Genomic DNA, 246,118 nt, shown 5'->3' with positions numbered 1-246,118 from the left:
GGAAATCAGATCAGAGTGTATATTTGGCGTGTGACATGTAACACGTAATTTATTTTTTCACATAAAAATAAATGCACTCGATTGGATTCGAGCCACCGATTGTTCGGTTATCAGCCGAACGCACTACTTTTACGTCACAGTATGATACTGCAATCGTGACGATTATACAGTATAATATTATAGTTTAGAATTGTTCCGTTGTCTAGGCAGCGAATTTGTTATTGTCGGCCATTTGAAATTCCTTACGTAAACAAACTATTAAGTTGGTACTTTAAAAATAAAAACAACGAGCAACCATTATATAGTTTAGTAATATAAGTTCAAGTGTATAAAAATAAACCAACGGCGTTCCAATAAGCGGTCCTTTTTCTTGAGTGTGTAATTTAACAAGATAATTAAGAGCTAATCAAAGAATCTAGTTTATCGCAAGTTTTGTTTTTGTTTTGTTACGCCAAAGAAGTATAACTTCTAACACGCGTACATAATTACACACACCGATTTTTTTTTTATTTTGAGTTTATGTACAGAAAGTTTTGTCAGTGTTATGGGGAAAGAGAAAGGAGAAAGGGAGTGCTTGTGAATTGATTCTAAGTTACACTATTGAGTAGAGGGAGAGGGTAGGAATTTTCACTTGTAATTGATTACTTAATGGTTTACTAAGTTAACGAAACACGTAGGTATTATATTTAATCTGTAACCGAGGCTCAATCTTATGTATCTTATGACCAAAAAGAATATTTTCGGGAAAATAGAACTCATTATATTGCATGCCCTTATTTTGAATGCTTTAAGTGAATTAGGCCTTAAAAATAATATTATGATAATTAAGATACAAAATCGGTCGCAAAGTCATAAATTCTGGCTCTGATTTAGATATAGAAATAATTTATATTTTGTAAAAATGTGAAAACCAATGGAAAATATCCATCAGGATGAAATCAGTCTTGTGTTAAAAATATAAATTAATTGTGGAAAAAATACAAAAAAATAATTATAACTTGCATATTGAAGTGTTTGTTTTTTATAATAAAAAAATACCACATATTAAACTCTGTATCTTTTTAAAAGATTAAGAGTGATCTAAATCCAATTTAAAATTTCACAATATAATGATCTTTTTTTATTTCGATAATTTGTTTCGATTAAAAAGCCGATTTTATTCTTTTAAGTATGAATTTAGGTCATTGATTTATGATAAATAGCTGCTTTATTTCTAATTTAGTTTTTATCATGCTCATTTGTATCAAATAATGTTTACTTTATAGTTATAATTTCCAGCTTATTTTGTTTTTAAAAAATATGCAATACTGCAACATCTCTAATAGCCAAAGATTTTGGATAGTTAAATTTTTACTATACTATAGAAATAATGACATACTTAATACATATTCAACACTTAGCACGTATGGATTAGGTTAGAAAAAAATTACTTTATGCTATAAAATAAATAATTACTATTAATTCTAAAGTAAAATTAAAATATGTTTAGTTTATTTATGTAAGCAAAAAAACTTTGCAATCAGTGGGATAACTAGAATTGAGAAACCACCATGTAATTTTTATATGTACACTATTTTAGAACCAGTGAATAAAATAGCCATCGATTCTATATAGTAATTGATATTTTGATTATCAAAAATCTTTATTATTTCATTAATCGTGAGAGTTTACACGGCCATACTAATACTATTTTGTATTAAAATACTTGATGGCGATTCCTGAACATTTTGAATGCCTATCGTCGAATATGTAACCAATTATATATTTTTTGAATTTACAATCCTATATGCATCTTAGCCCAATTCCGGAAGAGGTTTCTCGACAGATTTTAAACTAGAAGTGGATTTTAGCTACTTACCCAATTTATTAGGTTGTGCAACACAAATGCACAAAACAACATAAGAATTTACCATAAACGAGATTCGAATCCACAACCCATGACTTTATAAGCGTGTAAGCTTACCTGTAATTATAGAAAAATTAATACTTATGTTGGAACTATTTTTTTAATATAAAAGGGAAATGGCGGCCTATGGTTGCGTATTTACTGTTGTTTACTATGTTGTATAATTTTTCATCGAAAAACGATGTTTATTTTCATATTAAATATATATATATATACACTAATACATTATCTTAGTGTGACCCTGGTAAATAGATATCAGATCAGACGACATGAGTAACCTTTCTCCAGCATATACGAATGTCTAATCTGCACCGAAGAAGGATTTTCTTCAACAACTTTGGTGACATACAATATTGTTTTATTGAAACATTTTCGCAAAATTACGGAATATTTTTTAAAGAATGTCTAATAATTTGTTGAAATGGGATTTCACTGAGGTAAAAATGCCCTTGCGCGGACGCTAGTTATGCCGCTGATTGTAATGTAAAAAATATCCTGTGGTAATCAGAGCTTTGGAGTCAGGATTGGAGCCGCGATTTATGATAATATTCTGAGGCGGAATCGTCAGAAATCAACCGAATGCGACTTTATTTTCTAAATATATTATATGTAAAAAAGTAAAAATTCGGGTCGTTGTTTTCTTTACATGACTCCACAGCTCTGGTAGTCACTATTAGAGTTGGGTATTTCCCGAGAAAATCTCAATCTCGAGATTCGGGATTTCCCGAAATGATGAAATTTTAAATTCTCGAGATTCCAGAAAAGAATTTTTGGGAATTCTCGAGATATCGGGAAATTTAAAAAAAAACCTGGAAAAATCCTAAAATCAATGGTAAAACAAAATTACAAAAAAAAATGTTTTTTTTTTATTTAAGAAGACAGACAAAATAGAAGTAGGAAAACAAAAATAATTCAAAATATTACTTATTAAAACGGGATTTCAAAAAAACACACAATCGCGTACGCCTTTGAGACACAAAATTCCCTGATGTTGCAAAAATTGCGCTCATTTTGAATCGACGTTAGCTTAATTGTGTTAAATGCCCCGATCAGTCTTTGAACGTTTTGTGTTTTCTGTCTTTTTTCATATAGAAAATCGTTTTTTTCAATTAATATTTGATAATAAAGAAATCCTGAAATGTTAAAAATTTTAATTCTCTAGATTCGGGATGGAAAATCTCGGAAGTTTCTCGAGAATTCTCGTCGGAAAATTCCCGAAACCCAACTCTAGTCACTATCATATTAATATATTGAACAGTCGTGCCTTGTTGAAATTAGTATCTATTAATATACATTTATGCTAGTGGTGTAATATAAAAAAAAAACACTATTTTATAGATATAAAAAAGGATGCCTCATTTTTATTTGATAGTAATTATTAGTAGACTTTAGTTTAGGTACCTAATTAATAATATTATTCATAGTGTTTTTTATTAGAACCATGAAGCAAAAATAAATAATTTTGATAATTATTGTTCGTATAAAATATTATCATTTAGCATTATTCATAGTTTTTCTCTCTCTGTGAGTCTATTCTATGCACAAGGCGGCTATCGATGGTAGTTTATCATATTTATGTATTGAGGTGGTTAATTATTACAATAAGTTAACCGTCTAAACTGTCAAAAAGTGCTATATTTTAACATCCCCTCTCTTGGCTGTGTTAACATTTAAAGCGAGATAGACAGGTTTGACAGTTTAGACGGCTAACTTATTGTAACACTTATAATACCGCAATACATAAATATGATAAACTACCGTAAATAGCCGCCTTGTGTATAGAATAGACATACTGATATATAATATGTAATTATTATGTATTCAATTAAAGTTTGTGTTTGTCTTCATTTATTTTTTAGTGATAGAAGGTTTTTTTGTACTAATATACTTATTTGATAAAATTAATTTGTATTTTTATTTTTAAGATTATATAAGAAATATTTAGAAAAATAAATAAATAAATGCTCACTAGCACTGAACATAAAAAAGGAATTTTTATTTTGTGAATCCAATGTTACCGAATAACAAATGACAAAAAATATTTATTATTCATATAGATAATGGAATCTGATTTGTGTATTTTTTGAACAATTTTATAGGCAATCAGTACCTACTTGAAAATTGCGTAATTAACACAAACCTTGTTTCAAAATCATTATAACATACGAAGTTTTTATCGTTAAAATAAATGACTTTAATAAATGTAGGTAGTATAGTTTTATTTTTAAATAATAGAGAATACAAATTATATCTATAGATAGTATCTGGCCAATTTAAATCATACTTTTCACCGATCGGAATTAATGTACATTTGATATTATATTATCATGGGTACCAACATAATTATATTAAGTATAGATTTGCATCATTAAATAAATCCATATTATACAATAAGACTTAACAAGAAAGAGTTGAGAAGATGTTAATTCAAATTCAATATTTAGCGCATGCGCGTTGCCTATCGATATTATAGCGACATTTTCCAGCGGGCGGTGGGAAATGAAAGTTCTGCCTGCACAATAAAAACCACATAGAGCCAACGTCCTTCGCCATGGTATCGATCGGCAGGAGTAAATAGGCCACGGTTAAGGTCTCCAGGATATAAAGCTACTGCAATTATATAGGTACATATTATTTAAATGTATAATCATTAATTTTAATCACAGTATTTTCATTTCCGAAGAGCAGATATATACTGTCATTAGACAAAGCACATGTAATAAGAGAATAAGTTTAAAATATTTCCCATGAATTCGGGATATATAGATTATTTTAAAGTAAATATTGACACAATTATCCATTTGGATAAATATACTGTTTACTATAATATCATGTCTTTTCCAGTATATATCTTAAAAAAGGAACGACTTGTTTCTAAATTTAAAAACATTACTAAACCAAATCCTTAAAATAACCTATTGATTTCAAATTTACAATTGATTTGTGTCTCAAAAAATGACGATTTTTTCGAAAATATAGTTTGTTTTAATGTATGAAACTTCAATTTATATGTTATCAAAATGAAAGAAAATTAGATGTAAAATATCTCATTGTTTTTTTACCCTGCATTACTTGAAGTACGATTCGTAAAGATATTAATTAAAAAAATAATAACGAATGATATATATAGTATAAATCACCAAATAAGATGGTTTAATATAAAGTTATTAAAATTTTATTTAGTCCATCTATAGGTTGCCAAAAAATACTGTAAATCCACTGTTAAATTATTAAAAATTTAAGATGTCATTAACGATACTGTTTTTCAAAAGATATCGAAGGAAACCTTTTTCTATAAAGATACTTACAGAAATTATAAATAGTCTATACATAAATATTACAAAAAATAGGCAAAAGGGTCTTCTAGGACTACTAATTTTCATATAAACTACTTATGTTAAACATTGATAGTATATTGCTTGAATATAAAGTAATGTTACATATTATTCATTGTTTTATTTTGTATGTACGAGTATCAATAGATTTCACTGTATATGTACTTGTATGCATTGTTAGCAATTATATGAGTTAAAAATAATTATAAGGTAAATGGGCAAATAAACATAATCAAGGTTTGTAAATTTAATACTAAAAAACGAATGAAAAATAATTAAATTAAATTGCCATATTTCGTTGGTCTGTTGATTATATTATACTGGATAAAATTTATTGAATTTGCCCGATGCAGAATATTTTTCACTGCATGCAATTTTTCAGAGTGCATTGCGAGGTGGCGCCATTTTCCGCAAGGTTTCGCGCGCATTCCGGATTTTGGCATGCGAACACACCCACCCTGAAAAAGTATGTCATCGCAAGAACTGGGCCAGTAGGCTTCGAGGGCAAGTTCACAGTACCAAGGGTCGAATCACCGAACACTCGTGCCGTGGACACGGGATTTTGTGCATTATTTTGTCGATCGTGTTTGTAGCGTTCAGCTGTCAAACGTATTTTTTGAAAATCGAATTTTATTCAACGAAACGATAGTGAAAAACAAAAGAATAGCGTTTTGTATAGCAAACGAAGTTGATAAATCGTTAAATTTTATAACATTCTGGATTAGGTGTCAAAAAGGAGAAAATATAACTTAAAATGGTAAATATTACATTATTGTTATACACGTAGGTTTATATGGCTTATTTATTTTAACAAATTCTGCAATCTTATAGTTAGTTTACATGTTTGACTGATTTTAGTATAATAATAGATAATAAATTACATTTCAAAAATTAATATGGATATAAGAAGAAAATACTTTTTAATCGAACGATATAATACGCATAATAAATGTAGAATTAATACCTACAATATTAACTTTCAGTTAAAGTAGCAGTTGGGTGAAACAATTTATTATTCAAATTGTATAATCAGTGGTTTCATATGCAAATGACAGATGTCGTTATAGATACCTAATATGATAATAATCTAAAAAAAATGTTTTGGTAAAAAGTTATATAATTTCGTTTGATTCTTAGTAAACATATAAAAGCAATAAAAAGTGATGATAATCAAAATTAATATGTTTTATTTTTTCGAAACATATACATTTTAGTTCCATTCATTTTCTCCAAATGCCCATAATATATAATATAATATATTATAGGTATTATATTATTAAAATTGAAATAAGTCTATGAATATTTTGATATTTAAAAAGTAGCTCGTTTTTCAAACCAACTAAACTTCAATTCAACATGATTAAACTGTTAAAGTTAATAAACTAATTTATTCGAATTTTGTAAAGACATTGTATTATAAATAAAAAAACATTGTATATATTTTATTTTTCGTTAAATTTGTGAAAAAAACTGTGGTCAACCTTTAGACCAATTGAAAATATTCTAAGAACGCAGCCGGTATTTTTATAATTAATCATTTAATTGCCATTATATTTGTAATATTTTAATGCTTTTTAAATATAATCATATTTTTTCATATCCCATAGAAGCAATATACATTATTGTAAGTTGTTTATCTCATAAACTATCTTTCGTTTTACTAGTATTGCTAGTTATATGTTAATTATTATTGTATCATAACTTTAGTAACATAAATTATGCATGAAAGTCGTCATACTAGTAGGTACAATACAATAATTATAAATAAAATTGCGACTATTTATAAAAGTAGTATAAACTATAAATAAATCCACTTTTCAATCTAAATTTATACTTAGGTATTGAAAAGGAAAATCATATGGCATATTTAATATGCTAAAATGCTTCATAAAGAATTAATATGGGAATATGCCAGACTGTAAGTTGGAGTAGACGTTTCAAAAAATCGAGCAATCTAGTATCTAGTACTGAAATAATAATATCATGCTTTGACCTAATTATTATTTAAGTAATGATAAAGCTACTGGGTATAAACCTATAGCGATTGGGTTAAATTATTGTTTATCCATTGAAAGTCACAGATAAATTATTTTTATGAAGAATCAAAATTTAACAATTTTAAATAAAGACTTAGAATCATTTGACGCATTTGATAATATAATTTTGGTAAATTTAGTGTGATTTTTATATGATTCATGAGTCCAGAGTTGTATCCCAGAAATATTGTTTGTTTCGACTATGTCCGATCCTAATAGGATCATATGGGCCTCCACAGAGTAGAGGTTTGTATTAACAGATTTTGTTTTTTACGAGAAATGGATGTCAGCCACTTGCTCAACCTATTAGGGACTCACACACAAATTGAAAAACAATATGAGTACTTGTCAGACCCAGGATTTGAACCTGGGACCCACGGCGTTATAGTCCAACCCGTAAGCCGCGCGGCCACCTTGGGTGTTAATATTAGTTTTGGTGAATAAGTACACACAATTATTGTTAGCAATGAGTTGGGTTTTAAAAACACCGCATAATTAATTACCCAGATAGGTAGACAAAATTAATAAAACATATCTGTAATATGCAGTGGCGAAGGGTGGAGGTAGGCTGTTAAGATCCGACATAACGACTACAACTTAGTCCCTACAAACCCTACCTATATAATCCAAGCATAATAGCATAATAGATAATAGTAAAAAAATATTCGTTTATCTATAAACTATTTACAGATTTAAAATTTACAGTCTATCACCATGTTTGTGGTTATAGAAGAGTTTTTTTTGTAAAAATCTGTAAATTTTTAATTTTCTTACAGCTGAGGTGTTAACAGCTCAACGACGATATATATATATATATTATTGAATTTGCTTTATAAACCATCTGGCTCATATTCTCAAAGTAAATTTACTTGAATTCCATTTGATATTTTTGAAAATATCTACTGCATCGCAGAAATTATTGTACGAAGCAGTGGCGAAGGGTGAAGGTAGACTGTTAAGATCCGCCATAAATAGTGCACATTAAACTTGGTCAGTCATACGTATTTGTTTTCATTGAAATAAGACTACACTTTACAGACGGTGTTGATTAATTTTTAAAATTCAATTAAACCCTGCGAAACCAATCCATAATAGATAATAGTCAAGAAATATAATATCTAAAAAATATCTCAAATTATGCAATTAAATCATACATAACTTTGAATATTTTAGAGATAGAATAATATTTTTTCTCTATTATAGTTTGGTTTAGGCAGGGCTTAATAAATTTATAAAATGAACCAACAGTAAGTCTAATCAATGTATTCTTAATCCAATAAGTATGAATGAAAAAGTATGCAAAATTTTGTCGTATCACCCAAAATATACCAAAACTATAACGGTTTCGTTTGGGCATGGTTTTAATTGATTTTTAAAAACTAACTATTACCATCTGTAAATTAATTGTAGTCTTAATTCAATAAAAATAAATACGTATGACTGACAAAGTTTAATGTGCACTGTTTATGGCGGATCTTAACAGCCTACCTCCACCCTTCGCTACTGGTACGATGTTATCCAAACCATTTTTTTTTATTTTGTCGAAACAGTCAGAATTGTATCCGAACCTTGATACGCTTAATTAAATGATTCAAAACTCTCTGAGACAGATACATATTCGGCGGGAAAAATTAGCAAACCCCAGAGAATCGTAACAAGGAAGTTGTATTAATTTTGATTTGGGCTATTTGCGCCAAAATTAACGAACATCACAGGCGCAGGCCGGTGTCGGAGTCAATGATTCGCTCCTGCGTGAGTCATTCGAGTTGGGCGACATTTCCTGCAATTTGCAAGACTGACTCCAACCATACAATAAATCTAACTCAGTTAGTTACACAATGATGCCCGCGTATTTTTTGAGCATGTTAACACTCGCATACATGCTTAGATCAAATTTTGCTCAATTGAAGTTGTTGGGTATATAATATATTGTTATTCTTATCGTATAGTGTGAATGGACTTCTAAGAAAAATTGCACTTGTTAATTTATGGACTCAACACGTCACCAATAAAAAGGTCGTTCGAAGAGCAAACTATCTAGACCAGGGGTAAATTACCCCAAATCGGGAAAACGTGACAATTTCGGATGTAATCTATAATATATATATATATATATAAATGAATGTGTGTTTGTCTGTCTGCCTGTCCCGTATGCGTACCTATACCATTCATCCGATTGCGATGAAACTTTCGTCAGTTGGTGTGCGCACACCTGCGAAGGTTTCTGAAGTAGTACAACCATCTTCTTCTTGTGAACAATAAAATGAAACTATAAATTATAGTGAAAATAATAAAAAAAATAGCAGGATCACTTTTCATTGCGACAACACTTGCCCATGTCTGTAAAATAAAAATAATAAAAAAAAATCGTTGAATTTTTATCTTGATCATATCATATTATGCAATAATACTTCAAATCAAATATATTTATTTTACATATAATGAACATAACAAATTATAAATTCAAAGCGTTCACGACATGACATAAAATAGGTGTTAATAATTTTTAAAAATAAAAATACAGAGAAGTGTGAGTTAATAATACAATGAATAATAAAATAAGAAATAAAATAAAATAACAAAATAAACGTAGATGGAAGCACACAGAGTGAACTTTGATAGACCCTATCTTAAAAACTTATAAAACAACGTCCACCTAAATAATTAACCCTCACGTAAGTGGAATATACCAATATCCGAAGCGATTCCATTAAACATGGTTATTGTCCTCCCAATTGGCATTACTAATGGCAGGTTAGTTCTGCACCGTGGGAGAACAAACAACCGATGCCCTTGATTACTAAGGTAATTATCAGAGACACACAAGCCAACACCACCAAGAATGGGAGAGTTCACATTTACGCCGCGTATAAGTCTAAAAAAATATGTAGCTAAATAAAGATCTCTTCTAAATAAAAACAGTCGGATAGCGCCACGGATAATATCCATATAGCCGAAAGTAAAGGAGTCTCAAAAATTTCTTTTGGAGTCTCTCCACCATAAAGCCGTACTTCAACTGATGCGGGGCCCAAACGATAGACCCACTCTCAAGTCTGCTTCTAACTAACGAGTTATACAGAATTTTTAGTACCGTAACATCCGAAAAGACCCGGGAAGTACGCAAGACAAATCCCAACATCTTTAGCGCCTTTTTACAAATGGTATCTGTATGACCACTAAACGTCAGTTTACTGTCAAACGTAATTCCAAGATCTCTTACAGATGATATTCACGAGAGAACTCTGCCATGCATCGAATACTGGAAAAACAATACTCGTGAAGCTTTAGTAAACGATAAAACATTGCATTTATTAATATTGAAGTCCAGTTTGTTACGGCTGCCCCAATCTAATATAATAATATCTATATCAAGTTGGAGTTGACTACAATCGTCCAAGGTGACAACTTCCATGAAGAATTTCAAGTCATCAGCAAACAACAAAAACATAGCATTTTTAATTACCAATGCTATGTCATTTATAAAAATCGTGATCAGCAATGGCCCCAGGTTTGAGCCCTGAGGCACACCAGAAAATGTTTCAAATGTCGGTGACTGATCTTAAAGGCCGTACGATACGTATTGTTGACGATTCTTAAAATAACTCCTGAATAACCTGAGAAATCGATCAGGCAATCCAATTAGTTGGAGTTTTTTCCATTAGAATATCGTGATCGACTCTGTCAAATGCCTTCGAGAAATCATTGTAAGAACAGTCAACCTGGCTGCCTCTATCTAGTACTGACGACACATAATCATTCAAAAATAAATAATAAAATAAATACCATCAGGTTTGTTTCCGTTGAACGGCCTGCTCTAAATCCATGCTGCTCATTCATTATAAATGACTCAATCCTTGGAGAAATCATGCTGTGCATGATCATCTCAAGAACTTTTGCTGGTGCAGAGAGAACAGCTACCGGCCTATAGTTTTCTACTGATGACTCCGTACCACTCTTATGAATTGGAGTAACCTTCGACATCTTCCATGCTTCCGGAAAGATACCCGTCTCCATTGTCAGGTTAAATATATATGCTAGTGGGCCCTTGAAAGTCAATACAGCCTTAAAAAAAAAACGTTGGGACATTATCCCGTCCCAAAAAACACGTATTCTTAAGTTTTTTTTAATAAATCCAAACACGTCACCCTCATCAATTGGGAAGATGTCAACGGATTGGGCACCGCATGATCGTTTTCTTGACGTTGAGGCGTCATCCAGATTCGGAATACTACTTGCGTACTTCCTTGTGCAACACCCAGCCTTTGTAAAAAAACTAGCTTTAGAACTTGGAAACAATGTGCAAGAATCAGTTTGATCTCTAAAACAGCATCTATGATGCTCTCACATTAAAAAGCCCTCATATCAAAAACGTTTTGTCAAAAATAACCTATATCTAAAACTAAATAGAAATGGTAAAATTTTTCAGAGAAGTTTATTTTGTGTTGGAAGAGCTCATCTAATTTGAAGTCAGGGTCCCCGACCCTTGATCTGGACAAATATTTTTTTTATTGTATTACTAATCCTAAGACATTTACCTAATATAACATCATAGTCAGCGTCGGTCAATCTACTGCTAGAGGAACGCATTTCTAAGATTATTAGATTTCTCTTGATTTTGTGTGTTGTAAAGTACTAAAGATGAAACGAGATTGGAATACGAATCTCGTAAAAAAAGCTAACCTAGGACTTTTTTCCCATTACCTACCACAGTTTACCTTCTACTCTGCCACTGCTATAACGAAAGGTAGATGACGTCTATATCTCAGTGAATACCCAATTTACGATCACCCCAAAAATCTCAATGGAAATAACTTAGAATTGTTAATTACTACTATAACTTAACAATATTTGAATATATTATTATTATGTGAAGAGAAAAAAGACAAATTTTGATTATAGATATGTACCATAGAAAATATGATTAAACAATAGAACTCTGATGAGTGTGGTGTCATTGATTAATTTCGTGGTTAGGCCACACGTACATGATTGTCTTTACAAGATGATGAAAATGTACATATTATGTCAGGGTTCTGAGCATTGAACAAATGGCTACTATCCTCCCCTCAAGAAAAGCTGGTTAGATACCCGCTACCTATTGAGGGACAGAAATGATGATCTTCCCAATTATGTTAAAGATGAAGAAAACACAATTATAACAATATAATATTTAAATTTTACAGGACACGCTCCGAGAAGCTAATCTGCCGGTAGTTTGGGTTTTAGGAGGACCAGGATCAGGAAAAGGCACCCAATGTGACCGTATAATTGCCAAATATGGCTTCACCCACCTTTCGACCGGAGATCTTCTTCGCGCAGAAGTCGCGAGCGGATCTAAGTGTGGAAAGAAGCTGAAGACTATAATGGAGCTAGGAGGGCTAGTTTCAAACGACATCGTCTTGGATCTACTGAAGAAGGCGATGCTGAGTGTGGTGGAGACATCTAACGGTTTCCTTATCGATGGGTATCCAAGGGAAAAGGACCAGGGCGAGGCTTTCGAAAATGAGATCTTACCGTGCACTATTATCTTGTATTTTGACGCGCCTAATGAAGTATTGGTAAAGAGGCTTTTGGGACGAGCATTGAGTTCTGGAAGGGCCGATGATAATATTGATACCATTAAGATGAGACTGCAGACATTCCTGGAGAATAACGACAAGGTGCTCGAATTGTACCCAGAAAAATTGAAACGGGTAAGATGTGCTGAATTACAGAAAATATGTTAAAAAGATAGACAATTGCAATTCTAATTATTGTTGGTTAATATTTCAACGGAAACTAGAGGTTTTATCAATATTTATCTAAAAGCAATCGCATGTTTGTTGAATAAGTCGTGATAATCAAATAGGAAATTTTATTCAATGTTTTTTTTTTGTATAAGTAAGTGTAGAATTTTTAAAATAAACTCTGCTTTCGGGAGAAGTCAGTTGGCATTATCAAATTGAATCATTTAAAAAATTAGTTTCCCAATTGTATTATTACTAGGAATTCAAATAGGCAATTCCGAAAATTTTCGTGATTACACAAATACAATTTATTTCCCCCCCCCCCCATATTTTTGTTTGATATCGATATGTAAAAATACATAATATAATAGAAATCCAGAGTTTCATAAATACACATTTTATTTCCGATCTCGTAAATGTTATTAAACCAACTTTTATTTAAATCAGTTTTATTTACATTATACTTATTCAGTTGTAAAAAACATATATGTTTTATCAAAAATCATTTAAAAAGTAATCGCACGATTCCAACATTTTCAATCTGAAATTTCGGGATTAAAAAAAGTGATTAAAAAACGGGATTGCAAACTTTAATTAATACCATTCTTTACATTTCAGATAAGCGCAGATGCATCGGTAGACGAAATTTTTGCGCAAGTCGAAGCTGTAATGGATGCAATAGTTAGTTAATAACGAGTGATGCAGAATGAATATTTCAATGCAATAATTTACCTACCTTATCAATTCATTTTAAAGAAATTTTCGCTGTAGTTTTGTTCAAATAAATCGATCGACATATTATAATAGAAGGTTTAATTTTTTTTCTTAATTTTTTTACACCAGGATTTCGCATTGCATTCTACATGAGCGGTGTGAGCACGTGGTAGGTAGCGTTAGCTCCAAAAGCTACTGCGATGTAATGATTTCCGTTAAATAGAGTTTGGAGCTGTAGTCTGTATGAGAGATGTTGAAATGCGTTTGCCAAAAGGTATAATACAGGCGCAAAAATTGCCACTCCCTTGCTTTCTTATACGCAGGGTTTGGCAATACGCAAACCGGAACCCTTGAATGTGAATCCAAGTGCTTTACGCATTGAACTACGAGATAAAGTTATTATTCATACTGTAAAATGTTAATTACCACTGAGTTGAGGATAGCAAGATCCTTGAATGTGAGTGGGAACTCTGATTCGATGCATTTCACAAATTATTTTGACCTCACTGTCTTGTTAACGAAAAAACTCTTACCTCGAACATAATGTGAATAAGCCATTTTCTTAATGGAGTTAGTCATTGGATTAACTTGCATATAAATGCAGATGTCAAAAACTATATTATGGTATATATCAGTGCCAAAAATTCGATACATAGCGATTATTTATTTTGTTACCTCGGCCTTTTATTAAAAATAATATACCCAAATACGCACAAGAATCCTCTTCTTTCAACTGGTATTCTTTGTTACCGTTTGGTACCTACTGATATTTACATAAATTAGATTATAGGTATCTTGATTTATTTATCTGTCTATAATGCAGAGGGAAAATATAATCATATTCGAAACTGTACGGGAGAGAGCAAGCAAGAGAGACAGAAGAAATATTAAAAGGTTAAGGTGAGAGAAATCGTACGAAAAAAAAATTTAATATAGTGGTAAGGTAAGACAGAACATACACGTAAACGTGTGACCGAGAGAGAGACAGGAAGAAGACGTATTATAAGGGGTAAGGTGACAGAAAACATATTATGTAAATGTGTGTGAGTGAGGATAAAGAAATAATATTTTAAAAGTGGTAAGGCGAGAGATAGGGAACGTAAACATATTGCGAGATCCTAGTCGAAGAGACACAACAAGCGAGATAGGGATACATTTTGTGTTCTGAGAGCTTATCCAGTAGTAAAGTCCAAATGTGATTTTAATCAAAATATGTTATAGAAATGTTATAGGTGGCATTTTTATCTGGTAATTTGCTAGTAATTGATACAATTGGCCAATATATTAGTCAACTTAGTTTAAATGATTTCCGTTCCTCAGTTAGAGAATATTATGGACATCACCCGGCGCCGCCAAGAATCCTTGTTGCTCGCCAGCTTTTTTGAATTTTCCCAGGTCATTCCAGCATCTCGTAGCTCCGCATATTCTGTGGATGGTATTTAGCCACCTTACAGAACGCCGAAATCCAGTTGGCATGAAGAACAGGCAATTCAACTTGAAATTCTCTTAAGGCGTCCATACCACATGGATGAACCGGGTGCAATGTCACTCCATTACTATCATTGACATAAAAGGCTAAATGGTCTATCCGATTATCCCCTCGTTAATACTAAGGTTATATCATACACCCTATATCCGCCGTAAGCATCTATTTTGAAAGCTCAGTGTACGGTTTCTCTGAATGTCCGTGAGTTGGTATGACCTACTACCGTAAAGAAATACAGCCAGAATGCAAGGCGGCATTTGGCTATGCTATAACAGAGTACATTCCCAGACATTTACATTCGGATAGCAAGCTTTCTTTGCAAAGTGCCACCTATCATGATGTTGACCATCAGGTATAAAATCAGTCGACACTCTTGATCATGGGCCCCGCATCCTGAAATGGGCCCCCAGGCTAAGATCTTTGGCGGCCTCCCTACCTATCACTGAGGATAAAGGTACTGTGGCGCTCTACAGTAGCAGTTTCCAAAATGGTGTACTCGTTAAAATAAATGTGTATATTTAGTGTTTTTTGCGTATTTTAATACATCCATTTGAATCATGGAGTTGTCGAGTATATCGAGAATACACAATTTAAAATTTTATATTATTTATTTATCGTACAACCACATAATTTTAAATAATAACATTATTGAAGGAATCAGGCGACTTTTTTTTAACTATTAAAGCATATTTGTGGTGTGAGTTTATCTCACTTATCTGGTGGACTCGCCTCGCCGGGCCCCTCCTGAGCCCGGGCCCCCAGGCTAGAGCCCTGTCAGACCCCCCCTTATGGGGGCCATGCTCTTGATGTTTGCTCCATCGCTAATCAGCGGAAAATCTGGATAAGGACATGTGCTATTACACAAAACGTTGGTTTCTACACGTTGAATTTTAAACCAACCCGACACGATTTTTTATGCAGCCTGTCAATTGTCTTCTAAAGGCTCTGGATTGGGTTGTGAATAGAACAGTGCCATCGGCGTATTCCCAATCCGAATTGGAGATGACAGCTATAACTCGGTCAGGTGGTAGGTATAGATAGACTATAAAGTATTTCTTATTTATATTAGGGTTGACAATTCCCGACTTCCGATCATTTTTTTTTGATTTAGAAATCCCTGAGTTTCAGAAATAGTTCGAACGAAGTATTTTTTGCTGAGTACAGTGAAATTATAATATTAATGTAGATTATTAAAATAATGAAATTCGATTGTTATGAAACGTATTGCTATCCGTGGTCATTAAAGGGTTAGAAAAATATACGTAGCATTATGTGGTACGTATTTGAAACTGCGCATTTTATAATAAAGGCCTATTGAACAGAAATTTAACCTTGACATTCATGCAAGAAAGGTATATTACATACCCTTAAAAGCAATCCACCACATAGTGAATACACTATCCTTCATCAGGATCAGAATCAATACGCTGAATGTAATGTTATTTTTCTAATAAATGCTCAACTTAGAAGGCCCCGTTTAATTAATTATAATGAAGTTGTACGACGTATAACGTTAATTGAACTAGCGTGAGAGCAAATGAGGCAAGTTTCTTAGCTTGTAGAGGTCGCGACTTTTAAACCAGATCGCTTCCTATAGACTTTTTGATTATTTGATGAACCGAACGTCGTCAGATTTATAAAAACCCAATACTTGCGATGAGCCGATCAAGTATGGATGATGAAGCACCGCACTGACAAAACTCCTTTCGATTATTAGAACAGAATGATAAATGAATATATGAGGATCACAACTTCTGTGGTCCACAGAAAGAATTGTAAGCGTTGGGTAATTAACTTGAGAAGGACAGCTGAAGACCAAGCAGAATTGGGAAATCAGTCTGAACCGAAAAGGTTCCACCCCGGGTTTTAGTGCAGGAAACAAAATGTGCAGTTAACCATTTTGACACAATGGTAGGTTCTAACAGAAATTCAAAATCTTTAATATCGACTGTAGAAAGGAAAAGGGCGTAACCCCCAGTTTTTTCAAAATAGTTTTTATTACATAATAACTTTGTACACGACTAAATACTAATACACGTCGTTTACAAAGGATGTAAGCTGCAAATGCCGATTTACTATATAAATTTAGCTAACAATTAAAAAAAAGAACGAAGTGACGTGGGAAAGACGTCTTAACCATAATTTCTGTTGGTTTTTTTTTAATGAACTCAATAATTAATATTAGATTAGGCATATAAAAACAAATTTATCAATAATTATCATGCACTTCAGGGTCTATTTTGTATTTTAACTTCGACCAACAACCATAGCAAACACGTTTTTTTGCCTCCTGTAAAATTTGATGTGTGTTGATTACGCCTTTTTTCATTTCCACAGTCGAATATATTGAAACACTTTTTTAGAATAGGTATTTGTGGAGTTTTATATGATATTAATAATAATATCATGTCCATATTTTGTATCTTTATCGGTAAATATTTTAAGCGCTTGGTTTTCTTTTAGGTAAGTATGTAGGTATATAAAGTAATTTTTAAAATATAAACAATTCATTCAACAAGAATGAAGAGACGAGATTGAATGAAATAATACGTGGTGTTAGATTTATTTTTATGGCAGAGATAAGTAGTCAGGGGGTTTATGGTAATGCGAAGTCCCTATATAAATGGCGAACGTTGCTCTCCCAATTTAGTCAATTGAATGCTAGAACAACATCAAGAGTGCAAAATTTAGTGTACACTTCCTGTCAATATTTTAGACCGGATCACTTTACAATGGTAAGTACATAGATAATATATTAAACAATTTATTGTATTTTTACATTATATTCAGTGATTATATTTTAGATGTAAATACGTGAAAAATATACATATTTAAAAACCATTTTCAGGCAGTAGAAGAACGTCTAATGTTTGAAAATATTATCTACAATATTTGAATGTTGAAATTCATAAACCTATAATAATAATTAGTAAGAATTAATAGTAATCTCTATTTTTGAAGTAATTTACTTAAGAAAAAACTTATTTTTATATAAATAAAATTAAAATTAAAATGAATTCTGAATTTAAATAATTATCTTATTTTACAATTTTATACTTACTTTAAATTTATTTTTTTAATATCACTGCATATTTATTAGGAAATAATTTCATCAATGAAATTTTCACAATTTATCAGAATTTTCACGAATATAGGTATTAGTTTCATTTAAAAAACATCATAAATAATTCTGAATTTCTTACTCGAAATAAAAATCACAAATTTAATTATGTAGTCTTTTTTATGATAAGCACAAAGTTGGTAATCTCGAGATAGATGCAGATTGGTTTTATTGTTTTTTGATCTCTTTTATTTGGTGGATTCAAGCTATTGAACTAGTAATAGTATTTGATTCGCTTAAATAATTTTTTACCATTGTAATTTTATTTGTAGATTTGCTGCAGAAAGGTTTAAACTTTTCTATTTAAATTATTAGTTGTTCACAAATATTCCATAGTATATTTTTAGCTAAATAAATGCCAAAATAAGTTAATGGGAAATGTGATCGGAAGGTATGATACGTAAACTAATATATGTATATACGTATGATTTATGTAAACCTGTGAAAAGTAATAGATATACCACAAGCGACAACTATTAAAAGATTAAAAAAAATCGCAGTAATGCTTTTTGAATTTAATGTTATAGTATATTTTCCAAGTTAATTTTCTTTACGCAAAGTATTTTCCGATAGTTAAGTCAACTAAATATTATTTTGTCGTATTAAAGTCACGTATAGATCTCAATTGATAGCATAGTATGTGGATACTTTCCTAACCAATTATTTATGCTAATTTATTATGTATAACATAATATACTATATGGATTATTTAATATTGGAAATAAAATTATCACACATAATAATATATGTCTGATGAAGAAAGTGAGCGTTAAAATACGTAGAACTAGATACAGTAAACCAATATACATAACAATAAAAAATAAACAAATACTCTTAATACGAGCATTATTTAAATTCCATGTTTTACAATTCACACAATATATTATTATATACATATTTAACAGGCTCCCTTCGATGTTACCCCCCTTCGGGAGTTCAAAATGCCGATAATCTGGGTGCTGGGAGGTCCAGGCTCCGGAAAGGGTACCCAATGCGAACGCATCGTCACCAAGTACGGCTTCACCCACCTGTCCACCGGTGACCTTCTCCGCGAGGAAGTCTCCAGCGGGTCAGACCGAGGAAAGGACTTCTCTGCCATCATGCAGAAAGGAGAACTCGTCGCCAACGACGTCGTCCTGGATCTCCTCAAAGAATCCATGCTCAACCACGTCGCTACATCCAAAGGATTCCTCATTGATGGATATCCGAGAGATGCAGATCAGGGGGTAGCGTTCGAAAGTGAAATCTTAAGTCCTACTATTATCTTGTACTTTGACGCAACCGAAGAGACGTTGACCAACAGACTGTTAGGGAGGTCTAAGAGTTCTGGACGCGCTGATGATAATGAAGAAACTATTAAATTGAGTTTGCAGACATTCCTGAAGAATAATGATGCCATACTAGCCCAATACCCTGACATACTTAAAAGGGTAAGGTTTTTTATGTTTATTTTTAATTTATTTCGATGAGTTCATAATTTACACATTTCCCACAATTACATAACCAAGAAATTTCAATCAATATTTGCCAACATTTATTGAAATTTACAATCTTCACCAGTATTCATGGTATATTTAATTATATACAATACACATCATAATTGTTATGTATATTCCTTCCGCATACATTGAGTGATTGTTTTTTTATAATACAGAGTGTCATTAAATCTGTACAACGTTTAAAATAAGTAGAATGCATGAAATACACATCATTATGTGTGTCTCGATTCAGGAAATAAATATTTGTAGTATACTAACTAACTTTACCGTTCAACTAAATAAATTTTCGTTAAATTTAATTATATTTAACCAAATCATGTAATTCCAATTAAAAAAAATACTTAAAATATTGAAGATTATACCAGTAATTTATATAAATAAAATTATTCGTGGATAAATATCTAATAGCCATGCACACACACATGTTTCATGGACCAGATAAGAATTTATTCTTTTTGTTACAGATCAACGCCGAAGACTCTGTGGATGAGATCTTCGCTCAGGTAGAAGAGGAATTGGATGCCATTCTATGAATTATAATTTAATCTGTTAATAAAATAACATATGCTCAATTATATTGATAATTTCATTTCAATTATGGTATCGCTAAAAATGTGTACAAATAAATCTTTCAGGATCATGTGTCAGACTCAAATTTTTGAATACAGCTGACATAAAGATTATGACAAAAATGCAACCAAATTTACAAAGATACTGAGAATGTTATTTCTTTGAAATGATGATGAAAAAATACATTACGATCAATATTATGCATTTTAAATGTGAAATATTGTTAAACTGTTAAAAAGTCGAATGTGAGAATTTTGTTAACATGTTTTTTTAATATATTCAATAAAATCCCAATATATCCAATATAATCATCACACTGGACCTATCATAATATACACTCGATGGTGATGAGCCTCTATCTATCTGACATTTGCAAAGATTAAATTAATCAGAGACAAAGTCCGCCTTCATTTACAAACATATCAACAAAACAAACGTCTACTGAATACCAATTTTTGCAATCCCTCTGAATCCTTAAGATATTCTCAATAATAAGATCCAAATATTATTTTGAATTTCGAATTTGCAGAAGATACGTACATACAAAAAAAATAATTCTGATGTATTTTCGTGGGTCGACGTTTATGAAATAATATAAGTCATAATGATGTCTTTTGTTACTGTTCTAAATCTCTCGTGTAGTTTAAAAGATTATGAAGAATATTTTTATTTTATAATTTATAGCTTGAGACTATTATGAAATTCTAATATACTTGAATAATGAAACTAATTGATATCAATCGTATTAATTAATACAATTTATTTGACTTGTTAAACCACCGCGCTGACATTGTTTATTGCTCAGAGGTAATCAGTAGAGATAGTCGTTTCGAAGATCGATTCGATTCAGATAATAAAAAATCGATAGGTACAACAAAAAAATAGTTAGTATACAAATTCTTTAAAATATCGTTGTTTTTAAAATAATAGATATATTATAAATATTTTTTCATTAAAAACAATCATATAAGCAATTTTGAATTCTGATTAAGATTTGGTTAAAAGTGAACAATTATAATTATTTCAATTCGATGTTTATACCTACTTGTAAAATAGAAATCATTATATTTAGAACCGAATTAATAATCGATTAAATCTAGACCAAAAAGGTATTTCATAAAGAATCAAAGTTAAAAATGTAGTGCGTAAATTTATAAAAAAAAATGATATTTAAAACAACTGACATGGGCCGGAAAAGCAAGCGATTTAATAAAATTAATCATGGTGACATAAATAAAACTGAAAAATAACACTAACAATTTTGTAAAGCATTTTGTGATTTCAAGACACTATTACCTCGTGTGATTTTTTTACTTGAAAACCCAGTTAATGGGAGTGCTGTTTTAAATACATAAAGGCTAAATCGTTGACAGGTGTGGTCCTTGGAGTCTTCTTTCTGATAAACCGCCAAACAGCGTTAAAAATACAGCTAAATTATATTGGTGATGAAGCAACGTCACGGCTGCGTCGTAGAAAATTGACAATGGCCTTGATAATAATATTGTTGTTCATAATCGTGTACTTTAAAAGAATAAGGGTCCAAAGAGCTGCGTTTGTTGATGATATGTAATGATTGTAATGTCAATAAAAAAAGAGGTACAAGTCGGTTATGGGGAAGCCTGCGGCAAACACATTTTGAAAATAGCCGATATACTGGATTAATTCATGAATTTTGCCAAAATCGGCTATGACAATTAGCGCAGTTCCCGCCTGGCTTTTCAAAACCGACTTGTATCAATAAAGATTCACAATAAAATAAGAATTTTTATAATATGAGTACATAACCGTTCATCGTCAACGGTATTAAAAAAAACATTAGTTATTTTCAATAATCCGTTCTACTTGTCTAACTACTTGTTACATAATATAAGCATTAGTAAATATTTACAATATTCAAACGTAATAATACGTCAAAAATATTAACGCTTTCGAATATCTTTGGCGCGAGTTACATTCAGCCCGCATGGACCATTCATTACTCTGTCAATTTTGAAAGATTAAAAAGTGTGGAACCCACGCACTCTGCATGTGTAGTGACTGCCAAATTTCATTGTGTCTCAAATGCGAAACGTCGTAACTGACCGCATTGTATGTTTTTCGCAAAATGATCCCTGCAAGAATACACAGTGTCCGGAAATTCATTAATCTACTTTCAACAAAAATTTGTATTTTTATCTATACAAAATATTGCTTCATAATGAGATCTGTTCATAATATTATGTATTTAGGTGTCATCATCAGCCGGGGTCAATCCACTGCTGGATGAAGGCCTCCCCAAGCTTTCTCCAACTCTCTCGGTCCTGTGTCGTTCGCTGCCACGTATTTCCGCCGAACTTTACCAGTTCGTCAATCCAGCGGCTTTTAGGGCGACCCTGTGGCCGTTTCGTACCCCTTGGGTACCACTGGATGACAGCATTTGTCCAGCGGCCGTCCTTTCGGCGAGCAATGTGCCCCGCCCATCTCCATTTCAGCTGTTTGGCAACGTCTATTACATCGCGTACTCTTGTCTGCTTCCTAACCCATTCGTTCCTCTTACGGCCCTTTCGCGTGATGCCCAACATGCACCTCTCCATGCCTCGCTGTGTGACTCTTAGCCTTTGGACATCTCTCGTGTTGAGGGTCCACGTCTCGCAGCCATACGTGAGCACGGGTAGCACACATTGGTTGAACACCCTACGCTTAAGACATAATGGTAGGTCACTCTTGAAGATAATATTCAGACGTCCGAAAGCACTCCATCCCAGCTTTGTTCTTCGAGCAAAGTTCCGTCTATGGACACCTGCTGTCCGAGATAGACGTAGCTGCTGACTTGCTCGAGTTGGGTGCCAGAAATACAGATAATCGCAGGGTCCGAAAAACAGTTCCTCATCACTTTTGTCTTTGAGACATTTATCTTTAGACCGACCGTTTGACTGACATCCGCGAGTTCTTGCATTCTACCTTGGAGGTCTTTCGGGTCTTGTGAGAGTATAACAATATCATCTGCAAAGCGCAGGTGACTGAGGTGCTCCCCATTAATTGGAACACCTTTTTCCTCCCAATCAAGTTTCCTAAATAAGTCCTCAAGAGTAGCGGTGAATAGTTTAGGTGAAATGGTATCACCTTGCCGGACACCTTTGTTAATGGGGAATTTACACGACCGTTTGTGGAGTTTCACGCATGCTGTGGCATCACTGATACTGTTAAATATGTTTATATAGCGTCTGGAAATTCCTTGGTTGTTAAGGGCGTCTATAATTGAGAATTTTTTGATGGAATCAAACGCCTTTTCATAGTCTTTAGGTGTAGTTTTCCGAAAATAGATATTAGTAATTATAATATTCCACCTGTTTTTAGAGAGAAGTATCATGAATGGCCAGGTAAACGTTACAGACATATACCAGAAATACAAACCTAACAATAATTAAAAAGTTAATCAATATAAAAAATAGTCATTCATAAATCCATCAAAACAATATTAAGTCATTGAACTATCTTTTCTGTGGTGGAGCTCCATTATAATGCTTTTGAAACAGACTTTTTTTTTGTTAATTTTGAGATTTCAGAGTTATTTATGTAGACAGCTGTTTCGTGCTATCAAACCACCTTCGGAATGTCGACTATCGACTATCGCCACGTTGTGGGAACAGGGTAAATAAATGAACGTCAATTTAGAATATGCACCCTTATTTCGATAAGGTAGAATTCTTTTTTTCTTTTACATAGTGTATGCAGTGTCTTTTGTACGTAGCAATATTAGCGGATACAAAAGTAAAACAATGTTGTAAGAACCGTATTCACTTGTATTGATTTATTTAGAAAATAATAAAGTTAGTGTGAACAGAGATATATATTATGTTTATACAGGGTAATGTACGAATACCCTTTTATTCTGCAATTATTGCTACTAAGTTAGTGCGTACTCCGTATATACTTCATTGTGATTACATAATATTGAAGGATTGTTTACCCAACCGACGATGACGTCCTTGGAATTTAAGACCCCTAAAATATTTATTTTAAAAACTGAATGTACTTTTTTTTTTAAATAATCATTGATATATTATACCTAATATATAAATGTACATTTTCCAATTTTTGAAGTGCGCATGTGTCTTCTGCACCGTTCCAATTTGAAAACCATTATTTTGAAATTAATAATGACATAACTTACGACCGTGTTTAGGAAAAAGGGCGTAACCCTCACAGAACAAATTTTACAGGAGGGGCAAAAAACGTTTTTTGAGTGATTTTAGTTTAATATTTTTACAAAATAGGCACAGACATTGGGTGCATGATGATTGATGATTTGGTGTAATATATTTTCGATCTGATAATAATTAAATAAGTTGTTAAAGAAAAATCATTAAAATTGAGGGTAAATGCTTTTTTCCATAAATTAAAACTTAATTAATCTCAATTAAAACCTGAATTTAGATAATAATTCGGCATTTGCAGCTTACTTCCTTTTTATAGAACGTGTATTATTTAGTTGTATACATTGTTAATATCTAATAAAAGCACTATTCGAAAAATCGAGGTTTACGCCATTTTTTCTAAACACAGTCAAGATGAACAAAATAGCATTGCTGTAATTTGCATTACGATCTGAAAAAAGTATTAATTGATTAAATTAAACATGAATATTATATTTTACGATGATCCTTTAAAATAATGAGGAACAGTTTTAAAAGTATGTAAACGATTTATTGGAAGATTTTAAAATAGATTGTAACCATTTGGATGACTTCATTAATAATTAATTGTAAAGTATCTAATACTAATTGTAAGTACCTACGCAAGACATTTTTCTCGGCAAAAGTAAAATAATAATGGGATTATGTAACAACATTAGATACAGGGAGAATTTAGACTAGGCAATCTTTTCTCTTATTGTATATAAACCATAATGTTTTTAAATTATTTGATGTAATGAAAAAAAATATTTATTTCGAAAATTCTAGATAGGCATCTTACATAGTTGGACAGTGCAGCTCTGAACTCTATAATCTGTGTTGTTTTCCAATTGTAATATGACGCTTTATAATCTCTTGATGTGTGTAGCTTAGCTTCTAATATCCTTAATCCGATACTGTTTTTTTTTTACAACATAATATTATATTTATTGGTGTTTAAATTATTAAAAAGGTGTATATAATTTAGTAGCCTCAGTGTAGTAATATGTAATAGATATTATAGTGTTGAATATCTACGTAAAAAGATTTTCATTATGTGTTTGCCTACGTGTCTACAACTTTTTGGCAAACATCATCGTTCGGTGCGTTTCAAGTAGACGATAATTTGGCATCGTCCTGGTCAGACCATTTTTATTCCCACGCACTAAAAGAGAAGAAAAAACCATATTATATTATATTTGTTTGAAATGGTCTTCAATGAAGACGATCCCAATTCCAGTTTCACATAAAAATGGCGGGATTCAATGATAAAAAATACTAAATACAGTCCACGCCATCTAGGTGAATATTTTCGCACGAAACATTTTGGTAAATAACCCGCGATGTTCTCTATGGCCAGTAGCCGCCCGAAAGGGATAGCAAATGCATAATTTTAAATGTGGAATTTTCGCGAGAAGAAAACAAAGAAAGATCGCAAGGGAAAGAGTGCCGATTTAAACAACACAAAAGGGAGTTCCTTTTTCCCACTACTGATTGTTGCCCTCTTTGCACTTTTTCCTCCCGAATGTGGAAAATATCTAAAGATTCATCGTAAGGTGGGTCCATTTCGCTACTTAATTATTTACCTACCTTAAAACATATAATATGATCTAATTTCATAAATATTCAAAATGATTTATAATAAGCTTAATATAATTATATTTTTCGTAGGTAAGTATATAATTTAACATTATTTTGCTAATACTTCCCTTTGGTTTTTAGTACACATCTGCTTATAACTATATAGATATCATTGCAGTTGCAGATATTATAACCCAATCATGTTTTTCTTCATCATCACTAGCCTAGGTATATCCACTGCTAGATGAAAAACTCACAGAGCGGTCTCTCTGTCTACCTTTCGGACCTTTTTTGACTGGATGACTAGATTTCTTCAGCAATTGTCCTTTCTTCGAGCCATGCGAATTGCTCATTTTCATATAAGGTTTTTATCTAACTGTCGTACATCGTATACCATATTTTGTTTTCTTGTAATACGTATATATATCCTGATTTAGGTATCTAATAAACACTTTTTTTATTCAACGAATAACTCACAAGATTTAAGAATAATACATTATTTTTATTGAACAATTTAGAAGTGCTTCAGTTGCAAGATTATTAATTAATTTCGTAGTAATTATGTAGGGTTAATGTGGCTAAATTAGTATAGTACATAGGTAGGCCAGAATCCGATGGATCCTGTTCGGCACTATATTTTTTTCATTTACGGGTGTGTTACTAAGGTGTATCCAAATTATGTATTTAAGTAAATACCGCCTTAATTTTTGATTTTATAAAAAAATATATTTATAATCAATTTATTAAAATTGTTTCCTAAAAACAATAAAAGATTATGAAAAATTCGGTGCTGAAGTCAAAAATAATACATAATTATTGTTTATGTTAATTTTATCATTCTCATAACAAATCAGTGTTCCTCATTTAGTATTTAGTAGAAAAAATCCCTAAGGCGAGAACATAATATAGTTGAATGTAACTTTTGGGTTTATAAATTTATTATAATTACTATTGCTTACCTAGTAAATAATTGATAATATTTTATTATATGGTTACATATGCTGAATAGTAATTTTTCTTCTTCTTCGTCGGGATCTCTTGACTGCGGATCGTGACCCAGACAATTTGTGCCGCCTGACAGCATTCTACGCAGATTTGCTCCACCTTTCTCGGCATTCATCAGCACGTTCGTCAATGTTAAACCTGTAGAACTTTTGATTCGGTCAGTTCATCTGGAGAGAGCTCTTCACCGCACCCTCCGACCCAGCATCATGAGTTTTTCCATGTCACCATTTTCTATGCGGGTTATATGTCCGAAACACTTTCACGAGTCCTGCGAAGGCAAACCGAAAAAGCTTGTCTAGAATCTGGATTTCGCTGATTATGGAATCGTTAGTATCTTTGGTCATCACGAGATTCTCAGTATCAGTATTATATTTAAAAAGTGCCTAGTCACTGCATTTATCATGCATTTACCGTCCAAATGTTAGATGCACATACCTATTCAAATCGGGAAGAGAAGTGATCTTACGAGACGCATTTTAGTCGTTATGGTAATATTTTTGGTTTTGAAAATTGGTTGCGATTTCGACATGGCATTTTTTGACACGACTATTCTCCTTTTGATATCAGTCTTGCATCCACCTTTTTCAAATATGCTTGACCGGAGATAAAAATTATACAATAGTAATTATTAGAATATAAAAATCCCAAAAAACATATTATATAAATAAATATAGCACTTAGGGGATGCCAAACTCCCGGGCAGCAGGATTCAGGGGATGGCAAAAGTCCGACAAAACATGCTTAAGGGACATGCTCGTCGTAGGTCAAAATTGAGTTTTTATTGTATTTTCAAACCATGATCCTGGACACTCCTTAAACGTTGTAGATAATCTATTTATATAATTTTGAAGCCTTATTATCCCTCATATTTATTTTAAACATTTGATGACTGTATAAAATATTTTTGTTACATAAAATAGTATTCTTTTAAACCTCTCGCTCTAATGTTTTAGAATATAGTCATATTTCGGTACACAACTGTGCAGTGGTGTTAAGATTTTTTACATTTATTAATTTTTAAACGCATTTATAAAACCATTAGTATAATTTATGACGAGATAATTTTTGTAAAATATTCACGATAAAAAATTACATTGATAATCTCTGTGATCCCAAATTTGACAAGAATTAGGCATTTTATTATTCAAAATTCAGCAAGATTAACACATTTGAAGATAATTCTAAAGATACTCATTATAAGCTATGTCTTTGACCATTCAAGTGTGATAAACATCCTACGAATAATGATTGCTTTATAATAATTATTGACCTAAGAATAAGGTAGTGCTTTTTTGAAATACGCCATTTTTTTTGGCATTCCCCAGTGGTTAATCTACAACATACGGCCGTAGCCATAAATTGACAAACTATAATTAAAGTAGGAAATACATATTTACTCGGAAAACAAAACATGTCAATGAATATATTATTATTATTATTTAAATAACAATAAACATATCATTAAATGGACGCATGTAGAATTTTTATAACAAATTATGTTTTGTTCGTCACGTGTCGATTGCACAATCCGCGCGTCGCGTCGTCACGATCGTTTTAGACCGTGCCTCAGCTGAAGTATAGCCTTAATATAGTGCACAATGACTATGAAAAGAAACATTATAAATATGAATTATTCATTAAATTTAAATGTTTAAATTCTGATTTAAAAACAAAACTTAATAGTATAGGTACTCTTTTAAATCAACATGTTTCTTGCGTGATTATTAATTAAATATTTTGTAATATACCAGCCCATAGCCATGAAAAGTTTGGTAAACGCTGAAATAAAGATAAATTTGTAATGAAACATGGACATTGTAATACTAATAATAATTTTCATTACTGTTTTTTTACGAATGATTACAATATCTACTGTGATTAATCTCTGCGAATGCAAGCATAATAATATTATCATCATTGCACAAGTGGTGAAATAACATAAATCATATTTTATTCTCAGAACGCCATTAATATGCCAACCAGACGGTCCGATTTGATTGGGCGTTCACGCCGATTTGGTTGGTAACTGTAGATATTTCGTGCAATCGGCTCATTCGACCTGATCGCTACAAAAGCCAATTTTAATGATTTTACAAAATTTGTGGTGTTATATCATGACACGTGAAAGTATCTCTTCACTTAGTCATCTCGGCCGCTTTGCTTTAGATATATTTTTATTTATTTGTCTTTTTTCGACCATGTCCGATCCTGATAAGATCATATAGGCCTCCACGGAGTGAAGGTTTGTATTTTCAGGTTTTTTTTTACAAGAGATGGATGTCAGCTACTTGCTCAACCTATTATGTCCATACTCTGACTCTACAAAAATTGAAAAAGAAAATGTGTACTTGCCAGACCCAGGATTAAAACCTGGGACCCATGACACTATAGCGTTGTAAAAAAATACATTTGGTCAAAGCACACTTGAGTGCGTTGTGAATTCCCACACAGGTGTACTCCCGTCAAATTATTAGGGATAAACAAAACTGAAGATATCTCATATCATCTTTTTGTGTCGCTAGATTTCAAAATCAGCCAAGTCCATAATAGATGAATAAGAGAAAAACAGCTTTTTGTTTTGTCAAATACACAGTCACAAGGGTGAAAGTTTATATTCTTTCGAGTATAGAATATTTAAAATGAATAAATTCCACATTTTGATTATGCAGAAATGTTAAAAAGCAGTAATTCTTCAGCAATTCACAAAAAAGTAAAAAAATGCCTAAAGGTGGACTTGGCTGATTTTGAAATTTAGCGACACATTTGTACCACGCCATACCAAGACCGGGAACAGCACGGAGTGAGGTAGATGGTAAATTCTATTAGGTTGTTGGGTAATAATGTAATGATGGGTGACAGCCACATCTAATCGTCAAAACGTTTGTTCGAGTATGTACATAATATGGATTTAAAGTTTAACATTCCCATAGCCATTTTGCAAACATTTTATATTATTATATGATTACTGCTCGTGTAATATATTATAATTACATGAACAGACTCATACCGATCGTCGTGAGCAATCATCAACTTTAAAATATCAATTACCAAATTAAAACCAATTCGATAGTCTTGACCATAGAGGTATTAAATAAAAAGAGGGGTAAGAAATTGACTTTCTCATACAACTGAATGAAGCAGGCCAACAACAGCCGACAACTTACGAGGAATAGCGACGCGATAAAAAAATTCAGAGCATCACGGAGAATTTACTTTGGTCATTATAACGTATCCATATAATATAATGTTAACGTGGAAATTTTGCCACAAATTGATTACCAGCTCGCCTCACCATACTTTTTCACTATATTAGCCTGCTTCACCATACTTTCATATAACCTGCCGCCCCTAGGTCTTGACGCTAGTTGAGATTTGTTCATAGAATACGTTTTATATTTCTGTCCCTCATTATTTTACTGGAAAAGCCATTGGAGACTTATTTGGACAAGCAGTAGCAAGTTACAATCTAAATACATATTGATATTTCTAACACAACTCAACGAAAATATTGAAAGTGACATTTCACAATCGTGTGAGACGGTTGATTGGAGTCGTTGAGTTGACGAGTGTGCCAGTGTAATTTTGATTAAAAAAATCCGCGGATGCAGATGCATTCTGTTCAGAAAACGAAATCAACTGTAAAAATCAGACCGTTTGCAGGCAATACCCTATTTGTTCGGGTATCCATAGACTAAAATAAACTACATATTATTATACAGTATTGTGACAACCAAATCGGACATTCTGGAGGGATTCTACAACGGCGGTTTTGTTGATTCTGTTCATATGTAAAACGATTTGGTCGCCATTTAATAACATTATGTCTAAAGATAGGATGTAATACATTTTCGTTTGTCTTACAGAAAGTAGGTAACACAAAATCTGCATTAGGTATATATTTTTCAATTAATTTTATTACTCATCACTTGAAGGTCAGATTATCTATCTAAGGTCAGAAGTATTTCAGCGGGGGCTTTAACAAGACGTCTGCGTGAAGAAATAGTATGCACCTAAATAACACAAACAACATAAATAGGGTAACAGTGTGGCAAACGGACACCCTATTGAGATTTTATAATATATTTAATTCTAACAAAATGATGGATCAAATTATTTTACTTCATTCAGTAGCTCAATCATTAGTTCATAGATTTCAGATTTTAAAAAAAGTGAAAAAAATGAAAACCGGTAAATTAAGCAAAAACTACCCTAAGGCCGAAGTGTCCGTCTGCCCCGCAGGTGTTTGGCAGATAGACATGTGTGAAATGTATGAAAAATTATGAACTTTATATCGCAATAATAAAATTTTGGAACCATTTTATGCATGTAACATTGTAACGCATTGAACCCATTCCTCACCCGGCTTGTAAATATTTGCATTTCCAGGCTTAAGAAATAATTTTGCAAATGAAAGAATCGGAATATTGTTTTTTTTTCACTGCTTCTATAGCTTTTATCCTATTTTATTCACTCCAGTTAAGTTTATCCGTTATTCTAAGTCGGTTTCTTATCATTAATAAAAAAATGAAAATTGTAATTTATATGTCTGTCCGTTTGCCACCAAGCAACGTATCTGTATGCCTCATATAATAAAAACAAAAATAGTGGGAAATTAAAAAAAGAGATGTGGCCATAAGCATCAAAGTGTGACAGAATGGTGAAATAAGTGTTTACATTGAATAACATGTAAAAACTTGTTACCTATGTGTTACCAAAAAAATATTGGTTGCATATTTATGATATACAACATAAATATTATAACACCACATTTCCACATACCTATTCTGTGCACCTCATGCGTTTGAAAAATTAGAATACGTAGGAATTGGGACGGATTTAACAGATTTATTCATAATTTACACCGCAAGACGTCTGCACGTCATACACAAAAAAAATAAATTAAATGTGTGTTGACCAGCTGACGATCACACTTGCTTAGCTCCTGTCCATTTACCCCCATGTCCGTTTGACCCACTATTACCCTACTATTTAAAAATAATAATCTTTTGATATTTAAGGGGATTTTTAAGCCCGATAAAAATAAACAATTGTAAAAAATAAGTTGAAAGATTTTTTTTATTCAAAAAATCAAAACATGATACATTTGAAAATGATTTCGGCCATATGGTCATAGATAATAACGTATATGACCGCCGCGGCTGTTCTTGACGAAGCGCATTTTGGACGTCTAATTTTGGGCCACTTTTTCAAGCACAGATATTGGCTTCCATTTCGTAAAATCTCGTATTATCAACATAAACCAATGACATTATATAGCACCAAAGGAAATAATCAGGAGCTGTCAAATCACATGACCTAGAAGGCCAATTGACAAGTCCATTTCTGGAAATCAACTTATCGTCTTATTTTGATTCAATAAGTCGATGGTTGCGGTCACAGTATGGCACGTAGTGCCATCCTGATGAAACCGCATCAGACGGTGCATTTTTGTGGATATAATGGAGTCTGTAGGATCTCTTCTGGATTGGTGCTACTCCATATGCAACAATTCGGTTATTGTACAGTAAAAATACAGGTGGATTATTATTAAATAGTCATCACGTGATATATAGAAAGAAAAAATAGATCGATATACACAATAAAGCAATATACTCATTCCTATTATCAATTGCTCGATTTTTAGGCGCGTATAACTCAGCCCACGCCTCATATTACCACCTGGTTGCAGGTTATATGTAAGTTGTACATATGCAGTTCATCGTGGGACACTTAGTCGTGCACCGCAGTACGTGAGACATGAGTTCGTATAACATTTTATCAAATGACGAGTTCTTCGTTAAACATTTCACAGTGGAATACATTTGTACGTATCTTACAAAATACGGCGATAGTTTGCAAATAGTACTGTTCCAATTAGATTAACCCTAACCTAACCTAGTAAAGACATCTCCACATGTTGTAGCATACGTACAAATATACTCCACGGTGAAATTTTTAACGAAGAACTCGTCATTTGATTAAATGTTACACGAACTCATGTTTCACGTACAGCGGCGCACGAATAAGTGTCGTGCGGTGAACTGTTTACGTACAAATTACCGGATACGCTGTTTGCAAGTGCGTTATTTTCGAGAAGTTTCTTTTCAGATGTCGACAATCGAGATGAAAGTCTACTAAGTTGGTACGGACCATGTCTTTGCAAGCTTCCATAATTGTTTAAGTAGTTTTTGGTTGTAACCGAATAAATGGAGATATACTCTAATTGTATTAATTACTATTGTAAATAAAAAATAGATTAATTATGTAATTAAAATAAACATCATATACTTACTATTCAAAAGTAAACAATAATGAACGATTATAATATAATATGTATTAATCTAATAAATACAACAACATTGTTGATAAGAAAAAATATAAAAACATTAAGATAAGTTTATTTATTATACACCGGCGGCATGTTCAGACTATAGAAACACGTTTTGGCAATCTTTTCACACTTATTTCACATATTAAAAAAAAACGGCAGCTCGTGTTTGAAAGGGGAGAGTAAGAACACGTAGTAAATGTAGACGTATTTAAAGTACGAAATACCTATGAAGCAAACATGTCTGAAAAATATTATTCAGTAAAAAAAAATATAGATTGAAAACAAAAATAAAGTTTTTGCATGTTTCCCTGATATATGAAATTTTCGTGTATATTTTTCTGTAGTTAACGATTTTTGCCCACCCTATAATCTGAGATTCTATTCGCGAAAAAGGGCAAACGAAGAACTCAGATGGAAAATTATACCGAATATAATTTACTATCTATATAATATATAATGTTTTTTAACATTAACATTGAAAATATAAATCGCGTTTCGACAAAATAATAATAACGACGGACATCTGATGTACCAAATATGGCTGTATTCTCAATTTTAACACATCGACGTTGAAAATATTGCTCTTTTGTGTTATTAATTTAATTTATTCGTTCACAAAATGTTAATTTCTTATATGAGAAAATATAGGGAATCATACTGACATATGCGCATTTTCCACAACATAATCCATAGATTATTCTACCTTAGACCTTCACATGACACCTGGGTCTTTACGCATCTATAAAGCTGTTGAATCTTTTTTATCTTTCATCACAAATAATATGTATGGATGATAGCACCTTCTGTGGTCTCTCAATCAGAATAGTTTAACCAAGTTCCAATTTGAAGTAATTGTTGCCGCTTTTCTATACTCCTCAAACCTCATATTCTGTTTGTATGAAAATTAGTAGATCAGTAATCCTATTTTACCACGTTTTTATTAGCTCGTATTCTTGTTTGTCCGGTACAGATTTTTTCTTGTGTGTCTAGTACAATTTTTTCTTGTTTGTCCAAGATTTGTATTGGACGATTGAAGTTTTTTAACTAACTTCCCGACTAGGTAGACATTTGAAACTTTTAGTATATATCAGAACACTACGACAATGTATTCTTTTAATACTTTTGGCCATCTTTAAGCAGAATTGGATTCATTTTCAGTTAATTCTGTTTTGTATGTTTCGGAAAAAATTCGTTAAAAGTAATATTTACTAATTTACTACTCACTATTATTGGTTGCTAAGGGGGTCCTAGCAACTAAATTATTAATATATACGTGCGTTACTATGGAAATCAATATGAAATGTCAAAACGACATTTCAGTATTCTATAATATTTATTCAGTATTTATATCAAGTACAAAAAAAAAGTATTTATTAATACATAGAATTGTCAAGTTTATATGATTCAACAGAAAATTTAAACACATGGTATGTAAAAAGTTCTTTTTATCTTGTATAATTATTTGTTTCACTTTTATATGTTAGCCATAAGCTGCATTTTTATAAAAGAATATTTTCTTCAATATCTTCGATATATCAAGGTTAATATATATTCTAATATTTCTATTTATGTTGTTGGTCAAGTACGTCACTGGTGTCTGAGTTCCAAGTTATTCGTATTTCATATATTTTTTCATGAAGATTCATTTTTTTGTAAATACAGTTTGAAAAACTTCAATACTTTCACCGAAATAACATTTTTATATTTGTTAATCAACAGCAAAACAAAATTTTCGAATTATGAAATGATGTGAGCTTTTTTCAATCATATTATGTTTCTTCGCCAGATATAGTTTGGATTCAAAAAAAATCATTTTCGCAATCATTTAAGATACGGACGGGTACGGATACGGAGGACGCGCATCCTGTCAGTACGGCCAACTATTTATGGGCCTAATGCGGCCCGTGAGTCCTCAGTTACTCATTCCTGATATTAGTATATCTCCGATAATTTGACAACGACAAAATCCTTCGATCGGTGACAGACACGAGCTTAGCAGATGGCGTTGAAAGATTCCTGAAATACCTACTTCAAAATAATTTTCTAGCCTATTTTTGTAGTAGAACTATTTATATTTCCATTCATTAATACAATTGGCAGAAACTAAACAGTATTACTATATTATATACTATTATAACACAAAATAACGACAAAATTGATAATGTTTATTATTTTTGTTTTCACCTAGAATAAGAGCTTGCCAGATTTTTTATTTTACTTACTGCAATTATTATAATTTACCTTAATAACATAACAGTATTTTATGATTCGTATAAATAATTTACACTAAAAAACCGACCCTATGACTCCAACTCTTCAAGATCTATTCAAGAAAAGTGGAAACCAATAAAAAGTTAAACTAATCAAATAAACATTAGTAAAGTAATAAAAATAATGTAAATGTTGCAATAACACAAAATTATAGCCACATGAACTTTATTATATTATTGTATAGGTTGTACGCTTCTATCGTCATAAGTTTGGTTATAATTAATTTAGGAAAGATTTCGGATATTATAATGTACCTATAACATAAATTATTGTTTGTCACTTCATTAATACTTTGGACGCGGAAGACGCACACGGTGCGTAATGACCAGGCGGCCGATCGATGTAATTAACGTGCATTTTAAAGGGGGCAATTAAAATCTCATTATCTATTCAGCAGCGAAAGCGTTAATATATGAATACCTTCTATAGGTATTATGATATAATATGATAACTAATTTTACAATTTTCAATACAATTTTTGTTCAATATAGTTTTTGATAATCGTATAAAAGATACATTGATAAGGATATTTTATATTATACATTTACTAAATTTAATAAACTATTATGTATTTTGTTTTTTATATTTTGTAAATTTCCTATGTGGGAATAATATAATGATTCGTCTGGCAACACCGGTACTCGACGCCAATTTCTATGTCCGATTTGTAGGACAAGGTCATTGTGTTAGAAGCGTCGCTTTTCGCGGCCACCGGTTTATCGCTAGCGCTGTGTTCGGCGAAAAAACGAAATAATCTCTTGAATTCGCGCCAAAACGCCAACAAGGTAATAGAAGAACGACCCAATATTTGAAAATAATGATGTCTTGCATCACTACCGCTTTCCCAACGAGCCCAATGGGCGACAAAGACGGGTAGTGAGTGAATTTGAATTTAGAATAGCCTAGAAAACAATAAAACCGCTTGTTAACTAATCGGGGAAAATGTTTTATTGTGCGTGCAATATTTCTATGTTCCCGGTCGTGTTCGATATTTAAATTAAAAAAAAAAAACTAAAAAATGTTAGGTGTTGAGTACTATTACTACCGCGAAGTTTTGTTAAATGGCGGTTATCCTCCCATTTGACGCTTATGTATACTTGGCGCAAGCGCTCTTTTGAAAAGTCAGTCAGTTGAAATTTAGTGAGCTAACTGGCAGTGCTGGTTTTTGTGCTCTTTTCCCGATAATCCGTGAATTAAAAAAACTTTGCGTAATGGTATGAAATACTTTGCATTTACTATTCAATAATATAGCCATTATATATATTTATAGTTATTATGCAATGCTTCTTTAATCATAACTCTTTTTTTAATATTAATCGGTGATTAACAATTTATTTCTATTTTCAAAATTTTAATATACTTACTTAGTTCTAGTGGCAGAAGATTAAGTTATATAAACATTATATGGTATGGTTTTATGTCAATAGGCTAGGGCCAGTTTAATAATTCGTCAGTTTTTTAAAACATTTCGGTCTATTTTATTGGTAAATTTGCATTTTTTTTTCAATAAATAGTTATCACTTACATATTAGTATGTAGTCTTATCAAATAAAGATAACATTTATTTATCATTTTAGTTTATTTCTAATACTAGATAATATAGTCACAATAAAGCTAGATGTAACCATTATGTAGTAAAGTTGTAGATAATGCACTGTTATCTATGTCATACAAAACGTCAACTAAATAAATAACAACAATATTCATAGTATTTAGAATATCATTTGGTAAGTACCTAACCTAACATTAAAATCTAAGCGTTATATATAATATATCGGGGATGTTAAGACAAAAAAGGGCCTAACGTTATCTTCAGCGTTCCAAACGTGCATCTACAATGATTATTTTGGTGACAAAGTTGGAACTATGGTTACTTACGCCCTTTTGGCTTGGCAATCCATATATATATATATATCTACTCATATGTACCATAAACCAATACAATAAAATAAAATTAACAATATGGATTACCAAATAATACGAACTTGAGATGCATATTAATATGCATTACAATTTATTAAAAATTACCCATTACCCTAGTAATGTTCGACAACATTTTTGTTAAGCTAACCTAACCTAACATTAAAAAAACACTGCTTTATTACCTTCCAGTGTCACATTCGTTTTACAAAATTATGTAATTAACTATTACACTTGCCATTTTGATCAATTCGCATGACATTTGAAGGTTTTAATAAACTTTAACATTACAATTTAAACATAAACGTATTATAGTTACATTACGTACGAATAATAATAACAAAACAGTATTATTGATTATAGTATGTACACTTTGTGACCTTTCTATATATTTTTTTAATCCAGCGCTTTAACATTGTATTTCTGTTTTTTTTCTTTGCTAGACGAGTTTTCCCGGGTTTTTATAAGTCATTCGACGTTTATAATTAGAATGAACTGTTGTATGAATCGTGCAACATTCTTTTATCTGAATCTGACAAACCAAGTGACATTAAATGGAGAATCAATTTATTTGAAATTGGAATGTTAGCTAGATGTGACCAATCACAATCAGCATTCATGAACCGTTTCCTGTAATTATAATAATGTTGCCGGGCCAAGAATATTGGCGTTCCCGTTCGCGTTCGTTTCAAAAACGTTTTGAACAATTCAATAAATTATCAATTTTCCTGCTGTCCTCCTTACTTAACTGTTTTTAATATACCCGAGAGTTCTGGGTTCGATTCCTGGCCAGGAAACAATATTTATGTGATTTTCTCAAAGCCTGGGTGTTTGTGATTGTTCGAAATTACTAACAACCACCTTGTACGAAAAAGCAAGGACGTCATGGTTATTAAGGCTATACCTTAGGCGATGCGCGGATTGCGGGTCGCGGGTGCAAATGACGCATGTCAAACGAAATATAATTTGTCATATAAATCCAGCATGTGTCCATTTAATGTTCTGTTTATTATTCTATCAGTAACAATAATAATATATTCGTTGACATGTTTTCTTTTTAAAGTAAATGGGTAACGTTTTTAGTCATTCACGATTTAAGAATTAATACGCCCGTCGCCATCACGAAACAAATTGACATGTTTCCGAAACTCTGCGAATGGCAGCGAGTCCAAAATTTCGTCGCACCTATAGTTGAAAATTATTTGCCATTTCACTGATGTATCACCTTAATAACAATAAAAAAACTTCAAAACATAGACAGTAAAAAAACGATAGAAACTATGCAATAAATATTTGTCAAGTATTTTTTTTATTTAATGAGCATTACACAATACCTATTCATGAAAGTAGCATTCGTTAGTTAGTTACATAGTTCAATTGAAAATATTATATTATTAGCAAGCGCAACTACGTTCAAACTAGAATTTGGAGGTTGTCTGTCGTCATCTATAAATCAAATACTATTACCTAGATTCAAAAATATAAAAGATGGTCGCAATTATCAACGGAATTTAAAATATCACCTTATATTAATATTATATTGTTAGTAAATTTATGAATGATATAACCATAGCCATTAGCTTATTAATTATTAATAAATACGTATGTACCTAAAAATAAACATGACCATAAAATAATAAGATGGGATCCTTTTTGAATTGCAAGTTTATCATTGTACCTATTTAATAAAAAAAATATTTTTTAGACGCGTTGAAACAGTTTAAAATATAAATTATCAAAAAATGTCTCCAATTGCAAGCTTCGTATTGTTCCATTAAGTACCTGTGGTAGGCGGAGTATTCACCTTAAAGCACATCTTCATGACTGCGATGAATGTGGGTTCAAGTCCCATTTGGTTAAATTTTATCATACGATTTTTTGTAAGGTGATAAATAAGGGGTATTAAACAAAATGATTGTGTTGAATTCTTTGATATTACAATTGATATTTTTCTATACGTATCTTGTGAGCATGGCAACACTGTCGGTAAAAATAATTCAACTTTGAATGTTAGGCCACCTAATAAGTTTGTTATGCTAATGTTACGTGATCACTGGTCGCACGGATCTTTATTCGTCTCATTGATCAGCATTTCCCAAACATCACAACTGTACGTTCCCTCAAACCCGTTTTGATTAGCTTTGAAATACTCATATAAACAATTATTATTTCAATGGGTTATTTGGTTGTTACAAAACTCAGCTTATATTTTGAATCGTTGTTCTGGTTTTTTTATTATTTAAAATAACCAATAGGTAAAACGAAAGTAATAAAAAAAATCGCTATTGAACCGTGATACCAATATTTTTATAATACGTGTTTAGGTAGGTACTATTTAAACTTTATGGACAGACTACGTATTAAATTAAATGTATCTATAAATTAAATTATTCAATTTGATGTAGATACCTATGTTTGACGAAATTTTATGATTGATAATTGAGGTGTTGATAATTAAACTAATACAATTAGTACACCAATGACAAAGTTAAGTAAATCGGCTTAAATGTTAAATTATATTTTATTAGTATTTCACAATAAAATCATTTTTTTATAATATAACAATATGTATGTTTAAAATATAAAGACAATTAATCAAGTAAAATACTCACATTGTTACAAAAATAATAACACATTTTATCTGCGCGTATATTCTAAACACATGGCGGCTATCAGAGGCTGTCGACGGTAGTTTTATGTATCATATTTATGTATTGATGTATTTAAATTGTAACAATAAGTTAGCTGTCTAAACACTCTAAACTAAACTATCAAAACTGTCTATCTCGCTCTAAAAGTTAACACAGCCAAGAGAGGAGCTGCTAAAACATAGCACTTTTTGACAGTTCAGACGGTTAACTTATTGTAACAATTAACCGCTTCGATACATAAATATGATAAACTACCATCGATAGCCGCTGATAGCTGCCTTGTGTATAGAATAGACCCAATGAACTCCAATGTTCAGAATGACAATATGCTTATATATTTTGATACAAAGAAGTTGCATGCTTGTATCATGCTTAATAGGTAGGTACGGTATGTGGTGTTGTAAAAACGATTCCTAACTATTTTTTAAATCATTTGTCGCTTGTAGTCGTTGAATCCTCAGCACCTCAATTATATTATATGTAGGTAACTATGCAATTCTACTGAATATGTATAAATACATACGAACAAGAATTGGCAATACCTACTAATACTAACATTGCTAAACTCACCAGATGATCGTTTGGTTCTCAAGTGTGCGCGATCTATAAATATTTCGATACACCAGTTCAATAGGGGAACAACTCATAAAACCTTGTTCCGAGATAATGGCGTTTGAATTTTTTGCAGTAATTCTTATTTTAATTTTAAAGCCTTGATTTCGATGAAAGTGTATATTTTTTTGTATTTGATTTAGTGGAATTCATCAATTCACAATGAAATTGTACATTTTAATAACGAATTAACAAATAAATTTGATTATATAATGGAATTACTGATTAATCTTAGAAAGGATTATTCGATTTTATGACACATTGAAGAAATTTTTAATTATTTTTTTTGCTGAATTATAAAGAGGAGACATTTCTACATCAAATGGCATTCTTAACTCAAAACCTTTAAATTTTGAGTTGTTCCCCTATTGAACTGGTGTATCGATTTGAAAGTTGTTCCATTTTTTAATTCACAGAATCTATTATTTATAGCTGATAATGCAATATGTCTGTATAAAGATTGAATTACCTACCTATTTTTGTTAGTAGGCAATATTTGCTGAATGCGTGCAAATAAATAGAATTCGAGTGTAAATATTAAAAAGTGTGAACGTAAGCTTCTAAAACGATTTTTAATAATACACCTCTTTTGACAAAATCGAAGTAGCATCAAAAGGCCATATTATATCGAAATATAATGACAATTATTCCAAAAATCTTACTTAGTCTGGCAACATTTCGCGTTTCGCAATCAATATACAAATATTTTTTTAATTAATATACAATGGTGAAGTATGAAAACTGCAAATATATAAATTCAATAATAAAATTGTAAATGAATATGTAGTGACTATAAAAATTAAATAATTCAATAGTTGCTTTATCATAAGTACATTGAATAAATTGACGCTTCTTTTTCCGCATATATTATGTACTTATTAAGTATTTATATAGTAATAAAAAATACACTCACGGTGGCCGCGCGGCTTAAGCGTTGGACTATAAAGCCGTGGGTCCCAGGTTCGAATCCTGGGTCTGGCAAGTGCATATATTGTTTTTCAGTATGTGTGTGTCAGGGTATGAACCTAATAGTTTGAGCAAGTGGCTGACATCCACTGTGGAGGCTCATATAATCCTATTAGGATCGGAGTCGGATATTAAAAAATAGTATATCAACATGGTATCTGTTTACATTTTAGATGCCACAGTGAAAATAATATAATACGATGTATTTAATACTGGTAGTGTTTCGTGTGTGCGTATATAATTGATACCTACTCAAAATAATTGTCATTAGTCAGAAACGAGTAAACGACACTAAATTATTTATCGCGCGCTCAGATTCTTGGAAGCACGTTTTGCTTCTAAATGATAATCATCTGAAAATGCATAATAATTCATGTTAACTGATCAGTAACTTAACTAACTAACTTAACTAACTAATCTAACTTAACAGTTAACTAACATTATAGGTATGCATCTCGGCCTAAGTCTCTACGTCACAGATTATTTGGCATTTAACAAGGATAACAATTAATTAATATCACAATATTATTATATAGAATTAACTACAACAAAAATATGTAAATAACAGTTCATTTAATATATTATTCATTTTCATCATATGAATGACTTCATTTACAGGCTCCCGTCGATCTGACCCCACTCCGTGAAGCAAAGTTACCAGTGGTCTGGGTTCTGGGAGGACCAGGCTCAGGAAAAGGCACCCAATGTGACCGCATCATCGCCAAATATGGCTTCACCCATCTGTCAACCGGAGACCTTCTACGCGCAGAAGTCGCCAGCGGATCTGACCGTGGAAAGAACCTCACAGCCATCATGGAAAGGGGAGAACTCGTCCCGAACGCGATTGTTTTAGATCTCCTCAAGGAAGCCATGCTGCTTAAAGTATCCAGTTCGAAAGGATTCCTTATTGATGGATACCCACGAGAAAAAGATCAGGGAGTAGCTTTCGAAAGCGAGATTCTTCCCTGCACAATTATCCTGTATTTTGATGCATCTGAAGATACGTTGACAAAGAGACTGCTTGGACGCGCTGTCAGTTCAGGACGCGCTGATGATAATGCCGATACCATCAAATTGAGACTGCAAACATTCTTGAAGAACAATGATCAAGTTCTAGCCAAGTACCCCGAGAAACTAAAGCGGGTATGTAAAAAAGAAAATAAAGAATATATACCTACCTACTATATTATATGGGGACTAATGAATAATGTTAAAGGTGTCATAGCATATTATTATTATATATTTCTTAGCATAGACATTTCTTAGCATAGACATTTCTTAGCACAGATATTTCTTGGCATATATATTTCATCCTATTATTCTAAAATTGCACCCATCAATGAATTTATTAATCGCAAAATAAATTAAAATAATAACAAGATAAAAAGAACTTTTTATTTACAACGTTTTTAAATTTTCTGTTGAATCATATAAGCTTGACTTGACTAGCTTAAGATCAAAAAAAATTGCAAGTACTTGATAGAAATAATACTAAAATGTGATATTGATTTCCATAGTAACGCACTATATATTAACATTAATAATTTAGTTGCTAGGACCCCAGACCCCTCTAGCAACCAATAATGGTATCAGAATAACTTTTCATACAAAACAGAATTAACTAAAAATTAATTCAATTCTACTTAAAGATGGCTAAAAAATGCATTGGCACCGTGTTCTGATATATTCTAAAAGTTTCAAATGTCTAGCTAGTCGGGAAGTTAGTTAAAAATCGATTGCAAGATTTGTTCCGGACAAAGAACCATCGGACAAATTAGAATACGAGCTAAGAAAAACGTTGTAAAATGAGTTCATCTTTATAGGATCAGAGTATTTTCTTCATTCATTACATAAGTACCAACTAAATATGATGTAAAATTGTGACTGATGATTAAACATATTGGTGAAGGTTTTGGATCGATATGATCATCACCAAGAAATTCAGATATTTTTGTCTTATAAATAAATACCCCATTTTGGAGCGGCGGATCATCCCTAAATCTTAATATGATGTATTGTCACCGCATTAGTGTGTACTGAATTTAATTTATGTGAATACGGGATTAGATCAAACTTATTAACTTTACTTAGGTTTTAGATATAAATATATTATAAAAAAAAGCTTCTTAATTTATTTATCCTTCGTTTTGTCGGGTTTCTTCTCTTTTGAAATGTTTCTACCAATTCTAATTCTACGCGTATCCTGTCATGTCAATTTTAGTTTGGAGGTTTGTAAAGATACATGGAATAAAAGTAAATGTACCACTGTTATTCATAACCAGACTTTATAGGCTTCCATATAGAGAAGATTTTGTTTTTTTTTTAATTTTTTACGAGGAGTCATTCGATCAACTTGATTTGATGTCAGAGTCAGATAATCTGGTAGTACTACTCCAACTTCTCACTAACATGTCAATATTTATTAGAAAACTTTTTATTAAAAATATCTTTGTTTTAAAACCATTATAATATAGTTCAACTATTTAAACGCTAATTCAATCAAGAGATTGAATTATATTATTTCAAAACTTGCTCGCGATTCCAGAACATTTTTGATATGTTTGAATTTATAACTATTAAAAAATATATGTACGAGTACGTTGGCAAAATTTCATGTTTTTTAGTTGTTTACGTCTTGCTTTGGTTACTTACTTAAGTATTGCTTATTGTGATTTTACGTGATTATTCGCCATTCTAGTTATAATTTCATTGTGGCCCTATCAAATAAATATCGGAGCACAATATGTTTCAAATTATTAAATGAATTTGTTATGCTAAACAACGAATAAAAGCTCCATCTACATATTATAATAAAAAAGACTTTCTTCGATTTTTTGTATAAATAAACTTAGTCTTCACGACTGCTGTTTTGGGTTAGATTAATAAATTATTTTCTTCTTCTTTCCCAGATCAATGCTGAAGCGTCCGTGGATGAGATTTTCGCACAAGTCCAGGCCGCCATGGATGCCATCACAAGCTAAACAAGAATACTCATTTATACTCGTTATTCACCCAAATATCACAAAAGCTCACCATTTTATTTACCAATCTAATTTATTAAATCATGTTATTGTAATTAAATAAAGTATATATTTTTTAATAAATTATTGTCTTTATTAATATTGTACCTGTTACATTTACGAATATCAATAGCTCAATCAGTTATCGTTTATCAAACATTTCTATCTTAATTAAGTAAATTTTACAACATTTTTAATAACTTACAATTCTGAGGGAACCTTTCAAAATTCAAACCTACGGCGAATAAATTGTAAAATGATTGTTTTTGTTCAGAATATGTAATTTCAATAATTATGTAATCACAAACATTATTTGCACTCTCAAATTTAGTCACTATGTCAAAGTAATCTAAAGTACACGCATGGTATCTGAAAAATTATGTTTCGCATAGCCTGTCGCTGTTGTCGCATTGCTGGTTTTAAAGTATTCTTCTTGGTCGTGCACTCATGGCTGAGGATCGTGACCACATTTAAATTTCGACATCCTTTGAGCGACCAAGACTTTTTTTTTAAGTAAAGAGTTTTAAATCCTTTTTTCAAGTGGGTATTTGCGAAAACGTCTGTATTGTATTTATTAGGTCTAGACCTTTTCTATTTTTGTTACACTCACAGACGCGGTAATACACCATGCATAAATCGATTGTGTTATATCGATTCTTCTAAAACGAATGAAAATTAGCCCCTAAAATAATAAGGCCTATTATAGCAGTTGCCCTTTCTGCCTTCCAATGTCAATATGGCCTGTTTCTAAGTATGCACAATATCTCAGCCAGTTAGTTTCCTGGATACCATAAATGTAGGTAATCAATATGTCGTTAGCATTATTTAGGTATTTGATGTATATGCCAATTCGCTATCTCAAGTATTTAACAAAATAAGTTTCCAACCCAAACGACAGTCAATATCTATCACCGTCCCCTAAGCATGGGGTCCACAGGGTCCAAACGACATATCGAAACTCAAACATTTTCAATTCTTACTTTCACAGTCATGTATACCTATAAACATAATTATTATTACCCTTGAATTATGAAATTACCAAATTACTCGATTACGAGTTGTGTTCATTTTGGCTAGTAGGTAATAATGTTTACAAAAAAATGGACCCTTTTCCCAAGCAGTGATTTAATAATTAATTGTGTTGGGTAATTATTTCATAAGGATATTATGTATGTGGTATTGCCTGATTATAATTATAACATAGATTAATTAAATTCAGAGAACTTGGAAAATCCGATAAGGAAAACACCGGGAAAAGGTAGGTACGTGAGAGCCAGGATGGCGATCTATCCCCAACTATAATAACCCTCTCATTTTGCTTGCCTCTACATTACTTACAGTACGACGATTATATATTAGCCGACACGTCAGAGCGCGGTATGTCAAACGAAGTAAGAGGTGAAGGTATCTATTTGAAATTGGATGGAGATTAGTAGTAAATGGGAGCATAGAGATGTATATTGTGACACATATGAAGCGTCTAATTCCAAAAAGCGATAAGTCCACATTTGGTCAAAATCGAAAAATAAATACGCACGTATTCTTTGTATAATTTTACACAATATGTATTGATCTATAAATTCCAAAACGCGACATAACCCTATGAAAAAAAAATATTTTAAGTCTCGATTTATTACAAAAAGCGCGTGTTTCATATTATTTAAAGCTTGGTTGATTTCGCGCGTGTTTACGTCAACCAATAAGGCAAAGCTCAATATTGAAAGGGGCGTTTCCCATGCTGTAGCATTTGGTAAACTCATGACAGTGCCACGGAAATATGTGCCTTATGCGGAATAAATTAAAAAGTGAGGTAGAAGTAGCGCTACGTCCAATTTTATTTTGCCTATATTTATTACATTTAACAGTTTATCGGCTGAAACAAATTGCCATCTGGTTCTAATTTCGACATAGAATACAACGCAAGAAACAATCTCACGTTAAAACAAATAATTGAAGCTTGAAACATAAAAACATTGTTTCCCAAAAATATTGAATTGTGGACTTGTCGCTTTTTGTAATTAGACGCCTCATATGTTGGATTTTTAGGTTCCTACGGGTCAAGAGACATGACGTTGCAAATTAATGAAAGCTGAGGAGCCGCAGAACTTTGCACCGCCGCGAAGTATAAATGACCATAATCTAGAAGAGGTACAATACACTATTTCCTGTAATAAACAATCGCTTGGATTTAAATAATAATTATGTATTATTTAAAATGGGAAAATTTGATCATTCTTTTCATTCATCTTCTACAACATTTTTTTTACTAATATTTATTATTAATAATATTATAGTTCAAGTAAACCAAATCTATTTTATCATTTTCCAATTTTTTACTGTAGGGATTCATTCTGAAAAGAACGTTAATTTAAATTAATATTTTGACGGTTCAAAAAACAAAAGAACAGTGAGCATTAATGTTATTATTTGCATGTGACGCCGGTCAATCAAAATTAAGTTCAGCGAATTATTAACACAATCAATTTTTAATTCAGGAAGCCATGGGATGCATGGGAAGTAAGGATAAAGTTAGTTCATATTTACATTGATTTTCTACCTGTAATATTAACTTATTTCTTGCATCAAACGTCATTTAGTTATCAATTCTGTATTACCTTCAGACAAGATAACTCATGTGCCGATTATTCAATTAGACAAGGGGCAAATTCAAAATATAAGAAATAGAATAATATCTATTTCATAAACAATGAATATAATCACATTACTTTTAATTCATCGTTAAACTATAATGAGAATATAATACATATCACAATTTTTGATGACCTATCTCTCAATATGCAGAATATTACAAATTAAAAAAGACTCAATAGTAAAATATAGATGTGATTTCAAATTCAGTACCTAAGGAAGTAAGAAATTAGATATTGCATGTATGAATAAACTTTCGATAGATTCCCAACGATGTTTAAATATTAAATGAAATGTACCTGTCCATTGCCTTGGCCAGTTTCGCTTAAAACTATGAATACATTTATAAATATAATGATTTGTTCAGCAGGTCGTAGTCAAAACCTCGGTAAAATGTATAAAAACGAAACGATTTGCGCCAGAATTATACATAACTGACTATGTACTACATGTAGAATTATTTTCTTTTTTGTTGAAAAAAGTTCTAAGATCATTATATAATAATACAAAAAACTACTCCCCTACTACATTTCCTGTGCTAGTTTATAAATGTCGTATATTGTTATATGTAAATTACTGCAGTACCTATAAGGCCAATCTTGAATCTCGAGAAATTAATTTTCCGAATTTACGAGAATTCTCATTTCGATCAATAAATTGTCACTATGCTAAGCCGTCCAAGAAATTTGGTATCTCATTTGTATTGGCCGAAAGAGCTAGAGAAAAAAATCTTAAGTTTGATTCTGAACGGAATTTGTTCAATTTCTCGAGAATTCCCGAGAAAACAAATATCCTTGATTTCGAGAATTCTGAAATATCGAGAAATCACAAGCTCAACACACCAGTTAAAGAAAGCGTAATGCTACTTGGCTAATTTATATTTTACAGTATTATAAATAATCAATACTTACGTAGATACATAAAAATATTATAAATAATATTACTTATAATATTACTTATATGGCCCCCACAAAGGGGGGGCTGACAGGGCTCTATCCTGGGGGCCCGGGCTCAGGAAGGGCCCGGCATGGCGAGTCGACCAAATAATTAGCATAAACACAAATCACAAATTCTCTCAATAGTAAAAAAAGTCGCCTGCAGGCTGTTTTTCATTAATAATGACGTTATTATTTCAAATTATGTGGTTGTACGATACAACTTTTAATAGTGTATCGATACTTGACAACTCCATAATTCAATTGGATGTATTAATATATTATGTAGGTATAAAAAAACACTAAAATACACATTCATTTTACCGCGTACAGTAGACTATTTGGAAAATGCTATTGTAGAGCGTCACACTGCCTTTATCTTTAGTAATAGGTAGGAGGGGGACGCCAAAGATCCTAGCCTGGGGACCCGCTTCAGGATGTGTGAGCCATGATTACTTATATAAAGATCAACTGACAATAATAAAAAAAAACCATTTTAAAAACGTGTAGGTATTTTTTGAACGCGCTCATCTTATTAATTCGTTTTTTTTTATTATTTTTTCTATCAGTGAAATTTTGTCTCTCGAAGATATCGGATGGATTTTCGAATAATAATTGTAGACATTCATAGTTTAGAATTTAGATTATTATATTTTATTTTATTTTAAAAACATTGGTTCTTTTTAACACCAAGAAAGCTTGTCATATTATGGTAAATCAATGGTAAAAATAATCAACAAAATATTTAATGAACGCGTTCAACGAACGCACATTTTATATATTTACAATTATTTTTTTATAATAATTGTAAGTTTATTGTTGATATTTTCTTCTGTTATTTTTTTAGTTACCTGCATATAGAATATATTTTAAAACAATTTATAGTAAAAATTATATTAAATTACATTTGTCGTCAGATAGCCATAGTAAAACTACTACAACAGTGTCACTGCGTTCCACCTTATCCAGTTTTACTATAAAAAATAATACATGTTATATTTTGATATTTAATTGCACTTATATGTCAAAGGATGAATCTGTGGATGAAGAAAAAGCCTTGAGAGTTGCCAATTTGCCCGTCATATGGGTGCTTGGAGGTCCCGGATCAGGGAAATTGACCATAAGCAAGAAGATCGTTGACAAGTATGAATACACACATTTGTGTGTGGAGTATTTACTTCGCACTGAAATCGCCAGCCAGTCGGAGACCGGAAAACTCATCGAGGACAAAATGGCGAAGAAAGAACTAATTCCAGTGGATATAGAGTTGAAAGTCCTCAGAAACGCCATGTTAAGTAACGTAAAAACGACAAAAGGATTTCTTATAGACGGATACCCAATAAACAAGGACCAAGGTGTCGCATTTGAGAACGAAATACTCCCTTGTAGTGTTATATTATATTTTCAAGCGAAGGACGAAGTACTGCTGGAGAGAGTATTAACCCGTACTGATACTTTGGGAATGCCACATATGGAACCCGAGAGTCCTCCCGTCATCCAAGCAAGGATTCAAAATTTTTTGGTAGCCATCAACGATATAATTGCAATGTTTGGCCATAAACTAAAAAGGGTAAGCATATTTAAAAATAATTTTATAATAAAATGAATCCCACAACCAGCACTTAAGGGCGGACGTGCTCAGCGTGGGTCAAAATGGAGTTTTTTTTTCTATTTTCAAAGCATGATCCTCGACATACCATAATTGTTGTAGATAATTTATTTATATAATTTTGAAGCCTTATTATCCTTTATATTTATTTTAAACATTTGATGACTGCATAAAGTATTTTTATTACATAAAATAGTATTCTTTTAAACCTCTCGCTCTAATGTTTTAGAATATAGTCATATTTCAGTACATAAATGTGCAGTGGTGTTAAGATTTTTTACATTTATTAATTTTTAAACGCATTTATAAAATCATCAGTATAATTTATATCGACATTATTATAGTGAAATATTTACGATAAAAAATTATATTGATAATCTCTGTCATCCCAAATTTGACAAGAATTAGGCATTTTATTTTTCAAAAAATGGGCAAGATTAACACATTTGAAGATAATTCTAAAGATACTAATTATAAGCTATGTTTTTGACCATTCAAGTGTGATAAACATCATAAGAATAATGATTGCTTTATAATAATTATTGACCTAAGAATAAGGTAGTGTTTTTTTTAAATACGTCATGGCATTCCCCAGTGGTTAAGCTACAACATACGGCCGTAGCCATAAATTGACAAACTATAATTGAAGTAGGGAGTAAAATGATGTAAACGCGCGTGTTTGAACATGTAAGTACCGTTTAAAAAAAATCGGTTAGGTACATGTTCAAACACGCGCATTAACATCATTTTACTCCCTACTTCAATTATAGTTTGTCAATTTATGGCTACGGCCGTATGTTGTAGCTTAACCACTGGGGAATGCCAAAAGAAATGGCGTATTTCAAAAAAACATTACCTTATTCTTAGGTCAATAATTATTATAAAGCAATCATTATTCATAGGATGTTTATCACAGTTGAATGGTCAAAAACATAGCTTATAATTAGTATCTTTAGAATTATCTTCAAATGTGTTAATCTTGGCCATTTTTTGAATAATAAAATGCCTAATTCTTGTCAAATTTGGGATGACAGAGATTATCAATATAATTTTTTATCGTAAATATTTCACTATAATAATATCGATATAAATTATACTGATGGTTTTATAAATGCGTTTAAAAATTAATAAATGTAAAAAATCTTAACACTACTGCACATTTATGTACTGAAATATGACTATATTCTAAAACATTAGAGCGAGAGGTTTAAAAGAATACTATTTTATGTAATAAACATACTTTATGCAGTCATCAAATGTTTAAAATAAATAGATTATCTACAACGTTTAAGGTGTGTCCAGGATCATGCTTTGAAAATAGAACAAAAGCTCTATTTTGACCTACGCTGAGCATGTCCCCCCTTAATTAAATTCATCATAACATAATATGCTGACTATAGATTTATTTTGTGTGAATAAATAATTGTTTGAAATTTTAAACTCCTCTTTGTGGAAGAAATACCAATGCATTGTGCGACCCCATCCTGAAGTATCGCATAACAATATATTATTATAGTCATTACACCAGTCGTAAAAAACATAGAAATACAGTATTTTTCGTAATCACTGTGGAATTTTAATTTTCCAAAGATAATAATATCTAAATATTGTTTACAAGATTACAAACCTCGTTCAAAAAATCATATACCTACTTTATAATATTGAAAAAATATTATTATGCTCAGGTAGTAGTACCCACCCTCTCCTATCGTAAGACAGAGATTGTTCAGAAATAATTAAACAAATATAAATATGTACTACTTATTTTCAGATTTCAGCCGAATTATCAATAGACGAGGTTTTCGCCCAAGTCGAAAAAGAAATCGACACAATGATTTCCGAAAGAAACGAGAAAGCTACGGCGAAACCTTACTAAACTTATTTGACTGAAACTAATTTAATTAAAATTTTTTAGTGTTTCACGTTTTATTTTATTTATCTATTTACTCATTAATATTTGTATTGAAAAGAAAATGTACTGAAATTCAATTATATTATGTAACTACTTAAGCACTTGTATATATTTTAATGGAGATGGAATTCAAACATAATAATATTTAACAAGTAATAAAATCACACTGCTTTCGTAGGTACTTACTAATAATAAATATGCATAGTTGGAAAGTGTTTTCTTTTGAAACTACAAACAATGACAACAGCCTTGAAACCTATCCACAAATTATTTGGAAAAGTAGAATACCCGTGGTATAGTATAATATTTATTATATTATGCATATTACAGGATGTTTATATATTAATGACAATTAACAATGCTAATAGTTTTATTACGAGATCATCCTTAGATAAATTATAGATAAAAAGAGGTGATTTTTTACTGTTAATTTTCCTAGGGCAATGCATATAAAAATAATAATATAATTAATAATTATTCTAATCTATATCAACCATATATAAATAATTAACAGAATGTCGGTATTTTACAAATTTTTCATCGCGTACTGAATAGAAACAAATAATCAAAAAAAAAAAATTTTTAATAGGGACCCGATACCTATCTGTTTATATAGGTACAATACAAACCTACAAACTTATCTGAAGAATGGGATGGGGGAGCCACTGTCGAAAACTACCCAATCAAGACTCGTAACTGGACAAAATCTGACATTTGAATGAAATTTAAAAAATGGGTCCTATGGGTTCGTAGTTTCATTTTTGGCCATTCTACAGATAAGTTTGTAGGTCTGTAATACGGTAATTATTTGAATAAAATCACAGTCGTCTCAACAATCATTAAAATGGCCACAATCAAGGATTTACAATTTTGTTCTAGAATTAGCTTCCAGACGTGTCAAAATTATCTGTGGTTTTATTTATTTCGATTTTTAAAAACAGAACATACAATCCTCTTTTGTTTTATAGCCGATTCTTTGACAGATCAATTCTTTTAGAACCGAGGTGCAATTTTATGATATTGAAATTGTGATTGATTTGCAAATGTGTGTGAAATATTAACGACATTGTAGTTTTATTCGGTAAACCTTTTACTTATTGGAGCCATTCTTATGAAAATAATGGGTTGTTTATTTGGTAAAGACACGGTGAGTTTTTTTTTATTTATACAATATATACATTATGTATATTTATACTTATATCTATCTATCTATTATCCTGTCACGCCCCCAGCATTGGGGCATCAATCAATTTTGATGAACCGTTGCATTTTCATGTACCGTTAGATATCCGTCATCGTTTAGCCTAACCATGAATTTGTTAAAATATATTATGTCAATTTGAATATATCATACAGGACCATATCCGGTCCGGTTTAGAAAATCTCTTATCAATCTTAATATTATTTGGAACTTCCAACTGGCTTGAGCTTTTCCACGTTTTATCTTCAATATATTTGGTAATCATGAGCTTATGCAAGCTGTGATCCTCTGTGGGTGATATCTCTAAAAACTATAAAACAGGAAAACCAGTAACGGACGTTTAGGTCAGTCACATTAGACATGTTTATTACTATTACCTACCTAATCGCATAGTTATCAAATTTGTTATTTTACAATATTCGTTAGGGATAAAAATGTACGTAATTTTATTCTGCTTTGTCCATTTCCGTTCCTTATGCCACGTTCTCACGTGGCGATTTTTGTCGTCTGTATGTTGAATGACAGTTGAAAGTCATTTAATAAATGGAAACCAGGCGTATATTACCACCATGCAACTCTTCAAAGAATCCTTCGCTATTTTATTTTCTTGCATTATCCAGGTTCGATATTACACTTTACTAATACGAAGGATTTGACTGAAGCTTGCAAATTGGATAATGTTCGCGTGCATGTCTGAACGTATCAAAACTGGAGCGACTTCTGATAATCTGTGAATTATAAATACTTCATCGGGAGTTATTGATTTCAACAAAATTAATTTGTCTTATTTAAAATTAGCTATAGGCATATTTCAGCCGACTTCCCAAATGTGTTGCGCATCTACTTCATTCACATCATTTTTAATTTTTTTAGTTATTCTTCAAATCCCGGGACTTCTGCCTATTTCAGGGCCTTTACTATATCCCCTTTAGCCCAAAGTACAAGCGCGCACACAAAAAAAAATGTTACGGGGGGATCCATCCATAAAGCGTCAATGACATTGAGCTACTTTACGCGCTGCTTGTTGGCGAATTGACAATCTGCCTGTAAAGTTGCCCAGTGTAATCATCGAACAAGCTAACAAGCAGATTGTAAACAATCTACCGAGAAAAGTTGAAAGCCGGTCAACTTTACACGCTACACGTCGGCGTAGAGCGTAGTAGCGACCTCCCGGTAAAACTACGTTCTGTCAAAATAGTCGCTAGCTTGTTGGCTTCTCACCGAATAGAAAGTTTTGTGTGTCATCATCACAATCGCAGTAGCTGAATCGCCCGCTTTTAAATTCGCCAATAAATACCTCCTAAAGTAGGTCAAGGTAATTGACACATAAGTAATATTTTCATTCTTGTCAATGCGGTGAGAGGGGGCAGGATTAATGAAATCTAACAGGTGCCGCTATATTCCGCGTTTACCCCGCCTAGTAGTACTTATGGCCCCTCGTCACTTCAACCGTGGACTCTCGCATTTTTCCGGTGTATTCCCCACACCAGGGCACTCCGCACTTTGAGTACAGCAATAAAGACCTCACCTGCACCTGTAACGACAGGTGCTCAACTATGAGTTATTGCGACCAGTCGCATCTGGAAGTGGTTGGCGAATGCGCTTGGCCTAATAGTCATATTTTATAGGATCGTCAGTGTCCGTTTATGTCGTCCACGCTTGTATTTTAGAAATACCGCACCAGAATATTAAAACAAACATTGGATGCCTCAGATTGTTGTACCAATTCAGTCTTCAACTGAAAAACGCGTTGTGTGTCGGAGAAAACTGAGAGGAGAGGGGCTAACCCACAGAACAGATAATAAATAGAATACCAATAGGCTATATTCAATACACCGCATGGTGAAGCAGGCTTTTGAATGTGTGAGTGTCCTACAAAAATGAAGCACGCATTATGCACGTGCAATAGTGTGTGTAATACACCAACATTAAATGAGCGTAAATGCATAAACCGAGAGCAGTTTTCAGTATTCGACGTTAAACGTATTCTAGACACATGTTTAAGTTTAACCCGGATTCATCCTTACTCGAGTCGGTTACCTGCTATCGCCTTACCCGTTGTGTATTTCAGTTCCCATTATTTCTGAGTTCCCTGGGCTAACCCGTTGATAAGGTTAATCGACAGCGAAATTATCCGGGCCACGAGGTCCTGACGAAGGAGAAGTAATATTGCATTCACCTAAATAATTAGTATTATTTTCCTTCCTGTGGGGGGGGGGGTGTACGGAAACGAACCCCCGTTGTATACGCGCCTGCAATATTAAATCCAGCCCTATTAGAACAAGTGGCAGTAATTATTGGTCAGACGTAAAACTGTGGGTCTGAGACACATTCCACATTGAGTTAAAACCTGCTCCAACCATATCTATTTCGATCGTCAGCTTTCTTTCCGAAATGTTATATATTGTAATGTGTAGCTAGTTGATAGAAAATGAAAATTGTCCCTATCAGTATTGATTATAATATACTTAGGTACATATTATTATTAATATTATGACGAATGACAGGAGTTTGTAAATTAACAAAACTTCAGTCAAATAATTAATATTCCTGGCAAACATCTGAGTAGGTATATAAACCGAATGTATTGTATAATTAGTATATAATTAGAGTTACAATAATTGGTTAGCAATTATATTACTGATGGCAATATAATTATGTACAATAATAACCATAATTTATATTATGACCATTGTATTGCACAGTCTCACAGAGATGAATACGACATGAAGGCTGTACAAAACACTCCGGTGATATTCGTTTCCGGTGTGCCGGGGGCCGGAAGCCAGACGGTGTCAGAGACGCTTTCCCAACTGACAGGATATCACGTGATCAATCCAGGAGACCTTATCAGACTCGAGGCGACCAAGTATACCACGCTGCGGGGGACTTCCATCGCGAAGATGATAGAGCAGAGGATTAAAATACCAGAGGTTTGCGGAGTTCTTTACAATCTTAGATACGCGTTACAATATCATAAGCAATAGCCCAGTGGTGGTTTAAGGCTCTTGGAGCCAACTAACGGTCTGTCACCATGACTATATTAAATCAGTCAATTTTTAGTTAAAACACATGTAGGCATTTATTAATTTATTTTATGGTGTTAACTGTCAATTCATGGTGGAAATGAATTGCATTACCTATTAATTTTAATAAAACGCAATTTTACAGTATTAATTATTCTACCATTATTAAATTACACTAATTGAAAATGTCTTTCTGAGGCGGACGAAACCAGTTCAGTTAATATTTTTTAAAAGTGGAATAATAATTATTACCCGTTATAAAATTGTTTTTTTATTTAAATTAATAATATATGTAGGTATGTATGTAGTATTTTTATTTTATATTACAAAGTTTGTTTTATTGAATTCAAGTAATTTGCGTAAACCATTGATTTGCCATATGGCATAGGTACCTATTACAGAATATGCCTTTAGCTAAATTCAGCTAGGTACTTAGATTTTATTTGGAGAGCAATTTGGCGTATTAGCATTAAATAGTATGTAGCCAATGAGTATCGACTGATTAGTAGGGACTAGGTTGTGGTTTTCAGACAATGAGATTTTGAAGGTGGGCAATGTACGATTTTCGTTTGTAAGAACAATCAAACCTCATTGGAATACACAGATCGACGTACGCACGTATCAGTTTCATGAATTATGTATTTATTTCATGACAGGCTTGGAGACCATTTGCAAAATTTAGCCATTGCCATGATACAAGCTCTCAATGATTATTATAAGTAGAGTAATATACTTGCGATGCATTGGTTTTTCCATTCAGATTGTGAAAGAAACGTATGTATTTACGTAAGTATCACATCCCAAAAAATCTATGCCTAGCATTGATATAATACTACTGGATGAATCATATGCTTCTTAAAATGACGCCCAATTTTCAGCGACTCGGCCAGTGTTAAAACTTACTGTTTTAATATCAGCGGACTTAACTCGATATAAGCTCACTTAATATTTGTCTCGAAAACGACCTGGCAATAATTATGAGTAAGCCCGATCTAGCTTGCATCTTACTCTAACTAATAGTCAGCGCATGATGACTAGCTCTGTCCGCTCACACATGAATTTTTGGTAGCTTGCAAGCTTTGGGTTGCAGACACCCTTAGGGTCACTATTCCAAGAACGCAAATTTAGTTTTACAGCCAGGGCAATACGGGTGAAATTCGGGAATCCATGTTAACGGTCTTAACGCATTATACCTACAAGAAAATATTATAAGACGATATTCGCAATATCTTCTTTTTTCTTTTGTGGTACATTTTTAAAATGACACTTGTATGGGAACTCCTCATCTAGTAGTATATCAATGATGCCTAGTCAACTTTACTGTAGGTACATAAATATGTCCTAATAAAATTCATTAAGTTTCATCAGACCTACCTGTATTGAAACTGCTAACTTAAAATGGAGTAGATATTTTGTTGACAATGAGTTAGGTAGGTAACCACTTATAAGTTAAATTGTTTAGAGTGGGTATAATTTGCAAGCTGTCAAAAGTCGGTTTGTTTGGCGCTGTTGGTGTAACAGCCTCCACACATTCCACAGAAGATATATAAACATTAACATCTTATGCAACCACGTGAATTGTAAATAAACTATTTAAATTCACAGGAGATCATTTTGGACCTCGTGAAAGAAGAAATGCTGGAAAACTCTGATTCGCAAGGATTCATCATTAGCGGATTTCCCAAGAGCAGGCGTATGATGTCCTTGTATAAGCGCGAAGTGAAGACGCCTGAGAAACTCCTGTCGCTTCAAGTTGCTGATGAGATTGCCATCATTCGACTGCAAAGGAAGTTGGCTGAGCTTGGAATGTCACCAAAGGAGATACTCGACGCCCAGAACATGGTGAAGACCGCTGTTCCAAGAGTGAAGAGAATTAAAGAGACATTTACAGCAGGATCTGTCGTCACAGTAATTGTTTTTTTTTAATATTTTTAATAATATTATCTTTCTTTACTTTTTACGATTCCTGTCCAATATTTTGACTTTTGAAGCCATCTCTTTCCCCGTTAACACTTCCTGGACATTGCTCTGCTCCGTCGAACTTCTTTGACTGATAAGATTTTCTGTAGCTATTTGTCGTGGTGTATGATATATCTAGATACTCGACGCTTCTTCTTGTTAGGTGACCAATGAGCCCTTGGCGCTTTATTGATCTTAGTTAGTTTGAGGGTACAGTTTCTGGGTTGAACCAATTAACGCCAATTAAATAATGAAAAGCATTAATTATTTTTTTAATGCTATCTACGTTTATTTTATTTCATAACAATCAAATTTACGTATGTAATGATTTTCACTGTGGCCAAAAAATCGCTATAAAATATATACAATTATGTATCTTGGTAGGTAGCAGTAGCGAAGGGTGGAGGTAGGTTGTTAAGATCCGCCATAAATAGTGCATATTAAACTTTATTAGTCAGTCATACGTAGGATTTGTTTTTATTGAACTAAGACTACAATTTTATTTATAGATGGTATTGGTAATTTTTAAAAACCAATTAAACCCTACCTAAACCAAAACATAATAGTTTTGGTATACTTTGGGCGATACGACAAAATTTTGCACACTTTTTCATTCATTCTTATATGTTATCGTTGTATTAAGAATACATATTACAAATTTTGTTGGTTATTTTTTTAATTCATTAAGCCCTGCTTAAACCAAACTATAATAGATAAAAAATATTATTCTATCTATATAACATCGAATGTTATGTGTGATTTAATTGCACAATTTTAGATATTTTATAGATAGACCAGTATTTTTTGACTATTATTTATTATGGCTTGGTTTCGGGGCTTACGTAATTGAATTTTAAAAACTAACCAACACCGTCTGTAAATTATTGAAGTCTTATTTCAATGAAAACAAATACGTATGACTGACAAAGTTTAATATGCACTATTTATGGCTGATCTTCAGCCTTCTTCCACACTTTTTAAATGATCTGTTTCATAATGAAATGTTATGTAACTTGATGCGATGTAGATATTGTTTGAGATTGCCACAGTGTGTTCTTTCCTCTGCAACGAGCCCGAAACGTCGAGGAAAGAATGAGGAAAAACATGTGCCTGTAACCCAAAAATCTAATACGATAATATTAAGTATGACGTATCTAGGTATGTTTGTTGATAATTTTAAATGAACCTTTTTTTATTTTTTAAGGTGAACAGTTCTCATGGAAATTTAGAAGCTCTGCAAGAAACGATCAGGACGGCTTCCGATTCATTCAAAGATTTATTGAATACACCTGAAAATATGCATTTATTGAATTTGCCTAACTTGTCTAGTACTTTACCTTGTCAGTCAATATAAAACGATAATTATTACTGTTTTATGTCATATTATACTTAGATATCAAATTGTCATAATTATTACTACATAGTTTGAGTTGGCATGCTGATTGGCTAAATAAATAGAAATAATTTTCGTAGAATTTATGATATAATATAAAAACCAGTATAAATACTAACTCTACTATTCATAGTCTGATATTCAATGTCGATTCCCGTAGAATACTGTGTTTATTATATTTTTATTTATGTTTGAGATGTTTTATTATGAACAAAAGGATTAGTTTAATCATTTTAGCCGGGTTTTTGTTTGAATCTTTTTTTGTGCGCTGCAAAGAAAATGAGTGCGCGAGAACTGGTGAAAAAAATCTTCCGGATTTTTATTTATTGGCCACTTGCCACCGATCTAAGTTGAAGATAAGCGCTCAAGCAGATCGCCTATCTTTGGAGATGTGTAAACGATTCGCACACGAAAGAAGAGGAATGGCTATTAATTTTAGTCCTGCAGATAGAATAAACAATATCGGGAGGACGTCCACAAAGAAGAAAAATCTTAAAACGTGTATGGTATTGTCTTGTCCAGAAACAGAAAATTCTACATCGCTTATTTTTGATCGAGCCTACGACTATTATAGCATGTTTTCTAATCCAATTCGTAAGTATATATGTTTTCGTCAGAACTGACTTTAATATAGATCTAAAGGGGGCACAGACCAGGGACCCAAGTTGGCAGGGCTCCCATTGCCCTTTAGTCGGTTAGTAGATAGTAATTATTATACAGTTTTATAAGTTAAATCAAGAAGACTCCGAAAAGCCAAAAATGTCTCAATTATTGTGATTTTTTTTCAGAAGTTGGGAGCCCGATTCTAAGTGTCTTTCTAACGTTTGAATTTCTTGGAGAATTTTTCTCAGTATGGTAAACATACCTTCAACGCTTCAACTCATTGGAAAGATGAATGTCATTTTCGAATACATCTAAAAGAATATTGTACCTACCACGCGACAATTGACACCTTAAATTTAAAATTGCAAATTACATCAGCAAGGGCCTTTGCTTCAATTCGGGAAGAATTTCCAGATGAATTATTCAATATTGGGTCATCAAATATCTCCATTCATTAATCATATCATCATATACATATCACCAATATTTTATCTTAAAGGCTTCAAAGCTTCAATTCGGCTGTCCCACCTTGTTTCGCTCAATGGTTTGAGAGTAAATATTGGGATACGGTTAGATAAAACTTTCCAACGGCGTGTCAACCCGGAGAAATAATTATATATTTGTTAAACTATATTAATATAAATTGCTGAGATAAAAACATATATGTACGGTCTCTTTTTATCTTGGATTAGCTTAGACCGCCTACCTGGAAATGTCGCAGTTTTAACAAAAACGGTCGATTAAAAAATAAAAATTTTGATTAGCGATCGGAATTTTTTCCACAAAATGAGGTCGCGATCAGTGCTTCATATTTATGCTGAGTGCCGACAACTCAATAAATGAACTGGATTTATTTAAAACTCGGTAAAAATACACGGAATACCCTTAACCCTGGGGTTCCGTGGAAACCACTTGGGGAACACTGCTGTAAAAAACCACACTGCCCTTAACCTTAGCGATAGGTAGGGGAACCCGCCATATATCCTGGCCTGGGGGGCCTGCTTAAGGATGTGGGGGCCATGATATTATATACCAAATGATTCTCCTCGATTTTCCGCCCTTCAAATAACTGCCCACCCCGCGGGACGTCACTGCAGGTAGTGTTTGAATGTTTGGCAGCAAGAAAAGAACATGTGAGATTCAGACAGTTGAAGTAAACTTTACTGACTTATCGAGTAGACTAGGCTACACCTTATACTGGACATAAGAAAGTAATAGTAAAATTGTGTCAGATTGTTCATGTTGATTGTCAGATTGTTGATTTGGAAGTGTAGGCGACTCATTTAGGTGTTGGCGTCGCTTGGTAGGTATTATCAAATGACACTAAAACCATTCCAAAGTGATTTCGTCGTAAGGGGAATAAACTTGTCCTTTACTAGTAGTAGACATACGTAAAAATCACGTGGCACCTACAATCATTGCTGGAATATTTGGTTTGTATAAAAAATACGAACAGGTAAAATTAATTTGTGTATTTGTTACATTTTAGCGCTAATCAATTCATCTTGTCTGGACGGAATTGGTGTATTTTTTTTACAATTTTCTCAAAAAGAAAACCAGTCACAGGCCCAAGAAATGTGTAAAAAGTTTGGGTCTGCTTTGGCGGACGTAGCAACAGAAACGCGTACAAATGCCATATCAACTTTAGTAGATACTCTTTTACCATCCAGCGCTCTGAAGCAAGCTTTCATCGGTATGGACGACATAACAAAGGAAGGGCATTTTTTAAGATCCAACGGTGAACCATTGTCTTGCACGACATATCGTGCTTGGGCGCCAGGTCATCCGAAATATCGTCATCCTCACCAGGATTGTGTCACGATCGACTCGAATAGGATGTGGCGACTGGTCGATTGTACCAAGAAGATGCCATTTTTATGTGAAATATATCCAGGAGGATGGCAGTCTTATTATGACGTCGATTATTACGAACCAGTTGTTAATAATTACTGTTTGGATTATGATATTGCGAGGATAGAAAATTAAAACTTTACTTCTTTATTGATAATTGTAATAGTTTACAATACGCTAGCCTACTATTAGTTTGTGACACAGACCAATTATTCAAATAACTTCAATACTTTGTGGGAAACGAGCATTACATGTACACATGCTTACTACCACGATTGCGTTTGGCTTAGAACAGCGGTCTCCAACCTTTTGGACTTCGCAGACCACTAAACTCAAAATCTTGAATCCCGCGGACCACTACCACCTATTTTTTCCACACTAATAGTTAGGTATAAAAGAGTCGTCTGCATAATATTATGATATTATAATGCCCGAATGTGCAAGGACATAGAATTGCAAGAGTGGCCAAAAAAATATAATATAGGTACGTATAATCCCAACGACCCAACAGCATTACGTCGATTGCCAAAAATTTGCAGAAATGGAATGTGCACTTTGGAAATATAAGCTTGAAGTCTTAAAAGACCACGACCACAAAAACGTTATGGAGTTATGTATTTTTAAACATTATTTAATAATAAATACCAATAATGATGTTATAAATCAGTACATTAGAGGATAAACCACGGAAGTCCAGTTTTTACCGTTTCTGAGTTAAATATGCAGAAATTTTTATTTTATTTCATTACACAAATGAATGAAACACTGAAGTCCATAAGTAGTAAATTAACCGATATAGCTAATTAAAAAATCAATGAAGTCCAATTCACTTTAGTGCGTAAACAACAGGTGTCCTTTTTATGATGTTTATGCTCTAAGAAAAATGTTAATAAACCATTATAATAATTCCATAAACACGGAAGTCCAACAAACGTTAGGTAGGTATATATTATACATACTATAATTTTCGTTTTTCTTTGTAGAAATCCACACGTGCAATCAGATTTCGACAAAATTTGGACAGTAGACGGGGGTCGACAAGCCGGAGTGCGTGGTCAGGGTCTCAAATTTCAGATTTAACCCGTTGCACCCTGAGAATAGTTTTACAGTTTTTGCGGGAAAAAAGTCGCCGCGTACAAGGTCTTGAAACGCAGAAGTTAATGCTGCAACCCCCATGTTTTATTAAAAATCTAGCTAGAATGTGTACATTTAAAAAATATTGGCGTTCATTTCAGTTTGATCGGAGGTCAAATGGCAAAGTTAGATGCAAATAATTGTGTTATTAAAATTAATAACCGGCAGGTCGGCGCGGGCGACGTGTTACGAGTAGATCGGAATGCTTCACTCACGGACAATAATTGTATGTAGTGGCATCAGAGCCGGAATGCGTGGTCGGGGTCCCGAATTTCAGTTTTAACCCGTTGCACCCCGGGACAGTTTTATAATAATAAATTGAATTTGTACTACTTTTTTAGATATTTAAATGCAATAAAATGTACAAAAAAATAAAAATCTAAAATATCATATTTTTTTACTTTTTTAAATTTAATCCTTTACACTCTACGTAACTCCCGGGAAGCGCCGGGTGGTACAGCTAGTTATACATAAATAAGTATTACAAAAATGTTTGATTTATTCTTCAAAGAATATAACCACATGAATTAACCCAAAATTGTGTCTCTATCGCCATATACCTATTCAAAATGGATTTTCAATAAAATTAAATAAAAATTTAATTCGGGTTTCATTTGCTAAGCAATGATACCTGTGACGCCTGCGATAGCCTGCGTCTTAAAGATGTTAATTATTATTTCTTTTGAAGAAAAATAAAATTCAAAGACTTAAAGAATTAAATAAGATTGATATAACTCTTGCAAAAGAAAAATTTACCAGTATGAAAATAATAATGGTTGACTTGGAGAAGTGTTTATCTACTCCATATAGTTTCCATCTGAGAAAACTGTGGACGCTGAATTTTACAATTTACGATGATGCAAGTGGTGAGTGAGACACAACACTGATGTGGATGAAATAAAAAGTGAAGGGGTGGCAGTAAGATCGGCTGCTACTTAATGAAATGGGCATTTAGCAATGTTTTAGCAAATATTGAAGAGCTGACAATTTGGTACGATAATTAATTGCCATGGCCAAAATAGAAATATCATGATTGTTTTTTCATATACTTACCTGGTTTTTGAAAACTATTCCTACGTTGAAAATCATAAATCACAAATTCCTATTACGAGGCCACACACACATGGAGATCGACACTGACCACTCTATAACAGAACGTCAAAAAAGATGCTCAACTCTATGCAGATAATTGTTACTCCATGGGATTGGGTTCAGTTCGTAGGGAGATGTAAAAGAAACAAGCCTTTTAAAGTTATTAACATGGAGTTAAATGATATAAACAATTATTGCTCTTTGTATGCATCATCTTTAGCTCCTTTTGTGGCACTAAAAAAGAATATTGATGGCACACCCTCTTTATTTCTTTTTTATTTATATCTTAAGGGGACGCTCTACAGAACCGGCCTTGAGAATTGAAAATATGATTTTTTTACATGTGGTCCATAATAACTGGTCTACTAGTTAATATAAAAAGGTTGCCGCCAATGCTTGTCTCAATAAACTCCCTCCAAGTGAAGCTTGTGAAGTGAAGCTATGGGGTGACCAAAAAATAGTACTTTCTAATAAACGTTACTAAATTCAATATGTTTATCAGTTGTTTGGTGGGAAGTATTGCAACTTATATGATGGGTATGATAACTTTTTTGATTATGTGTTAGCCACGATATAAACTTAACAACATATTAATAACTTTTTGATCTGAAATTGTCCGAGAACTAAACATACGAAGGATGTTGAAATACATATCTACCCACATTTTTATTTCATGGGCTATCCAAAAAACATTACTAATGAATAGTGTTTATTTGTAATGTTTAGGACCTACGTATTAAAAATAATAGGTATTGTTTAATTCTAACGCATATTTTAAAAAACGTAGAATTTAGTGTCTGCCTATTATAAAAAGGAAGTGACTTTTTATTGCCTGCGCAACTTCACTTTTATACTAGTAAAACAAGTGGTAGGTAGTACCATTATTGTATGTAAAGACAATGGGCGAAATAATTTATATCATGAGTGTCTAAAAATAATTATTAACATGCAGTCACTACACACATTATTTTTTTATTCGCCCATCCGACTGGCGGGCGAATAAAAAATGACGCCAGGGCTGTCGACGCAATTAATTATTTTGTACTTTTTAAATTTTATTTCTAATATATTTTATTTAAGTTTTGTGCATCTAATATCCACTGTGGTTCACGTAGTGGCATGGACCTGTTGTTTCTGGGGTCAACTAATTCAAGAAGTAAACACCCATGATAGACTTTTTCCAGTTTTAGTTGCATTATATTCCAAAACTCATTTCCGATTTTATAAATGGAAATTTCTTGGTGTACATAGTAAACAAACCTACGAATAAAAAAAGACAGGAATGAACATACTGATTCATCGCAATAAAAACTGGCAACCAAATTCGCCATTTTGGAAAGCGACGACTTTGCGTAAACAAATATCGCGTGGTCTGCACGTGTGCGATAAACTTAAATAGGTAATTTTGTGTATTTTATGTTTTTTTATCATGCATTGTTGGCCATATTTGCCGGCCTTTCTTCATTGTCGTGTTTTGTACACATGTTCCTTCCAGTTTTTTTTATTCATAGAAAAAAACAGTATGTTCGTATCGTATTATTTTCTCGAAATCATAAACATACTATAATAGTATTTGAGTATCAACCTATGCTCAATTTGAATTAGGTAATAATAATAAAATACCCGTAGATATATCAATAGTATGTGTGCTACGATATCCACCCAAGTCATCAGTATGTACTTGCACAGGTTTGATTAAAAACTATGATGAAATTAACATTTAAAAAATATTAATTCATGTATTATTTTGACAACCCTGTTTTCTGATCGGTGGACACTTGCAGGTGTTTATCAAATAATAATTTGTAAGACGGCCGACAATACCAATAACAATAATGTTTATTTTTTAAATAAAATCTCCGATGATTAGTGATTTTTGCGAAAATATCGATTTAAATTAACGTCCTTACGACGCCGAGGTCCTTTTTATACTAGATTATACTTCAATCTCCTTCTCTTGAGCCCCCTCTTAAGATGGCGCTAGTTATCTACGTTATAAAGCGAAGTTCTCCGATGAAGATTTCCAAACTGTGGACCTCCGACCTCCGACCTTCTCGCTCGCTGTAAAACGCCGCACACTTTTTAAAAGAACAAATTTTCCCTCGTAGATGCCAAGTCGCAATGGCCGACCGGTCCAACTGAGGGTCGAGCCGACTTGAGAAGCTCTTCTCTTTCAACTGACATATGGGGACACTCCCAGAGGATGTGATCGGCATCCTGCAATTCGACACATAAGCAAGTCAAAGATTCTATTAGGCCAAGCTGACAGAGCTTCGAGGCAAAACCACCGTGTCCGGTTAAGATCTGCAAACTATGAAACAATGGATATCTCTAGAATTTCAAGAATTTTATGATAGATTTCCACATAATTCCTCATCAGCTGATGTCCCGGAGAATGACCAGGAATAATTCTCATTGCGTTGATTTGTTTCTAGAGCAATAATAAATTTCAAATAATGTTGTAAGGTACTTATGTAAATTAAAAAAAATATATAAGTAATTCCTTTTCATATTTAGACTTGCTGAAATATTTTGTGTATTTATAATAAAATAATTATTAATACTTAATATGATGCATAATCAATAAAAATAATTTATACCTATATGGACTTCCATGTATTATCTATAGGTGAAGTATTGCTAGGCTACTACCTAATGGTATTACTACATTATGTGCTAGAGCATAGAACACGGAAGTCCATTGATTTATTAATTTTAAATGATTTGGTCTTTCTATCCATAATATGGTCAAAAATAAATTTAATTATGAATGATACCGTTTACAGACCCTAATTATTGTAGTTATTAAAAAGTTAGAGTTTCAAACATTTAACCTACACAAAAATCACTCTCCTGAACAAAAGTCCAAACGTGACTTCCGTGGTTGATCCTCTAATGCAGTGTTTCCCAACCTTTTTTGGCTCATCACGCTTAATTGTACCACTTCGTAAAAATGATTGTATTTCGAGAAATTTGTTATTATATTTGCATTATAAATTTTATTTTTCCGACCATGTCCGATCCTAATAGGATCATATGGGCCTCCACAGAGTAGAGGTTTATATTAACAGATTTTTGTTTTTTTTACGATAAATGGATGTCAGCCACTTACTCAACCTATTAGGTCCATACCCAGACTCACACACAAATTGAAAAACAATATGTGTACTTGCCAGGCCCAGGATTCGAGCCTGAGAACCACAGCGTGATAGTCCAACGCTTAAGCCACGCGGCCACCGTGGGGTGACTATATTTCCAAGAACTCAATTTATTTAAGTTAAAAAAAAATACCAAAGGTTTTATTTTTTCTGATAAAAATGAGACATTTGAACTTTACATATCACAATGTTTTTTTTTTTAATAAAAGATGCTGAAGCTCATTTCTTGTCGAAATTCAAAACCAGGACATTTAAAGAAGTTTTTTGTATAACTAATTTTTATTAAAAAAAAAAATACATAGAATTAAATAAAATTATTTGTATAAAAAAATGAAATGCGCCGTAGGCAATTTTTTTCCAAAAATTACCGATATTAATAGATAATCTATGTATATAAAATTAATTAAACACGGTAAATGTAAAAATTCTTCTGATGAAAACGAGACAATTCACACTTTCATTTTTACAAATTTACAGCAACGCCGCAGGCAAAATTTTTGTTTTAAATATATTAATATTAATGAAATTGTATGTAAAAATATTTTTATTACCGAAATTTTCTATTTATTATCGAAAATAATAGTTATGAAAGTGTTGCTTAAGATTATAATACATTGTTATCAAGTTATAAGTTTAATTTTTGAACAAATTTTACGAAAATATAAGCACAATAATATAAGCAAAATAAATTTAATGAGATCCTTGTGCTTGTTTCGAAGAACATAATTTTTTGTAATTTGGTTCAAAAGATGTGAGATACACCCTTAAATCTACACCTGCGTCCAATTTGTTTCTATACTTATTTAAAAAAAAAACAAATATGAAGAAAAAGCTCTTTCTACTAATTCCGTACTAGTGAACGGTAATGAAAGGAGTTTTACCTACCATTAAAACTCTTATTATTCTTGTTCCCTTATCCCTTGAGATGTTGATCGTATTTTTCACCTTGTGTTCTTCTGTGCTGGCCCCTTTTTACCCCTTTTCTTCTCGATTACTTATCTCTCTGGTTGCTCATCTTGTTTTACCGGCTGGCAGGACTGACGCTTCTATCGTAGCGTGCTTTGTCTTTGATTCTTCAATTTGATATGTCTCAAGGAAATCAGGTAGGTGTTCTCTGGACTTCAGAGTCAACAAGAATAATAAGAGTTTTAATGGTAGGTAAAACTCCTTTCATTATTCGCTATTGACTCTGAAGTCCCTTGAGATATCTGTTTGTTATCACCTGGTAAAGCAAGATAGATCCTGCAAGATAAGGTCGATGAACCTAACATGAGAATTAGGTATAACATCTCCTTGCTTTTAGGCTCAGTGCACCGGGCTGAACAGAGAAGTCAACATATTTTGTTCCCCCGCTGTAGAAGTCTGTGTGTCTATCGGTCTCTGGTAAAATGTTTTAAAAGTAGCTTCTTGGCGCCAATTGCCTCTCTGCAGGATGTCATCTAGGGGGTAGTTCTCTAACCAATTTAGAGAGGCGACTGCTGATCGAGTACTGCCTGGTGATTCCTGTACCCCTGCATCAGCGAGTACTGACTTCACCCAATTTCCGATGACTGCTCGAGTCGCAGGTTTTGGGGGGCCTCTTGACGAAATAAACAATGCCGGAATATTACCACCCTCTTCTCTTCTCTCATTGGAAACGCAGATAAGTTTTCGTAGCCAAAATACTGGATCGATGTTTTGGCAGCTGGAAGCGCTTAATTTCCATCCAGATTGGCGGTGCCTTGATGTGTCTGTCTTGGAACCAAACACTGGCCATAGAATTATATGGTCGCCATTATCGACTAGGTCATTATCCGCTACACTGAGTAGGGTAAGGTCATGAACCCGTCGTCCCGATGCGAGTAATAATAATATAGCTGTTCTACGTGAAACTTCATATAGGTTGTATACTAGTGGTGTTGTTTTCTTGAGGTAGTGCACGATTATTCTTGGATCCCAAATCGGTGGTTTTGTAGGTCTAGTCTTGCGGGTGGATATGGCCTTTAACATATGACGCACTACTATGTTACTGCTGATGTCTTTACTGATCATAGGTTCTGGGATAATTTTGCTGCGTGAGAGATAGTCTGCAACGCAGTTGTATTTTCCTGGAAGGTATTGTGCAGTCAATGATATACTGGCCTGATTGGCGATTTCCAGGATCTGTCGGCAAAGACTTAGTAGGGTTGTAGACTTTGTGCGCCCTTCGTTGTTGATGTAGGCCACCACTGTTTTGTTGTCGGTTTGTAGGAGTAAATCCCCTGAGCGTTTGCTCCCGGAGTTGTATGGCTGAGAGTACTGCATACAGCTCTTTTTGGTTGGAGTGCCACGTGGATTGGCGTTTTGTCCATGTACCTGATAGGTGGCACTCGTCTAACTGCGCTCCCTAGCCTGAATCGGCTGCGTCTGTGGTGAGGAAATGATTGTAGGTTGCCCTGTAAATCTTTCCTGAGGAGCCCACCGCTCGAATCTACCACATGATGTCCTCTCGAGCTTGTGGTGGAATCGATGATGATTTGTGAGGATGGCTCCTTGATAATTGAGCGCTCGTACGTTGTAGACGTCGGCAATGCAACCTCCCCTGTGGAGTGACGAAGGTTGCAAAGTTGAGTCGCCCGAGGAGGCGTTGGGCCTGCCTGAGCGACCAAGTGACTTTTTGATCTGCAATTGCAGGTGGTGACGAAGTGATGTGCACTTCTCTGTTGATAGATATTTCCGATTGTTGTGAGTATCCCACGTGATACCCAAGAACTCCCGCTGTTGCCTTGGAATCAGACAAGATTTTTTCTTGTTGATTATCCAGCCTAGTGCCTGCATGAAATCTATCATATAAGTCAATTGTGACAGAAGAATCTCTCTGGACTGATTTGCCATCAGAAATTCGTTTAAGTAAGTGACGATTCTCATACCCTTTCCCCGGAGGTGTTCGGCCATCCAGTTTGTTAATGAGGCAAACAGTCTTGGTTGCCGACAGTCCGAACGGAAGGCACGTGAATTGAAGGAGTTCTCCTTGGTAAACTAGCCGAAGAAATCGGCGATGTTGTATAGCTATAGGTACATGTAGGTACGCTTGGCTTAGGTCTATTTTTACTAACCAGTCTTCCCTTTGCAGGAATGTTGGGACCTTGAAATGGTGGAACAGTTTGAACGGCCTTGGTTGTAGGAAACCGTTTAGGCGTTTTAGGTTGAAGACGGGTCGTTGACTGCCGTCTTGTTTCCTTACTAAGAACAGGGTTGAGAGGAAGCTCGGAGATGGTTCTGCCAATTCCAATACTCCCGATTTCTTCAGTTCCGTGATTTGTGAAGTGATCTCCGGCGATTGTTGCGTTTGGAAATCCTTCTGGAATTGTACGGAAGGCATTATTAGAGGAGGTTTCTTTATCCTCTTGCGTCCTGAGGTACACATATGTGGACGTTATTTAAATATTTTTTAGTAATGATTTGAATGGATACTTGAACCGCATTTGACTACAGTGGTATAGATAGTATATTTTTCTACCACTAGAGCAGAACACTAGCCTATGTAGTTTTAAAATAAATTGTTATTTTGACTTTGAAGTTATGGATATTTGCACAAGACGAAAATGGCGGCTAAAAAGTCAACTCTGACAAGTAAGTGCTTTTAATTAAATATTAATATTTATTTATATTAAAAACCAATGATGTATTTAGTTTCACAATGAATCATAGTAATATTCCGTATACTTTAAATTATCTTTACACTTTTGTAAAATATTATAATCATAGTTTCAAAATTCGGTACACACATGAGTAACTCAGGTCTAGAGTGATATATTTTGACATTAGTATATCTGATTTATTGAGGTTATGTTTTTTGTTTACATTTAGACGAATCCTTGAATAGCCAGCATATTGGTGATATTTTGAATGATAATGATGTCGAAGTTGGTGGAGGATATAACCCTGACGACAGTAATGATGTTCACATTCATCTCCTGGGCCCAGATGATGACTTTATTCTGGAGAACCAGTGAACTTTACTCACTGCTAGAGGCTGAGATACATCCTTCAAAATCACAATCCAGGATCCTATCCTGGCTTATGAAACCATAAGGTATCAATGCTCATATTATATTACTTTATCATTTAGTCATAAATATCAAACTTATCATTTTATTAGGCAAGTGCATGCACTGCTAAAAAATCAATTAAGTACCAATTAAATTGATACAGTTTGTGATGAAAGGGCTTTGTGATCTCCATATTGAGGATTCGATGGACAGAATAATTAATATACTTAATATACCTAGTGATTAATACTATTGGCCATTAGTATTTATATTCCTGGTGTTGAATACTTAATAAATAGGAATAAATGTATCGATTAATTCATAGTATTGTATTTTCTATTGTTTCAGTACGCTGAGCCTAATAAGACGAATGATGCTGAGCTGAAGAGTTCAGTTCATGGCCATATATGGTTTATTGGGTGCTGGACTCCAATTGCTCTATAAATTATTCTCCATGTGGGGAAGTGAATCCTACCTATCTGATGAAGATACGATACAATCTCAATGCAACGCTGTGATGTTACTTTGGCTTCACAACAACTGCCCTTGTACGTCTACACATATGACTTTTTTACCAGCTTCAACCTCACCGATTCGTTATTTCAGGCCAATACGTGTTATGATTCAAAGAAGACGAAGAACGATATGCATCACTCAGTCAGCTGTTGTAAAATACTGATTACAAGTCGATGAGCCGCATTAATCTTCACAGTGGTGTGTTTGCCTTCACAGGACATCAAGCATGTAAACTGTGAGGATCTTTGACCACTGTGGACATGGACTTGTTGGACATGGACATGAAATTGTTTGCTCATTGTACATGCAAACTTATCCTCTTGAGACCCGAGATAGAACCAGTCATGAGAAAAAATATTTGTGCATTTTACTGTTCCATAAATATTATTAAGATCACAAAAAAAAATTAAAATATTTTATTTACTATATATTAACTAAAATCCACTACGTGCACGTGAGTGCATCTCAGGTCACAATAGAGTACAATATTGGATACAGTACAAACAATGAAATGAAACAAAAACAATGTGATATCCATATAATGATACAATTTTATTAGAAAAATAATACAATAATCATAATAATATAATGGTGATTGGAAAATTATATTTATTTAGATTAAAAATATAGTACATTAACGGTCAAAACCCTAAAATACTAAACATTAATTAGCGCACTTCAGGGAATAGGTTTAGGGACAACCATTCTTTGCTGTAGAAGTAGATCTGTGTTTACTCAGTGTGTTATTGAAGCTAATGGTGAAGAGTTTCTTGGATGACCTTGTATCGATGATGATACTGATGGCTAAGTGACTTTCATACCAAATCGTAGGGTTTGCAAGTCTGATTTTCTATGACTATGAAGTATTCCAATCACAGTGAATATTTTCTTTCCTTTATAAACGGAATACGGGTTCCCGCTATTATTTTTAATAATGGTGGTGGTGCACCCTTGGCCTGCCAGATTTCATGGAAATGCTGGAGGCGTCCCCCTTTGAACGTGATGAGGGAGACCCGGTCACCTGCGTCTAGGGTAAGTGCCCCTCGTACCACCTCGGTTATCTCTGGGAAAACCTCGGTTGGATGGGCGTGGGCCTCTCGGCAAGCCACCCCATAACCTGGTCTGGTATCCTCCTCGTGTATCCCTGCCTCCGAAAGGTGTCCTTGTGTCCACCTGACGAAGTGCTAGGTTGACTCTCCCTGCCCTGGTCAACCACTTTGGTGGTCTGATCGAAGACCTTCTCACGATCCCCACCTCTTTCTAGGAACCCCGCCAGTTTATCTTTATTGAAGATATGTTCGGCGCTAGGTGGGATCTTGTTAAGAGCCTCTCGGGTGAAGGTGTCTTTTATACCGGAGAGGATTTTCTTCCGCCTCGTCTGAACCAACTCTGCCCGTTTTCCACAAAGGATTCGGGTGACGTCCTCAGACACTTTGTTGAGTGCTGAAGAGGGCTCGAACTCTTTTACGACAGTCTCAAAAGGAGCCGTACCGATGGTGTGGTCGCTGACAGAGTCGACCACTCGCTGTAACGCGTCCCGAATACACTCCTTTTGAGCGAGCATCGCATTTTGGAGGCCGGCGATTGTACGCTCCATTAGATGTATCGTTTGCGATGAACGATCATAGGGGCGTAACTCATCGTTGAGTCCCAACTCAACGATAGACGGGGCCGCCAAATATTGTTTTTGGGTTTCAGCGTAGCGAACCCCCGCCCAATTATCTGTGTCGAACAGTTGGAACCTGGTAAGTTCCGCTTCCCGAGCTTTGTCTGGCGTCGGAAAAGCAGGCTTCTGAGCTATGACACTAAATACAGGCAACGGAATCCTGTTGGGTTTTTCCGCTGTTTCAGGCCTTGCGGATGGCCGTAAAAAACTTACCGGAGAGTCGATGTTTACCGTCGGCCTCTGCGGAGTAGGCACCACTGCAGGCAGACCCTGTTGGGTCAAGATTGAAAAAATCTGTGATACCTTGTTATCCAGAGACATTACTGTTGCCCTCAGTTTACCCACTGGATCGTCCAACAGCAATTCCGACTCATTCGAGTCGGTCTCCATCGCTAGTCCCTCCGCGACGTTGCTGGCTTCATTACACTCCATTATTGCACAAATTTCACAATTTAACTGCACTTAAACGTTTGACAAAATTTTTTTCGCTTCTGAACAAAGGGAAAAAATCAACTAAATTTAAGAACCAAAGACAAAGCATGCTACGATAGAAGCGTCAGTCCTGCCAGCCGGTAAAACAAGATGAGCAACCAGAGAGATAAGTAATCGAGAAGAAAAGGGGGTAAAAAGGGGCCAGCACAGAAGAACACAAGGCGAAAAATACGATCAACATCTCAAGGGATTTCAGAGTCAATAGCGAATAATAAGAATTTGAGAGCTTTTTCAGAAAGTTCTTCATATTCTTTATCGATGTTTAACCAAAAATTAATTAGATTGTTTCGTTCGAATTTTACTTGTAAAGTAAATTTAAAAGTGCACTCCAAAAATACGACATTGATTGTTGGATTTTCGATCATCGACTGTACAATATATTAACAACTGTACTGTATATTATTAATTAAAATTATGAATTATAGAAAAAATACAATAGTTTAAATGTTATTTTTATGACTGATTTTTTAAAACTTTTTATGTCCGCCATTACTGATTATCTTTCGCGTACCACCAACTATCCACTCGCGTACCACCGGTGGTACGCGTACCACAGGTTGGGAGCCGCTGCTCTAATGTATTGAAATTATTTCGTGTATTATCAAATGTGCAAGTATTACCAACTAAACCATGTAACAAAATTGTTGAAAATTTGTTTTTGACCTAGCAACAAATTATCAATGTTGTGAGTGTGACATTACATGGACATTACTGACACTGACAACTCAGCGCGAAATGATCTGAAATCTTGCTTTGTTGTGTTTTGTGCCAGTGAGTGTGGAATGATCTCAGTATTATAATAATTAGTATAACAACACAAATATTAAGAATACGGTGTACTTGCCTATAAAATATAATGGGCCAAGGAAAAAGTCAATTTACCGAAGAAGAACTTCAAGATTACCAGGTCATTAGATACATCTATACATGCTAAATTGTCCGCATTATTATATTATTTACTGGAGGATAATATTTGTTTAATTAATTTTATATTTGTAATTATGGTAATTATTTTGTATAAGTCACATCCCTACCCAAACAGTGCATATTTACTTACCTACTTATGTTTCATTGTGTTGCAGGATTTGACATATTTCACGAAAAAAGAAGTTCTTTTGTGAGTACCTATTTCTTTTATATTTTGTATTATTTTTATATTATTTATCGTCTTTCACCAGAATTGTTCTAGGCCTTTCTGGTATTATCTCCACAAATGCAGTCATATAATAATTGTGTGCAAATAAGTAATGGTAATGGCTTTAGGGATTAATAGCGTGCCCATAATGACATATTGTTGGTCATATAATACATATGTGTAAGAAAGGTAAAGTCTAAAATGACTACCTTTCAGTAGGTCAAACGGAGATTGTGTTTTGGACAATTTTGTATGGAAACTTATATGTTTCTGTATGAATTTTACTAATTCGGTGGCGTCGATTCGACTTGTTTTTTTCCTCCTACATATAACAGTACACATAACCACATTGTCTCTCGAGAATAGCCTATGCAACTAGCTCGAAGTATTGAGGAAAAAAATAGAATCAAGAATACACTGTTACAGGCAAAAAACTAAATATAATCATGCGCATTTATTATATATGTTACGCCAAATGTGCGAAATCGACTATTACATGAAATGGGCTAAATTTTGGCTAATTCATGTAATAGTCAAGCCTGTTGCCTTATTCATGAATAAGGTAAATTTTCTGCCGAGTACATGAAGTCGCCAGGGCATGGAATTCTTAAACTGTCAACATGACAGCAGAAAAAGTAAATTTAATACGGATGATTTTATTAGTTATAATTGGACATAATATAATATTATTAGGTTAGGTTAGGTTAGGTTTTGAAATTCTGAATTATTCAACTGAATGTCCATTTTGAGGTTAGCTAACAAGTGTCAACAATACAATCGACCATTGCATGTACGATACCCAAGCACGAATCAAATCGCGAAAATACCTTTTAATAAAATTCATCCGTTATCATATTATAGTTCTAGTTTTTTTGCGCATAGTAAATGGACATGAACGTCATTTTAGTTATTGATTGGTATATTTTTATATTATAATCAATGACATTTGACACAAATTTGGTTAGTTTGATTAGTTGCAAAAAATACCACCGGAGCGCGACCACCTATTTCGACCATAGATAATATACGTATATTTTGACCAATCCACGAGCATTTCACACATTTAGTTTAGTTGCAAAAAATACCACCGTAGCGCTACTATCTAATTTGTCCAAGACATGAAGTAGGCAGAAAAATTACTGCCGATTTCACGCAGTCTCCAGATATTTTGTCTAATTCATGAATAAGACAACGGGCTTGCATTTTTCATGATTTAGGCAAAATTTTGCCTAAATCATGAAAAATGTAAAAATATACAAAAAATGCAAAAAATACCACCGGAGCGCGACCACCTATTTCGACCATAGATAATATACGTATATTTTGACCAATCCACGAGCATTTCACACATTTAGTTTAGTTGCAAAAAATACCACCGTAGCGCTACTATCTAATTTGTCCAAGACATGCCAGTAGGCAGAAAAATTACTGCCGATTTCACGCAGTCTCCAGATATTTTGTCTAATTCATGAATAAGACAACGGGCTTGCATTTTTCATGATTTAGGCAAAATTTTGCCCATTTCATGTAATATTCAATTTCGCACATTCGGCGTAACATATACACAAGACTGTTATCGGCAGTTATGGAGGGTAGTTTATCATATTTATATATTGAGGTATTATTACAATAAGTAAGTAATTTTTACAATAAATTAGCTGTCTAAACTGTTTATCTCGCTCTAAAAGTTAACACACCCAAGAGTGGTGCTTTTAAACAGAACACTTTTTGACAGTTCAGACGGTTAACTTATTGTAATAATTAACCGCCTCAATACATAAATATGATAAACTACCCTTGATAGCCACCGATAGCAGCCTTGTGTATAGAATTGATGCGATGAAAGTCTTAAGAAATATACAAACTTTATGTTAAACAATAATGTTAGTCACTAAAGCGACTGTCACTACTTATCTAAACAATCTCTTCCTTGGTCAATAACTTTATTGTATTTTTCAGTGCTCATCAAAAATTCAAAGCCTTGGCACCGGAAAAGGTGGGTCATAATAAGAATGCCAAACTGCCGATCAACAAGATATTGCAATACCCGGAGTTGAAAGTAAACCCGTTTGGGGACAGGATTTGCAAGATATTCAGCAGCAGCCACGATGGGGACTGCACATTTGAGGATTTTTTGGACATGATGTCCGTATTCAGCGAGAGTGCCCCAAAGGGTGTTAAAGCTGAACATGCATTCAGAATTTTCGGTAAGATCTGTTGACACACTACACATATTTTTATTTGTTTTCTAAACCATGCTCACTCTGAACATCTGAAGCAAATCGGTCCCCCCGAAGTGGAGGTTGTATTATGAGACCTTTTTTAGAATAAATGCTTATTAGTCTTTCGCCCAACCTATTTAGTCCTTGTATTAGGTCAAATACAACATACATTTTTGCCCAGCCCTGGGGTCGAACCTGTGACCACAACTGAGATAGCTGTTGTACAAATTAGGGTACCATATTAATACAGAAAACTTTAATTACTAAGCAATGGAATATTATGAAAGAGATTTTCGAGATGTCATAAATTTTGTACATGGAGGTTTTGGAATAAGTCATCATCATCAGCTGGTGTCTTTCATTTGATTTGATCATCATACAATTTGATAAGCATTTCATGTAAAAGTTACTAGTTAATTTTGTCGTAATTAGATTGGATGCCTGTTGCTTAATTGGTAAAGCATATTGGTGAGAATCAAGATTCAAGTCCCATTGGGCGTCATATTTTTTTCAAAAATATTTTTTTATAGTAGGTAAATAATATCTGAGGTGTTTTCAAATTATGTATGTTCAATATAGTACAAAACTCAAATCAATTAGAATGTAAATTCAAAGTCGATAGTATTAATTTTATGTATTTAAATGTTCACAGATTTTGATGGTGACGATATGCTAGGTGTATCAGATCTGAGACAAGTCGTTGAAAGACTGTGTGGAAAACCTCAAAGGTTAAACGATTCGGAAATGAAGCTCTTGATAGAAAATTTACTGGAAGAAGCAGATCTGGACGATGATGGAGCACTTTCCTTCGCCGAGTTTGAGCACATCATCGACAAGAGCTCCGATTTTTCTCAGTAATATATTTTTTTGTAGTATTATCTAATAAAATGCACCAAAATAAATTAACTACTTACTGACAAACGTCTAATAAAAATTTATTAACATACAATATTATTACGCAAATAATATTTCAACACACTTTTCCATATAGCAATAATAACATAAGATTGAGATATTTCCGAGAATAGTAAATGAGATTTTTTCGAATATTCGTATCAATAACTTTGACATCAGGTTCATCAGAGTTTATGATTGTAATGAAGTTGCCAGATGCCAATCTTGCGGATGGGGCCAAAGATCTTTTGCAAGATTTTACAATTAAATACCTGCAGCTTCTGGGAATCACCACATATATCCACTGAACTGTAGCATGATAATAATATGTGGTGGTTTCAACAGCGTTTTATATAAGTGGACTTTCGTGTTTATTGATAACTTGAAGGATCTAATGTGTCTATAGGAGACCAATTCAGCACCTGTTGACACGTCCAGTGTTGAGACCGCGCTAAACTTGTTCATATCTCGTGTGACATGCACATCACGGCAGGCGTGTTTTCTTAAGTACTATCTCAATATAATCACAAAAATTTCTCAACGAGGCTAGCAATATTTTTATAGAGTATTAGCATACGATTTCAGTTCAGTGTCATCGGCAAACGTTTTGTTTTAATGCTCACAGTTTGTAAGTTATGTATAAAAGCACGTTTACGTGAGTGTAGTAATTTTTGACAGACCAATTTTTATGTTATCAAGTTCGTTTTTCTGATTTAGTGTAGTAAGTTTTTTGTGCATTATATTTTATAACAATTTTTTGGAGGAAAAGACTTGTGGGACATTCTCTGTACTTTTATAATTTTTATATTCATCTTACTGAATGATTGGTTGATAAAAATACTTATGTCACCAGAACAGTAAGAAATAATAGAAAAGGAAGGGCGGGCGTACAGAATTCAATTGACACAAACGATAAACCGCACCGTAAAATGGTAATAAAAACAATAATTACAAGATAAAAAGAACTTTTTATATACGTTTTTAAATTTTCTGTTGAAATCATATAAACTTGATTTGACTAGCTTAAACGATCAAAAAAATTTGTACTTGATAGAAATAATACTGAAATGTCATTTTGACATTTAATATTGATTTCCATAGTAACGTGCGTATATATTAATAATTTAGTTGCTAGGACCCCAGACCCCTAGCAACCAATAATAGTAGATTGGATTACGGATTTCTTCCGAAATAACTTTTCATACAAAACAGAATTAACTGAAAATGAATTCAATTCTACTTAAAGATGGCTAAAAGTATTAAAAAAATGCATTGGCATTGTGTTCTGATTTATTCTAAAAGTTTCAAATGTCTAGCTAGTCGGGAAGTTAGTTAAAAATCGATTGCAAGATTTGTACTGGATAAACAACCACCAGATAAATAAGAATACGAGCTTATAAAAACGTTGTAAAAATTAGATGACTGGAGTCAGCTATCATAATCAATTTATTGTGCCTGCCAATGTCTTATGTACATTCAGTATTAAATAAAAAAAATATAATTTAACAATATTACTGTTTTTCTTTTCAGAACTTTTCGCATCCGGTTGTAATTGATTGAACTCAATGGAAGAAGACTGATCCAAGGAAATAAACCTTAGTCACAAATTGCCAACTGATATTTATTACGTATTTAACTAAATTATTATTTGTTATTGTATTGTGTATATTTTAATGATCTGAATTTTATTAAACTATTCGTATCCATTCCACACATTTTATTATTGGTCACCAAAGCTTTATTGAACTTGAAAAAAAACCCGTAAACAGACCAAAAGAAATTATATGTCAGGTGAATTAGGAACTAAATTCATTATTATCCAAAAACCTCAAAAGAAATTGCGTATAAGCGAAAGTTGTGTTTAATACCTGCCTAGTCCAGACAAGAATATCTGAATGTGAACATTTTTTCCATCCGCGGTAGAATGGAAAAAAAATAAGAAAAATAATTCACATTTTTTTTTTTTTCACATTATTCATATATTCAACATTATATTATATTTTCATAAACCTGTTTTATACAACTTTCATACAGTTTGTATACAATGTTTATCCAAAATCCTGTCAAATAACATCAACATATCCATAAGTGACCCAATACCTTGACAATGAATTGTAGTTGCGTATGGTGAGTTTTCCTTTTGTAAATTTGTTAAAAAATTGGAATCTCCTCTAATCCAAATTTACGCTCGTTATAATGTGATTGTTGTGTTTTACATTACATTGATACATTATTTACAAGTACAACGTAGTGACGTTTCATTGCACTCAGGCAGATCATATACTATTTGTGGGCGATTAAATAAATAAATAATTTTTCACAGTATCTTAGTAAAACAATGATTTTATAATAAATAAATAATAAAAATTACCTGCCGTAATCATCAATAGATATAATATTTTATGGATGTCAGAAATTTTCAAGACATTACATTTGTCCATCCAAGATGGGTATATAGCAAATAAATTGAACACGTTTTAATATATCGAGTGCTCCTTGTAAAATTTTATATTTCGAATACTCAATTGAATTGTGCTAATTAATGTGGTTACTAACAAAAACCTAAATTTTGCAAGAGATAACAATAACATAGTTGTGACCTCATTCTTGTAGTTATACATTCATTGGTAATAAAAAAAACAAATTTAATTACAAACAGGTAATAAATATTAAAATGTATAATTATTATGTCAGTTTTAAACATTTCAAATGTAGATATCGCCAGAATATCTACTGTGACAGTTCTATTTGTTATTTCCTGGTATTTTGTATCATCGTTCACTTCATGAAAAATAAGCTTATGTCCAAAGCGCTGTATTTTTTTAACACTATTACCATTCTAAACAGTCATTATCCTCGAATTCCTGGGGTCTTGTTGTAGTGATCTTGTTTATGTTAACTTGAAATTTAAAACTTGCATATGCATTTAGTATGCTCATTATTTATACTACGAATGGATCTCGTAGTCCAGTAGTCGGCAAACCGCGGCTCGTGAGCCACATGTGGCTCTTTGGCCCCTTGAGTGCGGCTCTGCCACAAATGCCCTCTGCCCTGTTTGACATCGCTACAAAAAAGAAGCAAAGGAAAACGGATGACGAAAACCGTGAATTTAAAGTTGAATGGACAGAGACTTTCGCGTTTATTCAATACTTAAATGGCCTATCGATCTGTATTATTTGCTTAGAAAAATTGGCTCATAACATGAACTCAAATTTGGAGGGACACTTTAGAACTAAACATGCGTCATTTAGCACTAAATATCCTGTCGGTGATGCAAGGCAGAAAGCAGTCGAGGAACTTTAGAAGAGTCAAGAAAAATCAAGTTCTGCATTTAATTACTGAATACAATCTTCCAACAATGTTAATATTGCATTATTTGTGTTAGTAAAGAGATTTCTAAGAGAGGAAAAAATCAAGAGTAAATTGGGAAGTCGTCTTATTGATGAGAACCTAGAATCGTACTTAAAATTAAAAACATCAACATACAAACCTGACTTACCCAAACTTTTCAAGGAGATGCAAGGCCATTATGCAAATTAAGTGTTTGTCAGTCATTGTCATGATTTAATTATATGGATACCTTACTTACAATTTAATTTTTATCAATAAATAAGATCGTTATTAAGTATGATATCAAGTTTTATTCAATGTACCTATAGTTTAATTAGGACTTAAATCTTAACCTAAAGTTTATCAACTTAATGAACAGTTTACATAATATTATATATCGTTGTCATACAAGAGAAAGTGACCAAGTGCAAAATAGTAAATTGTTCAGGAGAGCCATTTTAACATTTGTAATCAATCTAAAAAATCCTTATATTGCATTCACATTTCTGATTATTTTTGTGGGTGTAGATATGATATTTACTTTTAAAATGAAATAATAATATTTGAAAAAATCACTTTTGTTTTAGCTTTTAAAAATACGTAATGAAGTTGGTCAGTTTTACCACCCATGAATTAATGGAAAAATTGCAGATAGTCACTTTTCATTCCTGGAATACAGGTAAAACAAAAATGAAGTATATGTATTTTTCTTTAAATTGACTTTATTTTGAGTGCATTCTGAATAGAATGGCGAAAATAGAATACATTTTTTTAATTTTCTATGGAAAATATACCCAGTTGCTAGTTGCTTTACATGAAAAAGTATAAAAGTCACAAAAATATAAGTACATTAAAATAAATTAATGTAAAAAAATACTCTGCTTCAGATTGAGAATCCATGTTTGGTCCTGGTGCCCTGTCTGGCATGTTATTTTCAGCAAGTTATCTGTACCATCCATGATAATCTCGAGGAATTGCTCCAGTATCACACAGCTTTACAAAATCTCTCTTTTTAGCCTGGTTATATTGAGTTCTTCTTTGAATAAGTATTTTAATGGGGGAACAAGTGGTGGCCGACCTCGCCCAAACACTGACAGGGTTTGAACGTCGTCGTTATAAGAATATTTTATGGAGAATGTGTCCTGGTCTGACACGCTCATACCGATTTCTCAGAGCATATGGACATATGGACACTAGGCGCCTCCAAGAATCCCTGTCGCTTGCCAGTATTCTTGCATTGTTCCAGGTCAAACCAGCATCCCGTAGCTCTGTCGTATACACTTTATAGATCCGGTTGGCTTAAAGAACGGGCAAGCCAGGTTGAAATTCTGGTCCAACGTTGCCTCTTCACTCTCAGCGTGATGAGAGGCCACTTAGTGCGATCTTTTATCTCCTCGTTGCTCATAAAGTCATACCACTGCACACCCAGTATCTGTCGCAAACATCTGTTTTCTAAGTTCAGTACACGGTTGCTCTGAGCCTTCGTAAGGTGCCATGATTCGCTAAAGCAGCACCGTCAGAATGCAAGCGTCAAATAGGCGGCATTAAATTTGGTTCTTAACTCATACACTGCATATGGTATCACTATTTTTATTTTGTTGGGATTGAGCTGCTCTGAAAATGTTTATGTTTATACAACGGATAAAAAAATAGATTCAAACTCACCTCTGAATTGGTTTTGACACATTTCCACCATTAATTTACTTCTACAGATCATTTTATGAACGAATTCTATCACTTTACAATGAGAGAAAATTGATACGTCAAACGTTTTGTAAGAAATAAATGACTAACTTCACTACTACAGAATAACTACTACAAGGAAAACTGTCACTTGGTCATTTTTTATTGTAAAAGATTACAAAAAGAAATGACCATGTGTCTAATAGTCAATTTTGCTTGGCAAAAAATGTGCCTTAATGCAGATAGTCATTTTGATAAATTCGAGATAGTATGTTTCCAGGCTGAAATTCAGTTGGTCATTTTTTCCAGACAACCATTATGTTAGTAAGATGTCAAATAGTCAATAAAACCAATTTCGTAAAAAATGCACTTGGTCACTTTCTCTTGTATGACGACGATATTTTCAGTTTAAGAAATTTGGCTCTCAAAAGAAATCTCAATCGTTGTACTTTTGATATTTGGCTCTGTTGACTAATGAGTTTGCCGACCACTGTCGTAGTCCAATGCGTAAAACACTGGTTTCTCATCCTGGGGCTCCGTGTTCGATTCCGGTGAGGTCAAAATATATTTTTGTGATTTTTCTCAAAGCCAGGGTGTTTCTGTGACTATTTCACTGCATTACTATACTAGGTACCTACTGTAATTTGATCTCATTGGTTGTTGTAGTGTTATAAAGAAATGATAGTAATTTAGACGGTATTAAATTACTCAATCAATACGACTGCTACAATGGGTGGTTGGAACAGATTATTAGAGATATAATAATATGAATGTATGTAAGCAACGTTCCCTCTAATTTTTCTATTGTCTGTGCGGATCATCAACACATCTGAGCAGTGGCGTAACTAGGGATGGTGTCACCCGGTGCGGTAAATTCCCCCCCCCCCCCACAAACACACACATACAATTTTTCATTACGGAAGCTCCGTCTGATGTTTACATCAGTTCTGTAATTCAACATTCTTTTAACATAACATAATTTTAAATTCTGTAAATTTATTTTATTGTCACTATAAAAGTTTTTTACGGCTGAAAATGCTATTGGTAAGTAACACAATTTTATTATTCCCGCAAAAATAGTCTTGTAATTCATCCCGTACCTATCGATATTTGACATACAAAATTATCATTTTTTGCACAGATATTATATTCGTACTTTCATCAACAATTAATTAATGTATGAAACCAAGACTTCCTTATTTCATCAAAAAATATTTTTTAATGACTGCATTAATACATTCGAGCAAAACTAAAATCTGGCAAAGGAAACTTTTTTTTACAATATTTTTGTGTGAGGACTGTGCGGGGGATGAATACATGTGTGCGGACACATTTTGGTAGGTGTGCTCGCGCACCTTACAGGGAACATTGTATAACACAAAAAATGTTTCAAATGCAACACATTTATTTGAGTAAGTATATTTCTTTTTACAAAAGAGTAGTAAATAAAGTTTGGCGACATCTTTCAAGTGATGTTAACAAATCAATTGGTGATTTAAAAAAATGACATAGTCTGAGTATAAACTAAAAATTATGTATTAATATTGCAATTACGCACCACACAATACCTCGTTCTATTCGCAGTTTTTGTTTAGACTCAAACCTTTGAAAATAACTTACAATAGTGTACTTATTACATACTGAAGCTTTAAAAGTAAATTGTGACATGAACATGCATATAAAACTTTCATTTAAGAATTAACAAATGAAATATCTAAGCCTGTAAATACCCAGGCAACTTCATACGCATAAATATCCACGTTGTGAAGAATGAAACTAGAATACAGAGGAAGCCCACGGATATTAAGAGTATTCTATTCAGCTTAGGGGTGGACGGGTTATGAGTTCTATCCAGGATGATGAAGCCTAACCCTCCCATGGAGAATAAGAAACTGGAAGCCAGTCCTTCCATGATGTACTGGCCATTGACTCGGTTCGGCATGAAGGCAACGGGTCTCGAATGTCCATGTTCATCTGTTGTCGATCCTACGCTAGGAGGTTCTACGATGACATCAAATATTATTCCTGTAAAAAAAAAAGAATTAACAGTCAATAAGAAACACTTCCAATCCCTTGCAACATCAAGTGTATCTAATACAGCATCATTCTGCATTAGTTACATGTAACGATATAAAATATTCATGAGTGTTTTTATCGAAGAGAATAATAGTCTAAAATTTTCGATCACCAAGAAGCAGAAGATGTAATTGAGTGGCTATATCTTGAATTTCTAAGCTAGTTTGTTTCTGTTAAGTAACGGATTGAGGCAGATTTGACAGATACCATAAGTGTATCTGTATCTGTGGCGAAGGGTGGAGGTGGGCTGTTAAGATCCGCTATAAATGGTGCACACTTTGGCAGTCATAATATGTATTTGTTTTCATTGAAATAAGACTACAATTTACAGATGGTGTTGGTTAGATTTTAAAACTCAATTAAACCCTGCAAAACCAAACCATAATAGATAATAGTGAAAAAATACTCGTCTGTCTATAAATTATTTAAAGTAACGCAATGAAATCATACCTACATAACTTTGGATATTTTATAGACAGAATAATATTTTTTATCTATTGGTTAATGAATTCAAAAAAATGAACAGACAATTAATATGTGTAATATGTATTATTAATCCAACGAAAACAAATAAGTGTGCACAATTTTGTCATGTCGCCCAAAATATACCAAAACTATTATGTTTTATACAAGAAACTCTCATTAATTTATTAACATAAAATATAACAAAGGTACCTAATAGAAATGAAATAAAAAAAACATAAGTATTTTTTAAATAAATTTTCGTCTTATTTCTTGCAAATTCGTCAATTATTTTGGCAGTGTCAATTCGGTTTTAAATTTCTTTCTCTATATAAAATGGCCATACTATTTAATCTTTCTTCTCCCATAGTAGGTACTTCTCAAATAATTTTTTACATGCTTTAAAACAGAAAACGATCTATCACCTGACGCAAGACATTTCTTTGTTGGCCCGATGTCTGGTGTGATTTTAATAGTGTCCTTGTTTTCTCTAAGAAATATTGAAAAACGGTCAAATTCATCTTCAAAAGTACAAACATCAATGTCCTCTTTGTAATTATCCATCAACTTTTTTATCACATTCTTTTTTTCTTCCATTGATAGATTCCGATCAAAAAATATTCGAAAAGGCTCTATAACTATTTCATATGTTTGTGTTCTTTGCGATAGTTCTGCCTTGGTCTTATCACATAATATGACATAAAATGAATTTACTTTGAAATCTTCTCTAGTTGTAAATTCATATCCGACTTCTTTATTTTCATCAATAAACATTTTTCTTTTTTGTTGTCTGCGAGTTTGTCTATATTCATCGTTCAAGGATAATCCTGATAAATCAGTTGCCTGTTTTTCAACTTTTTCATATTCTTCTCGGAAATTATTGATGAAATTTTCTATGACTTCAGTAGGATAGATCCTTTCAATAGTTCGCATTCCACTGTTTAGTAGCGAGACCATAATAAAGTAAATGATGAACTGCACCCATCACAGAGATTATCAAAAAATGATCAGAAATTATCAAAATACGTCTCTAAGACAATTCTTTAAAGACACTCCAAGATCTCGGGGCCCCACGCGACCGCTTAGTCCGCTTACCGCTAGACCCGCCTCTACGTATGACTAACAAATTTTAATGTGCACATTTTATGACGGATCTTAACAGCCTACCTCCACCATTTGCTACTGATCCATATAAATAGTAACCCACACAATGTCTTTGCCTTTTCTCAATGGCACCTCCACCGTGATACTACTCATTTTTTTACCAAAAGAAACCCCCATAGATTCATATTTCAAGGCGTTCCTGAAGATACCTAGCGGTATAGCATAAAATCAATAACCTTCTAGCAATTTATGAATGTATTGAAAATGATATAGATGTATAAGTATGTCTGTAAAAAGACTAATTAATAGAATTCGTATTTTGTCTACATACCTATTCTGGAGTCGAACATTTGGTAAACATAATAGGATAGTCATATCAAAAAAAAAAGAAAAAAGCCCCAAATTTCACATTTTTAAATGTTAATTGTGTTTGAATAATAAACCTGATTCTACCAGTCGAAGACAGACGCAAGTGTAGCGATGGCCAATGGCGAAATTTAATTAATACTGTCGTTTCTGTGGCAGTGGTATTTTGACACCTAAAACAACATGATTATTGTTTAATTACTGGCTGCTTTCCAAGTATTTTTTTGATGATATAGAGTAGGTAGGTAATGTATATTTACAAGTATTTAAAGTAATATGTAAATCTGGGACTGTCTATTCAGCACCAAATTCAGATAAAGCTTCTCTGATAGGATGAACTGGACATGAAATATTATGATTTATTTTATGTTCAAATAACATAGGTATATTGTGGTGGGCACTTGTTTTAATATGCACAACGATTATTCATATTTTTATTTAAACAAATGCGCATGAACTCCTGTAGAAGAAAATCGAGATTATTCCACTGACATTGGAAAAGAATCGTCAGACATACGTAGCAAGTACAAACTATTAAAATTTTATTAGACAAGGCTGAGGCTAGTCACATTTAATTAACAGTTATCATTGAATTAATGAAATGGTACAGTTTTAACCGAAGACGTGTCGATGTGATTGGAGATACAAAGTTAAGATTAAAAAATACCGGTATGATAAACTAACCTCCTGTCACTAAGAAGTATGATACCAAGACGAAAGAGAACATCGCCATGGCCGATGGTTGTTGAAGCCATGAAGGCTTTTTAATTTTGATATTTGGTATTTCCAGCACATTATAAGGTACTGCATATAATGATTCCATGACTGGTAGTACAATTATTTTTCGTAAATTTAAATTGTTTACGTTCCGACGTGTCCTATCGATAATACCCAGTGCTAGTGTTCACAGCATAAAAAAACTATCTTTGATTTCGATTAAATAATAGACAATAAAAGTAAAGTTATAAAATAAACAAACCTACCTACGCAATAATAAATATCAATGAAATAAATCTATTTTAAGGTTTTGATACACTACAGGCAAAATAATAAAAACATCGAAATTATAATAGTATGTTTAAAACTTATTAATAAGATATTTTTATTTTTATTTTGGGTTTACCGTTATTGTGCAAAAAATTTTGGAACGGGACATTTTGTGATCTGGCAATTTAATAGCACAACAAGAATGAAGTACACGTCAGTTGTAGTTTTTCGCGTATTTTATGTCCGAAGTATTTCGTCTGGGATTTTTTGAGTTTGTTTACTAAAAAATGGTATTGAAGTGGTCGATAAAATCGTCATTAACATGAAGCCTGAACTGAAATCTATCTACAAATGGCTTATGTTAACCACAGTTCTGTCAAGGTATAAAACAAAACCGTATTATAACTATAGTATATTTTAACCCTATGTGTGTATGTTGTGTCAAATGTAAATGACTTTTTGCTTTTTCAGTTGTGCTTTATTTATCCTGGTGGCTTCGGAGGCCGCTTTGCCGTCAGAAAATAACATCAATATTACCGCTGATGAATCATTTGAGGTGAATTCCTCTATTGATGATTTAGAAACAGCCGACCGTGACAGTAATTATTTGAAAATCGACGATTCTCCTGTTAGTGATGTGAGTCCAGGAGAACCAGACACGAAAACGAGTTCACCAAGCAGCCAAGAATTTATTTTTGCTGAAGCATTATCACAGAATTCGGCTATATCTAGTGGGTGAGTCAAAACATCATTCTTATTTCTGTCTATATAATATAAAATATGATTAGGTTGATGTTGATTCTGGATTCTCTGTTCCATTTTCAAACGAATCTACAATAGAGTACAATAGGTATTCATCGTTCAAGTATTCCTACATAGGTATGTGTTTAGTTATTTAAAATAACCCTATAGTAGGTAAGAAGTTGTAACTTGAATGTAGCAATATTGTGCAATAACATTAATAATTTATCTCCACATATCTAAATATTTTTCGACAAGATCAGTATGTGTAATTTACTTATCACACTGGCAATTCACTTCGTTTTTACAATCAATATGTATACCTACCATGGGATGTGTGCAATATTATCCCTTTTTTCAGTCCTATCACCACTTCCTATGTATTAAGTATAATTAAGTAATAGTAAATAATCATAAAATAAATCTCTTGCATTAAGAAGCTTCTAATGCTATTCTTAGATGGTGTGAATATCTAAATTTTAAAGTATGCGCTATCTGGAATAATATGTTTAGCGTTGAGTCCATTTAGTTTTTGAAATATTTTCAGTATGGTAAATGATCTTTCTCCCTTTGCTATACTGACGGGTATGGTTAAAAAAATCATTAGTCTATAATTAATCGGTGTATTGACGACAACAACTATCTTGGATGATTGTGTCTTCTATCCGTAAGACATGGTCTGGGTGACAACAGTGGGATCGTTGTACAACATGTGTAGTTAGTGGTTGTACCTTCTTCGTTATGTGCTATCTTCATCACATACAGCTACGAAAACCATTCTTAATTTCAAAGATATCCAACTTTCCACGATAAGCCCAAGTACTCTGGTCCATAAATATATCAGTATAGTCCATTAAAAAAAACTTCTTGGCTAATGTGGTGGTTTTGTAGAGTGATTTGTGATTGCAGATAAGTATCTGAATTTAATTCGGAATATATTGTTTTAAAATAATAGGCTTAGATTATAGAAAAATATGATAGGTATATTATTAGTATATTATAATCCCTATATATAATTACTCTAAAAGTCTAAAATATCTTGGATTACGCATGAATTTCTTATTTAAACTCCGATTTGTTGATTTTTAAAAACTATCCAATACCATCTGCAATAATTCGAGGGCTTAGTGTCAAACAACACTATCTACAAAAGTGCAACTTTACAGGAGAGCCAAAAATCGTTATTTTAGATTTTTGTAACTCAACAAGGGAAATGTTTATTTAAAACCTAATGTTAATATTTTATAATTTATTGTGTATTGTACATTTATCTTGCTTATGATGATGTTAAAATTTATAGGGATAGTTTAAAAAAATATGAAAACAAGGGTAACTTATGTAGTTAGTGTTAAACTTTACTGGCGATTTAATAAGAAATTAGAAAAGATTGACATAACATTGTTTGACTATCATGTAGCCATAAATGTAAAATAACGTTATCTCAAAAAAAAAAAAAAACACTTTTTTGTAGATAGCGTTGTCTGACTTTAAGCACTCGAATTGCAATAATACAAATTATTTGTATTATTAGTTCAATAAATACAAATAAGTATGAATGACAAAGTTTAGTGTTCTCTCTTCGCCACTACAATATGCCAACTATTTAAAAATATGTATAGGTAAATCATTCTACAGTGGCACCGAATGCTATTTTCGTGTGTATTGGTATTCTTTGCTACAATGCATGTTTCAATGCTCACAATCGTTACCAATATAACTGTGAATTGCTTTTACCATACCAACGGTGCCACTGTGGAGTGATTTACCTATTGCTATGATGTGTATAAATTACAGTTTCCTGTTTTAAAGATGATTTTGTTCTAGTATGCCTTGATAATATAGGTAAACATTTATAGTGTAATTTTTAGACTGCTGGTTGCCTTCCACTAGACAGGCAGATAGCCACGAAGCGAGATTAGAGAGGGGGGGTAGTATGGTTAATACCGACAAGCAATTCTTACACGATCAGGTTCCTGTAAAATGAGATCTTAAAATTGAAGAGAAACAAATCACATACAATATTGTACTGTTATACACATTAAATTTAATTACATACCGGCACAGGGGTACTTAGAGTATTATGGCACATTCCTCCTTGAGCTCCGACAAAAAATGGCATGGTAATCTAGATTTTTTAAATATTTAACGTCAGTAAATATTTTGAAAGCATTAAGCTCAGACTGTTGAATCTCGAAAGTCAGGTAGCCAACCTCATATACAGTTTTAATTTTTACCCATTTGGCTTAGGACTTTCTGACAGTATTCCTTTGCACTATGTATTTACAAAACAGCGAAAAATATTTTTTTTTTAAATCAATTATTTGGTGAAATTAAACCCAAACACAATACAAATCACATGCCTTGATGATGTATTATCGTTTTGGTAACAATAGGAATATAGCAACTTTGCATAAATTGCTTCAATTAAAATCGTCCAAATCAAAACATTTCTGTTGAATATTGGCCTCATTAAAAATTTGCGGTCAACACAATTTATTTTATCTAGCAAAATGCTTACTCAATAAATAAATTGATGGCCTGACAATTGAATATTAATCTATTTGAGGCCTGGGCAAAATCTTTTGATCGAGTGAATGCTATCGATGATGTCATGAGCATTGGGCGAGCTTGAAATGAATTCAAACCAACGTGAAGATGGTCAGCAACCAAAATATTAATAATTCTAACTGGAAGAAACCTAATGGAATTTTTCATGATAATATATTGTCACATGCCGGTTTGCCGCTTCTGCGCCTTTATTCCAATGTATCCACCGTGAGTGGAAAGTATTGCGCCTAGATTTTAGGTAATTACCTAAATAACCAAGGTAATAACAATTCGATAATCCTGGCGTGATGCATTTCAATTGTATGGGGTATATTGGATTATAGACACTGAATAGTTTAAGAGTTTTCCAGTTTTGCGTACTTAATTAATGAAATGGTGTTCGTGAATGTGTACGATATTTACCTGAAGCCGTGAATGATGACTTTCTCTGTTTACCATATTAACTCATCCTTGTCTTTTAAGACACCTGAGGCCCACTGTGTGATAAGCTTGAAGTTTTTGTAATCTTTCATTTATATTGTTATTATCCATCCATGTTTCCAATTCAATAATAATATGTATGAACTTTCGTCCTGTATCTCTCATGCGTCTCTTATACCTACCACCTCTTTGAAGCGTTCCTGCTTTATTAATGGTATGGTATTATGATGTGACATCATTCATGTCAGTACTGTTCAGTGTAACTAAAATTAATTAAAAAATAACATCTCTCAATCAATTTCTCACTTTTAAAAGTAATGATGTCATAGATTCCTTGCCAAATAATTTTTGCAAGGGGCTAAATTCAACAGACTTCATACACATTGCTCCGTTTGCTTGACATATTTTGCATAAATTGGGTCACTGTTTTTTTATTATTAAAATTGGTATTCATAACATGCTAGCAGTTGCACAATACGAATATACAAAGTGTGTGTTATACTCAATTAAATTTTGTCTTGGACATGCACAGATTAAAATGAGCATGACAAGTATTCACAATCACAATGATGTAATTATTTTTATAACAGTTTCATCTCATCTCAATTGTCCGATGTTTTTCTTAGTTCTAATGACAATATTGACATAGATTCACTCTATGAATATGTAATAATTTCTATCTGAATCCGGGACATGAATATTTGCAACATAAGTGACGTAGAGTGAATGGTTAGCAATCAAACTTTGAAAATAAACGTTAATATCTGTATCTGAGAACCCGTGTATTAAAATTTTCAGACACTGCATTATTGTATTTAATTCAGATACAGATGTGATTTCAGATTAAAATGGATACAAATTACCGCTCGCTGAAATCCTGGATGAAGAATGTGTCACCCGGTCTCAGTGGTATTCTGCCATCTGTTATTTGAATAAATTTCCACAGTCATATTGTATATATACAGTTACAGAGACAAAATATACTCCGAATAATTAGAAATAAATTATATGTTACATTGATTTACCATATAGGACAGTGATGGCGAACCTATGGCACTCGAGATGATTTTGCATGGCACACGAATGTTTTATTTTGAAGAGAAAAAAATTACCTACAATAATTTAAAAAAAAATACAAAAATGTTGTATAAAAAATATCAGGTAAATAAATGCAATACTCTTCGAGAATAATCATTACTTTTATTTCTTTTATTTTGTTAACTGTCAATTCATGGTGGAACTGCATTGTATTGTTGTTTTTAACGCATTTTTTTTGTAGTACTTATTCCACTTTTAATCAAGAGATTAGTACCGGTTTCGTCCGCCTCAGAGGGACATTTTCAACTGAATACATTTTTTTTTTAAACAATATTTATCAAACAAAATCCAAAGCGATAGAAATAATATAACAATAGGTACATAAATAATTATCCGTCCAATAATACCTTCCCAATAACAGATTAATTTAAAACTAATGAGGTTGGACATTAATATTTCATACTACGTCAGGGGCATTAAACAAATTATTTTAAATATTAACAAACCACAAAATATGAAACAATCTACACTTACAATAACATTAATATCAACAAATAATTATGATTAGTCAAAATTTACAATAAAAATTTATAAAAAACAATAAAATAAACAATATTATCAATTGAAATGAGATCGAATACAAAAACAAATACAACCAAAATATGAGTCAAAATTAAATAAAAATTAAAATAATAAATAATGTACAATATATAAAGTTATGTTATAATAATCCCAAATATTAAATAGGGTATAATAATGGAGAAGACACAAAACATAATTGATCATTTAACAAATTAGAATTGGGCAAAAATTTATACCTATTAAATTCTAGGATTTCCTGTTTATCCAATTTTATAGATTTCTCATTCAAATGCAGGATTTTAAATTTTTTACTAATATTAAAATAGTGATTATTTAAACTTAAATGATTTCCAAAAGATGAAGATTCATTACCATTTTTGGCACACTACAGGCTAAATGTTCTTTGATCCTAGTATTAAAAGAACGTCCCGTTTGTCCAACATATTTGGCATAAATTCCACTTTGGTTCAGTTTATCTAATCTATCTTTAGTATTCACCAGTATTGAACTCAAATACGTAATTCACGGATAATTATTTATGTACCTATTGTTATATTATTTCTATCGCTTTACATTATATTACATTTTTCGCGGAATTAAAATTATAGTTTTGTACTATAATTATAATACGGTTGGCATCACTGGCCGCGACACTCTAGTTTTGATCGATTTACAATGCTTGAGACCAACAATAAAAATATTCAACTACCTACTAAACCTGATGAAATTTATCGGCAGTCATTCAAATGTAAACAAATGTTATTTTGCGTCAAACATAATCGCTAAAAATGGAAAAACGTTCAGTGATGGGGAATGAAAGAAGCATGGTTAAAATGCTTCCATGATCTCTTCGAAAATTTTTAAAACAATGAAACAAATAGTCAAAGAATAAAAGATATGCCTTCGGCTAGAAACACGGTGCAAAATAAAACCTCAATAACTCAATTGTTATTAATATATATAAGTAATAGTAACTTCTTACTTCTAACATTCTTAAAACATACTTTTTCACTTTTTTTCCATGAAAAACTGCTCGGCACGTCAGACAGTCGAAAAATAATATTTGGGAAACCTTGGCACGCGTACGTGAAAGGGTTCGCCAACCCTGATATAGGATCTTCAAAACGTATTCGGAGCCATTCATTGGTCGGCGTAGGTAGTGGTATTAAACGATATGCAGCCAATGAGGTATAGACTAATTAGTGTGGAGTGTGGGCAACGTTCGATTTTCATTTGTAAGAACGTCTCCATGAGTGTAGCGAAAAAATCAAACCTCGATGTTTTGTGCATTGCGATTTTTGTTGGATGGTTGAGTTTAAACGGGATTCGAAAAATGTAATATTATAATATTATGAACTTCAAAAGTGAACGATTCGCCGACAGGAAAATAACAACTCGCAGTCTTACCTAACGTCGATATACTTAGTTCTTAGTGGTTCTTCTCCTCGGCCAAGTCTTAGAAATATGTCATATTATTCAATGTCAGTTTGCGATGATGACTGATGTTACGAGTCGCGTGATGGACAAGGGCTCGAAATCAGTGTCGTTCGTCGAACGTAATAAATGTTACCGACTCACCCACCACCTTGCATAAAAAATAGCAAGGTCGTTTATCTATTTCCGAATTCTTTTTTTCTTATTCTAAACGTAAGATAGCTGGTACCTACCGGTGATTACTTTCGGCGTTACGCACCAAAGACAAGATGTTTGTGGGCTTTCGATTCACCTTGTTTTCTTTTTCTGTACGACTGCGTTCCGTGGAAATTTAAAAAATAAATAATACTTGTGCCATGTCATGAATTATTTACATTTGCAACCTTGTTTACAGCTGTCGATATGTACCTGCTGAATGAAGTTTGTCTTTAAATAATACTTTTCGAAATATATCTCATCACTCTCGTAAATTCATCAGTACTATTATTAAGGTGTGCCGGGCAATGGCCGTTCCAGGATCATTTTTCTGATCGAGATACTAATATAATAATTACACACAGTGGGGGTTGAAGAGGGTGAAAGAATGTGAAGAAATTTTTGGATGGGCTCACAATTATCGTATCAAAAGAAAAATAGCATCGCACATTCCCACTTGCTAATTTGCTATTGGTGTCGAAGGGTGGAGGTATGTTGTTAAGATCTGACATAAATAGTGCACACTAAACCTTATCCGTTGAACGTGTTTGTTTTCATTGAACTAAGACTACAATGTGTTTGTTAGTTTTTAGATTTCAATTAAACTCTGCCTAATCCAAGTCAGAGTATATAGGTAGAGTATGATATACTTCATATTATGCTTTATAACTTTTCACTCCGGCTCTATGATGAAAATGATTAAATATATTCTAAAAATATATTTTTTTACTTATATTATCCGTCTATTTATTTACTACTATATATATATATTAATACAAGTAAATATCATTTGATCTAACTTTATGCGAGGTGATCAGGCAAAGAGGCGTATCAGTATTATAGTCAAGAGTGCAAAAAAGTTCAAAGTTATAAAACGTATAAGTACTCTACTTAATAGTAAAAAATATTTTATAAAAAGAAGAATATTTTTTATTGATAATGGCTTTGTATAGGCAGGTCTTAATAACTTTAAAAAAACTAACCAACAACATCTGTAATAAGTACCTAATATAAGTAACACGCCACAAGTCCACAAGCAAGTTCATGTTCTCGAGAACGACGTGTAATTGATTGTTCTGGATTTTCATCCCTACTTTGATTCACAACATCGATATTTTCAGCAGTACGCTTACATTTTTGACGGGTAACATCTTAGAAACTCAAATTTTTCAGTTAAATTACAAGCTCTGTATGTCGATTATTTTGACCATAAATTTCACGTAATGCCAGAAACGTCGCTCGAATAGATTCATTCATTTTTAACAATTTGTATACGCTGTAGAATTGTGTATCTTTTTCCATGATGATTTGCCAAACAATACTGAACACAACTGTCAACTTTGAAAAAATGGCTACTGTGACGTTTTAAACATCTAAAGTGCTAATTTGATAACTCTTTCGATAACAACCAGTGACGTCCCTAGACTAAATGCCGCTCGTAGGCAGCGCCAAAATGCCGCCCCCTTTTTATACAATATTTTTTATTATCCTTTCATGACACCAATATCTATTAAATGTGTATGTATGGATACATTACTAACAAAATATATAGGTACGTTTGAAAACAAAATTAAATCGTGGACGAAGAGCGGTAAGTGGGACGCTCTGTAAGAGGGGGGTGCATCTTCAGTTTCGACGGCCAATGCAATTTCCGTGCGTACTGGTTAATAAATCAGATCGTTTCTGGTTACCAAGGACGTCGAAGGGCAACATAAGTAAACTAGACATCGCGAAAACGACGAAAAACAGTCATTCTAAAACTTATGTTAATTAATACGTTTTGTTTCCAACTAGTGATTTTTTTAATGGAAAGACATTTTCGTTATTACTAAATGTATGTAGCCAACTATGTCTACATAGTACATATTATTATCAAATGATTCTCCTCGATTTGCCGCCCTTCGAGTAACTGCCGCCCCCGAGCGACGCTCATTCTGCCTACCCCCACGGGACGTCACTGATAACAACTAATTGATTCATCCAGGCGGGATTTGAATCCATATTCACCGTTCGCCGACACGCGACGTTACCGCTATGCTATGTGTGACCGACTTCACCTTGTAGGTACATAATATAATATCTAAATATGTATAAAGTGTACGTACATAGCATTTGACAATTAATGTTATTACGGTAGACTTACTATTTAATAATATATCAGCTAACAACATAATACTCGACTTAACACATTGTTAAAGTATGATAAAATTTCTCCTATCAAGTCACGAGTTTTGAACACGACGCTTGATATTTTGTAGATATAAAGACGATGACTTTCTTCAAATATTAATCCACCTGTTGCGTATAATATGCTCTCTAACCAGGGCCGCGCCCAGGGCGCTTGTCGCCTGGTTACCAATCATAAATTGCCGCCCATCACCAAATATGAGATATTTTTTATGGCAATATAAAATAAATTAAATACAAAATGTCTATACACGTGGGAAAATTTAACTATAATATTTAGTAAATTATATATTATTATGTGTGTTGATGGGAGGTAGAGTAAACATTTTATAACTTTGCACTCTTGACTATACTGATACCTACGCCTCTTTGCCTGATTACCTCGCATAAAATTAGACCTATTGATATTTACTTGTATTAAAATAGGTAAGTTAAAAAAAATATTTTTAGAATATTATATTACAATTACATCATTTTCATCCTAGAGCCGGAATGCAAAGTTATGAAGTATATAATACTCTATAATATGAAATTGACTAGTCCAGTTTTTAAGAAACTTTTGATAATAAGATCGAAAATTGCGCATATTTTTGCCGTCCATAAAACACATTCATAAAAAATACCCTTTCGCGGTCCATTTCCTTATGCCTTAACAAAGAATACAATTTAGACATAATGCCACTATTATGGCTATACTTCAGCTGAGGCATGGTCTAAAAAGATCGTGACCAGGCGATGTACGGATTGTGCAAATGACGCGTGCCGAACGAAATATAATTTGTCTTAAAAATTCAACACGCGTCCTTGTAATGTTATGTTTATTGTTATATTAGTAATAATAATAATATATTCATTGATATGTTTTCTATTTCAAGTACATGAGTAACGTTTTTTAGTCATCTTTACACGATTTAAGAATATATTCCTCCGACGCCATTACAAAACAAATTGACGTGCTCACACGTCTGCTGCCGGTCTCCGATTGGCGACGACTTGCAAAATTTTGTCCAACCTACTGTTGAAAATTATTTGCCGTTTCACTTATGTATGCTCTTAAGACGTTAAGTATGGCAGTATTTTTGTATAAAACCGTAATAATGAGATTTTAACTTCTTAAATATGAATATTATTAAGTACAAAAAATAAAGAGCAAGTACAATAATTACTCTAATTTCTGCTTACGCTTGGATCTTCAATATATTTTTTAATCAAGCGAATTTACAATAAGACTTTTATTTAATTTTAAAATTTGTCTCTACCATTTTGGCATAGTAGGTTACTATTACCATCATTAGACGACCTCATCTTCTTGGATTGTTAATAGGTATATCATTATGTAAGTACATAAATAATGTGTAAATTTATAGTGCCTGTACACGTGCATGGGTTTACTGCCAGCAATAGTGTGTATTACCATCGTGACATAACAAAAGTGCCGACTGTCTCTCCAATATCATTCTTCAAGAGTAAGCGAGACGCGATGTTGTCATTTTATGGCACTATTTGACAGATCGTAAAAATCGGTTAACCTCAAAATGAGTCTCTCCGCGGTGTAGTTCGTTTTTTTGTCGGCAGGCTCGCCACTATCTTCTACTGCGCAGGCGGAGATCGAAAAAATCCCAATTGTCGCATGAAAATTCAGCAGCTTCCGAAGTTTTTTTGATTCATGCATGCAATCTAGCAACTGGAGAATTATAAACGGGGTATTAGCAATGAATGCATTTTGTGATTATGATGTGCATATGAATAGGTTGAATGCAATAATAATTTCAGTGAAAGAGATCGCGATTGCCTGCGGATACGTCTGAGCAAAAAAAAAAACAAATAGTAATCACCAATAAAATTTTATCTTCAATAAACCTTCCATCGATGATTACCGTTATAGATCACAATGGCTTGTGAAAGTCACAGTATGCCTTTTACAAATTTGTATAACTTTTATGTTTGTAATGTAATGTTTTTGTCGTGAAGCCTATTATGAGCATATTATCCAATATTCCTTTGTTTTATCATGTCCCGGGTGAGAGGAGATTAATTGTTAACAGCTTTTCTGATCGAAGACGAAGAGTTAAATTTTACTCACTTGAATCGTGAAAGCACTAAAGAGTAATAACACGATAACTGATTTTCTACCTAATGAATGAGGTAATGATTTATTACAGTCGTTAATTGCAAATCATAAACTCTGTACATGAGATAAGATGCAGTTTGATAGTTTTCAGTGAAACGTTGTTAAAAGAAATTGATTTTTACCAATACCAGATGGGTTTTAAATCTAATATAATATGCTGCTCGTTTTAAATCAATTTGTGTCCATGGAACCAATTGGTTGAGTGAACGGCTGATAAATTGTTTACGTATATTATATATTATTATAATACATATGTACATATTGTGAAGTTTTATATTGCCCCCCGCAGGAAAAATGGTAAAAGTGGTCACTATATCATTTTTTTTTTGCTTTATTTACTCATCGTATTTGACAACATTAATTTTTCCCAAAGTTTTTAGGACAACTAGAGAATAAAAAATATTGTAATAACTCGGTCTGTATTTTTTATAGTATCGTGGGTCCCGGGTTCGAATCCTGGGTCTGGCAAGTACATATATTGTTTTTTAATTTGTGTATGAGTTCTGAGTATGGACCTAATAGGTTGAGCAAGTGGCTGACATCCATTTCTCGTAAAAACAAAATCTGATAATACAAACCTCCACTCTGTGGATGCCCATACGGCCATATTAGGATCGGACATGTTCGCAAGAAAAGATATAATAAATAAATGTTTTCAATCACATATAATAGCTACGTACTGCTGATGAATTATTTTTATACACTTAGTGAAAGTAAGAGGTATCGATTAGTATTTGAATATGATTTTAGATTTAAATTTTAGTCATTTTTACAAAGTTTTGTCCTGTGGTTCTTTGGCCGGTACAAATCTTGCAATCGATTTTTAACTAACTTCCCGACTAGCTAGACATTTGAAACTTTTAGAATATATCAGAACACGATGCCAATGCATTTTTTTTTAAATACTTTAAGTCATCTTTAAGTAGAATTGAATTAATTTTCAGTTAATTCTGTTTTGTATGAAAAGTTATTTCGACACCATTATTGGTTGCTAGGGGTCTGGGGTCCTAGCAACTAAATTATTAATATATACGTGCGTTACTGTGGAAATCAATATGACATGTCAAGTACAATTTTTTTTGATCGTTTAGTCTAGTCAAGTCAAGTTTATATTCTTCAACAGAACTTAAAAACGTTGTATATAAAAAGATCTTTTTATCTTGTAATTATTAGTTTTAAAATCAAACTATGTTAGCTTTGATCTAAGTTTTAATATAGGTTATCATTATTTTGTACTCTTTGTCGCTTTTCAGTGACAACGCCCCAGGGGCATATAATATTATCAAATACTATAACATAGCATTTTTTTAAACGATTCGACTAAAGACTAAACAAATCTCACTCAATAGTTTGTTGGTGGATGCAATATACCATGCGCACAGTTAAATCGATGGGCAACTTTCGACGCTCACTTTCCCGCAGACGCCGTTGCACTTTCCTCTCGTCAGAGATCGACTGCAGCATTTTACGCCGGCGCTTATAGCACGTTGATACCTCTTCTGCATTTCTTCTGTATAGTCCACAGACCCACCCATCCATTGAACCAAGCGTACAGCCGTTCAGTTGGCCGCCGCCCGTCGTCGGCGAGACGCGGTTTATTGCGGTACATATTCTACAGTTAGTAGTTAGCTCCATACGAAACGATACACTCGAAAACATTTCGATTTATCTTTATTATAAAGTTTGTTTATTAATGTTAATGACATTCGGTGACCGGTGTTTATTTGCTGAAATGTAACTTTAAAGTTTGTGAAATCCTACAGTTTATAATAATATGTGCATTATTAATTTACTTGTTATTTACAGGCATTAGTGTCCGATGTGAAAATATTGTTTCTATTTTTCAAATTTAGATTTAAAAGTATAATTATCTACAAATTATACAGTATTAATGGTTATCGGCAACGTACAAGGGAAATTTCCTTTCTATACAGTTTTCAAAATTATTTTTACCGTAAATATGCTTGATATTTACCTGTATAAAGGGACAAGTTAGTGCTATTCCAGCTATGCGATGAATTGTCAGGAATGAAACAGTTTTTCGTAAGAAAGATATAATGCTACGTTAATGTCATCTGTCCACATAATTATAATCGTCGTGGGATTTTCTTATGAATATGTTATGTCTCATATTATGATGTTTCATTCGGGAAACTTTTCTTTCAGGAAAATCCATGCGTCACATTTTTCACGTAAAAAGTTATGCTCTAATAGAAATTTCTGGATCCTCGGCAAGCCCTCATGAAGTGGAATGCCATTTCTTTTTTCTAAAATTAGGTCGACCAAAATGTATGGGATTGAACGGCTATGTTTGATGAAATAGTGCATATTAGATTTCTCAGATTAAAAACAGACCTAGTTAACTATGTATAATATGAGAAGGGTCTCCTGCAGATAATGAAGGCCTTTTTAATAAATCTGAAGAGGTGCTTTACTGGCCCTTCGTACAATCATTGCATTTCTCGCAGTAATTCATGGTTTTCAAAAGCCGCTCAGAAAGCGAAAGTTCCCCAACCGTCCGAGATCCAATCGGACGGTAAACGGTCATCGAGGGCCACGAATCAAATCCTAAGATCCAATTCGAGGCCTGCCTCACGCTCAAGGAACCCCGCCACGTCTCCTCATCGCGGAGTGTCACTCTGGTAGAGTGTGCACGTTACGAGGGAGGAAGTACTACAGAAATGATCCTGTGAAGTACAGTCCTACCGATTAATTTTTCACCTGAACTACTAATGGACATTACACATAATTTCTCGTGCGACTTTGTTCGATACGCGCCGCGCCATCTAGCGTATATGTACCGAATATTTTTTTAAATGTCGGAAAATTCAACTCGATATTTATATGAAAACTTTTATGCACACCCATATATTTTTATTAGTCAAATTTAATCCGAATTTTGACTCATGGATTATTTATTGAGAAACGGAAATTTCGAAATTTCTGAGAAAAAAAAAAACAACTCAACTTTTTTCGGTCCCGATCAAAACCTTCATTTCTGACGTTTCTGACTTAGTAACTGTCTCATTTTGCTCCATGGACAATCGCCACTGCTCCCGCTTATCTGTGATAATGACAATTTATTGTAGTAGGTACCTAGGTACTAATATTGTCGGAGGCCTACGTTAGCTATGGAGAGGTCCGGGGCTCGTTATCATTTTGTTTCGGTGGAATACAGTTGCGGTTCTACGTGCCTGGACAGTTGCCAATACCTGCCAGGTTTACAATAGGTAGTTTAATTTGTTTGATGGTTTAATTGATTTTAAGATTTCGGTAGGGGTTTCCCTGACGAAGCGATCGCCTCACATGTTTCACGTAAAAACGGACACTGCTGGGAGCTGGAATAACACGTATTGTACAGATTTAAATGTGTCCGATTAAGCCTCTCCTCCCCCTATTTCCACCCTCTAAATATTAGTAATAGCTACCAACAAAGCTTATGCAGTAAAAAATACACTGCAACCCAAAAAGTATTGCAATTTTCATAAAGTACCTAGTCTTATATTTTTTATATGTAATATACCTACTTAGTGTACAATAGTCGATACGTGTTATTTAAATACAAAATAATTATCTGACCCATTTATTTAATTTATTTGCTTGGAAAACTACGTAGGAAAATTACACTAGGTACGTAACCATGAAAAAATAGTAAAATCGACCAAATGACCTTACCTGATTTTAAAATACCATGCCAACATTTTATCGTACCTATTCGTTGATTGCATGTAACGTACCATGGATGGCTGGCTATTAGGAATAAGTATTAATTTTTCTAAATATGTGTAAGTACATGTAGGCATTTAAGTTAATTTACTATGATCCTGATTCTACAGATTTAATTTTTTACCTACCTATTTAATTTCGATAGGTAAACGCGCATTAAAATGTTGCTTTAGGACTGTTTTGCTTCCATACATACCTTACATACCATATTAAAAGTTATTGAAGAGGCAAAATTTTCCTCATTTCGTATTTTATCGATATTATTCATCTATATTATATAACTACCTATAACTTTTTATGATTTTGTTTTGTAATTATAATATTAATTTTTAATCTTGCTGTTTTTCTCTCGTTGTTTTGCGCAGTTTTAAGTAAGTACCTACCTACATGTTATTCAAATTAATCTTTATTCACTTGTTATGCATATTAATTTATTTTAAATACACGATTTTTAATCGTAAAAAAACAGTTTTTTTTAATATTAACAATATTCTTACTTACATACTATACCTACCTACTGTATAGAGTTTGCATTTTTTTATTTGTGTTATTGATAATCAGATTGGTAAACTAATGGGTAATCGAAGTTTCTCTTAACTTGCACATATTATTACCTATGTGACTTATTTTATTAGTTAGTGCATAGCTATTCTATGTAAAGTTTTCATCTAAATTGAGCTATTATTATAAGTACACAGAATAGCCGTCTGCGCCATACGTCATTATAATGTGAATGCTGTAAGAATATTGCGCGTCCATTAATTTCAAACCCTGAATTTCATTCCATATTCGATTTTACCAATACATTCGAATCTTTCATATTATTCTACTTTCTCAAAATAAACAAAAACTGTTTATTCCCATGAGATTAGTCCATTAAACTGTCGACATACCTGTCCATTATGAATATTGCACGTTTCGAGTAACGTGCAATTTATTGTATTATGCAAAATATTACTGTGGTGTTATAATTAACTACCCTTTGTTTTATATCTATTAATAATTAGTGGTTGACATTTAAATTCAATATGCATTGGCCCTTTTACCGGAAGCCATAACGCTGTCAGTTAACTACTGAACGTTCTAAATATAACCGACCGTTTGCTCTGTTGAAGTTGTCTGCTGTGATTCCACGTGCACTGTGTAACATGCACGTTTCAAAATAAAAACAATCGCATTAAAACTGTGATATATGCAGAAAAATAATGGAGTCAGCACCGTGCGATGAAAATTAAAATTAGTAATCCGGTAGATAGTGTGTATACTCTTCTTCTCTGGTTGACTTTCAATAAACTAACGGTGCACATGTGTGCAGTAGCTGACAGACTATCACGGTAGTCCAGCATTTCATTGGTTACGGCTTGTGGGGATCATAACAATACAACATATCCCTAATTATTCTGGTACTGGGTACTGTACTAGTTACACCGAAATCCTCCTTATTTATGCACATGTACTTATTAGCATCTTTGTCAATGCTGTGTAGTCTCGGACCATCTCTATTCTTTCCACTGAAAAGTAGTCCTATATTATATCCTTGTTCGCGATAAGAAAACCTTTCCTAGATTTAGATTTTAAGTACCTACTTGGGTTTACTATTGGGGTGTATTTTGATGAAACATAATTTTACCTAAAATAAAATATTTTCTGAATAAACAATAACAAACACTAAGAACTCTAACTAATACACGATATCTTTATCACTTAAAACTTCCGAAAACCTTATCATTCACATGCCGATTCTGTTCAGGCCATGGTTGGAGAAATATGTCGAGACCCAGGCAATGTGTGAAACAACATACATGTTATGTTTAGAACAACAGTTCCTACATTCAAGTGATTAATTGCCATATACACGAGGCTTTACACGTTTCTCATGTTGGCAATAAACAGACCAATCTAATTCTGAAATGTACTTGTCATCCCTGCTAAGCCTGTTAGTCACGCGCCGTCTAAACATAATACGGACAATAAAAATATATTTAATATTATTAAAAAAGCGAGAAATCCTACTTTATTTGAATCGTTGCGATATTTTTCCTAATATTTTTTTGCAGTGAAAATGTATATTTTTTTGCAAATTGCATAATTTTACGGGCAGTTACGTAACTCGAAATCATCTTTTTTCTATATTATGTTGTCGCATTCAATCGTGATTAAAATTAACGTCTGTCTCCTTTCGCATAACTAAATCGTCTGCACAAGTCGTCATAGGCGTTGTCCATCCATGACGCAAAGCTATGGATTGGGTGGGAGAGGGGTGTGTTGTAGATTATGATTAGAGTTACATAATATGGCTTGAGAGTGGGTCGATTGTTTGGGCCCCGCATCAGTTGAAATATGACCTTGTGGTCAGAGAGTTCAAATGATTTTTTTTTGACTCCTTTATTTAAGGTGATATGGATACTATCCGTGGCTTTATCCAACTGGCTTTCTCTTAGGTATGCTTATATACTGTAGTTTAAATGCTAGAAATATCAATATTTGGCCACGTATTTTTTTCGACTTATACGTGGTGTAAATGAGAACTCTGCCATTCTTGGTGGTATTAATTTGTGTCCCTGATAACTATCTTAGAAATCGGGAGCATCTGTTGTTTGTTCTCCCAACGAGCAGAACTGACCTGCCATTGGTGATGCCAATTGGGAGGGCAATTACTCTGTTCAACCAAATCGCTTCGGATGTTGATATATGCCACCTACGCGATGATGAGTATAATAGGTGGGCGTTGTTTTATAAATTCCTAAAATAGGGTCCACTTAGCTCATTCGGTGTGCTTCAACGCTTTATAATTTATATTTTTTGTACCTTTTACTTTTCATACTATTGCTGTGATACTGCATATAATTATTTATTCTTTATACTATTTCTTTGTTTTTAAATGCCATCTTGTAAACATCATAAATTTATAATTTGTAATGTTCGCCGTATGTAAAAATAAATTGAATTTGAATATGATATGTGACATCAAAAAAGGCACAAAATGTTAACTCGTTTTTTCGACAATACAATATTCTGTGAGAACATACCTACCTGCCTGCCTGTCTATAGAAATCGATCATATTTTTACGATTTTATTTTTTTATCAGAAAATGTAATGCAATTTAGACAGTGGGATGAAAGAATTTGTGACGAAATGTGACAATTTGTGAGGGTGGGGGGGGGGGGGGGGGAGTTAAAACATTAAAAATTTTGGGGCGTCTTTAAATTTATAGACGATCCCATAATGTAATTACTGGTTTGTTTGTTGTAACACTGAGAGGTTTAGTTGTAATTTTCAAGCGAGGTCTTGAAATCTATTTCAAATACTCGGCGAATGTTTCGCGTTTTCTTTTATTTGACGTCAGTTTTCATCATCATAAAAACTATTTGCCACCTCTGACAGTTACCGATTTAATTGTGAGGTCAACTCGATCCCGTAAGCTTGTTAGTGTAAACAGAACCACTGGAATTACTGCAATGCGAGCCTTTTATTATTTTTTAAAGCCATTGGTGTTTTAATTTAAAACTAATTTTATCTAAATGCTTCACTGTCTTGTCCTACTAAGCACACTATTAGACTACATATCTACATTTTAGCCAATTAGAAAAAAATAAACTCACAATGATGACATGAGTAAGAACGCGGCAGAATTCGCGTCGTGTTCGCAAATGTGGTTGGGGCCTCGGACTCTACTGCGAGCATCAGCCGAGCCAAAGGCGCGCGTCAGATTATTTCTTCACGCTCATGCCACCTCGAACTCTTTTTGTATCTGTTGAACTACCGATAAGGGAGAGGATCGCTATGAACTTATTTGAAAGTGGCACAGTATTACACTGGTAAAGTACTAGCCAATACCAATCTACATAAATAATGCTTAAGTGCGTACTTCAGTGAAACGGCAAATAATTTTCAACAGTAGGTGCGACGAAATTTCTCACTAGTCGCCAATCGGAGACCGATCGTAGAGGTATCCGCACGTCGATTTGTTTTGTCATGGCGTCGGATGAAAATATTCTTAAATCGTGTAAAGATGACTATAAAACTACGTATGTACTTAAAAAAGAAAACATGTCAATGAATATACTATTATTATTAGTAATATAACATTAAATGGACGCATGTTGGATTTTTATGACAAATTATATTTCGTTCGGCACGCGTCATTTGCACAATCCGCGCATCGCCTAGCCACGATCTTTTTAGACCATGCCTCAACTGAAGCCTTAAGAAAAAAATTACTGCGACTGTAGGTCATTATAAAATTTGACATTACATATACATTTTGGTTCTTGTCTGTTTAGTGGAAGCCAGCGGCAAACAAATTTTGAAAATAGCCCACATACTGGATTATTTGTTGGGTTAGGTTAGGTTATAATTCTTGAATTCATCAATTTTGCCAGTTCCCGCCTGGTTTCCAGTAAACAGACCTACACCCATATTTTTTTTTACAGGGAACCTTTAATTTAAATATACTTGAGCGGAATGCAGAAACATTGTCCTTAGTTAAGATCAGTGGCGCACCCAGGATTTAATATTGGGGGGGGCCCAAGGAGGAGAATGTAAATTAGTCTCATAGGCTCTTTTTCTTCTTCAGAGCCTAATTTCTCGTTTATCGGTCTTTTGTCTACCACTCCACTCGGTGTACCTACACCATGGTCCCCACATCCTGGAACGTGCCCTCAGGCTAGGATATTTGGCGGGCCCCCTACCTACCGCTAAAATTAAAGGCAGTGTGAAACACTACATCAGCGTTTTTCAAATTGTGTTTTAGTTCAAATTAAGGGTACTTATACAGTGAATTATTGGCGATTTTTAATACATCTACTTTAATAATGGAGCTGTCGAGTATCGACACATAATAATCAAAAAAAATATTGCACAATTATATAAGTAATTGAAAATGTTCATGACCATGAAGTATAATAGCGCCGCAGGCGACTTTTTTTACTATTAAAGCTAATTTATGATGTGTGTTTATCTCACTTATCTGCTCAACCCGACACGCCGGGCCCCACACAGCCCGGGCCCCCAGGCTAGAGCCCTGTCAGCCTTCCCCAGCCATGACCTACACCACTCCGGAATTCGGGTGGACACCAAGAATTTTTTGACAGTTCCATTAAGGATTAGGTTTCAAAAAAACCTGACATTAGTGTTGTGTTAGAAATTAAAATCTAAGAAATTTTTCTAAAAGGGGTGCTGGAGAATTACAAATCATTTTTTTGCCGTATTTTTATTTGTCTAAACCCAAAGGTATAGTTTATTGGCTTTCAATTTCAATGTTTAAAATCATTGAGATAATTTTCATGTTTGGGGGGTGCCAGGGCCCCTTGGCCCACCCCCTGGGTGCGCCACTGGTTAAGATCATGTTGTCTATTGTTCAATAAAAAGTAAAATAATATTCTGCAAGTACCTACATGCCAAACGAATTAACACTATCAATATCCATATTGAGATAAATTGTTAAATGAATTTGAGTGTATGGACTGTTTTATAGACACGCGAATTTATTTTGACAGCAGCTCTCGGTAGTAAATGGTAATACAGAAGGGGGCGTGTTCATAACAAAAGTAGTCTATGGTTAAGGATTCCTTAACTCTATAGTCAGTGTAGTCTATAGTTAAGTCATCCTTTTCGGCATCTTATCCTTAAGATCGAAATATTGGAATCTGCATTCCGCTCTTATACTATATTATGATTTTAGCTATTCATAAATTACTAAGTAATAATTGTTTTAAGATAAAAAGAGACATTTTAATTAGATTTTCCACAAGTTTTGATGTTAGGTAGATACTTGTTAGTTTTCCTGGAGCTTTCAACTGCACGCGTCATTCCTTACCGCTATCTTATCTTAAAAACCCAGCTTTTCATTAAATCGTCAACTGCTGTAACAAATTGCGTGACTTACGTACCTAATAGTATATTAGAATATAATATAGTGACAGGTTTCTTGGCTCGAACTTTTATACAATGTTTACAGTACACTGATTAAAAATTAAATTGACTGTTGCACCGTTCTCGCTGCATTTGCAATACAGAATCAAAACAAACATGTGCAGACAGCGTAAAAACAGTGCATTGCCAATACTACCTCGCATTGTATCGGTGATTCCCCAAGTTTGTTTTATAGTAGCCACGATTAATTTAAATTACTAATTATTTAATTTTTAGATATATATTATAATGTTGTTCTCATTTCAATCATTTAACACACTCAAGCACACAAGTCAAAATTACATTATTCTTTATTTAATTAACTCTTATGGATTTAAATTCAAATTTCATCAAGGAGGCCCGGCGTGGTGGATGAACCAGGTAAGTGAGATAAATACACACTACAAATTTATTTAGTAAATAAAGGCACTATTTGGCTTTTGGAATAGTGCCTTGAGTGGTTTAATTAAAGCTATACCCAAAGAGATTAGATATACCTCAGTTGAGGCATGGTTTAAAATGATCGTGGCTAGGCGATGCGCGGATTGTGCAAATGACGCGTGCCGAACGAAATATAGTTTGTCATATAAATCCAACATGCGTCCATTTAATGTTCAGTTTATTGTTATATTAGTAACAATAATAATATATTCATTGAAATGTTTTCTTTTACAAGTAAATGGGTAACGTTTTTTAGTCATGTTTACACAATTTAAGAATTAATACCCCCGTCGCCATCACGAAACAAATTGACGTGTTCACAGCTGGCGTTCGCTCTCCGATTGCCAGCGAGTCCAAAAGTTCGTCACACCTATAGTTGAAAATTATTTGCCGTTTCACTGAAGTACCGTCTTAAATGATAATTCATGGGTAAAAAATTATTTCATAATTATTTTAGTGTTTCCCGAAAAATAAAAATGTCTTAAGTATTTATCCAATATGTCGAAGAGTTGCATGTTGCTTTGTTACCACAAAAAGGTTGCGGTCTCGTTAAAAGTACACGGATGCCCTTAATTATACCATTTGGGAATCATTAATGCTGTAGAACATCATACTGCTCGCAACCTTAGCGATAGGTAGGGGGGCCCGTCAAACAACCTGTCCTGAGGGCCCGCTTCAAGATATGGGGCCATGCTGTTAATATTACTGAGTACGGAGATATTTATCCTTTGGGTACCTTTACTTACAAATCGAGACAGTGCCAAGACTCTGTGCTAAATGCATCAATGGTCGTTAACATATTTGACATGAAAGGTTCGATTTATTATAGCGTTTCGAGACGCCACACTGTTTATCTGAGCTGTCGCCATTGATATGCATCGTTTATCATCACATAATACAGTGCAAATTGAAGAAGATCAATTTGTTTATTGAATAATTAATAATATATAATTAATATATCGTCACTGTTCTGGCAGAAGACACTAATTCGAAAAAATGACATATTGAGTTAGTTATACCAAAATGTTCTTTATTTCAAACTTTACCGTCTGGAAACCTTCTTAATAAATAAACAGTCTTTATTTTAAAGTCATCCTTTTTACGATTACTTAATAAACTCACATGATAAACCATTTCAAACATTTTAACAACTTCAAAGTCAAATTACTCAAAACTAGTACCTATTCTCCAGTTAGTGTGTTCCGCCAGAACAGAGACGATATTATATAAATCAGTAAGCACTTATGCTTTCCGGAATAATCTTACGTAAAAGTAATACGCATAATTAATTTTAGCAACAGTTTATTTTTTATACTTTATGTAGTGGTGTAGTGTAGCCGTAGTGGCTCTCCTAGTAGTCCGCCACTCCTATACATTTGTCAATCGCAGGATTGAATCCAGTGTTGTCAAATATATATTTTTATATAATATATCGTCTCTGTTCTGGCAGAACACACTAACTGAAGAATACTAGTTTTGAGTGATTTTACTTTGAAGTTGTTAAAATGTTTGAAATGGTCTATCGTGTGAGTTTATTAAGTAATCGTAAAAAGGATTTATTTATTAAGGTTTCCAGACGGTAAAGTTTGAAATAAGAAACATTTTGGTATAACTAACTCAATACATATGTGATTTTTTCGACTGCCAGAACAGTGACGAAATTATGTTTGTGACACCAGCGCGCATCTATTCTAAACACAAGACTGCTTTCGGCCGCTACGGTAGCTATCTATTGTAGGTTTGTATCGAAGTATTAGCACTTATTGTAATTGTTACAATAAGTGCTATGTTTTAACAGCACCTCTCTTGGCTGTGCTAAATTTTAGAGCGAGATAGACAATTTTAATTGTTGAGAGACGACTAACTTATTGTAACAATTATAATACAAACATGTGAAAAACTACCCTTGGTGGCTGCCGATAACAGTGTTGTGTGTAGAATAGATGCGCAGATGTTGAATGCAATGAGTCGAGCGAACGGCTAATTATACGTATGCGGTTGGCCGTATCGTAATTCACCGTGAAATGTTGTATCGAAAATAGATGGCCGTATAGTAGATCAAATTCATGCCTAAATAAAATACTTACAAAATGCGTTTTTTTTAACATGTCCGATCCTAACAAGATCATGTGGGCCTCCACAGACACTGACTCTGAACACACATTGGAAAACAATATGCCAATAGCCAGATCAAGGATTCAAACCTGTGACCCACAACATTATAAACAGGCGCCTTAGCCACTCGGCTATCGTGGGCGTACCTAATACCAACCACCGGAATACAATGGATATAATTTATATATATATTATATATAGAATTTGCTATATGTATCCTTATTGCAATTTAGGTAGAGTTTATTTGTCAACCACATTATCAGTTTTATATGAGCAGGCTCGTTTACTTTCCGAGGGATTTTTTTTTTCTTCAGAATATGCTACACATTTTTTTTGACCATGGCCGATCCTATAAAGATTTATTCATATGGGCCTCCACAGAGTGGAAGTTTGTATTAAAAGGTTTTTGTTTTTACGAGAAATGAATGTTGGTCACTTGCTAAATCTAGTAAGTATATCCATATTATCACTCCTAACGCACATTGGAAAACAATATGTGTATTTGCCAAACCCATGAGTCGAACCTGGGTCCCACGATATTATAACCTGACGCGTTAGCCGCTTGACTATCGTGGGCCATGCTATTCATTAATAAGTCAATAATTCACAGTGACTGAATGCCAGGGAACTCAAAATTAATCTGTTCTGTGCTGAATGCACTATGCAAGTTAGTGTGTCGGTTGCAAACTTCGTAGCAGGTACATAATGTAAAAATGCATCTTTACTGCGCTAGCAGTATCGACCGCCGACCTAAATCCTTGAACAAGTCATATTTTTACCTCTATGTGAGTACGACTTGTTTGCGAAGTCTACGAACTGCTCCGAATAGTTACGCAAGCTACAGCTAACCATATGAGCGCAATAATTGACAGGTAAACTGCAATATTATCTCCACTTATCTGCACACTTTTAATCTGAGCTTGAATTATTTATATCCAGTAGGTACCCACTTTAAAAGTACGTATATATATATATGTATATATATTTTAATTTAACGAACCTAATGTGTATACGAGGCGACTCTCGTGGTGCAGTGCGTAAAGCGCTGGCCTTCCATCAGGGAGCTCTATGTTCGATCCGGTGAGCACACAATATATTTAAGTATGTGATTTTCTCAAAGTCTGATTGTTGAAAATTACTAACAACCACCTTGTACTAAAAACAAGGACATGGTTATTAATAATTTTTAAAAAAAATGTGTGTACGAACATATTCAACACAGCAATTGAATGTTTTAGCTATTAGTGCTTGTAATAGTTTGTGATGGCATTCATTTGCCAATAGTAGTAAATTATGTGTCGATTAAAAAGACAATTAAGTCAATCATTAACTTTTTAACATTTCTTATAATTCCTTGTTAATTTGTAATGTCCAAATAAATACAATAAAACGTCACAGCAACACTTACATCGTAATCACTTAGCAGTTCTAACACGTGTTTCATTAAATTACGGTAACTTTCCAAATTGTCCAAGTTTTTCGTTGTCGTATTTTTTCCATATCCATCCCAGTAATATTGCAAACACATTCATGTCTAAGTAACTCGATAGGTGATATGTTATTTTCCTAGAATAAAATGTTCACTGGAGAGTATGTAGGTACATACTGGATGTTGTGACAATTATTACACTTGTATGGCGAGTGTGTAAAACACAGCATGTAAATACGTACGGAAAAAAAACCACATACACCAACTCAACATTACATTGTCAGTAATAGTTCTAGAGATGCTCGGCTAGAGCCTGTGAACCAATATAGTAAGAGGTAGAAAGTCCTCCGGAAAAGCATCATACGTGACACAGATCTCACCGGTATGTTCAGAGGTAACTATTTTCCGCAATCACACAACGGATTTGTTTTTAACCACACGTGTTAATCCAATGACATTAATATGGACGAATCATCTGGGAATAAAAATGACACTCACTTTTTTGTCGGGTCTGCCGAATGGCATAATCTGTTCTAACGCCATTACAATAAAGGTGATATTGCTATAAATTCCCGATGCTTTTAGTCGGGTCTGCCGAACGGTTCGGTTCGAACGGGTTCGCTCAAATGAACATTGACACTAGAAACACCATTCTAACGCCATTACAATAAAGGTGATATTGCTATAAATTCCCGATGCGTGATATTGCATAATGGAAATTGCGTGACGTCTACCTATACATGTGCGAATGTCGCTGTGCGTGAATTTAATTGCTAGCTACTGTATTGAGTGCGTTGTCCATTAATAATGTCATTGTGTTAATCCTATATCCAAATCGGGTATGTCCGCACCGCAGATGTACCTACTTAGGCACCTGGCCCATCACCAGATAAGAAGATGCCCGTCATATAATGGCGCCAATAATGACGTATCATAAAATGCCAGCCAATCAAAGCAAACATAGTTGTGCGAGTAGATATTTATATTTTCGGAGTTTCTTATATCTTTATAGTATGAGAAAGTAATTCTTCTGGGGTTTTTGCGTACAAATACCTACTTTACTACGTGCCTACTTGTTTGTTTATACTATTTTTTTTTACTTGTAGGTACACTGAATATTCTGTAAAGTTAATAATGGTAGTATAGTTTTACAATGTTTAATGGAAAGTGAGAATGCCTTCTGTACCTTTTTATTTCTCATAAAAATATACTTAACCATACTATCGTGAAAGAAAACCAACAAATTTTATTTGGAAAACAACAGTTAACATTTGGCGTCACTTGAAAGTGTCATTGGCGATTCTTTTCATACCGAAAGCCGGATCTAATCTCATCTAGATAAGAGTTTTCTTTTATACACATTTACTTTGTTTGAATTAAGTAACACGTGGAAATTATAATTTATCGATGTACATTATTTTTATAAACGTAACGGTAAGTATGAAGATAGAAAGTGAATTCTTATACGCCGTTTATTTTTTGTGCGTCGATTGTTTATGGTCCATTGGCCCGATCTCGTATGTGTGCAAACCAATAAATAATATACTATCTATGAACAAGATTGATATGATTATAAGATTTTCCATAAATAATTGTTTCTTTATATAATTGAGTGTTGGGGAAAAGTTTTTCTCCCAATTCTGTGTAAGTAAATAATTCTTATTGCACCCACGCGTTGACGACGTCAATGACCGTAACACTTGCGTATTTGAATAGTTTATTAAAAGAAGTTGACTTTTATCACAATCACTATGAGATAAGTATTTATTGTAGTTTTTATTAGTGCCCCTTATATTTACAATACCTTAGTAATTCGAAAACATAGTAGATACCTACCTACTGATACCAAATGTCATAATGCCTAAATCGAAGTATACTTACGTAATACTTAATGTCCCTGAATCCGTGTTTTTAATAAGTGTAAAAGTATATATCAACACCCTACATAAACCCATACCTATCACTGCCTGCTTACAAAATTTGAGTAGGTACTTACTTAGGTAGTTGTTACGAATAATAATTGTATGAATATTATTGATGAAAACACTACCTACTTCTATAATAATTTCAGTTCTCACAAGAATATCAAACACACTTGATGTAAATTCGAAATCAAATCGTCAAGTCATTTTTAACAATGCAAAACACACCTGTTATCTATCTGTCGCTCTCTAGCGATGATATTATCTTTCTTTGCAAGTGATTGTTGGGTATTTGAATTGTATGAAAGAATTGTGATTTTTTTCTATTTTACCATCAGAAATCACCACCGGTTTTCAAATATTTTGCTCTCGTGAATTGCAGTTGAAATACTCTCTAAACTTTATTCAAATTGCATACTTACTTATTATTATTATGTTACTGTTTGTTTGCGATGTGCTTAATTTAAATGCGAATAATAAATCAATCCATTTTAGTTTTGGCTCAACTTGTTCTACAAATGATCATAATTAAATGTTTTCTTTACAAGATAAACTTCGGCACATGAAAAGCCTATACCTATAAGTAATACCAATAACATAATTCAAATTCAAAGAGTCCTTGCTGGCTATATTTCAATTATGAAGAAACTAACTTTATTTGTTAAAAATATACAAAATTATAAATAATTGCATCCTTAAATATTTTCTCACCTTCTGTAGGTACCTATATATTTATTTTTATTCATCCATCTAGTGTTCAAGTATTTAGCGATGTTATCTGCATTGTTATTAGATCCCACATGACAGATTGTTCAGACAGAAATGTTAAAGCCATCGCTGTCGACCAAGGTTTTGAAGCTTGGTGATTTATGACAGTCATGCCACAAAACTCAAGTATAACAAAGCGCGCCGACTGCCATCAAATATTTAATGCACGTAACAAACTTTAATGCATATTATGATACAGACGTAATTATTGAAAATAACACATTTTCTACAGTCGTGATCCATAGCCTGTTTTAGGTAGGTACACCTGGTACAGTGTAAGCAGGTTCCTACCCGTTAGATCTTATATAAGTGCCGATATATTGATAAGCTAACGGTACTTCAAATACGATTTTTATTAGAATTTGACTAAGTATGTAGAAATAAATAATTTTTTATCCGACTTATTATCTTATTTTTACATGTTGTTATTATTTAACATTAACATTGGTACCTAACTTACCTAACAATATTCTCAAAGTTTTAAGAATAGTGAGATTATCAACTACATTTAAAAGGTTCTACATCTCTTCCTTATCAGCCTCGTTGTTATTTTTTGTGAAATTATTTTTTTTGTCTCGAGAATTCCTACTTGCACTTTTGTCTGTGGGCGACTGAACTCGTTACACTTCTCGCAGTTGGACCAACAAAAAATGTTTTATCATCTCAGTAATACAACAAAATAATTATTGTATTTATAGAATTTCTTTTAGAAAACTTCTGTCACTTTTTTGTGTCACGTCTCCGTAGTAAACGATTGATTGACATACTACTATGTATATAAGTAAATTGATTGGTACAACAGAACAGATTAATAGAAATAGACCAATATTTTGACGGCAGTTTAGGGAATGAAAGTCCTCGCATATTGAATGTGCAAACTTCAATATGTATATTGTATTCTGATATAGACATAGATGTTGAGTAGGTTTATCCCATATTTCTCCACACTCGAGAATTATACAATCTTAAAACCACATCCAGATGGTAACAGCCACACCCTTCTGTAAGTGGCTGCAAGCAGTTACTTTTCTCGATTGTGGAGAAATATGCCTGTGTTATAATATGCATTAAAGTTTGTCACGTGCACGAAACGCATATTCAATGTTGGTAATATTTGATATTCAGTGGACTTCGTATATCTTGCGTTTTGTGATCTGACCATTGAAGTTAATCTTTCCAAACCAAAACCCGCCATGCACCACACCCGGTCTTAATCGAGCGTATCACGTGGCCCTACATTGGCGATGTTTTTCTAACCGCCCACTAGTTCCACAGTAACGGTGATTTATAAAGTACGGGTGTAACTACTGATACTTATGTCAGACTTTCGCTAAGTTTGGCAGAATAAATCTTTATAAAATAACTTACTGTAGTCAAATCTATCTTTTTATTTATACTTTGTACACATAGAAGCATGAAGTCTGATGAAATTACATTTGATAAAGTAATTAAATATTTTGATATAAGACAGGCATTTTTTTGTTTTGCCATATGTGTTTAAACCCCTATCGCCCACCATGAAAGCTGGAACGCTCACCAGTGTGCGGTAGGGACCAGGTCGACAACCCCTGATCTAAGTCATACACCAAAACTGACTTCAAAGTCTTGGTCTATGGTGACTGGCTTCCGCAGTTCTATCTTATTAATCTGTTGTGTTACCACCCTTAATATGTAAATTTGATTATTGATTAATTTTGTTTGATTTATTGTTTTGTTTCGTCAATGTGTATCCGGTTTTTGATGTGTGAAGGGAGTGGCATGATCCGATATCTAATACTTAATGTGAATAGTGAATATGTACCTACATTGCATATAAACTGATCATAAACGAATCACTATTGCCATGCTGTCCCAAATATAGTCTTGCCGCAGTCGCTGGTTTAGTAATAAATATTTAAATGTAGCACTAAATGGTAAATAGAACGATGCTTAATTGCGGTTTTACAATTTTAAATGAATCGATATGTATGTAATAAGACTAATAAGTACTGTAATTGGTTGATTTGACACGATTGCTTTCTCCACTCATCTATCTTAATAAAATTGCTAGGTGTATGATAGGTCCACTATTGCTAGGTGTGTGATAGGTGTGATAGGTCCACTGCAATTTCTCACACTACAGTGATACTTGAATTACTATTGAGAAAGGGCATAATATGTAGTTAGGACATAAGCATCGCGGTTAGGGAATCCAATCATGAGACACAATTTTTATCCAATTGGATTGGCGTTTTTTTCGATATTTAATGTTTATACACATAGCATTGATAAAATCGGTCAAAAATGTCTAGTATAATGTATACTATTTAAGACATTTAATGTTAATATTGTGTATGTTCAATCTTGGAAATATATGGGTTTAATAGAGTAAATAATATTGTAATATAGATAATAATGTGAAAGTAAAACAGTGTTTTTTTTTTTTTTTAATTTATTTAAGAAAAGATAACATTCATAAAGTTCGGCATATAAACAAGTGCCTGCCTGCTCGTCTGTGGCACTGGCGGCTAGACGCCGTTCGCGTGCCAGAACGTCAGTGGCGTCTAGCTGGTTAAATAAACGAATTTATTATTTTTTACTGAATGTTAATACGATTGCGTATGACAAAAAAATAGTTATTTATTATTTAGTTAGTTATTACTAATTGAAAAAAAATCAATCCCGAAGATTTTGGGATTATGTTTACTAATCACGGGATTCATAGGTATCGAAAATTGTCCGGGATCCCGTAATCCCAGTATTGGATTCTCTAATCACGATTGCATGTACATTGTACGTAGGTATTACATTTCGCCGTAGCATAGTTCACCGTGAGCTGCCTAATACTTACTTTGGCTGTATAAGATATTATTTTTAGGTAAAATGTGTCAGATTCTTGTGGCAGTGCAGGTGACTCATTTAGGTATTGGTATCGTTACTTTCAAATGACACTAACAACGTTCCAAAGTGATTTCGTCGTAGCCGCAATACCAGAAGAATCTGTCCTTCAGTCTACGTGTTGGTATTTTTCATCAAGATAAGTTCAACTTGATACCTCGTGCACAAATGCGAGCCCAAAGAATTTTCATAAGAAAAATGCAATACAAAATGTCTTGGCAAATTTGTTCAGCTTACCGTGACAGACGCAGTCTAACGATTTTGGGCTCAGAATGTGCGTGCAGACTGGAGGAATCAGTTTACCGAAATGTTACCTCATCAAAATATCTGCTACGCAAATGCCAGCTCACATAACTTTTCATAGAAGCATTTGAAAACTCTCACGATCCCCACTCAATAGATTAATTTTTAATTTCATATCATTTTATATTCTTTCGGTGTCGTGTATATTATGCTCATATCGGAATGAGACCTAATGGAATTATCAATTTGTACATAACGTTAATTTACCTTCAGTCAGCACAACTACTTGGAACGCGATGCAGACCCATACTTAGGAGCGTAAAATATGCGCCTATCTTTAAGCAGCCAATATCGGCAACTTTGATTGCGTTGACTACAGTTGCAATTTATAATAATACGTCATATAGCAGGTAGTAAATCTATGGAAAAAGGCAATGGCCGAGAACGAAACCAAAATCACGCCTAACAAAGTCGAGCTAAATACCAACTCTGGATGGTGTCTATTGCCAAGTTAATCCAGATGATTCTGCATCGCGCTTTTAGTTAGTACCTAAATACGACTTTGCAACTCGCAACTGATGACATAGTGAACGCCCGTCACTTATCGTACACACATTGAATGAAAACGGACCATTCAGTTAATTATTATCATCTGCGATTTTACTAAAATAATATTTTTGTTGCTATTATCGTTCTTAAAAAATTACAATACTACATATTATCATTAAATATATTACGATTATGTAATGGTGTCATCTATACAGGAAACGGAAATGAGTAGCCTTGGCGTAAGTATGCTATTCCATCGATTTAGTCAAAATTATACTTTTTTACAATAATTAGGTGGGTAATATTTATTTTACGACATTATGAATTGAGCTATTGACAATATATTTTTATATATAATATTTTATGACAAATAATCATAATATAAAATAATGATTATACTAAGTAAATTTATTGTTATGTTTTTCCATTGGCCTTTGTAGCGTTGTTTCACAGCCGTGCCGTTGTTACAACCCCCCTGTGAATCCGCGCCATTCATCGTAATATTATGAAGTAGGAATAGTGTGCCTTTATCTATGCGTAACCTAGGTCGCCTAGGCCCTAGAGAAGACTACTTATATGAAAATATGGTAGGCTAGGTAACATTGTTCCTGAGGTCTAAACTAAAGTATGATAACTCTGAGTGCACCAATACGTCTTTCCTACAATATAATAATGATAAAACTACATTATTTTTTACATTTAAAAGCCTCAGTTTGTCAACATTACAATACAGTTGAATAACTCTCAACTTTTTACTCTTCGTTAACTGCAGGTTATACGTAACGCAAGTATTCATTAGTAGGTAGGTTCACCGAATCTTGTGTGTTATACTATAGCAGGGTTGGTGAACCTTTTTACGTACGTGTGCCAAAATTTCTCAAATATTATTTTTTTACTGTCTGACGTGCCGAGCAGTTTTTCACAGGGAAAAAATGAAATAGTTTTAAGAATTCTATAAAAAAGTTAAAAATTATAAGTAATTGAGTTCTTGAGTATTGCTGTATTACTTAATTTGGTTCTTTACGCAAAAATTGACGCCAAAGTAATTTCTCCGATCAGATGAGGTATTCTCTCGCTACAGTGGTCGCAAGCATTGTAAAATTGTAAATCGATCAAAATCAGAGGTTCGCGGCGCGGCTTCCCTCGCCGCCTGATGAGGTCAGTGCGATAATAATATTATCTGTGAGACCTAAGAACCGACTTATACAATTTAAATTAAACGTAATGCGTATTCTTGAAGAGTATCTGCCTGCTATTTTTTATACAATGCGGTCTGTCAATTATGGATGAATTTTGTCGTTTTCATTTGCGCATCGATTGTTCACTATTATTGGTAAAAATATTAAAACTGAAAAAAATACGCATGGTCTTGTCATCATTATTTTTTTAATATTATATATTATTATATATGTTCTTATTAGTTTATTTGTAATTTTTTTTTATTTAAAACAATCGCGTGCCGTGCAAAAACATTTGCCATGGTTCGCCATCACTGTACTATGGTATCTACATAGGGAAACGCGTGCATGCCATGACAAGTGACGTCTCTCAAACAAGTCAAAGAACAATGACCTTTCAGGTTGATGCTCGAGTTTTTACTACACTGCCAAAGTATCTGCGGGAAAGCGTTTTTTTTTGTCTTTATTCACGTTCATTAATTCAGAAGGGACGACGTGCGACTATTACAAGCGTGTATTTTGAAGGAAATATATGACTTACTCTGTAGGTACCTAAATATTATTAACAGAAAGTCTGAGAGTAGATAGTGAATGTTAATAAAGTTAAAATTAAATGATTTAATTTATTGGTAACGATAATTTGAGAGTTTGTAGGTTAAACAATTTAATATTGTTGACAACGTTGTAGGTCTTGGGCCCCGTCCAGGGTAGGCGCGTTCGGCGGAGCGTTGAGCGGCACGCGCTACTCAAACCCCAGGGGCCTTATGTTAGAACTTGCGAGTTCTAGTCGACGGTCGACATGACGTCATATGACATCATTGTGACGTACTACCGGAGTGATAATAGCATTCGAGAAAATAACGCTAGTCAAATACTGGCGTTATTAATTGTCCCCATACACAAATATGTGTTTCAGCATAATAATATCTATGGTGAGCAGTGTGTGTTGGGCGGCTTGCCTCGAGCGTGTATTGGCTTACGTCACAATTACGTCATGTCGTCGGGTGACTATATCACCAGTTATAACATAGGCCTGCGTTGGACGACGGTATCAGCTGTAAGAACTATCAGTGGGATCGAGTGAGTCTGAAATTAACTTCAGGTAATGAGCCTTGTTGTTTATATCTAGTTAGGTACCTATTGATAGTCTTAACGTCCAGCGACATATTTTCACGATGTCGAGTTATGTCGCTATAGTCAAATCAAAAGATCATGGCGCTGTCAATGGAGATATAGATATTATATACCTACGTGTAACGGCGGGGTGGTGAATCTAGATGACTACCAAGACACTAATCTATATTTTTGTCACAACGATGATGATTTGATCCGTCTTTAAATGATTAATAATATAATTATTGAATTCTGGTGTGTTGAATAAATGGCTGACGAAAAGACCGAGAAACAAGAGAAACGCTCACAGCCGAAGGAATTAAGAAACCCATAGTGTCCTTCACTAGATCAGACCTTCGAGCAGGCGACCTCCCTCTTTCAAGTCAACTTAAATACAATTATCATTTTCTCTTCTATCTATGTGAAGAAAGAACTTCTGAACTCTCTAAATACATATTTTTTATCAAACCGACCCTTTACTTGCATAATAGGTGTCTTCCATACCAGATATTATTATATTGTCATATTTGCCGTCCAGTATGTCAACACCTCAAATGCAACGATCTTTGCAAAATCATGGCCTATTCAATACTGAATTTTCTTTACATACTGTGAGATTATACGACTGTCTTTTATTGCTATGCATGACTTAAATGTTACGACCTGTCACAACGTTTAACACTAATAATTATTACTTTGGTATATACCTAGTACCGTTTTGTCGCGCGCGGAAATATTGCACAATATATTATATACCTAGCATTCATTCGTAAAATTAATAAAACAACAATGAAGTCGGTACCTACGTACAATTATTGTGGATATTGTGATGTGATTGACCGAAACGACGTTTAGCAACATGCAGGTAATTTGTATGTCAACTGATAATTAATTGATTGCCTCACACAAAATAATATTATTATTGTTTTCAATGAATGTGGGGGCCATTACCCACTGAAGAAGAAAGCCGATACATTACACGACTGGTCCTACTTTTCGCCCCTCCCGTTGTCTATGGATGACTTGTAATTGCCTGTCATTGTCTATAGAGTGCTCATACTGACGCGTCTGTCGTGTTCATTTGTTAGAGTATTCTTTCAGATTGTTTTAACGTATCTTGGAGACCTTGGAATTCGATTTAGTGATTCTGTGTTATTAATAATTGGAAATGACGATCAAAGCAAGCATTGACACAGGGAATGGTTTGATTTGGATAGATGAGTTAAATGATAAATAATACACTAGCATTAATACACTTTCTACAAATGTAATGCATATATCAATGCTACATATTTTTTGGAAATCGATATTATCACCGGTTTTTGTGTGAAGGACTAGTCTGTCTTTGACAGCTGATGAATACTAGGAATGTAGGTATATTTTTATAAATAACACTGATAGTTAATATATTTGATTTGAGAATTTTTCATAATTCAATTTGAGACGAGAAAGTGCGACTCAATATGTCAAGCAATCTGGGATCTGATTTTGACAGCTGAAAAGTGGACCACTCGTTGCTTGTGCAAAAAGTTATACTCAGGCTTTATTAATCTAAAGATGGCGGTGATGCAGCCCGTTTTCAATGTCTTTTTATTTGGTTCCATTTCCGCGTAGGTACAATTATAATTAATAATAACTTGAAAAATAATTACTGCAACAACATTAGTCATCGTTAGGAAGTTCTTTTAATCTGTTTCATTTAATCCAATTTCGAGCCCGTGACACTGACAGTCAGTATGCCTGCACGCTAGTTGGCACAACATTTTGCTAATAATTAATATTAATATTATTATCAGAGATATTTACATTTTAAGTCCATACAGACAGATTGGATGAACTCCGTGGACAGGAATTTTGTTTCAAGTCGGACGTCAGAGTTAGGGACTCCAATCCCGGGATCCCGAGCTATTTTCGATACCTATGAATCCCGGGATTGATAAACATAATCCCGAAAGTTTCGGGATTGATTTTTTTATCAATTTTTATGGAAAATAAAATAAAAACGAAAATATAACAGAAAAAATACTTTTAATAACAAATAACTACATTAGAAATAAACTGAGTTTGAATGAAGTTTGATTTATATCCATTTGTAAGTTGCTGATTCATTTTATTTTTTCATATAAATTAATAAAAATGAGAATGATTGGAAAAAAACAATGCTTCGCACTATTAACAAAGTAATTTCACCATGATCTCATACGTTTTACGGCAGTTTCATAATTAGCCGACTAATTAGATTTATGAAGCGGAAAGGCCATAAGTACCTACACCATGAGTTGCTTTACTATTTTAAATCTCGCTAACCCATTCATTAAGTCTGTACTATCAAAAACAGCAATCTCATATTAAATTCACATTATTATTTATATTACAATATTATTTACTCCATTAAACTGATGTATTTCTAAGATTGAACGTATACAATATTAACAATAAATGTCTTAAATAGTATAAATTATACTAGATTTATTTTTGACTGATTTTATCAATGTTATTTTTAAATATACAAATTTTATATTGACAATGGAAAAAAATGCCAATCCCGGGACCAGTCCCGGGATCCCGGGATTGTCAAATTGTAATCCCGAAATCCCGGGATCAGATTTTTGGTTCGGGATTGGATTCCCTAGTCAGAGTGGTAGTTAAATTAATAGTAATATAATAAGTCCTAGCATATTATTATATTATTAGCGACCGTGAGGCATCAGTAATGTCTAATAATTTATACTCATCTGCTATCATAAATATAACCATCTGGCATCTGTCATTTCAACGGTGTACTAATTCAACACCAGGCACAGTGTTGCCAACTTACCGTTTTTCTTGCCAGATCTAGCATCTTGCAAAAAATGCATCTAGCTTATGGCGTATTTATTAGCGTTTTTTTATGCCTTCAACAGCTTTAAATGTGCTGAAAATAAGCTTGATATGTAGTTTATTAAAATTTATTCTAATATTTAATGAAGTAGGTCGGTACTATATTACGATATTACAATTTAATGTGTGCTTAGGCATGACGTGACATCGGATTGACGTTTTAACTCTCTGGTATTACCTAATTATTACTTATCGTAGGTTGTTAGATTAATTAATTATTTTTTGTCAATTTTGAAATGAGTTTCTGGGAAAGTGTGGTGTGATTTTTTTCCGCACTTTTTTCGATAGGCTAAAAAAAAGTATTGAAATTTTATTATCGCAAAATCTACGGTTTTTTTCCCTGCCAAATAGCTTATTTTCGTACCCCGTCTGGCATATATTTGTTAACGACAGTTGGCAACACTGACCAGGCATCTAATTTATCAGAACTGGAGTATTCATAAATGTTTATTAATCGATAAATTGCGCATTTTTAATGTTATTATTTTATACTGTGGAATCTGAGATGTACTTGAAATTATCAATGTTTACTCAGCTACTGAAGTATGAATAATCTGTATGGATTTCTACGTAAAATGTAAACAACTTCACACGGGCGATGAAACACTTGTACAAAGCAAAGTATTTTTGTAAAACTTTAATAAGACGAACTCATTTTTAGAATAACAATAATCCCACGCAAAATGAACTATAGTTCAACAGTCCACTGTGGCATTTCCTTTATACGATAAGAAGTCATGTTCATATAAAAATAGATACATACAATTATTTCATAGTGTTGTAGATGTGTTCAGTGGCGCACCCAGGATTAAATATTGGGGGGGGGGCAAGGAGGATAATGTAAATTAGTCCCATAGGATCTTTTTCTTCTTCACAGCCTAATTTCTCGTTTATCGGCCTTTTGTCTATTGCACTCGGTGTACCTACACCATGGTCCCCATATCCTGAAACGGGCCCTCAGGATATGATATTTGGCGGGCCCCCTACCTACCGCGAAGATTAACCCTTTATAGGGCAAAGGTCGAAAACGGTTTATTTATCAACCACCTCATTTATGAGCTATAAGTCATACACTAAATATGGAAATATCAACCTTAGTGCGTCAAGACGTTGTCGAGAACGTTCTCTGGTTATGAAATAAACCATCTAATATGAAGTGTACGTCAATCGCTCGCAAAACACTATTTCATCGATTGGTCGATGTATCAGCCATTGCGCGTTTGCGGTCGCGACTCGACGAATTCGCGAGTGACACTTGACTTTGCAAGTCATTTTGTTCCCATTTATATTATATTTTGTGAAAAAAAGTATGTACATAAGTATTAAATATGCATTTATTTATCGATTTACATTATATTTTTTACAAATATATTTTGACAGGGTACTTGTTTCGTCATTCTATTGCCAAGCGGGAAGTACATAACCTCAAATTTGCAATTCGCATGGCTGACCTCTAGAATTATTTTAAAAATAAAAAAACGGCTTAGGCAGCTGTGTATAGTTATATTTTATTGTGAATATAGTATACTATCATAAATGTATTTTAGTTTTACTCAAAATATTTGGGATCGGAAAAGTTTTCAAAATATCCTCGAAGAAAAGGTGTTTTTTTGTTAGTTGTGACATCAATTGAATGCTAAAGTACTAAATTAGTATCAATATCGCAACTTTCATGGGCTTGTATTGTATTATATTTGACTGTAGAAGTAACATCATCATCAGCTGGGGTCTATCCACTGCTGGATGTAGGCCTCCCCCAGCATACTCCATTTTTCTCGGTCATTTCGTAATATGGTAATGTTGTAGGTCGGTAGGTACTGTTAGGATAATATGTTTTATTTTTTTTTCAGTTCATGAGTAAATTTAAGAAAAAGAGCTGTCGATGTGCTTATTGTAGTACGGTTAGAGAGCCAAAACGCATATATTATTTTTTAACGTACCGTTTTGCATACTATGTTTTGAAAAGTATTAGGTAAATGGGTGTAAAAAAATAAAAAATGAATTGTAACTTTTCTTATGATTAAATAAATAATATGTAGAACCATTATTTATTTGTTTTATTTGAAAAAAATATATCAAAAAATCAAAAAAAAAAAACACCTGAATGGGCACTGGTTGATAAAAAAACCACCATATATTATAGTTTTTCCAAATTTCTGATAGATATTTTTTATTTTTATATTAAAATTGTTTTAAGATATTAAATATCTGATGCAAAATGATAGAGGTCGGTTTGAAATGAAGAAAAAAATGCTTTGCCCTATAAAGGGTTAAAGGCAGTGTGAAACACTACATTAACGTTTTTCAAATTGTGTTTTAGTTCAAATTAAGGGTACTCATACAGTGAATTATTGGCGATTTTTAATATATTTACTTTAATAATGGAGCTGCCGAGTATCGACACATAATAATCAAAAAATATATTCCACAATTATATAATTGAAAATGTTCATGGCCATAAAGTATAATAGCGCCGCAAGCGACTTTTTTTACTATTAAAGCTAATGTATGATGTGTGTTTATCTCACTTATCTGGTCAACCCGACACTCCGGGCCCCCCACAGCCCGGGCCCCCAGGCTAGAGCCCTGTCAGCAGTGTCAGCACTCCCCAGCCATTTCCTATACCACTCCGGAATTCGGGTGGACACCGAGAATTTTTTGACAGTTCCATTAGGGATTGGGTTTCTAAAAAAACCTGACATTAGTATTTCGAAATTTTTGTGTTAGAAATTAAAATCTAAGAATTTTTTCTAAAAAGGGTGCTGGAGAATTACAAATCTTTTTTTTCCCGTGTTTTTATTTGTCTAAGCCCAAAAGTATAGTTTATCGGCTTTCAATTTCAATGTTTAAAATCATTCTGATAATTTTGGGGGGTGCCAGGGCCCCTTGCCCCCCCCCCCCCCTGGGTGCGCCACTGGATGTGTTCACAAGTAAAACGTAAATTACCATGTTCGATACTGGGTGGATGTTGTATTGGATTTTTTTTTTACCAGAAATGTATGTTAATCACTTGCATACTCTAGTAGGTAGACTCTTAATATACGTCTGAAATACCATTTAAAACCGTGTGGTTTTCTTTTGTCTTCGTCGTCCATTTTTCCGTCCACAATAAAACTGTAAGAATGAAAAAAAAATCTTATCGTAAAGATCGTTTGGTATATACTGAAAGAAAGTATTGATTCCAGTAGGTATTATAAAAAATATACTACAAAAGTATCGTATCGTAAGAAACACTCTGAAATTTGAAAATAATTTATTATATTCTCTCTAAAGAAATTTCCCTCCCTAACGTAAAGTACCTATTGTCTTCTACGTATGGTTCACGCTTCGATATTCAGAGAGGAGTATTGATGCCAAAGTATTGAACTATCGGCTAAAAGTATTGAACCCCTTTCTCAACTCTGGGTCAATGATTCTCAATGTACGATTCGCGTATCCGTAGTGGTAAGCAAGCGTATTTCAAGGGGTACCTATTCGACTTTATGTTTTTTGTATCTACTTTATAATAAGTATATTATTATCTAACTATAACATTATAAATTTTAATTGATTTAAGATTTCGGGCACTATGCACCATCACCAATGTAAATAAACGTTCGACTGACACGGAATATAGTAAAGTTACTAGGCATTGTTTATATAGGTAGATACTTAATCAAAATTCTAAAAAACTAAAAAGATCGCGAAAGGACGCTATTAGGTACTAAGTAAAAAAAATACCCAGACATTGACAAATGCTATTGTATATTTCTGCATTACTACGCCAATTAAGTTAAAAAAATTAGTAAAAAAATCTCCGACAACAGACGCATTCTGACCTTTTCCATATTATATTTAATTATTTTCGCATTATCAAGCAGATAGTAAGCGAGTAAAGTTGTAACTAGGAAACGCGTACGGTTTTATTTGGGCACACATTTCTGTAAATTCCGAACGACCTTGCATGCGACGTGGACATGACCTTTATTTTGGCATGACCACAACTGCTTACTGTTGCTGATAATGGCTTTATTTCTGTTTACGTTATTTGTATATTGGCAATTTTAAATTTGCATACCTACTCAAATAGTAGGTTTACAGTTACGGCCAAATCAACTGAATATAACATAAATTTACGTTTTATCTTTATTGCGTCTCAGTCAATATTAGTGATTCTAAAATTACATGAATATCTCTGATATTTGACATTGGTTTCTTAATGAAAGAATGAGACGTGACTGTCAAATTCTTCACATCAGCATCATCACTAAAAAACTACAGTAAGTACCTACTTCTGCTACTTCCCAGTTCACTGTTTAAGGAAAGACCAACGGTATTAGTGACAGAGTAAGACCCAGCATTTCATCGCTTAAAAGATCTTCGTGTTCCACCGAACTACGGCTACGGCCGTATGTTGCAGCTTAACCACTGGGGAATGCCAAAAGAAATGGCGTATTTAAAAAAAAACACTACCTTATTCTTAGGTCAATAATTATTATAAAGCAATCATTATTCGTAGGATTTTTATCACACTTGAATGGTCAAAGACATAGCTTATAATTAGTATCTTTAGAATTATCTTCAAATGTGTTAATCTTGCCCATTTTTTGAATAATAAAATGCTTAATTCTTGTCAAATTTGGGATCACAGAGATTATCAATATAATTTTTTATCGTAAATATTTCACTATAATAATGTCGACATAAATTATACTGATGGTTTTATAAATGCGTTTAAAAATTAATAAATGTAAAAAATCTTTAGACCACTACACATTTATGTACTGAAATATGACTATATTCTAAAACATTAGAGCGAGAGGTTTAAAAGAATACTATTTTATGTAATAAAAATACTTTATGCAGTCATCAAATGTTTAAAATAAATATAAAGGATAATAAGGCTTCAAAATTATATAAATAGATTATCTACAACGTTTAAGGTATGTCCAGGATCATGCTTTGAAAATAGAACAAAAGCTCCATTATGACCTACGTAGAGCATGTTCCCCCTTAAGAAACACCCTAAAATAAAGAACTACCCATCTAATTTCTAATATAACGCCGGTCGTGTGGTCCACCGTATTTATAGTACCTATACACAATAATATTATTACATTTTATCATTCAACTACGTTGTTTAGGGAAAATCGTAGTAAGTTATTGTACCTACTACCTTGTGATAGTATGCAAAACAACTAATTATCTTATATCAATGAATCTGTAATAATAAATACCTATCTAAATATTATTTGTTTATTAACTGCGCAATTAAAAGCATATATAGGTATGTAAAATACATATACATGCCAAAGTGGGTTTTATAGAGGATTTTCGTGCAATAAGCTGATTTAGAATTTTTAGAATTGAGATCTTTAAATCCTCCATCTAGGGTTGGTTAAGGCACGCAGTTACGCATTTATTTTCTATTGTATTATTCATCTTCGTCTTCGTGTGCGGATCATCAACGCACTGAGCAGTGGTGTAACTAGGGTTGGTGTCACCGTGCGGTAAAATTTACACCCCCCCCCCCCCCCCCACAAACACACAATTTTTCATTAACACTTATATTTTTAAGGTATTTATTAATTTCGGTGATTTTATAATAACACTAACAAATTTTGATTCACGCAAAAATAATTTAAGTAATGGTTTCGTGCATTCGAGCAAACTAAACTCTGGTAAAGGAAACTTTTTTTTAAATTATTTTTGTGTGAGGACTGTGCGGGGGATAACAACCTGTGTGTGGACACATTTCGGTAGGTGTGCGCGCGCACACGCGCACTCCTTACAGGGAACATTGCTTATGGTATAAAATTAATACATACCTACTCATTTTATTGGAATTTTGGAAATTTGATGCCCCGATAGGTAGCCTACCTTCTACTATGCCTAAAATAGTTTATTAAACATTAAATTATATGTCTGAAATTAGGAACAATACGGAAACGTCGCCGTTATATTGACATAATTCAAATAAGTGCCATTACCACCTTATAGTGGCAGACTGGAGAAACGCATGTGGTATTTTGTCAAAACAATCAAATATGTCGCACATGGAGTTCAAGCAAATACAGCATTATGTTTCATGTATTCACAAGATAAAGTCAACTTGAATTTCAATTGAAATTCATAATTCATTTCTTAATCCCGTCACTATTTAGTAGTGTCACCACTCACTAGCGTCTCAGCATCCGGCCCTATGACACCAGCGACATTATAAAGAAAATGAATGATTCGACGGACACCGATGGTTGTTAAAATTGTCATTTGATTGATCGGAATAACGATGTTGTGATCTTTTGTGACCATGTATGATTCTCCAGTCATGGTAGTTGCCTTCCTAGAGTTTTCCCTGTGTGTTAAGTTGTAGAGGGTGGCTTTTTCCGCAACGCATCATAATACAAAATAATACCTAATAATTTATCACTCCAGGTGTCGCAATGATTGCACAGTTGGTATACGATTTCATATTTTCAGTAAACCGTGACTTATTCAAAGAAGTCGCATGATGAAATTCAATAACACCAGACGGAATAGATAGACGTAAGCAGTTACTAGATTCTTGTCTTTTTATCCGACGAGTTAGAAAAAACTCACTGCTTCGCCAGCCGTTCGTGAGAATTTGCAATGATACTATTCCGAAATCGTACTGTAATCTTTGCCTAATATCTCTTCACTCTTGAGTGATATTGTAAATATTGTTTTGGTTTTACTATGTAATTATATATCTACCCACTGATGCACCTATTGAGTAAACGTGTTAATTGTAGTGGGTAATACGTGCATCGTCTTTTTTGGCGCTGAGCTTGTCCTTCTTCATTGTTTTCCTCCAGAGCACCGGTCTTCTGCGCATATTCCCAATCATGTATATTGAGAAATTCAATTTTATTTGTTTACATCGGCGATGATTACAAATTACACTTTCCATGAAACATGTTAAGAAAAAGAAGCACAAACGAAACAGTTGAATGATAGATTTAGACAATGTTTTAAAAAATATTACAGAAGGATTCATAAATGTGGCGATCCTGGCTCAAGTCATTCCACTGACAGCATTGGTAGCGCGAACACGACCGATTATATATTTATTTTCTGGCAATTGTCAAAACAATTAACAATTTTCATGTACAACGAAATCGTTATGTATGTACTGACACCACAGCATCGTCATCATTATTAACAACGATATAATATTTTGTAATAGATTGTAAAAGCATTTCACTACGAGGCGGGTACTATGGCAACACTGGCTCAAGTCACTCTACTGGCAGTAGGTACCTATCTGTAGAGCGAACACGAGCCTGTGCCCGAAAAAAAATGAAATTATAACCCATTCAACCCCTCTGTTAGTGTAATTTATACCTACATAAATTAGAAGGAAGTACAATGACTAAGTCAAATATAAACTATTTTAAGGATACATGTAACAGTGTCCACCTAAACGTTCTAAATTAATCTTAACGTAAGTAGATCATATTGCTATCAAACTGATTACACATATATTGTAGACGACTTAAATTTTACTTATATAGCATTGAAATATAATGATTGCTATTTTAAGGGTTGATGCCCATAAATAACACCACAACTGCACAATTCCCCTAGTTGACTTCACAAGTGTCACAATAATACACATGCAGTCATTCCATAGTTTTGTAATTCCACGGTGTGGACCTAGAGGTCTATATGGTGACAATAGCTAGTTGTCAGTATGCATAAAAACTAGGTTGGATGTCATTGGCGTAAAGTAAATATACAAGCAGGTATACAAAAATGTTCAAAATACAGTTTTGCGACGATGGAATTCGGTTGTTTTGCATACGTTTGTATTCTTTTTTGGATCGTAATAGCAAAAAAACCAGTTTGTTCTCTCGAGTCTAGACCCAACCAATTCTGACCGATGTATGTTTTTCAATGAATATTAATCTTATATTGCCATGACGTGGATGCTTTTGTCCACAGCATATATGGCGATTAGTCGATCAGCCACTTACGTTCTGTCTATTGGTACAATCAACTCAGTAAAAGCCCCTGTAATAATTTAACGTAGGTACCCAGCTGTTGCTACGCGCACAGTAACCGAGTGTACAGCGTACGTCTACGATTCTTATACCTACCTAACTGCCTACGGTCTACGGCCTACGCCATGTTGTGATAATAATAATTATGTATATAACATACAACCTTTGAGTTAAGTACTTATTTCGCGTAGACAGGCGCCTACGTTTTTCCTTTGACTTGCGTATCGGTTTACCTCTGAGTACGTTTCCATTAATGTCAAGAACTTCATTTTCGTTGTTATCACTTTTATGACAAGGCATCTTTTTATTTACTGTTTTATTTTTTGTAATATTTTTTTAGAAATTTCCTTTGAGTGTGACCCGTTGACGCTAGACAGGCATGCACGAGATATGTACTTAATATATTCTCTTGCGTCACACGTTTGTAGAAATAAAATTCTTTAACTCACTATTATTCGTAGAATTGTATGTTATTTATTGCAGTATAAAAGAAAACTGATCTTTGTAACCTTTGATCATAAATACGCTGAAAAATCTTTGCAGTATAATATGTAATCCGGAATCTCGGTAGGTAATATCAATATTTAACATTCTATTTATTTTATTTGAACATTTGAAAGTTCAGTAGGTACACCGATTATATATTGTGAGGTACATACTGTCTTTTGGTGATTAGAGATTAATATTAATTTTAGTATTTACAGAGATAGACAGGTTTGACAGTTTATACGGCTTATCGTAACAATTATAATACCTCAGTACATAAATATGATAAACTACCGTCGATAGATTCCGATAGCCACCCACTTGTATCTTTAGTTGACAGCAACATTGTTTTCATTATTTGAGATGAGATGCGACGAGATTTTTCTTCGCTTAAATTATACAGTTTTACTTTTTCAGTTAAATTTTTTACTTTCAGTTTTAGTTTTACAGTTTTCTGGAGAAACGATACATTTTATTTAAATTAGACTAAAAAAAACATTACACACTGAACAATATTGAAACTTGAAATGTTTACAATCCTACTGAAAACAAACGAATGCATCAAAGATTAATGTACATGTGTATGTATTTGAATGCTAATATTGACGTTTCTTGCAGAATATTATCCGGAATGGAATTCATATTGTAAACTAAAATTCGAAAACACTCTTATCTGCGGGTATTAATACGAATTTATAAGTAATCCTCACTACCGTCTGTTTTCTTTGCCATGATTTCAAATTTTATGTTTAATACTAATACGGTCTTATGTGCCATGTAAGTAGGTGTATCGATTCTGAAGACTACGGAATTCGAGGACTTGGGATTTGAAATGATCCAAATGACAATATTAATATTTTTTTTATGTTTATTAATTTGTCAAGTCAGATTATTCGAGTAAATATCGCAACACCCAATCCATATAATAATAATATTTTATATGCAATTCATGCAGTGTTACCTAATACTAGAAAAAAATGCTTATAGTAATCGATTATACAAACTAGTTACATGGTTGAATTTCTTCTCATGCATATTATGTAAATCAATATGTAACGGTGGTGTGAAAAATACTTTTAACACTATTGTTTCCATTGGTTTTCAAAATATAATTGTACCCGCTTTTATAATGCAGAAAGGTTCCTAGACGGTGGCGGCGTCGACGCCGTGCACCGACGCCTGGCAGTATAACGATTTCCGGCGTCGCCGTCTACATTGTTATAATTGCAATTTGCAATATCCTTATTAATATTCTATTAAGCTTGGATAACACAACAGTATCTAGGGACTTCGGCTTAGTTTTAGAGAGAATTTAATGTTGCAATATTGTTTTATGTTATCAGGTTATCACATTGTGTGATAAAAATGATAATGTCAAAAAACTCCCGTTTGAATCGTTGATCCATATCTTGTTTATCATGAAATTGTTATCGCAGAAAGACTTTACATGTATAATTGTATAACGTAATCTGCGCTATTAGCACATGCACTTGCTTCCAGGTGGATGGAAGGATCCGCGATGGGCGAGTATCAAAATGCCCGCTTTCGAAGCCTTGGGTCGCGGGTTTACTTATGCGTCTGAAATACTGCTGTTTATCATCGTGTGTATAAATACGCAATATGGATGAGCTTTATGGGTTGAGCTATTGGTAAACCATTTCGCGTGAAACAATCTAATAAGAAACCTCTTCAAGAGGGGGCTAACGTCTTCATCGGACTCTAGAAACCTATGAGATATATAATATATTCTAATACCATACAATAACATATTTACCAGATTTTATTAGTTTAATACAATATGCGTAGTAGGTAAACTACTTTATTTTGTAGGTATATTAGTTTCTTTTTTGAAAATTAAATTTAAATGTTGTCATTAGTGAATTGTAATATGATAATTTAAAAAATCAACATAGATACGTAGGTACCTATCATATCTTACGTTTGTGATGCTGAATACAGGAGCACGTGCCACCCCCCACCTTCTGATTATTATTTTATTATCACATTTTGAATATTAAATTGAGCGTCGCGATGCTCGTGTCGTGTAAATAAACGGCGTCAGATGTGTTGCCAACGTTTTTTATATAGGTATGGTGGCATTCATTTACGCTGTTTTTTTTTAAATAAATACTGACAATACAGGTGAATTTAACGTACAATAGTATTTTCTCTTTCACATTTACTGCACTGAGATATTTAAGTTCGGATACATTAAATAAATATATATATAGGTTTAACGCTATCATTATAAATAAAGAGACCAATATTATAAATTTGATTCGCTACGTACAACGTTTAATAAGCGATCTGTTATAACCGATTTTATTTTTCTTGTTAACTAAAATGGCCAATCGTTCATTGTAGTATCTACGTCAGCAGGAAAACGAAGACAGATCACAACGATTTTTTTGTTTTTTTTTATATACTTAGGTACTTGTCAGTTAAATGCATTTTGTCCACGTCTCCTGCATCGAAGTTCACGTTTTAGAAATAAAAATTCTATCGTTATAATACATTCTCATTCGCATCACTGGCAATATGTGCACTGGAGAGTTGACGTAAAGGAGCTTTATGTGAGCTTTCTCTCACGTACACGAAGCACTTTCTTAAAGTATTCAACAAACTCTGTCGGTCTGGTCTGTGATATCAATTTTCTTGCAAAATTCTTCCGCAAGTCCAGAGTGTAAGATTCACCTTTAATATACTTTCTATTATAATTTAATGGCTAGCTTCAAAATTAAATTTTAAAGTTCAAGGTGTGGTCTTTCTCCTTATAAACTACCACCATGCGCTCATTGAATACTTTAGGTATCTTTCCCTCCTTCGTAAAAAAAATATAACTGTACGTTATTCCAAGCCGAAAAGTTTCTTAATAGGCCCACACAGCGACGTTAGTTTGCCATGTTGTTACTTTAAATGTCAGGATCACACTAAGCTGAAATTGTAAATGCTGAAATGGACAATTTAATGAACGCTACAATAGAAACCACGATAGCCGCGTGGCTTAAGCGCCGGTCTATAGTGTCGAGGGTCCCAGGTTCAAATCCTCGGTCTGGCAAGCACACATATTGTTTTTCAATTTTTGTATGAGTCAGAGTATGGACCTAATAGGTTGAGCAAATGGCTGACATCCATTTCTCGTAAAAATAAAATCTGTTAATACAAAACTCCACTCTGTGGGGGCCCATAATATGATCCTATTAGGATCGGACGTGGTCGAAAGAAAATAATAATAGAAAAACAATGTTATTTTATCAAGTCGTAAAGTAAATTTCCGTTACATTTTTTATTACGATGCATATTTCTCTAACATTAATATCATGCCCACGGTTAAATCCGTCGTTAAATCACTGCGAGATAACTTCCTCGTGTCGACAACAGATTTATTAACCAATTCCGCGATCGTAACACACCACTATTATTTGTTTATTAAATTTATTATCTCATTGTAACTTTGACGTTAACTTTCTTCCTGTCTTCAGTTTGTGGCGTAAATTGCAACACATTCTAACCGAGATGATTGTCTGTCGCATATTATTTCGTGTTAGACAGGTCGTAAATATTTTACCATGCAATTGTGATTTTTATTAGTATGATAAACACTTTTAATGAAGACACTAGATTTAGCATACAATTATAGATATCGGTGCATTCTTGAGTTAGCATTACCATAATATAATTTACATAAATTTCTTATATTAAATTTATACTTACCTGTAAATTTGCGTCTTGTTCGGTACCTATAATATGCAATTAAAAAAACTGAGTACCTACCAATGACGAAAAGTCAGTATCAAACAATTATTCAAATAAAAATAATTGAATTAAGTACAACAATTATTTAATAATTAACGTATTATTTAATCACTAGAAATATTGCAAATTATTTCTTCCATCCGTATGTATTAAAATATCATATTATATGAACAGTATCCTACTCATAAATGTATGAAAACAACTAATGCCGCACTATGGATATACGGAGTAATAATGATTAAGAAATCTCAATACATACAATAATTCAGGTAAGCAGACGATTGGTTAGCTTAAAAATCAATTAAACCCTGCCTAAGCCAAACCATAATAGTTTTGGTATATTTTTGGCGATACGACAAAATTGTGCACACTTTTTCATTCTCACTTTTCTTCTGTTTTCGTTGGATTAAGAATACATATTAAGTAGGTACACATATTGTTGGTTCATTTTTTTTAATTCACTAAAAGCCCTGCCTAAACCAAAGTACAATATATCCAAAATATTATTCTATCTATAAAATATCCAAAGTTATGTATGATTGATTTACTTGCATAATTTAAAATATTTTATAGATATACGAGTATTTTTGACGATTATCTATTATGGCTTGGTTTCACAGGGTTTAATTGAATTTTAAAAATTAACCAACACCGTCTGTCAATTGTAGTCGTATTTAAATGAAAACAAATTCGTAATACTATTTATGGGAAATCTTAACAGCCTACCTCCACCCTTCGCTACTGTAGGGCTGTCATATTGAGAGAAAAAGTATTGATATTTTTTGACGGCCCTAGACACAGGTTCAATGAGTATAGGAACAAATTATTATCAGTGGCGCTGGATCAACGACATGTGAATCATTCGTTTTTGTTCAAAACTATCATAATAATTGTTCTATTAATTCAATGAGTAAAAACTTCTGCCGACATTTTTGTGTTTACTTACCTATTTTTTTCTCATTAGGTATGTATACTTTTTATCAGGATACGCATACATTTGTCGCAACCTAAAATCTATAGGTAAACCTGGTATTGGTGTTTTTAAATTGTTAAGTCTTACCAACTGGACCGATGTTTAAACATCTGTTTATACTACACCGTTAGTCAAATTCAAATTATATGCAAATACATGTAAATTATGACTATTTATATTGAAAAGGTGGGTAAAAGAAAAACACGTCTTGTTTACTAACGTTCATCAACGATAGAGTTCCAAAGACATTTTGTGGCCTACGTCGTCAGGCAATGGTATCAATACTCATTGTCATTACGTCTTAAATTTGGCTGACGTAGAAACGTGACAAGTTAAACAACATTATTTGTCTTTTTCATCATTACAAAGAAATACTCAATTCCTCGTTGTTAGTGAAGTTTAGGTCTTCCTTTGCACACGCATTGCACTATTGTTATACTGTGAAAAGAGAGTCGCACGACGGTAAAAAGAAATTACGCTTCGGTTTAAAGCGCGGGAATTCACATCTTTTCTTTCTCTCACTTTCGCGGTAGGCAGTGAGTGTTGTAATACGAATTAAGTGAGACGACGACGATACACGGGCTTCCTTATGGTTAATTTAAGCTGATTAAGGATTCCGATGGTAGTGCTAGTTATGGCTTCATTTCGATTTGAAAGCAGTAACCTGTCGTACTAGATGAATATTTCGTTTATATTACTAATTAATGCATTACTTACCATTTTTTTCAATCAACTTCAGAATAATTTTCTATAAACGTTATTGCATTCGAAGCAGGTATAAGCAATAACTAGCTCTACTATCGAAGTTCACAGTTCCGTGCCGCGGTCTGAATATAGTGGGGCTTGGGTGCGATGGACCACAATCCATCCCGTGATCGACGCTTTAGAGCAGCGATACTCAACCTGCGGCATGCGGCCTTTAAGCTTTTGTATGCGGCCCGAAACACATTTATTATCAGGAACATGATTTTTACTTTTGAAATAAACGCTTGGATACACATTACTTTTGTTTATAATTTTAAAAATCTCAAATATGTTTTGTAAAAAAGGGGGGGTTCATGATTTTTTTCGTCACACCAGTAGTGATGCGGCCCGCGTTACTTTACAAATATATGTATTTTGCCGTGGTGAAAAAAAAGGTTGACTACCATTACTTTAGAGTCTTTAGATACCTACCTGGCATACGTCAAAATCGTCTTTGTTCGTCCTCATTCGCTGTTTTGTCCCACAAGCATAGCTTCCTTATTTCAAGATAAAGCAAAGCACGTTTATAAGACGCCGCCCTAGAAAATTTCGGGCCGATCAAGCGCTTGATCCGATGTAGCAAAATTACCGGATGCGGGAATGACGGATCTGTGATGACTGACGTTATGTGAACAAGCGGCGATACAAGACCTGTGGAGGCTGCCACATCAGACCGTTGTCTCGGATGACGGATTCGGAAAACTGTAGAAAAACGATGCCATCCTTTCGAATGTTGCTAAAGATCTTCCGCAGGATCTCTTAGCACACAGAAAATTACTTCTAAGTTCCCTGATTTTATACTATACCTCATGTAGGTACCATCTGGGTATCACGTGGTAGTAAACGTTTACATAGGTAGGTATCTGTTTTGAATAACAATAATTGTTTTTGTATAATTTAATTATTATAAAACTATTCATACTGTTCTGAATGACGTTTTATAGTTCGTGCTTACGCACATTTACAAATGTTTACGTAAGTACTGCACTCCGAAAAAAATGAATTATTATTATAGTTGAAAATGAAAACATATTTTCTATGATGAATAAATAACCTTTGCTATGCTTCGTACAAAAAAAAACACTTGAAATATTATAATTGTGGTCAAATATTATATTGCTTAAATTATTTTATAACACTATTAATCACTAATAATTATATGTCTGCATTCGTATATTATAATATAATATCGTTACGTTTCGCATTCCATCAACACGCCATTTCCAGCGTTGCCAACTTATTAATATTAATTGTCAGATTTATCATTTATTAATATTATGCAACTTGGAAAATACACGTCTGGCATATGTCGTTAAATCTAGCGTTTTTTGGCGCCGCAAGTAGCTTAAAATTTCTCATTAAATCAGTATTGATAATAAAAATGTAGTAGGTACTAAACATAATTACGCGTGAGATCAACGTTTTTGAAAGAAACTACAATTTAAGTACCTACTTAACACATTTTACTAATAATTTTCATTTGAAATTTTCAATACGTATTCAATACATTGAAATTATTTTTTAAATTAAAAGATAAACTCACTATAATAATTTAGACGATTTAAAAATGCATTCATTAAAAATCTAATTATGAATATTTTTATCATTAAAACTTATGTTGCCACAGCCATAGTTATTTCGAAGATACCAAAAAGATTTTTGAGTAATTCATTATTTTAATGTAATTCGATATTTTAAAATAAAAAAAATAACGGTCACAATACTATTTTATACGATTAAGTGATAGCCAAATTTCGTGTCTTGTCATTTTTAGTTGTATGATTTATTCGTTACTTACGAAATAAAAAAATCTTCTTCATTCGTTCTTCTCGTGAAAGCAATGTTCATGATTACGACTTATGATTGAAAATAGTGGTTTCTCGACGAAAAATAAACACGTCTGTCCGACATCAAGCTTTTCTTTTACCCTGTCTGGGATATTTTTTTCAACAACAATAATTGGCAACACTGCCCATATCTGCAATATTCGCATCTTAATGATTCTTTACATCGTAGTTTTTTTTCAATAACCACTTTTTTCAAAAATATTTTCGTCTATTTGACAAGTAGGAAGTGAATATTGAATTTCTGTCTTTGGAAGCCTTGAACGTATGTTTGGCATGTGTAGTTTTTTGCCTATAATTACGTAACAGAAATATATATTACTTATGTCTACTTGTTGATTTTTTTCTGCATGCATACATATAACTGGTTGTAACCTGTAACAAAAGATGGATTTCATTTGTTATCTAGCGAGATATTTGATATGGGAAGGTATATTTTTGAATTACGTATATCAAATTTAATAATGGATAATCAATATTAATTAGAATTTAATCAACAATATTTATCTCGATATTTGACATCATTCTGAAACTGGATATGACCGGCATTTTGGTGTCGATTTTTTTATGACAATGCCAAATATTATTATGTTGCACAAGTAAATAATAGGGACACGATTGTCTTTATAAACTTATAACTTATAGTTATAACTTATAATATTACAGTTATGGGTGTGCCATAGTAAACTTTATTAAGCAGGTTTGAATTTTGCGATCTCTTCGGAATCTAAAAATATGTAAGTATATTAAAATAATATTTATTTTATACCACGGGTTATCGAAACATCTTTCCACGTTGTCGAAAACTAATCGACAGGCTAATAAAGTACCCACACTTAAAAATAAATAGAACAATACGTAACTATAACAATATACCTATATGTACTGTGAGAAACTGTAATGTCGGCGTGAAATTTTTAAACGTTTTGATAAAAAAAAAGAAATCGTGCATATTAAACAGTGATTCTCCTTACTGCTGAAAACTCTATTCCTCAATTTGTATTGTTTTGTTTTGCTTAAATTTTTTCTAGTAATATTCTCATCGCAAGCTTTTGAGAAATTTCGCGGAGCCCGGTTGGGATTGTTGGGAATCACATATTATAAAAGCTTTTACATGCATCTTGTTTAACTTTGTAATCTGGTTTCTTTTATTTTGTTAACTGTCAATTCATGGTGGAACTGCATTGTATTGTTGTTTTTATTTAATAAAACGCAATTTTTTTTATAGTACTTATTCCACTTTATTCTATTATTTTATTCATTAAAGTGGAATAAGTACTATAAAAAAATTGCGTTTTATTAAATAAAAACAACAATTTGTAATCTGGATTATGTATACGTTAATAAAAATATAAAGAAGAAGACTTCGTTCGTTATGTGTATTATAAAAGTTCATGCCAGACGTAAAAATCTGTCACTGGAACTGATATTTCCTTTTGGGGTATAACACCAGTCTAGAAAGTTTCCCTCCATATAAAGTCGGCAGACTTGTACACTCGTAGGAGTCGTAAGTGCATCAAGTACGTACTGAACATGATATTATTAGTAGAGAAATCGGAGTGAGTGTATCTTATATTTTATTGAGATTTGTGTAGGTATTCAGAATAGTTAAATTGGCATTCGCGCAACTGTCATAACAACAAAACATTTATAATTATACTATGTCTCTCACATTCATCAAGTAAATACCTAAATAGGTACAAAGTACAGCTTTTTTTCAACAACTTTGATCAAAAAATGTCACATTATTTGTGTTTGTATAATGTAAATTTCTTATTTTTTTTTTTGTATGTCATGTCATGTCAAATGTTGTTAGTTCAAACTCTCGTATCTAAAATTTTATTGATGTGAATCAGCGATTCCCGACTAGAATTCACCCACAGATTCTATGATGATGAAAAACTTGCCACTAATTTTGTAATTGATCACAGTGAGATAGGTGCTAACAAACCGCCATCTAACTCTTGATGAATACGGATGGGGATACTTCTATCAGGATAAATATCTACTGATTTTCTAAAACTTTGTTGCACAGTAAAAATATGATCGAAAACGGGCAAACGTCACATGTCACAAGTACTTGGTATTGGTAGTAGGTACAAAAGAATATTTATTCGTCGAGTGCAAGAACCGAATAATGGAAAGTGAAAATGACGGCAACAAAATTATTTTAAAAAGTTATTGTTATTATGTTTTAACCCTGCATTGTATTTTGTAGTTTACCTTTATCGATTTTATTTATACATATTGTTATTCTTATTATATTTCTATCTGTCAGCTAGATGGGGGGTTTCAAATTTCAAAACATGTCAAGGAATCTTCCAAACAAAAAAACAGGTTGGGCGTCAGTGTTGTAGACTGAAGTAGACAAAAGATGTAGTCTCAACTGTTTCTTTGATGTCATTTAATCAAATTTTGTTTACTTGTAACCCGCCAGTTACTTTCTCTGACAGTTTTCATTAATATATTTTATCAAATTATAGAAAATACCGGCTGAGCCCAGGTATAGATAATATGCTGAACGCCATCAAAAATTGTACTGGGAGCGTCCCAGGAATGATCTAAAAAGCCATGATTGCTAATGGTGGGTTGTTGCATATCTGGGTATTGTATCATGATTCGTTTGGACTTGTCTTGGTGATACGATACGACCCAACAGTACGTTTACAGTTATGTATAAGTATGCATCACGGTCAACGATGCAACAAAGTGGATACCGGCAAATCCTTTGCAGGGTTTCTAGAAATTACTACGGATGAACCTATATGAGAAGATATTTCACTAATATTGACTAAATTAGATAATCTTAATCTAATTCAAACTGAAGCTCAAAGAAACTTATGAATTATTATATTTTATTGGTGTTATCCAGTGTCGCCCTGTGTGGGTGGATAGGTCATGTGCCTTTACTTTAGATATGGACTAGACATTGTCTAACTGTAAACCTCAGTAGATGTATCTCAGAATTTTGAAGTTTTTACGACAGCCGACATGGAATACTAAACTATAATCAGTAGTGGGTATGCATTTTCTCTATAATTAGAGATTAAAAAACGATACGCGGCAACATTTTGGGTCTGCTTAAGGGCTCACATGCTCAGCGTAGGTCAAAATGGAGCTTTATGGTATTTTCAAAGCATAACCCTGGACATTCCTTAAACGTTGTAGATAATCTATTTATATTTATTATCAGCAACAAGGTTCTAAATCTGAATTCTATATGTACTGTACAATTGAAAAACAAATAATAAAACATACTAGTGGTTAATAAATAAAATATATCTGTTAAGGGGGGACATGCTCAGCGTAGGTCAAAATGGAGCTTTTATTCTATTTTCAAAGCATGATCCTGGACATTCCTTAAACGTTGTAGATAATCTATTTACATAATTTTGAAGCCTTATTATCCTTTATATTTATTTTAAACATTTGGTGACTGCATAAAGTATTTTTATTACATAAAATAGTATTCTTTTAAACCTCTCGCTCTAATGTTTTAGAATATAGTCATATTTTAGTACATCCATGTGCAGTGGTGTTAAGATTTTTTAGATTTATTAGTGACATTGTATAGTGACATATATACGATAAAAAATATATATTTTATAAGCTTTGTGATCCCAAATTTAACAAGGCGCCAGTTCTCAAATAGCTTGATTAGTATATGCGTCCTGTTGTAGTTATCCACAGTAGGACTGAAATATCTTACAATTATTTATGTAGAGATTAATTGATAGCTATGTACCATTCATTAAATATCTCTGTACGAATCGAATATTCTGTCCTTGAGCATAGTTATTATGGGGCTACCATTCATTAAATATCTCTGTACGAATCGAATATTCTGTCCTTGAGCATAGTTATTATGGGGCTACACATTTTTCCGTCTCGTATTGACTCTTTAATAAATTCAATTATTATTTCATTACTGCGATTGGTCCGTATTTGGTGGTCGCTGCTTTATTGGCGTTCGCCATGATTTAAAATTGTCGCCGGCCGCCAGAGTTCGATTCGGAAATGGAACGCGCGCGCATTCCGTTTGCCGCGCTCTGCATTCGAATATGGCGGGACAATTAAATAATTCAAATCGTAAGAATACTTTTTCGGGATGATTAATGACCGCTTTACTGCGTCCAGTAATTCATTAGCGCTTTTAAATTGTAGTGTTAAGAACGTACGAAATTTTGTGTGCTGTTTTATTTAGCGTAATAATTTCTACGTGTGTGGGAATACGTACCAAGTAGGGCTTGCAACCCGTGATTTCGGGATTAATTTTTATATTATGTTATTTATGAAAAATAGCATATTTTTGTGAACTAAAGATATAATAATATAAGTTGTTTCAATGAGCGGCAGAGGGTCATGTCGGGATTTCAATTTCGGGGAATGGTGATGTAGTAATTTATTACAGGCATTTCATTTACGGCTAGGATTCCACCAAGCACATTATTATTTTAACATTCCTCTATAACGGCAGTGGCCTTATAATTAGATAACGCTCTCGCCCAACGCGTTGGACGCCATTTAGGGATTGTTTGAATTTTTTTCAATCGGCAACAAAAATGCCGCGTATTTACTTTGTATTGTTTATGTCAAGTTGTCTATCCCCTTCATAATACCTAATGATTCTGTTATGTGACGTATCCGGTTTTTTACGTACTGTCCGACAACAAGCCGGAAGAATATAACCGGAAGTCGCTGTAGTAGCATATGGAAAACTTCTCAGTGACGTACATGTCATGGCGGCAACGCGTGTTTAAATAATGTATCGGCTCTATTTTTAGATGTGACTCCTTTGCTTCTTCGCAATAAATCAAAAGTTTACTAATAATAATTTCAATATCACTCCTTATCGTTTTATATATATATATATATATATATTATTATAAAAGGCATCAAATTACGTAAATTGATAGATACGTACACCACGAAAGCGTAAAATGAAATGATAAATTTAGGGGTGTTCCTCATTTGAAACGGAAGTACGATTAACTGCATAGAAGGGGCTTGTTAGTTAACAGTTTTAACACGTAGACAAGAAGTTCTTGTTGGGAAATATCCAGTTGGCCATATAAACACTCAAAAATACGTAATACAAACCACCGGGATACAAGGGAAAGACAGAAAAAAATAGGTATGTAAGTAAATTAGAGATACAATCATATCATAATATATATCATATAAAATTCTGGTACGTCAAAGTCATACCTATTAAACAATATCATATTAATGTTCGTATTGAATATAATAAAATTGAAACGTGCTACAATCCCAGGATCTCTCATACTAATCACAAAATCCCGGGAATGATGATTATGTCCGAGATTGCGATCCCTGGTACTAACCTACACACTTTGAGCCAAACGATTTAATTTTTCGATAACATTAAATATTTAAAGGTTCATAAATAATATTGACTTTAATATGCACGTACGTACATACTTGAACGATATAATATTTACGTAATTATGATCAAGATAAATTAATATTGGAAGCTGTTTACCACGCAATTCAGCTCGTAGCTGTAACATTATGTAAGTAACTATATTATTTGGGCTTCATATATATTATATGAAAAACGTCCATATTCACCCACACTAGACCTACATATTTATATTATTTGTTTTGACGTTCACTCTTACACTTCCGTGCTTAAAGACATCACAATATCGCGGTATTTCCCTCGGTACGGCGTTATGCGCCTCCTTCCCACCCTCCATCGAGTATATCGATCTTGTAGCAACGCCGCGGGGTTGTAGCGTACCGTGAAGTAAATCAATTCAAAGCAAGAGTGTTTATACTCAACATATTTTAGTTTCGGTTTAGGTTGTGAATCGATGGAAATTGTATAGGAAATAAAAATTGACGTATTTTATATTTCCGTTGTATGTATGTATTATGTAGCAAACGTACTTAGAACCATTGCCATGCAATGATGTTTCATTTCTGCCACGCATTTTTTTTGCATTTTTCAAGCCTATAATGTACACACAAATGTGTCATAATATAGTAGTATAATGCTTAAGGCTTAAGGCATGGACTTCTCATCTGGCGGGCCTAGGTTTGATTCCATGTGATTTTCTCACACATCTATATAATACCTACTAGGTACATTACTGTTCCCACTACACTGCAATTAGTGGGGCTCATGGCCTGATGTAATGTTAAAAATAAAAATTATATATACTGGCAAAAACATTCCGTCACTTATTCAGATCACGAGACGAAGAAAATATTTTATAGGCAGTATGAATTAAGCTCCATTACTATGGTAGGTATGTATGATTCGCACTTTGATATATTATTTTATTATATATATAATTATACTGGTTTCTTCTAGAAAGCGATATCTTAGCGGCCATTTCGCTTTATTTGTCATTTATTAAGTGCTCTGACCGCTCCGATCTCTCCTAACCACACTTTGACAACTCTACCATTATCTATCAAACAACTTTAATGTCCCTTCAACACTATAAGTACCGTTATATCGACTGTATAACTTTACTTATGTAGGTACTGTCTCAAAGTTGACCGATTTATATGCGTACGCGTACTACGAATGTGGTGTCAGTGGAATGTTACTTATCCTAACCGATTTATATGCGTATGAACTACTACGAATGGGGTGTCAGTAGGATCTTACTTATCCGGATTAACTGGGGATGGAAGTGCTTCGTGGTTTTTCACATATTGTGTCACTATAGATAGAAGTTGGCAAATGTAACACCTTTTCCTCCAGGTTGTTGTATTGCGTTGCAATGGTACCGGATTTTAACTATAAAAACCTGAAAACTGTAGGTTAATCTGCCAGCCGTGGCACTGAAGCCAAGCATCGCATACCAAGTATATTTTTTTTTAAATATTGAAGTAGATCGTGAACCGGTCTTAGAAATAACACACGATAAATATTGAAATGATAATTTTGGCGTAATATTTTAATGCATACTTAGTTATGGATCGAATTGCATGCTGACGTATTATTTTTAATTTAATAATATTTTGACAGCGTGATTTTATGTTTTACTTTTACTGGTTAGGTTTTTAAAATGACCTACCTATTATATTGGTGGCGAAGGGTGGGAGGTAAATACTGCACATTAAACTTTGTCAGTCATATATATTTGTTTTCATTGAAATAATACTACAATTTACAGATAGTGTTGGTTGGCTTTCAAATTTCAATTAAACCCTGCGAAAACCATGCCATTAGATAATAGTCAAAAAATACTCGACTATCTATAAAATATCTAAAATTATGCAATTAAATCATACGTAACTTTTGATATTTATAGAAAGAATAATATTATATTGGCAGGGCTTAATGAATTTAAAAAAAATGAACCAACAATATGTGTAGGTACCTAATATATTATTCTTAATCCAACGAAAATAAATTGACGTATCGCCCAAAATAAACAAAAACTATTATAGTTTAATTTAGACAGGGTTTAATTGATTTTTCAATAAAAACAAATACGGTATGACTAACAAAGTTTAATGTGCACTATTTATGGTGGATCAACAGCCTACCTCCACCCTTCGCTACTGATTATACATCTACTACTAGAGTTGTTGAATGCTATTTTACTGGCATTTAAAAAACGATTAGTAATCTTTTTAGTTTTTATTATTTGCTGTCTGCAGTTATATAAAGCTTAGTTAAAACGAATGTTTAATTTATTGAAGGTTCGGTTGGATAAGAATATTTTCCATTGTAATTATATTAAATATACACTCAGGTACTCAATATAGTATCTAATATATTTTTAAAGTGAATGTTTATCATAGAAAGGTCTCTTAAGTTTGTTTTCGATGATGTTGCATAATCGTAATTATGCGATAAACTGTTGTTGTCCATACAAAACCACGGTTTATCGCAAATGCGTGATGGAGATCTGATCGACCACTTTCACTCCTTCAAACACACATTAAAACGGCCCAATTATTAGAGTGTGTGCGTAGAAAAAAATAGTCTAGAAATTACGCCAAAGGCGAATCAATGGTAAGATAAGAAGTCATTGAACTTATATTATAACCAGATGTTAAATAAAAAATACTCTGCAATATCTACCTGTGCATTTACTTCCCATGTCTGTAATGAACCGGTAATAATTATGTTTTTATAAATAGCATACTACGGGGCATTACGAACGTTCCGTGAAAGTGCTATAAGGAAAATTATATCAAATTATAACCGATAAAATTACACAACTACTGTAATATAAATTTCTTTTGTCACTGGTAATGCATGTCTTTGTGGCTGGTTTTACTCAATTCTCTCTATTGTGTGGCTATCATTATTCTACGTAACTGAAGCAGCATCTGCAATACAGATCAAACATAGTCATACGTTTTACGTATGCAAAAAGTAGACGAGTTTTCGAAGTTTTGATGAGTCTTGGCTTACAGGAAATTTGATAATGACATATGAAAATATTGGACGCAAAAATTATATTCAATATTAATTTAGCAAGAAGAAAGTAATAATATAATCGCAATTTATATTCCGGAACTTGATAATATTACCATATTTTCGCTAGGCCAGCTGTTAGTTTCTAGACAGCTGGCATGTAGGAAGGTTGATTCAGCCGCAGATTTCAGATTTCTACATAAGGCGCTGGGTTTTCACCCGGGGCTCTGGGTTCGATCCCAGTGAGGAATAAGTATATTTATGTGATTTTCTCAAAGTCTGGGTGTTTATGGATTGTAAGGTTATACCTCAGTTGAGACACGGTCTAAAAAGATCGTGGCTAGGCGATGCGCGGATTGTGGGTCGCGGGTGCAAATGACGCATGTCAAACGAAATAATATAATTAATTTGTCATAAATCCAACATGTGTTCATTTAATGTTCTGTTTATTGTTCTATCAGTAACAATAATAATATATTCATTGACATGTTTTCTTTTTCAAGTAAATGGGTAACGTTTTTAGTCATCTTTACACGATTTGAGAATTAATACGCCCGTCGCCATCACGAAACAAATTTACGTGTTTCCAGCTCGACGTTGTCTCTCCGAATGGCAGCGAGTCCAAAATTTCGTCACGCCTATAGTTCAAAATTATTTGCCGTTTAACTGATGTATCACCTTACTACTCTACTGTTTCTCTACGCTACTGTCATTAGACCTCACGGCCTGTTGTAGTGTTAAAAAAGAATATCACAATATGTATATATTATACAGTACCTACATTGTTGGATTCCGACCAAATGGATTTTCACAGGGTGGAGGTCTCTAAGCAAACTTTACAAAGATTGTTTGATCCGTTCGACACAATATATTGATTGAAAACTAAATATTAGTACGTATAACATAATTGTTTCTAAAAAATAAGTGCACCCGAAAAATTTTCGATGTTTGTAAAGTAAAGCTTGTATAAGATAGTTATTAGTATTAGACCAGGGTTTCCCAAACTTTTTCTGCAATGGAACACTTCGCAAACCCGGAAATTTTAACGGAACACTTAGTTTATTTTGTAGGTTATTTATGAGCGCAGCTAACCGTTCTGCCAATTTTGGCAACTGTCGTTAAACTGACAAGACTTGTCAGCCGGTCAGTTAAAACAATATACCTACCCCATCTTTTTCATGCGCACAGTTTGGATATGCACAATTATCGACATGTCCAATATCGACAATAATCAAAAATTGTAAGTATGGGAAAACCACATATTCTTAAATGTTAGTAGGCTTGAAGTGAAACAGCGCCATTTTTTTTTTTACTATAGTGCATGTTTGTGATGTGTGTTTATATCACTTGGCTGGTCGATCTCTCACGCCAGGCCCCCCGTAAGCCCAGCCCCCCAGGCTAGAAGCCTGTCAGCCCCCGCCTCCTTGTGGGAGCCAAGATACTCGACGTCATAAACATCAGTGGAGATTGATCATCACTCGCCTTTCAATATGAAGTATATTCTTTAATTATTTTAGTTTTACTTATTTTACTTCTACTTAGTAGAAGATCTTTAAATATTTTGTAGTGTATAAAACCTTTCCAAATGGTCGCGAAACACCTATTCAGGTTCGGCGGAACACTGGTGTTCCGCGGAACATAGTTTGGGAAACCCTGTATTAGACACTGTCTCGTCTCTATTTAAATATAACTTCGCTCATTTGCGTTCGTTTCACCCGAGCAATAATAACTTTCGCACTTCTTCTCGAGTGTTGAGCTGTCTCTCTGGTTGGCGATTTATTGTGAGTCGTTGAACTCTGTAGCCAAGTTCAGGGTTCCAGCTGATCTTTAATCTCGAGGCGTGAATGCTTTCACTCGCGTGAGTGCAAACCACACAGAGTTAGCTAGCGTGACAGGCAAATCATTTTATAACTGTGCAGTTATCGTTTGATCAGTATCGATTTCTTGGTTAGCATGCTGCATGGCAGGTATGACTCTTTCAATGTCGACCTCTGTCCATTCAAATAACCCACACGTAGTTTTATAATTACAATTATTATGTTACTGTCGTCTTTTTCCTTCCTTGTTACATCCAACAATATCCAAACAAAAACGTAATATATGTATGTAAGTACTAGGGGTACTAATCACGATTCCCAAACTATTTTGTTTGACGGAACCCTTGAACCGTTTTTTTTAAATCTCGAGGAATCATGCCACAACCGATTCGTGAGAAAAATTAAAAGGGTACCTCCGAAGAGTTAACACCTGCCAGTCAGTTATTAAATTATAACGAGACTTGAAAAAAGATAGGTACATATTTCTCACAAACTGAGTAGAAAATATGTATTGCCCAAAGCATAACAAAATCCCAGCATAAAAGAAGGAATCATAATATCTACTGATTAGAAGTAAAAATATGTTAATAAAAGTAGGTAGATACGAACAGTGAACCAAACAATAAAATGCGCCCCCTATGTAAATTTGTTTTTGCTATCGAGTTCTTTTCAATTAACTTGTAAGTATTTATGTAGGTATATATGGATGCACATATTATTAATATTAAACAATTAACAGAGATAATAAAAAAATAATTTGTTTGAATGCATTGATTTATTTTTAAATTAGATGTTTTATCGTAGAGGGTTGAGGCCCATCAGTCGTCGCGTCGGGCCTCTACATCACTAAATGCGCCACTGTGTATTTGGCTACTCCTATTTCTTGCCACGGTCCCACGGAATTTAGCGAACGCGGCGCTTGACTATCCTTGTTGAACCAACCAACATTTTTTAATAATATCAATATAAAACGTTTTTTTTTTCAAATTTCGTCAGTAATGGTCACCAAATTTCTAACTTACATCAAGGTAATTACGTAAATACTGTGCTTCATAGATGGCGTAAGGATCGGTCCCCAATTTAGTATCAACATCTACTGTAGTTTATTATGGTACAATACTATATCTTTGAAAAATTTAAGACTAAAAATGTTCCGGTAGGTACTATAGTTGTTTTAAGGAACACTATAATTACAACGTTTTTCTTAGCTCGTATTCTCATTTGTCTGGTGGTTCTTTGTCCGTACAAATCTTGGATTCGATTTTTAACTAACTTCCTAGTAGCTAGACATTTGAAACTTTTAGAATATATCAGAACACGATGCCAATGCATTTTTTTTAAATACCTTTAGCCATCTTTAAGTAGAATTGAATTCATTTTCAGTTAATTCTGTTTTGTATGAAAAGTTATTTTTACACCATTATCGGTTGCTAGGGGTCTGGGGTCCTAGCAACTAAATTATTAATATATACGTGCGTTACTATGGAAACCAATATGACATGTCAAGTACAAATTTTTTTGATCGTTTAAGCTAGTCAAGTCAAGTTTGTATGGTTCAACAGAATTTAAAAACGTTATTTTTATCTTGTAATTATTTTTACCATTAGCATAGAATAAGGTGTAACACTAGTATACTTGGTTAATATAATTATTATTATAATCAATGAAATTATTGTTTTATGTAATATACACTAGATTTAAGAAAGGCACCTACAATAATAATTTACATATCTGAAAAATCCTACAGAAAAACTGAAAACAAACAAAATGTTATTATCAAGCAATTATGTTTTTTTCTAATCCATGTGTATGGCAGGTCTGTATCTGAGATTTTTCTTCCAAGTTACGTATTTTCAAGGAAAATAATCGTGATTAATTATTTATAATTGAGTCTTGGGTTGGACCTTATCGATTGAAGTCATACAATAATATTATGTATTTTATCGATAGATACTGTAATCAAATGACCAATGAACAACTCACAATTATTGCTGACAATAACAAACACAGTTCCTGTTCTTATTTATTTGAATATTGAACTATTTAAATGCAAAATAATTATATTGTGGGCATTTATTACACAGGCTTCTTCGCCGCCTCAAATTTTCATATGGATAGTCACTATTATGTATAGTTACTATAAATGAAGGCAAGAATATTGTTTGGTTGAGAATATTAATTTCATGACCCACCAAATTGACTAAATATACCAATCGACCCCATTTTGGTTCACGACCCATAGGTGAAGAAACGCTGCTCTAAATCTATAGGTTGGAGTTTTTTTTACATAATACCTACCGATGCCATTGTTAATGTGTATGTAGGTACATAATCAAGAAGGTGAATGCTAAAATATAATGTATCATTATTTAACAGGGGATGCAAGATTCGAATAAGACACTAGGTATTTGCATTCCCACTTCATATTTCGATCTAACTTATCTCTAGCTGTAAAGTAGAAGAATGTGTATTCCGATCTGTATAATTATGAGACTAGTGTAATAATTGCAGTATAATACTGTATAATTTGACTTGTACGGATTAATATAAAATTGTATGAATAAATTCTCTCTTGAAAAATCATTAACCGTGAGAACCATGCTAAACTGATATGATTAAAATACTTACGTCAAATTTTAATAATATTTTTGCCGAGTCAAGGACGCGGTGATAAAGATAAAGAAATTTCTTAAATCGTTATCGGCATAATTTTATGTTATTTTTTAGTTTTCGACGTAAATTTAAAATGGCCTTCTTCAATTATTCAAGTTGCCTGACAATTCGCATTAATTTGCGACAATTTGTTTCAAACGCTTTTAAATTGCATTATGTAATACGGACACATATTAATAGTGCCATAAATGTATGCGGTCTCCAAAATTTTCTACAAACCAAACCACAGACAACATCATAATAATCTGCATCTTGGTCATGCAAAATTATTTTTGGTTTTATTGTTTATTGTATTTTTACTTATTACCTAGGTAAAATATAATGATAAAACCCTAATAGGTACATACTAGTATATAATAATTTGTTGATGCACAATGCGCCATTTACATAAATTATTTGCATTGTCGATTCGGCGGTTGTTCTTGTTACCCCATAATTGGTTTTTTTATCTGTGTTCTTTACATAATGATTTTGGCACTTTAAAAAAAAAACTAAAAATAACACTATATAGATAACGCAGGAATTTTCTTATACCCCGTGTTTTTGTTTTACATATATGTATATATATATATCGACATCACTAGACGTTCACATCAGGAATTTAGTAGGTATTTTGTCCGTCTCATAATAATTATATCGATGATCATCATGGCCCCCACAAGGGGGGGCTGATAGGGCTCTAGCCTGGGGGCCCGGGCTCAGGAGGGTCTCGGCGAGGCCAGTCGACCAGATAAGTGAGATAAACACACAGCACAATTTTGCTTTAATACTAAAAAAAAGTAGCCTGCGGCGCTATTTTCCTTCATTAATGTTATTATTTAAAATTATATGGTTGTACGATATTTTTTTTAAATTGTGTATCGACACTCGACAACTCCTTAATTCAAATGGATGTATTAAAATATACAACAAGAAACACTAAATATACCTACACATTAATTTTACCACGTACAGCGTTTGAAACGCTACTGTAGACACACTGCCTTTATCATTAGAGATAGGTAGGGGAAGGGGGGCCTGCCAAAGATCCTAGAATGGGGGCCCGGTTCATGATGTGGGGGCCATGATGATCATTGTCATAATGTTATAACTACAAAATAGTGATTCTTGAGAAATCGGCAAAAACATAGTTGATGTTGACTTCTGAAAGGATTTCCGAAAGAATTATTATTTAATATTAAGAATACCTACTAGATACGTGTGTTTTCTTGTAAATGATGTTATATATTTCTTTCAAATCCTTATTTAGCATAAAATAACATTTTTTTGTTGATTTTTCAAGAATTACAATTTTGCAGTAATAACATGACATTAAGATATCGACATATGCAGTATTATTTGGCTCTGTCGGTCCATTGCGAAGAAAGCGGAAATATCGGATGCATTCTGAAATTATAAATGACAATATTGATTCACAGTTAATATTTTATTGCAAGGGTATTTCTCAACCTCGACGTGCACCGTCAATTTTAAAGCCTGATTCGGTTTATTAAGTTGTTTGTATTTTATGACACGTAGGTACTTAAATCCCGCCTGAATGTTCTCAAATATTACCGAATGCGCGTTTCTGCGAATATTATGTATTGAGTTAAGTTCATCCCATATTCATCCTCACTCGAGATTTAAACTGTGTTAACTATATTGAGTGAGATTATCCACCCAGAGGGTAACTGACTTTCCATTATTTTTGTGTTCCCTGGTTATTATGAGCGTCCACTTCATTGGTGTCGTGCGCTTGGTAGATTACAATAGTGTCAGGCGTACCGCGTCGCTACTAATTTATTTTGCACGCGCATTTTTTTTTACTAGGTAATTAAAAATATTGAGTCAATCCATTACATTAAGTTTAGTACATTTGTTTTCTGAATGTCAACTAAATTGCATAGATGATGTTGACAATACAATTTGTGGTTGCGTTGAGTTTGTTTGTGCGAGCTTGCTTATAGATCAATATTATTTATTAATATTGATCTGACTGATATATACACATATACATATGTCACACATGTTGTTTTTTATAATCTACGAGCATATTGTGCCGTTTAGGTGGTATATTGCATGAGATTGCTTTAGGTTAACTTGGTTATCTTATCAGATTTAATTATTATTATTTATTGTTATATATTTGTTCAGAGACATTAAGTGATAGCACGCATTACCATGGCATGTTCAGCCGCCTACCTGAATTCATTATCGTGGTGGGCGTCAATTCTGCAACGCCCAACGTCAGACGTAGGTATATCGCTCTGCGATTTCAAGAGTGTTACAGTGTATTTTTTTACTACAAAAAAGGTCGTCACTGTTGTAGTAGCATAAAACGCGAGTTTGACCCCCCCCCCCCCCGCGTCCGGTAAACTAACATATATTTTTTTTCAATTTGTGGTCCACAGTTCACACGGTGGTTTTGCCTACAAGGTCTATCAGCTTGGCATAGTAGAATCTTCGATTTGCTTCCGATTTCTTCTAGGACGGTCCGCCCTCGCGACTTATCTACGTTTGTTTATCTACGAAGGAAAAATTCTTCAGCTTTCGCAAAGTTTGCGACAGTTCACGAAGAGCGTGAAGATATTTTCCCAGCAGGGTTGACCGTAATATACAACATTTAAATTAAGGGCGTCTAGCGTTGGCTACGCCACGGTACACGCCTGCATAACGGACATGGAGACGTAGCGGACGGTGTTGGGGACAAATCATTATTTTTTTAAATGATAACTTAGAAATAAGATTATCAAGTCCCATCCGACGTTAAATCAATTTTCAATATTCTGTTTCCGTATTTCGTAGGAAAGAATCATTCATCAAACTTAAAGAAATTCTTACGTATTTATAGTGAGACTATGCCAACCTTTTAAATGTACGTGGGTATTAACATATTTTCGTTTACGGCAAATTGACCGCAGTGGGCAATTATTGACCGTAAGCGTAGGTATAATTAAAATATAACGGGGTAATATTTTAATTATAATTAAGTATGTATTTTCATTGTTCGTTCTATGGTTACTGTTATTATCCAGGAATAGATAAAAATTAAAATACATTGGAGCAACTTATTTAATTGGTTATCGACTCAAATTATTCGAAATTATAAAGAAAACAGTCTAAACCGTATTATTAAAACGTTATCTGTGGTGCTAGAACGTGGTTGATACAATATAATAATTATTGTTTTTAATGTGTTAATGACATAAGTAGTGATTATTCATTATCTATAATTATATAGATACTATCACACTGCAGTAGTATTTAACTGATTTAAAATAAATATGCTTGTGAAATTACCACATTTGCAATTGCGAATATGAATGCAGTGAAACCCCAATTTTACGTTTTTGAAGGGAGTGACAAAAAAAACAGAAATTAAAAGAACCCGTAAATTGGAGGGTACTTACTTATTGATTTTTTTTTAAATAAATTATTTTTTTATTAAAAATCATACAAATTTGTTCGGAGCATAGTATATCGCCTATTCGAGAATGTTCATTTTCTCTTGAAACTGCTACAATCGCATTAGATATCTATAAATGGAGCGCACACGTGCGTCTGGAATTCATTTCATCCATCGCATGCATTGAATTGAATGGGTTGAATTAAATTTGATTTGATTTAATTTTAATACATACGAAATTTTGAATATATGTATTAGACGTAAATTGCGGGATATAACAACGTAAAACCGGGAATTTAATGTATTAAAATGTAACAGGACTGCAGAAACTACACGTAAATAGCGGGACAACGTTAATTCCGGGCCCATAAAATTGGGGTCTGCTGGTTTTTTCATTTTTATAGAATTTGTTGGTGTTTTTTTCAATTTTTTTTCTCTCGAGGAAAGACATAATATTTAAAGGAATACCAAACACTGACTTTATTAACTTTTTTTTAAATTATTATTTCTACGATTTATATTATAACCTCTAGTCCAGTTTCATAATGGTTTTGGATTATTAGACAATATAATATTTTACCTACCTAATAAAGATAAAATTCAAATCGTTGAATTTTCTTGAGCTGTTACAATCTTGTATCAATTCTGCGATCAGTATGAGACTGAATTATTCCACCCTGTCATGTTAAAAATTAAAATACAATATAAAGCCAACCAGACGTAACACATCGACCTTACCAATTTGCCTGGTAACTGGATTTAAATAATGACTTCGTCACCGGCGTGGGGTATCCTTACTTATCTAAATTCATGACGGCGACGAGTGCACGACCGATGCAAGTTACCGAGATCATATTATTTAAAACACAAATTAGAGCTTAAAATGCTGCATTATGCATACTTAGGCGGAGATAACGAGTGGGTTTTCTATGTCGTAAACATAATTAATCATTATCAACGAGACTCGTGACATATTGTAAATATTGTATTGTAAATTTAATTATCATCTAGTTTGCTCTATAACTAACTCCGGAGAAATTATAGCATTGACGTATTAACCCAGCCGAAATATTAATATTATTAACTAAGCATGCATTTACGTGATAGAATTTATTCTAACATAATCAAGAATTCGGAAAAAAATCTTGCTCTCTTAATTCGATTTACTAATGATCAACAATTGAAGTAAGTGCCTATTGATATAGTTGTTTAATCAAATAACCTTTATTTTTATACCGTATTTCTTGGTGAAATTATAAGGTAACACACTATCTGCCTATTTTTTTTGTTTTTTTTTTGTTTGTAGTATTTCAATAATTAGACCAATTGAAAATGCTTAAAGACGAAACCGGTCTTTAAGTAAATTAAATAGTATAATAAGTTAACAAAACCATGTGTTTGTTATTTCATAATAAATAAAATTTATTTGAGAGTACAATATCAACTGTCATATTTTTTGTACAACGCGATTACAGACAGGAAAACATCATCTTTCATTGCTTCCAAAATAGTAAAATAATAATTATTGTAGAAATCTCGAGCAATGTAGTAGTAAGAATCTTCCGTGATTCGGCTCCTCTCCAGTTCAGGGTAAAAAGTAAATTTAATAAAGAGCGTTGTTTTAAAATCGTTATTATTAATAATTATATAATTAATTAGACTCTGGTGTCAACACCGAAATATCTATCGATTTAATCCTAACCAATTTGTAAAAATTAAAATAAATTTTATTATAAACAATTATTATATTTACCAATAAAGTATTGAAATATTGTATTATTAAGTATTCACAATTTATTACACCTACTTATGACTTGAAGATGCTGAGAAACGAATCAAGGTTATACTCATATTATGGAGTGTAACCACAGAACAGATAATAAATAGAATACCGATAGGCTATATTCAATACGCCGCATATTGATGCAGGGTTTTTGAATGTGTGGTGTCCTACGAAAATGAAGCACGCATTATGCACGTGCAATAGTGTGTGTAATACACCAACATTAAATGAGCGTAAATGCATAAACCGAGAGCAGTTTTCAGTATTCGACGTAAAACGTATTCTTGACACGTGTGTAAGTTTAACCCGGTTTCTTCCTTACTCGAGTCGGTTACCTGCTATCGCCTTAGTGCTCGGCCGTAGCGATTTGGCGGGCGCGGCGCGGCGGCGTCTTGCGAAACTCAAACGTATAACTGTGTGTATTATGCCCCAAAAATGACACTGTCTACGAACATTTTACACACGGTTATACGTTTGAGTTTCGCAAGACGCCACCGCGCCACCCCCGCGCGACCACTACGTTCTTGCACTTACCCGTTATGTATTTCAGTTCCCATTATTTTTGAGTTTCCTGAGTGTAACACTTCAATTAAGTGTAATGTTAAAACTTGTCGATAGTATTAATTGAGGGGTTGAGAGCATAAGGGGCACGTCATTTAACATTGGGTAACCATTTTTAATAAATTTTCTTTTTGAATAAATTTTCTTTTTGAATACTATGAAAATATGCATTTTCTAAATCTTATTATAATATTGAATTAAAACCATTATTTGAATAAATTGCGCACGTTATTTGACAGACATATTGTGATGATACTCTGTGGAAACTGCAACTAAATCATTCTCTTTCAGTAGGTACGCTTATTGTAACCACATCGATGATGGTCTATTTTCGTTTAACCGCGTCTCACCTGTAGTTACGTATTCGTTTCGCGTAACCTTATTGCCCGAAATGTTCCCGATTTGGAAACGTCCGCTTAAAAATTTACTGCCAAACCGGAATCGAGGCCCTTCCATATGAAGTACACATTCGAGATGCAATATTAAAGTTGCCGCTGTCGAAAGAGACACATCGGTGCGCGATCTTTAAAGAGAAATAACCGAAAGGAACGAGTCTTATTCGAACGTTTGGTCTTATTAATTTGCCCAATGCAGTGACGTCCATAGGCAAAATGCCGCCCCTAGGCAGCGCCAAAAAGCCCCCCATTTTTTATACAGTATTTTTATCACCCTTTCATGACTCCAGTATCTAAGAAATGTGTTGTATTGATACATTACTAACAAAATATACACCAATATAGCATACAAAATTACATTTAGATATAAAAAGCGAATACATATAATTAAGTTAGACATTTAATGTTAATGAAACCGTCTGAAGCCAATTCCAACAATTATTGCTCTTCTTCCGCAAGCGATAAACCCTCTAGCGTGGATGTCGTATTGATGTCGGATTATTGCTTGTTGCACCAGGCGCAGCCAAAGCTCGGTGCAGCACGTTCCCCCACCAAACTCTTCCCGTACCCCAGGGTACGCGTACCACACTTTGGGAAACACTGTCCTAGAATGTCATTAAAATCTACAAAAATTAGATATACTTACAATCAAAGAGATTGGACTAGTCTTTCAATATCTTTGCTTACAATAGAATATTAAACCTGTCCAAAATCTTGTTTCCTAATTATCTCAGAACTATGCTTTTTGAGTTATTATACTTAGTGAACTTTACAAATTCAAGACGTTCACAACGTGACACGAGGAAACAAAGAAATTTAAGGGGTATTAGAAAAACGATATGTAAACAGTATAAAGAGTAAATACAAAAATTATAAAATATGTAAGTGCTCCGAATGAGCAATGCCGGCTTCATATTTATATACATTTAGATCCGATACACACATAACATCCCTACTTGACGTAAAAGTGGCGCCACTTTTCGAGGCGCACGGTGCCGGCGTTTTTTGATGCGTTTGTGGCGCTTCTAAAGAACGTCAATCTGTAAGGACACTAAATCATAGTCTACCTACTGTATGTCATCGATTGTTTAACAATTATAATTTATTGTTAATATCCGGGCAGCGTTAATTGAGAGGTTTGATTATTTGTATAGTCACTAGTGAACGGGTACATTTTGTCTTTACCGTTTTGATTTTAGTCGATGTTCAACTTTCAAGGCGGACGGTCTGCTTTTTCATAGACTAGGCCGGCTCAAACTTTACGTTTATAGGTATTTCATTTCTCTCTTATCGTATGTTTTCAGTAGTACTTACGTGGTACAATGTTATTCGCGAATCGCGCGTAATGAAACACGCGCCGGTTAGATTGCTTATGTATGACGCGTATTTAAAAGGCGGTCAATGTTAATCGATTTGACACATTATGAACTGCCGTGAAAATATCAGCGAAATTTCGTCATAGTAATAATATGGCGTTTCACAGTACGAATGAAATTTGAAATAAGAATTTTGAATTTGTATCGAGCTTCTTATTTGGAAATAGAGCAAGGCTGCGTTGTAAAATTGTGTTTATTTACCTAAATTAGGAGGTATAATAATTATAATAAATTATGTGCATATTAAAATTTATAAATATTATTTTCTTTACAGTGTACGGGGTGTTGATATGTTGGGAAAGAGTGTAATTTTATAATTGAATACTTTAATGAAATGGTGAATCTGTACAAAGTGCCTTATTTATATGCTAACAAAAGCGATATGCATAAAGTGAAACTGACATCGCGGACTTTCATCAATAGGTGAACTATTTATACATTGACCCCCGTGAATTGTTTAACTTGCCGGCTTGGAATTTTGATGACTGTACGTGCTCCATTTTTATATTGATGGGGATTGAATTATCTAGCGGCCGGAGGTGGTGAGAGTGAAGTGTACAGTCAATCAAGATGTTGGGGAGGCTGTTTAGGGTGCTCGTGTGCTTTTTGGTCGCGATGCAACCCGCTTCTAAGAGTCTGTCAACTGATTTATATTATAGGTAAACAATTGTTTGAACTTTTAACATACTTTTTTCATCCCCTTTAGTTGTCCCTTAATATCACCGTAGGCCTCGTTCAAGATATGAAGGCGTCCCCGGAAAAGGAGTCTATATAATATAGTATTGCTCACGATGTTGGAAAGTTTTATTATGTTAACTGCCACACTTTTTGAGATATTAGCAACACTAAAATGTTTACCGTAGAAAAGGGGTCTATATGATTATTTTATTACCTATCCAAAAATTTAAAAAAAAATGTCAATGATAAAGAGTGTTTTCATGAACACACAGATATACTCAGCGCTCGAAATGGAACAATTTACGATCGGAGCGCTCGGAAAATTTCTGAAGATATTAATATAGTTATCAAATGTTATGTGCATTTCATAAAAATAAGTTTGTTAGATTTTTGTTATATGGCCTATCTAGCTCAGACGGTCAAATTATTTTTTCCACGAGACGGAGCGATAACTTTACCGATTTCACGAAAAGGAACGGCGCTCCGGTGCGTTCCGGTCCATTTCGAGCCCTGGATATACTCCAAAACTCCAAAAGTCCGCACGATCGAATAAAACGTTTTTTCCCTCTCCTGAACAATTTTGTTTTTGCATATAGATCTTTTTTCCAGGGACGCCTTCATATATTGCATTTTGTATTACTTAAGCATTGTTCTATTATAAGGATGTGTGATGTATAATATTTGAAATAAGTTGGTGACTATTTTATGTCACATGCATACCCATTTAATACATCTCTATATGTGATAGTTGTTTTTTTTTAAAATACATAATACCTATGATGCTCATGTGATGTGTTGTCGCGGGAAATTTATGACAACAGTGTTAATATAAAAAACAGCGCTCGAAATGGAAAATAATACTAACCGGAGCGCTCGATATAGTATTTCCGAAAATATTAACACATTTAGGATCTAGTTTCATATTATGTATTGTGTACAAATAAGTGGTTTATTTTTTTGTTATATACCTACCTACCTGGCTCAGACGATCATATTGAATAACAGTCTTTAAACTTGTGGCATGCAAAAGTTGTCAGTGTCGCAGGCGAAAACAGGGTGTACGACACATATTATTATATTTTACCATGTCATCGCTGTAGGATTGGTTTTCCGAATAGAATCAAATGTTCAGGAGACAAAAACAAATTTCATAATCCTATATTTAAATACATGGAGATATTTAAATTGTTATTTTTACAGCATATGAATGATGTATTCATTACCATTACAAAGTAATTTAAAGAAAGGGATGGTTCTAGTCCAATTAGATACAAAAAAACATTCTGCATTAAAAGGTCGATTTCGACAAAAACTGATATTCGGGAAACCAATCCTATAGCGACGATGTGTCGACAAGTTTCGTATTAATTTTCAAATAGGTGTGTAAATTTTTTCCATGCGACGGAGCTTCGTTCCGGTGCGCTCCGTCCATTTCGAGCGCTGTAAAATAAAAATTTATGTATGATTCCTATTATCGAATATTGAACGGCTCAGTAGGCGATAAAATGTAATGAACACAAAATGACTATGCGATAGGAATTATATTGTTTTTGGTCTCATTCAACAGTATCAATTTTATTTCATATTTGAAAGGTATACTTACACGCGTTGTCAGTGTTTTGCAATAATAACACCATTTGGGAGTCTTCGGCCTACCGGGATTTCTCCCTGTATCCGACCGAGGCAATACTCCCCTGTTAATTTGATTTTCTTAGAAGCAATCACAAGTTCTTTTATAGTTGTTATTAGTTAAGTACTTTATATAAATTGGACACAGTTATGCAGAAAGTAGCCAGTCCACAAAAAATAAAAAAATGAGATATGATATAGATCAGATACGAGAAGGTTTTCTTTGCGTTCTGCTGAAAATAGCCAAGCCGCGAAAAAAATATTCTTGAAATAAAATACTATTTACAATTTTACATACATTTTTAATAGCATGTTGTTGCTAAAGTGCCATTATCTCAGCTCGACATTATTGTGGACTGGCTACATTCTGCACAAGTACGTTCAATTCATAATCTATTTTAATCAACTCTGGTTTCATAATCGATTTTTCTTGTTTTAATTGAAATTAAAACAAACAATAATGTCAATTAGATTAATATCAAAACGGTGCAAATACCTAATTCAATGTCAAATCGGTGTTAAGATACTAGAAAGATTATAGACGGGAAATTAAATAGGGATATCTTTATTTTGATTCCTCATAAAATACACATTTTTTAAATATAAAATATATTTAGGTACATACAATATTCATACTTATAATATTATTATGTACCTACCTACTAAAATTATATTGTATTTTCCTAAATATATTTGCTGAATATTTTTATATTGTAATTGAGGGGGTGTTACTTACTAGGTACATAGTTCGAAAATTGGAGTTAAATTTTGGACTTAATAAATAAAATAAATAAATCCTACATATTATAAGGTACCTATTTATTAATGCCGATGACATAGTAATTTTCTCGCAAGACTCAGAAGACCTCCAAAGCAGAATGCAGGAACTCGCTGAAGTAAGCAACAAAGTAGGTTTGAAAATAAATGTAACAAAGACAAAAGTCATGTTCAACTGCTTTGCGGGCCAAAAAGAGATCCTCGTCAATGGCACTCAGCTCGAACAGGTGAAAAGCTACATCTATCTGGGACAACAAGTGTCTATAGATGGATGTATATTAGATGAAATTGTTCGCAGAGTAAAGCTAGGCTGGAGTGCTTTTGGCCGCCTGAATAATGTCTTCAAAAGTGACCTTCCACTGTGCCTAAAGCGCAAAGTGTTCAATCAGTGTGTGCTTCCCGTGATCACATATGCGAGTGAAACATGGACCCTACGCAAAAGAGAGATCCAGAAACTTAGAGTAGCACAACGTGGTATGGAGAGGTGCATGCTGGGCATAACGCGAACGGACAAAAAGAGGAATGAGTGGATAAGGAAGCAGACAAGGGTTTGCGATGTAATAGAGTTTATTAAAAGCCTTAAATGGAGATGGGCTGGACACATAGCTCGAAGAAGAGACAATCGTTGGACAAATCTAGTCATCCAGTGGTATCCAAGAAGTACAAAACTTCCGCAAGGTAGACCTAGAGGCCGCTGGATCGATGAAATGATAAAGTTCTGTGGAAGTACGTGGCAACGCAATGCACAGGACCGAGAGAAGTGGAAGCAGTTTGAAGAGGCCTTCATCCAGCAGTGGATAGATTCGGGCTGATGATGATAATGATGATGATATATAAATTTGTCATCAATCATTGTATATCATTTCCATTGAATTAATGCGAATACCTATCAAGTTTATAATAATATTATTAAATATGATTTTCCATGTTCATCTTGAATGGGAATTTCCAAACGTCGTCAGACCACTGAGCAACACCACCCTTAAATTATGTAAAACTGTTAATATTATGTTCCTTTGCCAGTGGTACGAAAAAGAAAACACATTTTTAATTTTTGAAATGTAAAATTAATGCGGTTTCTCCCATTTATACATTATTGTACCTATCTTGTTTCCAAACAGCTGATTTTTTGACAACCCTACTACATAATATTATGTATGTATTATAATTGATAAGAATATAGTAGTTAACCACTATTATAGAAAATGTGTAAATATTATTGCATTACTATCAAGTTATTTTTATTTGGGCTGTTTACACAAACTATCAATGATTATTTTTAAATGACTGACATACAAACTTACGAAATACTGATAGTGATAAAGCCAAAACATTCAATGAACATTTAGTGAATAATGAAAAAATAAAATAGTAACAATTGAATTAGTATCTGGAACATTGATATACTTATCTACAGGAAACTCCATTTCATACAATATGTAACTCAACAGAATAGTGATGGATACTTTTTCCAGAAAAAGCTTTAGACATCTTACAAAAATCTGTAAGAATCAACCTTATAGTGAGTAAAGTTCAGTTTTAAGTACATACTTACAATATGTATTTATAACAATTTTCTAAAAAAAGTATCCCATACTTATATGTAATTAAGTACTTAAATTATTTTCTTTTATTTTAATTTAAAGTGCAATAAAATTGACATGTACAAATTATTGTTTGGAAATTGACCCTTATCTTATTACAATGCTTATACAGCTAATTTTTCCGTCACTTTGATCTGTTTAATCTGTGTAATAAAAAAAATATGGAATGATTCTGACAGGCTAAATTACTTCAGGGCAGACAATATTTTGTGATCATTTTATTTTTCATATACTTAAAATTTTAGTTTTATTGTAAGTATACCCTTACTCGTAAAGAAATGTGTTGGATGATAAAAATAATGCAAATTGACATTAATTTATTTGAAATACATAATATATGGAAAACACCCCATAAACATACTGACTAGAAAACATCTTGAAAGAATATGACACTGGACAAACATTGACCCCACCAATATGCTTTGCCAATTTATTTGTCGGCATATTTAAATTTCCCACAGTGACATCTGTCTAATCTCAATGTAATATGGGTTATTAGTTATTACAGTTTAATTTTATTGTCAAGATTAAAAAATACAGAAGACGGCGGCCCAATAAAAAAGTAATCTGTAATATTGAGTAGAATATGAGTAAAATGAGTAGGTATTTTTGGTTGTTCATCACGTTTTATACAGAACCCCCCTGCCATCCCCTTCGACATAAATTATAACATTATATCAGATCTCCTCCACCCATTAGCGTGTGACATATTATATTAACGACCACTAAGTCCGATTACCTACCGACATCTACGGCATACATAGATATTGTTTAGTCTAAAATGGATCACCTTGGTTGAAAATCATATTCAACAAATTTTCTACACGAGTCTGAATAATCATTTCCACAGTGCTTTCATTTATGCTATCATAACATCATTACAATGTATGTAAACATTTAAAATTGATTGAAAATAATTTATTATACTTATGTGAATGTCAAAAGTGCTATAAACTTATAATTTGTATTACATTGTTTTTTTTAATCTAAAAACATACATTTGTATAATTTGTCAAGCCATATTGTATTTATTGCGATATTATTCTTTCGTGTTTCCATTATTTTTTTTTATAGTGGAACAGGTTGCTTAAAAACTTAGTTGCCTACTTAAGTTTTTTTAATCATATGAATACAGGAAATAAAAATGGCACTAAGTGCCCGAAAATCGAAAAAAAAACTGAGTATGCAGAAATATTCTATGTGCCATCGCCAATATCCTAAATACATGTCTAAGTACCAAAAAAAAATATTAGAACTTCTATGGATATTTAAAGATGGCTCTGGGTGTAAGAGGGAGCGCGATTAGTTTTAAAATTGGCACTAAGTGCCATTCTGTTTCAACTGACATTAGTATCAAAATGGCTGAGAATGATGTTTCAGCGTCTTGTCCTAATGTTATAAAACGTCGTAAAAATGGTGAAAAGAGTATGAATTGTGCGAGAAAAAACTGAAAGACGCCGGCAAAGGATATGTATCATGTGTTAATAAAGTGATATCTGCAAGAAAACCGCCAAATAATGAGGAAAATGCTAATTTAAATTTTCAAGTCATATTATAATTTTCGTCAAGATTTTATCAGAGATTGGCAACCGTTTTCAAATTATGATATACAAGAATTGCATATGAGAACATATTATTAGAAAATAAGCCATAAGGATATTGTAAGTTTCGAAAATAACTAGTTGAAGATGATGTCATATTGTGATAATATTTGGTAGGGTTGTCAAAAAACGGTATTTTTTAGAAAATCTTTATCTTACGAAATTAAAAAAACAATAATGTAACATGGAATCCAAATTTGAAAAATGAATAAGAAATAAATATTAACAAAAATTAAATTTATTGCCATAAAACAAGTATACTTACATGAAAAAAACATAATATAGGTATGTAAAAAGAAATTCTCGCATATTGGAACATGAGTTATAAAAAATAAAATGAAAATTATTAATACGAGTACCTTTAAAAATATGACGAAAATGAAAGAATATGATATTGTTAGTATCAATATAGAAATTGGGTTTTGCAACTAAATCAAGATTTAGAAAGAGACGGCATAATATCTTTATGTTTGTATTTAAAAATAATAAAAAAGGAGTTTTTGTATAATTTGCGTATCCTTTGCCCTTGTCGGACATTGATGATTGCTTGTAAAAAATAGTTTCATTGGCCATTTCATTTCTCAGTTTAATTCATATTATAATTCTTAAAATTCTAATGGATTTCAGTTTTGTAATATTCCATTTAAGTCATTTTTTGCGACCCGGGTTTCGCCTTTCGGCATCTTCAGGCAGTGTACACTCACCAAAGGTTTCAATATAATAATATGTTTTATTTTAATAGATACAGTCATTCTTTTTATGAGAAATTGTGAAAATCCATTACAAAATGTCATCATCATTTGTTAATTATACTATTAATGGTTAAGTTAAGTATTATTTGATTATTCAGACACGTAAAAGGTTTCCTATCTCTTAGAAATATAAGAAGTTAATAACAATGTGTGTCATTGAGACTTAGTGCCTCATTACCGACATAGAGCGAGGCACTTAGTGCTTATTTTAAGAAATTAGTGTTGCGACGTAGTGCTTTTCTAAAATGTCGTTGTTCAAACGTGTTTTTCTTAGAATGTTTAATTATAAATTGTATTTTTTTTTCTTCTAATGATATTAAGATTGTATGCTAAATCTATTGAGAATTTAATAAAATAGTGCTTTTATGAAAAATAAACGAACTATTCATTAAAACCGCCATATCTCAAATTCAACTTTTTGGTACTTAGTGCCTTTTTTATTTCGTGTATTCATATATGAGCGTATTATTATATTATATTGCACATAGCCATATCAGTGAATGTAGATAATTGAAAAAAATGTTGGACATATATGAATGTATAAATAATGCATAGCTGGAAATGAAATTGGCTAATACAACTATGAACAATAAATGAAAGTAAATGTCATATTATACTTACTAATTTAACTCAATTAAAATATATAACTACTAAAATCATTCAAATACAATATGAGTAAATAGCCATCATAGAAGTGCACTCAGATGGTATATTTTAATTATTAATTGATTCGGTGAATACCTGGGAAAACTTCATTATTACCTATATTGTTATGAAACAAAATTTGTTAATTTCATTTTTGAGTTGTTGAGATTTCTACCATGTTCAGAACGAAATAATACACTTAGGTATTAGAATAATTATTGTTGAATATACCTTTGTTAATTTGCAATTTATTTATATTTTTTTTGTTAATTTTTCTGTTCCAGACTTGCAGACACGGGGCAGCCAGTCCTCGTGACATTAGTGGACACTGCTGCTGCAGAGTTGGCCAATTCTGCGCGGATTGCCGACGCATTTGACACTGACAGACTCCACGAAAATAATACTAACATCGATGTCGACTTCAATAACACGCCTGTCATATCGGAGGCCCAACGAGACTCTCTTCCACCGCTAGAGAAGGCTTTCATCAACGAATCTCACAATGATATTGAGAACGATCAATTGTCATTCAAAGAAATCACCGAACGATCTAAAGCAATCATTCCTGAGCCGCATGCGCCCGGTGGTGTGCTGAGTAACATTAATGATAACAATGTCCGAGGGGACAATAACACAGCGCCGGAAGCAGAAATTGTTAAGAAACCAGATGCTGTTCCTCAAGCGAGTGAGCCTCAAGAAGAAATACCATCTTTCTCAGAGTGGGCTCAAAAGCAACTGGAAGAGGCGGAGAAAAACAAAGAAAATGTCCTCAATCACTCTTCGCAAACCACTCAAGGCACGGTGACTTCTACCACCAATCTGAAAGTGAGGTCGAAGAATTACGCTTCGCCAGATTGTGGAGCGAAGATTATTGCGGCCAATCCTGAAGCGGGGTCTGCTGAATTCATTCTTTCCCCTGGTAAAGACGAATACATGCTCAACACTTGTAACAGTCGGATTTGGTTCATAGTGGAGCTGTGCGAGGCAATTCAAGCCAAAAAAGTCGATCTTGCGAACTTTGAACTGTTCTCTTCAACACCAAAAAACTTTTCTGTGTCAGTGAGTGACAGGTTTCCTACCAGAGACTGGGCGGGTGTTGGGCAGTTCATCGCGAAGGATGAAAGAGACATTCAGACCTTCAATCTTCATCCTCATTTATTTGGAAAATTTGTTAAAGTAGAAATGCATTCCTACTACGGCTCGGAGCACTACTGCCCCATTTCTTTATTTCGAGTCTACGGAACTTCAGAGTTTGAAGTCTTCGAGACAGAAAATTCGCCACATTCTCAATCTAATCAGGGTCCTGATGATGATGACGACGATGATGAAGAAGTTTTAGGATTAACAAACTCTGAAAAAGACATTTCACGTAATTTGTTCGGTTCCGCCCGAGATGCTGTCATGTCAATTATGAAAAAAGCTGCGCAAGTTCTTGTTAAAAGCGGTGATTCTAAAAATTCCTCTGTGCATCAGGAAACCATAACTCCTGACTCCAGAAAATGCCGCACACCGAGTCACATTATCGTTTGCGATAACTGCAGCAATTCCATGTTCACAGATGTGTATGATTTGATAAGTTGTCAGGGAGATCATTTAAAAGACCTGATGCAAACTCCAACAATTCATAGTACACTCTGTAATACAGACATTTGTCAGCAATATGGTTTGGATTTTAAAAGTAAACGGACGCTGTTATCTAAAACAGAAATGGCTAGTTATATTTCGGCATTATTTATGCCCAGCTACGTGGCAGCTCTGTGTAATATGTTGGCGATCATCGAAAAGAAAGTGGTACTCAACACAAGTTATGAAACCGATCTTAATATTACTTCAAATCTCACGATAGATAAGAAAACAGAGAAGGGAACGTTGGAAGAACTCATTCATGAACCGTTTGTCACTTGCGGTGGGGACGATATAACCAGTTCTCCATGCAAAGAAACCATTAATGATGAACCAAATCCCGATACTGTGCCATTGATTGAGAGTTCTGCCCCGTTGGACGTAATAGGTGGAACCATCGCTGATATTAAACCCACTAAGACCCTCCAGAAAGACTCAGATATCTTGGAACCGAGTGTCATTACTGTTCAAACGTCTTCTGAATCACATCTAGTCCACAATGTAAATAGTCAGTCGAGTGGGTACGGAATTGAAGCTAGTATTAAAAATAATGTAGATCAAGTTTCAACCGAGACTCTCAGTACAAAGGAGCCGGAGAAAATTCACATTAACGAGTCTTTGAAAGAAATTGTACCAGAGACAATGACACTAGAACCGGATAAGGAGAAACCGGAATTCTCCTCAATCACTGTCAACCAGGACAGTGTCAATGATGTCGAAAGCCTTACCGTGTCCTATGACGGCTCTGCAGAAGATGTGAAATTGTCCACTCAAGACCAGCTGTCGTTGGACAAGCTTCTGTCGGAACTGGAGCAGGGAAGCAACGATCCGGCTACTCCGGCCCCACCACACAGCACCGCACCGACTCTTCATCAGGGACAGGGACAGAAGGAGTCAGTTTTCCTCCGGTTATCAAACAGAATAAAGGTTAATATATTTTCTAATTTAATAATCAATCAAAATTTGATAAAAACTTATAATTCTGGTAAAAATTTTACATAAATATTGAAGGTCAATAAATGAATTATTTATTCATTGAATTAGTATGTAACTTTAAAATATACTAAATAAAGCAAACGTGTATTGTAATTTTTTTTTTCATTGGAACCTGATGTCAGCTGCTTCTCGTGAAGGTTTATTAACAGATTTAATTTACGAGAAAATGAATTTAGCCACTTGCTCAACATATTGGGTTTATTCTCTAGATCCAAATACACATTGAATAACAACATGTGAATTTGCCAGATGAGGGTTTTGAACCTGTGACTCATGGCTTCATAAACCAATAAATTACCATTAGTTCACCGCAAGGTGAATACAGAATATTATTTATGATTTCTTTTAATGTATTTTCTTTTATGTTTCAGGCATTGGAAAGGAATATGTCCCTTTCTGGTCAGTACTTGGAAGAGTTGAGTCGGAGGTACAAGAAACAAGTCGAAGAGATGCAGAAGACTTTCGACAAGACGCTGCACACCATGAACGAAGAGAGCAAGAAAAGCACGGAACGGGACCAAAAGAATACGGATGAGATGTTACTTCTTCAGCAGCAACTCGCTCAGATTTCTACCGCTGTGAATATTCTTTTGACAGAGAGAGAAAGCTGGTTCGGAAATACTTCTCTTTTCAAAATGATGATGTTTCAAATTTTTATAACTGTCCTCGTCACTTACATATTCAGAAGAAATCCAAGGGGGGCAGCTGCGATAGAAAATTCCAATAGCCCAAAAAAAGACCAATCGCAGAAAGTTAAAATACGAAGAAGATCGGTAGAAGGCGCTGTAGGACATTCCGGTCGAGACACGAACACCAAAATACGAAGGTCTTCTGAAGAAGCTCTGCATATTGCCCGCACCGCCAGCGATATCTCTGCCGGCTTAAAAGTAGATAAAAAAAAGAGGAAGAGAAAATCTTCTGTCCTCCAAAGAAGTTATTCCGTAGCGAATCCGACAGAAGTTGAATTATCCAACATCAACATTCAATTGCAGCAAGATAACGAAAAATGGGAGAGGCCGGATATGAATGCGGTTAGAATAGACTTCCCTGTGGCTCTCGATGAAGCCGAATTTATAGTTCCGGAGACGGAACCAATTGATTTCAATAAAATCGGAGAAGTCCCGATCCCCAGAATCAATGGACTCACTCCCAAGAAAGAGTTTCCCAAAACCAACGGGTCAATATTTGGCAATAAGTCAAATGAAAAGAAAACTGGGAAAGTAAGAAGATTGAGCTCGCCCGCATTTTTCAAATCTGCACTCGGCCGGCAGAGTCAAAGAAGTATTAGTAATGACGGAAGCGTGCCGACCGTCTCTGAAGACCTGAGTGTCGCTAGAGACTTGAATTTTAGAGAAATAAAATCTGAAGAGAGACAAGTGAGGGTAGGTTCCGAGTCTCCGCAGCTCAGTGTCAGGTCGAGCATCGGCGATATATCGCAGGCCAGCAGTACCGCGCCCATAGAACCACAAAGTGCCAAGAACAAACGGTCAAAAGGCAAAGCGTTTAAGAACCTCTTCAAAAAAGTGTTTTGAAACTTGTGTTGTCCGTGCTGTGATTGTTTAGGACCACATAAAATTTAATTAAAACGTTTTGCTTAATAATTGTGAAAAAATTTTCTGTTATCATTCAGTTAATCACAATAAAAAAGACAGCTTAATTTTTGGTTCCGAAGAAGTGAAAAGAAAGACAGACGATTTTTTGTTTTTATATTAAATTTTCTACTCATTTATACAACATGTTATTTATTAGTTTGTGTTTAGTTAGGCTGCGTGTTCCTTTTTTGTGTGTATTATTTTCCGAACTGTATTCTAATACGTCCAAACGGACGTTTCATATTTTATTATGTGTTTGATTCTATGTTGCGTACATTAATGTATTGCCATTAATTCACCATAGTCAATAGATTATTTCATAAGTAGGAATCCGTAACCGTGCAAGAGTTTTCATACTACTTTAAATCATTACTAAGTTAAAATATAACATAAAAATCAAAAGTGTGCCAGGGCTTTGCGTGAATTTTTATTGAAACGTGTTAGAAGACTGATGACATTGTTGCTTTGATAATTTTATTCTTAGTCGGTTGTTTACCACCCCTTAAAGATAAATAAAGACAAAATATCTGCTTAAGTCAGAATCTGATGTATGGATGTTTGCTATTTTATAATCAGCCTTTGAAATAAATTTATAATATTGAAGCCAAAGAATTCTAGTTACTTTTGGGGTATCTTGTCAATTTTTAATTTTTATTTGTAGATTAGTTTTGATTTTTTTAAAACGCACTTCACTACGTACCCACTTTCAATTATTGTGAACTTTGATATCTTTAGGTTATCAAATTTATGTAATGTTGACAGATATTGATAAATTTTCTGTTGCAAAATTCATGTAAGAACATAAGTACTTCGTTTTTTATTGATTAGAAACTTAAAATTGCTTATAAATAATGAGGATTTTAAAGTAATATTGCATGTTTATTTTTGTAATAATATCTTGACCGAGGAGGTATAAAATTTCATTGGCTGCTCACTGCTTCATACCGATAGGTCGATCAATGAATGATTCCGATTGCCTTAAGTGAAACGTTCTCAATATTTGTGAACATATAAAACCTGTACAAAATTAGCAAAAACTTATATTTGCAGAACTATTCCATCTACATAACGCCATAACAACTATTCGTTATTTTTCTGGATCTGAGATAACAACATTTTGTTTCGTATATATATTCAGCAATGCTATTTTTGATGTTTAATATCTCAAGATAAGTAACACTTCGAATACATTATAGCATATTTGAGGCCGTTTTAAACATACCACAGAAACATCGCAATCTGCACAATTTCAAGGTTAAAAGTCTTTCCACTACAGATTCAAAGTCGGTAACCTCCATATTCTGCCACTTTCAGATAATCACAAAAAACCGTCAAGCACATTTAGGACCGCAAATAGAATATTTTTTGTTTGGAAATATATTAATGAACATGTAGAAAAAGCGAATAGCGGAATAAAATCTCCTAAACGTCATTAAAATTAATAGAAAACCATGTTTAACACATTCGCGGACACATGTTAGCTAATACATGTTAGTGATAATGATAATGACACATTAAAATTTAAAATTTCGATTTAAATATATAGAAATGAGTTAAATCTTAAGATACTACACTATCTAATGGAAATATGTTTGCACCGTGACACAAGTAGATAGGGAACATAGTGTTTTAATCCAAAATACGACTTGTATACACGTCGTGTCCTATTACGTTGTACAGTAGAGGACGTCTATAGATGTACTGTCATATCACACTTAAAAAAACCAACGTCTATAGACTTCGCGACCGCGAATGTGAGTCAGTCATCAAATATAAAAAATGGCGGCCGTTGAATATAAACTACTTTGCAATCAATGTGTGGTTTAATTCCATATATTATGTGATAAATAGAGCTGGAATAGATATTTTATGATTACATAAATATATAACATCATATGATAGAAAAGTACTTACAGAATGAGAGTCAAGAAAAAAATGTGGGTTATCGATTTTGAAACTTTAGATTCACCAGTATAAGTTGTCTGAGTTATGACGCCGCATGTTAACATTTGACATATCATTCAATATTTTTTATACTGTGATGAGCTTAGTTCTAAATTCAACCACCGGATGATTTATGATGGTATATCTATAAAAGTAACTCATTTATCCAGATTTTTAGTGATTTGGAAGTGAAGGCTACGTTGGAATAGATCTGAATAATCTAAAAAATATAATACACTTCATGTTTTTCAAACCATCCATTTTATTGCTGCCGTAATGTGAAATTCAAATAAATACCCTGAGTAATTAAATTTATCATGAAATTAAAACAATTAACATTGAGTGTACTTCTTTGTTATCAAAATGCATTTATTTTTGCAGAATGGCAATATGGTAATGAGATATTAATTCTCATAGTATTAACATTATAAACAGCTTTGTTGAATACTTCCGAATAAAGTCAGAAATTAATTCCAAATGTGACAGGAAGGTGAAAATAGAGAATAACAATAGTAACGTCCTGTTTTACTTGTAATTTGTGAATATTATAGATCAAATGAGGTCTCCCCGTTTTTATGTAGTTCAATTGCCGCAACAGTTGTTTGTCGTAAACTTTCTTTTAAGTTAAAATTACCAGTAATCATAAATATTATTATCGATTTGTTTCTTTTGGCTGTAGTTAAGTTATTCGCAATGCATGCACACGAAACATGTCTTGAAAAATTATGGGTACCACATTGAAAAACAGCAAATGATATCTACATAATGTAATCCAAAATGATGTCACTTATTTACAATGCTTAACATTTATGGCTACAGAGTATTTTAATAATGTGCAGCTTTATGTTCGAAACATGCGTTTTGGCTGAAATTATAATTTATTTCAGTCAATATGCGTGTTTGTGTCCAGCTCATGCGCATAACGGGATTTCCCCCTGAGGCAGAAATACTAATTTATCTGCGGTGGAATTGCGCTGATTTGAAATTTGTCATCCCGTGTATACAGTCATTGTTTTGGTAGCGAACTGACATATTCTACGAGCGTAAATTTGAGATATATGGGTGTTTAAAATTTAATCTTATCAAACACTTGTTTTACACAATAACTTCTGTAAAAAATATTTTATATTAAGGTATGAATATTTATTAAACAAATTAATGTCACTTAATTTTTTTTAGTAATAATATGCAAATTGGTATTTTTAAAGTTTGATTAAATAAAATAAATATATGTGGAGTATGTCAGTTCACATAGAGGGGATTAGCTTATGTTAAATTTTGATAGTTTTGTCTCTTAAAGTTTCCCTCACAAAATCAAATATTTCATCAACCAAAGCGATAATGTTTTACTCTCACATGCTCTTATTGTGGTAGTTGTGACATAAAAGTAATAGAAAGTATATTTAAAAATCCTCGATGGCATTAGTAAATTCAGACTTTTGTCATTAAATTACTGTCAAGTTGAATAATTATACACGTCCTGTAATAATTTGTTGCTTTTCAATTGTGTTACCATACATAACGGCTCCGACGAATTCATTTGACTCCTTTATATTGTGTGACCAATTGATATGTTGCTTAGATCTGATATGTGTGAATGGGTATAGCACGTTGGCCAAAATGTTGTATTATAGATAGTGTTAAATGTGTATGTGTTCCTATCAGTGTAAGACCCAATGTGATGCTATTCGTAAGCCTTGACCCTATAACTATTCCTCCCCCTTTATCCCTTCTATTATGTATGTATTTACTAAACGTCTCGCCAACGAAAATATTGATTTCCAGTTAAAACATTTAAGATATTTTGTTAAGGAAATATTATAAAATAGTTTAGGTAATTCCGCTTTTTATGATTTGATTACAATATGCAATATTCAATAAACCCATTTAAAATTCTCGAGTAATGGTCAGGCGATAAGCATTGTTTTAACTTGCTCATTTCATATTGAAATGGCAAACATTATAGAAAATAGTATATTAGTCACTCAATATGATTGATAACAACATATTAATTTTTAATGTGTATTAAATATTGCATATGTGTAAACATGAAAATATAATCAAAAATGCTAGAGCGACTGATATATAAATTTTAATGCATTTAAGTATTTGTTTGTAAAACTCAAGTTATTTTGATAATTCTTTTACGAAGAATGGGTACATATTGTAAGCCGTAAGATTTGTAAGTAGTCATGGTAACATGTTAAAAGACACTTATATTGAGAAGTTGGGTAGACCAGAGGCGTAGGTGCTCAAGTATTGTTTTGGGAAAAAAAACAACAAAATGTTCCATCACTGAAATTAATAATCATGTTTTTATGATTTACTATTTTTACAACTATTTTGGTACCATAATGTTTGGAAATTTCTTTAAAAATTGGAATATATCATTAGATAGTTATATTATTAAAATTGTAAGGGGTATTACTTTTGATAAGACGGTAAAGAAGGAATCGAGAATTTTAAAAATGCCATCACAGTAGAACGGTACAATATTAGATATTTCTACTGCTCGTCTATCCAGCTCATCAATTATTAGAATGATTTCATTTTATCAAAAATCTCTTGAGTTAATTGTAGTAGTTATAAAAATCAACACTAATAATATAATTAAAAGGTACTTATTTTCGTTCTAAATTATAATTTGAATTGCATACAAAAGTCAATAGTAGTATTCAGTATTGCGTCAGTGCAACAAATCGAACCGAAAATATACTTATATGTGTTTTTCACAATTTGCATTTATACTTGAAAGTCACGGTTGATTTACAAAATTTATTGAAAAGGCAATGTGTACATAATAATATTGCCGACACGTATTTGGTAATTTTTTTTAACAACATGAGGTTTCTGTGATTATTTATCCCGTAAGCTACCGTGGTGTCCATGTGATAAAATAAAAAAATACAAGCCTAGCGTTTTCTTAAGACTTGAGACACACCAGCTGTAAATATGCTCACAAAGGGATATTTGGATGAAAATTATAGTCTTAACGAATGTTCGTATTTTTCTGATTGCTATTGAACCCTTTTTTGCTGGCTGGTGTATCTCGAGGCTTAGATTAATAAAAATGCCTGAATTTTTGAATATCAAATAACATATTTTATTTTTACTTTAAATTCGTCTTTTTCATTATGTTGTGTATTGATTTTTATTTCGTTTTATGTATTCTAATAATACAAATATTGTGTATCAAAGACGATATTGTATGCTACTATGTATTGTATATTCAAAACAACAATGTTCATTCTTGTATTTATTTAACTGCGAAAAAAGAGGGCTTAGATTGAAAATAGTAAATTATTTTAAAATCGGTATTTATGTACCTGAAGATTTATTTTTGTATGAAGCAAAACATTGAATCTGTGTTCTCACATTTCCATATTAAAAATGGATAACAGTGTACATTTTACAAGCTGATTTCCATATTTAATTTATTATCAATTTGAGTGCAAGAATAAGCCTTCAGGAAGTTTATCTCTGGCTGTATTAAGTTATTGTTAAACACATTTTTGGTGTTGAATTGATTGCACTTGTTTGAAAAAGGATACATACTTCCTTTAAAACTCACTTGTTTTTTTTCCACCACAGTGGAATCTACTAATTACAACGTGGTTTCGATGCGTGTTAGTTTTGAATTGAATTAAACAAAATACTGAAAATACATTATTCTTACAGTAGGCAATCATTTATAAATAAAATAAATATCTAATCCGCTTTACAGTTTACCAAGTATAGGTTAAACTAAACTTAGCTTTCTTTGTTTTGTTTACATGTATCGAAAAATTATATTTATTTCTCGATTCTACTAAATTTTCATAGCTCTTTAGAACAGGTATGACAATAATGATATTTTTTGTTCCACATAGTCATAGATGCGTAATAATATATTTTTATGAAAACCAAAATTTTGTTGTTATTTAATAAATATTCTACTCTCCCAATCCATTCCTTCGGCTATCAATAGTAAAGTCACCACCTGCTATGGAACAGTGGTTAGGGTGTTGTCTTTCTGACAGGTAAGGCATGGTTTTGAAACCTGCTGGCCGAATAAGAATTCTTCTCTTCGGCCATATCAATCCCTTAGTTCAGTGGTCGGCAAACCGCAGCTCGCGAGCCACATGTGGCTCTTTGGCCCCTTGAGTGTGGCTCTACCACAAATGACCACGTATTGACTAAAACAGTGAAAGATAGAACAGTTAAAATGTCTTCGAATATAACCAACCAGCAAGTCGAAGATCTTAAATTGGTTTCAGCTTTATCAATAGCAGTTAACGAGTCTTGTAACATAAATTATACGGCACAAATTTGTATGATTTATTTCATCTACTGGTCTTAAAGAAGAACTTTTAGGATTGTTGCCACTCATAGGTCAAGCGCGTGGAGAGGATATTATAAATGCTGTAATTGAGTGCATGGAAAAACATATTCCACTCGATAAAATTATGTCAATATCAACAGACAGGGCGAAAAGTATGACCGCCATAAGAAAAGGGCTTGTTACTACTGTTTTGAAAGAATAAAATAATCACGAGATACTTGCTTACCATTACATCATTCGTTCTCCCTTTAATTTTGACATTGGCAACTTTGAAATGCAATTGCTGGATTTAAAAATTAAAGACTTATGGAGCTCTAAATTTGAACGTCTCTGTGCTGACAAGGAAAACATGATGATTTTTAACACCTGAAATAATATTCCTGACTCATGATCAGTTGAAAAAACTAGTGTTTGCTGTTCTTTCCCTTTCCGGTATATTCATGCTAACAATCGTTTTCAAACATGAACCTTATCAAGAGTAAATTGAGAAGTCGTCTTATTGATAAGAACCTGGAATCATGCCTAAAATTAAAAACAACATACAAACCTGACTTACCCCAACTTTTCAAAGAGATGGATATTAAGTGTTTGTCATGATTTAGTTTTATGGATACCTTATTTATAATTTAAGTTTTATCAATAAATAAGATCATTATTAAGTATGATATCAAGTTTTATTCAGTGTACTTACCTATAGTTGTGTACCTACATAATAATATATAGTTTAAGTTTAAGAAATTTGGCTCTCAAAAGAAATCTCAATCGTTGTATTGTTGATATTTGGCTCTGTTGACTAATGAGTTTGCCGACCACTGCCTTAGTTGAAGCATATGGGTATTATATATTTTATATATATATACTTATATTTTACTTTAGGTGTGCTCCCAATATTGAAGCTCGATTTGATATAAATAAAAAGAATTTCAAGTTATACACATTTATATTTTTATAAAAATCGATGTTTTTTAAAATAAATATAAAAAATATTAAAACGATGAATTAGTCAAAAATCTAAACGACAAAAAATTGAAAACTTAATAAACTAAATTTTAATAATAAATATGACCATAAAATATAATGTAATAATAAGATGTGATCCTGCAACGAATTCACATTTTATTACATTTTTTTACAATTGTAAGTTCATATTTAAATTTAAAAAAAAATAAAAAATCTTTTTTATGTTTTCAGATACATATTTATTAATTAATACAGTTGAAATTGTAAATTATCAACAAAAATCTCAAATTGCAAGCTTCGTATTTTTCCGCTAGGTTCTCTGCTGGCGTGCCTCTCCCCCTTAAGAATTAATTCCCCCGTCGCCATCACAAAACAAATTGATGTGTTCACAGCTCGACTTTCGCTCTCCGATTGCCAGCTAGTCCGAAATTTCGTCGCACCTATAGTTGAAAATTATTTGCCATTTCACTAAAGTACCGTATTAAAACATTTACAAAAAATATCCTAAGAAACACTTTGATGTAAGTACTTGGATAATAATTGGCATTCTCTTAAATAATGTGTACTACAGTGGCGTAGTTAATTAATAGCCCACCTGTCTCTTTGTAGCCATGGATGCAGTTTCAATCCTGCGTCTGGCTAATTAATTACATGTCAATAATATCAAATATGTTTCATCCGAATCAGTTGAGCACAATTGAAACAAAGTTATTTTTGTTCATATACTTATTACTACAATATTAATAACTTGCATGCGATCAGCACAATGGTGTCCAACTAAAAACTGAGACCAACAACACTGGCATATTGGAGTTTTCTTATTAGCAGTTGGCAATCATAACTTATTTACTTTTGGATTTGTCACTAATATTCATAATATATCCACTTCATCTTAAACTAAGTCCCAACTTTTCTATTGCGCATTTGATCTATGCATGTGTAAAAGTCATTTCATTTTGTATGACTTGATATGAATAATAATATGTATACACATTTAATACACAATAGAAAAATTACGACTATGAATACAAACCTATCTGCATCCTCCATAATGTATTGGATTTAAAAAAAATAATTAAAAGACACTCCATAGAACTACATATATAATTTAATTAAGTCATAAATTAACATTCAATGATTCCAAAAGAGAAGAAAGGTCTACAATCTCGTCGCTTTGTAGTTTTTTGTTTATGGTATTCGAATTTACAGCCTTCGATGCAACTTGGATTTCTTCATTCCAATTCGATACAGATTTTTTGCAGCAGAATATTACTTCATTAACTTCAGAGTCCAGTTTATAAGACGCCATGTTTTTGAAAACTGCTTTTAAATTACTCAATACATCTTTTCGAACATTTTCATCTCTGCATACCAGATTAAGAATGAAGAATCCTGAAAAAATAATATACATTACAGCATTTCACAATATGCATACAATTATATGTCAATACTTCATTTTTGTGATCATTACAATGTTTTATTTATTTTACCTGTCTCTTTCAAGCAGTAATTAACATTCTCTAAGACATCGTTGTCCACAAATTGTTTCGGTGGACATGACATTCCCACATTTGAATCTTTGCTGTCAACATCAAATAGAATAGCATCATATTTTAACCCTGCAATAAGAGAGGTTGAAATTATGTAGGTATATAAATTTTACATATAAATGTTCCACTATACCAGGGGTCGCCAGAGCCACATGCGGCTCTTTGCCAAATTCCTAATTCACAATTTTTACAAAAACTTTTGCAAAATTCACAGTTTTTATTTTTTGTCATTGATTGTACACTTATTATATTATATAATGACATTATCGCGAGACTAATTTTTCCTCCGTAATGGTTGACGCAAAAAGGTATGATTGTTGTTGTTTTAAATCCGCCCATTGCAAAAGTTGACAAATTAAGTTTTTCTCCATTTGATATTGAGACGAGCACTTTCGAAATACAATTTCATTGCAGTCAATCAAGCAGATAGTTATGGAGCTCAAAATTTGTAGGTCTTGCCACCAAAATTGAGGATTTGGAGAGACACAAATGCAATTTAATTTCACAATACAAGTGGGGCGCTCCAAAAGATCTACATAAAGTAGATACTACGATTTTTAATACATATTATGGAATAGCTTTCCGAACTCATATTCGAGTCTACATAATAACATGTATGTGAACAATCATTTTCAAACATGAACAATATATATAGCATTTAGAGAAATCAAAAAACCGATGAGAATTTGGAGTCGCGCCTGAAATTAAAAACTACAAGTTACATACCAAACATACAGAAACTCTCCAATGAAATGCAAGGAAGGTCATTGTTCATATTAGTTTTAAGGAATGCGTGAAAATTGTACGTAATTCATATTCTGTAAAAATTATATTTATAATTTCAACAATAAAAACATTTATATTTACGTTAGTTTTATTCGGGAAATCTTCTTCAACGATTTAAACAATTATAAAATGTAATTAATTCATTTAAATATACATATGGCTCTCGAAAAAATTTTTAACCATTGTGCCACTCATATTTGGCTCCTTTGGTCCAAGAGTTTTCCGACCCCTGCACTATACAATACTACTTGTTTTCTAATATGACAGAGAAAGAAAATTTGATTTGAGTTGTCAATAGGTTGCTCACCGTAATTTATAAAAAAACTAAGGTAATTGAAGTTGATTCTAGTTAAAACAATTAAAACCCGTAATAAGTGACAGATATGTATCTATCCGCACCAGTGGAGAAGGGTGACTTTTGGAAAGAGGTAGGCTGTGGAGATCAGAGAAAAAGAGCACAAGTAAAGGTAGGTATACTTAAGAAAATAAGAAGATAACACGATATTACTACAGATGAATAGGTACACACTAATGAAAATGACACACTAAATCGATGTCATCTAAATGTCAATAGCTCACTGATGATAATAATTATGTCAAATTATCTTATTATGAATTATTTTTGAATAAAATTATGCGCAGATGTATTAGGCTTCACCTTTTGAACCTAGCGTGTTGCACACATTACGGTAGACGGGGCTGAGGTCCGTGAAGTAAAATCTATACAACAAAATCTGATTTTCATCGCACAATAATTCGATACATACAATAGTTGAATAGAGATGGTGCTGTTTCATTTTTTTTAACCTTTGACAGATGGTATATAATATTTATAATACACTTCTACATATACGAAAGATTTTTATATTCTACAAAAATAATCAAGTTATTATTTAAATATTTATTTTTCTTAAAAAGGTAGGCTTTAAATAATAGCTTAGTATGGAGTCTTCGCCACTGATCCACACCAGTGGTGAAGGGAGGTAGGCTGTGGACATCTGACATAAATACTTAGTGCATTCAAGACTTTGCCAGTTAAAATTATTTATTTTCATTGAACTACACAAATTGCAAATGGTGTTGGTTAGTTTTTAAAATTCAATTAAACCCTCCCCAAAACCAGATAAAAATATATTTTGATTTTGAAAATATTTAAAATTATGTCATTAAATCATCAATTTAGATATTTTATAGATAGATGAGAGGTAAAGGAATTGTTCCCGACAATGTGTCTGAATACTGCAGTTTTTTTGACATATTCAGCGTAGAGGGAATAACCTGGAGAGATTGGTTGTTTTGGGTAGTCTTCAGGGAAAGCAAAGCAGAGAAAGAGCGTTGTCGCGACCAAGTGAAGGAGCTTACTTGGGGCAGCCTACACTCTTCCCTGAGAGAAGCAGAGGACCGAAATAGGTGGAAAGTCTTGGTCGCTCAAAAGATGACGGAATTTCAAGGAGGTCATATTCCTCAGCCATGAGGGAACGGCCAAGTAGAAGATGAATAGAAGAGTATTTTATATCTATTATGGTTTGGTAAGGCAGAGTTTAATTTAATTTTAAAAACTGTCCCAACACCAACTGCAATTGTATTCTTAGTTCAATGAAAACAAATAAGTATGACTGACAGAGTGTACACTATTTTTATCGAATCTCCAGTCTACGCTTCGCCATTTATCTACATGACACTTGATATTATCCGAAAAAGTGATATTCCAAAATTTATTATAAAAATACGACTGTAGTCCAGCTTCAATATGTATTTTAGAAGAAGAGTCTTGGCTATGATTTTATAGCACTATATGCAGTGTCAAGGACTTTGGCGGAGGTCAGGCACGTAGATAGATTGAGGAGATCCGTATTTCTGCAGATTGCGCCGCTATGACGTCTGCAGCCATGGTGGTACAATTATTCATAAACTACATACATATAGAGATACATACTACAAAATAAATATTTATTATTGCTCTTGGAAACTGATGGCAACTAATTTTGAATAGTCACAATACTCATAACTACATAATATGTAACAAGCTTGCTTATACATGGTTTTTACCTTTTTTCTTAGCTTGTTCCAAAAATACAAGTCCATCTTCAATAGAAACCTTCAGTCTGTCGTCTAGATGCAGTCCAAAATATTCTTGGGCGACTGTCAACATAGCTTCATCGATGTCCACAGCGGATATTTTAATGTTGTTAAAACATTCATGCAGGAAAGTACACAGTCCCCCTCCTCCGAGTCCAATTATAGCCACGTTTCCTTGAGCTTTCTTATTCTTTTGAATGGCAAGCTGGACTCCCACCGTCATGTAAATGTGGTGGCTGCATGCCAAATAGCCAAAATCAATTTGTATTTGTTTATCTCCAGCATTCTTAGCTAAGAGAAGAAAATTGATCAACTCATTATTATAATTCACCCTGTAAATTTTTTGGCCAATAAATTATAAAAAATATAAGGCAGATTATTATCATATTTCATTCCTTTACATATCATAGGTATATTAAAAAAAAAACTGCTTTATCAAATATATAATGTTTATAAAAAGTTTCTTGAATTAATCTTAAATTACAACTAATCTATTTAAATGAGAATTGACAAAGATTAGCCATGTCAGTTTATACAAGAATCTACATGAAATGAACTTTTTATTCTGTAATTCATTAATCATGCATATAATAAAGCATATCGACTGCTTAACCTGCAAATCAGCTAACTCCACTTTTGACCAAAAATGAGATTTTGATGGAAATATGTTATAAAGCATGTTTTCTATGCTCACACAAAATTTCAAACTCCTAAATATAAATAATTGCGTTATCGTTCCTCACACAAAACAGCCAACTGCAGGTGCCAAATTTCCAATATCGTAAATGGAACAACTCCGCTCTTTGTACATAAAAGGGAAGCTAAAATAGAGTATTAGAGCCGAATGCAGAATCTAAGAAATCGTTCCTAAGGATAAGTCGCCGAAAAGGATGACTTAACTATAGACAATCCTGAGTATAGAGTTAAGGAATCCTTAACCATAGACTAACTTTGTTATGAACACGCCCCCTTCCGTATTACGCATGAGTGCAGGACCGTAACAAAAATATCAATATTTTGAAGTATCAATACTTTATGAAAGATACATCGATATTTTGCTATTGATAATTTCTTTCGATAACAATGGATATATAATAAAATTATAAATAATCCTTCGCAAACAACCATAATTTAACAACGATATATACAAATATGTCCCCCGCAAGGCGGGGGGCTAACAGTGCTCTAGCCTGGGGGTCAATCAGATAAATGAGATAAACACACATCACAAATTTGCTCTAATACTAAAAAAGTCGCCTGCGCACTATTTATTTCAACGATTTTAACATTTTAACAATAATAGTACGATGCATTTTTTTATTATCGTATGTCGCGATACTTGACAACTCCGCAATTCAAATAGATATAAATTCTAATGGTTTTAAGTTTTGTACTATTCCATTTGAATCGTTTTTTGCGACACGGGTATCGCCTTTCGGCATCTTCAGGCACTATGCACACTCACCAATAGTAAATACAATTGACACACCGACCCGGGTCGTATCATGACCCATTCACTGCGTCCAACGCAACTGGTGCGTTGCCCATCAGGTGGACATTAGATATAATTAGGGTGTTATTTAAATGTGATAAATTAATATTAATTAAATGGTCCACAGTGAATGGAGACTGCGGACCTTTTAATATAGAGATATATTAAAAAAATACACAAAATCACTAAAAATACAGTAATTATCCTTCATTTTACCTCGAACACCTTTTGAATGCTGTATTTCGAAAACGTTGCTTGACACATTTTAAAAAACAGTGACATAAGTTGCAAAAATCTTCATATTACCTAAATACACAAATGTTAGTAGTTTTTTTTAAAGACAACAGTTAACATTTGGTATAAAATAATATATTTTACATCTACCTACCTATTTATTTTTATACCTATAGGATTGTTTTCACTATTTTGACTAAAACACAATAGTGACTTGTAACGTTTTCAAAATACAGCATTCATTTTGAAAACGCTAATATTGAGCGTCACATTGCTTTTAACCCTAAGTAAACTTAAAAATCCTGGCCTGGGGAGTGGGGGCCTGGTTCAGGTTGTGTGGGCCATCCTTTCCTTAAAGGACGATACTTTCTTTCGATACGATACCCATTCCATGTATCGATACTTTTTCAATGGATAGACAGGCCTATTTTTTTTTTCTCCCCCCTCTCATCTTATGTTCGGCGGATACCGCGCAAAAAACAAAAGTGTTACCATGTTAAAAAAAATATCTTGCGGTGCCTGTAGAATCACGTATAATGACTTACAACGGAAACATAAGAGTATTATAATTAAATATTAATATGTATTTATAGTTATTGCATTTATAAAGTGCAGTTGTCATATTTTTGTCATCGTTTAACAATTATAAAATAATTTACCTAAACCATAGGAAAGAGAATTTTTCAATATGGTATTATTTTCAATAGAAAAAACGACCGAAGCTTTAAGACGACTTAAACCATAGACAACATGATCTTAGCTAAGGACGATGTTTGTGCATAGTGTTTTGTCCTGAGGAAATCTTAGTTCAGACAAATGTTTCTGTATTAGGCTCTTAATTCATAGTGCAGCTTATTTGTAAATAAAAACGTTACAAAGTGTATTTTTGGAATTGTTAAATTCTGCTTCATACTTAAATTATTAAGTTTTTTCTAGTTGCTCAAATGCAGTTGACCGGTTTGCAGATTAGGTAGTCGAATTATGGGTATCTATAAAGTGAAAGTAGTATTAAAATATTTTTATAAGAAATAATTGTTGGCCATTGGTCCAACCCAATAGGCCCTCGCAGTGGATCGAATACACATTGAAAACACAAATTGCATTTTTTTGACCAACCGGTTTGAACCTTAGACCCACTGCTTCATATTATTTATAAAAAGACGAGCGCTCTACGCTTCAAACTAACATAAATGCATAGTTATATGATATTTATAAATAAGACCAGAAAATATAATAAGCAACAAACATTTTTTTACTAACTCTGCTTAATTCTGCATTCCGATTGTATAACGAACTGGTTGTCTAGAAAAATTAACCTCCTGTAAGAATATTTATCGCCTTTGCCTACTTCCTCAACAACAAAATGTCCAGAAAATTTTGAAAATCCTTTGTCAATCTGATTTCTATAGCCGACGTCGCTTCCCAGTGAGATAAATGGAATCTACAAAATAATTAACGCACATTAGTTACATATTAATTTTAAACTTTCTTCACGATGTTGAGACTTATGCCATTAAAGAAAATGAAATACATAATATGATTGATGTCATCGAAATATGGTGTTGGAGACGAATGCTAAGGATTTCATGGTGGCAAAGAAATAAACATGTAGGACAATAAAACAAAGATTGACGAAGAATTGATATTAACGGCCCACATGCTCAGCGTAGGTCAAAATTGAGTTTTTATTGTATTTTCAAACCATGATCCTGGACACTCCTTAAACGTTGTAGATAATCTATTGATATAATTTTGAAGCCTTATTATCCTTTATATTTATTTTAAACATTTGATGACTGCATAAAGTATTTTTGTTACATAAAATAGTATTCTTTTAAACCTCTCGCTCTAATGTTTTAGAATATAGTCATATTTCGGTACATGAATGTGCAGTGGTGTTAAGATTTTTTACATTTATTAATTTTTAATTGCATTTATAAAATCATTAGTATAATTTAAGATGAGATAATTTGAGTAAAATATTCACGATAAAAAATTATATTGATAATCTCTGTGATCCCAAATTTGACAAGAATTAAGCATTTTATTATTCAAAAAATCGGCAAGATTAACACATTTGAAGATGATTCTAAAGATACTTATTATAAGCTATGTCTTTGACCATTTAAGTGTGATAAACATCTTACGAATAATGATTGATTTATAATAATTATTGACCTAAGAATAAGGTAGTGTTTTTTTGAAATACGCCATTTCTTTTGTCATTCCCCAGTGGTTAAGCTACAACATACGGCCGTAGCCATAAATTGACAAACTATAATTGAAGTAGGGAGTAAAATGATATTGACGCGCGTGTTTGAACATGTACCGTTTAAAAAAAAATAAAAAAAATTTCGGTTAGGTACATGTTCAAACACGCGCGTTAACATAATTTTACTCCCTACTTCAATTATAGTTTGTCAATTTATGGCTACATTAGAGCGAGAGGTTTAAAAGAATACTATTTTATGTAACAGAAATACTTTAGGCAGTCATCAAATGTTTAAAATAAATATAAAGGATAATAAGGCTTCAAAATTATATAAATAGATTATCTACAACGTTTTAGGAGTGTCCAGGATCATGGTTTGAAAATACAATAAAAACTCAATTTTGACCTACGCCGAGCATGTCCCCCCTTAAAGAATTAATTCATAATAATAGAAACATGCACAATTATAAAATATTATGGGGACACAATAAAAAATAATTCATTCATAAATAAGTGTGTCAACAGACCTGGCCAGTTACTTCTTTTGGTGCTAATGATTTTACGCTACTGGATAATTCCTCCTGGACGGATTTTAGATCTCCATATTTCTGATCTCGGACCATACTTATCACAGCCAATCGCTCAAAACCGGCTGACTTGAGCAATTCTTTTCTTCCTTGAGGAGTTGAAAACATCCAATCTAGTTCTCTGTCATGAAAAATGCACATTTAAGTTGTTATTTTATGAAAATAATAATAATATAAAAACAATTTAGTTAGTGTTACAAGAAATGAATACGTTCACCAGGTGGCTAGGAAAAGTAGAAAGTGCATTCTATAAATTATATCAAAACTTATGGAGTTTGCTTTGTTTAGTATTCAAAGACCTGATGTTTACCTTCCTTGAGGAACAATAAATGCTGCAAATCTCTTGAGGCCTTTAGATTTTGGCTGATCTAGAACATAGATTGAATAGCTTAATTTACTTTCTCCAGGTCTGAAGACATCCAAGTATACCTGCAATATAAAAAAATTGTTAATTACAAGTTTACACAGATGAGCACTAATAATAATGAGAAAGTACTCCATATTGTAAAACATACTTGAAAAATCACCCGAAATACACATTTCAAATGAACCATGTTAGAGAAATTTTTGGAATGTAATACTTGGAATTAAATTATTTATTTAATTATGTACCTATAATACACGATTCGACCTACCAATGACAGAAGCAAATGCAACCAGGGCTTCGAACCAGAACTGAACCGAAAACCGGAAAATTCGTTATTTTTGTCAGAAGGAAAACCGGAACTGAACCGAAAAAAAAAATAACGGGTTTTTCGGTTTGGTACATGTTCAAACACGCATATTACCATGATCTTATTCTCGACATCAGTTGTCGTGATGCATCTCGAAAAATAATTTTCATAATTTATAAAATTATATTACCTAAGTACCTATTTTAAAAAATTATGGATACGGCCGTGCAGTGTAGCATAAACGTTGGTTTAAGAGCGTGCTGCCGGGCTATCATACAAATACCATAAAATGTTCTAATTTATGGTAGAAAATGTTTTTTTAATACAAATAAAAACATTTAAAAATTAACCACTCGGAGCTGAACCGAAAACCGGAAAAACCGTTATTTTTTCAGAACAAAAACCGGAACCGAACCGAACTAATATATATATTTTTACTTGAGCCAAAACAAAAACTGAAATGAAAAAAATAATGTTTCGAAGCCTTGAATGCATCAATGGCGGATACCATTAGTCTCTAAACATAAAAACAAACCGAAATCCTACATAATCTACTTATTTCTAGGTAGTATTAGATTTTGGTTTGTACCATTGGTATTGAATATAATCCACCGATCGGCTATTGCTGCATTTGCTTCTGTCACCGACAAGTCAAGTCGTGGTTATTATTAATTGGATAAATTGGTCTAATATAATATGATCATTTTCACTTTTGTATTTAAAATTGTGAATTTTTTCACCGATATGGAGTACCTACTATAACTGACATTTAATGCAAATAAAAATTATTCTGAATTAAATAAATAGGTTGATCATATCTATAAATTCAATTGTATCCATTACTTACCTCTCCCAATCCAACAAGACTGTTATTAGCCATTCCACTCGTAACCAGAGAAGCTTGTTGTGCAGTCTGCACAGCAGTGATTATTTCACTCGGAGACGATAGTCTTTGTATTTTGTCACCAGCCATACATATTTCCAGTACCCTTAACTGGAATTCATAATAGTAGTTAATATAACAGAGAATACTGCGGGAAGAGAAATTATTACTAAACTACCACTGAACACACAATAACCACTGATAGGAAAAGACGACACGGTAAGTAATAGAAAGGGTAAGAGTTAAAGTCAGCAGCAATGGGTTTTTTGAACTCCACAACATCCAGTCAACACACTATGTCTTGTGTGTGGTCATCTTATATGGACAGTAAGGGAAATGCAGTCTGCCGTGTGTAACTACTAGACCGGATTATATGCAACATAAAAAGCTTGAAATATGCATGGAAAGTGTCAAAATATGCTACATTAAATAATAAAAAAAAAGTAAGTTTTTTTATTTCAAAATCAGCATACAATTAGTAAGTATCGACGATCCTTGAACTGACATAGCCTCTGCACTATCGAAGTCATTTACTACACCTTTGATGGCCTCGAAATGTTCATTTTCAATATAAAATATTTCCGTTGTGTGTAAATGTTCCAGGATAGTCAGCTATCCACGAAGAGACACTTTTTTTTCGGAAGGCATGGTACACATTAAACTTTGCACAAATAAGTAAATAAAAAACTAAACTGATGCAATGAGCGCGTCAACAATAACATGAGTAATTTAATTGCCTAGTGGGAGGAGTGCTGCAGTTGGCGAGCGCGGCGCAGAACAGTGTCGTCTATCCTTGTCTTGCGTGAGTTTGTGTTTTACTTGTCCTCATAATATTATCCTACCAAAACAATAGATGCGCGGCTAATAAGTTTTGCCGGCTACAACGTATAGTGCACAATACTGTAAATACATATAACGAAAATATGCATCATCACGCAGATTTTAGGTAAAATATGCAATAACCGGTGAGAATGGGCTAAATATGTAATTGCATATAATCCGGTCTCCCGTAATTACCATTATAGATGACTGTGGTTAGTGATCATGTCTGTGCATACTATAAATAGCGAGCAGCTATAACAGCTGACAAAACAAATAATAACACAAAATTTATTCAATTAAGTACTTTGAAACACTCTGTTTGGTGGTTAGCATTCCATCTAATTTTCTAATCCTTATTGAGTAGGTATCAGATTTATTATGACTATACTTATACTCAGTAACGGAAACTATCTTACCGACGCTTTCATATTCTTAAATTTAGTCGCTATAACAGCGAACACTGGCATTACGGTACTTTCTCCACTCTCAGCTGTTTTCTGTTCAACTTCGTGACAACGTACAATCCTCAGGAAGAAGTCTGTGTTCGAAAAGTAGTCTACTAATTTTTTAACGATTTGATCTTGCAACAGAGAAATGCAAATGTATCTTCCACCAGAGCGCAGCACCCGACTTATTTCACTGAAGAATTTGTCGATTCTTTCGCGTACTTCTTCGGTATCATCGGGCATCAAGGCATCCAGTGTACCTTTGTCCAACACTACTGTGAACTTGTCATCTGCAAACGACATGTTCAGTGCATCCATGTGAAGAAATTCCATCTCTGGTTTATCTTTGTGTAGGGCTTTCATTTGCTTGATAACAACTTGGGATATATCAATGTTTGTAAGAGATTTGTATCCAACACTGTATAGGTCTGCGCTGAGAGTTGAATTACCGCATCCAATCATGAGGATCTCATCTTTATTTTTAATGTATTTATGTAAAATCCCACATAATTCTGGATATTCTCCATACCTAAACACAAATAAATACATTTTAATGAATTGTCTTATGTGCAAAATATTATTGCAAATTCTTTGTAGGTTAAATTATAAATAAAATTAATAATATAACAATACCATTCAAATGCCTTTGATCCCCTTTTTTTGAAAAATGAATTCCAATAATCTTTTTCACCGAAATCCAAATGACTCTTTGGAAGTAAATTCATGGTAAGGTCAAATTTAAATAAACCTTCTGCAGGTTACGAACAAAACTCAAAAGCATGAAGCTGACATTTGACATTAGTTTGACAGTTGAGAAAACAATGTTGTCAGAACGTAAAATTAATATTTCACCATATTATTTCTACTATTTTTAATATTAATTTTGCCGTACGTTATTTATTTTTTTACTTCAAAATATATAGGTACAACTAAAAGATGTCGATAACATTTTTACTTTATTAATAAATAAGGAAATTCCAATACATTATGTTTTTTAATGGTAACATTTGAGTAGTATACACCCGTTATAATTTTCTTGTTACCAGATGGCATTTTATATTTTTGTAATATTAACAGATGGCAGTTACACAAAAATTTAATTAACTATATTGATTGCTGTATTTTTATATAATTAATAATTCAATAGTTAAATTTAATATTGTATCTCTATAATATATTAATACACCACTTAGTTTTTCTTGTATAAACTGAATAAAACAATGTAATTTTGAATAGGTAATTAAAAAGGAACAATCAACAGCTATAAAAAACAAACAAAATAACTATCCATTCAAAACAGAACACAATTTTGAAATGTGACATTGTAATAAATTCAGTTATTATGTGAAAATTAATAATGGAAATGGATTTGGAAAGTACATTGCTTGTAAAATTTTATCATATGGGTTTATGTCAGTTAATCCAATCAAGGTAATATCGGATTAGCTTATTAATTGTTCATTTCAGTACTTAATATTAATTTTAAATAATAGGACATGTTATCAGGTTGACAATGTTGACAACAGGTTCTGACCATAAAATAAAAAGTTAAATCAACGGAAATCTAGTTTCTCATTCACGTTCCATTGGAACTATTGGGTATCATTGATTTCTACGGACTGAAAAGATATTCTTTCTTTTTACTTTATGGCCGCCTCCAAGAATAATAATTATTGTCGTTCATTGGTCTCATTGTCTTTTCCCAGGTCATGCCAGTTCTACCGTATATACCCTGTGGATGCTTTTAGATTAGTTTTTTGTACTATATACTTATTAATTTGAATTATTTATTTTTGTAAGCTCACCATGCTCTTCTCTTTCATAGGCACTTTTTATCAGAAAGTCCCTGTAAATTCAGTCAAAGCACTATTTGTTGCTGATACATTCCTAGGTATAAAAAACTGCTGATGCTTCACAACAAAACTTAGGATCTCGTGATACGCTTGATTAAGACCAAGTGAGGTGCGGGGCGGTTTGGTTTGGAGAGGTCTATGTTTGTGTTGTGGATGCCATCTATCACAGTCTTACAGATCGCCGTAATCTGGTTGGCTTGAAACTCTCTTGGGGCCATACTATCTAGCATATTTGCGATCCCAGGTCAAACGTTGCATCTTCACTTTCAAAGTGATGAGATGCTGCATTGTCTGCCTTCTTATATTATCCTCGTTACTTGTAAACATACCACCCAGTAGATAGCTGCCACAACTAAAAAATGTTTGTTTTATTATGTGTTTGTTAATTTAAATTCCTCCAAGATTGGTAATAATGTCACGTCAATAGAAAGTATCGTTACTGGAATAGTTTAAAGAAGTATTTATAGTAGTGACAAAACTAAAATATTAAAGTATCGGTTAAAAAATATCGATGTATATCTTCTATCGAATTCTTTCATCATCATCACCTGTACTATAACCCAATATTTTTATGAAAGGTGTTTTGAATTCATAACTACCAACTTTTTTTGAATATGTAATTGAATAATATGGTACTGTAGCGGCTAAATAGATAAATTATCAAAATTTTATTGTCAATTAATCGCAACTAATATATTATAACAAAAAAACAATAATTAATATAAATATACTTGTACCGATACAAGTACACAAGCACATACCTATCAATAGTAGTAGGTGGGTATTCATTATTCTCACTTCAAAATATTATTATTAGTACCCGTTTCCATTTTAGTGTATCTATAGAAGATGACAGTGTCAACTAATAAAAAAATTAATTAAATAAGTACATACTACAAAATAAATAATAATAGTTTAGTTTACCGTATAGATATGGCGAGCCTTTCTTCTCGTGAAATACTTCTTCTCATAGCTGTGCTGTGTCACAACTTTTTATTATATTTTGTAAAACTGCTTACCTACCGAATGTATTAATAGTATTTACAACAGGTTTTTAGAATACTGCAAATATTCAAATTATTCAAAATATTATGTTTTTGTACTTAATCCTTTACTTAGTAGGTATCTAGGTAATAAGGTTTTTACCCTTTCTTCGTGTATTAACTTATAATCTTTTTTTATTGTATTAATAAATAATAATAGTACAAAACTTAAATCAATTAGAATTTAAATTCAAACTCCATCAAGTACCCTCGGTCGATAGTATTGATGATGATGGTATATAATAGGCTCAACAATAGGTAATTTTCAAAACGCTTTCGATATAAAACAGTCCAGCTCCAAAAGAAGCAATAGTGGGAAAATAAATGTAGGTATAATGCAATATTACGTACTGATTTTATATTGATTTATTTACCCTTGTACGCCACTGTAATGAAAGATAAATACTCTCGCAGCAGGGTGCAGTTTCAAAAAAAGGCGTTTATGAATCCCCTTGAAAACCGTGTTTTCTCTTGGACAGCATTGTCGAAATATTGACGCATGTGACACGCATTTAAAACGCAATCGGCTCGCAAATAAAACGCAAATAAAACGCAAACGTCGTTTGGCGGATGAATCCGAAACTTCGCTTTGCCGTGTGCGCGCAGCCTAAGTCTCTCGATCCTTCCCTTTTTTCCTTTCTGGTATATTACACAGCAGTCTCTTAGGTGTTTGGGTTGTCTTCCATCCTAGAGACATGGCCTGCTTAAAAGAGTCGCCTCATTTTTACGTGTGAAGTGATAACGGAATCGCTGAACATCGTGTATTGTTTGTGGTTGTGCCCTCCTTGCCACGCTACATCTTCATAAGATCTCCGAAGAGACATCTTAATCTTATTTTTAATGATATTCTGTTTCATCATTTTTTGATAAGGCCATCACTCGGATCTAGGGCCCAATTTATGCTTAAAGGGGCCCTAGGTTAAGGCTATACCTCAGTTGAGGCATGGTCTAAAAAGATCGTTGCTAGGCGATGCGCGGATTGCGGGTCGCGGGTGCAAATGACGCATGTCGAACGAAATATAATTTGTCATATAAATCCAACATGCGTCCATTTAATTTTCTGTTTATTGTTCTATTAGTAACAATAATAATATATTCATTGACATGTTTTCTTTTTCAAGTAAATGGATAACGTTTTTAGTCATCTTTACACTATTTAAGAATTAAAACCCCCGTCGCTATCACGAAACAAATTTACGTATTCACACCTCGACGTTCGCTCTCCGAATGCCAGCGAGTCCAAAATTTCGTGGCGCCTATAGTTGAAAATTATTTGCCGTTTCACTGATATATCGTCTTAATACATATTATTAACGGGCCCAAAAAACAACAATCCCAAAAAATCGTAGGTTTAATTAATAAAAAAATGTCTTCCAGAATCACTTAGTACCATTAATATCCATTTCAGACTAGTATACGAGGGTGGGTCAATAATTCCTTAGAAAAAAGCATTCAAACAGTTTTTATTTTTGTATTTTTTTTTATTTCTCAACATAATCTCCTTGGAGCTCAATACACTTGGTTAGACGTTTCTCAATTTTTTTTAAACCGTCAGAAAAATAAGTTTTCGGAAGGTCCTCAAAATAAGCATTTGTCCGATCGATGACTTCTTTATTTGAAAAAAAACGTTGTCCACTTAGCCATTTTTTTAAGTTTGGGAAAAGGAAAAAGTCACTGGGGGCTAAATCTGGCGAATACGGTGGGTGGTCGACCAATTCGAACTTCAATTCTTCAATTTTAGCCATTGATCGTAAACATGTGTGAACACGGGCATTGTCCTGATGAAAGAGGATTTTTTTCCTGTTTAAATGAGGCAGTTTTTCTTCAATTTTGTTTTTTAGCTGGTCCAATAAAGATGCATAATAATCCCCTGTTATTGTTTTTCCTTTTTCCAAATAGTCAACGAAAATAATTCCACGTGCATCCCAAAATACAGTAGCCATAACCTTACCAGCTGATTTTACGGTTTTCGCCTTCTTTGGACATGGTTCGCCTTTCGCAATCCACTGCTTTGACTGTTCTTTCGTCTCGGGAGTATAGTGGTGTATCCATGTTTCATCTACAGTCACAAAGCGACGAAAAAATTCATCCGGATTGCGTTGCATGAGCGACAACAGGGCTTTAGAGGCCACCACCCTATTGCGTTTATTGTCGACTGTGAGCAAACGCGGCACCCATCTTGCAGAAACTTTTTTCATGCCCAATTTGTCATGTAAAATAGAAATGACGCTACCTTTTGAGATCCCTGTAACCTCAATTATCTCACTCAACTTTAATCTTCGGTCACTTAACACCATATCGTGGATTTTATTGATCATTTCTGGTGTAGTCACCTCTACAGGACGTCCTGAGCGTGGTTCATCCTTTGTTGATGTACGACCACGTTTAAATTCATTTAACCAGTTATAAATAGTTGCAAGTGAAGGAGCAGATGTGCCGTGAACTAAATCCAGCTCATTTTTTATTTCCTTTGCTGTTAACCCTTTTATATTAAAATGTTTAATAACAGCTCTAAACTCAATTTTCTCCATTTTTGTAAACAAGCAATTTTTTTTTTAAATGTACGAGAAACACACAACAACCCGACCAATCTGATTGAAACTTCGCAGCATACTGAATCGGTAGTGCCGCTGCATGAAAACAAACCGCTTACAGTACTAGTCGCGCCACCTGTCGGCTTTTCTAAGGACTTATTGACCCACCCTCTACCTTGGAGCGAATGATCTTTTTCGATTTTGGCCAATGGTGTTAAAATAGTGACAGTGTGTAAAATGACTTTGATTGGTCTTACGCCTCCTCTTTACAATGTCCCAAGTCAAGCAAATGTTGGCGCCCTATGATGCGTGTTGAAATACCGACACTGTGTCGATATACAACAAACATTTGCTGGCCAACGCGAATGTCGCTTTTAACAATCACGGTGACCACCACAGAACAGATAATAAATTGAATACCGATAGGCTATATTCAATACGCCGCATGTTGATGCAGGGTTTTTGAATGTGTGAGTGTCCTACGAAAATGAAGCACGCATTATGCACGTGCATTAGTGTGTGTAATACGTCAACATTAAATGAGCGTAAATGCATAAACCGAGAGCAGTTTTCAGTATTCGACGTACAACGTATTCTTGACACGTGTGTAAGTTTAGCCCGGATTCTTCCTTACTCGAGTCGGTTACCTGCTATCGCCTTACTCGTTAAGTATTTCAGTTCCCATTATTTCTGAGTTCCCTGGTGACCACAATCATTCCCCTGACTTGGGTCATTGTGTGGATCCAGAATAAAAATAAATCTTCTTGGCAATTATTTGTAGGGATAGGTACCTAGTAAGAAATATTTTTAAAGTGGTTCGAATGTTTTAAAAACATGTAGGCACATAGAAAAGACTTTTCTGAATTACTTGAATCCATTTATTAAAATAATTACAAGATAAAAAGAACTTTTTATATACAACGTTTTTAAATTTTCTGTTGAATTATTATGCTCAATATGCTCAAACTTGTACTTGATATGAAGTAAATAAAAAACAAACAAACAAACAAATATAGAATACTGAAATGTTATTTTCACATTTTATTTTGATTAACATAGTAACGCACGTATATATTAATAATTTAGTTGCTAGGATCACCCCCTTAGCAACCAATAATAGTCTTTTACTTTTTACGGATTTTTCCGAAATAACTTTCCATACAAAACAGAATTAACTGAAAATGAATTTAATTCTGCTTAAAGATGGCTAAAAGTATTAAAAGAATGCATTGGCATCGTGTTCTGATAATATATTCTAAAAGTTTCCAATGTCTAGCTAGTTGGGAAGTTACTTAAAAATCGATTGCAAGATTTGTACTGGACAAACAACCACCGGACAAAAAAGAATACGAGCTAATAAAAACGTTGTAATAAGTACAAACTTATTGCCTCGTGTATTTTTTATGATTTTTTTCAATTAATTTTTCTTACAGCCTCTCTAGAATATGGCCTCTTTAGCTATATATGCGCATAGATCAAAGCCCGATGAGATCGATTTTTTTATTTAATATGTATCAATTGTGTCAATGAAAGAAAGCCTGTTCTGTTTATTTGCTAATATTGAATAATAATAATTTGTAATTGCATTGGTACGTAAGTAAGCCAATAACCCCTTGTGTCTAATCACTCATTATTGGATAACAACGGCAGTGTCGGCCAACAGCATAGCGAAGCCTTTCGCGACTTACAGACTGCACCTTTAAGCGCCTTGCACCCTTCCCTCACAAATCCAGTTGCCTGCATGATTTCGTAATAAGCTTATTGGCCAGAAAAGCGGAAACCGTAGAAGCCTTCTGTTCCAATACGCGGGTAGTATATATTATATGAAAAAGACAGATCCGTACGTAGACCGTATCCACACTTTAAGAGCGTACATAAGTGAAACGGCAAATAATTTTCAAATCTATGTGGAACGAAATTTCGGCCGTGTTGAGGCACGTTGCCATTCGGAGAGGATGGTCGACATGTTCGCATGTCAATTTCTTTTATGATGGAGTCGGATGAAAATATTCTTAAATCGTGTAAAGATGACTTAAAAACGTTCCGCATGTACTTGAAAAAGAAAACATGTTAATGAATATACTATTATTATTACGAATATAATAATAAACATAACATATAAAGGACTCATGTTGAATTTTTATGACAAATTATATTTCGTTCGGTTCGCGTCATTTGCACCCGCGACCCGCAATCCGCGCATCGCCTAGTCACGATCATTTTAGAGTTTTAGACCATGCCTCAGCTGAGGTATAGCCTTAAACTTAGTACATGCATATTTTTTATAATTTATGAATCAAAACCGCCTAAATCCACCTCGGGTACCAACCCAATGACGTAATTAATACCGACGTCGGTATATGAATGAAGCAATTTGTGTAGAAAATAGCTAGGTACCTACTGTCTTTACTATTGGCATAGTCGGAAATAAATAATCCCAATAAGTTCCTAATCCTAATTTGATCGAGTGGGTAACTAGTACTATTATATAGTATCCAGTAGTGGGTAATACGTAAAAGGAGGTAGAATCAGTGGTAGGTGTGTTAAATAAAAATAAATAAGTAGATGGATCGATGTTTTTTTTTATATTATTAATCTGCCGAAACTCGGAAGTTTTTATTGTTGGAAGGAAGCTATAGACAATTTTCTGGGATAAAGAACTCTCATTTGGTGATATACTCCATGGTAGAGTTCACAGATGTCCAACTCCTTAGAGACCTTAATCTACTCTAGACCCTAGAGTTTACTGAAAGACGTAATTTAATAAAAAGTGCCATGGGAGAGAAAGGCGTGGAGACTTAACAGAAATAAATGAATTTAATGATATATATAAGGTACAAAAAACAAAGCTGAAATAATACCGACAAACAAAATTATGCGAAAAGATCTTCACGTTCGCAATAAGACACCGCAATTTTTTTTTAAATGCAATATGATTGGCCTTTGTGGCGACCAGGTCTTGCACATTTTCATTGTATGTTACATCTACTAGATATAACAATTATTAGTCAAATGATGAATAAAAATTCCCAATGCGTACCTGGAAGAAAGGGCTGAGTTAAATACATACTATCATGGCATCCCTGCCGGAAAATCATTAATGAGATTTCCATTACAATACCCCTTACCTACTCGACTGCGTCTTGCCCTTTTGCTCCATGTCGTTGGGGTACTAGAAGCCTTACAAAATAGTATTGTCATAATATTACATTGTACTGCGCACAAAGTCTAAATAGGTTGGTATACGTATAGATAGGTCAGTTTTTATATATGGATATTCGCTTATTTTTTTTATACATATATATATATATGACGATGTCTATAAGAGTTTGCAATTATTCTCGGATCACGATCGATTTTTTATTTCCGGGATTGAAAACGTTGGATTCCCGTGACTAGTTTTTGATATGACGTTTACCTATATTAAAAAAAATATATACCTATATAATATTTCATTACAGCGGTTATATTATAAACTTAGAATTACGAACTGGAAATGTATTATAGCTACGGTGATTATTTGTCTTTTATTGAACGGTGTCTTTTGGATTTATTTAAATTTCATTGTATTTTCAAATAATAGGCTGGAAAGCTTATAAAGGTCTTGGATATGATTGTAAAAGGAAGTTTTGAGTAGATCATCAATTTGTAATTTAATCATATTCCACCACATTGGATTTTTATCTTATAAGTATAATGTAAATATTGTATTATATCATCATCATCAGCCTGTATCTATCCACTGTTGGATGAAGGCCTCTCCAAGCTGATTCCACTTCTATCGGACCTGTGCGTTGCTACGTACTTCCGCAGAACTTTACCATTTAATCAATCCAGTGGTCTCTAGGTCTACCTTGCGGACGTTTTGTACCTCTTGGGTACCACTGGATGACTAAATTTGTCCAACGATTGTCCCTTCTTCGAGCTATATGTCCAGCCGATTTCTATTTGAGGTTTTTGCGAACTCTATTACATCGCAAACTCTTGTCTGTTTCCTTATCCACTCATTCCTCTTTTTGTCCTTTCGCGTCATACCTAGCATGCACCTCTCCATACCACGTTGTGCTACTCTAAGTTTCTGGATCTCTCTTTTACTTAGAGACCATGTTTCACACGCATAATATGTGATTACGGGAAGCACACACTGGTTTAACACTTTGCGCTTTAGACACAGTGGGAGGTCACTTTTGAAGACATTCAGGCGGCCAAAAGCACTCCAGCATAGCTTTACTCTGCGAACAATTTCATCAAATATACATCCATCTATAGACACTTGTTGTCCCAAATAGATGTAGTTTTTCACCTGTTCGAGTTGAGGGCCATTTCTTTTTGGCCCACAATGCAGTTGAACAAGACTTTCGTCTTTGTTACATTTATTTTCAAGCCTACTTTGAAAATCTATAAAGGAAAATAATGATTTCAATTTATTTAGGTAATCATTATCATCATTCACTGCTAGATGAGAGCCTCCTCTAGCTCCCCCCATTAATCTAGGTCCGCAGTTCTTCGCTACCACGTACATCCACCGAACTGTATGAGTTTATCATTATTTTATCTTCGAGACATTAATTATCTTTACAACAACGTTGCGGCTTTCATTTGTAAGCTCCTCCGAAGGTCTTTTGTGTCGTTCGCAAAGTCAAAAATGTCGTCTGCAAAACGCAGGTGACTGATTCCACTCTTCTCCTAGTCAAGTCGCCTAAATAGATCTTCCAGAGTACCTAGCGGTGAATAACTTGCGTGAGATCGTGTCACCTTGTTGGACACCTTTGCTAAATGACACCTGCAAGACGGCATATGAAGCTTTACGCTGGCTGTTGAATCATTTCGTATATTTACTAATAAATTGGTGCAAAAGCTTTTTAAATGCACTATTAACTCGTTTGTTCATTAGTTCTAAATTTAGTTCAGTAGAGCCTTCCGTATACTATCTATTTTACCACGTTTTTATTAGCGCGTATTCTTGTTTGTCCGGTGGTTGTTTATCCAGTACAAATCTTGCAATCGATTTTTAACTAACTTCCCGACTAGCTAGACATTTGAAACTTTTAGGATATAGCAGAACACGATGCCAATGCATTCTTTTAATACTTTTAGCCATCTTTAAGTAGAATTGAATTCATTTTCAGTTAATTCTGTTTTGTATGAAAAGTTATTTCAGAAGAAATCCGTAATCCAATCCACTATTATTGGTTGCTAAGGGGGTGGTCCTAGCAACTAACTTATTAATATATACGTGCGTTACTATGGAAATCAAAATGACATTTCAGTATTCTATATTTGTTTGTTTAAAAAAAGCAAAAAAATGATTTGTTGGCAATTGCCTTATTTGTCCAAAATTATTAATACATAGAACTGTCAAGTTTGTATGATTCAATAGAAAATTTAAAAACGTTGTATATAAAAAGTTTTTTTATTTGTAATTATTTATTTATTTCGAATAATTTTATCCAGGTGACGTTTCGTTAGACGACTGATCATACTTAGCATTGGTATAAAGATAAAACAAGTGACTGAAAAAGTTAGATGAGATACTGATTTCTTTACATAATACAAAACTGTTGTAGGTAAGAATATTACAGGCAATAGTAACAGAGCAACTGCCAATTAGTAATGAATTCGTGATGTTAAAAGATAGCACAGACCTTATAATAAATTAGCTGGCGTAATACGTATTTATAAAGGTAATAAATCTACGTCATATTTGATTGATGTCTCTTTTTAAATAATATGTGTACTGAAATCAAAAACGATTTGTTGATCGGAGATAAGCAAAGCCAATCAATGAATGGTCCTCCACTAAATACATTACGTACCTACCATATTCACAATCCATTCACAATCACTGAGTGGATATTAAATGTCCTACTCTCGTGGGGGACATTAGTGTTCTGTTTGATTTGATCAGTTGCTGATTTGAGTGCTTTTGTGTAGGTACCTATTATAGAAAAGCTTTCAAAGCACGGCAAGTGTGGCGATTCTATTTAGTAATCTAAATAATAAAACCTCGTTCATGCTATTAGCTTATATAAGTTTTCCATCAAAGAGCTTTACATGCATACTGTTACACGTTTACAGATGTTACACATTATGTATTAATTAATGGCCGATTTCTTGATAATACAGACATGCTATCACTACCTCATTGTGATCAAGAAATACCGTGGAGTGCTGGTCTTATTGACACAATTATAATCGAAGGGTAGAAAGTCTATAGGGTATAATTGCCAAAATATTCTATAACAAATTCTTTACTTCAATTTATGCCTAATGATATTATGAAGGGTCTAAGTTCCTAACTCTACTATTTTTGTCACACAAATACATTAAAATATGATCGGGTCTATGTGCCCCTACATATATACATAGAACATTTCAATATTGTCCATGTTTCTTATTCATTTTATTCTTCCTTTGCTTATTTTTACCACGTTTTTATTAGCTCGTATTCTTGTTTGTCCAAGATTTGTATTGAATGATTGAAGATTTTTAACCAACTTCCCGACTAGCTAGAAATTTGAAACTTTTAGAATATATCAGAACACGACGAAAATGCATTCTTTTAATACTTTTAGCCATTTTTAAGCAGAATTGAATTCATTTTCAGTTAATTCTGTTTTGTATGGAAAGATGTTATTGTCGGTTGCTAAGGGGGTCCTAGCAACGAAATTATTAATATATACGAGCGTTACTATGGAAATCAATATGAAATATCAAAATGACATTTCAGTATTCTATATTTTTTCAGTATTTCTATCAAGTACAATAAAAAGTAATTTTAGATTATTTACATAGAATTGTCAAGTTTATATGATTCAACAGAAAATTTAAAAACATCATGTAATTATTATCTTTAGAATTAGTTAAACTTATCATATTATACTGATGTTCTTTTGTAACTTTGTAAAAATATAAATGTAAGTTTTCATATATGTACGGTTTTATTCTTTTTGTTAAATATCAGTTTCACATTTTTGGCACTTAGACCTTATAGACTTCAACATCCCTTCAATTACTATGAATTCTATTTTCCATCGGTCATGGCCAAATCCGTAGAACTTAATTATTCAATCGATCTAGCGACGACTAGGTTACCATTGGATGACTAGATTCTTCTTAATCTCTCCTTTTAGCTATGTTATTAAATGTATATCTTTTTAAATTCTAGATTCAGGTTTAACATAAGAGAATTTTTTTGAAAAATAATGGATATTAGTTAATACCATCTGGAGCAAAAATAATACATTTGAATCAAATGCTTGCCAAATTTGAATGCAGATGACTGAGATAATTCAAGAGAGAATACGATGACTCTAAATGACTTGGAAAAACATCTGAAACGACAATCGTAAGGACAACTTATTTTTATTTAATTTATCGTTAGCATTCTACCGCCATGCATAACTAATAATTATTGTCTCATACATAATTCGGAATCACTCATAAGATATTATTATACACACTCTTTAAATATATATATGTACGTAAATAATTGCATCGTGAGTGTAAAACCAAGGCATCTGCAAATTTTTCAATTTCGAGATTAAATGCAAAACAACTGCAAAAGTCGTGAACTTGATAATTTAAAAGTGAAGTAACTGAAAGAACACGCAATATAATGTCGATATAAACCAAATATTTTTTTAGAAACTCTATTTGTCCTAACAGAACGAAGACTTCAAACCCTAATGTATCCAAAATATGTCTTTTACACTCACGGTGCGGACTGTATATGGTACAGGGCGGATCTCAAATCCGCATCTATCGAATTCTGGTATATTTATGAGGAGATTCCGAATTATGTATTTTCAATAAAGAATGTTACATTCTTAAATCATGTAAATTATTTGTTACATAAAAGAAGCGGTCTATTAAATTGATCACATTTTTTATGGTGTTAACTGTCGATTCTTGGTGGAAAGGTCAATTAAAATAAAATACCAATATGTACGTAGTAGGCACTTAAACAACATACTTGAATAATAATCAGGGCCAGTTTCGTCCGCTTCAATAGGATATCAACTACTATAATATAAAATATACCGTATTACAGGTATTTTACTAACAAATTGTAAAGGAAAAATTAGTATATAAACTATGTGGAATAAGTATTACGTATGCGGTTCTCATGGTGCAGTGCGTAAGGCGCTGGCCTTTCATCCGGCAGCTCCGGGTTCGATTGATACAATAGATCCCCCATACCATTTGCCTGTGTACGCGCCTGTTCGTTCTATTTAAGTATATATCGCACATTAACGACTAAAGGGCCTGAATCTAAATATTTTGAGAGATCTCCATTTGACTGTAAAATATGAAATAAAAATAGTATTCGTACCTATACTTAATATGTTTTCGTCCAGCACAAAGTAATGTATTTTCTTATCGTGCCATATTGCTATATACAGTATAACAGTTCGGTGGAGCTGCACTCGTAACAATCACGGATGTTCTAAAACCATGAAATGCATCGTCGTCTTATGCCACGCTTGCCGTTGATCTATCTTTGAATGATAAGATGGGGCATGCTGTACTTTTGTCCTCTCATAATGTAACCGAGGTATTGTAAGTTTTCTGGTTTTGATACTGCGCAGAATTTCTTTGTTCATAGCCATAGGTAGTGGAGCCATCTTGTTTAAATCAAAATATCGTAAACAAATGCAGGTTCATTCACGATGTTAAGATGAAATTTTAATTCGATAGCGGTGTGCACCTATATAATATATTTTGAAGTGGTGCATATGTTCCGATAAAATGCACGCGCTCGAGTCGGAAGAAAGCTGCACCAATATATTTTTTTTCGCTGGCGACATGTGGGACGCGAGCCTGCCTTTATTTTATTTTATACCTCACCTGTACGAATCGCGGCTCGCGTCCTGCGAAGTATAATCTGAAGGATCTTTGATAGAATTTTAAATCAGAACCACAGTTCTGAACCATCTGAATCAGCAGCGGAACGCTCTCCTCTGCTCCAAAAATCAAGAAAGCCTTTCTGGGTGTGGCGAGGAGGTCCTATCAGGTGATATACCAAATGGTAGAGGTCCTACACGCCCAACTCTTCCGTAAACACTGCGTGGGCCTGCCCTAAACCAACGAATAAAAAAAGAAGGAAGGAACATACTGATTCATTGCAGTATAAAAACCGGCAACCAAATTCGCCATTTTGGAAAGCGACGATTTTGCGTACCTAAACAAATATCACGTGGTCTATACTAGGGATTGCAATACCGAATGAAAATATCAATACCGGTTTTTCGGTATTTATTATTTAATACCGGTATTAATACGGGTATTCGTTAAAACATAAAAAAAGTAAATAAAGCTATTAAAATCTCTTTGTATGGAAAAAGCCAACCTACCTACATTTATTATGTTGACATTTAAAAATATGTATTGATCATATTAATTAATATTGTAGAACTGGTGATTTTCACAAATAATTTCAATATATTGATAATTTTAACTAAAGCCCTCTAAAAGGCTAGTTCATTAAGTTTAGTGCAAATAATTGCAAGTGCAGGAAAAGCTCCTTCAACGCTTATACAGTCATATCAATAATTGTATTATAGAATAATTGAAAATTTGTCACGGATGTTTTCTATTTCGAAATAATATTATGATTTATCCGGACAATTTTATAAATAGGTATATTTGATGGATTTTGTTTTGTTGTTAATCTACCTCTGTTGGATTCAGTCAATATAATTTCATTTTAGCAGCACATAACTTATACACTCAATTTAATAGGCAATACAGTACAAAGTAATGAAAAATAACATAAAAATTCATTTTCAAAACGCAAACGGGTGTGGTTTCTTAATACCGAAAATTCCGGTATTTTGGATTTTTAAAACCGGTATTTCGGTATTGATAAACACTGGAATACCGGGTTTGTAATACCGGTATTGCAATCCCTTGTCTGTACGTATGCGTATAAACTTTGTATGTGTTTGTAATTTTGTGTATCACGCAATGTCGGCCATATTTGCCGGCCTTTTTAATTGCCGTGATTTGGACGTCATGTACCTACTTACGGGTTACCTACCTCATTTTTGAAAATAATCACCAACTAGTGATGTTTATCATTGTTTTAGATTTAAAATAATCGTAATCTTACTTGTCGATTCAATTAGCAAAGATATTTCCGATTTATATACAATATGTAAGATATTATGAAAATGTCATGTCTTTTGTTTTCAATTCGTCTAAAGTAATTTATTAAAACTTGTTTTTAATTAGATCTTGGTTTGTAATCAACCAGTATTCAATATTCGTAGATATTCAGTTTCCAACACTACAAAAAAACTGTAAGCATTTTATCCGCCAATCGTACGACATCACCTAAAGACTTGCTTTTACCATGTATAAATAACACAGCATTCTTGAGGGCTAGGAAAATTGTGAGAACTTTTAAAGAAAGACGTTTCCCGGGGGCAACCGAGATTCACATTGCTCAGAAGTGCCAATAACGTATTTGATGTCAGCTGTGATATTTATTTATTGTTGGTTGTAGACTTCACAAAAATCCGTGATTTAATGTTAGTAATATATCAGTGTGATCAGATCAGTTATCTCAGTTTTATACCGAAGCTCGTGCTGCGTTATAGTCACATTGAATGGAAATATGCGAACGGTAAAATTAGTTTAATATTCCACTTTCGACTTCGGTGTAATTGCATTATGGTTTTTTTTCTCAACGGGTCTTTAAAAAAAGTGGTGATAGGTATTGGCGCTCATTAACATAGTGTTTTAAAATTGTAGAAATCATACAAAATAATGAATTAGGCAATGTTAATATACGAATGCATGTTGATTAATTTTTTTACCTACTTCACACTTAAGGCTATACCTCAGTTGAGGCATGGTCTAAAAAGATCGTGGCTAGGCGATGCGCGGATTGCGGGTCGCGGGTGCAAATGACGCATGCCGAACGAAATATAATTTGTCATATAAATCCAACATGCGTCTATTTAATGTTCTGTTTATTGTTCTATTAGTAACAGTAATAATATATTCATTGACATGTTTTCTTTTTCAGATAAATGGGTAACGTTTTTAGTCATCTTTACACGATTTAAAAATTAATACCCCCGTCGCCATCACGAAAAAAATTGACGTATTCACACCTCGACGTTTTATTATTATATTTGCCGTTTCACTGAAGTATCGTCTTAACAAGATTATTTTCTTTGATTTTAATTCATCATCATCATCAGCCTGAATCTATCCACTGCTGGATGAAGGACTCTCCAAGCTTATTCTACTTCTCTCGGTTCTGTGCGTTGGGTTGCCACGTACCTACTTCCGTGGAACTTTATCATTTCATTGTTTCATCGATCCAGAGGTCTCTAGGTCTACCTTGCGGACGTACTTCTTGGATACCACTGGATGACTAAATTTGTCCAACGATTGTCCTTTCTTCGAGCTATGTGTTCAGCCCACTTACATTTGAGGTTTTTAGCAAACTCTATTACATCGCAAAATCTTGTCTGATCCCTTATTCACTCATTCCTCTTTTTGTCACCTCTCCATACCACGTAGTGCTACACTAAGTTTCTGGATCTCTTTTTTTATTTGGGGTCCATGTTTCACACGCATATGCGATTAGGTACGGAAAGCACACACTGGTTGAACACTTTGCGTTTTAGGGACAGTGGAACGTCACTTTTAAAGACATTTTTCAGGCAGTCAAAAGAGGAGAGTTTCCTAGGATTCTGTTTTGGAGGTCCTCTGAGTCTTGCGAGAAATGAATTTAATTATAACTGAAAAATGAATGCTTCCGGGTAGCAGTCGATAAAGTGCATCCGGTAAGGGATGACACAACAAGAAAAAGTACCTACGTAATTAGAAAAAATATTTTGTAAAATATAAAATGATTTCCCCGATTTTTCTTATCGGTATTCTGTTCTTAATGCAAGTCTCTTTAGTATCTTTCCGCTAAGCCTGGCCACGATTTGTTTGCATTTCTATAATCAATCGTAAAATTTTTCTAATAACCCAAACTATTTTTCAGATCACTATCCGCATATCAATTAGTAGCGACAAGTTTAATTGGCGGATCCATAGCTGCAGCAATCGGCAAGACGGCGATAGCCCCCCTGGACAGGATGAAAATACACTTCCAAATCAGCAAGTTTCCATATTCCGTACGCAGCGCCCGGGATTACCTCCAGCAGACCTTCAACAAGGGCGGAGTATTCGCTCTGTACAGAGGTAACTCTGCAACCATAGCCCGAATTGTTCCGTACGCGGCGATACAGTTCACGGCGCATGAGCAATGGAAAACGGTTCTTGGAATTATGGACCCGAAGATTGCAAATCAACACCCGCTGAAGTTATTTATGTCAGGAAGTTTAGCCGGTCTTACGGCGCATTCTTTAACGTACCCTTTAGACTTGGCTCGCGCGCGTATGGGGGTGTATGATGTGACATGGCGAAAAATGATACAAAACACCTTCGTTAAGGAAGGTTTTCTAGGATTCTACCGCGGGGTTATACCGACGCTGTTGGGTATAATTCCTTACTCAGGCGTGTCGTTTTTTACTTATGATTATTTAAAGTATTCCTACTTCAAGAGGTATGGTAAAATGAATTCGCCGTATGTTAATCTCGCCTTCGGGGGCATGGCAGGCTGCCTCGGACAGACTGCTAGCTATCCTTTGGATATTATACGACGCAGGATGCAGACGAGTCAGGTTTCCAAGGAAAGGAACTATGAATACTCGTCCATGTTGTCAACTGTGAAGACCGTTTACAAAGAAGAGGGAATAATTCGAGGGTTTTATAAGGGCCTAAGTTTGAATTGGGTGAAGGGGCCGATCGCAGTCGGACTCAGTTTTACTACTTACGATATTATTAAATTATATTTGCGAAATGCGTGTGTGATTTATAATAAACAAAAAGAAAAATAGGACATTACTAAATTTATTTATTTTTTTAAAATTGTATGTTTATTTGTAAATTTTAAGACAGTGTGTAAATAAAAAGAATACAATAGACTCTTCGATTAATTCATAATTAAAATTTACATAGTCAATCAAACGTATTTGTTTTTATTGAACTAAGATTACTACGTGTAAATAGTGTTCGTTAGTTTTTTTAAATTTAATTAAACCCTGCCTAACCCAAGCTGTGATGTGCTGCCACAGTAGATAATAAACAAAAAATACTTATTCTTTTATCCATAAAATATGTAAAATTATGCCATTTAATCATACATGATTTTAGATATTTTATAGGTGGAAAAATATTATTATCGACTATGCTTTGGTTTAGGTAGGGCTTAGTTGAATTTTAAAAACTAACCAGCACCACCTGTAAATTGTATTCTTAATTCAATGAAAACAATTTAGTGTGCACCTTTTATGACGAATCCTGCGGAAGTACGTGACAACGCAGTGCACAGGACCGAGAGAAGTGGAAGCAGCTTGAAGAGGCCTTCATCCAGCAGTGGAATTCAGGCTGATGATGATTATGATGATAAGTACCATATTATTCTTACTCGTGAATACTTAATATGTGTTTGAAAAAGACGTGATATATAATATAAGTAACATATTATTTATATATATTCACATAATGAACCGCATCTGAAATATATATGCCTGCGTAATTGACTGCTTCAACTCGACATTATAATGCAACATTTTGCGATCTTCAAATAATAATGCGACGGAGCAGTTGGTTTCTGCATTCAGCAGGAAGATGCACCGTTACAATAATTTATAATGCATTTAAAATAAATAATAATATAACCAGCTTTGGGAAATGTACGATTCTTGATTTTTGAGACAGCAATCGACTGTTTGATTTTTTTCGTCGATTATATGAGTAAGTATCTAATGAAAGGTCACAATAATCGCCATTTTGGACTATTAACTCATTATCACACTATCATCGCGTCTAGGGTTGGGTATTTCCCGAGAAAATCTCAATCTCGAGATTCGGGATTTCCATAAAAGAATTCTCGATATATCGGGAAATTTAAAAAAAAACTTGTAAAAATCCTAAAATCACTGTAAAAACAGACAAATTCCAAAAAATATGATTTTTTTATTTATGTAAGAAGACAAACAAAATAGTTAAAAACATTACTTATATTATTATATTAAAAACACAGAATGTCAATCGCGTACGCTTTTGAGACACAAAATTCCCTGATGTTGCAAACATTGCGCTCATTTTGAGTCAACGTTGGCTTAATTGTGTTAAATGCCCCGATCAGTCTTTGAATGTTTTGTATTTTCTATCCACTTCTTCATATAGAAATTTGTTTTTTCAATTAATATTTGATAATAAAGAAATCCCGAATCCCGAGAAAAGATTCTCGAGATCCGGGATTTCCCGAAATGGTAAAAATTTCAATTCTCGAGATTAAGGATTGAAAATCTCGAAAATTTCTCGAGAATTCCCGTGGGGAAATTCCCGAAACCCGACTCTAATCGCGTCTATTCTATACACAAGAGTACTATAAGCCGCTATCGGCAGCTATAGAGGGTAGTTTTTCATTTTTTGTATCGAAGTATTAGCACTTATTGTAACAATTATTACAATAAGTTAGATGAAATTATTGTTACGATAAGTGCTTTGTTTTAACAGCACTTCTCTTGGCTGTGTTAAATTGTAGAGCGAGATAGACAGTTTTCACTGTTAAGACGGCTAACTGATTGTAAGTTTTACAATAAGTGCTAATACTTCGATAATACTTTAAAAACTATCCTCGATAGCTGCCGATAGCGGCCTATAGCAGTCTTGTGTATATAATAGATTCGCAGAAATAGTTCTCAATATATTATAGGCCCCGGTGACACCTCCATCCGTTCCGTATTCTGCTCAGCGCAAGCATAGATAATAGTAAATGATATTTTGCCGTTCGATTTTTTCTACACTCACGTAAAGAAGTGTAGAGACAATATTAAATTTATTTGAAAAAGATTATAAAATAACCCGTTCTGCAATCAAAAATAATGAAAATAGCGCTGAAGTTTAGTTTAGTTTCTATGAGATTGCAAACGTTCAGATAATATATTCTATAATTTTAAAAAGTCTTTTACCCAGTGACGTCCCTAGACAAAATGCCGCCCCTAAGCAGCGCCAGAATGCCGCCCCATTTTTATATAGTATTTTATCATCCTTTCATGACTCCAATATCTAAGAAATGTGTTGTATGGATACATTAGTAACAAAATATATACCTACCACTACTTACATCTTATTTAATTGCCATACTTCAATATACAATATTGCGTGTCCACTATTTCAGATACATGTAATACACATGACAACTTTCAAAATTCACGAATGACTGGCAAAAATATTTCGATAATTTAATTAGGTCAGTATGTACCTACCTATAATTCAAATATAATTCGCAAATATGCACGTGTCATTGATACTCATCAAGGATGTGACGTCCAAGGACAACGGAAGTAAACTAGACATCGCGAACCCAACAAAAAAAAATCAGGCCTGGTAAACCTTTTATGTTAATTAATACATTTTGTTTCCAACCAGTGAGCTCAACCTTTTAATGGACAGATATTTCCGTTAAAGGCTGCTAAATACAATCTACAGAGTGTATACGGCGGAGCTACGGGATGCTGGTTTAACCTGGAACGAAGCAAGAAGACTAGCGAGCGACAGGGATTCTTGGAGGCGCCGCGTGGTGTCCATATGCTCCAGCTAAGGGGCGGATATGGCTAAAGAAGAAGAAGATTTTTTATCATCCTTTCATGACACCAATATCTAATAAATGTGTTGTATGTATGATATATACCACGAAATCTAATTTAAATGCCATCTCTGCTTCAATAGACAATACGGTTTCAGATACATTTAAAATATTTAGATAAATTTTAAATTAAGTAAGTATGTACCTACCTATAATTCAATCGTAATTCGCAAATCTCCACATGTCATTGCTGATCACCAAGGACAATGGAAGTAAACTAGACATCGCGAACCCGACAACAAATTGCAATCCTGTTAAACCTTTTATTGTAATTAATACATTTTGGTTCCAACCAGTAAGCAGATATTTTTAATCGAAAGATATTTCTGTTATTACTAAGCTGTTTAGGTATCCATTTCTATATACACCTAATGATTCTCCTCGATTTGCCGCCCTTCGAGTAACTGCCGCCCTCAAGCGGCGCTCAATCTGCCTACCCCCACGGGACGTCACTGCTTTTACCTACTTAATAAATATTACCAAAGTTTCCAAAAGATCTTGGAAAGGCCGTTATCAACTCTATCCAGTTTCTCGAACCACCGGCACAGATATATTTTTTTTGTTCGCAAATCCTTTTAGTGAGTGGCCACATGCCCGCGGTGCTTTTTCATTTTTTGTTTTGTTTTATTTCTGACGTAAACAGCTGTTGCGGCAAATTGATTGTTTAGCGCGGCACGCCACAGCCATTACAGGCGGATAAAACGGTTCCCTGCATTACCGACGGTCCTCCGGATTGCCGCCCATGCATGCCCAAATTGCAACAATAAAAATGAATGCTAATGATTCGCTAACCAGTACTTAGGACGTTAGATGACGCAGCGCTGAGGGCATGAAGCGTTTTCGTAATAACATGTATATTACTTGTAATTTTGAATCCTGACAAGTACTTGTGTGAGAAAAATATCAAAAGATAATAATATGATAGATTTCACTGAAATTTAACTATGGACACTGGTTTTAATTAGTCACGTCAGTGTGATGTTAAGTATTTATATTGAACATATTTCTTCATTCAAAGTTAATACACAGTACAATGGGTAGAACAATACAAGTCAACATTAATATGAAGTGAATGTATAATACATCTTATTTCATTGCATTCCTGTACGTACATACATAATTTCAAAAAATTCCATGTATATAACTTAACCACTAGAAAAAAATCTTTTTTTGAAACCTACGGGCCTTGAATATGTAACCAATGGATTCTCGCCAATGTGATTTTCCGGTAATGCTGTGGGCATCTTACTTAATTACGACGAATTTCACTAGTAGTTCTTACATCAAATACACTCTGTGTAAACCAACCCATAATAGATAATAATCAAAAAATATTGTTCTATCTATAAAATATCAAACATTATGCCATTAAATCATACCTAATTACAACGGTTTTATTAGCTTGTATTCTTGTTTTTCCGGTGGTTGTTTGTCCAGTACAAATCTTGCAATCGATTTTTAACTAACTTCCCGACTAGCTAGACTTTTGAAACTTTTAGAATATATCAGAACACGATGCCAATGCATTTTTTTAATACTTTTAGCCATCTTTAAGCATACTTGAATTCATTTTCAGTTAATTCTGTTTTGTATGGAAAGTTATTTAAGAAAAATTCGTAAAAAGTAAAAGACTATTATCGGTTGCTAAGGGGGTGGTCCTAGCAATTATATTATTAATATATACGTGCGTTTCTATGGAAATCAAAATGACATTTCAGTATTATATATTTGTTTGTTTGTTTTTTATTTACTTCATATCAAGTACAAGTTTGAGCATATTGAGCATAATAATTCAACAGAAAATTTAAAAACGTTGTGTGTAAAAAGTTCCTTTTATCTTGTAATTATTTTAAATATAATGAATATGGTCTGGTTCAAACAAGGCTAAATAAATTATAAAATCTAATCTACCTAATATTATGCAGGTACCTATTCTTAATTCAACGAAAACAAATAAGTATGACTGAAAAAGTATGCACTATTTTTGTCAGATAATTTTGTCATTTAGACCTAGCGTAGCGCATGTGGGCCGTTAACAGCCTATCTTCATCCTTATGGTGACTTCAGTCTTGGGTAACTGTTCTTGATATATTCTTAGTCATAAAATAATATAGATGCTTCACAGCAACTATATGATCCTATGATACGCCCCATTAAAACCGGGTATGGTTTGTTGGTGACATTAACTCCAATGAGTGATTATTTAGTATATCAATATACCTACCTATATTATTATTTTGTATTACTTAATTTATTGGTGTTTTCTTAAACATAAATTTAATAATAATTATTAGTACACATACTGGTTAAAAATCACAGCCGACAAAAAAATTATTGGTTCGGTTGTGGTTGCTTTCAAGGTGAGAAGAGCTATCTTCTTACATAATTTATTATATATACATTATAGTCAATTATAAAATTATATAAATTGTCGACCTAAAAAACCAGGCTATTATGGAGAGGATCTTCCCAACTATTCTCCACCAAATGGCTATTTCAATTTCAATTTATTTATTTTTAACATATTGTGGACATTACAAATTATAAGTTTAATACGTTCACAATATGCCATTTATAAACAAAGAAATATAAAACAGTATTACATAAAAAAGGAGATAGATCAGTATAGAGATAGATAGTGAGTTATTAAACAGTAGAAATGTGTACCTACATACAAAAAATATAAATTAGATAAGTACAAGGAAGTACACCGGATGAGTTAAGCAGACCCTATTTTAAGAATTTCTAAAACAACGTCCACCCACGTCATCCTCACGTAAGTGGAATATATAAACACCCGAAGAAATTTCGTTGAACATAGTTATCGCCCTCCCAATTGGCATTACCAGTGGCAGGTTGGTTCTGCACCTTGGGAGAATAAACAACTGATGCTCTCTATTTCTAAGATAGTTATCAGGGACACACAGATTAACACTGCCCAGAATGGCAGAGTTCTCATTTATACCTCGTATAAGTCGAAAAAAATACGTAGCTAAATAAAAATTTATTCTAAATCGCAGACTGCAGTATGTAAGCATGCCTAAGAGAAAGTCAGTTGGATAAAGCCACGGATAGTGTCCATACAATCTAAAGTAAAGGAGTCTCAGGAATTTCTTATGAACCCTCTCCACCATGAGGCCATACTTCAACTGATGCGGTGCCCAAACAATAGGCCCACTCTCAAGTCTGCTTCGAACTAAAGAATTAAATAAAAGTTTTAATACCGTAACATCCGAAAAGACCCGGGAAGTACGCATGACGCTTTATGTAAAGTAAATAACGGAAGTAGGGACCAAGGCCATAAGACATATTGTACGTACATGAAAAAGCGAAAGATCTTTAATTAAATTGATGTACGTAGATAGTCAGATTTTTCACACTCGATTAGCATTAAAACTTCGTCGTTGAAAGTTTTTTTGTGACACTTCTAGTACAACTTTGAAAGCCGTCGGTGTTGGTTAGGTCACGGTTTATGCACTAAAATATCCAATAAAGACGTAAGTATCAATTTGTATCTAAAGCTGTGAGACGAAAAGCTTCCATCTAAATAACTGCAGATGGACAGGAGTACAAAAACTGAAGAAATAGGGGTAGGTAGATATATCTATAGTCTAAGGGTAGGTACTACGCTAATCCTACAAATGTGTCCCTGAAAACATTGTACTGTCTAGTTTCTACGTGAAAGTTCAATGATGCGGCGTGAACCGCAGAGTTATTGTAAAGTTTAGGCGCATCGTTTGCAAGGACATGCCAGAAGAGGAGTAATAAAATTGAAGCAATTATGTTCGTCTGTCCACCTTTCAAATACCTTCAAAGTACACCGTGAAATTTATGCTGATAATACAAGAGATGCTCCATCATGTGCCGCATCTTAGCAGCTGTAATCTGTCGGTTACGTTTTGGGTTTGATTAATATGTATTAGTATAGTTGCCGCACGAGAAACGTGATAATTGGGTGCATCTCGCGCGATAATTCGATAATTTGCGTCTCGCGGTTCGCGCGCAAACCGTGCTATGTGTTTATGGCCTCGTTAACACGCACCTCAAAGAAAAATAATATCTAATCGGCGATTTATTGCGCGCCGATATTCCAGCTTTTGTCTAACGCTTGTATACGTAAAATAATTCATCTCGAAGCCAGGGATTGAGCACCTGATTCTTAAATATATTAATATTATTAATATAATACCTAAAAGGTAAGTAAAGTTCTGATCAAATTGAGATACATATCACGTCACTGTCACGCTGTCACGGCGACAAATTAAGTCTATGGTTTCATCATTTTGCAAAATATTTTGAACGATCACCACCTCTCTAAATTCAATTAGGTATACACTAGAATGTATTAGTATTTTGAATTATTAATAATTAATCATGCTTATTTCAATTAATTGTAACAGCTTCTACGTGTGCGTACGTTAATTTTTTTTTTGCAATATTATATCCATATATAATATTTTGAACAGAACCCAATCTGCAGACCATAGATAATATACTATATTATTATAGAAAATACACAGTGCCAACCACTAAAAACAAAAAACGTGATTTTGACATGATTCGAAAAAGTATAGACATCTAGAAAATGATTAAAATATTCAAAACGTCGTGTAGGCGTAGATGCAGTACGATTTAACGTGGGGTGACCTCATTGTTGTTTTGGTGATTTCGACAGATTTTTCCAATTACTGATAATGTTCGTTTAAGAGTTCATAATGTGCTACGGGATGGAAGCATCAGTCTGATAACATTTTAAACACCATAATATATTTCGCGCTTTAGTCTCTTGTAGGTTACTACCTGAATATTAATTTTATTAGAATATTGGATGTTCAAGAAAACAAGACAAACAAGAATACGAGCTAATAAAAACGTGGTTAAAAAGGCTATGGCTTTAAGATTAAATTAGCTGCTGGTTGTTATAATATTTCAAAGTAACTTTATCTCTGTAGTACATTTGCGGAGGCCCACCCACTATCTAGATTCTACAATATAGTCAAAGTGGTGGTCATTCAATTTATAAACGCACAAAATATATTTTATATACCTACCTATATAAAAAAAATGATTTGTAATCTATGAAATATAACAGCATGCTGTTGTTGACGAATGATTCGTATCAAGAAGTACAGGACGAACCAGTCAATCATCCAGAGACTACAGATAAAAGAACGGTATTCAACAGTAATTTCTGAGATGCATTCTGCAAGACATATTAACCTGGAGACGCTGGTGGTTTTGGGTAGCCTCCAGGTAAGGCGAAGCAGAAGACCGAGAGGGGTGGAAAATCTTGGTCGCTTAGAAGATAACAAGGTGGTCACGATCCTCAACTCAAGAAGAGATAACATAAAACTATGATATTCAACGATTGTGCCTTTTAAGACTACTAAAAAGTAAATATTTAAAAATGTTATGTGAGGAAATATTTTTTAATCGTTATGTTATGTTAATCAAAACCCTACAAAGTTTCACCGCAGGCAATATTTTTGATGTGGATTCATGTTTATGAGACAAATAATTCTTAACTGTTAATAACTTAACCTACCTAGCTGGTTGGGTCAAATTCTCCAGTTTATTGTCAAATAAAATAAAGTAAAGTAGCATTTATAACAATATTATTCTTGAAGGGAAATGAGCTTAAGCTGATACTGAGGCTAATAGCAGGTCACACAATGGGTAAAAAATTTGATGTCCTCATGGGAAGAAACGATTCGCAGCTCTGCGATGAATGTGATGTTTTGGGGGACATTTTACATACAGTTGTACAATGCCCTAAATATGAACGACACAGAGTACATCTGCGAATTGCGGATATCTTCGAGAATGCCGACGAATAGAAAGGTACCCTGGCGGTGGGTAAGACGGAAGAGCTTGGCAAAATTGTAAAGTTCTTTAACAGAATTGGAGTGAGGACCGGATCCCCTTCTAAAAGAGAAGAGGCGATATGACAGCGAGTCGCAGTCAAAGCCTCGGTAAAATCATAAAAAAATGTTCCGTTTCCCTGCTAAGAAGCTAAATTTAATATTTTTGAAAAAAACAAAAGTGAAAGTTTTTGGGATTCGCATTATCTTTTATTTGAGGCGGTAACTAGAATAAGTAGGTGTTAATGCGTGAAACAATGTGCGTTTTAATAAAACTGCAATTAGAGTAAACACCTTGTTTCTTGGGGCATTTCATATTTATTATTCGCGGCTATTAAATGAATTTATAAGAGCAACTAGTAGGTATGTACCTGACTTTTTGAAAGGTGCGCACGATTTTTCAAGTATTTAATTAAATTCTTTTTTGGCAACGAAATATTTTTTCTAACTGAAAAATAGCAATATGTAGGTAGCAACGTTCATATTTAATAACGATTTGAACGGTAATATAAGTGGGTCAATTTACTTTCATATAATTTGGCCACTTAATACTTAACTACAATATGGCAATAATATGTCATTCACGTTGTAGATATTCAAATAGACTTGGTGAATGGCAGTAACGGCTCGTTTTAGGTAAGCGCGTTCGGCGGCAACTCAAACGTATAACCAAAAAAAGACTTTGTCTACGAACATTTTCACACACGGTTTTACGTTGCGCGCGCCGCTCAACGCTTCGCCGACTTCACCCACGTAAGACGCCCAGTAAGCTCCCTAGGCTAGACATGGAAAATGCAGGTCTGAATAACTTTGTTTAGATAATATCTCAGCACGTACTTAAATTAAAAATATATTAAGTTATTGTAAGAATGATAAAAACGTAAAGGTTTTTAAAAAATATTTTGAGTAAAAGATAGACATAGTTTTTCTCACTTTCTATAAAAAAAACATTTAAGTAAAACGTACCTATTATTGGTTGCTAAGGGACTCTTTAAATTGTTATAATATATTTCAATTTATTTATTTTTATATGTGCGTTACTATTCAATGTGAAATGTCAAAAGATTAGATTTTAGATTAGAACTTAGATTTTTCCCATGCCACTAAATTAATACAGTTTAATTTTAAACTCATATCTATACAGGTTTGCGTAATATTGACGGTTTTATTTTGCATTACGGTAATATAAATGTAAGTAAGTTTAAAAAATACGAATAAAAAAAACATCAGGTACATTCGGATGTATTTACACCAACAGAAGATTTATTTACCTATATATTCGAGTAAACAAGCTATAATATTTGTATCTACCTACTAACTATTAATAACTTTTTTCTTCCATCATTCAGAAAACGTAATTGATAAAAAAACTACATACTATATCAGTTGAAAATGTCTTAAGGTGAACGAAACAGATATTGATCATTATTGTGTATGAATTAGTGTCATTGTGAATTAATATAAAGTCTTTCGACCAAGAATTGACAAAAGAAAAATAGTTAAAGTGAAAAATAGACAATTACACAACATAAGTGAATTTAAATAATGTCAATGTTGTGTCCAATGTCAAACCTTTTTGGTGTTAATAGCTCCTTTGTACAATGTGCGACCCAATTATTTATTTTACTAGTTTATTTTATATTAACATTGTGTTAACCAAAACCAGGTTTGATATCGGAGCGACGGTTTGGCTTCTAGATCACCATTTTTTATCAATCATTTTAATTCAATCATCACATTCCCATGGTACACCAATAATTGATAAATTAATAATTAGACATGACGCTTCTTATATTAATCACAGTGCGATTCATGGTCGACCGGGACACGGTATGGTTGTGCAGGAGCCCCGAAACTGAATCAATCAATGAGGACACTACAAGTGAAAGCCGACCACTTAGGTTGTGATTGTATTGAGAAGCACGTCGCGTACTATCACGTGACGTCACAGTAACCTGCCTACATGGGGAAAAGTGTGATGTCGTTTTTCTTGGTGTTATGTAATGTTATCAGACTCATGCTCCCCATCCCGTAGCACATTTTGAACCTTTAGTTTAAATGAACATTGTCAGTTAACAAAATCTGCCGAAATCACCAGAACAACAATGAGGTCACCTTGCGCGCACCGCACTGCATCGACACCTGCATGACTCAATGAACGTTTTTTTTTATCATTTTCTATATGCCTACATATTTTCGAATCATGTCAAAATCACGTGTTTTTGTTTTTAGCGGTTGGCTCTGTGTATTTTCTATAAGAATGTTGTCTATTATCTATGGTCTGCGGGGTGGGTTCTGTTAAAAATATTATTGAATTTACAGAGACTCGTTACTAGGTTACTCCATCATTGAATTTGTAGAGATAGTGTTCGTTCAAAATATTCTGCAAAATGACGAAACCATAGATTAAATTTGTCACCATGACAGCGTGTTAGTGCGCGATATGCATCTCGCGGTTAGTTACATATCTTTCGATCGATCGTTCGATTTATGAAAAATTTGGTGGGACATTCGCGGCATACCGGTCATATTATAAACACTGATCTAGATATTACGATATCATATTATAGGAAATAATATGTATGTACTACCTACTTTTACTCATTATAATTTTATTTTATCCTTTCTTCACACGATATTATTATTTTCATTCATGGAACATTGTTCATTTTTTAAAATTCAAATTTGGTACGTGACCGGATCAGGGCGCGCGCTCGCCCTTCGGCCAATCATCGTGCGCCTTGCGGTCTTGTAATGGCCACGGCGTGCGGTCAGTTGCCAGCCTTGTCATTACGCGCAATTATTATTTTCTTTACCGTTATCCCTATTAATTTTGCGACCGCTCTTTTTGAACAGATTTCCCAAGAATGATTTCGATTTCGTTTGCCGAAAATACGCAACGTATTACGTAAAAAGAGGTGTCGTATATAATTATATAACTAGATTTTAGTTGATAGATTGGATTTTTTTAAGCTCTAAAACATCATAATAATATACTCTGTAGACGGTAGAGGTTTGTAATATTATCCGCTTACTTATTCACTTAGTTAAAAAAGTCACTAATGCAGTTTAGGTAATAAAATATTTAAACATAAATTAACAAACAAAATCTTCTATATTTTATATTGAATTAAGGTACCTAAAAATATGTACATATCACATATATACCTATATATACCCACATATACGTTGCGGAAGTGGATTAGAAATAGGAAATTTATTTTTATTTATATGGCAATGTAAAATATTCTTTGATCAATTTTTGTGATAACATTCATATTTTTAGAATACACCTGAAATAGATATTTATCTGTCAGTAATATGAGTGTATATTATGTTTACGTTTGTTCGTCATTTTAGAAGGGTATGGTACAGTTTATAAAAAAAGTCTACAGTTCAGAATAAATAAAAGAAAATAATAATAATTGCTATAGGTATATTTTTTTACATTGTCAGTTAACCGCTTGATAAAAAGTTAAAAAAAAAAACATGTCGGATAACATATGCTTCACTTCCCTCTCAAAATCGTTTTTTTTCGTACGAGAAATGCCGTTTTATTAATAATCGATTATATCGATTGTTGACATGATTAAATACCAAATAAAGAAGCCTAAAATATTAATCGACTTTCTATTTTACCAGTAGGTAGGAAACTACTTCATGATTTTCAAAGAAAAATAATATTAGGTATTTAATTGATCCCCCCTTTCAAAAACTTTTTGTAACTTGATTATTCTTTCTCTCCCTTCTTTCTTCTGTGTTTCAGACTCAAGATATAGTGTTTTGGAGTAGAAACGCGGCTATAGCGAGTGGCTACCACAGTGAACTCGGAAAGTCTAGAGTAGAGAAAGAATAGAGGCGAAAGAACAACACACACATAATAATTATTAAGACATTAAATTTGAGAATTTCCATAGAATATTACAATGAGCCACACATAACTATCGTAAAAAAATGTAGGCATTATATTGTTACATTCAATCTTCTTCTAATGTCTTTATCTTCGTTTGCTATAACGTCTTGTGTTTTATTGTATTCCAGTCTTATCTATATAACCAGTTGTTGGTTTAACTCTTCTTAGATGTGCCTCTACTTTCTATCTTACTTTCCTGAGCTACTCATTTGGCAAACCACCATCATTGGTAGGTATTGAGGTTTTAAAACTAAAATCTATTTTTAAGCTGAGATGCTTCAAGGTTATATTTAAATACGTCTGATTTATTATCACAAGAATGACAGCAAAAAACAAATGCTATACGAAATCAAAAGAAATCCAATTTCAAATCATAGCCAAAAAGCGTCATATTCTTCATATCAGTATTGCCAACTGTATAACTAATCATCATAGACTATACAATGTTTTTCCACCTACAAAATGATGACTTATATCAGACTGTCTCTGAATAATATTACGTTCCTCCCATCGTATTCCTACCGATTTTTTTTATTTATTTTAATTGAATTTTTCTTCACAGTTTTGAATAGAACTCATGATTCTCTTTATCTATGAAAAATTAAGTTTGTATTATTGTTATATTAATTATTATGATAATGATGCTCATCTGCGATTAAAGTATTTTTAAAAACGTTCTCTGTCTAAAATAATTAATTGCCAGGCGGCTCCCGCCATTTTTGTTATCTATCTAATAAGTTTTTACTTTCGCGCATCTGCTTGTTTAATTTTTTTTATAAAGTCTATATTCGAGTCAATATTGTAAAAAGGTGAACTCGCTATTTTTTATCATTAGGCAGGCCACTTGACTTAAAGTATAATATTATGTAGCGATATTCTGTTTATTATCCGTATGAATAAGTACCTATCTATTATTTTAAAAAATCAAGCTTTATAATAAAGCCTTTAAAACTAATTTTGACCGAATATAATATATTATTATAAAAACTTAGAATCGAAAAACATAATAATATACCTATAATTACCTTAATAATAGTAGGTATTTAAAAAAATATATTTTTACTTGATCAACCCATCATTATTAAACTTCATTTAAGTCGCATTTTTTTGCAGTACTTATTCCACTTTAAAAATGGAATAAGTACTACAAAAAATTGCGTTTTATTAAATTAAAACAACAATACAATGCAGTTCCACCATGAATTGAGAGTTAACAAAATAAAAGAAATTCATTTAAGTCATTATTGAAATAATTGGCAGAAGAGCATGAAAATTATTATATATTATCTAAGTAGAAACGATGTAATGCGAAAAATGAACGGATTGAGTATTTTTTTCTATAACAGATAATATTAAAGAAAACATCTAATGAATAAAACAATGTATTATTTATAACATACATATTATACCTATATTAATTTTACGAATAGTAGCCAAATATTTTTTTAAATATTCAGGAAATTTTTCGAAAACTTCTTCAATCAAAAATTTACGTCGAAATATTGAAGAAATAGAAGCGGCAATCATTGATTACAATATTGTTGTATATTTATTGTAACATAATAATATTAAACTACTTATATATTTTGATTTTTATTAAATTAAAAATTAAATCGATGAGATATTATTCATCGCAATATGACCAGACTGTTATCTGAATCTGTTATCAAAATCGGTATCGTCATCATAAGAAAGTGTCGATATAAAAGGATCAAAGTACCTATTATTACTTTTTGATGGCCCTAGGCATTCCTTGTGCCTGCCTAAGAGGCGAACGATTATTAAAAACCTACCATTTGTTTGTTTTTTAATAGTTTGATCGAAATATTTGTAGTAAAATTTCAAAAAAATTGACAAGATCAACTCTATACTTACAGTCAAAAAATAGTTTTTAGATAAACTTTAGTTTAAAAAAAATGATTATTTGAGACATGATTTCCTAACATCTTTCATTTCGTCGAGGATCTTCGCGGCGATCTAAATGGCACAACAGTTTTTTTACTATTGTAAAAAAAAACTAGGAAGAGATAAGGTATGAAAGCCAAGCCTATCGAGATTGCAGTAAGGATATTTTTTTAACATGATGCACCTTGCACCCCAGAGACATAATATACGATATATTATCTTATATACAAGTATATTAAGCCAGAACGTGTCTTTTTTTTGTTATGCGCCGCTCCATAGCTTACCATGCTTTCCTCCTCTTAGAGCAGGCATCTCCAACTTAACGTATGATGTGATTTACTTTCCAATATCAAAACTTGTTGTGACTACCACACTCTTACATTGCCATTCTCCAACTTAAAGTATGATGCTATCTACTAGCTAATATCAAAACTACCGTGTCCGGAAACTTGTACGTATGCAGTTCACCATATCACACTTCAACGTGAAATGCAGTACTTATTGGAAATTCATGGCCGTATATTAAAGACCGTCCAACCTCTTTGGGTCGTATAGTACTGACATAAAATGCATGTCTAAATAAAACACGGTTGTTGTCAGTTTACACTTTACAGCAAACCAGCAGTAAACAATTTTTGAAAATAGCCGATATAGGTATTGGATTATTTGTTAGGTTAGGTTTTTATTTTTGAATTCATGAATGTTGCCAAAATCAACAATGAAAGTTGATTAACGTTCATTTTGAATCTAATAAAATTGGAGACCGTATAGTATACAGTCGTCTCTTACCGATAGAAAGCTCATGGCAAACTGTGCTACGGTGAAATGGTTTACGTACAATTTACATGTAACCCGAAACTACACCATTCCATTGTCATTCTTCAACTTAAACAAATATATTATAATTACTAACGGATAATACGGCGTTCTAAATTAAACAACTACACTAAGCATGTCTTCCACCATTACAAAGAACTACTCAATTCGTTGTTTTGTTTTTATTTTAGGCAGGCATTATTTTCATTATCAATCTATTATCCTAATATGCAAAGAGTGTATTTCATGACGGTAAAGGAAAACTAGACTTAAGATTGAAGTACCGGGATTTACATCCTCTTTCTCTCACTCACGCAAGCCCGCGTAGTCACAGTTATTTAGAAAACGACTTTCACGTAAGCTGATTATGGAAATGAAAATAGGGATGCTTAATGCTCCCTCTTCAATGATATCGTATTATATTATAACTGAATGTATAGGTATACGATTTTTACATTTCTACGACTCGATTTCTATTGAGCTATGGTGCGATCAACCAAAATCTATACCGCGACCGACGTATTGGACATCTCTGTCTTAAAAAAAAACTCATCGGTTTTGTTGTATTTTATTAAACTTTTTTATGTCAACAAAAATATACTTGATTTACATACCTTTCTAATATATTACACTGATTCCCAAAATTAGAATGGACTAGAGAACTATCAACGTAAACTTTATTAGGGAGTACAGTACTTGCAAGTATTTTGAGTAAAATAAAAAGAACATTTTGAGTCCAATAAATTTTGACATACATTAAATTAACTAATAAAGAAACTTTTAACTGTGATTATTCAAACATACTTCGCAAACACATCAGAAACACACATATTAGAAAACTATAGTGCTCGACAGGATCTGCATTCAGCCACCAATACAATGCATTTCCATTATAAATGTACTCCTTTCGAATTAGGATGGTATTATAGCTTAAATATACCTACATGCTATCCTTTGACATTTTCTTTCGCGCAATGTTCAATGTAGAATAATGTAGCGCGATATTTACCACGTGGTATTTAATATCATCGTTTGTTTGTCAATACGATGTAACATTTACCAGCGTTGGTGGTATCTATTTTAATTTTAACCGTTTGTTTTATATTATCACTATTCTTGAGGCGATAATGGCATTAAGGAAGAAAATAAGTTGACAATGATAGCGAGGTGATTTCATATTTTAAATACGTATTTGAGCACTGATACTGATGCTAAGAACAGGACACACAATTGGTAAAAGATTTGTTGTCCTCATGGGAAGAAGTGATTTGTAGCTCTGCGATGAATGTTATGTTTTGGAGGCCATTGTACATAATATAGCAGTACAATGTCCTAAATATGAATAATACAGAGTACAGCTGCGAATTTTGAATATCTTTGAGAATGTCGATGAATTGAAAGGTACCATGGTGGTGGGTAGAACGAAAGAACTCGATAGAATTGTAAAGTACTTTATCAGAAATGGAGTGAGGGTTTGATCGGCGGATCCTCTTCTAGATGAGAAGAGACGATATGAAACCAAGTCGCAGTCAAAGCCTCGGTCAAATCATAAAAAAATATGTATTTGACTGTACATACGTCAGATATAGATAGATACAATGTTACATACGTCAAAAAAAGGATAGCATATCCAATTTAGTTATCTAATTTTTCATGGTTTATAAACTATATAAATTGACACCATTAAAATAAAACTATATTTTTTATCAGCATGCATTAACTTGCAGATCACCCTGGTCTGGTGGTGGCCGAACTGCGATGGGGGAAGGCATAACAAAAACAACCAATGAATTATTAAAAAAAAGTTTAAAATGTATTTTCATACTCACATTTATTTTTTATAAGTATATTTACATATAAGTTTAACTATTAAAAGCTCTATCAATATATTTGTAGAGTCGCCAAAAATAAGCTACAAAACAAAGTTCAGTCTTCGGGATCGTTGCGCCCATGTAGGATTTTTTGTCTCTGCACGCGCACCTGTCGTTTAAAAATACCCCTCTACTCTCAACCCCTCTCCTTAAGCCATGTGTCTCGTGCTTTGCTCCCCCCGCCCGCCACTGAGCGAGATTGCGCACTAACGGTGATTTTCGGCGCGTGCCTGCGGTTCACGAAAACCCCTCTCGACGCCCGCCACTGCCTTCTACAGGTGGACCGAAATATTTTCATGTTTCCGGTTTTGTCTTCTTTTTGTTATGTGAATGAGCATTAAAACAAATCTTTTTAATAAACGAATCGAGGCGCTGCGAATTAAATGGATATACGTGACATTTATCATAATAAAAAACTGTTTTCACAATACTACATAATAATCCATGCTTTGGCTGCTTCGTATTAAAAGATTATAATATGACCGTTGTATTCCTAACAGTTTAGTATATCCTATGGACGTGGTACATAGCAGCGCCGAAGGGTGGATGTAGGCTGTTAAGATCTGCCATAAATAGTGCGCACTAAACTTTGTCAGTCATACGTATTTGTTTTCATTGAAATAATACTACAATAATTAACAGACGGTGTTGGTTAGTTTTTAAATTCAATTAAACCCTGCTAAAATCAAGCCATAATATATAATAGTCAACAAAATACTCGTCTATCTATAAAATATCTAAAATTATGCAATTACGTCTTACATACTTTGGATATTTTATAGATACAATAATATTTTTATCTATTATAGTTTGTTTTAGGCAGGGCTTAATGAATAAAAAAAGAACCAACAATATGTGTAATATTGTATTCTTAATATAATGAAAACAAATACCTGAATATGAATGAAAAAGTGTGCACAATTTTGTCGTATCGCCCGAAGTATACCAAAACTATTATGGTTTGGTTTAGGCAAAGTTTAATTGATTTTTAAAAACTAACCAACACCATCTGTAAAATGTAGTCTTAGTTCAATGAAAACTAATATGTGTGACTAACAAAGTTTAATGTGCACTATTTATGGCGGACAGCCTACCTCCACCCTTCGCTGCTGGTAATACTATATAAATAATATTATCATAGCAACAGTATATAATTTGAATGTTTAGCTTGACTTGTACTCTTTCAAACAGATTAAAACATAAATATAAAGAAACACCGATATTTTTTTGTGGAATTATAATAAAGAATCCCTAATTAGAGAAAGATAAAATTAATGTTGATTGATGGTATACTGAAAAATATTCGTTTAATAATATGCCATGATAGCTGATTTAATCACGAATAGGTGTTTCACGTGGTTGACGGGTTTGGGTCGAAATCGCGAAGGCCGGAATCCCGAAGGCTAAAATCCCGAATGCTGAAATCCCGAATGGCCGTAATTCCGAAAACCGAAATTCTGAACGCTGAAATCCCGAAGGCCGAAATTCCGAAAAAAAAATACAAACAGGAATAATTGCGCAATCTTAACATTTATCTTGAATTGCGCAAATTTTACAAGAGAGGCAAAAAATCATTTTTTGTGGAAAGATTGGTTTTTGTCTCTCTTGTAAAATTTGCGCAATTTTTACAGGAAACACAAAAACCCATTTGTTTTACAATAAATGGTTTTTTGTTTCTCTTGTAAAAATTGCGCAATTTAAGATAAGTGTTAAGATTGCTAAATTATTACTGTTTGTATTTTTTTATTTTTCTGGGATTTCGGCCTTCGGGATTCCAGCCATTCGGGATTCCGGCCATTCGGGATTTCAGCATTCGGGATTTCGGCCGTCGGGATTTCGGCTTTCGGGATTTAGGCTTTCGGGATTTCGGCCATTCGGGATTTCAGCATTCGGGATTTCGGCCATTCGGGATTTCAGCATTCGGGATTTCGTCCGGCTCCCGTGGTTGACACATAGTAGCACAGAAAAACGGACTCCGTCGTTGTCCTTGATCTCCCTTGTCCTGCAACCATATTACTGGATATTATATATTACATATTACTACGCGCTGCATCGCTTACATGGTAAGAGGCACGGTAAGTGGTACAACGTCATACTTGTCGTATATCGCTGTATCAAGTATTGATTATCACTTGTAATAGGTTAGGTTCTGGTAGTTACTAGTTAGGGCCATGACACCCAATGACAGAAGTGCAATAAAACAGTATTGTAGTAATAAAAGTGAAACAACCACAAACACCCAGGCTTTGAGAAAATCAAATGAATATAATAATAATATTATATTGACCCCAATGGGTGAAAAGCCAGCGCCTTGCACACTGGTCAACAAGGACCTTTAATTATGTATCACTTTAAAAAAAATCTTGCTATAGATTTATATAATATACCTACTTACATATTATTTCTTTCTCAAATTCATCCAACACACATTCATAATTGATATAACAGTTGAATTCAATTCATTATTATATAAGCCTTGCATAAAGTGTATAACATTATTTTATATTGAATTTTATCTAAATTTATAATCTTTTATTCGACTTTTGGCATATTCAGGACTCAATTCTCGACAAATAAATTTAATTTTAATTAAAAATTTCAATTAAAGTTCGAACCCGAAATGATGTACAAATTTACTGCATTTTTTAATAGTTGACCGTCGTGATTTCCACTTATTAGAGTAGCGTGACGTAGTTACCTGTATTAGTCTATATTAATATATTATATTAAGTCTATATTAAGTCGCTAAATAATTGATATTGAATAAAAATATTTCGTTGTGTTGAAAATATAATAAATTTTTGATATTCAGTATTTATTGCAGCATTTTGTAATGCTACAAAACGCAATGTGGTCCTTGGGATCCCGATAACCTGTTTGTTTTTTATTGTTATGAAATCAGAGCAACTATGGCAGGTGTTTTGAGTTATCCTTTTTCGAGTCCAGAATTCCATGAGACAAAACCTTTATTTTTAGGTGGGTGTCTATCGTATATTAAAATATATCAGAGATGTCAAAGGTTTGGCATATTTTTTTTAAATAATATGGAATTTAGTTACTATTTGAATGTTTAAAATCAATTAATTATTGAGTATATTATTGAAGATATAAAGAGCAAAACTTAAAAACACCAGTAGAATTTTTTTTTAAGAATACGTGACATTATTTTTCGCTCAAATGTCAAGGATTTCGACATAATAATTTAGACGTTTGGTTCTCATCACGTTCCAAATATCATTGTCAAATAATAATAATTAATTAAATATAAGATAATAATAATATGTACAGTTTACTTTACTATATCATAGTGTCATAGAGCGGTCATCGTTGAAGCCAATGTTTGAAATCGCGTCTAGCAACGTGTTATTTTTTAATGTGTATTTTATCCAGACAACAAATTGCTTTAAATTTACTACATACAATGAAGGTAGACATTCAATTTTCAAAAACATACACAATAAATATTGTTATTTTTACGAAATTTTGTCCCTTGTCGGTATAAAAACTAAATATGTGGAGTGATCCGTGACGTCGATTAGTAATTAAGGCTTTTAATTGATACCTACCTTCCTTGATTTAATATACAAAAACCGACAGGCAACATCATGGCCCCCACATCCTAAAGCGGGCCCCCAGGCTAGGATCTTTGGCAAGCCCCCTTACCTATTGCTAAGGATAAAGGTAGTGTGACGTTCTACAGTAGCGTTATCCAAATGGTGTACGCGGTAAAATTAACGTGTATATTTACTATTTAGTGTTGTGTTGTATATTTTAATGCATCCATTTGAATTATGGAGTTGTCGAGTATTGATATACAATTAAAAATTGTGTCGTACTAACACATATTTTTTTTTACTAGTGAAGAAAATTTGTGATGTGTGTTTATCTCACTTATCTGGTCGACTCACCTCGCCCGGCCCCTCCTGAGCCCAGCTAGGGCCCTGTCAGCCCCCCCCCCCTTGTGGGAGCCATGGGCAACATTATTACGCAAAGAATTTCATGTGGGAAATACTGGTTATATTCGTCGTAATTTAGTAGGATGCCCGTAGCTTTACTAGAAAAGCACACTGGCGCGAATCTAGCCGTGTCGTGTTGGTGTATTATTACTTTACCTGACTATAATAATATTTTCACCATCATTATCGCATGCGATGCTTATAAATAAATAAAAAAAAATACTGTGTTATAAGATAACATAATATTATATTATTCTGTCTTTGATGCTATTTATAATGGTGATAAGTTATTTGTATTACGTTGAAGTTAAAACCTCTTGTTGCAATTTATAGTTAGTATAACAAGAGAGGAAAACACTGCTTGGACAAAAATATGAATGTAGACCCCCTATTTTCTGAAAAATTTCTTCATAGAGTGTATTTACTAATGTGCAACAACATCTTCTTGGCTACGTGAAGGAAGGCGCTGATATCGACTAAATGGGAGGAGCTTGTTAGTTTATAATGAAATTGAGATTAAAAATGGGAGGAGCATATGAGTTCACAGTTTTAACACGTAGCCAAGAAGATGTTGTCACAGAGTAGATCCCATGTAATTTCTACGTAGGTATATTAGAGGTATCACGGTTTTATTAGATATGCCGAATGAAACGACTGAATAAAATAAGGTTTAATAATTTAAATGCTATACTTAACAATTTCAATTTTTTCTCCGTTCTAACCTACAAAGAAATTTGACTTTTATTTACGCAATCCTTTTTAAGTAGGTCTCACCTGTATGGGAGCCGTTATTCTCGAGCCCTGACATAACATAATAAAAGATTCGCCGTTGCCCTTAAAAATGCTCCCGACAAAAAGTCATCGTTTTTTATACATATCTTCTTTCGCTAGAGATGAGATTGTTTTTTGTCTTGCTTAAAATATGCTTTCAAGGTGTTTTCGATCAATTACGAGCACCTGTTGGTCGTTTTATTCAGTTTATTGTTATATCCACAGTGCGGGTGATGCAAGCGAGGGGATAGGGGATCGACTTATTTTTATTACGGCCGTTATTTCGGTTTCTACAATTTGATTTTAATGAGGTACCAATTTAATAAACTGATAAGTTTTACATACAGTTTTATAAAAAGAAAAATAGTATAAATCATTATGCATTATCTTTCTAATATTTACATAAAGAACAAAGTAGGTATACACAGTATAATGATTCCTGATGTTTACGAAATTTACAGTGTTCTGTTTGAACGAGTTTTTATGGATTGATTTTTGAGATAATTAAATGTACTGTGTTATAGTTTTGAGTTTGATTTAGGACAAGCCTATAAGACTATACTAGACAAGGCATTGTAAGCCGACGGGTAAGCCGCTCGGCCATTGTGGGCAACAAAGAGATACGTATATATTTTTTAGTTACCGGAAATGATTCTAGGACAGAGATACAGACGATACTTCAGTGAAACGGCAAATAATTTTCAACTATATGCGCGACGAAATTTTGGACTCGCTGGCAATCGGAGAGCGAACGTCGAGGTGTGAATACGTTAATTTGTTTCGTGATGGTGACGGGGGTATTAATTCTCAAATCGTGTAAAGATGACTAAAAACGTTACCCATTTACTTGAAAAAGAAAACATGTGAATGAATATATTATTATTGTTACTAATAGAACAATAAACAGAAAATTAAATGGACGCATGTTGGATTTATATGACAAATTATATTTCGTTCGGCAGGCGTCGTTTGCATAATCTCCGCGTCGCGTAATCACGATCGTTTTAGACCGTGCCCCAGATGAGGAATAGCCTTAACATTACCTGCGAGTACGTTGGTAGTTTTAAAATTTATGGTTTTAATTGGGGTAACTAAATCAGTCTAATGAATTTTAGAAAATTAAAATCGATAGGGGTTGGACACTCATTGATTAGCAGCGTAACTGCGTTAGCATTCCAAGTTGGTTGACAAAGCAGTGGACTGCGTGGGTGATAATACTGATAATTAATAAGAGTTATAAAAAGACCACTCCAATTTCATAATCGTAATGACAATGGCATGGCATATCTCATTTTCTACTGCCTATTATTTGTCTCGAAACAGCTGTTCATGAATTACATCTGGTGACACTACAATCGCCCGTCCTCGCTTCGCAGTAACTGCGCACAATAAGCCGTATTGGATTGTCCTTACAAAATCGCCGAAGAGAAATTTGCCAGCCAACACGATATGTTTCCGTTTCGGTATGCAAAACGTCGTCTCCTTTTAATACTCCCCGCCGACAAATTTACCTGTTACAATGTTTTCAGAACTTTTAACAGATTTAAGTAATATAACTTGAGGGAAAACAATAATTAAAATATTACGTCAAACTACTCAAAAATTGTTAAGAATCAGCAGTTTCATAATATGAAACGTGTTCACAATTAATTTTTTAAAAGTTAATGTGCTTGTTGTAAATTGTGAATATGCGTACAAATTGTTGAAAGTAAAGTTTTTACGCACACTGGCAGTTTAATATATTTTACTAATAATGAACATAATATATACAATAATACATAATATTTCATATTTTTTAAAATCAAAAACTACCTTAATGAATTATGTATTTTTAGCATTCAAATCTAGTTTGGTAAGTTTTTTAAAATGTGACAAAACGATTTTTAAAAAATTCATAGTTTTAACGTATTTTTTTTTAAATTTTTAAAATGACAATTTTCATTGAATATTTGTGTTTTTATATTTTTATAACAAACCCAGCTATACGATACCATCAATGTATCCGCGAAAATGTATTTTTATCGCTGATTTGTTCGTGCCGTGCACAAAAAACTCGTGAATTGCTTGTTGGTCGTTTGTTGGGTGCATGTGGAAATAATTACAAGGTAACAAGAACTTTTTATATAAGTACCCCGTTTTGAAATTTTCTGTAGAATCATATAAACTTGACAATTCTATGTATTAATAAATATAGAATACTGAAATGTCATTTTGACATTTCATATTGATTTCCATAGTAACGCACGTATATATTAATAATTTAGTTGCTAGGACCCACTTAGCAACCAATAATAGTGAGTAGTAAATACTACTTTTACGATTTTTTTCCGAAACATACAAAACAGAATGAACTGAAAATGAATCGAATTCTGCTTAAAGATGGCCAAAAGTATTAAAAAAATGCATTCAAGTCGTGTTCTGATGTATTATAAAAGTTTCAAATGTCTAGCTAGTCGAGAAGTTAGTTAAAAATCTTGGACAAACAAGAAAAAATCTGTACGGGACAAACAAGAACACTAACAATATGTTCGCGCGCTGCTCGCAACTGCCGCAGTTCTTAGGCAGGCCCGGTCCAAATAAGTGCAAGGCCCGATTGGAATATTTGCGCGAGGCTCTTGGCATCGGTCATAGACGTAAGTATATTGGTTTATATTGGCGTATATTATATATATTGGCTCTTAGGTAAGGCCACAGCCACAGAACAGATAATAAATATAAATCCGATAGGCTATATACCAAAATAGTAAATTTTGACGCATGGTTTTGAATGTGTGAGTGTCCTTCGAAAATAAACCACGCATTATAGACTTGCAATAGTATGTGTAATACACCAATATTAAATGAGCGTCAATGCATAAACCGAGAGCAGTTGTCGGTATTTGACGTATGACGCATTCTTGACACGTGTTTAAATTTATTCCGTATTCTTCCGTACTCGAGATCTTGCCTGCTTCTCCTTACCCGTTAGGTTTTTCAGTTCCTATTATTTCTTAGTTCCCTGGGTAGGGCAGATCAGACCAATACAATTTGGACTCGAGGTCTGATTGACCCTAAGACCGGGATTTTTCGTGGGTGTGTACTAGGCGTTATAATTTATTACCAAAATAATGCATTGACAATTATTCATTAATAAACAATTTTAACACAATAAGACGTAAAGTTATAATATACACAATGTTTATATTTTACATCGATGTCAAAGTTTATTGAAATAGTCTCCCATTTATTCTTATATTTACCCTTCCTCTGTTGTTTCCAAAATTATGTTTTGTTTAAAAAATCCGAGTTTAAAACATAAATACAATTATTATTGTCAATATTTTTTTATCATGACCTCTATAAACTTGGCCCGGTAACCTTTTTAGCATTGACATTATAACACAGTGATACTTTGATAAATAAAAACAAAATATGAATTACTTTTATTATCTAACACATTGTGATATATGTAAATTAACCATAATAATATATACATTGACAATACTGGAAAATATTATTGTCTAAAATGTAGACTCTACATTAATACAATTAGCTCTTCGCTGAAATCTTTAGTGGAACACCAAATTTCTCAGGGTTTCGAGACACTTCGTATAGAAAACGTCTAATGAATAAGGAAAACTATGAATTTCTGTAAAGAGAGGTAAAAATATTTTTCAATTTTACGTTTACTGTCCAACAAGAACATATTGGCTACGTGTTAAAACTGCGAACTAACAAGCGCCTCCCATTTTTAACCGCACTTCCATTATAAACTAAAAAGTTCCTCCCATTTAGTCGACGACAGCGCCTTTGGCTTGTGCCTAAATCTTCTTATTGCACAGTATTTATCAAAGCTTTACAGATTTATTTAAAAGTCACATCAAAAGTTTACATGGCAATATTGGAGAAATGAAAACGTTTGTCATATGTATGTCGTAATATTTTGACATTCGATATTATTAAGGCTATACCTCAGCTGAGGCATGGTCTAAAAATATCGTGACTAGGCGATGCGCGGATTGTGCAAATGACGCGAGCCGAACGAAATATAATTTGTCATAAAAATTCAACATGCGTCCATTTAATGTTATGTTTATTATTATATTCGTAATAATACTAATATATTCATTGACATGTTTTCTTTTTCAAGTACACGCGGAACGTTTTTTAGTCATCTTTACACGATTTAAGAATATATTCCTCCGACGCCATCACAAAACAAATTGACGTGCTCACAGGTCGACTATCGCTCTCCGACTGGCAACGCGGCCGAAATTACGTCCCACATACTGTTGAAAATTATTTGCCGTTTCACTTATGTACGCTCTTAAGAAAATTACAATACGACCTTAATATTCTCTCTTCTTCGAAAATAATTGCGTAATTACGAATAACAGATTGCTAAAACGTATTTCTTTGTCATTTTTTTTCGTTTGCTTGACCGAAAAAATTACATCAATTTTCAAAAATTTTACCAATTAAACGACGCTTGAAATAGACATCGTTCAATTCAATATCTGCATCACTATGAAGTGGCAATAAAAAGGTATATGAGTAATTTAGCAATTCGTTCAGGATTTTAGAATAAACTAAATACCTTAGTTTTGTCTTTCTTATAAATATTAGTTACGATTACAGACGAATAAATTCATACTATTTAAAGATGTCGCTAGTTTTTCACACTGTAAATGATCTATTTACGGATAGAATACTAAACCAATTCGCACTATTCGTGACAATTGCATAATATTGTATGTCACGCGAATTCTCGTTAGGTCAAGATATACGTTAAATAATTATTTAGTAACGTGCCGTCGCCATTGATTTATGTAGGTCCTAAATACTACGTGAAAACTTAACTGGCTACAATCAGTTTGTATTTGGTTTTTGTTTTTGTTTTTTGAACTATTGCAATAAATAACCAGAGCGTTGGAGCGGACCCTTCTTTGAGTTGCTCCGCTCCGCGACCTAATGCTTGCTCCGGCTCCGCTCCAGGGTCTGCTCCGCTCCGGGTAAAAAGTTTTCATAAGTATTATATTATGTACTAATACAAGTGTTAAAAAATAAATAAAAAGTGTAGTTTTAAAATAATCTTCATTTTTTCATTCACTGCTGACCAGTTAATTACTAGTTTAATACCATATTTAATTATCATGCTAATGGTATCTAATGGCAACGCGTAGCGCTAAATGAGTTAAACAAAATTACCAGAAAATCGTATTATCATTATTTGCCTCTTCTGTCAAAAAAAATGAGGTTATTTATCACTCGGCAGTGTTGCCATATTTCAAATAATTCCAGTGTTGCAAAGTGTCAACATAATATACTATTTTCATTGGATTTTAGGACGAAAATTTAATAATATAAAAAAAACATCCGGAGCAGTAGAGCACTACAAATTTTTGGTGCTCCGGTTCCGCTCCTGGTCCGGGTATAATTCCATTGCTCCAATGCTCCGTGCAACTGCTCCGAGTTCCGCTCCAACGCTCTGTAAATAACTATTATATTAATAATAGCGTCATTTGATTATGTTTCATAATAGTTCTGGTACTTTTGAAATCGATTAAATCTGTTGAAATATTTAATTTTTAATTCATTTGTAATGTTTTAAAACCTCGGATATAATATAGGTAGGTTCATTTATAATGTGAACACATTGATATCGCTGTTTGATGTTTGCGCGTGGAGATTTTGTTCGCAATTGGAACCGCCAAGGAGCTCGTTCTATTGGCTAATAGATTGTCCCGTCGTAATGAACTTTGTATGTTGAAGATTGTAAAACATAATTAATGCGTAGTAAGTCTTATCTAATTTAATATCTATAATATATAATAATTTTTATAAAGACCAAAGATATGAAAAAAAAGGTTTTTGGTCTCCACAACCGTATACGATACGAAGGAAATCACAATCTAAAGCTATCAATAAAACCTATTAATGAAATTAAATAATACATATTTTGTATTTTTTAGAATTAATAAATATTACAGCAAATAATCATGTACAGCCAGGGGTAGTCAACCTGGTCCTTACCGCCCAGTAGTAGGCGTTCCAGTTTTCATGGTGGGCGGTAGGGTATTTAAAAACATTTTCATTATGTTTTCATAAAATTCCCCGTGACAATTTAAATTTCAGAAAATATACTATTAGTATCGCCCTCGCATAAGTTTAGTTCACGTTACGTAAGTGAAACTAAATGGCGCTATAGTGTGACTGCAAACAAAAGATCCTCGTTCCAGAATTCGTTTGTTCCTCACAAAAATTGAGCCAGATATCCAGTATTTAGTTTTGCAGCATAATAATTTCATCAGACATCATGCTTCTATGTATGCAAAGATAGATTTAACTACAGTAAGTTGTTTTATGAATATTTATTCCGCCAAACTTAGCGAAAGTCTGACATAAAGTATTTGGTAAGTAATTATAATTATATGCTTTAACTTGCTGTAACTCTGCTTTATAAATCACCATTACTGTGGAACCGGTGGGCGGTTAGAAAATTTATAATTTATTTTTAAACATATATCTATACAAACGTGGGTGGTAGGTATAAAAAGGTTGACTACCCCCGATGTCCACCATGGCCCCCACAAGGGGGGCGCTGACAGGGCTCTAGCCTGGGGGCCTGGGCTCAGGAGGGGCACGGCGAGGCGAGTCGACCAGATAAGTGAGATAAACACACATCACAAATTTGCTTCAATAGCATTAAATTTAATAGTAATTGCTTTAATCAATTTCCTTCAATAATATGATTATTTAAATATATGTTGTTGTACGATATAATTTTTATTTGTTTATCGATACTCGACAACTCCATAATTCAAATGAATGTATTAAAATATACAAAATACGAGTATACACATTAATTTTACCGCGTACACCATTTTTTGGAAAACGCTACATTCGTTAGCTATCGTTAGGTTGCGTTAAGTTAGGTTAGAGCAGAGGTAGTCAACCTGGTCCCTACCGTCCACTAGTGGACGTTCCAGCTTTGACGGTGGGCGGTAGGGGTTTTAAAAACATTTTCATAAAATTCCCCGTCACAAAAAAAGCATCAGCCTCAGGGATCTCATTAGTAATTTAATTAATTAAATGTAATTTCATCCGACTTTATGCTTTTATATTTGCAAAGTATAAATAAAAATATAGATTTAACTACAGTTAATTGTTTTATAAAGATTTATTCTGCCAAACTTAGCGAATATCTGACAAAGTATTTGATAAGTAATAATTATTTAATGCTTTAACTTGCTGTAACTCTGCTTTATAAATTGTATAAAGTGAAGTTACTTCCCTACTTTAGAAATCATCATTACTGTGGAACCGGTGGGCGGTTAGAAAATTTTACTACTAACAGAAATACAAAAGTGGGCGGTAGGTATAAAAAGGTTGACTACCCCTGGGTTAGAGCGTTACACTGCCTTTATTCTTAGCGATAGGTTGGCGGGCCGCCAAAGATCCTAGCCTAGGTACCCGCTTCAGGATATGGGGGTAAGTAAATATTTGTGTTATAATTAAGGAATTTATTAGACGTGAACTTTAATGTCAATTGTTACAAACGTTTTAGATTACAATTTGGTCCTTTTTTAGATTATTTGTTTACATCATAATCGAGCACTTCTTCGTATATCGTCTCCTAAGACTCCTTTACTTTCGGTTGTATGGATTATTATCCGTGGATCTATCCAACTGATTTTATCTTAGGCATGCTTACAATATCATACTGTAGCTTAAAGCTGTTTAGAAGGGATTTTTATTTTATCTACATATTTTTTCCGACTTATACACGGCGTAAATGGAAACTCTGCCATTCTGGGTAGCATTACTGACTTGTGTGTCTTTGTCTTTGTATTTGAATCATACTACCCTGATACTTTGCAATGTTATGCGCAAACTAAGCTGCAAGGCTTATTAAAATATGGAATACGTACAGTTCAAGGTTGTACCTGCATCACCATGTGCCATCCTGCACGACCAAGTTGGGAAGTTCTTCCCGATACGATATTAGTACAATTAAGAAGAGAACCTATCGTTCCTTACGTCACGGTATATGCCATACATATTTAATATTTTTAAGAGATTTATTTTATTCAAAAAATAGCTCACCTACAATAGTGTAGATAAAAATGGCTGGCAGTGTAATACTAGTCCAGTGTTTAACAACCGATGTATCCAGTGTACCCACGATGGCCGCGTGGCTTCGGCGTCGGTCTATAGCGTCGTGGGTCCCAGTTTCGAATCCTGGGTCTGGCAAATACACAAAATGTGAATTGTTTTTCAATTTGTGTTTGAGTCAGAGTCTCATTCACTGCGGACCAGTTAATTATCTACTATTTAATTACCACATTTAATTCTCATACTAATAATATCTAATGGCCATCTAATGCCGACACGGCAGACGTGTTGCCAGCACTGTCTGAGTTGATAAAAACCTCCATTATGTGGAGGCCCATATGATTACTAGGATCGGACATGGTCGGAAAAAAAATATTCCAAAAATAGCTACAAGTGGCAAGTACAAATAGGCCAGTGTTCACCTAGTCAAAATTGGCTGGCAGTGTTTAACAACCAATGTACCTATCCAGTGTATTTATAGAAATTTATAATAAGAGCAAAATATGTGTTAAGTACTGTTTCAAGCAACATTTATTAATTTATAATATTGGTATGTCGTGAAATCTTAATTTTAAAGTGTGGTGATAACACAAAAAGGTTGAAACACTGTGGTCAAGTCCACACGGAAATAGTCTAGTGAAATTTTAATCGGGTCACTCTGCTTAGCAATTATTATTCTTATGACCCAACTATCGGTTCGCTACACAAAGAAATTAAAATGAGTGTGGGAGGCAAGCGGATTGTGTTACGATTTATCGATTAAAAAAACCTCGGTCGTTAGAAGTTGGCGAGTAAAAAACGCCTGCATCATTTAGTACCCAACTGCTCAAAGCAGTGAATATCAACATTTTTATATGACGTAGCCCTTGAAATATTACAACGTTTTTATTAGCTCGTATTCTTATTTGTCCGGTACAGATCTTGCAATCGATTTTAACTAACTTCCCGACTAACTAGACATTCAAAACTTTTAGAATATATCAGAACACGATGCCAATGCATTTTTTTAATACTTTTAGCCATCTTTAAGTAGAATTGAATTCATTTTCAGTTAATTCTGTTTTGTATAAAAAGTTATTTCAGAAGAAATCCGTAATCCAATCCACTATTATTGGTTGCTAGGGGTCTGGGCAACTAAACTAAATCTAGCAACTAAATTATTAATATACGTGCGTTACTATGGAAATCAAAATGAAATTTCAGTATTATTTCTATCAAGTACAATTTTTTTTTTGATCGTTCAAGCTACTCGTAGCAAGTCAAGTATATATGATTCAACAGAAAATTTAAAAACGTTTTTATAATAAGTTATTTTTATCTTGTAATTATTTTTTATAATCTCAATGAACCTCTACCTGAGTGACACATTAAAGTCTATAAGGATAAATTATTAAAGCAGTAGACATTTAAATACTTAGGCGAAGTGTGTCCTAAACTCTTAAGCAGTGGATATGTAGTTTTTATTTTAATTCTGTTTCGTTATTTTAATTTTCTGTGATTATCTTAAGTAAATAATATTATAATTTGGGCATTAGGACATCTCTTATTTACAATATTTTTTACTAATATGTTCAGTAGGTAGAAACACAAACACGTAAACGGAAGAAATTTTTTCACTTCATCTTTGTTCACTAAAGAAGGTAGATTTTCAAGTGGGCGTGGATTTTCTTTAAAGAAGGAGAAATGAGCCAAATATGTTTGGGAATAAACTTTAAACTGTCAAAACTATATATTATCTAAAAATTAGCACAGCCAGGAGAGGAGGTGTTAAAACATGGTTACATGTAAGTTGTACGTATGCAGTTCATCGTGGGATACTTATTCGTACGCCACAGTACGTGAAACATGAGTTCGTATAACATTTTATCAAATGACGAGTTCTTTGTTGAACATTTCACCGTGGAATACATTTGTACGTATCTTACAAAATGCGGCGATAGTTTGCAAATAGTACTGTTCGAATTAGATTAACCCTAACCTAACCTAACCTAATAAAGACATCTCATAAAATTCGCCACATGTTGTAGCATACGTACAAATATACTTCACAGTGAAATGTTCAACGAAGAACTCGTCATTTCATTAGATGTTACACAAACTCATGTTTCACGTACTGCGGCGCACGAATAAGTGTCCTGCGGTGAACTGTTTACGTACAAATGTCCGGATACGGTTAAAACATAGCACTTTTTGACAGTTTAGAGTCTATGTTAGTAATGTTTGATTTATTGCATCAATTTAGATATTTTATAGATAGATGAATATTTTTTATGTATTATGGCTTAGTTTTCGCAGGGTTTAATTGAAAATTAAAAACTAACCAACAGCATTTGTAAATTGTAGTCTTATTTCAGTGAAAACAAGTACGTATGTCTGACAAAGTTTAGTGTGCACTATTTAGGATGGATCTTAACAGCCTACCTCCATCCTTCGCCACTGATAGAGTGTATACGACGGAGCTACGGGATGCTGCTATGACCTCGCGATAGGAACTTTTAGAAGCGCCGCGTGGTATCTATATGCTCCAGTTAAGGGGAAGATATGGCCAAAAAAGGCTAAAACATGTTTTCAGCTGTAAATATTTTGTAGGAAAGGTTTTGAGAATTCTAGCGAAATTCCTGATACGTCTCACTGAAGTTTAATTGGGAATCACTGGCTGAAAGTAAGTATCAATATTGTATGTCCAGTCAATGTTTAATACGGACTTGCAAATAAGATTCAATAATACCCAAGGCATACTGATATGATTATATATTCATTTTACATAATGTATATGGCAACACTGATCGTTGATCATGCAGAAAAAAGTAAGTAGAATAATAGAGGTTTGTATTAACAGATTTTGTTTTTACGAGAAATGGATGTCAGCCACTTGCTCAACCTATTAGGTCCATACCGTTACTCACACACAAATTGAAAAACAATATGTGTACTTGCCAGACCCAGGATTCGAACCTGAGACCCACGGCGTGATAGTGGGGATGCTTATACTATTAGAGGCGAAAAGAGGCACCTAACGGAAAAATATGAAGCTTGCAATTTGAGATTTTTTTTGATAATTTACAATTTAAGCTGTAGTAATTAATAAATATATATCTGAAAACACTAAAAAGATTTTTTTATTTTTTTTTAAATTTAAAGATAAACTGCAATTGTAAAAAAATGTAATAAAATGTGAATTCGTTGCAGGGTCAAATCTTATTATTACATTATATTTTATGGCCATATTTATTATTAAAATTTAGTTTATCAAGTGTTAGATTTTCTGTCGTTTAAATTTTTGTCTAATTCATCGTTTTAATATTTTTTATATATATTTTAAAAAACATCGATTTTTATAAAAATATAAATGTGTATAACTTGAAATCCTTTTTATTTATATAAATGAAATTTAAATTTAAATTTATATAAGTTGAAATTGTAAATTATCAAAAACAAATCTCAAATTGCAAGCTTCGTATTTTTCCGCTAGGTTCTCTGCTGGCGTGCCTCTCCCCCTTAAGCCGCGCTGCCACCTTGGGTGTAGAATAATATACCAATATGTTTTATTTATTAAATTGTATATTTTGCATGACACTTTTATGACTAGGGAATTCAATCCCGGGATCCCGAACAATTTTCGATACCTATGAATCCCGGGATTAGTAAACATAATTTCGAAACTTTCGGGATTGATTTTTTTATCAATCACAATCTATTGGTATATGTACAAAATCGTTATGTTAGTGACAATGTCACAAGGGGAATCGCCGGATGCTCATGGATAATAAATAACCATTTTTTGCTACCATACGCAATTGTAACAACATCAGAAAAATAATAAAACCATTTATTCAACGAGTTAGATGCCACTGAGCTGTGCGCAAACTGTTACATGACAATATGTGACTGAATTTGACATCTCATGATGTTATTATAATTGTGTAAATGTGGTAATTACATATCAATCTAATTCGCGAAATCAGGAAGCTACATTATAAATTCAACAAGTTTTCCTTATCTCCAGGCCATAAATATGATTTAAAAATACTTGTACGTAGATACATGTAGACATAGTACATTTAAATGATTTACTTGTATAAATTAATGACCATAAGCAAAACATAATATGGATACCTAATTAATATATTATCGGGATAATAATGAGCATAACTAAAAATATTTTCTGGTTGATTAAATATGTATATAATTCCATATGTACGAGTATCTCAAAATAATAGTTTGTATTTTATTAAAATGTAATTCTAACAATTTTATTAGGTACAATCGAATCAATATGGATGTAGATGTAGAATGTTACAAATTTATGTCATATTATAATTATAAACTTGTTGGAAGCGAAGAATTTAATTAATATTTAATTACCGCATGCTAATTATATCGAATGGCCAATTAATAAGTGTACAACTGGTGTACCGTCGGCGTGGAAAGGATTAAATGTTATATTATTATATCAGTATGTCTATTATTTTATCAGCTCTCTCTTTAATTTTAAATTATGTTTATTTGTTTTCAGTATTACATCTTCACCCCTTGGAAGATTCTCTGCAATTCCTTCCATTACCCCAAGTCCAGAGTCGTCCGTGACGTCTTAACCTGCTCACTTTAACGTATCGGAACTGTCGTCGACGTATGCCTTTGATTTTGTCGACTCAGCTATAGACAATTTGGCTAAAGAAAACTAAAAGGTGTTTATCCTTCAATCTACATATAACTATGAGAAAGTATTCTGAATATGCAGCTTATTCATAACAGTTTGTACGCGTGGTTGGGCAAAAAAATTAAAGCATTTCCAGAACCACATTTCAAAAATGTCCAATCGTTTTCTTTCTCTTACTTTCAGTGTGCGTAATTTCCACACCTTAAGCGCCGGTTAGATGCTCATGCTTTACGACAAGCTTACCTGCACAAACCGGTTTGTATCGGGACGCCGGTGTGTATGGACGGGAAAACTGTATGTGAAAATCGAAAAGCACTGTTCCGTATTTTTTATACCGCGCAGGCAAGTCGATACCGTCTAGCCGGCGCATTAAAGCCACATAAAGAAGACTAATAAGCATACTCAATACATTAGAGAATAAACCACGGAAGTCACGTTTGGACTTTTGTTCAGGAGAGTAATTTTTGTGTAGATTAAATGTTTGAAACTCTATAACTTTTTTAATAACTATAATAATTAGGGTCTGTAAACGGTATCATTCATAATAAATTTATTTTTGACCATATTATGGATAGAAAGACCAAATCATTTAGAATTAATAAATAAATGGACTTCCGTGTTTTATGTTCTAACACATAAGGTAGAAGTACCACTAAGCAATACTTCACCTATAGATAATACACGGAAGTCCATATAGGTATAAATTAATTTTATTTTCTGTGCATCATAATTAGTATATTTCACGTAATTTTTATATAATATACCTATTAAGTGTTATTAGATGTATGATACATAATAGGTGGATTATTATATAAAAAAATATTATAAGCTCTTTTATTCTTGAATTACGTACTAAGACAATGAAAAATCGATACCAGCGGTTTTGAAAATGAATGAGAGATAATAAATACCCTTTTATTCCTTTAGATTTGTAAATATCGACATAAGATATTCTCAAAAACTATATCATACATCTTTTAATCATTTTATCAACCACACTGCCTTAAGATTTCTCCCGAACTACTGAATATCTTCGTTCTTTTTTTCCCTGTCCATGACAGAATGCCGACGCGACGAAAGAGTCAAATTAAAAACCCCAAAATTATCAACGGAGATTTATGGACAAAAAGTAAAAGTTGATCACTCTCCTTTCGTCAAAGAAGGAAGCCAGTTATTACAACCATACTGGTAACCTGATTAT

The 246,118-nt window shown here is 33.3% G+C and overlaps 9 protein-coding genes, 1 long non-coding RNA gene, 1 other non-coding gene and 1 pseudogene across 18 annotated transcripts; 9 read left to right on the top strand and 3 right to left on the bottom strand.

The window, feature by feature from the left end:
• Positions 1 to 4,398: 4,398 nt before the first annotated feature.
• On the top strand, positions 4,399 to 13,810 carry LOC147066514 (adenylate kinase isoenzyme 1-like). 2 transcript variants are annotated; one of them, XM_085955494.1, is made up of 3 exons: positions 4,399 to 4,530; positions 12,461 to 12,970; positions 13,622 to 13,741. In XM_085955494.1, exons 2-3 carry the CDS (start codon positions 12,641 to 12,643, stop codon positions 13,691 to 13,693), a joined length of 402 nt encoding a protein of 133 aa, XP_085811620.1. In that variant the 5' UTR covers positions 4,399 to 4,530; positions 12,461 to 12,640; the 3' UTR covers positions 13,694 to 13,741. The 2 variants fall into 2 exon arrangements, with proteins under 2 accessions (XP_085811620.1, XP_085811619.1); XM_085955493.1 differs by lacking the exon at positions 4,399 to 4,530 and adding an exon at positions 5,629 to 5,998 and having other exon boundaries at positions 13,622 to 13,810.
• Positions 13,811 to 17,851: 4,041 nt separating this feature from the next.
• On the top strand, positions 17,852 to 20,398 carry LOC147066513 (adenylate kinase isoenzyme 1-like). Its single transcript, XM_085955189.1, has 3 exons — positions 17,852 to 17,938; positions 19,230 to 19,754; positions 20,288 to 20,398. The coding sequence occupies exons 1-3, from the start codon at positions 17,936 to 17,938 to the stop codon at positions 20,354 to 20,356; spliced, it is 597 nt and encodes a 198-aa protein (XP_085811315.1). The 5' UTR covers positions 17,852 to 17,935; the 3' UTR covers positions 20,357 to 20,398.
• Positions 20,399 to 25,891: 5,493 nt separating this feature from the next.
• Positions 25,892 to 44,988, top strand: LOC147066512 (adenylate kinase isoenzyme 1-like). 2 transcript variants are annotated; one of them, XM_085955272.1, is made up of 3 exons: positions 25,892 to 26,103; positions 42,503 to 43,027; positions 44,794 to 44,988. In XM_085955272.1, the coding sequence occupies exons 1-3, from the start codon at positions 25,945 to 25,947 to the stop codon at positions 44,863 to 44,865; spliced, it is 756 nt and encodes a 251-aa protein (XP_085811398.1). In that variant the 5' UTR covers positions 25,892 to 25,944; the 3' UTR covers positions 44,866 to 44,988. The 2 variants fall into 2 exon arrangements, with proteins under 2 accessions (XP_085811398.1, XP_085811399.1); XM_085955273.1 differs by lacking the exon at positions 25,892 to 26,103 and adding an exon at positions 36,791 to 36,949.
• Positions 44,989 to 49,509: 4,521 nt separating this feature from the next.
• LOC147066511 (uncharacterized) lies at positions 49,510 to 59,549 on the top strand. Its single transcript, XM_085956211.1, has 4 exons — positions 49,510 to 50,058; positions 55,916 to 56,143; positions 57,842 to 58,150; positions 59,400 to 59,549. Exons 1-4 carry the CDS (start codon positions 49,510 to 49,512, stop codon positions 59,547 to 59,549), a joined length of 1,236 nt encoding a protein of 411 aa, XP_085812337.1.
• A 245-nt stretch (positions 59,550 to 59,794) lies between these two features.
• On the top strand, positions 59,795 to 62,177 carry LOC147066510 (uncharacterized). The gene is made up of 2 exons (XM_085956210.1): positions 59,795 to 60,182; positions 61,681 to 62,177. The coding sequence occupies exons 1-2, from the start codon at positions 59,795 to 59,797 to the stop codon at positions 62,175 to 62,177; spliced, it is 885 nt and encodes a 294-aa protein (XP_085812336.1).
• Positions 62,178 to 70,982: 8,805 nt separating this feature from the next.
• Positions 70,983 to 72,349, top strand: LOC147066509 (uncharacterized). The gene is made up of 3 exons (XR_015071622.1): positions 70,983 to 71,017; positions 71,255 to 71,480; positions 71,785 to 72,349. It is a non-coding gene; the product is annotated as an uncharacterized LOC147066509 (long non-coding RNA).
• A 2,471-nt stretch (positions 72,350 to 74,820) lies between these two features.
• LOC147066508 (calcium and integrin-binding protein 1-like) lies at positions 74,821 to 81,990 on the top strand. The gene is made up of 5 exons (XM_085955229.1): positions 74,821 to 75,017; positions 75,193 to 75,227; positions 77,205 to 77,452; positions 78,120 to 78,321; positions 79,892 to 81,990. Exons 1-5 carry the CDS (start codon positions 74,967 to 74,969, stop codon positions 79,911 to 79,913), a joined length of 558 nt encoding a protein of 185 aa, XP_085811355.1. The 5' UTR covers positions 74,821 to 74,966; the 3' UTR covers positions 79,914 to 81,990.
• Positions 81,991 to 84,757: 2,767 nt separating this feature from the next.
• LOC147066507 (oligosaccharyltransferase complex subunit ostc-A) lies at positions 84,758 to 88,288 on the bottom strand. Its single transcript, XM_085955228.1, has 2 exons — positions 88,067 to 88,288; positions 84,758 to 85,399 (listed from the first exon to the last, which is right to left on the bottom strand). Exons 1-2 carry the CDS (start codon positions 88,203 to 88,205, stop codon positions 85,089 to 85,091), a joined length of 450 nt encoding a protein of 149 aa, XP_085811354.1. The 5' UTR covers positions 88,206 to 88,288; the 3' UTR covers positions 84,758 to 85,088.
• A 274-nt stretch (positions 88,289 to 88,562) lies between these two features.
• LOC147066505 (SUN domain-containing ossification factor-like) lies at positions 88,563 to 174,840 on the top strand. Of its 6 annotated transcripts, none has more exons than XM_085955827.1 (4): positions 88,563 to 88,750; positions 88,841 to 89,104; positions 168,997 to 171,262; positions 171,703 to 174,840. In XM_085955827.1, exons 1-4 carry the CDS (start codon positions 88,692 to 88,694, stop codon positions 172,861 to 172,863), a joined length of 3,750 nt encoding a protein of 1,249 aa, XP_085811953.1. In that variant the 5' UTR covers positions 88,563 to 88,691; the 3' UTR covers positions 172,864 to 174,840. The 6 variants fall into 6 exon arrangements, with proteins under 6 accessions (XP_085811953.1, XP_085811958.1, XP_085811954.1 ...); XM_085955832.1 differs by lacking the exons at positions 88,563 to 88,750; positions 88,841 to 89,104 and adding exons at positions 101,223 to 101,346; positions 161,301 to 161,685; XM_085955828.1 differs by lacking the exons at positions 88,563 to 88,750; positions 88,841 to 89,104 and adding exons at positions 101,223 to 101,410; positions 161,301 to 161,685.
• LOC147066506 (small nucleolar RNA U3) lies at positions 102,153 to 102,369 on the bottom strand. The gene has a single exon (XR_015071682.1). It is a non-coding gene; the product is annotated as a small nucleolar RNA U3 (small nucleolar RNA).
• A 6,367-nt stretch (positions 174,841 to 181,207) lies between the features above and the next one.
• Positions 181,208 to 192,713, bottom strand: LOC147066504 (eEF1A lysine and N-terminal methyltransferase homolog). Its single transcript, XM_085956174.1, has 9 exons — positions 192,547 to 192,713; positions 191,884 to 192,442; positions 190,610 to 190,756; positions 189,399 to 189,517; positions 189,029 to 189,209; positions 187,550 to 187,730; positions 184,534 to 184,854; positions 181,639 to 181,767; positions 181,208 to 181,540 (listed from the first exon to the last, which is right to left on the bottom strand). Exons 1-9 carry the CDS (start codon positions 192,636 to 192,638, stop codon positions 181,266 to 181,268), a joined length of 2,004 nt encoding a protein of 667 aa, XP_085812300.1. The 5' UTR covers positions 192,639 to 192,713; the 3' UTR covers positions 181,208 to 181,265.
• Positions 192,714 to 207,312: 14,599 nt separating this feature from the next.
• Positions 207,313 to 210,251, top strand: LOC147066503 (mitochondrial coenzyme A transporter SLC25A42 pseudogene; annotated as a pseudogene).
• Positions 210,252 to 246,118: the final 35,867 nt, after the last annotated feature.

The sequence above is a fragment of the Rhyacophila brunnea genome, unplaced genomic scaffold, assembly GCF_057557595.1.
Source record: "Rhyacophila brunnea isolate RB1 unplaced genomic scaffold, BYU_Rbru_1.0 scaffold_5, whole genome shotgun sequence".
Taxonomy (NCBI): Eukaryota; Metazoa; Arthropoda; class Insecta; order Trichoptera; family Rhyacophilidae; genus Rhyacophila; species Rhyacophila brunnea.
This window is presented reverse-complemented; position numbering and strand designations above follow the sequence as displayed.

Bases quoted from the DNA above. Each gene is read 5' to 3' on its own strand.
- LOC147066511 (XM_085956211.1), top strand. From the start codon at position 49,510: ATGTCAAAGGATGAATCTGTGGATGAAGAAAAAGCCTTGAGAGTTGCC. The intron at 50,059-55,915 runs GTAAGCATATTT...TGTATTGCACAG, and splicing joins TTGGCCATAAACTAAAAAGG to TCTCACAGAGATGAATACGA. The intron at 58,151-59,399 runs GTTTTTTTTTAA...TTATTTTTTAAG, and splicing joins GATCTGTCGTCACAGTAATT to GTGAACAGTTCTCATGGAAA.
- LOC147066508 (XM_085955229.1), top strand. From the start codon at position 74,967: ATGGGCCAAGGAAAAAGTCAATTTACCGAAGAAGAACTTCAAGATTAC. The intron at 75,228-77,204 runs GTGAGTACCTAT...TGTATTTTTCAG, and splicing joins ACGAAAAAAGAAGTTCTTTT to TGCTCATCAAAAATTCAAAG. The intron at 78,322-79,891 runs GTAATATATTTT...TTTTCTTTTCAG, and splicing joins AAGAGCTCCGATTTTTCTCA to AACTTTTCGCATCCGGTTGT.
- LOC147066513 (XM_085955189.1), top strand. The intron at 19,755-20,287 runs GTAAGGTTTTTT...TTTTTGTTACAG, and splicing joins ACCCTGACATACTTAAAAGG to ATCAACGCCGAAGACTCTGT.
- LOC147066510 (XM_085956210.1), top strand. From the start codon at position 59,795: ATGAACAAAAGGATTAGTTTAATCATTTTAGCCGGGTTTTTGTTTGAA. The intron at 60,183-61,680 runs GTAAGTATATAT...GTTACATTTTAG, and splicing joins CATGTTTTCTAATCCAATTC to CGCTAATCAATTCATCTTGT.
- LOC147066505 (XM_085955827.1), top strand. From the start codon at position 88,692: ATGAAGCCTGAACTGAAATCTATCTACAAATGGCTTATGTTAACCACA. The intron at 89,105-168,996 runs GTGAGTCAAAAC...TTTCTGTTCCAG, and splicing joins AATTCGGCTATATCTAGTGG to ACTTGCAGACACGGGGCAGC. The intron at 171,263-171,702 runs GTTAATATATTT...TTTATGTTTCAG, and splicing joins GGTTATCAAACAGAATAAAG to GCATTGGAAAGGAATATGTC.
- LOC147066507 (XM_085955228.1), bottom strand. From the start codon at position 88,205: ATGGAATCATTATATGCAGTACCTTATAATGTGCTGGAAATACCAAAT. The intron at 85,400-88,066 runs GTTAGTTTATCA...TTTTTTTTACAG, and splicing joins ATACTTCTTAGTGACAGGAG to GAATAATATTTGATGTCATC.
- LOC147066514 (XM_085955493.1), top strand. The intron at 12,971-13,621 runs GTAAGATGTGCT...TTTACATTTCAG, and splicing joins ACCCAGAAAAATTGAAACGG to ATAAGCGCAGATGCATCGGT.
- LOC147066504 (XM_085956174.1), bottom strand. From the start codon at position 192,638: ATGAATTTACTTCCAAAGAGTCATTTGGATTTCGGTGAAAAAGATTAT. The intron at 192,443-192,546 runs GTATTGTTATAT...ATTTGTGTTTAG, and splicing joins GGATCAAAGGCATTTGAATG to GTATGGAGAATATCCAGAAT. The intron at 189,518-190,609 runs GTAAGTAATGGA...TTTATATTGCAG, and splicing joins GTCTTGTTGGATTGGGAGAG to GTATACTTGGATGTCTTCAG.
- LOC147066512 (XM_085955272.1), top strand. From the start codon at position 25,945: ATGTGGAATTTTCGCGAGAAGAAAACAAAGAAAGATCGCAAGGGAAAG. The intron at 26,104-42,502 runs GTGGGTCCATTT...CTTCATTTACAG, and splicing joins ATCTAAAGATTCATCGTAAG to GCTCCCGTCGATCTGACCCC. The intron at 43,028-44,793 runs GTATGTAAAAAA...CTTCTTTCCCAG, and splicing joins ACCCCGAGAAACTAAAGCGG to ATCAATGCTGAAGCGTCCGT.